Raw genomic sequence first — 288,358 nt, forward strand, 5'->3', positions numbered from 1 at the left:
TGATCATGTCACAACTAGTCTTTGGCACTATTCACAATAGCAAAGACTTGGAACCAACCCAAATGTCCATCAGTGACAGACTGGATTAAGAACATGTGGCGCATATATACACCATGGAATACTATGCAACCATAAAAAAGGATGAGTTCATGTCCTTTGTAGGGACATGGATGCAGCTGGAAACCATCATTCTCAGCAAACTATCGCAAGAACAGAAAACCAAACATCTCATGTTCTCACTCATAGGTGGGAATTGAACAATAAGAACACTTGGACATAGGAAGGGGAACATCATATACCAGGACCTGTTGTGGGGTGGGGGAAGGGGGGAGGGATAGCATTAGGAGATATACCTAATGTAAATGACGAGTTAATGGGTGCAGCACACCAACATGGCACATGTATACATATGTAACAAACCTGCACGTTGTGCACATGTACCCTAGAACATAAAGTATAATAAAAAAAAATAGTTCTCTTGAGCAGTTAAAAATGTTTTGCAAGTTCAACAATGACTGCTCTAGATACCTTCTGGGAGAAACAGTGGTGGCTGCCTCATGCTGTGGTTCAGTAGCTAAGGGTTTGTCATTTGATGAAGGTGGCTAGGGTTCAATTCCTGGCTTAGGGAATGAGTTCTTTCTGGTTTGATAACATGTGGGACTTTTGCCATTTATTAATTCTTTTCCCCTCCATGGACAGCTTCTGATTTCCTGTCTTGAATTTTTTTTTTTTTTTTTTCTGAGCTACCTCTGGGGCGATTCTAGATCTTCTAAAAGCTGCTTGTCATCTCTTTGGAAACACTTTGTGCATCCATGATTAAGTCATAATCTTAATCATGTCATAATCTAGTTAAGGCTTATTGTTTCATTTGGAAAATACCTTTGGGGAGAAAATGCTTAAAAGCCAGAGGTATTGGCTGTTTGTCCTGGCTAAAGTCTGGCAATAAAATATTTTAAAATATATATTTTTCTTTTTGAAAAAGAGCTCTATGGTTAAAAGCCAGATTAATTTTAAAAGTCTTTTATGCTTTTGTTTTTCTTCTTGGATCTTGGTTTTTGAAAAATTTTTTTTCTTTTAGTTGACTAAATTGTTTCTCCATTTACTTTGTTGTACCCAGTCCGTTTATTCCCCAAAGAAGTCCACCAGAGACTGCAGTCAAAGCCAAGCGGCAAGGATCTTTATTGCAGGTTCGAACCTGGACCCCCGACCGAGTGTCGAGCGAGAGCCCTGAGGAGGGTTAGGAACTGTCTTTTATAGTCAGCAGTAAACAAGTACAGAGTCATAGGGGTCTTTTTGAACGACGCAAGCTTGGGATTGGTTGATATTTGAACAGTGCGAGTTGGCTGTTCTTGATTGGTTCCTGCCATCTCCCGCCATCCGAGCTATTTCAGTTACTCTTCTGACATGTTTACGACCTCTGGCAGGGATTTTCCTAACCGGTTTGTCCCGGCTTCAGTTCCGGGAGCCAACTGTATTGTTCTTCCCACAACTTCTGTCTGTCTCCTTGCCACCCACAATGCCTGCAAGAGAGGACCTCAGGTCATTTCTAACAGCCTAGGACTCCTTGGAAAAACAGAGGAGGCATCACAGACCCTGTTTGGGGAGAAACCTCTGTTTTCCTCATAGAACGCCATGAATTGTAAGCAGACAGATTCCTCTCACAATCTAATGCTTTGCTTTGTTTTGTATTACGTTACCTAAACATTCTGACTTTTGGGGGTATCACTTATTAGTTTACATTATGAGAAAACTTTTAGCCTTGGTGTGTACAAACACCACCTGGAAAGTCTCCGATAAGGAGACAGCCGTTCGAAGTTTTACTAAAAGCGCGGGGACCAAAAGAATTCCTTTGTTCCCCTGTAACTTTCGGGCTATAAAAAAGCAAGCACTCGCATTGTTCCGGGCCCTCTTATATGCTGTGGAATGGAGGGACCAAGTTCGAACTTGTAGTAAAGATCCTTGCCGCTTGGCTCTGACTCTGGACTCTGGTGGTCTTCTTTGGGGAACTAACGGTCTGGGCATAACATTACGTTACCTAAACATTCTGACTTTTGGGGGTATCACATATTAGTTTACATTATGAGAAAACTTTTAGCCTTGGTGTGTAACAGCTAGATAAGAAATACACTTTTAGGGATGGCTAATGATGGTTGCTTACAGTGAATGTTTATTACTGCAGGGCGATACTTCTTTCTTTGAACATTTAGACAAGAAGAGTGTGCTCTTGGGTACCTAGAAGGTATGGAATGGGGGGATGGGCTGATTACCAAATGCTCTGATTGGTACTGGGCTGCCCACCAGCATGGGAGAAATGTCCTTGCAGTGAGATGTGCTGTGGAAGCATTGCACTGTCCTGTCTTGTAGCATTTCCCTCTTTTTGGGGAACCAGGACTCGGGATAAAAATGGGATCCTCAATCCCTGGGAATCTGTTTTGCCATCCAGCTGTGCCTGCTTATTAGGCCTTAGAAACGGACTTTTCTGGCCTTGTTCCTTAAAAGGCTCCACCCCAAAGCCAATAATCCAATTAAAAAATTTACATCTTTAAGGAAATCTCCATGAGTAAGAGTGTCTGCTTTCCCTAGCTATCTTTTTTTTTTTTTTTTTTTTTTTTGAGATGGAGTGGCCTGTTCTGTGGCCTAGGCTGGAGTGCAGTGGCTCAGTCTTCTCGGCTCACTGCAACCTCTGCCTCCCAGGTTCAAGTGATTCTCGTGCCTAAGTCTCCCGAGTAGCTGGGATTACAGGCGTGTGCCACCATGCCCAGCTAATTTTTGTAATTTTTAGTACAGACAGGGTTTCACCATGTTGGTCAGGCTGGTCTTGAACTCCTGACCTCAAGCAGTCTGTCCGCCTTGGCCTCCCAAAGTGCTGGGATTACAGGCTTGAGCCACCGCACCTGGTCCGTGTCCTGGCCATCTTAATTGAACTTTTGCTCACACCATTTTCCCTTGGTTTGAGTAAAATATCAGTCCTCTATCTTGTTTCACCTGAGTTGTTCCTTTACAAATGCAAATTTAGAGTTGCCTAGCTGTATTTAGGCAGGAAACAGGTAATCAAAAGACTCGTGGTCTAAAATTGTCAAGAGAGAAACTGGCAAATGAAAAATGTATTACTGTACCAGATCTGCTTCTGTCTGTGTATTTATATGTGTTGTGTGTGATGTTTATAAAAAAGAGCTCTAATTAATTGGCTTAAAGAAAAACAAGTGCTTAAATAATATACTTTGTCAAAAAATGAAAACTTGAATGCCTTTTAGTTCACATGACGTTAGTAATCTTTGGTATTACTAATAATAATTTAAAGATTATGAATAAAATAAAAACAACTTCAAAATTTAAGCATTTGGTCTACATTAGACAGCTCAGATACTGTCTTTACTAGATGGCTTTGAAGTAATAAACTGCTTTTATGACTTTTGATAATTATTCGACATGCTGGCTTTAGAGCTATTTTTAGGTTGGTGTGAAAGTAATTGTAGTTTTTATTATTAACAATAATAGATTCAGCTGGCCGCGATGTCGCATGCCTGTAATCCTAGCACTTTGGGAGGCTGAGGTGGGCAGATCACTTGAGGCCAAGAGTTCAAGACCAGCCTTGCCAGCATGGTGAAACCCCATCGTCTCTACTAAAAATACAAAAATTAGCCAGGCATGGTGGCACACACCTGTAATCCCAGCTATTCGGGAGACTGAGGCACGAGAATTATTTGAACCTGGAGGCAGAGGTTGCAGTGAGCTGAGATCACGCCACTGCATTCTAGCCTGGGTGACAGAGTGAGACTCTGCCTCAAAAAATAAAAAAAAAAGTAATAGATTCTAGGTAAGGTTTGGGTACATATGGTGTTAGACATGAGCCCTAGCTATGCTAGAAAGTTAGACATTATCTGCTGTTCTGTCCTATGTCCCAGACTCTGCACCTGATACATAATTATAATTGCTTATGTTAAAAATAAAAATTATACGTTTTTGGTAAAAAGGCATGGGAATGTGGTTTTTTAAGAAAAACTAATTTTGTCTAATTTAAAGGGTTGGTAAAAGGAAAATAAGTCTTGGAAATCTTGGGACCCCAAAACCGCTAAGCTAAAGGGAAAAGTCAAGCTGGGAACTGCTTAGGGCAAACCTGCTTCCCATTCTATTCAAAGTCATTCCTCTGCTCACTGAGATAAATGCACATCTGTTTGCCTCCTTTGGAAAGGCTAATCAGAAACTCAAAAGATACCATTTAGGACATAGGCATGGGCAAAGACTTCATGACTAAAACACCAAAAGCAATGGCAACAAAAGCCAGAATTGACAAATGGGACCTAATTAAACTAAAGAGCTTCTGCACAGCAAAAGAAACTATCATCAGAGTGAGCAGGCAACGGACAGAATGGGAGAAAATTTTTACAGTCTACCCATCTGACACAGGGCTAATATCCAGAATCTACAAAGAACTTAAACAAATTTACAAGAAACATACAGCCCCATCAAAAAGTGGGCAAAGGATATGAACAGACACTTTGCAAAAGAAGACATTTATGCAGCTAATAAACATATGAAAAAAAGCTCATCATCACTTGTCATTAGAGAAATGCAAATCAAAACCACAATGAGATACCATCTCACACCAGTTAGAATGGCAATCATTGAAAAGTCAGGAAACAACAGATGCTGGAGAGGATATGGAGAAATAGGAGCACTTTTACACTGTTGGTGGGAGTGTAAATTAGTTCAACCACTGTGGAAGACAGTGTGGCGATTCCTCAAGGATCTAGAACCAGAAATACCATTTGACCCAGCGATCCCATTACTGGGTGTATACGCAAAGGATTAGAAATCATGCTGCTCTAAAGACACATGCACATGTATGTTTATTGCAGCACTATTCACAATAGCAAAGACCTGGAACCAACCGAAATGCCCATCAATGACAGGCTGGATAAAGAAAAAGTGGCACATATACACCATGGAATACTATGCAGCCATAAAAAAGGATGAGTTCATGTCCTTTGCAGGGACATGGATGAAGCTGGAAATCATCATTCTCAGCAAACTAACACAAGAACAGAAAACCAAACACCGCACGTTCTCATAAGTGGGAGCTGAACAATGAGAACACATGGACACAGGGAGGCGAACATCACACACTGGGGCCTGTCAGCGGGTAGGGGACTAGGGGAGGGACAGCATTAGGAGAAATACCTAATGTAGATGACGGGTTGATGGGTGCAGCAAACCATCACGGCACGTGTATACCTATGTAACAAACCTGTGCGTTCTGCACATGTATCCCAGAACTTAAAGTATAATAATAAAACGAATAATAATCTAAAAAAGGAGAAGAAAAAAAAGAATGCAACCCGTTTGTCTCTCACCTACTTGTGACCTGGAAGCCCCCTCCCTGCTTGAGTTATCCTGTCTTTCCAGAGGGAACCAATGTACAGTACATCTTACATATATTGATTGATGCCTCATGTCTCCCTAAAGTGTAGAACCAAGCTGTGCCTTGACCATCTTGACCACATGTCATCAGGACCTCCTGAGGCTGTGTCTCAGGCGTCCGTCCTCAACCTTGGCTAAATAAACTTTCTAAATTAACTGAGACCTGTCTCGGATTTTCGGGGTTTGCAGGTTTAAAGATTATCTTAGGTTAAAAGAAAGATAGAGGCTGGGCGCGGTGGCTCAAGCCTGTAATCCCAGCACTTTGGGAGGCCGAGACGGGCGGATTACGAGGTCAGGAGATCGAGACCATCCTGGCTGACACGGTGAAACCCCGTCTCTACTAAAAAAAATACAAAAACTTAGCCGGGCGAGGTGGCGGGCACCTGTAGTCCCAGCTACTCGGGAGGCTGAGGCAGGAGAATGGCGTAAACCCGGGAGGCGGAGCTTGCAGTGAGCTGAGATCCGGCCAGTGCACTCCAGCCTGGGTGACAGAGCGAGACTCCGTCTCAAAAAAAAAAAAAAAAAAAAAAAAAAAAGAAAGATAGAATAAAACTGATGGTTTAAGCAACTTGAAGAAGGTTGGTGAAAAATTAATATTATTAAGAAAATTGTGTGAGAAAGTTGGCTAAAATTAAGATTATTTAGTTTTCCCATAAATCACACATTAAAATAAAATCAGATTGATGCAGGGCTAGAATTTGGGCCCATGTGTCAGAGTAACAGGGTTTTCTTGGAGTATTGATCGGTTCTTTAATAAAAAATTATAAAGGGTTATAAAAGGTTTATAAAAATCTTACCTTATGGTCAAATTGGTTACAGTTCGATAGATTTGTTTATAAAATTTTATTAAAATGAACTTTAGCATTAATACACTAATGCAGAGGTAACATTTGGTTTTCTCTTTTAAACAAGATTTTCATTTGCCTGCAGGAAAAAGGGAGAGAGAAGAGACAGATTCAGTTGGCTTTAAGCTGTCTTTTTTGGGTTTTGTTGTTTGGAAAGCTGTCTCCTCTCTATAAAAGACCAATGGATTTTTGCTTTTTTGAAATCTTTGAGTTAATCACTTTGACTAAAATAAACTGTGGTTCTATTTTGTGATGAAGTGTTTTAAACCTTTGATATTTGATTAACTTTTCAAAATCATACTCTAAACCTTTTTTTGACTGGATTGACCTTTTTATATATTAGGTTCTGTGAAGTCCAAAAGAGACGTATCTAGCTTATTTGGTACATAAAAACCATGCAGGAAACATTGTCAAATATAAAATGGTGTTTAACTTTCTTTGGGTTATATTTATATGTTATTTGTATGTATCACAAAATTATATAAAATTCCTATAATTCTAATATATCTCAGTATTGTGTTGTTAGTTATGATTGTTATGTTAAATTACTGTGTGCCCCACGGATGACTAGATTTCCTTGTCAATTGTGTCTTTCACTGTGGCTGCCCTAAGACTTTGGTCCTCTACAGACAATCGTCTTGTTTTGATCTTAGTCAAAAGACAGTTTAGAATCAGCTAGAGGACTCTGACAGATACTCTTGAATGCAGGTCTCTGATAACTTTGAGGATTGAGTCATTAGAATAGAGGCAAAAATTTCCAAGACTTTCTTGGGGAGGTAATGTATTCATAAATATTGAACAGACCAGAAGTTAATTGCACGGACCAAACTGATAAAAGATTTTGCTTGAAACGCTGCTGGTCCTTTTTATTTTGTTTTTCAGAGTCAAGAACACTTTTTTTTTTTTCTTTTGAGCTACCTACAGGTTTTAACAATTGAGTCAAGTGTGCTTCTGTGAACAAAATTTCTCTAATTTCTCTATTTTCAAATAGAATTTGAAAACTATGAGTATTCTTAACTTATAGCAATATAGTTATTTGCATAAGTGCAATAAGAATCTGTTTTCTTTTATGATAGGACACACTTGGAGATATTGGTTATTTACCAAGGCTTTCACTGAAATGACATGCTTTCACATATAAGCAGACTGCTTTAGGGAATCAAAGTTGACTTATAGAGCTGATAAAAGCTCCTTGGGAGAACTGGCCTCATACCTTGTCTATCCAGTCCCTGCATAGGGTTCCTAACCTGTGGTAAGTAAAGAATATAACTTTCTTTTTGCCTTTTTTTCTTTTCTTTTGTTTCCTTTTTTTTTTTTTTTGAGACAGAGTCTCACTCTGTCACCCAGGCAGTGGCATGATCTTGGCTCAGTGCAACCTCTGCCTCCCGAGTTCAGAGGATTCTCTTGCCTCAGCCTCCCGAGTAGCTGAGCCTACTGGTGCATGCCACCACACATGGCTAATTTTTTGTAATTTTAGTAGAGACAAGGTTTCACCATGTTGGCCAGGCTGTCTCAAACTCCCAACCTCAGGTGATTTGCCTGCCTTGGCCTTCCAAAGTGCTGAGATTACAGGCAGGAGCCACCATGCCCGGCAAGAACATCACTTTCTAACAGGCCCAAAAGCCCCAGTTTATCTTGGGACCTCTAGAAGAGAGGAATTCACCCAACTCATATAGGTATTTGCAGGCACAGATAAATGTGCGACTGGGCTTGAGGCTTTAAAAAGTCAAATCTGGTATTCCTTATGGAAAAAGTTCTAGGAAAGCCAATTTAAAAGAGACCCTGTATGGGAAATAATTATTTTTGTTGCGCTTTATGCAAATAATCAGGCCAAGTGTAATAAGATCAAAACTTCTTTTGCAAATTGGTCCTGCTGTGATTTGTCATTGACAAAAATGAAAGACTGGATGGAGAAAGCTTATAATATACCTGCTGTTAGATTCTGTTCTTGTTCATTGTTTTTGCTCATTGTTTTTGAGTTGAAAAATTATTTGCCACTGTTTGGATTGAATCTTAAGTCCTTTCTCTGGACTACAAGTCTCCAAACTAATGTTTTCAAATTTTTCTTCCATTTTCTGATTTAATAGGATTTCTACTGTCTTTTTCCTGATTCCCTGCAAGCTAAAGCTTATTCTTTATGATACAGGTGAGAACTTGTCAGATTGCCACTGCCTTCCTATGTAACTAAAGATGCTTTGAATCTAACATCTGGATAGATTATGCCCACCATTAATGCTTGTTTTTCTTCTGTTTCCATAGAAATGCGTCTATTAAAAGTCTGTTTGCTTTATATTTCAGACAACAGGAGACTGGTTTTCCAGCCTGCTAACTTAAATTTCAAATGGCATTCAATCCCTTCTTATAAGCATTGTTAAACTGAGCTTAAGCATTTTGTTAATTATTACTGTGTGCTATTTGATTTTAAAAATAATTATCTGTTATATTCAACAGGGGTGCAGATGGTTGAAGTTTGTCTTTCAGGCTTCAACAGTTCATGTCAAACTCATAGTGGTGCAAGGATCCCAACCCCTACCATCCCAGGAGGAGCCAAGCTCCTATAAAACACTAAATCAAGAGGTTTTTATGACCTCATAAATTAGACAGAAACAATGACCCTGGCCAGCAGGAAGTAGCTCCAAAAGATGAAACCACTGCTCTTTCTCCTTGAGAAGAGGGAGAATAAATTCTCTCAGCGGGGAATGAGACACAGTAGAGATGGGGTTGGTTCAGCTCACATGCTCTAGAGCATTCTTTCATGCAGTCTCACTGATCACAAACCCACCCCACTACCTCAATGCTAAAAATTCCAGGAACTGGCTCTAGGAGATAACCAAGGTTGCAGAGTATCCCACCTTGGGAGGGAATGCTGAACAGTGGATTTATAGCCTTGTTGCTGCTGGCCAGACCACCAGGTGACCCATGACTCCAAACAGCCATTGCAACCTGGTATACTGAACTGCACACCCTACCCTTCACATACCTTGCCCAGTACAGCCTGCATACCCTCCCCCTGATGTCAATCCCCATGTTTTGCCTAATAAAAAAGCCCTGCCCACTCTTTTCAGGGAATTGGTTTAAGGAATTCCCTCTCTCTCTTGTGCCGCCTCCCTTATGCCCAAGCATAAGCTCCAATGAAGCCTCATTGGATATCCCATGATCCCACCATTGCACTCCAGCCTGAGTGACAGAGATACTGTTTCAAAAGAAAATATTTCGATGCCTCTCCCTGGGACATAATCAGAGAAACACAGGAATTCAAGGGACTTGTGTGGGCATAGACCCAGAGTCAGCAAACTATGGCTGCCACTTGTTTGTGTAAATGAAGTTTTATTGCAACACAGACGAGACCATTCATTTACGGATTTGCCTGTGGCTGCTTTTGCAATACAACAGCGGAACTGAGTAGTTGCAACATAAACTGTATGGCCTGCAAAGTTGAAAATACTGACTAACCCTTTACAAAAAAAACTTTGCTGACTGGCTTGGAAAATGTGCATCTCAGCAGAGACTACCTGGGGCAAAACCTGTGAGTATTGCCTTGAAAGAATAGGGCTAAGACCTGAGAACTTTTGTTCATCCCTTGTGGGTAGGGGGTGGTGCTCAGAAAAGGTGTTCTGATAATCACTGAAGTCCCGTTTTCCACCAGGACAGTGGATGGCCTCCCAGAGTTGGATTGAAGTTGATTTAAATAAAATGAAGGAACAGGATAACCTTGCACACTGGAGATTTGTATCTGCTTGGGTAAAAATAGCATGATAATATTATATTACCCAGTGCATCCCACCACTTCTGGAAATTTCATATATCATTTGCCCTCCCACCTGAGACTGCAGTATTCCATACTCATCACCATCCAGGGATGGCTGTTATGGCAGGAATGCACAGAAGAAGAAGAAAAAAAGCCAACACTCACCTTTTGAGTTTCAAAACAGGTTTTTGAAATGCTTGGCACCTGACAATAATTTTGAAAACCAAGGATTTTGCTTTATAAAAGCCAGGGTTTTTTTTTTTTAATGGTTTCAAAAGCTTAAGTCCTAAAGAACTTCGGATGTATGGTTTATATCATAATAAAAAACTTGGAAAGGGTAGATGAGGAGGCAATTTTATCACTACAGAAATGATAACATCTCCCTGGGAAGAGACAGAAACAAGGAGATACAAGAGAATTAGGTGTGGATAAGTATGGAATCAGTTATTTATTGCTGTGTAAAAACCACCCCAAAACTTAGTGGCTTAAAACAACAATTCTTATTTATTTTGCTCACTGTTCTGCAATTTGGGCAGGGCCTTCTCTGCTCCAGTGACATCAGCTGGGATGGCTTGATGGCGTGGGGTTGGGAGGTGGTTAGGAGATCTGTTTTCCAGATGGCTCATTCATATGGCTGGTAAGTTGGTGCTGACTGTTGGAGAACTCAGCTGGGGCCAGGGTCAGGGATCTCAGTCCTCTCCACAAGTCTCTCCATGGCTACTTGGACTTTTCTGCAGCATAGGATTTGGGTGCTAAGAGCAAGTATCCCAAGACAGGAGGATAGAAATGCATAGCTTTAAAATGATCTAACCTTGGAAGCCATATAGTATCTCTTCCACCGTCCTCTACTGATGGAGGCAGTCATAAAGTTCTACTCAGGTTCAAGGGAAGGTGCTATGGTTTGAATGTTTATCCCCCCCAAAACTTATGTTGAAACTTAAAACCCTAATGTGGCACTATTGAAATGTGAAGCCTTTAAGAGGTGATTGGACCATGGATGCTCTGCCCTTATGAGTAGATTAATCCATTCATGGATTGATGGGTTAATGAATTAATGGGTTATTATGGGAGTGGCATTGCTAACTTTATAAGAAAGAGACACCTGAGCTAGCACACTCAGCCCCCTTCCCATGTAGTGCCCTCCTCAGAACTCTGCAGAGAGTCCCTATCAGCAAGAAGGCCCTCACCAGATGCACCCGCCTTGACCTTGGGCTTCTCAGCCTCCAGAACTGTACGAAATAAATTTCGTTTCTTTATAAATTTCCCAGTTTAAGGTATTCTGTTATATGCAATAGAAAATGGACTAAAACAGAAGGAGATACAGACTCCACCACTCCATGGATGGAGTATCAAGGTTACATTACAAGAAGAGCAAGTTGGACAAGAGATGTTATTGCCTCCATCTTTGGGAAATCCAATCTGCCACAAGTCTGTTTTAGAAAGGACTTTGGCTCTTGTTCCCTCACCTGACTCTCAAGTGGGGGAGGGGTTGCATAAGTAAACTCTAGTGAGGTTGGGAGATCAAGAGCACTGGGGACTGGTGCCTCAGCTGTCAGGCCTTTCAGAGAAGCTTCTACCCGGCTCAGCTTGAAATGGTAGATAAGAGGTGGCTGTGAGTGTTGTCTGAGCAGACTGGTCAGGGGCAGGCTCACTGCGTCATCAACATCTCCAGCACCTCCTAGGAAAAGAGAACATGCTTCTGTGGCCAAGGTTAGCATGGTGGGGGTGGTGAGAGCCTTGTACAGGGAATGATGGAAAATGGCCATCACTGACTAGTGAGACCAGAAAGCATGAAGTCCCCATGAAGTCAAGAGGAGTAACGACGTTGATTGAAGAGAAGCAACTTCTCAGTGGCTACCAAAGGGATATCCAAGGGCCAAAGAATGCCCCCCACCAATGCCATGATGCTATGAACACCTCCCAGAAATGCGATGCAACTGGAAGGAGAAGGCAGAAGGAAGTAGACCATGAAATAACCAATGAAACCTTGAATTTGCTGAGTTCTTCCTGAATTGTCCGAGTTTATCCTCAATTGAACAGGATTAGGTTTACTGCAGCCACATAGAGTGGGGGCCCTGAAAAATAATAAAATTCAGTTATAAGGAAGTAAAAGAGATTATATTTTTGCTCACCTGGGTTTGCGGCTTTTAAAATGTTATATCTGCTGCAAAGAGATATGCATTGGCTACAAAAAGCAGCAGAGAACCAAACAGTTTTGAAAAAAACACTTAAGAGGTGAGGTTGGGGCTTGGCGGTGAATGAGTCAGTAGGAGATGCAGACAATGATCTTTTGGAATACCTGCATTGTAAGGTGCTTATCTTCTCTGAATCTCTGTGGAACTGAGGGGTAGCCTGGCGACAGACACAGTTTTAATCCTTCTTCTTCTGAAATGCAAGACGGAGTCACAAAATTGAACAGAAAAAAAAAAATGATGGACATTTTTGCATCATTGTCCAATTTGGCCAAGGCTATATCAACTCCACAAGCAAACAAGCACTTGGCATCCCTCGGCAGGTTTTTCCTCGAGTCTCATTAGTTCCCCAAATGAAACAGCTGCTGCCAAAGCAGTTTGCTCCACCAGCCCAGCGCTCGCTCCTCTGCCTGCCCAGGCTCCCTCAGCTCTGGAGGAATTAATTTCATCTGTAGCAGAGCTCAGAGGCACTACGGTGACTTCAGTTGGCGGCCAAGGGGCTCCAAGCAGCCAAGCTAAACATGGTGGGGGAAGCAAGCCCTGTTGTCCCAGCTGATGGCTGGCACGCCAAGACTCCATTAGTCAAGAGCACTTCCTGGTGCAGGGTGGGAAAGGGAGGAGGCTGGAGTGCAATTGCATCCTAAGCATGGAGCACACCTGCAAAGGGGAACCTGTGTTCAGAGCTGCTCTCCCTTGTTTTCTGCATTTATGCTACCTTGTACTCTTCCCTGTAAACAGCCATCCCTATACGGGCGGCCTGATAGTCTAGTCAGTGGTAATGTTCCTCAAGTGTTAATGTGCACAGGATACCTGAGGATCTTATCATAAAGGCAAGTCTTGGCTGGGTACAGTGGCTCACACCTGTAATCTCAGCACTTTGGATGGCCAAGGCAGGAGAATCACTTGAGGCCAGGAGTTCAAGACCAGCCTGGGCAACAAAATGAGACCTCCATTTCTAAAAAACTAAAAAAATTAGCTGGGCATGGTGGCATGCCCCTGTAATTTTAGGAACTCAGAAGGCTGAGACAGGAGGATCTCTTTAGTCCAGGAGCTTGAGGCTACAGTGAGCCACGATTGCACCACTGTGCTTTATGTACTCTAGCCTGGGCAACAGCACAAGACCCTGTCTTTAAAAAAAAAAAAAAAAAAAAAAAGACAAACTTGGCATGTCCTGAGACTCTTTTTTGAATGAATGAATGAATTAATTAATTAATTTTAGAGACAGAGTCTTGCTCTGTCGCCCAGGCAGGAGTGCAGTGGAGCAATCATGACTCACTGCAACCTCCACCTCCTGGGTTCAAGCGATTGTCATGCCTCAGCCTCCTGAGTAGCTGGGATTACAGGTGCAGGCCACCATGCCTGGCTAATTTTTGTATTTTTAGTAGAGACGGGGTTTCACCATGTTGGCCAGGCTGGTCTCGAACTCCTGACCTCAGGCAATCCACCTGCCTTGGCCTCCCAAAGTGCTGGGATTATAGGCGTGAGCCATCATGCCCGGCCTGAAATCATTTTTATTGTGATAAAATATACATAATACAAAGCTTACCATTTTAACTATTTTTAAGTATACAGTTTTGTGGCATTAAGTATATCACATTGTTGTATAACCAGTCTCCAGAACTGTTTTCATCTTCAGTTTTCAGCTGAAACTCTACCCATTAAACAACTCCCCATTCTTCCCTCTCCCCAACTCCCAGCAACCTCCATTCTACTTTTCGTCTCTATGAATTTGACTACTCTAGGGACCTCATATAAGTGGAATCACACAGTATTTGTGTTTTTATGACTGGCTTATTTTACCTAGCACGATGTCCTCAAGGTGCATCATGTCAGTATTTTCTTCCTTTTTAAGACTGGATAATATACTGTTGTATATACTACATTTATCCATTTTATTCATTCATCAGTCAGCATGCTGACATTTGGGTTCTTTCCATCTTTTGCTTATTGTGACTAATGCTGCCGTGATCATGGATGTGCAAATAAGACTTTGCATTTCAAACAAGCTCCCAGGAAAGGCTTGCTGCTGTTGATCCTTGGAACCCACATTGAGCAGCCAGAGCCCTCTAGTGAAAGGTTTGGGCCCCAGATTCTCACCCTCTGGGTTATATCTTAGGTCTGTAATTTATTAGCCATGTGACATTGGGCAAATAAGTTTTTTTGTTAGTTTTTGAGACAGTCTTGCTGTGTCACCAGGCTGGAGTGCAGTGGCATGATCTCAGCTCACTGCAAACTCCGCCTCTCAGGTTCAAGCAATTCTCCTGTCTTAGCCTTCCAAGTTGCTGGGACCACAGGCATGCACCACCACACCCAGCTAATTTTTTTGTATTTTTAGTAGAGACGGGGTTTCACCATCTTGGCTAGGATGGTCTCGATCTTCTGACCTCATGACCCGCCCACGTCGGCCTCCCGAAGTGTTGGGATTACAGGCATGAGCTACTGCGCCCGGCTGGGCAAATTTTTTTTTAATTTATTTTTTATTTTTATCTTAGAGGCTGGAATGCAGTGGTGTGATCATGGCTCACTGCAGCCTTGACCTCCTCGGCTCAAGTGATCCTCCTGCCTCAGCCTCCTGAGTAGCTGGGTTTATAGACATGTGCCACCATGCCCAGCTCAGGCAAATAATTTAACCTTAGTCTCCTCTGTTAAATGGAGATAGTAATGGAATCTTGGAGGGTGATATGGCTTGGCTGTGTCTCCACCCAAATCTCATCTTAAATTGTAGCTCCCACACTTCCCACGTGTTGTGGGAAGGACCCAGTGGGAGGTAATTGAATCATGGAGGTAGGTCCTTCCTGTGCTATTCTTGTGATAGTGAATAAGTCTCATGAGATCTTATGGTTTTATAAAGGGTAGTTTCCCTGCATAAGTTCTCTTCTCTTATCTGCCACCATGTGAGATGTGCCTTTCACCTTCCACCAGGGTTGTGAGGCCTCCCCAGCCACGTGGAACTATCAGTCCATTAAATCTCTTTCTTTTGTAAATTGTCCAGTCTCAGGTGTGTCTTTATCAGCAGCATGAAGATGGACTAATACTGAGGGCTAGATGGGTATTGAATAAAATGATTATGTGTTAACTGCCTAGCACAGTGTCTGGCGTATGTTAGGTTGCCCCCTGTGAAACTGTGCTTTATGAAATCGCCCAGGTCAGAACTGGTAAAATATCAATTCATATGAGTCTGGTCATATGAGAGTTGGTCAAATATCAATTTCATATGAGGCAACCTAATTATAAGCTTTAAAAATATTTTTAATAATAATTATTGAATAATGTTAATATTAACCCTCATTTCCAACCCATAGTTACTCATCTCCTTCCAGAATATAGTCTGCATCTTGGGGACTTCCAGAAGGGAACATCACCACCCCTTTGCTGCTTTCCCATCCCATCTTGACACCAGCTGGCAGTCACAGCTGCCACCTTGGCCTTCCTTTGGCAGCATACCCCTTTCCCCCAGCCTGTCGAGTTGAGCAAAGGCCTTCTGAATGTTCAGTGGTGCTGTCTGCATTTTTCTGCCTAGAGATAATTTTTGGGTGTGCGTACATCTTGCCCTTGTGTGTGTACAGTTTTACTAGTGACCTGATTTTGCAAAGCTCAGCAACCTGTGAGGACCAAAAGGGACTTGTTGACTAGGACAGTTCAGTGTTTGCTGGTTCATGCATTTAACTGCATAATGCACTGCATAACGCCCGTGGACCCAGCCCTGAGTCTTCCCTTATCATCCCTGTAGTCCCACGGGTTTCTCACGTGTCCCCCTGACCAGTCTTCTCAGCTCCCACTCTGCATCCCCTGGCTGACCTTGGCTGTCTGATAAGACGTGAGAAGGAAGGACATTCACTGTGGCTGCTGAGTTGGTGCCTCTGAAAATGCCAAGCCCTTGGTCAGGGGGTTCTGTCCTCCACCCTCCAAAAATGACAATCCCTGGAGATGATGTAAAACACTGCATCTGAGTCCATTTCTTGCTGCATCCGAGTCCCAGGGTTGAGAGAAGGCCTTTCTCGGCTACTCTGGCTCTGGGTCATATTTTATCCTGTGGACCTAGGACCCAAGACAGTCCTTGTTTTTTTTTTTTTTTTAGATGGAATCTTGCTCTGTCATTCAGGCTGAAGTGCAGTGGCACGATCTCAGCTCACTGCAACCTCTGCCTCCCAGGTTCAAATGATTCTCGTGCCTCAGCCTCATGAGTAGCTGGGATAACAGGTGAGCAACACCACACCTGGCTAATTTTTGTATTTTTAGTAGAGATAGGGTTTCACCATGTTGACCAGGCTGGTCTTGAACTCCTGACCTCAAGTGAGCCTCCTGCCGTGGCCTCCCAAAGTGCTGGGATTACAGGTATGAGCCACCATGCCCAGCCTGTGTTTGGGTTTTATGTTGAAACTAGCTCCTTTGGCTGTGTCTCCCAACCATGATATCCAAGAGGCCAAATGAAAGGACAAACTCCCAGTCATCCTCTTCATCTTCCCCTATATCTTTGTACTTCAGAGCCCAAACTTTTCCTTGCCGACTCCTTTTACCATGTGTGAAAAGCATAATCACTAACTTTTACTGAGGGATATTTTAGATTTTATAATTTCCCCCCCATTATTTGCCTCCCGATAAAAGGATTATATATTCCTGCTCATTGCTGTGTGATTGACATGCCTCCCAGTGAGAGGAGCAACATTCTTGTCCCACTGATATTAGACTTGGTCCTGTGACTTGCTTTGGCCAAAGGTGTCTGGAGGATGTGATGGCTGTCTGAGCAACTTTTCTGCCAGCTCCCTTGTTCCTTTCCTCTGTCACAAGAATGGTACATCTTAGGGCTTATCCCAGAGAGGGGCTGCCCTTCAGCATGAAACCAGGAAGTAAACTTTTGTGGTTGTAAGCCACTGAAATGTTGGAATTATTTGACATTATAACAAAGCCAATAATTAGAAGGGCTTACCATGTCTAGGCACTGTTCTGTGTTTCACGTATATTTAATAATTCATTTAACTCTTAGAACAATGTTATGAGCTATTTGGTTGGTGCAAAAGTAATTGTGGTTTTTGCAATTAAAAGTAATTGCAGAATGTACTAATTTTGTCATTTTGCAGTTTTTGCAATGAAAAGTAATTGCAAAATTCACTAATTTTGTAATTTTTTGTTGCTACAGCAAGCCTACCCCATCCTACATACCAGTCAGGATGGGGTAGGCTTTGCTGCAGTAACAAAAGAAAAAACAATTCCAGATACTCTATGGCTTAGCTAGAATAGAACTTACTTTTTCCACATGCTGTGTGTCTGCTGAAGGTCAGGAGGGGAATCTTTTCCTCATTGTTACTGAGGAACCCAGGATGATGGAGGCTCCAAATTGTGACATGTGGTCACAGTACAAGAAGGGGCACATAGCACATAGTGCATTGGCTCTTAAAGTTTTTTCCTGGAACAAATACACATCATTGTGCTCATGTTTCACTGGGTCGAAGCAAGCCTTAATTCCACATAGCAACCCTACAAAGCAGGTGGACTTCTCTCTGGTTCTCAGGTGAGGGACCTGAGGTTCAGCAGGTGAAGGACTTGCCCAAGGTCACACAAGGGGGGTGGAGCCTGCATTTGAATTCAAATCTGTTTGACTCTAAAGCCTGTTCTCTTAAGCAGCACATCCTTCTGCCTTGGAAAAGTTGGTCTCTTTCAGGTCAGACGACCTATGGTTTCTCCCAGGAAAGGGTGTTCTTATCTGCAGATTTTTCAGCTTCCTTGAGCTCAGAGATGGTGAACAGAAATCCAAGGGTTGGATTTGACCTCCAGAAGTAATTTGTTCGACTTCTATGTTAAAACATCCTTAAAAATTAATTGCAGGTATTTGAACTGGAAAGATATCAGAAACGCACACACAAATTCCCCTTTCCCAAATTCTTGGAAAATTGAAGATCCTCTCACAATGGGGATCATTTGCATATGGGCAGGCAACAATGGCCAGGAACCGAGTAGGGCCATCCCTTTTAGGTGATGTCTGTGCTCTCTAGTTTGTCTCTTCCCCTCGTCTCCCAGCCCAATTCGCTAATTTGTCATGCCCGCCTGGTCCTGGCAGGCACATGAATTTGGACTCCTGCCCTGATTCTCCCCTACTTGGCTCAGAGAGTTGCCAGGTGGAAAACCAGCCTGCACCCAGTCAGTGGAGATGGGAGGGGGTGTGACTTCCTGTACAAAGAAATGGGCAAATGGGTCACCCATCAATAAAACTGTAACACAATAATCCAGAGTGGTCCCAGCTTCTAGGACAAGCAGGCTACACACACAGAAGTAGGCTCAGGGACAATCAGATTCAATAAATATAAATTTTATATCAGCAAGTTTTGCCACCAGCTCATTAAACTGGAGTAATAAGTATGGGGCTGAGTACCCTCTTAACACACGGCAGCCAGAAGGAGGGCTGATGGGGAACCAGGCAAGGGACTCACGGGGGAATGGTTACCGGCAATAAGAAAACATTCATCACAGCTGCTGAGGAGGCCGGAGAATGCCCCATGATGCACAAACTGCCGGCCATGGAGTAAAAGGTAGAGGGAGAACACCGAACAGGAAGCATTTAAGGCAGGGCAATTTGTTCACAGTCCTGGTGAAATTAAGGGACTGCTAACTATTACCTGGTGCCTTGTTCCCTTCTTCAGGAATGCTTTTTCTCCCCACTGCAGCACAGCGTTGCTAGAGACAGTTGTACAACTGCACAACCCTAGGGGGTGCCATTCCCACTGTGTTCATGTGAATGTGCTTGCTGGAGTTGAGCAGTGCACAGTCTGTACAACTGCATGTGGCAGGCTGGTGCCTGCACTTCCACGTCCCACTCATCTTTCCAAGTCGAGTTCAAATGGCGTGGCCTTCCAGAAGCCTCTTCTAACCTTACTTCCTTTGAACTGCCTCTACCTTTTGCTGTCTCAGTTTTCTAGCATTTACCATTTCTCCAGAGAGTTCTTCCCTGACCAGCCCTCTCCCCGACAACCTAAATGAATTTTCTCTTGTTATTCTCTCTCATAGCATCATGTTATTTCCTTCATGGCATTTATCCAAATTTGTAATGAAATATTTATCTGTGTGATTATTATTTCATGTCCTTTTCTGCAGCTGGGCTGTAACCTCCCTAAGAACAGAGATCAAGCCTTGATTTGTTCACAGCTGTAGTCTCATTTGCAGCACACAGTAGGTGCTGGGTAAATATATAATGACGGAAAGAATGTGCATAATTATCATTTCATTTACTATTCTGTACGATATGGTTTGCTTCTGTGTCCCCACCCAAATTTCATTTGGAATCGTAATCCCCATGTGTCGAGGGAGGAACCTGGTCGGAGGTGATTGGATCCTGGAGGTGGTTTCCTCCATGCTGTTCTCCTGATAGTGAGTAAGTCTCAGAAGATCCGGTTGTTGGATAAGTGTGGGGCTCTTTCCCCTTCATGCTCTCTCTCTCCCTCTCCTGCTATCTTGTGCAGGAGGTGCCTGCTTTTCCTTTGCCTTCTGCTATGATTGTAAGTTTCCTGAGGTCTCCCCAGCCATTTGGAACTGTGAGTCAATTAAACCTTTTTCCTTTATAAATTACCCAGTCTCAGGCATTTCTTTATAGCAGTGTGAAAACAGTCTAATACACTATAGGTTAAGAGAGGGCAGGAACTGGTCTTACTCATGGTTGGGTCCCCCAAACACTTGGCAAAGTCCTAACACACAGTAGTTGATCAATCAGTGTTTTATAGAAAAGTAAAGGATATGAGACAACTGACTCTAGCAACGCTGTGCTGCAGTGGGGAGAAAAAGCATTCCTGAAGAAGGGAACAAGGCACCAGGTAATAGTTAGCAGTCCCTTAATTTCACCAGGACTGTGAACAAATTGCCCGGCCTTAAATGCTTCCTGTTCGGTGTTCTCCCTCTACCTTTTCCTCCATGGCCTGCAGATGAGATGGACTGTATTTGCTTTGGTCTTTCTCATAGCAAACACCCCTTCCTGGATCTTCACTGTTTTTTCTATGAATCTGTCTTCCTCCAGCTTCTTGTATGAGAGGCTTTCATACCTAATGGACAAACATGGGTTCCATCTTTCTTAGATGACTGTCTAACTCAGGGTTTACCAACTACAGCCCATGGGTCAAATCCTGCCCCTTGCCCATTTTGTACATAAAATCTTATTAGAACACAGCCCAACCCATTTGTTTATGTATTGTCTATGACTGCTTTTGTGCTACACTGGCAGAGTTGAATAGCTATGACACAGACCATGTGACTCACAAAGCCTAAAAAGTATTTGCTACCTGTCCCTTTACAGAAAAACTTTGCTGACCTCTGTTCTACCTCAGTGGCCTCGAACAAACCATTTAACTTCTCCGAGCCTCAGTTTTCTTATAAAGGGGCTTATAGGCGCTGTGGCTCATGCCTGTAATCCTAGCATTTTGGGAGGCCGAGGCGAGTGGATTGCCTGAGCTCAGGAGTTTGAGACCAGCCTGGGCAACATGGTGAAACCCCATCTCTACTAAAATACCAAAAAAATTAGCTGAGCATGGCAGCATGCGCCTGCAATCCAGCTACTTGGGAGGCTGAGGCAGGAGAATTGCTTGAACCCGGGAGGCAGAGATTGCAGTGGGCCAAGATCGAGCCATTGCAGTATAGCCTGGGCAACAGAGTGAGACTCCTCCTCAAAAAACAAAAAACAAAAAACAAAAAACAAAAAACAAAAAAACCAAAAAAAACGGCTTATAACAGCTACTTCATAAGATTATTGTGAAACTTTGTGGATAGTAGGTGTTCAGTAAATGCTTGTCTTGTCTCTTTCTTGCTTGCTTTTGTAAACAGAATTCTGGTCCCTTTTCCTGTACCTGAACAGAAACTCTGTGTTATCCATCCATTCAACACATGTTTATTGGGTGTCAACTATGTGCTAAGTATTCTGTTAGGTACTGAGCATTCAAGGGTGAACAAGGCAAAGACTCCGTCTTCATGAATCTACTGGTCTATAAGGGGAGAGACAATTAACATGTAACCAAAACACAATGTGATAAGTGCAGGTGAGTAGGAAATGCGGGGGACTGAAGGAGCACACAGTGGGCCAGCTCATTCAGCCTCTGCAGGCCAAGTAAGTGTTCTAGAAGAACTAACATTTCAGCTGAGACTAGAATGCACAAGATTAAGTTAGCCAGGGGAACACATCTTAGAAGGACTGTCTCTGGAACTCTTTCTGAGTTCATACTTCACGGGATGGCAAGATACTACTGCTGAGTAATTGCAATGATCCAACTGGAGTTGAAGTTGGAGGGGGAGAGAGGTGAACAACAAGGCTGGGCAGGAAAGCAAGAGTTTGATTGAGGGGACTTGGAAGCCTCTTGCTCCAGGTCTATCACCGGAATGTGAGTGTGGAGTCCCAGGGCAGCCCCAGGGCTGGTGCTGTGAAATGAGTGCTGGAATTCATAGCTCCTGGGGAGGAGCAATGATGGACATGTGATTTCAACGAAGCCCACAGGGTCACCAATGCAAAGGCCTGCAGGACTGGCTGCAGCAACGCCCATGCCCATGGGGGATGGCCAGGTGACTAAGTGCTGTGGGTGATCCAACAGCCTTCCTCACCACCGAAAGTGGGCAGACACCACCTGGATCCAGGTAAGTGTGGTGGTGAGAAAATCAAGAAAATCTAGAAATTTACATTTTATTCTATTTTCTTTTCTTTTGAGACTGAGTCTCACTCTGTCGCCCAGGCTGTAGTGCGGTGCCACGATCTCGGCTCACTGCAACGTCCGCCTCCTGGGTTCAAGCAATTCTCCTGCCTCAGTAGCTAGGACTAAAGGCGCCCAGCACCACGCCCGGCTGATTTTATTTTTAGTAGAGATGGGGTTTCACCATATTGGCCAGGCTGGTCTTGAATTTCTGACCTCAAGCAATCCACCCACCTTGGCCTCCCAAAGTTCTGGGATTACAGGTACGAGCCAATGCGCCTGGCAGAAATCTACATTTTAATGTTGATAGCTAACCTTTATTGAGCATTTATTCTATTCCAGACACTCTTTTATAAGCTTTCTATCAATGAACATACTTAAGTCTCTCATATAACTAGGAGGCGAGAACTACTATTACCCCATTTGGCAGCTGAGAAAATTGAGGTCAGCATGTGTGAGCAGCACAGGTGGAAGCTGGGGGAGCTGGGATGTGAACCAAGGTGGTCTCTGTTTAGGACCATGACTAGATTCTTTCAGAACACCGGTCCAAGAGCCTAAACAGCTGGCCAAATAAATTCTCAAGTCTGCCAGCTTTAGATCTCTGATTAAGAGGATGAAAATGAACTTCATAAATGTAAAATGATGATGGATTTAAACAATTGGCTCACTAATATTAAACAGCGCTCTTGCAAAAGCTGTCTTGTTCTTCATGGATCAAGATGTACCAAGCATCAGAGAGGGATGCCTGGGCTGTAGTTCCCAAGCTCCAGCATGCTTGACACTCTTTCTCGGGTGTTTATTTAAGATGCAGACTCCAGATCTTTTGGTGAGAGTGTCTGTTTCAAAGACTGGGGGCAAGACCAGCTAATCTGCATTTTAACTTGTGCCCTAGTTTGATTCTGCTGGGGGTGAACCCAGGACCACCTTTAGAGGATCAGAAAAAGTCTGATCCAGCCTCCAGGTGGTGATGAAGAAGGTCAGATGCTCTTTCTGTCTCTGGGCATCAAATCAACTCTGCACTTGAGTTCAGAAATAATGACCACATCAGCCGGGTGTGGTGACTCACGCCTATAATCCCAGCACTTTGGGAGGCCAAGGTGGGCAGATCACCTGAGGTCAGGAGTTTGAGACCAGCCTGGTCAACATGGTGAAACCCCATCTGTACTAAAAACACGAAATTTAGCCAGTCACGGTGGTGCATGCCTGTAATCCCAGCTACTTGTGAGGCTGAGGCAGGAGAATCGTTTGAACCCAGGAGGCGGAGGTTTCAGTGAGTTGCTATCGCACCACTGCACTCCAGTCTGGGCAACAAAGTGAGACTTCATCTCAAAAAAAAAAAAAAAAATGACTACATCACTTCCCAACCATATGATCCGCCCTCGGAAAGTCACGTGATCTCCCAAGCCTCAATTTTCTTATCTGTGAAATGGACGTAAACAATGTGATGAGGACCAAATTTATTTACTGCTTCTTTTTTTGTCTTTTGAGATGGGGTCTTGCTCTGTCTCTCAGGCTGGAGTGCAGTGGTGCCATCATAGCTCACTGCAGCCTTCAACTCCTGGGCTCAAGTGATCCTCCTGCCTCAGCCTCCTGAGTAGCTGGGATGCATGCCACCACACCCAGCTAATCTTTGCCAAAAAAAAATTTTGTACAGATGGGGCCTTGCTTTGTTGCCCACACTGGTCTTGAACTCCTGGCTTCAAGCAATCCTCCCTCCTTGGCCTCCCAAAGTGCTGGGGTTACGAGGCTTGAGCCACCACGCCTGGCCCATTTGCTTCTTAGCTGTGTACTATTAAGTCAGAACCTCTCCAAGCCTCAGTTTTCTCATCCATAAAATGGGCAATAATAATAGTGAAGACATTAAAAGACTATTGGATGATTAAAATAAAATAATTACAGATAAGCAGAGACTGACAAAAAAAGAAAATAAAATAATTAGGAAAAAAGTTTATTGGGTAAATTAAATGAGGAAAAATGGACAAGCAATGAGGAGGTTGTTGATAAATTTTTCTTCTCTGCTCCCTCCTACTCTTATTGGTTCAGTTAATTCTTTCTCTGGGTGAATTTATTGCTTCAAAAGGAGATGCTCTTTCATAGTGGGCACTTAGTTAGAGCTTGGAGTTAATGAGATCCCAACTGTGGTTTGAGCCCCAAGGTGCTGGGAGATTTAGTTACTTCTGTTCAGAAGCCCCTCCTGTGGGTTTCCTCACTTCAGTCTGCAGCCCCCACCAGCCCAGTGACCTGGCAGATCAAGGCAGATGAGGGAGAGCAGGCAGAGGAAGGGCCATCCATCACCATTACAAGCCAAACCTCTTCACAAGACACAGGTATCCTTCAGCAGCACTCAGCAGCAGTAGCCTGGAATGGGAAGACAGCTCGTTATGAGTTTATTAATGCACAGTTCGGCGGGGCTGGAAGAGTCTGCTGGGTATCCTGGGGGGTCCCGCCAGGTCATGCTGGCAGCTGGCCCAGCCATGTCCTCCTGGGTTTCTGGGAAAATTTGGGAACAGCCTTTGCCTCCCAACCCCCTGCTTCCCCGGTTCTCAGCAGGACTCTTATCAATCTGTAGGGAACTCTGGAAGGCCTCACAGCACGTCTTCAGGCAAAGACGACAAAGAGGAAAATTTGTACTTGGAGAAAATATCAGTGGGACGGGTGGCTTCTGGGTGAATCACATTTTCCATGGAGCCTGCCTTGACACCCTCTCCATTTTCAGAGAAAACGGAGTACTTTCCTGCTTTGTGCCCCATGATACCTGAGCACCTGTACTACTATTTGACTATGTGTTGGATTCAATTGACTATTTATTTGAGTATCTATTTCTTGATTTTGGTTGTTAATTACACGATACCTGAAATGTTGTCCCTGTAAAAAAATGGAAATTACAGATATGTCTAAAGACCCTTTTGTTCTTCATTCTCATTCCAATACCCCTGTTGTTTATATTATTATCATTATTTTTCTCTTTTATTTTCATTATTTTCATTTTGTATGTATCTTTCCAGATCATGAGTGGTCATAGGAGTAATAATAACCATTGTACTAGTATTGATAATAGCAAACATTAATTGAGCACTTACTTTGCATCAGCTTTATATTAGCTCATTTGATCCTCACAATAACTCTATGATGTATATACCATTTGTATTAGTTTGTTTTCATACTGCTGTAAAGAACTGCTTGAGACTGCATAATGTATAAAGAAAAGAGGTTTAATTGATTCACAGGTCAGCATGTCTGGGGAGGCCTCAGGAAACTTACAATCATGGCAGAAGGTAAAGGGGAAGCAAGACATTTTCTTCACAAGGCAGCAGGAAGGAGAAGTGCTGAGAAAAGGGGGAAGAGCCTCTTATAAAACCATCTGATCTCGTGAGAACTCACCCACTATCAAGAACAGGATAGGGAAACCACCCCTATGATTCAAATACCTCCACCTAGTCTCTACCTTGACACATGGGGATTACGGGATTACAAATTGTACAAATGTACAATTCAGGATGAAATTTTGGGTGGGGATACAGCCAAACCATACCACCATTATCATTTCCATTTTACAGATGAAGAAACTAAGCCTCAAAGCGTTTCAGAAACGTTTTCAAGGTCACATAATCAGTAAATGGCATAACTGGAAGTTGGGTCCCTGAAGTCTGAGTGCATAGTTTGTGTCCTTAATCCTCATTGTACTGTTCTCTACCTAATGTATATGTTTATATGTCATTGGAGGTAAATGCTATTTATGTGTGTATGTTCATGCATATGTGTGTGCACAATGGATTATTTTACCTTTTTTTTAATTTTTTTTTTAAGACAGAGTCTCGCTCTGTGGCCCAGACTGGAGTCCAGTGGGTGATCTTGGCTCATTGCAATCTCCGCCCCCCAGGTTCAAGCAATTCTCCTGCCTCAGCCTCCAAGTAGCCGGGATTACAGGTGAGTACCACCATGACTGGCTAATTTTTTATAGTTTTAGTAGAGATGAAGTTTCACTATGTTGGCCAGCCTGGTCTCAAACTCCTGTCCTCAAGTGATACATCCATCTCGGCCTCCCAAAGAGTTGGGATTATAGGCATGAGCCGCTGTGCCCAGCCAAAATGGGTTATTTTTAAATTGTAAATGGTATCTTATTGAATAGTTGTATGAGAAACAACTATTAAGCTATTTTTTTTCTTAACAAATTCAACCAGCAATGTGTCTTGGAATTTTTTCCATGTCTACATATATAGACTTCTATAGACAGATATAGACTTACTTCATTATTTTAAATGGCTGCTAGATACTTCATGGACTGCAAATATAACTGTGTTTTGGTTTTCTTTTTTGGGGTCGTTCTGTTGATGGACACATTTGTGTTTCTTTTCTTCTTTATTTTAAACTAACGTTTCCCTTTAAATTGTAACTAAAAAAATGTACATTTCTTAGTACCTAGGACTTACATTTTGAGGAAGGAGATTGCTGTGCACACATTAACCCTGCATCCTTGTGCACGGATTCCGCATTATTTGCTCTGGGCTGTGTACCTTGCTCTCATTTATATGCTAGTCAGATCCTGCGCTAGAATGAACAACCTGAGGATACAGACCATGCCCCAGTTGTTTCTATGTCCCCTCCCCTAGTCTTATGCCTGGTGTGTCATAGGGGCTCAGTGAATGTTTGAATGAATCAGTGATTGAATGGTGTATTAGTTATTGTTGGTTAATAAATTTCCACGAGACTCAGTGGCTTAGAAGAACACACATTTATTATTTTACAGTTTCTGTGGCTCAGGAATTCAGGCAGAGCTCACCTGGGTTCTGTGGCACAGGCTGCAGTTAAGGTGATAGCTGAGGATTCGGTCATCTCAAGGCTCCACTGGGCAAGGATTTGCTTTCCAACTTACGTGGTCTTTGGATGGATTTAGTTGCTTGTGGTTGTTGGAGTGAGGACCTCATTTCCTCTTGTTTATTGCCACATGGGCCCTCCAGCATGGCAGCTTGCCTTATTAGAATGTGCAAGTAATAGAGTCTGCTAGCAAGACAGGAGTCACATTCTTTTGTAACCCAATGTGGAAACGGCATCCCATCACGTTAATTGTGTTTTGTTGACTCACTGCAACCTCCTCCTCCTCCGGAGTTCAAGCAATTCTTCCTGCCTCAGCCTCCCAAGTAGCTGGGATTACAGCTGCCCGCCATCACGCCCGGCTAATTTTTGTATTTTTTAGTAGAGGCAGGGTTTCGCCATGTTGGCCAGGCTGGTCTTGAACTCCCGACCTCAGGTGATCCAACTGCCGAGGCCTCCCAAGTGTGACTTCTGGCTGTGTGAATTTGGGCACTGTCTTCTGTTATCCTCTCTGAGCTCAGACTTGTCCTCTGCAAATGGAGTTGTTGTGAGGATTACATGCCATAATTAATGTATGTAAAGTGCCACTCAGTGTGCTTGGCACATAGTCTGCACGCATGGGGTGTTGCTGCTGTTTTTACGGGAGCTGGTTGGGCAGTGGTATTGTTTATAAACACGTATTACGTGCTTTTGAAAGTTCCTTCAAAACTCAATGATTAATTGTTAATGGACTGAGCCCAGGGCTTCTCTTTTTGAGGTATCGTTTACGTGGATATTCTGTTTGTTGCTTTTGCACATATAAACTCACTTGATTAAGAATTGATGAAAGAAAGTCATAATTCAAGCAAATAAAGGATGCTCCATGAGGGGAAGTTCTGGCAGCCTTGAAATTAGTGCAGGAGTGTGGTTGCCATGATTAATTGGGACCAAATAATTGGCCTCGGGGAGAACCTGCCAAGTGAGGCAATGGATATCAAGGGAACTTACCCACTGGGCATGAGATCAGGCACCCAGAAGGCACACACTGGGTGGTGAGGTTTCAGCCAGATGGTCACCTCTTTGCTCTATGGGTTTTCGACTGATGGAGAAATTAACAGACACAGGAGTCAGGGATCAAAATATCAGGCCTGTTGCTGGCTAATGTGGGTGGGAGGACATGGCTTGGACCTGTGGACCTAATCATCCTCCTGAATTCTCCTCTCCTGGTCTAGAACTTGAGAACTTCTTAAGATAAGAAGTGAGATAAGAGAAAGGGGAAGAGAAGGCCAACAACAACAACAACAACAACAACAACAAAACACCAAAAACCAAAAACAAACAAACAAACAAACAAAAAGCAAAAACACCCCAAAAAACTGCGGGGAGGAAAAGAAAGGGAGAAAAGGGAAGAGGGAGGTGGTAACACTTTAACTCTTCCCCCAAACAATGGACCAATGAAGCTCAGATTCTTGCCAATCTGCCAATCAGATGCATTGCTCCACTTCCTGGGGGAGGAGGAAAAAGCTTATTCACCGATCAATGGCACTAGTCAGTATTTTATGAGTCAGCCTGGCTTCTGGGTGAGGGAGACTCTGGTTTCCCGTTTCATCAGGGAATGATCATCATCATAATACCAAATATTTATGGAGTTTTTACTGTGTCAGGCATTGTGCCAACTCCTTTAAAGGAATTATCTAATTTAGTTATTGAGAGTCAAATGTATTTGTATATTTCTGGTTATCACAGCAACCCTTTGAGAGGGAGAATAAAATTAGCTGCAGTTTACAAATGAGCATGGTGGTACCATGTCACCTTTCGACAATCCAAGTCCACACAGCTAGTAAATGTCATGCTGAGATTCAAATTCAAGTCTGTCTGCTCTCAAATTCTGTGTTTTTTACATACTAGTTTTCTCTAAAGGTGGTCCATGGACTTCCTGATCAAGAATCATTTGGGATGTGTTTTAAAAAATGCAGATTTCCAGCATGGCTGACTCTCACACCCAAATGCTGACAGGAGGTCTCAGGAGGGACACAACGAAGTATACTTTAAATAAGGACCCTGGTTGTGTGATTCAAACACACACCAAAGTTCGTGAGTGATTGCACTTGGAAGGATAGATGCCCAATTCATCTTTCACTAACATATCTATGGGACAAGAAAACGGACGCTTGTTTGCAAGCAGGATTTTTCTTTACTGATTTTTGCTAATGTGTTGAATCTGACAGTTTGTTGAGAGCCAGGCAATCCAGGCCTCAGGTAAGCTGGGTCTCAGGTATCTGAACTCCTGCAAAGATCTGGATGTCACCTCTGGTACAACTTTTCTTAAAATTTTCAATCTAGAGACTTTGACTTTTTGCCCAGTGGTGACTCCTACACCAAGAGAAGCCAAGACCAGGGGAAATTGCCTTCTGAAAAGCTGATCCTCCTTTTTGATTTTCAAGGCATGGTCATTTACATAGATTAGCATGGCCACTTTTATTCATTTGCATATATCTGCATATATTTGCATGCATAGGATATGTGCATGGCTTTCCCTTATTCATTCGGCTCCATTCTGGAGTATGCTCTGTATATTGCAACTTTCCACCCTCCCATACTCTGATTTGGACCTTCTTGAACTTTGATTTCAACGTTTTATTTTAAATTTTCCACACGGTGGGCAGTTGGCTTTGGGAACCTGACCTGGTTGCTGGGACAGGTGGAGTTACCTTTACTGGCAGATGGGAGGCAGTGGAAGAGTGGTAGCTAACAGCATAGACTGCAGTTAGATCTGGTTTATACACTTACTAGCTGTTTAACATTGAATAAGTCACTTAACGGCCCCAGGGCTTTGTTTCCTCAACTCTTAATGGGAATAATAATAGTACCTACTTAATAGTATTGTTGTGAGAATTAAGTGTCTGTAAAGCAGTCAGCATACTGCCTGGCATGGCCCTGAAAATGGTACAATTAATATGGTAATTTTCTTATGATGATGATGATGATGATGATGATGATGAAGATAATGATGCAGCACTCATCATAATGCCTTCTAAATTGTGACTCTCTTAATCCTAGAAGATAAGCACTCAGTGGAAGACAGAAAGGATTCAGTGATAGCGTGGTTTTGAAAAATATGTCCACAAGAAATAGGAACACTTTTACACTGTTGGTGGGACTGTAAACTAGTTCAACCACCGTGGAAAACAGTGTGGCGATTCCTCAAGGATCTAGAACTAGAAATACCATTTGACCCAGCCATCCCATTACTGGGGATATACCCAAAGGATTATAAATCATGCTGCTATAAAGACACATGCACACGTATGACACATGCACACGTATGTTTATTGCGGCACTATTCACAACAGCAAAGACTTGGAATCAACCCAAATGTCCATCAGTGACAGACTGGATTAAGAAAATGTGACACATATACACCATGGAATACTATGCAGCCATAAAAAAGGATGAGTTCATGTCCTTTGTAGGTACATGGATGCAGCTGGAAATCATCATTCTCAGCAAACTATCACAAGAACAGAAAACCAAACACCACATGTTCTCACTCATAGGTGGGAATTGAACAATGAGATCACTTGGACACAGGAAAGGGAACACCACACACAGGGGCCTATTGTGGGGAGGGGGGAGGGAGAAGGGATAGCATTAGGAGATATACCTAATGTAAATGACAAGTTAATGGGTGCAGCACACCAACATGGCACATATATACATATGTAACAAACCTGCATGTTGTGCACATGTACCCTAGAATTTAAAGTGTATATATATATATATAAAAAATATGTCCACAAATTCTTTGATATTCTTCCCTTCAAGAAATGTAACTTAAGGCCGGTCTTTCTGAGTGTGAGTTGGACTTAGTGCTTCTCTTCCTCCTCCTCCTTCTTTCTTTTTAGAATTAGTCTGAAAAACATTTTTATTTAAAAAATTTTTAAAATGCATTTACTTGTCTATTTTTAAATTGATAGAGAACACTGTATGTTTTAATCATGTAAGAAATGATGTTTTGAAGTACATCTACATGGTGAAATAGTTAAGTCCAGCTAATTAACAAATGCAATACTCACACAGTTATCATTTTTTGTAGTAAGAGCACATAACAGCCACCCTCTACATTTTTCAAGAATACAATATGTCATCATTAACTATAGTTACCTTGCCGTATAATAGATCTCTTGAAATTTATTCCTTGGTGCCTGACTTCTAATTAATAACATATGGCAGAGGTGATAGGTTTTCATTTCCAAGATTAGGTTATAAAAAGGCTCAGCTTCTGCCTTGAGTGCATACATTTTCTCTTTCCTGATTCACTCTCTTTATGAGCAGCCCTAATAGAGAGACCCACATGGTAAGGGACTGAAGCCTCCTGCCAACAGCCATGTAATTGAACTTGGAAGCAGATCCTCCAGCTCTTTTAGAAGCAGCTGCAACTCATGGCGATCTCATGAGAGAACTTCAACCAGAACCATGAACCTAAGCCTCTTCACATTCCTGACCTTCTGAAATGATGAAATAATAAGTGTTTGCTGATTAAAGTTTTAGGATAATTTTTCCTAAGTTTGGGGGCAATTGGTTACACAGCAATATATAACTAGAACAGTTGGGAAGAGGGTATTCCAATTGTGGATGTCCAGTTCTGGGGACTGAGGTGTTATGCCTCTTGGTCTGAAGGCAGAATGCTCAAGGTGGTGCCAGGAGAGGTCTGTGCAGAAGTGCATTGAGGAATAACTGGAATAATGGTGAATGTTAACTTGTTGTTGACTGCCACCCACATAATTGATTCCTTTACTTGCATGACACACTCACATATACATTTCTAGATTTCAGATAACTTAATCAATTCACGAATACATAAAACATGAGTAGGGGAGAAGAGATTTCTTTTCTCACCGACTGCTAGGTTCATGGCTGAGGCCCCTATAAGAAGAGACAGATTAACAAGAGAAAAGCGTGCAAGTTTATTTAATATAAATTTTTCATTACATAAGAACCTTCAGAAATGAAGACCCAAAGAAACAGGGAAACTTATGTATTTTTATGCATAGGTTTGATGGAGTGGACAATCATGCAGAAGTATGATTGGGCAAAGGTGGTGTCATCTAATGGTAATAAACTGGGTGGAACTTAGCAAGGCCTGTTTGTTCAGGTTATTCACTGCATCCCTGTGTCATCGGAGATAAAGGCATTCCTTTTTTCTGGGTATTGGGAGGGCATCTCTGGAATGAGGATCTTATGACCTGCTTTAAGGGAATGTCAGAGAATTCTTTTCTGGCCTGATTCAGGGGAGAAGAGTGAGGGGAAAGTGAGAGTGACCTTCCTGCTTCTGCTATTTTCTCAAATGCCAGGGTGTTATATCTTGGGGTAGCATGTTGTGAACCTCATCCCGTGACTACAGTTCGCAACAGCTGTGAAGGTACATTAGTACTATTAGTATTCAATAGAGGCTGAAGCACAGTTGAGCTAGGTGAGGGTTACATCCCAATTTTAGCTGGAAGCCTACTCTGTTATCTTCCATTCATAAAGCCTAGAGGATGTTATCCATTTATTTACAAATATTTGTTGCATACCTACTGTATTAGTCCATTTTCACACTGCTGATAAAAACATACCCGAGGCTGGGCAATTTACAAAAGAAAGAGGTTTTATGGACTTACAGTTCTAAGTGCCTGAGAAGGCCTTACAATCATGGTGGAAGGTGAACGGCACCGCATTACATTGGGGCAGACAAGAGAAAAGAGTTTGTGCAGGGAAACTCCCCTTTTTTATACCATCAGATCTCATGAGGCTTAGTCACCATCATGAGAAGAGCATGAAAAAGACCTGTCCCCATAATTTAATTACCTCTGACTGGGTCCCTCCCACAGCGTGTGGGAGTTCAAGATAAGATTTGGGTGGGGACACAGCCAAACCATATCATCCTGCTTCCGCTGCTTTCTCCAATGCCAAGGTGTTATATTTGGGGGTAGCATGTCTTGAACCTCATCACATGACTATATTCTGCAACAGCTGTGAAGGTACATTAGTACTATTAGTATTCTATAGAGGCTGAAGCACCGTTGAGCTATGCAAGGGTTATATCCCAATTTTAGTTGGACGCCCACTCCCTTCTCTTCCATTTATAAAGCATAGATGATGTTATCCATTTATTTGCAAATATTTGTTGTTGCATACCTACTATGAGCTGTTTACTCTGGTAGGTCCTGGGGAGTCTATGGTAAATAAGACATTCTCTGCGATCACAGAGAATATAGTGAAAAAAAATCTGCAGGCAGCAGGTAATTAAACAAACAAAAATAATAGTGTGTTGAAAATTATGATAGATGCACTTATTAGAATGTTTTTAGCTATAATGGCAGAAAATCTTGATTAAAACTTGTTTAGGAATAAACTATTTAATCACACAGATAGAGCAGTTCACATACAGGGTAGGATCTAAGTAAGAAATGATCAGCAACTCAGTGATGTCAAGAGGACCCAGATTCTCTCCATCTCTCTGCTTTATCCTCCTGGAGCTGGCCTCATCCTGGTTCTCCTTGTAGGTAAAAAATGGCTCTCAGAGGCAACTGAGGCTCCACCACTTCATCATTCACTTCTAGCAGGAGAGAGGCTAAAATCTCCCTACTTTGCCCAGGCTGTCTCTTCCCTTCAATGTAATTGGCCAGTTTAGATCATGTGAGCTATCTTGAACCAATAACAGTTGCCAGGAGCATGCCTAATTCTGATGGGTTAAGATGAATTAGGACCCGCTAGAGCTGGGAACGGGTTACCATTGCCCTAAAACAGGTGGCAGGTGTGAATGCCTCATAGACTCAGACTCAGGGAGGGATAAAAGGGAGGGTTTTGAATTCTGGGCAGGCAGCCAGATGTATCTTTTTATAATATGGGGAGACTGGGTAGGTGTGGGAATATATGACTGGGAGTCTGGGAGGACTTCACTGGGGAAGTGATGTTGACATTGAGATCTGAAGGATGAAGACATGGAGTCAGATGAAAGGACTAGTGTGTGTTGTGTACATATTTTGAAGAGTGTGGCATCACAAGATGGAATGGGCCAGGAACCTTGGGCATTACTACAGTGCCAACATTGAATCTATACCAATTTATAAGAAGAAATATGCAATTCATAAAATTCTGCCCTTAAACAGCACCAGTATTAATATATAATATTATACACAGCACCTTTTATCACTGATGGAATTTACAGAACCATTTCACCATGATCTCCTTGACTTTACCATTTTAGGGTACAAGGGCCTGAATTCCAACTTTCAGCATTTATTTATATATATATTTAAAGCTGGACCCATTTTATCACCATTGTGGCAGCCTGAAGTGCTAGAGAATGAACACCTGCTCCCAACATCCTCCACGCAGCTGAAGGAACACAGATGTGGGGCACACAAACATTCAGTCCGTAACAGGTATGACTAAAAGGTGTGGTTCATGGGAGCCACCATGGAATAGTCTATAGCCCTCTCATTTTGCAGTAGGGGAGGCAGAAGACATGTGCGCCCCTAAGGCCAGATAATCTGGTTAGTTGGGCCCTGGGCCAAAGTCCTTCTCACACACCTGTCAGCTTCTGTATTTGGAGCCCTGCTAGCTAATCCATGCACAGGAATTTGTTTTGTTTTTGTTTTTATTTTTGTTATTTTTGAGACAGGATCTCCATCTACCACCCAGACTGGAGTGCAGTGGCATGATCACAGCTCACTGCAGCCTCAAAATCCTGGGCTCAAGCGGTCCTTCCACCTCATCTTCCTGAGTAGCTGAGACTATAGATGTGCAACACCACATCTAGCCAATCATTTTTGTTTTCTATTTCTGTAGAGACAGGTTTTCACTATGTCGCCCAGGCTAGTTTTGAACTCCTGGCTGCAAATGATCCTCCCACCTCAACCCACGTTAGTAATTTCTTTTTTGTTTTTGAGATAGGGTCTCACTCTGCCACCCAGGCTGGAGTGTAGTGGCAAAATCACGGCTTACTGCAGCCTCAACCTCCTTGGCTGAAGCCACCTCAGCCTCTCGAGTAGCTGGGACTACAGGCGTGCACCGCCATGCCTGGCTAATTTTTTGTAGAGACGGGGCTAATTTTGTAGTAGAGATAGGGCTTTGCCATATTGCCCAGCCTGGTCTGGAACTCCTGTGCTCAAGCGATCCTCCTATCTTGGCTTCCCAAAGTGCTAGGATTATAGGTATGAGCCACTGTGCCCAACCTATGTGCAGTACTTTGAACTAATATTTACACCCAAGCTCTCTGGGACAGTGTGAGTTATTTGTTGTCTGAGAAGGACACAATCCTCTGCCTTTGGACTCTTGTGCTATTTTTTGGGTCTTGTTCACCTCAACAGTCAGAGCCAAACTTTTCTTTGGCTTTGATGTGGTTGAAGAATGATGACTTCTTTTCTTTGAATAGCTTTTTTCCTTGCAACACAGTGAGATGCATTAATTGAAGAACGTATAAACAAAGAAAAGGAAGAAATTTAAAATCACCTGTGGGGATCATGATGCTGCACATCTCAGATGCCCCTTTGAGAAAGGACCTTATGTTGCATGTGGTGACTGTGTCCAGGCTCCAGCTGTTGGCCCTTCAGGGATTGCCTCATATATTAGTCAGGGTTCTCCAGAGAAACAGAACCAGTGAACATAAACACATAGATATACAGAAAGAGATTTGTTAAGAGAAATTGGCTTATGTGATTATGGGGGCTGAGAAGTTCCATGATCTGCTGTCTGTAAGCTGGAGGCCCAGAAAAGCTGGTTGTGGAATTCATTTCAAGTCCAAAGGTCTGAGAACCAAGGAAGCCAATGGTGTATGTCCCAGGCTGAGTTCCAGTGCCTGAGATCCAGAGATGCTGATGTCTGAGGGCAGGAGAAGATGAATGTTTCAGCTCAAGAAGAGAGAGTGAATTCACTCTTTTTTTGTTGTTGTTGTTATTCTATTTGGACTCTCAATGGATTGGATGATACCCACCATATTGGCAAGGGTGTTCCTTTTTACTCAGTCTACTGATTCAAAAGTGGATATCTTCTGGATAGACACATCTCATAGACACATCCAGAGTTAATGTTTTACCATATATCTGGGCATCCTTTAGCCCAGTCAAGTTGTCATATAAAATTCGTCATCACACCTTGGCTGCAGAGAGCTACCTCATTCAATGTCACACCCTTCAAGGGATGGCTCACATCCAATGACTGAGGAATCAGGAAGCATCAAGGTCTGGGCACTTTGGACCAACTTGGGACACTCTGAAGGGTTGTTCTAGATCTAGAGCTTCCTGCATCAAAGCTCAAGCTCTCCCTCCGCTCTGCCTCCTGTATCCTTCTTCCCATAGCCCTCTTTAATCAACATGCCTCAGGCTATCCTCCACCTCAGGGATTGCTTCCTGGGGAACCTAACTGTGATATCACCTGTCATCAATCTCATTCTCCACAGATAACCACTCTGAAGATTTTGGTCCATATCATGGCCATGCTTTAAAGTGGTCTGCCTCTTTCTACATAATACTTTTTGCTTTTACAAAAATAAGATCACACTGCACAAACTCTGCTCAACACAGTGCTATGTGGGGGTTAAGAATGCAGACACTGAAGACAAATTGCCTGGGTTCAAATTTTAACTCTGCCACTCACTAGGCTTGTAATTTCAGACATGTCAGATGTCTCCATCTGAGCATCTGTTTCCTCATCTCTGATATGGTGGGTAACAGCAGTACCTTCTTTCCAAGGTCGTTCTGAGGATTCAATGAGCAGTATACAGAGTAAATCCTCAATAAACATTAGCTGCTAATGTTATTTCATAACTGGGTTTTCTCAAAGGTTATTTAACATTCTCCCATGACATGAGATATTTTTCTCTATCATTGGTTTTAATGGCTTCACAATATTCTGTTGTAAGAGTTTGCCATCTTTTATTTAACCAGTCTTCTTTCATGGAAAGGCATTCTTTTTCTTTTCTTTTCTTTTTTTTTTCTTTTTTTTTTTTTTTTTTGACGGAATCTTGCTCTGTCGCCATGCTGGAGTGTGGTGGCACAATCTCCGCTCACTGCAACCTCTGCCTCCCGGGTTCAGCAGTTCTCCTGCCTCAGCCTCCTGAGTAGCTGGGACTACAGGGGAGGCATTCTTGAAAGAGGAATCAGTCTGTGCAAAACCCACGAAGCAAGAGAGCATGTAGACCTGCAAATGATCGAGTGTCGGGGGCACTGGTGAGGAGAAAGCAGGATCAGGTCACCCTGAACCTTGTAACCTCTGAAGTTTGGGTTTTACCCTGGGACTGGTGGCTGCCAGTGAACAATGGCTTTCTAATGGTAGAGTTGCAGACACTGTGACATCTGGAAGAAAAAGGAATCTTTCCCAGGAACATATTACGGGTCCTGCTGAACCTGGTTGGTGAGGCTTTTATGCTGGGAGCAGGAGACAGGGCAGCAGCGTGATGTGCTGTTTGCTCGTTTGCCTCTGGAGAGGCAGCTGTTGTCTCACCCCCTGACAATAACCTCACATCCTGAGCGGCCAGGATGCTGCAAGCTCCCTTAGCCTGAATACACTCCTCAAATTGAATTCCCGGGGCAGGCAAACAAACCCTCAGATCATCATGGGCTGTTGTGGGCAGAGTCAATTCACTTGTGGTGAGGAATTGTTTGCCAGGGCGAGGAACTCAAGTGCAGGGCCAGAGGGAAGGTGAGCTCATCGGGAGGAAGCCCTGCTTGCTTTCTCCACGTATGAAAACCTATAAACAAATAACACTCAGAAATTCCCTCTTGGATAAAAGAAAAGAAGCTCCTGGTTTATGAATGTTATGATCCTTTCATGCCCTCAAAAAAGGCGAGGCTGTGGAAAGAGAAAAGTGTCACCAGGAGGTTGAGCAGGCTAGACACTGAAGAACCCGTTCACATTATAGCTGATGAGCTTGGCAGCTCCTAGGGCCGTGCAGTGTCCAGTTGGAATGGCTACACGCAGCTGCCCTTAGGTAGGTGCCTGAGAGAGGACCAAACTCTTAGTCAATCACTTCCAGGGCCGGGAAGGAGGCAAACATTGACCTTCTGGTTCTTTTCAAGGGAAGAAAATAGAATTTCCCAAGTATTGGCAAAGGAGGAAATACATTTCTGCTTTGAAATCTCTTCCCTAACATTTATCAACCTGGCCATTTTTCTAAAATAATGTATATTTTTTTATTTGAATAGGTAATAATTCCACATGGTTCAAAATTCAAAAAGCATGAGAAGGTTTTCAGTGACAAGCCTCCCTTTCATTCTATGCCTTAGATGCTGGATTGCTTTCCTCAGAAACAGACAATGGTCCCAGCTTTTCTTTTCCTTGGCCACGTCTTAATTCTACTTCAATACTTTGAAAAGCTTTCTTGCCCACTCGCGGTGGCTCATGCCTGTAATCCCAGCACTTTGGGAGGCTGAGGTGGGTGGATCACAAACTCAGGAGTTTGAGACCAGCTGATCAACATGGTGAAACCCTGTCTCTTCTGAAAATACAAAAAAATTAGCCAGGCATGGTGGTGCACGCCTGTAATCTCAGCTACTCAGGAGGCTGAGGCAGGAGAATCGCTTGAACCCGGGAGGTGGAGGTTGCAGTGAGCCGAGATCACACAACTGCGCTCCACCCGGGGCAACAGAGTGAGACTCCGTCTCAAAAAAAAAAAAAAAAAAAAAAAGAAAGAAAAGAAAAGCTTTCTCAACCCACTTCCTCCCTGCAGCCAACCAACATTCCAACACTCCTGGTGGCATCTGTCATTCACTCTTTAATCAATTAGCCTCTCTCCCTTCCTCCCTTTCTCCTTCCTTCTCTCTTTCTTCTCTCCTCTCTCCCTCTTTTCTTTTCTTCCTCCTTTTGTAGTTTCTGGGTCCCAGGGGGCAAGGTTGAACTAGTCATACCTCTTCCTGCCTAGTAAATTACCACCATGTATGTGGACAAAGCTCCCTTTTGTGTTATTACTAATTAATTAATTCCCTTTTATTTCATCCCTCTCCAGCTCCCAATAGACAGCATTTCTAATATGTCCAGTGTATATCCTTTTGTTTATATGAGTTCTTGTAAATGGGGAGGCATGCATTTTTGTAAAAATTTCAAGTAAACATTAAATATCCACTCTGGGATAGGCTTTGCACTGGGGGTTCAGGGAAGCACAAGACAGGCTAGTTCAGCTCTAAAGTCTCCAGGATGGAAGTCATTTGGGAGTGTTCCTTGGCTCTGTGTTCCTACACAAATAACTCACTGCTCTTTTCGTTCCTCCATCTCCTCTCTGCCTCTATATGTCTCTGTGTCTGCCTGTTTCTGTTTTCCTATCTCTGTTTCTCTTTCTTACTTAATAATTACTCTTGGTCAGTCACTTTACATGGTTAATCTCATGAATCTGTCCTCCAGCGCTGTAAATCAGTGAACCCAGGCTTGCTGGTTTGTCCAGAGGGGCTGCTGTTCTTCACACTCCCCCCTAATAGACCCATTACTTCAGTACATTAACAAAATGTCATTTTTTTTTTCCTGAAGATTTTATGGATGTGGGGAGGGTGGTTCACATTGCACAGCATTCAGCAGAAACCCAATCAGAGTCTCCATGAAACATCTGCAGTTCAGCCCACCAAGTTTTCTTCCCCCTCTGTTGGGGAGCTCATCCTTTCCCATTTGTCTTCTCTTCTTCCTTTCTCTCCCTCCCTTTCCTTTCCCATCTTGCAGCCTCTAAAAACCTCTCTAGTGTCCTGAAAAATTCAACATGCACCCTCAGTTAACATCTCTCTTTAAGCAAGAAGAAAGCTGGAGATTAACAGTAAAAACCACCTCTTGTCAGGGATAAGGGGAAAGATGGGAGTAGAAGTGGAAATGATTTGTGGGATGGGAGCAGTCTGACCTGGACCAGGAGACAGGGGCTGTGGGGGAAAGGGTGTCATTGTCTGCAAATAATTCAAAGCAATAACAAAACTGAGAGTAGGCATACCTTTCCTTATCACCAAACATTGACCAGAAGTTCTAAACCATGTCTATGATAAAGTACTTCCTTTGACCACCATATGCAACTGTCACTACACATTGGGTGCAGGATGGCAGAATGTGTAAGCCTGGAGTTGAACAGTCAGGCTTGAATGCCAGCTCTGATGTGTACTAGCTGTGTGACCTTGGATGAGTTACTCTACCTCTCTGTACCTTAGTTTCCCACTTGTAAATTTGGGACTATACAACATCGTGGCCTTGTTGGTAGGTTTACCTGGGTTAATGCCTAGGATTAGCTTGGAGCGGTTAGTCATTAATGAATGATGGCAATTATGAGTGTCAGGAAAATTGTGAAAAACTTACAGTGAGCAGCAAGGATGGCTGGATGTCCTCTCTGGTGCACCTTTCTGGGTTATTACCACCTTGCATTGTCTTTGAGCTATTGTACAACTCTCTCAGAAAACTGATAATACAAATGAATTTTGTCCGTAGAAATGCAAATAAATTATGTCTAGTAGAAGGCAATTGATTATTGCACTGCGGATATTAAGCAGTTTTGCATCTATTAACCAAATTTATTTCAGGAATCCTGATTACCTATGTATGTGTCTATTCTTCGGCTTCTTTGAATCAGTCGTAAGCATATTTCTGGTTTTCTCTTTAATGAATGAGTTAAATAAAATATCTGACATGTATTTATGAGAGTCATTGTTTTACTTGTTTTAAACATTTCTGCAACTGTTTGTACAATTTTTCTTCAATTTCTTAAAGAAAAACCACAGCAATGGCGGGCGCCTGTAGTTTCAGCTAATCGGGAGGCTGAGGCAGGAGAATGGCCTGAACCCGGGAGGCGGAGCTTGCAGTGAGCCGAGATCGTGCCACTGCACTCCAGCCTGGGCGACAGAGCGAGACTCCATCTCAAAAAAAAAAAAAAAAAAAAAAAAAGAAAAAGAAAAAGAAAAAAAGAAAAACCACAGCAAAACTTCTCTGCCCTCATCCAAACTCGCCAAACGGAAGAAACCTCTTTAAGTGCTGTGGTGGCTTGGTAATGGTTCAGCGGTCTGAGCTGAACTACATTTCCCAGAATCCTCTTCCCTTCACATTTCCAGGTAGAGTGGGCTATGAAAGATTCCTGTGGGAGATTGGAGCGCAGGAGTAAAACTGCCACCATTATGCAGCTCATGCACATTGCTTGCCTCCTGGCTCTCCTCGTTGGTGTGAGGTGGTGCCTGGGTCTGCAACTGCTTCCCTGCTCTAGATTCTCGTGTCTCCCTCTCCTGGGCAGCTGTGAGTGTTCACCTCCATAGTAGGGTTACCAAGGTGAGAGGCTACAAGAACCTCAGCTCTTGCTTGTGGTCTCCAGTCTGGTCTCAAGCCCCATTTTCTTTACCCTCCTGAACTTCCTGCCCTGAACTTTCTGCTCTGTACACTTGAAGCCCCAGCATCAGATCAAAGAAAACAGCCTTCCAGAGGCTACTTAATCTATTCCCATAGTTGTGTAAGGTCAAGTGTGCAACCAATCCCTTAAAAAACCCTAAATTTAAATCTATATCCATATCTGCTATCTGCTAAATGTTTGTGCCCCCCACACATTCGTATGTTGGAACTGAATCCCCAATGCGATGGTGTTTGGAGGTAGGGCCTTTGGGAGGTAATTAGGTTTAGATGAGGTCAGGAGGGTGGTGCTCTCAAAAGGAGATTAGTGAGGCTTCAAAGAGCTCCCTTGCGCTTTCGGTTATGTGGAGATGCAATGAGAAGGCAGCTGTCTATGAACCAGGAAGGGGGCCCTCACCAGACACTGAATCTGCCAGTGCCTTGGTCGTGGACTTCCCTGTCTCCAGAACTGTGAGAAATAAATTTCTATTGTTATAAGCCAACCCATCGATGACATTCTGTTATAACTGCCCATCCAAACTAAGATAATATCCATATTCACATTCACATTCACATGTACATCTTCTCAGTATCTGTGTATCTCTTAGTGGCTCTGCTTCCCTGATTGAACTCTAACTGCCCAGCTTAAGGACACAGAGCTGGCCAGTGGTGGAACCCAGATCTGTGTGACCTCAAAGCCCCCAGTCCTTGTTCTTGACTCCTTCTCCACCCTCCTGGTGTGTCAGCTCTACCTGGGCTGTCTCTTTCTTCTCTGGTAGCTCCTCTGTGTTCTGCCCCAGTCTGCTCTTTTTTTCTTTTCCAGCTTTCCTTTCCTTTCTCTACTTTAACTCTTTTTCCCATACAAAGAAGAGATGCTCAACCATAATGATTATAATTATGTTGACTGTGAATGACTTAAAAAATCTGTAGGTGATTTAAAAATCAGGTGACTTAAGAAAAAAATAAACGAGGTAAAATGATTTTTAACTGGGATGTGGCTCATAATTGTAAATTTGTTTTTCTTCCCCCGATAAGGTTCTCAGTAGGGAAAAGTTCTGTACTCTGGTGAAGATGATCTTCTGGATCCAAACGGCCCAAGCTCTGTTTTAAGTGTCTTTCATCTCAGGCCTGGTGCCATCTGGATTTCCACATGCAATGTGATTGTGCTCCCATGAGGGATCAGCTGCTTTCTTTTCCAACTCCCTACCTCTCAATCCATCTTTTGCCCAAAGAATGACCAAATCTCTTTCCTGCAGTGGTTAGTTTTGTAACCCAGATATAGGTCTTCTATAGTGGTCATACATAGCCCTGAGTCCCATTCGAGAGAGCCTTCCCCACTAGATGCTGAGGGAAGATGGACCTGTTACTGAAGATGTTGTAGGGAGATGAAGAGGTATGTTTATATTGCACAGCACACACCAGGAACTTACCGATATGGTTTGACTGTGTCCCCTCCCAAATCTTATCTTGAATTGTAGCTCCCATAATTCCCATGTGTCATGGGAGGGACCTGGTAGGAGGTAATTGAATCATGGGGGTTGGTCTTTCCCATGCTCTTCTTGTTATAGTGAATAAGTCTCATGAGAGGTGATGGTTTTATAAAGGGCAGTTCCCCTGCACAGGTCCTCTTGCCTGCTGCCATGTAAAATGTACCTTTGCTCTTTCTTTGTCTTCTGCCATGATTGTGAGGCTTCCCCAGCCACGTGGAACTGTGAGTCCATTAAACCTCTTTCCTTTTTATATTACCCAGTCTCGGATATGTCTTTATTAGTAGCATGAGAACAGGCTAATACACTTATATTCCCTCCTAGTCTTCTCCCCAAAGCTTCTTACCCCTGGTAGCCACCTCATTTACTCTCCTCTTCCCCTACACAGACTCCTGGGTTTCATTCTGATTTATGGAATCAGAATCCAAGAAGGCAAGGCCTGGGAACATGAATTTTAACAAATATCCCAGACGATTGTCATGCACAGGAAAGTTTGAGAGTCACGGCAGGAGACGTAGTCCAGATTCTCAGTTTTTAGGATATGTGCTTTTTAAAAAACCCAAGCTTTGAATGACAAACTGCCTGAATTTGAATTGCAGCTCAGGTTTTTGTTACCTCTGTGATTTCTGCAAGTCATTTTGTCACTGTGAGCCTCAGTATCCTCATCAGTAAAATGGGGTTGATGGTAATATCTATTTCATTGAGTGATAATAAAAATTCATAATTCATTTGCTCATTCATTCATTAATTCAGTTGGTATTTATTGAGCACCTATGATGTGCCAAGACCTCTTCTAGGCATTGAGGAATATAGAAGTAGAACACACACAAACACATGCACAAACATGTGCACATACATATATACCTTGTCCTAATTGAACCAGTGCAAGGGTTTTGGCATACTTTTCCTGTAATGAGCTAGATAGTAAATATTTTAGGCTTTACAGGCCACAAATGACTTCTGTTACCTATTTTTCGTTGTTTTCTTCTAAAACTCTTTAAAAATGTAAAACCATTCTTAGCTCATGGGCTGTGCAAAGACAAGCCACAAGCTGATCTGTGTTGTAGTGGATTAAATGGAATAATAGCTATAAAGTATTCTAGCAGACGTGATGATGATGATGTAAAGTGCTTAGCACAGCTCCTGGCCTGGAGCCTGGGCTCCATAAGTAGTGAGCTGTTTCATTTGCCAACCTTAACCCCCAGTGATGCTCCCTTGAACTTTATGCTCCTGACCTGGTCACCGTTCTATGGTATCTTGTGTCAGACCCAGACCCGTTGGCCACTCAGCCTTGCGGAAGTGAGCAAGGTCCTTCCTGCTGCTGTCTTTCTTTCCACAAGGTCAGAGGGGTAGATGTGGGCATCCATCCTCCCTTCGGTCACGGCTGGCAGCCCCTGGCAGTCTTGCTGCTGGTCTCTTGCTTGGCCAGGGTACACTTCCGTCCAACTCCTCTGCCTCCTGGGGAAAATAGTTGGAACCAGCTGGGATGACTCACGATGCGGCGGCCACGCGGCTTGGCTCTCTGCAGGGCCACAGCCTCTTTGTGTGTCAGCTCAGGGGGTGGCGGAAATGGATGGGCCGCTGCTCAAGATGTCCTCTTGCCAGGATGGGGCAACCCGAGGACATATCACTGCTGCCTGATGCTTTCTGGACATGAAATGAAATGGTCCAGGGCTAAATCAGGTTCCCCACTGGGCAGTCAGCCATGGTCTCTCACATCCTGGGGAAAATTGGGGACTGAGTTGGCCTTTGGCATTCTGAGGGGCTCCAGAGCTCCTGGTGTCAGTGGATTGGCGTGTCCCATTTTTGAGGCCTGGTACCACCCTGCTGTCTTTAATTACATGGCAAATGTTGTCCCTGAAAAGGAAACTTCCCCAAGTGTGGCTGAGAGGACAGTCCTCATCCATCTCCTTGCCCCCTTCTGACCCTCTCTGTAATCCATCTTCCACGCTACAGTCAGCATGATCTTTTAAAAATGCAACTTTGATCTTGACTTTCCTGCTTTAAAACACTTCAATGGCTCTTCATAACTTTCAGAATAAAGTCAAGAGTCTTTTGAAAAAATAATTTCAACTTTTCGATTTGGGGTTGCATTTACAGGTTTGTTACATGGGTATATTGTGTGATACTGAGATTTAGAGTACACATCCTGCCACCCAGGTGGTGAGCAGAGGACCCAATATGTAGCGTTTCAACCCATGCCCACCCCTCTTGTGTTTCTCAGTGTCTACTGTTCCCTTCTTTGTGTCCACATGTACTCAATGTTTAGCTCCCACATATAAGGGAGAACATGTGATACTTGCCTTTCTCTTCCTGTGTTAATTGACTTTGGACAATGGCCTGTAGCTGCATCCATGTTGCCGCAAAGGACATGACTTCATTCTTTTTTATGTCTGGGCAGTATTCTATGGTGTGTATGTACTACATTTTCTTTATCCAATCCACTGTTGATGGGCACCTGGTCGATCCCATGTCTTTGCTATTATGAATAGTGCTGCCATGAACCCATGAGTGCATGTGTCTTTTTGGCATAATAATCTATTTTCCTTTGGGTATATATCCAGTAATGGGATGGCTGGGTTGAATGGTAACTCCATTTAAAGTTCTTTGAGAAATCTCCACACTGCTTTGCACAGTGGCTGAAGTTCAGAGTCTTCAGCTAAGATGAGACACCATCCATGACCCTGTGGTACCTCTATCTCTCGCCTCATCTCCTTCCCTCTGCATCCTAGCCATGCAGGATGTTTCCAGAAGTCCCATGCCTTCAGAGTCCCATGGCTTTGTGCCCACTTTGCCTGATATTCCCTCTCCCTCCTTGTCACTGGAGTCCTTCCCTCTTTTGAGCTCCTACTTGCAATTGACTCCCAAGTGTAGATAGCATGCTCAGGAACCTGGGTTTGAATTCCAGTTTGATCTATTGCTAGCTGTGTAACATCGAGTAAGTGACTCAATCTCTCTGAGCTTTAGTCTCATCTGTAAAGGTGGGCTGATAATGGGACTTGCCTCATAGGGTGCTTTTGTTGTGAAGATTGGGTGAGATGATGCATGTAAATATCACTGCACTGTGGGTGGCCTGTAGTAAATGCTCAGTAAATTCCTCAGCATTACCACTGGCTGACACTATGAGCAATTTAAGGGCAGAGCAGTGGCTTCATCTCTGGATCCCCCAGCACCCAACACAATGCCTGGATTATATCAGCCATTAACTGAGCTTTTATCTAAATGCTTTTGAATAAAGGTCATGAAGAAAACTAATCTAGCCTGTGTATCAAAATTTATCTATACGAGGATGTCCATTGCAGCATTCATTTGGAGAATAAAATATTGAAAAACCACTGAAAGCCCTGCAATAAATCATGGTACATCCTTACTATGGAATATTTTGCAGCAATCAAAGAATGATGTCACCCCATAAGTGCTGACATAGAAAAATATCTAAGACATACTCTGTGAAAAGTTTGAGTTTGTGCCAGCAGATATAGTGTGATACCATTTATGTGTGTGTGTTTAAAGGACATTTACATGTAGAAAATGATTAGACGAATACTGAAGAGACTGTTAACTGTAATTATCTCTGAGAGGGGAAGAGGGAGGGAAAAGAAGGAGTTTTGCTGTTTACTTTATGCCAGGGGCAAGTAAACTACAGCCCTTGGGCCAAACTCAGCTGGCTGCCTGTTTTCGTAAACACAGTTTTATTGGCACACAGCCATGTCCATTTGTTTACATATTGTTTGTGGCTGCATTTGAGCTTCAAAGACAGAATCGAGTAGCTACAACAGCCTGCATGGCACAGACCATATGTCCCACAAAGTCTAAAATATTTACTATTTGACCATTTACAGAAAAGGTTTGATGATCTCTCTTTATCCCTTTCTGTACTATTTAATTAAAAAAATGGGGTATAGTATCTAAATTGTTTTATTTGCAAGTTAATGTGACCTTATTTTGTAGTAACGGGATGCTGAAGCCGCGCGGACTACCATATCCATTATCTGTTGCCACTATAATGCTGTAAAAAATATATTACTCCAAAAGTCAGTGGCTTGAAACAACCACCATTTATGGATCATTAGGGTGGTACTTCTGGCCTCTGCTGGGCTTATTTACATATCTGTGGGTTGTGTAGGGGACTCTGCTGATTTTGCCTGCGCTCTCTCATGTGTTGGCCTTGGCTGGGACAACTGGGCTGCTGTCCATTGGTCTCTCATCCTCCTGCATGGTGGCTTGGACTGTCCTCAAGGTGATGGCAGTGTTCTGACAGTGAATGAGAGAGCAGGTCTCTTTAGGCGTAACCTTGAGACTGACACACCCTCACTTTTACACTTGTTGGCCAGCACAAGTCGTAAACTCAGTCCAGATCGAGGGATGGGGAAAGAGTCTACCTTTTGATGGCAGTGGTTGCAAACCCAGATCATAAAAAAGAGTGTATTAGTCTGTTTTCATGCTGCTGATAAAGACATACCCGGACTGGGTAATTTATAAAGAAAAAGCGATTTAATGGACTCACTGGGGAGGCCTCACAATCATGGTGGAAGACAAAAGGGACCTCTTACATGGCAGCAGGCAAGAGAGAATGAGAACCAAGTGAGAGGGGAAACATCTTATAAAACCATCAGATCTTGAGAGACTTATTCACTACCAGGAGAACAGTATGAGTGACACAGCCCCCATGATTCAATTATCTCCCACCAGGCCCCTCCCACAACATGTGGGAATTATGGGAGCTATAATTCAAGATGAGATTTGGGTGGGGACACATCCAAATCATATCAAATAGGAACACAAGAAGGGGTGGATAATTGAGGACAGTCTTACAACCAATCTACTGCGATGACTCCCTTACCCTGACAGAGCACTGCCCCCTACAGGCTGCCTAGTGAGCTTCCAAATCACCCTTTAATGGTAGGTAGTCCCGTGCCCTTACCCCTATTATAGAGGTAGCTGAGGAAGCTGAGACCTAAAGAGACCTGCTCCAATTGCTCCATGGGGCAAGCTTAGACTGGAATGTGAACCCAAATCTCCTGACTCCTAGCACAGGGATCTTCCCCAGGCTCCTGGTTGCTGAGCTTTCTTGGTCCATTTTTTTTTTTTTTTTTTTTTTTTTCTGTTTCACATGGGCTCTGGGAGAACAGTGAGCGTCTCTTGTTCATTTTTGTATTCCTAGTGCCTGGCACTGACCATGTGTTCAGTTGACATATGGGACAGTCTGGGACTGTTTTTCCAAACAGCACAATGAATGGCAGTATATTGAATATGAAACACTTCCATTTTTGGCCACTCACCAAGCAAACTACTTTCTGTAGCTGAGGAATTTCCCATCTTATGGGCCCCAGGTGGGTGATTAAGGCTTCTCCAGTCACAAAACAAAACTCTCTCGGACCCCCACCCAAAAAGACAGGGTCTGGAGGGTCCTCTGTTGGGGTGGGGGCCTCACTGGTCCAATCCTGTGGTGTGAGTTTTGAGATGGTTCCTGTCCCCAAATCTTTAGACTTGGTTCTCCAGCCTTTCTGCCAACCACTAATATCCTTCAGTTAATTCCTTTTTCATGGAAATTACCCAGAGTTGGTATCTTAGTCTGTTCATGCTGCTGTAACAAAAGACTGGAGACTAGGTGATTTATACAGAACAGAAATTTATTGCTCACAGTTCTGCAGGCTGGGGAAGCTCAAGGTCAGAGTGCTGGCAGGTTTAGTGTCTGGGTAGGGCTTCGTTGGTGGCATCTTCTCACAACCCCACCTCTTTTTATTTATTTATTGTTTTTGAGACGGACTCTCGCTCTGTTGCCCAGGCTGGAGTGCAGTGGTGCGATCTTGGCTCACTGCAAGCTCCGCCTCCCAGGTTCACGCCAATCTCCTGCCTCAGCCTCCCTAGTAGCTGAGACTACAGGCGCCCCCCACCACACCTGGCTAATTTTTTGTATTTTTAGTAGAGATGGGGTTTCACCATTTTAGCCAGGATGGTCTTGATCTCCTGACCTCGTGATCTGCCCGCCTTGGCGTCCCAAACTGCTGGGATTACAGGCATGAGCCACTGCGCCGGGCCTGGCAACCCCACCTCTTAATACCACATCATTGGTGATTAAGTTTCAACACAAGGACTTTGGGGAACATTCACACCATACCAGTTGATTTCTGTTGTTTGCATTTAAAAACTCTGACTCTTATGTGTAGCAACTATTATGCTGTTATGCTACAAGTAACTGTCTTAAAAGATCTTTTTGGCTAGGTGCGGTGGCTCATGCCTGTAATCCCAGCACTTTGGGAGGCTGAGGCAGGCGGATCATCTGAGGTCGAGAGTTTGAGACCAGCCTGACCAACATGGAGAAACCCCGTCTCTACTAAAAACACAAAATTAGCCGGGCATGGTGGCACATGCCTGTAATCCCAGCTACTTGGGAGGCTGAGGCAGTACAATCACTTGAACCCTGGAGGTGGAGGTTGTGGTGAGCCGAGATTGTACCATTGCACTCCAGCCTGGGCAACAAGAGAAAATTCCGTCTCAAAAAAAAAAAAAAAATCTTTTCTCTGTCTCAGTTTCTTTATATTTAAGATGTAGAAAAGGAATGCCTCTCCTAAGCTTTGGAGGATGAAAGGGAAATCCACGGACAAAGAGAGGTGAAAAGGCTGGAAAATTAGCTTCAGAGAAAGACAGTTCAGCTGGAGCTATTTGGAATTGAATCTCACACCATATAAGACTTGCCTAATTATTCAGAAGAGTTCACACCCATATGTGGAGTGAATTGCTGCTTTGACCTTAAACATCAGAATCATGCAACTGTTCAAACTGAATTAAGCTGCAACCAACATCAGCAGGTAGAAGCGAGTGTCTTTTGTCCTCTCAGCTGTTTGGCTGTTGCAAAGGTGTACTAGTTTCCTAGGGCAGCTGTAACAAATTGCAGCAAACCCAGTGGTATAAAACAACAGAAATGTATCCCCTCACAGTTTTGGAAGTCTGAAATCAAGGTATCAGCAGGGCTAGGCTCCCTCTGAAGGCTCTAGGAAGCATCCTTCCTTGGCTCTTCTAGTTCCTGGTAGCTGCTTGCAATCGTTGGTATTCCTTGGCTTACAAATGCATTTCTGCCTCTGTAGTCACATGGAATTCTCTGTGACTCTGTCTCTTCTTATGAGGACACCAATGATTTGACTTACAGCCCTCTCTAATCCCAGCCATGCTGGTAGTTAAGAACATTGACTATAGAGCCAGGCTGCTAAGGGTCTGAATCCTGGCTCTGCCATTTATTAGCTGTGTAATCCTGGGCAAGTTACTTGATGTCTCTGAGCATCAGTTTCCTTTTCTGTAAAATGGGAATAATAATAATATTATACCTAATGCAAGAGTTGCCACGAGGGTTAAATAAGCTGATATGTCAATGGTGTCGAAGAGCTGAAAAAGAGTTTAACAAATGTTACTGTTCTTGTTCTTTCTACCAATAAACATTCATTGAGCACTTTCTGTCTTCTAGACCCTGGCCTTGGAGCTTGAATACAGGGTGGTCACAGGCATAGAAGGCAACAGTCATCCTGATTTACTTGGTATCTCATAGTATCCAGCCCACTGTCTGGTTTGTGGAGGATGCTCAGTAAATATTTGTATATTAATGGAGCGTTGGTGCTGATCTCCCCACTACACTTTGGGCTTCAGAACCTTGGAGCATGTACATGGAACCTTCTGTACTGACCCTCGTGTGAATCTGGGTGAATAATGGTAGCTGTAGTTGATGAGACTTTCCTTGTCATCTCTCTACATAATGACTGAGAGCCCATCCCTGGGCCTTTGCACTCGCTGTTCCCTCTGCCTGGAACATATCACTCTCCAGCTTCCTTAGTTACCAACATATTCTCCTTCAAGTGTCTCAGAGAGGACTTCCCTAACCAGCCTGGCTAAACGCAGGGCTCTCCATTCTCAGTCGTTCTTCTATCCCATCATCTCATTTCCTTCAGAGCACCATCCTGTGCTAAATTTATCTAATTGGTTTGCATGCTTACTTTCTCTCTCCTCCACCAAAATATAAGCTTTACAAGGGCAAAGACTTAGTCTAAGTGGTTCATCCATGTTTTCTGAGCAGGAACTGTACCTGACACATGGTAATTGCTCAATATGTGTTTGTCCAATAAATGAATTATCCTAACAATCAACGGCTAAAATTTATTAAGCACCCACTACGTGAGAGGTGTTGGAAGAGCACATTAGATACGTCATGTCACCTGATCCTGCAAATGTTATCGCCTTGAGCCTTACAGCTGAGGAAACTCAAAGAGCACACGGGACCTGCCCCAAGTTGCACAGACGATGATGTTACACTTTCATTCTGAGCCCTGGCTCCTGCCTCTCAAAACTCCCTGCTCTCAACCGCCATGCTATGTATCCTGCCTCTTAGGACATCAGGAAAATGTCTGGACTCTTCTCTTCCCACCCTCAGCCCTTGGGGGCTCTTGAGGAGATTAATTACAAAACTCCAGACTGTATTCAGCCTTGTGCAGGAAGCTCTGTTTCCACAGCGGGAGCAGCACTTGGGAGGGGCACCCAGGGATCTGCCAGGACTGGCTATATCTCGAGCCCCAGAGCCCCCGAATGTGCACGCTGCTTGTGCCTCTGCTGCTTGCATGACAGCCTCGCTGTCACGTAGCGCTGGACCGCAGGTGCTCTGCACCAGACCCTCTTTCAGAAAGGAAATGCAATTAGGGCTGCACAGTTGGCAGACTTCATCTCCATTCCGGCCTTGGGAGAGGGATCAAAGGGCAGCAGGCAGGGCTGTGTGTGCATGTGCATGTGCATGTACGTGTGAATGACTGTGTGTCTTCGGTTAACCCCTGCAGGCCTGAAAACAGCTTTCAGGACTCACAAGGCATTGTTAGGAAGGGGATACTGAACACTTTTCATTCCTGCCAGTGACTGTTGCCTCATTGTTTACCAATCATAGTTATATTTCTTGAGAACTTACTGTGTGCCATTTACTATGTTGAGGACTTCGTGTATATAATCTCATTTAAAGCTCATAACCACTGTATGACTTAGTGTTGGTGTTAATCTCGTGTTACAGATGAGAAAATGGGCTCAGGGAGGCTAAGCGTTAGTTGGTGAAAGTCCAAGACAGGAATTAAACCCAGGTTGTTCAGACTCCACTTACCCACCGCATTGTACTGCCTTTCCAATAGCCTTGACATTGCTTTTTCATTTTTAAAGCAGACTGAAAAACCTCTTTCTTTGATGTGACACTCACAAGTAGTTTCCTCTATGCAAACTGTGTCCTACATATCATTTTGTATAGGTGCCACTGCTTTGTAACTCTTTCGTAGTCATTATTGTATGAGGCAGGGTAGGTATTTATTGAGGGTTCTTTATGTGCCATGTATTGTCCTGCAAGTTGGAGAAATATTAGGGAAGAGTTAGACAGTTTCTACCTGCATGAAGATTTCTTTCTTCTTTCCTTTCCCCTTTGTGTTTTTTTCTCTCTTGCTCTCTCTCTCTCTCTTCCTTTTTCTCTGACTCAAGGTTCACCCTCATTAGACATGTAACAGAGTTTCATTGAGTGTCTAAGTGTCCGCTATGAGCCAGGATGATGGGAAAATGTAGCAAACAAAGCAAGCATCATTCATGTTCAATAGCACAGCAGCGATTTTCACTCAGAAAATGGACAGTGTGGGCAATGCCTGTAGGTTCTGACTGGGCCTGATCCCTTGGCCTCCAGAGGCTCCCACTATCTGTCATAAGCCCCTGCTTCTCCGACCCTCAGCATCCTCCCCTAAGCTCTCTTATGCATTCTCACCAGAGCCAGCGGCTGCTGGGGCCGTCTGATTCTGCAGAAGGCTTTGAGGATGGAGCAGGCACACAGCTCTTTGAGCCTCAGCCCCTGACCAGCTACTTTCTCAGGCATGTCAGGGCTCTGCTCCACTTGCCTGCATGAAAGGCCAGAGCTGATGGACAAGGCTGTTATGTCCGCAATGCTGACAGGTGACGGTGCACTTTGCAAGGTGCACCTCTGAGAAGAGAGACGAAAAGGGTCACGGATGGGGTTTACCTTTGGGCTATACGGAGCAAATAAATGGAAACTTCTGAGTCAGAACAAGGCGTGGTTTACATCAGAAAGACTAAAGGGCTGCAATTGGAGAGAACTGGGATTGGATTCCAGCTCAGCCTCTAGCGCTGCTTGAGTTGGGAGAAATTTGTGTCCTCTTCTGGTATCACTTCCCCTATCTGTAATGCCTGATTCCTAAAACAACTTCACCATTTGGCTTTGTCCATGTACTGCCTGGAGATTACACACTGTCTTTCTTTTAAAATGCCTCGCTTTAAATTTACTTTAAAAATGTGCATTTTTTCATTTGTATAGATTTAAAGGGTACAAGTGCAGTTTTGTTATGTTGATATATTAGATAGTGGTGAAGTCTGGGCTTTTAATGTATCCGTCACCTGAATAATGTATGCTGTACCCATTAAATAATTTCTTGGCTGGGTGTGGTGGCTCACGCCTGTACTCCCAGCACTTTGGGAGGCCGAGGTGGGTGGACTGCCTGAGCTCAGGAGTTTGCGACCAGCCTGGGCAACACGTGAAACCTCGTCTCTACTGAAATACAAAAAATTAGCTGGGCATGGTGGTGTGCGCCTGTAGTCCCAGCTACTTGGGAGGCTGAGGCGGGAGAATTGCTTGAACCCGGGAGGTGGAGGTTGCAGTGAGCTGAGATCATGCCACTGCACTCCAGCCTGAGAGACAGAGCAGCAAGACTCCATCTCAAAAAAAAACAAAACAAAACAAAACAAAAAACCTCATTATCCACTTCCCTCTTATCCCCCACTTTTCACAGTCTCCAGTGTCTGTCCTACTCCCCATGTCCATGTGTACACATTGTTTAGCTCCCACTTGGGAGAGCATGTGGTGTTTGTTTGTTTTTGAGTTGTTTCACTTAAGATAATGGCCTCTGGTTCCATTCTTGTTGCTGCAAAAGACATGATTTCATTCTTTTTTATGGCTAAATAGTATTCCATTCTGCGTATATACCATATTTTATCTACTCATTGGTCCATGGGCACTTAGATGTCCATTAATGGACATGTAGGTTGAGTCGAAATCTTTGCTATTGTGAATAGTGCTGTAACAAACATAAATGCAGGTATCTTTTTGATGTAATGATTTTTTTCCCTTTGGGTAGGTAAAATGTTTTATCATATATTTATATTATGAACAAAAAGCCTAAATGGCTATAAATAGAAAACAACCATGAAAATAAATAGAAGGTAAACAAACCCATGACATTAAATTCTATGCAGAGACTCTTTCCCGTTGGAAGGTCTGTCTGATTTGTTACATGGGAAAATGGCACGTTTTAGAGAGGTGTTATAGACCTACCTGTGCCAGATGGAGACTTTTATGTGAGGCAATCAGAAAGATAAATGGAGAAGAAAGCACTACCCCTTTATGTGAATTGATATTATTTAATGTCATGTCTGAGCACCACATAAAAACCAATCTCAACTCTCATCAGTGATAGTCATTCCTTATTTTTGGAAGCCTTGATGATTCTAGGGTTTCTTCCTGCTCACGCATTTCAGGGTTCTTAAATACCCTGGTGAACTGGTTTTATTTTCTCAACACCACTGCCTGGTGAGCAGGTGGCTTTGTTTCCTTTTTAAAATGAGTTAATTAAAGTCTCAGTGAGGTTGGTCCCCACGCCTTCTATTGCTCAGCTTTCTTGCCTATTGTCCAAAAAGGCAATTTCAAACCCTTTCCATTCTCATGCCTCCTGATATTTACCATTGTCTCAGCAGATGGTAACGGACACTATCAGTCAAATGTGTGCCATCTTTTCCAACCCAGCCTCTCATCATTCCCCTTCTATGGCTCAAGAGACCTCTCATCTGTTCTTTGGAGTCCCCCTCTTGGGTTCTCAGGGTCTTTACTCCACCAATCATCCCCAATCTCTCCAGCATTTTCAACTTCTCTCCCGTATTGGATCATTCCCACCTACATTTATTAGGGTCTATAAATTTTTTTCACTATAAATGTACAATTTATTGGGCAATAAACAAGACTCCAAAGAACCAAGGTTATTTGGCAAACTACCTCCTACTTCTTTCTTGAGGACAGTTACCTATGTTTTGACAAATAGTTCAATCTGCTAGAGCAGGGTCAGCAAACTATAGTCTATGGCCCAAATCTGGCCTACTGTCTGTTTTGGCAAATAAAGTTTTATTGGAACACAGCCAGGCTCATTCAATTTATGCAACATCCATGACTGCTTTTGTGCTACAATGACAGGGATTGAGTAGTTGCAACATACATAGTACAGCTTGCAAAGCCAAAATTATTTGTGGCTCTCTGCAGAAAGAATTTGCAGACCCTCATGCTAGAGAAGAACTAGTTGTGTATGTCAAGGTGAAGAATCCTGCTTCAAATTTGTCACATGTCTAGAACTATCACCTCAATAGAAATGTGGCCACAGGTCAGAACAAACCATAGCTTGATGGTTCAAGAGTGGAACTGCACACAGGATGTGACAACATTTGACCCATTCAACTCTTAGATTTTTGCCTGTGTTGAAGCAGTTTGGTGAGCTGAGCATTGTTATATTGGAGTAACATGTGTTTTTGGAGGAGTAAAACTGGGTAGTGATGATGATATTTCATAAGAGCATACATCCACTCAACGTGGCAACCACAGCACAGTTATGTGAAATGACATCCAAGTGAAAGCCCCTCGAAGTTTTACACATCATCACCTTCTCCCCCAGGAAATGCCTTCCTGCTATCATTCCCTAGCTTGAGCTCACCTGTCCCTTCCATGTGACACATCCATCTACTCATGCCTTTTTCTTGGAAGAAACACGCACATTTAAATTGCAATTTGGTTATCATGCATTCGGGATGCTGTATTTAGTCAACACAAGATGAAACAGATATTTTAGGATGTTAAAACTAGAGTATTCTTGTCTTCGAATTTTGGATAAGTCCCCAGACCTGTGAGTAATAGAGGCCAAGCCTTCCCATATTCTAAAGGGAGGTGCTAGACTGTTTTGGTAACTTTTGTAGGCCCCCAAATTGGATTTTTCAGCATTAGCCCATCCCCAGTCACCAGACTATGGGGGGAAGGCTGAAGATTCATTTGTGGGTAAAAGCGTCTTTACACGTGTGTGTGTGTGTGTGTGTGTGTGTGTGTGTGTGTGTGTTGGACTTAAAGATACCTGCTTGGAAAGGTTGAATTCTATCCCTTGAAACTCGAACAGAGTAACTGTTACCTGTTGCACACCTAAACATTCAAAGCCAGGATGCTGGCTAGAAGTAGATGATGAGATAAGGTTGCCTGAAAGCAGTTTGCATTCGGCAAGGTTGCCTCGGAGTTACCCATGGGAGGGGGGCGGCTGTGGTTAATCCTCAAACGTGTGCCACACACGAGGATCATCTAAAGAATTAAGGCTATCCTAGGGTGAACTGCCAGGAGCCAGGACCGAGGGACAAATGAGTTGACAAAAGTTTGTTTCATGGAGCAATGGTGAAAAAAAAAAAGTTTTCCATTAACCCCTGTTCCCACCTTCAATCCCAGGTAACCATTAATCTACTTTCTGTTTCTATGGAATTGCTTTTTAAAAAATATTTCATATAAATGGAACAACATAGTAGTGGGCTTTTGCACCTGGTTTCTTTCACTGAGCATAATATTTTTGGGGCTTACCCATGTGGTAGCATGCATTGGTATTTTTGTTTTTGTTTTTTTTCTAGAGCATGATAGTTTTATTTATTTCTAAAATTTTTTGAAGGTTTAATTTTTGTGGGTACATAGTAGATGTATACATTTATGGAGTACATGAGGTGTTTTGTTACAGGCATGCAATGTGAAATAATCAAATCATGGAGAATGCGGTATCCATCCCCTCAAGCATTTATCCTTTGAGTTAAAATCAATCCAAATACACTCTTTTGGTTATTTTGAAATGTATCCTTAAGTTATTATTGACTATAGTCACTTTGTTGGGCTATTAAGTAGTAGATCTTATTCATTCTTTCTAACTATTTTTTGCACCCGTTAACTATCCCCACATCCCTGTCAGCCCCCGCAGCTACCCTTCCCAGCCTCTGGTAACCATCCTTCTGCTCTTGATGTCCATGAGTTCAATTGTTTTAATTTTTAGATCCCACAAATAAGTGAGAACATATGATGTGTGTTTTTCTTTGTCTGGCTTATTTCACCTAACATAATGATCTCTAGTTCCATCCCTGTTTTTGTGAAACTACTACATTTGTGTTGTATTTTGTTCCTTTTTATTGCTGAAGAGTTTTCAGTTGTATGGATATGCTGTGTTTGGGGACTATTTGAAAGTTCCTCAGGTGATTATAATGTGCAGACTGGGTTTAGAGCCATTGAATGAAACCATTCTGTTATAAATAAGTATACTCGAAACACCCAAGCAAACATGTTTAAGTTTCTCTTGGTTTATAAAAAATCAGTGAAACTCCCCCAACCTTATACTTCCATGCAGTGAGTGGCTTTTTCCTTGAATGTTCCTTCTTGATAAACTTCTTGGCCAGTGTCCCCAGTTCCTCTCTCCTACTTACTTCTCAACCTTCTAGCACCGAGCTTCTGATATGCCTACTGCTTGAAAACTGCTAAAGCCGAAGGAGACATCTCTCTGTCAACCTTGGTCTTAGCCTTGGGAGCATTTATTCCAGGAGTTGCTTCCTTGTTCTTGAAACTTGGATACCATATCATCAAAATTTTATGTTTTTCCTCTGAACTCCTGTTTCTTTTCATAAATATTTTATTTGTCTTAGTTTTCTACTGTTGTGTAACAAATTACCACACAGTGACTTAAAACAACACACATTTATGGTCTTAGTTTCTGTGGATCAGGAGTGCAGGCACAGCTTACCTGGGTCTTCTGCTGGCATCTGTGAAGGCTGCAATTAAAGGGTTGGCTGTACTTGGGCTGTGTTCTCATCTGAAGTCTTAACGGGGGAAAAATTCCATCCCATACTCAGTCAGGTTGCTGCCAGAATTCATTTCCTTGTAGCTGTATGACTGAGGGTCGTGCTTCTTGTTGAGTGTCAGCTGGGGGTGGCTCTTAGGTCTTAAAGGATCACTCATGGTTTTCTGCCATCTGGCTTTTTCACAACAAGGCGGTTTATTTCTCCAAGCCTGCAAGAGTCTCTCACTCTAGTCAGTTAAGGCAGAAAATTATATAATGTAAAGTAATCACGAGAGTGGCGTCCATCACCTTTGCCACATTCTATTGGTTTGAATCAAGTTACAGGTTCTACCTGCCCTCAAGGGGAGGGAATTATGTAAGAACATGGCTTACTTTGTGGTTACTTTATGGTGTATCTGCTACATCATTTTAAAATATTTTAAGGCACAGAAACCCATAGGAGATAACACGAAGGATACTCATCTGTAAAATATCTTGACACTTTGCCTTGTGTGTTTCAGAATTTTTCTAAAGTAATAAAACCCGTCAAATAGAGTTGCAGTCCCTTGTGTTTATTGCCTTCTTATTTCTCCCTCTTGTCCAAAAAGTAATCACTATAAAAATTTGGAATTGTACACTTTTGTTCATGTTTTTATACTATTTCTATAAATGTATATATGCATGAATGGAAACTATATAAATGGAATAATACTGTACATGGGCCTCAACTTTCAATATTCTCTTTTTGAGGTTCATCCATGGTGACACCTGTGGCTTTAGTCTATTCATTTGCTCTGTGTTCTAGTATTCTCTCTCTCTCTCTCTCTCTCTCTCTCTTTTTGAGACAGAGTCTTGCTCTGTCACCCAGGCAGGAGTGATACAATGTTGGCTCACTGCAGCCTCTGCCTCCTGGTTCAAATGATTCTTCTGCCTCCCGAGTAGCTGGGACTACAGGCATGTGCCACCATATCCTTCTAATTTTTTTGTGTGTGTGTGTTTTTAGTAGAGATGGCATTTCACCATGTTGGCCAGGCTGGTCTCCCACTCCTGACCTCAAGTAATCTGCCACCTTGGCCTCCCAAAGTGCTGGGATTACAGGCATAAGCCACCATGCCCAGCCATATTCCATTTATTTATTCATTCTCCTCTTGATGGACATATAGATTGCTTCCAATTTCTTTTTGCTGATGCATCAATCATGCAAGAAACCTTGTCATATCCATCTCTTTGAGCATGCGTGTGAGAATTATTTTTCCTAGAGGACACACCTGGAAATAGAATCGTTTGGTTGTGAAGTAATGCATCAGCAATTTTAAAATATATTTCCCAGTTTCTCTTCATAGTGGGTGTAACCATTTTCACTCCCACCAAACACCCTTGTCTTTTTCATATCCACCCAAGACTTGAGGTTGTCTGTTTCTTTTAATGATTATAAATCTGATAGGTGTAAAAATTGCTGATATGTTCAGTCACATTCCTGATTTTTAGTGAACTGGAACATGCTTTTTATTTTTATTCACCATCCAGGTTTCCTCTTCTAGGAATTGCCTATTCATAGATATAAATTTTATCTTTTTATCCAAACACTGTGTCAAGGTGACCCGACCTGGAAGAGGGACCTGTTTCTACCTGTGGTTAGAATGTGGCACTGCTTTAGCCCCTCAGTGACCTTTTCATGGTGGCTTTTGTCAGGAATGGCAGCAATGAGATCCTCTGAAGTTCTTCATAATCAGGAGATGTCAACAAGGAAAACCTGGGACAAGAGGGGAAGAACAGGGAGGACTCCACGTGGAGATGATAGCTGGCCAGATGAGGATGCATGAAATGCAGGCAGATACTCCCAGAAATACTGAACAGGGGACCTGCGTGAACACATGGAGGCAAGCCATGGAAAATTTAAGACACTGGGATGAATGGAATATTTTCTTTTTTTTTTTTTTTTTTTTTTGAGACGGAGTCTCGCTTTGTCGCCCAGGCTGGAATGCAGTGGCCGGATCTCAGCTCACTGCAAGCTCCGCCTCCCGGGTTTATGCCATTCTCCTGCCTCAGCCTCCCGAGTAGCTGGGACTACAGGCGCCCACCACCTCGCCCGGCTAGTTTTTTGTATTTTTAGTAGAGACGGGGTTTCACCATATTAGCCAGGATGGTCTCGATCTCCTGACCTTGTGATCCGCCCGTCTCGGCCTCCCAAAGTGCTGGGATTACAGACTTGAGCCACCGCGCCCGGCTTCTTTTTTTTTTTAAATTTATTTTTATTTTTATTTTTTTTGAGATGGAGTCTCGCTCTGTCGCCCAGGCTGGAGTGCAGTGACGCGATCTCGGCTCACTGCAAGCTCCACCTCCTGGGTTCAGGCCATTCTCCTGCCTCAGCCTCCCTAGTAGCTGGGACCACAGGCGCCCGCCACCACGCCTGGCTAATTTTTTTGTATTTTAAGTAGAGACGGGGTTTCACTGTTTTAGCCAGGATGGTCTCAATCTCCTGACTTCGTGGTCCACCCGCCTAGGCCTCCCAAAGTACTGGGATTACAGGCGTGAGCCGCCACACCCGGCCTGAATTGAACATTTTCAAGGTAGCTCTTTCTGTGTTCACAGGATGGTGAGACAGAGGTATATTTGGATTATTACACAGTTTAGCCTTTTCTGGACTTGGGGATAATATTGTCATCAGTTAATTCCTTTTATAGCTCTAGCAGCATATGTGTAAACAAAAAAGAAAAGTTAATCTTCCAAAAACAATGTTGCTTCCCCAGGCATGATATCTCATTCATAAGGTCTCCTTCTGTCTCCTTGTTTCATTTCTGCATTTCCTTCATGTCTACAGGAATAAGTCACAGAAGACTGGCTCTGGGATCATCAAATACTGCACTTAGGGATTATTTGGAACCCATGTATGGAAGAGTATTTTGTCTTAACCTAAGTAGAGCTCCTGTAAGCCCTGTCCGTCCACATCATCTGGATCCCTCATCAGGTCTTTGTGTGTAAGGACCAGACTCCAAAAGCCATGGTAGCCAATAATCTTGACATTTTTGGAGGACCAGCTACTTCAGAGTGATTTTCTTGGATTATTTAGGTCACTAAATAAAACAACCACGACAACAACCAACTGCCTTTGTGACCTCAATATCCATCCATCCATCTATCCATCCATCCATTGATTTATTTATCTATTCATCCCCAAACTATTTAATTAGTACAACTACTAAGTACTGGGCTTAAGGTTTGCAGAATAAAATATTTTGTATTCTCCTGAGTAATATGAACTTATTCCAGGATTCAATAGCCTCCTTTTCATACTTATGCATAAATCATCTAGAAGAAAACCCTTTTGTTTTATTTTATGAAGTGTAAATGCTGTTTTCTGATAATAAAATTGATGTATAATTGTATTAGTCCATCCTTGCACTGCTGTAAAGAAATACCTGAGACTGGGCAATTTATAAATAAAAGAGGTTTAATTGGCTCATGGTATAGGAAGCACAGTGGCTTCTGCTTCTGGGGAGGCCTCAGGAAACTTACAATCACAGCAGAAGATGAAGTGGAAGCAGGCATGTCTTACATTGCTGGATGAAGCAGGAGGAAGAGAGAGTGGGGAGGTGCCATATGCTCTTAAACAGATCTCGTATGAACTCACTCACTCACTATCATGAGAACAGCACCAAGGGGATAGTGCTAAACCATTCATGAAAGTTCCAATCAGCTCCCACCAGGCCTCACCTTTAACACTGAGGATTGCAATTGACCCTGATATTTGAGTGGGAACACAGATCCCAGCCATATCAATAATCATTGAAAAACCTTCATTGAATCAGATATTTACAATTTAGATAGTGAAAATTCTTTTAAAACAAGATGGAATTATACTATACATACTATTTTCACTTAAAAATCTAAGGTAGATATCTTGGCCAAGAGTACATACAGATCTAACTCATTATTTTCAAATAGCTTCATTATATTCCGTTTTATGGAGGTACAATAACTTATTTAACACATTTCTTATTGATGAGCATTTAGAACAGTTCCAATAATGTACTATTATCAGACAAGGCTGCAATACCTTTGTTCAAATATATGTGTATGGTTTGTCAACAACTGAAAACATGATAATGCCTAGAACTAGGATTGCTGAGTCAAATGGTAGGTGTATGAATAGCTATTGCTAACTTCCCTTCTAAAAAGTTTATATGAATTTAAACTGCTACTAGTAGTATGTATGAGTGTACACATTTCCACACATGCTCACTCACACTGTGTGTCAGTGACATCTGGCAAGATAGAGCAACCTTATGTTGTTTTAGTTTGCATCTCTTTAAGTAATAATAAGCGTTAGTGTGTTTTCAGGTGTTTATTATCATTGGTGGTTCTTATTTTATAAATTGCCTCTTTGTATTCTTTGCAAATTTTTACAGGGGTGTTCTTCTTTTTCTTTTTTCTTTTTAACTACTCTTTACAGATTGAGTATGGATATGGTTTGGCTGTGTCCCCACCCAAATCTCATCTTGAATTGTAGTTCCCATAATCCCCACGTATCATGGGAGGGTCCCGGGGGGAGGTAATTGAATCATGCGGGCAACAACAAGTTTCCCTCTTGTTGTTCTTGTGATAGTGAGTTCTCATGAGATCTGATAGATTTTTAAGGGGCTTCCCCCCATTTTGCTTGCACTTCTTTTTGCTGCCGCCATGTGAATAAGGACGTATTTGCTTCCCTTCCACCATGCTTGTAAGTTGCCTGAGGTATCCCCAGCCATGCTGAACTGTGAGTCAGTTAAACCTCTTTCCTTTATAAATTACCCACTGTCGGGTATTTCTTGATAGCAGCATGAGAATGGGCTAACACAGGTATGAACTCAGTATTTTGTATATGTGTTCATGTTTTTTACGGTATGCTTGCTTTAAATATATTGACAATGTCTTTTATCATGAAGGAGTTTAAACTGTTTATATGATTACGTCTGTTAGTCTTTTCATTCCTTTTCCTCCCTGGTTTTTGGTGTTATGCTAAGGAAAGCTACTGTTAAAGTAAATTAAAATGAAAACCAGGTGGGAAGAATCCCTGAGCAAACAAAGCCAGTTTGGTCTCAATAAGTGACCTTAACCTTGTTCGATTTGCAAACCTAAGTGAAACTTAACTTGAACTATTTCTTATAAAAGACTGTATTAAAGAATAACAGAACTGACACTCAACCAAGCAGAAGCAGCCAAAAAACTTATAATTATATAACTAGAGACTTTTCAACAGTATAGACCAAATAAGACAACTGCGTACTGTAACCAAATATTTCTTTGCTTTACTTCTATGTTTGCCCTATAAAACTTTCCCCTTTCCATTCCCTTGGCAGAGCTCCCAAACATCTTCTGGTTTGGAGTTGTGCAATTCATGAACTGCTGTTTGCTCAAATAAACTGTTTTTTAAAAATTTGATTGTTAGTCAGTTTACCATACCTACACTCAAGATAATAAACAGTGTCCCTTCTACTTTTCTACAAAAGTAGTATTTATGTTTAAATAAATTTATCATGGATTTGTAATTCATTTTGATCACATCCTAAATTCCTACATATACATGGATCTATCTAGATTCAACTTTTTCATTTTATAAATGGAGGAACTCAACAGAGGAAGGATTTAGTGACTTCACTCAAGCAGTTAATGGCAGGGCTACAGTTAGAACCCAGGGATTTCCCTTTCTTAACCAGGGCTTTTTTCAACTTTTCCCCTTTGCTGTTAACTGATTTATATCATAAATGCCTTCTAATTTCTAGGACATTTATAGCAATATCTAACCCAGTGGTTTTCAGCTGGTATGCCAGAGAAAACTTCTTAGATCTTCCCTCAAATTGGAAGCAATGAATATAATTTTATTTCAGCCACAGCTGAAGACATATACTGTAAACCAATGTCTATCAGGCTGGGCACAGTGGCTCATGACTGTAATCCCAGCTCTTTGGGAGGCCAAGACAGGTGGATCACTTGAGGTCAGGAGATCGAGACCATCCTGGCTAACACGGTGAAACCCCGTCTCTATTAAGAAATACAAAAAACTAGCCGGGCGAGGTGGCGGGCGCCTGTAGTCCCAGCTACTCGGGAGGCTGAGGCCGGAGAATGGCGTGAACCCGGGAGGCGGAGCTTCCAGTGAGCTGAGATCCGGCCACTGCACTCCAGCCTGGGTGACAGAGCGAGACTCCGTCTCAAAAAAACAAAAAACAAAAAAACAAAAAAACAAAAATACAAAAATTAGGCAGGCGTGGTGGCATACACCTGTAGTCCCAGCTACTGGGGAGGCTGAGGCAGGAGAATCGTTTGTATCTAGGAGGTGGAGGTTGCACTGAGCTGAGATTGTGCCACTGCACTGCAGCCTGGGTGACAGAGCGAGACTCAGTCTCAAAATAATAATAATAATAATAATAAAATCAGTGTCTATCAGATGAGTGTGCATGGGACTTACTGTGGAGTGGGTATAACTTCCTGGAAGAAAGAACTAAGAAGTGTAGTGTAACATCATGGTGGTGACAAAGAAAGACAATGCTTACAATGGTGGTGTATTTTACACTATCTGGAATCACTTTATTACAAATTCAACTAGAAGATCATTAAGCGAATTGTTCATACTAAAACTCTCAAATAAGTAAAGGTTTTATCTGTTATGAATACAATATATCTTTAAGAAGAACTTAGTTTACTGTGGAGTCATTTACGTCAAATGGTAAAACTTAAAAAATATCATTGATTTCCCACACTAGTCATTATTTTCTGAGTGGGGTCATTATCTGAACAATCTTTGAAAAGCTTTTTAAACAATCAGAGAAAAGGTGTTTAATGTCCATAATATAAAAGTAAAATGTGAAATCTATTAGTGTCAGGATAATTGCTATTTTCATCAGGAAAACTGTTAGTAGCCCAATCAACAATGCCTACTCTATCATGATGTTGGGAACACGTAAACATTTGAACTTGTTTACCATCCTTAAAGGAGAAATTAGTGTTTCTGATCTAAATTCTGCATGACTTAAGAAGGACTTTAAAAATCTTCCCTTGATAGAGATAAGGTTCTAAAATTAGCAAGTTAAGGTGGAACTGAGTATAACAAAAATTGCCATTGAAAGTCCATCAAATCATTAATGAAATAGAGTGCGGTATACAGCAGAAGTATACTCTGGCATTGAAATATCAATCTAAGAAACAGAGAGAAGCCCTTTAAAAAAATGATATTTAATTGGGGCGGCATTGCCATGAGAATACACATGCCACAGTAAACTAGGTGTGTATTCAGGGAGGTAAAGGAAGGCAAAGATTTTTAAAGGAAAACTGCAGGAGAACAATGTAATTGTTTTGAGATAATTATCCTTGGCTACAAGGATCAATAACAAGGGTAATATTGTTCTGAGGTTCGACAGACAGTTGAGATGTCCTCGCAAAAGTATTTTTTTGTGTAAGGCTGCAATGGCCTTTGTACAAGATTGCAGATTTTGTGGGGTCTTTTGTCCTAGTTTTGTTGTCAGGAATTCAAGTGTGAGAACCCTCTCTTCATAGCCTTCCCTGCGCTATTCATCAGGATTTTTGTTTGTTTGTTTTTTTAAACACAAATGACTCCATTTTGATTCTTACAACCTTCACAAGAACAAATATTTACTCAATTGAGGACCAATTGAAGTAGTTGGCTTGTATTTAGGGGTCAATTACATGAAAAAAATCCATGTTTTCAGGCACGAGATCACTCCAGGTCAACTGAGATGCTCACACTCTGAGAGACATGTGGAAACAGAGACTTAATCAGGTGTAGATTTATGTGTCCCATTTCAAACTCATGCTCATGTTGCAGAATGCAGAGGGTGACTCTTACTATGTATATCGTTATGATTATCATTGCTGTGTCTCATTTTATTTCTTCCTTTGGCTCAGTTAAATGTCGGTTTGTTGGAATTCTACTAACACAGATTTTACAAGAATTTTACTTTGGGAGTAGGTAAAAAGTCACAGGTAGGCCAGTGAATGTTTCTAGTAAAACACAGTTAGTGCTGAAGGGCCACTAAATAATGAGTTCAGTAAATGCAAATGCTTTTTAAATTTTTGTTTTGAGATGGAATCTCACTCTACTGCCCAGGCTGGAGTTCAGTTGCACCATGATAACTCACTGCAGTCTAGAACTCTTGTGCTAAAGCGATCCTCCCACTTCAGCCTCCCGAGTAGCTGGGACTACAGGCATGCACCAGCACACTCTGCTATTTTAAAAAAACCTTTTTTTGTAGAGATGGGGTCTCACTATGTTGTCCAGGCTGGTTTTAAACTCCTGGCCTTAAGCAATCTTTCTGCTTCAGCCTCCCAAAGTGCTGGAATTGTAGGTATGAGCCACCACAACCAGCTAGATGCTTTTGTAAAAGGACCAAAATATGATTGCTTTGTAGCAGCAATTGCACTGCAATTACCATTGACTTTTAAAGACTTGGTTTGATTTTGTTAATCCCTTCAAGCATGTTCCTGAAAGTTTTGGTATTTCAAAGTTGGCTGTAAACAAAAAGAACCTGAAGAATCTCTGCTTTAGATTTATTTTAATTAGTTTAAAATTATCTAAATTAATCTGAAAATTTTTCCCCTGATTAAGTTGTCTTCCTTACTCAGGAAGAATAGATAAAAGAAATAGAATACTAGCAATAAAATTATCTGTGGGTGGTGGAGACAGTATTGGTGCTTGCAGTATATTTGGAAAGAGGCACAATTCTCCTGGAGAAAAAAAATGCTAGAGGAAATGTAAGAGTTACTGAAGTCATTTGGATTAGAGAAGAAAATTGTGCAATTTAAGAACTCCCTGCAAGTTTAGGCCAGACACGGTGGCTCACACCTGTAATCCCAGCACTGTGGGAGGCTGAGGCGGGCAGATCACTTGAGGTCAGGAGTTCGAGACCAGCCTGGCCAACATGGTAAAACCCTGCCTCTACTAAAAATATAAAAATTAGCCTGGTGTACATCAGAGTGAACAGGCAACCTACAGAGTGGGAGAAAATTTTTGCAATCTACCCTTTTGACAAAGGGCTAATATCCAGAATCTACAAAGAACTTAAACAAATTTACAAGAAAAAAACAACCCCATCAAAAAGTGGGCAAAGGATATGAACAGACACTTCTCAAAAGAAGACATTTATGCAGCCAACAGACACATGAAAAAATGCTATCATCACTGGTCCTCAGAGAAATGCAAATCAAAACCACAATGAGATACCATCTCACACCAGTTAGAATGGTGATCATTAAAAAGTCAGGAAACAACAGATACTGGAGAGGATGTGGAGAAATAGGAACGCTTTTACACTGTTGGTGGGAGTGTAAACTAGTTCAACCATTGTAGAAGACAGTGTGGCGATTCCTCAAGGATCTAGAACTAGAAATACCATTTGACCCAGCGATCCCATCACTGGGTATATACCCAAAGGATTATAAATCATGCTACTATAAAGACATATGCATACATGTATTTATTGCAGCACTATTCACAATATTAAAGACTTGGAACCAACCCAAATGTCCATCAATGATAGACTGGATTAAGAAAATGTGGCACATGTACATCATGGGATACTATGCAGCCATAAAAAAGGATGAGTTCATGTCCTTTGCAGGGACATGGATGAAGCTGGAAACCATCATTCTGAGCAAACTATCACAAGGACAGAAAACCAGATACCAATTGTTCTCACTCATAGGTGGGAATTGAACAATGAGAACACTTGGACACAGGGCAGGGAACATCACACCCCAGGGCCTGTTGTAGGGTGGAGGACATGGGGAGGGATAGCATTAGGAGCAATACCTAATGTAAATGACTGGTTGATCGGTGCAGCAAACAACATGGTACATGTATACCTATGTAACAAACCTGCACATTGTGCATAGATACCCTAGAACTTGAAGTATAATAATTAAAAAAAAATTAGCCTGGTGTGGTGGTGTGCACCTGTAATTGCAGCTACTTGGGAGGGTGAGGCACAAGAATCGCTTGAACCTGAGAGGCAGAGGTTGTAGTGAGCCAAGATTGCACCACTGCTGGTGTTTGCACTCTAGCCTGGCCAACAGAGCAAGACTCTGTCTCAAACAAACAAACAAACAACAAAAAACCAAAAGAATGCCCTGGAAGTTTAAAGAGGATTCTGAAATAAAGAGCAAGACTGTTTGTTATTCTGTAGAAGAAGAAATAGAGAAGAAACAACTGGATGTTAATGGGTGAGGGTTGGTCTTGCTACTTGGAAGAATTTTTGAGTTCTCATCCTATTCTCCTACTTTCTTTCCTAATACTATTCGTTAGTCATAGCATTGTTAAGTTTTCATGGGTATTTGTAAGCTAAAATATTGGTCCACAAATTTTGGGAGAGAATTGACTTTGGTTCTGAAGGATGTGTTCATATGTGGTTAGTTAGGGAAGGGCAATGGAAGGAGGGACATTTCTTTGGGGTCTTTTCCAGCCACTTAGGAAAGTGACACATGGCTAGTCAATCTTGAAATCCAATGACCAAGAGTCACTGGATACATTTGGTAAAGCTTATCCATCTCAGAAGTATTTAAAAACTCTGTAAGATAATTCTCTCACTCTTGAGAGAGATAAGCCATTACATCTAAGGGTTCTCACAGGTAGAACCTTTTGAGGAAAGAGTGATGGCACCGTGGGGTCTAACCCTGTGCTGGATTCACTTTCCCTTTTGGGGGGTTCCCACTCCAAGGTTGTTTTGGTTTTGATTGGGGATACCCTCTTATTTAATATTTCAGTTCAACCAGTAGAAGATGGATTTTTTTTTTTTTTTTTTTTGAGACAGAGTCTTGCTCAGTCACCCAAGCTGGAGTACAGTGGAGCAATCACAGCTCATTGTGGCCTCGACTTCCTGGGCTCAGAGATCATCCTGCCTCTGCCTCTCAAGTATCTGGGACTACAGGCATGCACCACCATGCCCAGCCATTTAAAAAATATTTTAATTTCTTTCTGTAGAGACAGGGTCTTGCTATGTTTCCCAGGCTCGTCTTGAACTCCTTACCTTGAGCAATGCTCCTGCTGCTCCCAGCAAAATGCTGGGACTGCAGATGTGAGTCACCACACCTGGCCCGAGATGGAATGTTTAAATAGGACTTTACTAAAGCTCTGGGTCTATGGCAGAAAACCAACAAAGAGAACCTTAAGGAGGCAGTGAAATGTAAAGTTGGGTTACCTCATCAGTAGGGTTTCAAGAAAAACAGTCAGTTTTCTTTCAGCACCACCTTTGTCTTATCCTCCCTAGGAAAACTGAAAGAAGCACAGCCCTCTCTCCTACCTTCCAAGGCTCATTTTCCTTTCCCTGTTTGATGACCTGCCTTTTCTCTTGATGACAGATGCTATGATGACCTCATTCTCTGGAAAAGACCCTGTACTCTCCCTCAGGGAGATGGCCTTTCCCTTGCAGACCTGGCTGGGACAGCCATGTCAGAGCATATCACCATGCCCCAGACAATCAAATACGCTGAGGCACACACATTTAGCAACAGGGGGTCATTTCCTTACAGCTTCTTAGAAATCAGATATTTACAAGATTAATTTACAATAACAAGAAGCCCTTGTCTGCAGCTGCAGAATATTTGTGGCCTCTCTCAGAGCCCTAGAGACACACTTGACATAGTGGGGACAGGTCACCTGTATCAACACTCCCCCACCATTAGGTTGCTATTAGTTGACTCCAGGGATATCACTTAGCTCTATCTGATGAGATGGGAAAGTGGCCTTTATGCAGCTGCCATCACATCACCCTGAAGACTAAAGTTTAGCTCCAGAGACTAGCAGTGGATGGAAATGGAGAGAGAGAACTAAGGTAAAATGGGGAACCACATTTCATAGTATTGAAATTGAATATGGAGTGACTGATGGTCTGCCTTCTTTATTCCAAATTCTTGATGTTCTGTCTTTTTCAGGGACTCTTACTAGATGACTGAAATGAGTGATATGCTTTCTCTACTTTGGAAAAGAGAGAAAGCTGGGAGCATGACATTGCTAAAATCTTTCTTTCTGGGAGTGGTCTCATCATCTCAAAGTGGATGCAGTTTCTCAGAGAAATCCCAGAGGAGGCAAAGTTCTTCTTGCCACTATTACAGAGAACCAAATAGTAAGAGAGTTTATTAATGTTTCAGATACTTAAAATTATTATAAATAATTCCCACCACCCTGTTTTGAAGTCAGTACTATTGTTATCTCCATTTTACAGATGATGCAATAGTAGCTCAGAGACTGGAAGTGACTTGTCCAACATCACTCAGGTGAAGAGTGGTGGCGTCAGGATTTGAACTCAGACCTGCATGACCCACATCCTTTTCACACCAGGAGCCTGGTTTCAGGAGCTGCAGTGCTTTGAATGTGTAACTGCTTTGATTTTGGCACCGATTTTTTCACTTTTGGAAGTGCTATTTGGTGTCTGTATTTAGTCAGTTACAATTATTATTATTATTTTTTATTTCAGAGCCTTTAGAGAACTGTGTGAGAGCTGGAAGAGATGAGTAGGCCAGGGCTGAAAATCTCTGACCCTGAAGATAGAAATATGCTTTTACAGGCACTCAACACCCCTACTTTGAGGACAGTGAGGTGCTGAGAGGACCAGGAGGATCATTCCTTGCCTTGCTTCTTTAAGTATTTTAGTTGCACAGCACACCTGACTGTTTGCCTCCATGCAGGTTATAGAATTCCCTGAGCCACTTTTATGGATTCCCTAGGTCATGAGGAGGTGAATGTAGGGGGAACTATATTCTTTCTAGTAGTTCTATGTTAGTCCATTACTTAGGAATTCTTGTTCTTAATCTTTCAGAAGAATTTGGGAGGTAACTTCTCTCAACTTTCCTCTTTTACTGCACTCCCAATGGAGAATGAAGGTCTTGACTGATTTGTAGAATTGGGAGAAGGTACAGAATATATGTGAATAAGCCTCCCTCCCTCCCTATTTCTTAGGCCAGCCTGACCCTAGGAGGCCGGAATTCTTCCTATGCTCCCATCTTCCCTGTAGGACCCCCTAAGTGGGTTGTGGTCCATGCCTGGCTTCCAAAGGAAGGTCTAGATGCCCATCGCGAACTGCCTTCACCAACAAGTCTTGACTTGGAGGCAGAAAATCTGCTTGCAACAGTCTGCACAACTTTTTTCTATGAAGTCCCAGACTATCTCATGGGTGCCTGGCTGAAGACTGAAACTCATTGGGTGGGAAATCCGTTGGCCCTGGGTCAAGTTGAAGTTCTCCAATCCACCCTTACAGTAATAGAGCTTATAGCTGATATTCACTAGCCAATTCCTTCATTTTATTCCTCAACTTGTTCCAAAGCCAGATTGGGGGATAGATGGGTAGGATTTATCAGCACCCTGAAACCTCAACAGTGAGATGTGCACACACTGTGGACTCTCAAGCAATTGTGAAGAGTCTGAATTTGTGAAATGGCCAAATGACGATTATTCTGGAGAGCTGTATTGTATTTTCCCAGTTAACCAAGTGTTACCAAGTAGCCAAGTGGTTCTCAATCCTGGCTGTGTGTCAGAATCACCTGGGAATGTTTTTAAAAATTCTGATGACTTGGGTTCATTCCTGGAGGTTCTGACTTCCTTCATCTGGGAATAGTGTCTGAATATAGGTTTTGATAAAAACTCCAGGTGAGTCTAAAGTGCAGATAAGAGCTTCTGAAGCCTCCTTATTTAATAGATCAGTGTTTCCCAAAGTATAATGCTTGTAACACTGAGTGTGTGGGTTGGCTTAGATAGCACAAAGTTTGACTTTGATAACACTAAAATATGTTGTGAAAAAGTTTGCCTTTCTAATTTTCTATTAATTCTTCTGATTAGATTAAAAAGAATGTCTCAATATGGTGGTACTAGATGCCTAACACCTATCTTTTAAAAGAGAGTAGATATGAAGTTCACACAATAGTATGTATTGAGAATTATTGATAGTCTTTAATCTTTTTGTACAATTTCTGTCTATTTATGGTAGGTGATACTGGCTTTCCATTTATGGTAGGGATGTGAAGTTTTCTTTTAAAAAAATCAGTGGCTCTCCATCTTGGCTTCACATTGAAATCATTTTAGGAGCTTTAAAACATAATGATACCTGGATTTCATCTTGGGCATTGAGATTTTCAAAAGCTCCCGAAAGGTGTAAAACTACAGTTTTAAAGTGCATCAGTTTAGTGCTCTTCAAACTTTGATATGTGTATGAATCACCTGAAGATCTTGTTAAAATTCAGATTCTGGTTCAGCAGGCTGGGGTGGGCACTGTGATTCTACATTTCTTGCAAGCTCCCAGGTGACGCTGCTGCTGCTGATAGGTGGGCCATGATTTGAGGAGCAAGGCCCTCGTGGAACTTGCTTCTGTACCTTAAATATTTTCATAAAGTAAACAATGCTGTCGCAATTTATTTTTTATGGGAGGAGTGCAAATCTTCTTAAAATGGGTGTTAGTCTTCTTGTTCAAAAGTCATGGTCAAATAGTTTCAGCACCTTGGACAGAAGCACAGGCAATTATTTTAAAGGGCCAGTGCCTAAGCTGGAGAAGGAACAGGAGCTAAAAATCTCTTGTGTATTAAAAGCATTTGTAAAATAATAATGTTGAAAATATTATTGAAGATTGTGAAAGAAAGTTAAAAAATAATTATGCATCTTTTTAAATGCCAACGCTGCTGGTAGACCCTGTATTATTTTATCTGCCATCTTGTAGGGCTAATGCTCTGCCAGATATCATCAGACACATGAGTCGGGTTATGAAATAGAACCATATAGTATTATGCACTGATGATTTCTGACTCCTCATTAATGGAACTAGAAGATGACTTTAGCCTAAATATCAAGCTTGGATGATGAAAAGGCTAATGGGGCCAAATTGCAAATTCAGGAGAGAGAGTGTGGAATGTCAACAACAGCATGTCAAAGTGGCCTGAACTGAAGTGGCTCTTGGAGCCAGACAGAACTGAACTTGAATACCAACTCATGAATTACTCACTGTGACCTTGAGTATATTTAATTTAATCCCCATGAGATTCAGTTTTCTCATCTGGGTAATGGAGGTAACAACACTGTCTTTCAAGAATTGTGAAGATTAAGTGATGTAAGAAGATCACATCAGTTTCTTACTTCAAACTTTTCAATGGCTTCCCACCAAATTCCTTTTTAGGGACCACAGAGCTCTACATGTGATATGGTTTGGCTCTGTGTCCCCATTCGAATCTCATCTTGTAGCTCCCATAATTCTCGTATGTTGTGGGAGGAACCCAGTGGGAGATGACTGAATTATGGGGCAAGTCTTTCCCATGCTGTTCTCATGATAGTGAATGGGTCCCACGAGACACAATGGCTTTAAAAACAGGAGTTGCCCTGCACAAGCTCTCTTTTTGCCTACCACCATCCATGAAAGGTGTGACTTGCTCCTCCTTGCCTTGTGCCATGATTGTGAGGCTTCCCCAGCCATGTGGAACTGTGAGTTCTCCATTAAACTTCTTTCCTTTGTAAATTGCCTAGTGGCAGGTATGTCTTTATCAGTAGCATGAAAACTGACTAACACAACATGATTCAGCTCCTCCCTATCCCTTCCTTCTTTTGTTCCATACCACTCTATCCCTGGATCACTAGGTTTCAGCAATATTAATCTTCTAATTGTTCCATGGGCACCCAAGTTTATTCCAATCTCAAGGCTTTTGTACTCTCTGACCCCCTTGCCTAGCATGCTCTTTTTATGACTGTCTCCTTTTAATTTGGATTCCAGTTCTGTCATCACCTTCTCAAATAAACCTTCCTTGATGCATGTATCTAGGGTCATTTCTGCCTGACCTTAGTCACTTACAATTATTTATTTCCAGCACTTATCACTCCCTGAAATTATCTTATTTGCTTTCTTATGTACTATCTTTCTCATTACAATGTAAGCGCCAAAAGGTCAGGGGTCTTATCTGTCTTGTTCATTAATGAATCACTATGCCTAGAATAGATCTTGACACATAGTGTATTTCAATAAATATTAGTCAAATAAATAAATGACTAGAGAAGTGCCTGGGACTTGTTAAATGAGTGCCTACTCTCTTGACTCTTTTCATCTCCACCCCTAAAGATGTTCAAGGTGAAAGCCTGGTCATTGGAGATGCTAAGGAATAATATAAGAAACTTCTGGCCAGGTGCAGCGGCTCATGCCTGTAACCCTAGCACTTTGGGAGCTGAGATGGGTGGATCACTTGAGGTCAGGAGCTGGAGACCAGCCTGGCCAATATGGTGAAACCCTGTCTCTACTAAAAAAAAAAAAAAAAAAAAAAAAAAAAAATCAGCCGGGCGTGATGACACATGTCTGTAGTCCCAGCTACTTGGGAGGCTGAGGCAGGAGAATTGCTTGAACCTGGGAGGTGGAGGTTGCAGTGAGCTGTGAGCTGAGATCATGCCACTGCCCTCTAGCCTAGGCAACAGAGCAAGACTCTGTCTCAAAAATAATAATAATAAAAAAGAATAATATAAGAAGTTTCTAACCATGAAGGTTTAGAGCAAGCTTGCAGAGGTATATAATCTATTCTATATTTCTGGGAACTGTACAGAAAGATCATTGGAAAGAGGATCTACTCATGACTAGGTTGTGTAGCTTTGGATGAGGGGTTCTTTCGGGCCTTAGCTTTCTTTTTTGATCTTTGAGTGAAATAGTCTCTAAGATCCTCTGTGGCTTTCTAATGGTTCTGTGATAGTAAAAGAAGAATTTAACCTTTGTGGTTATTCTGCGATTGCTTCCTGTCTCACTTTATTATTCTTCACTGGCTTGTGCCCTGGGGTCTTCCCACTGTGGACTGCACCATCTGCTGTCTTTTACTGACTGGCTTCTGTTTGAACTTGACCAGTGGGCAGCATCAGCATGATATCAGAAGGAAGGAAGAGAGAGGCATTCCTTCCACTCTGGCATCGTATCTCTGACTGTGGTGTGGCCCCTTCTTGCTGGAAGGTCCCTCCTCCAAGGCTCTAGACCTCACTGAGGTCTACTAGGCTCTAGACTTCACTGAGGTCCACTAACATCCTTTCCTCTCATTGCTTCATTAGGAGAGGTAAAGCTTCCTGTTATTTCTAGTTCCAAGGTACATCGACAGCTAATGGAAAGCTTCCTCACAGGAAGCTTCACCTCTCACAAGTTCCCCTAATCTTGCTCAAGCCATTGTTAGCAGATTTTTTGTTAAAGTCAGCTCATGAAACCATCTGATTGAGATTTGGTTCCATGTAAGACTCTGATCGACAACCCATTTTGAAATATGTCCAGAAAAGCAGATTCTAAGAACTTCCACTGAAAATCATTTGTGGTGTTAATAGACATTTCTATAATGATTTCTTCTTTGGGTTTAATCTGGAACTCTCATACTGCAGTTGAAGTCTTACATTCTCTTGTTCCATCTCCAGTGGAGAGAAATGTCATTCTGCCATTCTCTCGGTAACAAAGCTCCAAAGGCATGGCAACTCCTCATGCAGAGTTGATGAGAAGACATCTCTCTTCCCTGTGGCCCTATTTACTCATTTTAAATCAGAACATTCCCCTCCTCTGCTTTTTTTTTTTTTTTTTTTTTTTTTTGGCATGACAGTGGCACATTCTGCCAATAAGCCCAGGAAATTCACAGTATCTATTTATCCCAGTAGACATGAGCCTCTTATCCCCCTTGTTGTGTCTGGCAAGTACATGGGATTAATTGCACAGTCTCCAAAGAGGCCGGACTATCACATTTAGCTGAGTGCACTAATAAAAGGATTATTATTTAATGGTTCAACCTCCTTCAACTCTCCTTTATCCTGCCTCCCTGAATTGGAGGACAAAATTAATGAGGCTGCTGTGACCATGCCCAACAGCTTCTGTTTGCCACCCTTTCAGCAAATTCTTTGCTTTTCTGCACTTCCCCCTCAACTCCGAAGTCACTTTTATTCTCCAAGTTGATGCAAAGATGGATTGTGACAATAGTTTGTGGGTGGCTGTCAGAATTGATGGTGGTTTGTGTGGGAAAATGCATAGCAAGTTTGAGAGCTTTGGTTAGGATTCCACATAGAGTCAATTAAAAAAAAGTTCTACTCACAAGGAAAGGTCAAGCTGAGAGTTTTAATTATGAGGCTGTTATAATATATATATCATGCTTGGATGATCTGGGTTTGAAGAGTTGCAAAATTATGCAATATACTCAACTCTAAAATGGGCATAAAAACAATGTGATGTTTTGAGGGAATGACTTAGAATTTTGCAAAGAAGGTAATGAGGTGAAGTGAAAAGGATGGAGTGTTGAGTGACCTGGGTTCCACTCAGGCCCCAGCTCATTCACCTCTTTGGGCCTAGCATCCTCACCTGTAAAATAATGTACAATTGGAGGCTTTTAAAAAAACTCTGCTACTAATAATCACTTTATAAGTTACCTACTGGAATTGTAATTAGCTCCATTTTATGGAGAGAAAATTGAGACTCAGAGAGAGATTGAGAACATTGCTTAAGTTCACACAGCCAGCAAAGTTATAGCCTGTAATAACTGACTCCAAATCTTGGGTTCCAGACTATCAGAGTTTCTACATACCTTGAAGACAACTGGAAAAAATTTAAATTGTGCACCATTTTCTAGATGAGGATAGTCCTTAGGAAATCTCCAAGGACTTGCTCAAGGCCATTCATCTAGTAAATGGTGGAATGGGACATGAACTCGTGACTGTCTGACATCAAAGCCTAAGCTCTTAGACATGGTGCTGGATTTCCAGTTATGATTATTAATACATCCATCACTGTCTCAAAGATGTACGGAGGATATGATCAGAAGCGAATTCAGATTTATACCCAGTAAACTACCTAATTTAGGATTATAGGGAACAACGTTCAGTGGTCTTAAATTCTGAAGTATATCTGCTAACCAGGAGTCAGGTGGAACTCTGGTTTTATTCTAGCACCCAGCACAATGTATAAGAAAGATGTCCACTTAAATGTTAAATGTTTTAACCAGCATTGTGCAATTTGGAGGATATCATGCTTAGTGAAATGAACCAGGCACAGAAGGAAAAAATACTATATGATTTCACTTATATATGGAATCCAAAAGAGTCAAACTCATAGAAGTAGAGAGTAAAATGATGGTTGCCAGAGGCTGGAAGTAGGTGAGAAGCAGGGAATGGGAGATGTTTGTCAAACGGCACAAAGTCTGTTAGATGGAAGAAATAAATTTTGAGATCTATTGCATAGCAGGGTGAGTGAGTCAGTAACAATGCATATTTCAAAATAACTAAGGTAATAAATTTCAAATTTCTCACCACAAAAAAATGATAAGTGAAGTGACAGATGTGTTAATTTAGCCTGATTTAATTATTCCACATTGTATACATACATCAAAACATCACATTGTATCCCATAAATGTATACAATTATGATTTATCAATTAAAAATAATAGTAATAAAAATTAGCATACTGCAATTGCTTGAACATAGATGCAAATACCAAACACCAAGTGCGCACCATATTAGAATTTATTATAATACAAACAAGTCCAAACACAATATATAATCTAATTAAGAAAATATGAACATTTGCTTTTTTTCTATGGTAACTTTCTATTCCATTCTTTGAACTGGAATAGCCAACATTAGAGTCTTTTATTCACGTCTGGTAGGCTCCCCATGTTGAACCAGGAGGTACCAACTGTGCAAAGTGATCTTTTCCAATAGCAGGGTGTTCGCAACACACAAGTTCATGCCCACTCCGGTCTGTCTTTTATGGTTTGTCTGTCATTCCCCTCATTTCCTTCCCCATGAGACATTTCAGTCATCAAGTTGTTCAATAAAAAGACACAGCATGGTGGTGCGTATCATCATTGCAATGTCCAACCAAGGACACAAATCATCTAGCAAGAGAGAAGCTAGTTAACCGTCTTTGAAAGAGGCACCACAAAAACCCAGGATAAGGCAATTGCTTTAGTGCCACCAGCAGCAGCCGTTTACATGACAGGCTTCAAAATTCAAGGCTTTATTGTTAAAACTGGCCTGAAAGAAAAGGCTTACAGGTTTTTAAAGTTTTAAAGTCAAAAAAACCCATTACATGATGTCCAAAATTATTACTATAAATAATAATAAATTAAAAGTCCTTAGATAATTTGAAATAAATTTTAAGAGATATGTATCAACCTAACCCAATGGGCATTCATTTGCATTTTAAGCAGAAGACAGCAATTCACTAGAATGCCTTCGAGAATTGGACCTCTTTTAAATATCATTTAGCAAAATATAAAACATATTCAGAGGAAAAGAGATCACAATACTACGTGGTAGAGCCTCTCTCGTCAAGAGAAGTAATAAATTAAAGTGTCAGAGGAAAATGTTCCCAATGCACACCCAGTTTCTACACATCAACAATTAATTGTTACATACAATTAAAAACATGGAGCAGAGAGCATGGAGAGTCACATACATAAATTTCATTTTATGTACGTTCTCAAAAAGGAATTGCTTAACCTTTGTAGATATTGCACTTTGACTCATTCATGTATAGCTCAGACTAGCATTTTTCAGAGCTAGGTGTTTAAAAAATAAATAAATAAATATATTTATATATATCTATATATATTCAGTATAGGTAGCCTTTGGTCAATGTCCATTCATGAGGGGGCGTGGTGGAATTGCATCATACACACATTTAATGAACACATGTCCAATTACACGTGCTTGGCAAAAAAGAGACAGAGAGAAATGCAATTTAAGGGAGGTGAGAGAATCTGCTTACCATTCCACTCAATGAGCATACGCCCTGGGGAGCGTGGGAGATGGGAGATCTGTCCCTCAGTCAGACGACTTCCATGAACTTCTTTCAGTGGAAGCATCTTGATGCACCAGGGTGGTCCTAATGTTCTCAGATACATTAGAATCACACAATATGGTCCCTAAATGAGAGCCAATTTTGCCTTGTCATCAACCAGATAAACAACAACTTGTTCCAGTGCTAGAGAAAAACTTAGCTGTGTTAGGTTTTGAAAGCAATGGAATATAATCTCCAACATGGCTGTTTTTTGAGGATCTTTTGCAAAGGTAACTTTGGCTCTGTAAGGTTTTATCTTTTGCACTGACTTTAGAATCTAATCCTTGGCTCTGATGAGATTCTATTGCAGTCCTTTAAAAGGGGTAATAATTAGGATCATCAGGACTAATATAACCTAAGTTTATATTGAACTAGTATTGACAGCATTGGCTGAAGTTTAGGGTTTGTGTTGCCATGGGGCCTTTTCTTACCCCATTCATTTATTGAAAATTCCCTTAAAAAAGATAGACATGTCTTTCAACTTAGGGACAAAATGCAGTAAAAATCCAGCCTGAGGAACTAGATATTTCAGGTGGACTGTCTGCTGTTTGTTTGGTCACCAAAAATATCATGTAATTTCAAAGTCATTTTGGCAGATTTATTCTAAAACAGGGATGAATTCGAATACTGGGAGTCAGAGAGAAGTTAAAAAAAAAAAAAAGAAAAGCTAAATAAAAGGAATATAATCGTGTGTGTGTGCGTGTGTGTGTGTGTGTGTGTGTGTGTGTGTGTGGTGCACACATAAGTAGCAATTTCCAGGGATGCCCCTATTTATTACATCCTAGAAGTGTTCTTGCCTTGGACAGGCAAGGGTAGAATAAATAAACACACTTATATTTTATCATTTTACAAAGGATCTGGGTTAAATAGCTTTACCAAGAACTGGCACCACCCTTTTAAGCCATGTGCGTCAAAGGGCAGACTAGGCGTCAGCATGGGCACCTTTTGTGTCTGTGTTTGTGGCGAAATGGCAATGCCAGCTGGGCTGTGAGGCAGAGCTGAGAACACCTCCTCTCATACCCGCAGAGATGCAGTTCCTGACCCTTGAATATTAAATTCAGTTCGGAAGTCACTTCAAATAAAACAATTTGGTGAGGGCCTCAGCAAGCAAGGAGGCAGGGTTGGCAACTCGACAGGCTTGAGCTTCTCTAGGAAGCTTGAGTGATACCATAACAAGAAGCAATTTTGAGTAACGGGATTGTATGCAGCTGACACAGGAATGGGTTGAAACAATGGCAAGTGTGGGCTTATTTTTTTGTTTTTCTGGGCTCAAGAATTCCTCCTTTCCTCCTGCGCACCAGGCAGGGTCTTTGTTTTGGAGGAGATAGAGAAAATCTATACATAATGATAAATAGAAAACTGCCTCTTAGACCCCAGGTTTGAGGTCACAGCTATGTGGGTTTGGAGATTTCCTGAAGCAGCTCTGGCCAGAGTTTGGGTGAGATCCAATACTCTTCTATTCCCACAGTGTCATTCTGAAGCTAGGAGTGCCAGGGCCACTTCAAGACCACAAGCCTCTCTAGGACAAAGGGCACCTTGAAAAAAATCCTGAAACGGTCATTATTGTTAGCTCCTGGGAACAGCACAGGGAAGTGATGAATGACCTCAGCTCTTGGAAGAAGAGTGCAGGCTCAGCTATGTGCTACTGGGGTTTGGTAAGTCACATAAATGAAGGGTTCCCAGTGACTGTGGATGGTACCAGCGCAAAATCACAGACTATTTCTCTACTTTGTGTCCTAACTGGTCACAGGATGATGACACAAGCTCCAATGGCATCTTCAAACTGGTAGGAACTTTCGCTGTCAATGTGAATCTGTGGAAATAAATGCATAAGTAAAAATAAGCTTTATGCTCTCCTTTCTTCTCTTCCATCTCTTCTCATCTACCAGTCTGAGAATTGCCCAGTCTGCCAGAGACAGGAAATTGGATTAGCACTCTTAAGGAGAGCTGCTCAGCCGTAGGATGGGACACCTTCCCATCTGGAAATGGATTAGACAGAGGCAGTAGTTGCCACACCTAGGGAATCACGGGGATACTTTTATAGGTTTTCCATTTTTGTCATACTGGTACACCAGCATCTTGATGCAGTGTGAGTTTGCCGGTGAGATCCAGGGGCTACTTGTTATGGAAAAGTTATGATTGGTGTAGAACTGTACAGGTTGCTTCTGGCACTTGAAGAAGGCCTTGAGCGTGGCGGCTGCCATGGTGCGGAACCGCTTGCTGATGAAGCAATAGAGGAAGAAGTTGATGGCTGTGTTCAGAAGGGCTAGCATGTTGGCAATGTCGGACATGATGTGCACCAGCCAGCGGTTCTGGATGGGCGCCCCATAGAGGTGGTAAAGAATCATGATGATGCGGGGGGCCCAAAGTGTGGCAAAGATGGAGGTAATGGTGAACAAGATGGCAGTGGTCTTCCCCGTGGAGTAGCCACGGAGACGAAAATTGCTCTTCCTCCTGAGCTTGTACACAATGATTGAGTTCAAGATGAAGAAGATGGAGCAGGGCACCAGGTAGACGGTGAAGCAGTGGATCCAGATTAGGACGTGATGCACAGAGGTGCTGATGTAGTCTTCAGTCCAGATGTTGGGCCACCAGTAATAGGGGATGCTGGTCAGGAAGCAGGTGATGTAAACACTTACAATGACTTTCCGGGTGCGTGCTGGGTATGAGACCGTGTGGTACTTGAGTGGGTGGCAGACAGCGATATACCTGTCAATGGTCAATGGAACAGTAATCCATATGGAGGTGTGGATGGATGAGAATTCCAGCACTTCTATGATCTTGTCGGGGACTTGAGGCATCTGCATGTTCAAGATGAAATCTTCCAACAGGAAGTCCACAAACACTATGAAAAAGAGGACTAAGATGTCAGCAGCAGCGAGTGCCAAGAGATAGTTGTAGGAGGATTTCTGCCTTCTTGCCACCAGCTGGGAGAGGATGATCACTGTCAAGATATTTGCTGTGGAGAGAAGAAAAACTGGTTTAGCTCTGAAGCAAAGATGACTTCATTGGCTCCTATTGGGGCCCTAGGCATATGTTTATTGTTCACTCCCATGGAAGTCAAAATGATTGAATCAATGCTTTTGAGGGACAACCTCGGCATTACAAATAGCACCTCATACAAACACGTGGATACTATTTTAAAGTTGTGCTTATATTCTAACACAACCATGAGAGGAGGTGCCTCCATTCCCCTCATCTTAGAAATGAAACTGGGGCTCTGAGAGCCTCACACAGCCATGAGAACAGGTGCCGCCATTCTCCTCACACAGCCATGAGTGGTGTTGCCGCCATTTTCCTCACACAACAATGGGAGGTGGTGCCACCATTCTCTTCACACGACTGTGAGAGGTGGTGCTGCCATTATCCTCATCTTAGGAATGAAGCTGGGGCTCTGAGAGACTCACACAACCATGAGAGGTGGTGTTGCCATTCTCCTCACACAACCATGAGAGTTGGAGTCGCCATTCTCCTCACACAACCATGAGAGGTGATGCCGGAGTTCTCTTTACACAACCGTGAGAGGTGAAGCCGCCATTCTCTTCACACAACCGTGAGAGGTGGTGCCGCCATTATCCTCATCTTAGGAATGAAACTGGGGCTCTGAGAGTTTAAGCAACTTGCTTAGAGCCACACAGTTGATAATTCATGGTAATAGGATCTCCTGATCCCACATCTCATGCTCTTTCTTGTGTTCAGTTGCATGAAGAATTTGGGGCTGAGGTGGCATTTCTTGCTATATGTGTTCGGGAAACAGACTGGACCATATAACCTCTTAAGAACCTCTTCAGAGCTTGGATTTTAGGATCTTTCCTTTTTAAGTAGATTTAAAATTGGAGGTGCAGAGAAGATTGTGACCTTCAGATTAATTTAAAAATAAATTGCATTTATTTTTGGAATAGGTAATCTACATACACATACATAATCAAAAATAATAACAAGGAAAAGTACTTTTTCCTTCTACTCTTGTTCTCCAAACATCAAAATTCCCCTCCCTCAGGGAAACTACAGTTAATAAATAATCTATGCTTATATATGTCCATACAATGTGCATGTATCAGGTTGGTGCAAAAGTAACGGGCAAAACCGCAATTACTTTTGCAAACCTCATATATAGTTTTTGCACGAACAGCAGCAATGTATTATTTTTTGTGGGGTCATATTTGTTTTGAAAATACATCTATATAGTTTCTGATCAGTTTTTTTAAAAAAGTCTCCCTGAATTAAGCATGTTTAGAAAGTCATTAGGGACTCACTCCAAAATGATATTCCAATGAATAATATCTAGAAGTCATTCTACACATTTATTTTCATTCATTCTCACAATCAACCCTGAAATTTGAACACTGATAATGCTATTTTGCAAGCTAAGTTCTCAGAAAGCTTATATTCCTTGTCTGAAGTCCAATGGCAGAGCTAGAATCCAGATCTTTCTCTCAGTCTCTCTCTGTCTCTCTTCCTTTCTTGGTAGCCGTTTAAAATGTTATACAATGGTTCCCATGTAAAAATGTCTTATAATAAACACACCTGCAAAACCTGGTGTACTCATCACTCAGATTTAACAAATTTTAACATTTTGCCATATTTACTTCAGCTTTCTTTAAAGAAAGAAATGACACTATAGATACAGTCGAAGTCTCCTCTGAAGAAGCTCTGTTCTCATTCTTTTCCATCTTCTTTCTCTAGATGCAACCACCATGCTGCAGGCTGTGTGCAGTGACCAGTGCCACGTCTACATAGTCTTTCTTTCTTTCTTTTTTAGATACAGGGTCTTGCTATGTTGCCCAGATTGGAGTGCAGTGGCTATTCACAGGTGCAATCATGGTGCTTTACAGCTTTGAACTCCAGGGCTCAAGTGACTCTCGCACCTTAACCTCCTAAGTAGCTGGGACTACAGGTGCACATCACTGTGCCCAGCCTTTTGCTTTCTTTTATACTGAAACTGCCATTCTATACACTGATTTTGTCATTCAACATTGTATTTCTGAGACCCATTTTTGTTGCTACCTGAAGATCTAGTTCACCCATTTGAATGCCTACATAGCATTCTGCTGTAGGAACTTACTGATTGATTTATTTATTTATAATTTATTATATTAAATATGTTCATTCTTTTAAATTGGTTCCAGGATTTTGCTGTTATAAACCAAAGTTAATGTCTTGACATGACTTTCCATGAGAAGTACTTATATATGAAAGTTTATCTGGGGGAATGTATACATGGAAGTGTATTTATTATGTTTTAGAGTATGTGCCTCCTCATCTTTAACAGATACTGATGAATTGCTTTGTAAAATTTTACTAATTTAGATTCCCAACAGCAGAATATGAGAATTCTAGTTGCTCCATATCCTCTCAGTATTACCAGTTTTTTTTTTTTTTTAAAGTCTATGCTGTTCTCATTCTTGTCCAAAGCACTTTGAAACAACATTTTGAAGTGGTAGAGAGTTAAGATACTGATTATATTAATTAGCCAGGATTCAAACCCAGGACCAACATCCATGCTCAAAATCAATCTGCAGTATTGGTACTTATTCCCAGTGGGGTGGGGGTACCATGAAGATATGCTATACTGCACACAATGTAGAGAAAAATGGTGAATATGTCCTACTTAAGTCACTACTTAAGAAAAAATACCCACTAAAGCAAAGGTCCTTATATTTGTAAACTTGATATTTCAAAACTGCATTCATGCATTATGTACCTATTCTGAGCTGTGTCCTGGAAGGGGATGGTGAACAAAATAGACATGGTCTGTTTAGCCTGCATGGAGCTTAGATTCTGTTAGGCAAGAAGAACATCAGCTGAAGAACCATGGAAGAAAATGCATTAACTGCAAGTTCTAGTGAATGCTATGAAGGAATGTTTTGGAGTAGGAATCAGAAAAATCTTTACTGAGATTTGGAAGACCAGGAAGAGGTTAAAAGGCAGAAAGCTTGGAAGGAGCAAGTGTTTCAAGCAAAGGAAACAGCAAGTGCAAAGGTTCTGAGGGGGAGAAATATGAAGAGTTTGGTTTATTAAGACAAAGAATATTTATATTGAATTCTGCTTGCTTTGTAAGCATTCTTGCATTTTATAGCTCTTTTATTAAACAGCCTTGCTGTGTTCTGTTGAAAAGCATTTCAAAATGTTTTATTCATCCAGAAATTTTTCCAAAAAGTATTTAGCATCTACTTTCTGTGGGCAAATGCCTGTACATAGGCCTAAGGTGGATATACATTAGGTACTCTGGTGGATACCTGTAAAGTCTCTACTCAGAGAGTGGAGAAACATCATATAAGTGGTATGTATTAAAGAGATAAATGAGAACACAGTATACAGGAGCTGCTGGTGAATAGATAAAGAAAGGACAAAAGCTTTGGTGAAGGGTTCTGATTAAAGGCTTTGCTTGCAATTCCTGCTCCTCTGACCTAATCATATAGTCAGAGCTTCATGGAACCCAAGCTGTAAAGAGGTTGAGGTCTAAAGGTCTATTGTATCAAGGGTATGGGAATCCAGTTGCTAAGAGTGTGGGATCTGGGGCTGGGCTGCCTGGGTATTATTACCACCTTGTCTTTAGACAAGTTTATTCAATATTTCTGTGCCTCAGTTCCCTTCTTTATGAAATGGAGTGTATTAGTCTGTTCTTACACTGCCAATAAAGACATTTCCAAGACTGGATAATGTGCAAAGGAAAGGGATTTAATTGACTCACAGTTCCACCTGGCTGGGGAGGCTTCACAATCATGGCAGAAGGCTCATGAGGAGCAAAGTCACGTCTGACATGGTGGCCGGCAAGAGCTTGTGCAGGGGAACTCCCCATTATAAAACCATCAGATCTCATGAGACTTATTCACTATCATGAGAACAGCATGGCAAAGACACAGCCCCATGATTCAACTACCTCCCACTGGGTCCCTTCTATGATACATGGGGATTATGGGAGCTACATTTCAAGATGAGATTTGGGTGGGAACACAGTCAAACCATATCATGGGGTTAATAAGACTATCCACCTCATAGGATTGTTCTGAGGGTTAAGTGAGATAATTTCAATAAAGTGGTTAAAACAGTGTCTGGCATGTGGGAAGTGCTTAATGGATGGTAGCTATTGCCTGAGAGTCCATTCATGCAGCAAATATCAACTGGGCATTGACTATGCCAGGCATTGGATGAGGCATTGGAGATACAGGTATTAGCAAAGTGGACAGATTCCCTTTTGCCATGGAGTTTATAGTACAATGAGGGAGACAGACAATAAATAAACACACACACAAATGCACAACAGAATGTCAGATGTGATACTAGGAAGAATAACACCAAGGGATGAGACAGATTCATGGGGTAGTAACTTTTAGATTAAAAGCAACATTTCAGTCCAATCAAGGATGAAGAGAAGGGAGGCGAGATGCTGTGGCTCATGCCTGTAATCCTAGCACTTTGGGAGGCTGAGGGTGGTGGATCGCTTGAGGTCAAGAGTTCCAGACCAGCCTGGCCAACATGGTGAAACCCCATCTCTACTAAAAATACAAAAATTAGCCAGATGCGGTGGTGGGTGCCTATAATCGCAGCTACTCGGGAGGCTGAGGCAGGAGAATCACTTGGATTAGGGAGGCGGAGGTTACAGTGAGCCGAGATCGCACCACTGCACTCCTGCCTGGATTACAGAGTGACATTCTGTCTCAGAAAAAAAAAAAAAAAAGAAAGAAAAAGAAAAGGAAAAAAAAAGGGATCTAGGGATCTGTCATACAAATACTTGTGGGAAAAAGATTCTAGGCAGTGGGATTGGCAAGTACAACAGCCTTGTGGTGAGAATCAGCTTGTTATATTCATAGAACAGAGAGACATGAGAATGATTTCCCATTTTAGAGATGAGGAAACCAAGGCTGGCATTTTTAGATAATTTGCTCAAAGTCACAAACAGAACAAGTAAGGGAGGCAGAGAAAAATGAAAATGGAGACCCCAGCTCTGTCTGACTTTCTGGCTTATTAGATTCTGCTTTGTTTATTTTTGGTCATAGAAAAGGGTTCTCAACATAAATAATGCGATTCCTGTTCCTTAGGTTGCCCCTGACTTAGAAAAGTGCCATAATTTCTTGCAACCTCTTTTTTTCTTTTTGTTGAGACTGAGTTTTGCTCTTGTCTGCCAGGCTAGAGTGCAGTGATGCGATCTCGGCTCACTGCAACCTCCGCCTCCCAGGTTCAAGCGATTCTCCTTCCTCAGCCTCCCGAGTAGCTGGGATTAGAGGCGCGTGCCACCATGCCCAGCTAATTTTTTTTTTTTTTTTTAAGTAGAGATGGGGTTTCACCATGTTGGCCAGGCTGGTCTTGAACTCCTGACCCCACGTGATCCACCAGCCTCAGCCTCCCAAAGTGCTGTACTTACAGGCGTGAGTCATCATGCTCAGCCACAACCTCTTTTTTCCGCCCCCATCCATTAAACAATGCCTGCTTTCCCTTTCACATCCCTGCTTCCCAAGGAGGCAGGATGTATAAATGGCAGGGTGTCCCCAGAAAAAGTGCTATATATATATAATCTATATATATATACTCTATATATATGTAAAAGTGCTATATATATATATATATATATATATTTTTTTTTTTTCTATGAAAAGTGACTCTCCCACTTTTTCTTCCTCCCCAGCTGAACCCTGTTTGAAGTGTGGTGCTAAAAATTCTCCATATTGAAGCTCTTTAAAAGTATTCCAGCCCCATCTAATTAATGCTTTAAGTCAGGCAAGTCATCAACTCCAAGTGAAATTGCTAGGTATTCATATTTGACATTTCCTTAAGTTTCTAGTGATTGCCTCTCTTGAGAAACTAACCCGCAGACAGTGAGTTTCCCATTTCTTTTGTACAGGTAGATTTTCCCCCAAGGCAACATCAAGAACATGTAGGAGATCTTTGGGGTGGGAGAAAGAAGTGTGAGCTGAGGAGACCCAGAGGGGAATGGTGCGGTGCCTGTGTATTGATTTTCTGAAAAAGAAATGAAAAGGTAGAGTCTTCAACTCTTAAAAGCTTGACATTTGCTGTAACTCTCCATATTTAAAAATTCTTTCATTTCTACAGTGGCACATTTTCCCCAAAGGGAAAGAGTGGTGTTGACAGGGTCTGTGTGTATTTATAAGGGGTGAGTAAATGAAGAAACCGAAGTTCTCACTGCCTGAAATTCCATTTCTGAGCTTTCCTGTCAAACTGAGCCAGTGATTCCATTGTTGAGGAAACCCAACCAATCTCATCCAAGCAAGCCCTGCTGAACTCCACCACCAAAATGTCAATGCTTCTAAAAAGCAAATCCTTTCTGTCAATGGTGTCGTCGGACAGGTTTAAGTTCCTGGATAATAAAAAGCCCATGTTTTGTGACTGCAAAGCTTCTTGGTTATATTCTTGAGGGAATTCATTTCCCGTATTTTGCAGCTTACTGTGCTCAAGCTTGGGAGGATTGGGGGAGTGGCTGAGAGAACAACGCAGGTTTTGTCGTCAGACCACACCACTGAATTGTCTGCTGGCCCAGAGGGAAAGGGTCAAGGTCTTCTAGAGGTATTTTCTGTGTCTGTGATGACTAAGGGGTCTCTGCAGGTTCCTTGGAAGAAGCAGCTCAACTGGGAGTTCTGAGTTTATATCTTTTAGTTCTGCTACATTGCCTTTTTCTTGTCTTTAAAAACTATTTTTTCAATTACAAAAGTAATATGCGCCTGTCAAAAATTAAACATTATATCAGTGTCTAATAATAATAGTAATAGAATTTGGCTACTTTTATTGTGTATCCACTGTGCTCAGGGCACTTCTAAGCATCTTACATACAATATCTCACTTAATCTTCACAACTACCTTGTGTAGTGTAGTGGGTACCATGATTTAAAAGCCCTGAGGTTCAGAGAGGTTAAGTAACTTGTTTGAGATCACACAGCTAGGTGGTGAGCCAGGACATTAAACCAAACTGTTAAATGTATAAACTCTCCTGAGTTTACACATTTAATGACTACATTAGAAATTAGAAGGGGAAAGTCTGTCAAAACCCCATCTTGCATGGATAATGTGTCAGCTAGCCTCATAGGCGGACCCTTGTGTACCATGCCCCCGGTAGACATTCCTCTATGTAGTCTCCATGCCTTGAGTTGGAGCTGGCACTGTAATTTACTTTTGACCAATACATTATGTCAGGACTGATACTGCGTGACTTCTGAGGCTAGGTCATAAGTGGGTCTTTTGAACACATGCTCTCGGTATGCTCCTTCTTGGAACCCAGTTGCCTTTCTGTGAGAGGCACATGCCACTTAGGCCATGTGTAGGGCCTCTGGTTGAAAGCCTCAGTAAAGCTCATGGCCAATATTGAGCATCCACTGTCATCCATGGGAGTGAGCCATCATGGATATCCAGCTCAATAAAGTTCCCAAGTGAGTATAGTCCCACTGCTCACTGGCTGCAAATGCATGAGAGGCCAGAAGCAAGAACCACCCAGCAGAGCCCAGTCAGCCCAGGAACCATGACAAATAATCATAAATTGTTGCTTCTAGCCTCTTAAGTTTTGGGGTTTGCCATGCTGCAATAGATAACCAGAAGTTTGTTGGACGCTTGGTGTTTATATCTCCAGGATGCTTATATGCCCACAATAATAGCACAACTAGTAATAATAATTATCCCCACAAAATCAGATTTTACAATAATGTTGTGCAACTTGATTTTTTCACTTAGACATAAATAATAGATTTTTCCATATGTCAATGATATTCATGAAATATTCACCTATTGCTGGACATTACTTATTATGACTATTTTTGTTACTATAAGCATTAAGTTCATGAAGCATTTTTGTGCATTTCTTCTGGATAAATTCCCAAAAGTAGAAATGCTGGTTTAAAGAGTAACACACTTTTCTTCCCTCTTTCCCTCCTTTCTTCCACTTTCCTCGTATTCTCACTCCCTCTCTCCCTCCCTCCTAAAGGCAGCTAAAAGAATTTGCAAGATGGAAAAGAGCTCAAGTTGGAGGCTACAAAAGGATTTAAGTTAGATATCAAGAAGAACTTTTTTGATTGCAATGGCAGTTATGTGAAGAAGAGCAGGCCACTCTTGAGCACAGTTGCTCAGTCCACAGGGGTCTTAAGAATAGGAAAGAGAATTGCCTCTTTGGGATCATTAGATTCCTGGAGTGACCTTTTACAAATCCTAGTTCTCTGCATCCTAAATTTCCAAAAAAAGAAGCCACTCACCCCTTTCAGTCACCATCCCCTGTGACTTAAAAGCATCTCTTCCTTTGCTTGAACCAGGGAGGCAGAGGTTGCAGTGAGCCGAGATCATGCCCCTGCACTCCAGCCTGGGTGACAGAGTGAGACTCTGACTCGAAAAGAAAAGAAAGAAAAGAGGAAAGAGAAGAAAAGAAAAGCATCTCTCTCTGACAAAGTTGCCATCTTTTGCATCAGAAGAGTCAGCGCTCATGTTAGGCAGACTCCTGGCATTATGGACAATTGCAGCGGTGTTATTTTACCTGCTTCTGGGAGGTGCTCCAAGGATGGATTTTTAGGAAGATCAATTTCTAAGACTCCTACATAAGAAGTCAGCAATGCCCTTATTTAGATCAGCTGAGGGGTAGAGACCGAATCGTATGATGGGGCACTGCCTCTGGTGGCTGCCACCTCCCTCACTGTTACCTGCCCCACTCTGGACCCTGGGATGGAAGAAGGGTAAATAAAAAGATGATGCTGACAAGACTTGGTAGTCAGTCTTTTAGCTTCTGAAAAAGGTGCTGGGAGGTCTCCAGGAGGTTCGGTGTTGAGTGGTCCCCTAGGAGAGAAGCAGGAAAAAGTTCCCCGGGGCTGCTGTCCCACCATATGTCTCCAGTATCAGGCACTGACAGCTGGCCAGTGGCCATCCTTGTTTCCTGTTGTTCCTCTTGCCCCAAGGCAGAAAACTGGGAATGTGGAGCTTTCTTCCCGCAGTTGGTTAGTAGAGGCATGAAACTGGTTGTAGACTAGGGAGGTGGAGGTTAGGCAGTGGCACCCTCCTACCATAGGAAAGACAACCCCTTGGGGGGATGGCTTTCTGGTTCCCCAAAGGGCTATTTTTACTTTTTTGCAGGCTGACTCTTACCCAAAATATTTGGGTACCAAAGAACCTATCCTAGTTGGGAGCATAGTGGTTAAGAGTAGACTCTCTGGAGGCAGCCAGCCCAGGTTCAAATCCCAAGACAGCCATTTACTAACTGTGTGATGGTGAGCAAGTGAGCTAATGTCTCTGAGCCTCAGTGCTTACATCTGTGAAATGGGCATCATAATAAATAGTACCCACATAGGATATTATGAGAATATATAAAATAATATAGGCACAATACTTAGCACAGTTCCTGGCCCATAGCACTCAGAAAACATTAGCTATTTTTACGTGTTAACATTTGGCTAGTTCAGCTCAGCAGACAATTACTGAGCATCTTCTGGAGGTGGGAACCTGCACTAGAAGCAAAGATGAGTGAGAGAGAGTCAAGCTCTCAAGGAATGCCAGCAAAGATTCTAGCTTCTTCCCATGAATCATCCCAGGCACTAACAACCCTGTTAACCTATCAGGAAATGCTTCATTGCTTCTACCGTAAGCCCTCTAGTTGCAGTTGTATTCCAAACCTTACCCTCAACTTTGTTTCTCTGCTTGGTGGAGAATAACATTGGTCATTATCTGTAGAATCAAACCCTTAAAAGCCATTATTGCATGATGATTCAGTTGTCTCTTGCATCCTCTGAAATAGCCTTGGTTCTCTTAAAATTTTAGTTCCCATTTTGATAGCTCTTTAATTTTCTTTGTAGCTTCACTATCATCTCCTATTATTTTTCTTGTGAAGACCTCTTTTTTGTGTTTTTCTTTTTCTTTTTTTTAAACTACATTTTAGCACTTGAATGGATTCTTTTCAAAGCTAGAATCAGCATTTTCTGTTTTTTTTTTTTTGTATCTCCCTTTATAAGGGATCATGTTTCATCTTCTAAACTAAAAGTGAAAGAATGAACCTTCCATCAACTTAGATGGGAAGGGGTTGTTGGAAAAGCAAATCTGGGCATAAGACTGGAAGTTCAATTTTGGACATGTTGAATTTAAGATATTTTTTAGACTTCTTCATGAAAATGTTGAACAAGCAGTCTGGAGTTTCAGGGTAAGATCTACAGTGAAGAATAAATGTGGGATTCATCACAAGATGGTATTTAAAGGCACTATAGTGGAATGCCAGAGGAGCAAGCTGAAGAGGTCAACAGGATCAAATCATAAATGATCATGTGTGGCATGCAAGGAGTTTGAACTTTATCCTGTAGGAAACTGGGAACCTATTGGAACCAAGTCTATTGGTAATGGCTGTCTGGGTGCCATGTTGAAAAGTATTCTAACACCATCCCTGGACTTAGTGGTGCTTTGATGGATTGGTGATGTCTGCCAAGGTGGAACATATGTTGTGAATTTGTCCTTGGGGTCTTGGGCCCTGGATCCATGGTGCAGCCTCCCTGGCTTCTCCTAGAAATTAGCAAAGCGATGGTTTCCAATGTAGACCAGAACAGTTGAGACCTAGCAAGTCTCCTCCTTGCTGATGAGTAGGCAGCAAGAGATAAGATGGCTGCTATCCCAGGACAGTCTGACTCAGGGCAATGGAGAAAAGGTGAGTCAGCAGCCAGGCTGCAGGGCTGGAGTCAGTCTTGCCAACCAATTGACCTCCTCTTGACAGCAGAATTGGTTCTGGCTTTTTGACCAGGGACAGCTTCATTGGGTAACCATAATAAGTGCTAGACCTCAATCATGAAGTCACATCCAAGCCAGCAAATAGACTCAATGGTTTTCAAACTGTATATCTCAGTACCAAAGTTCATTTTCTAATGACTGTCCTATGTTGAGCAGCACCTACTATTCTATGTTGAGCAGCACCTACTATGTGCTGGGTGGCTTTGCATAGATGAGATGATTTTATATGATTCACTGATGAACATATTTATTTTTAAAATTATGCATTTAGTTTTAATGGTATTAGAGGAATGTTATTTCTCTGTGTAAGATAGTGATAAAGACCTGCTTATATAGTAAGGTCGGTTTATTTAAAAAGTGAATTGATTAAAAAAAAAAAACTACAAGGAGATGGCAGTGCAGGTAGAATTCTGGTCTTCATTTTACAAATGAGGAAACTGGTATTCAGAGAGGGTAAGCCACCTGCTGAAGATGGCACAGCTGGTAAGATGAAGTATCTTAAAAGGACTTGATGGCACGATCTTGGGTCAAGTTTCATACCAAGTGATAAACGCAGTGGTGTTTTCTCAGTTCTGGGAGTTTGTCACAAAGATAGATGGGGTCAGGGCTTTACAAGAACAAGTCCTGAACATGCAGGTGGCTCTCCGGCAAACAATGAGCAGAGGAGTTACCAGAGAGGAGAGGATACTTAAAACCAGAGACATGCGTTTTGGAGCATGTCTGGCATGCAGACATGCTGATCCAGATGAGCCTTCTAGATCTGCACGTTTCTAGCTGGTGCTTTGGGACAAGTTATGTAAACACAATGAACTTCGGATTCCTTACCAATAAAATGGTAGTAAAAATGGTACCTGTTTCAAAGGGATGCTGTGAGGATTAGAGAGAATTGTGCACACAGACCTCTTAGCACGGAGCCTGGCCTAAAGAAACCACTCAATAGTTATTAAGGACACATAACAATCAGTCCTGCTAAGGTGACAAATTGAACCAGGCAAAGGCTCAATGAGAGGGAAGAAGCACTGGCAATTCTAGGTACAGTCTTCTGGTATATTTCTTGATTTGTGGGAACTAGCTCTAGAAAGGACCCTATTTCTCAGACTCAATCGATGAAAATGTCCTTAGACTTCCCAAGTTTGTCAGGAGAATCTACACTGTTAGGTTGGGCTCTGATACAGACTCCTATCTGCTAATGGACAAGCCACCTTCCTTCTTTAAGCCCTCAGTTTCCATATCTGTAAAATGAACGAGTTCATAATAGGCAATAATAATGATAATGACAGCATCGTGGCTCACATCTAGGGCAGATGAGTAGGAGTTTAACAGGCAGATAAGACACAAGAGGGCTCTCCAGGGAGAGTGAACGGCAATGTGCAAAGGTAAAGAAGCATGAAAGAAGAGATCCCCACTGTTCCCTCAGAGCAGCTAATAACTAAGAGTGCTTATCTTGTGTTAGGCACTGAGCTCACATCTTCATATACGCCAAGTATACTGCATATCTATAATATGATATATTACCTAACATTATAATATCAGGCAATACCTAATACCTACTGTTAAATATTTAGTACTTAATCCTTACTAGTAAGGTAGGCACTATTTTCATCCTCTTATGGATAAAAAAGACTCAGGCTTGAAAGGGTTAGGAAGTTGACTAAAGTTGTATGCAATGGTATCAAGTGCCTCTTCTAGCTTTCCCACTCTCCAACACCTGAGCAAGGCTGGTACATTTAACAATAACAGTTCCCTTTATTGAGCACTGACTGTATTTGGCTCACTTGCCAGAGGTTTCACTTGCACTCATTTTTTTTTTTTTTTTTTAACTGAGTCTTGCTCTGTCACTCAGGCTGAAGAGCCATGGTGCAATCTCGGCTCACTGCAACCTCCGCCTCCCGGGGTCAAGCAATTCTCCTGCCTCAGCCTCCCGAGTAGCTAGGATTACAGGCATCTGCCCCCATACCCAGCTAATTTTTGTATTTTTAGTGGAGACGGGGTTTCACCATGTTGGCCAGGCTGGTCTCAAACTCCTGACCTCAAGTGATCCACCAGCCTTGGCCTCCCAAGTGCTGGGATTACAGGTGTGAGACACTGCGCCTGGCTACTTGCACTACATTTTATCCTCATACATCATGAGATAGCTACTACTAATATCCCTATTTTAAAGACAAGCACACTGTGGCTCAGTGAGGTTAAGGAATTTGCCCAGATCACACAGTAAGTGTGTGCTAGACCCAGGGTTCAAAAACAATTTGTTAGACTCTAGAGTGCATTTGGTGCACTTACTTGTCCAGATACCTCCATAATCAGCTCAGGGAACTGACTATTAACTAGAAATGGGCCAGTTGTTTTCTTTTGTAACATTAGTATTTTTAAACAGTGTCCATCAGCTGGCACATATGAGGCATGAGGGAAGTTGAGAGAAGAATCAGTTTCAGAGCAGTCGTATGGCCTTTGAGAATGCTTGCCACTCCCAGCCCCTGGGAATCAGTGGGGATAAGCTAATCACCTCCTCGAAATCCAGGGCATACAACTGAGCTCCTGCCCATCGCCCCTTTTCAAAAGCGAATAATGCTCCCCACTGGCTGATTCTCCATTGTTTTGGCCCCATGTGCTGAGCTTCTGCCAGTCCTACCCATCTACTGACTTCCAGCTAGTGACTGCCTTGGCCAGGGGATGCTTGTTAGTTTTTGCTGTTTTGTGGACACAGGGGTGATGGCTATTGGGTGCGAGGGGACCAACAGGAAATCAGAGGCATCTGTGCTCTTCATCTGGAGGTCACTGGGGTGTCAGAGGCTAATTGAGGCTCTGCCTGGGTTGTCGCTGTTTGATTAAACATCTTGTGCTAAGCATCATCCATCTGCTTCTCCCAATGGCTGCCAGGGGTAGGTATTTTTAGCTGTGGGCAAATAGCTTATCAATTGTGCATACAAAATAGAGCCAACACAAAGCCATCATTTTCCATTACCCTGCCTCATTCTCCCATGAAGACAAGGACAAAGGAAGAATTAAATAAGATGGGCATTCACTTATTCATTCAACAAATGTTTACTGAGCTGCCCACTGTGAATCAGGCACTGTTCCAGACACAGGGATGCGGCGGTACACAAACACCCAAGTGGTTTGCATCCACAGGGAGCTTACAGTCCATTCTGACCCAGTAGAAATCTGCTCTGCCACCAACCAACTCTGTAGCTTGGGTAAGTCGCTCCTCTCTCCGAGACTTCTTTTATTCCCATAGCGTGTGCTGAGCATGTATTACGTGTCATTTTCTGCGCTGGGGCTGCAGGTGAGGGAAGGCAGATCTATTTCACCCTCTAGTGAGGGAGGCAGAGAGGGAAAGAGGCTACATGACCATTTGGTATGCGTAAGCCAGGAGACCGAGGCATTTTCTTGGGCACTTGGAGAGGAAGCAGCAATGAGTTCTGGGTTCTGAGTTTATGGCAAGGGAAGGCTTCAGAGAAACATGCAGGGGGAGATTGAGGAGAATGGCACTCGAGGATCTGGAAATGGTAGGGACTGTGAGTGACAGTGAAGAAAGAGAAGCAGTAAAAAAAAAAAAAATGGCCAGGCTCAGTGGCTCACACCTGTAATCCCAACACTTTGGGAGGCCGAAGTGGGAGAATTTCTTGAGGCCAAGAGTTTGAGACCAGCCTGGGCAACATTGTGAGACCCCCATATCTCTTTAAAAAAGTTAAAAAATCAGTTGAGGGTGGTGGTGCAAGCCTGTAGTCTCAGCTACTTGGGAGACTGAAGCAGGAGGATCGCTTGAGCTCAGGAATTGGAGGCTGCAGTGAGCTATGATCATGCAAAACAAAAACAAAAACAAAACAAACTTTAGTCAGCGACTCAAGCTGTCTTTCTAGTCTTAAAGTTTCTCTTCTTAGGGATTTTTTTTTGTTTTTGTTTTTTGAGGTTGAGTCTCACTTTGTCGCCCAGGCTGGAGTGCAGTGGCACCATCTCGGCTCACTGCAGGCTCCATCTCCCAGGTTCAAGCGATTCTCCTGCCTCAGCCTCCCATGTAGCCAGGATTACAGGCACCCACCACCATGCCTGGCTAAATTTTGTATTTTTAATAGAGATAGGGTTTCACCATGTTGACCAGGCTGGTCTCAAACTACTGACCTGCGAGGCCTGGCTTGGCCTTCCAAAGTGCTGAGATTACAGGCGTGAGCCACTGCACCCAGCCCTTAGGGATCATTTTTAAGGGACCGCTGACCTGCATGCCCTGCAGCTAACGCATATATAAACTGCAACCAGCAACTATTGACTTTGCATCCTCTAGCTCCTTCCTCGTATAAGGTCTGCGTCCAGTGTCTCCAACTTAAAAGAAGAAAAAGCAATAACACGTGACATCAGGGGGAAAAATGAAGTAGCCTATACCAAGGTTCTACAGCATGATTTGTGGTTCATTTACATACCCAGGGTTCCATGGCAGCATGTGTCATGAAAGCTGACCACAATTATAATGACCACCACTTTAAGGATTCAGAAGGTGTGTCAGGGGCTCCTAGCATCATCTCAGAAAGACAGGTGGTGGAGTACAGATTCCGGAGCCAGATTGCTGGGATTCAAACTTGCCCCTGCAGCCTTCAAGCTGTGTGACCTTGGGCAATTTACTTAACCTCTCTGGGCCTTCAGTTTGCTCATCTATGAAAAGTATGCTGACACAGCACCTATCACAGGCTTTTATGAGGATTAAATAAATTAATACGGGGAAAGTGCCTGGTACTAGGAGCGCTATACACTTTTTTATCATCATCACTATTAAACAGGGTAAAAGTTTGGAAGGGCAGGAAGTGCGCTTGCTTTGCTGATTATTATTAATATATTGCCAAGTTCTTACACAGTTCCTGGCATACAGTAGGTTCTCAATAAACACCTATTGAATGAATAAATGAAGGAATAACTATGAATATAGATTAACCGAACATTGCAGACAAGCAAAAGGCTGGTTAACAGTTTTGAATGTACTTAGGGTTTACTGCAGAAAATGAATCAGGTGATGTAATCCAGGGTAATTGGAAATTAATTGGAAATTAATTTGGTGTTCAGTGTGTGGGAGAGATCTTTTTGGGACCATTAGCTCCCTGAGAAGAGGGTTTGTGCCAGAATTTTCTACATGAATCCAATTCAGTTCAATATAAATTTAGTGATGCCCAACAGTGTGCCAGAGCCTGAGTCAGGCTCCCAGAGTACAAGATCCGTTCCTTAGGCTCAAGGTGCTGAGAACTCACTAAATAGTTCATCCCAAGGCAGCATGAGGTGTCATTTCAAACTCCCTGCTTCCTTCAATGGCACCGCGTTAGGTCTTGCAAACTCAAATGATGACAGGGCCTGGGCAGGAAATATAAATGTGTGGAGTGGGCATGCCATGTGGGCACCTCCGGTGAGCAGGATATTGCATGCCCCATTGCAGGAGGGTGGTCACCGTTTAGCTCCACTTGGTAGTTTCCCATGAGGGAATGACAGCCAACTGTGGTCAGGTCTTCCAGTGTTTCCAGAGAGGCTTGCAAGCAACACACTTACACACCCCATCCCAATACACAGTGTGGTCCGTGGGTTGTTGGTTTGAGATCTCTGCTTTATCAGCCAACATCCAAAATCTTTGCACAACCCACAAGGTACCTCCTGCACCATCAGCTCCCTTCTGCAACCCCTGCAAATGCACCTTGCCACTTCATTTTAGCAGCCATTGCCTGAACGTGCAACACACTTTCTTACCTCCAAAGCATTGCATGGGCTATTTCTTCTGCCTGAAATACCTTCCCCATCCACAACCCTTTGCCTAGAAGACTATTTTTAAAACCTTCTCTGATCTCAATTCATTGAGTTAAGTACCTCACTGGCCAGAGTATTTAACACACTTTTATGATGATATCCTTCAAGATCTTTATCACCCATTCACTGGGAGCCTCTGGAAAGCAGGGACTGTATGTCTTTACTCTAAACCTTGAGGACTTATCACAGGGCTGTCAAAGAGTATGCACTCCATCAATATTTGTGGGATGAAAGAATGATGGATGGATGGATGAACGGATGGTTAGACGAATGGATGGACTCCCCAAGGTTCTGTCTGTGTGACATCCATCTGTTTGCTGTCATTTTCATGGTATTCCTTTATATGTGTGATGACTGATCTCACTACTTACCTCTACTTTTTTCTCTCTAAATCCAGTGTCTATGCAGCTTCTTGGGCACTTCTTTCTGTTACTTTCTATAATAGCTATTGAATCAAATTCCCCATTAACTGACTTGGGCATAACCCTTAACTCAGTTTTCTCATCTGTGCAATGGCGACATCTTTCCAAAGGGCTGTTAAGAAGACTGAATAACTTAATGTGCAAAATCATCTGTACCATGCTTGGCATGGAGTAGATGCTCAGAAATAGAATTAATTTCCCTATTGAATGTGATTGACAGTTTCGCTCTTAGAACACTTTTCCCTCGTTGAAACAAGGAAAGGTTAAGAGCTCCGAGAGTGAAACCGACTTCATGGGGTTGAATTCCAGGTTTGCCGATTCCTAGTCTTGTGATTGTGGCTGAGTTACTTAAACACTCCATGGCTCCATGTTCTTCATTTGTAAAGTGGGGATAGTCATGCCTACTTCATATGATTCTTGTGGGAATTAAATACATTAACACAAATAAAGTGCTTAGAAGCGCACCTGGCACATGGTGATGGTCAATAAATGTTATTTTGGTTGTTCACTGACCCAACCCAAGTGAGGAGGATTTTGCATTTTCATCAAGCCCACTCAGGCCAGTTTCCTTCGCTTTCCTTCCGTCGCAAATAGTGACTCCCTAATGTGTTCAGGCGCCTTGCCACAGGTTGCAGATGTCAGTAAACCTGAAGAACCAGTTTCTGCCCTCCTGGAGGCTACAGCCTGGCAGAGAAGCCAGATAGATACTCAGAGAGAAGCTCCATGATGGAAGAAGACAGTATGCTATGGGAGCACTTAGGAAGAGGGAAGAAATCTAATATAGAGGATCATGGAAGGCTTCCTGGAAGAAGCAGCATGTGTGCAGTGATGGGAGTGGGAAATAGGAGCCAATCAAGTGACTGGGAAGCAAAGCATGCCAATAGGAGGGAATGAAATATACAAAGGACAAGAAGCAAGAGACAGGATGACTGTTGAGCAGGTAGAAGTTCAGCATAGAATAGAGGTCACAGACTGACAGCTTGTGGGGTGGATTCTCGGCAGCGGTGGGTGGGGGTAGGGGGCAGATGCATCTATAAGGTTTCTGAATTAGTTGCTGTATTTATAAACTGGAGTATTTCATGTTCAATCCTAGATTTGAGCTTCTTTTGAAAATCAGAAGGGAAGGCCATGCTAGACTCACATTTCCACGTATGGCTTCCCTCCAGTTCACATTCCCATGAGGCTTCTCTCTTTTATGTCATCTGCTCACCCTCACCCAAGAGAGAGTAGGGAGGGAGGTCTGGCTGGAGACAAGGTAGAGAAGTAACAGTCCTCGATTTCAAGGGCTTTGCAGCACTATTTGAGTTGGATCTGTTGGGAGGCAATAGGGAGTCATCAAGGGGCATTAAACATTAAAAGGTTTTACTAATAAGAAACTTATTATTTGCCAAGTGCAGTGGCTCACGCCTGTAATTCCAGCACTTTGGGAGGCTGAGGTGGGCAGATAGCTTGAGTCCAGGAGTTCAAGACCAGCCTGGGCAACATGGGGAGACTCCATCTCTACAAAAATACAAAAAAATTAGCCAGGTGCTGTGGCACGTGCCTGTTGTCCCAGCTACCTGGGAGTCTGAGGTGGGTGTATTGTTCGAGCCCAAGAGGTCAAGGCTGCAGTGAGTGGAGATTGTGCCATTGCTCTCCAGCCTGGGCAACAGAGCAAGATCCTGTTTCAAAAAAAAAAAAAAAAAGGAAAGTAAAAGAAAGGAAGGAAAGAAGGAAAGAAGGAAGGAAGGAAGGAAGAAAGAAAAACTTAGTATGTTTTCCCCCAAACCACAGACATTCCTGAAGGTACAAGAGGTGGGAGGTGAAGAACAGAGGGTCCTGTATACCTCAGTGAAACTCTCAAATAGGGATTGGTATTGGAGCTTTTTCATTTATACAATTTGACAAGAGACAGCAGAAATGCTGAGAGGTAACAACCTCCCACACAATGCACACCCTCCTCCGCATCGTGGGTTAGCAGAGGGAAGGTCCCACGGGATCTGGATGTCCAAGAACATTAGAAAATTCTTTGGTGCAAATGGCTCAGCTGCCCGTTCCCCAAGGCCACCTCTCTAATGGACATTCTGTTCCACCATGGGACTCGCGTTCTCGCGGCAGATGCAGTGTTGAAGTGGCAGCATCTGTACCAGAAGACGTGGACAGGCAGGGAACAGGCCATGCCCAGAGGACAATGTCTAATTACCCAGGGGCCTCGGGAAGCAATTTTCTGTGGTTGGAGAAATTGTTTTTTGTACCTCCAGCCCAAGCACACAGCCAAATGACATGTAGGTCAAGGAGGCGTAATTATATGGAAATGGAAATGGTTTTATGTTTGGGAACTTCTGAAAACCCACCTCTGCACCCTGGGAGGAGGTACAGAGAAAGCGGCTTCCAACCTGCTCCAGCTGAGTTCAGCGGGTGAAGGTAGTTTGCTTCCTCATGACTCTGGAGGAGTTTGCTTCTTTTCTGGTTTCAGGACACGTGCTTGCGTGTCACAGAGAAAAAGAAGCAATGCCTTTTCTGCTCAGTGGTAATGAATGTGGGTGCTGGATCCAGAGCTGATACATACTTGCTGTGTGACGTTGGGCAAGTTACCGACCTTCTCTGTGCCTCTGTTTCCTCACCTCTAAAATGAGACTAGTATTGGGGTACATAACAAGCACCACTGGAATCTTGGCCCCTGTGCCAGTCTCCATCCCATTTTACTCGCCCCTCCTGCCCACCATATGTGGGCTGAAAGAAACCAGTGTCTTTCAAGTTCCCTAAACAAACCACACTCACTCCAGCCTCTGGGCCTTTGCCTATGCAGTTCTCTCCTCTTCTAACACTTACCCCATCTACTCTGTCTGGATGACTCTTGTCCGTCATTCATGAACCAGCTTGTCCAGCCACCAGTGATGATAGGTTGATGCCCCCAGCCTTTGCCTGTAATCTTGTCTATGACAAAACACACTAACTTCCTTTTTCCTCTGGAATACCATTTCCAAGACAGGACAGAGAAAGTATCAGTAGAAAAAGCCAGCAGTTCTCTGCCCCACCTTAGAAATAAGAGAACATGGAAATCCTAATAGCAGAGGCAGCAGTGAGGATGCTGCTGCTGCTGCTGCTGATACACGATTCTATAACTTTTTCTTCCAGAAGGGAAGTAATCTTTATAATAAAAAATAATAGCTTCCATTTAACAATCTCTTATTATAAGCTAGAAATGGGAATAAGTGTTTTTAAGAATTATTAATTTTAAGTTCCAGAGTACATGAGCAGGATGTGCAGGTTTGTTGCACAGATAAATGGTGCGTCATGGTGGTTTGCTGCACCTATCAATCCATCACCTAGGTATTAAGCCCAGTATGCATTAACTATTTTTCCCAATGCTCTCTCTCCCGCAGGTGTTTTATAAGTAATAGTCATGGCAGCTCCCCTCACTTTGAAGGTAGGTGTTAATGGACTCTATTTAGGAGGGTTAGGATTGGGTTTAGAGACTTGCCCAAGGTTATATAGCTGGTAAGTTGAAGAGGTGAAATTTGAAGCCAGGTCTGCTCAACTCTAATGGGTCACTTGTTAGATTTCTTTAAGAGAACACATGGGGACCACTGTTTTCACTGACACCCAAATCAGATGCAGGACAGAACTTATGCCCGTCGGCCTGCAGGTCTACCCGTGACATGGGCATCATTGTTGGGTGCTCTCTACTCCGAGGTGCCCGGACCTTCCTAGCTGCCCCGGGAGGAAGAGAATCTTCCCTGCCTGCCTAGGGTTTCCTTCAATGAATAGGACACTCCTTGGATGGGCAAGGATGGGTTTCTTTCTTGGCAGAGGGAGCCGCAAGTGCAAAATCAAGGAAGTGTGAAAGTATGCTGTGTTTGCAGAACTGTAAAACGACAGGCTTGGCTGGCATGTGGACTGCAGGGAAATGAGGGATGAGAATTCAAGAATCCAATGTGATAACCTCAGTGAAATTGCTTTGCAAACTCCCAAGGTTGTTGTGGGGACCTAAGGAGATAACACATGTGAAGCGGTTTTGCAGAGTGGATAAGCATTAGACAAATGTTAATTATCACGAGATATTTCAGAGGTAGCCTGATTGGTATTGAGAGCGAGATAGCAGAAAATTAAAATATCTGCTAATTTCTCTTCAATCCGCATTCTCAAAAGCATTCCTAGATGAAGAATTCTAATTTCATTGCTCTCATCTTTTTTTTTTTTCAGATGAATAGATTGTAATAGATTTCAGAAGCTAATAAAAAGTCAGCCAATTTCCTGGTCATCATCAATTACACAACCAGGTTTTGAGACGTGGAGTAATATTTTGTTGCCTGCCTGTAAGATCACATCCAGGAAATTCTTCATCAAATTACCTCTCAGACCCATTTTGTCTTATTTTTTTCTGTGGTCATCCTGACACTGGGGGCTTTGGGAGGGCAGATATGTGTCTGTCTTGTTTAGGGCCACATTCTTAGTCCCTAGCACGGTACCTGACACACAGCAGGAACTTGACAAATATTTGTTTAATGCAGCACCTGAGTCTAGATGCCATCATTTTATACTTGAGTCACTGCAGGGACTTCTTAGCTCTGTGTTACCAAAGTCGTTCTGTTTGTGCTGAAAAACTCAGTATGTGTTCCTTATTCTAGTAAAATACCATCGGTGAAATTAACTAATCCCAAATACTAATGCTACTAGTAAAGAATCCAAACCTGCAGGTTAGCCAAAGTCATCAGGTAGGAAACTAAAATAAGAGGTGTAGCAATTGGAGAAGGCACGATTGTTCTTACCAATTTTTTTTTCCAGGCAATATAATCACATGCTTAGAAAACCCAAGAGAATTAACTGAAAAGTTATTAGAGCCAGCAAGAGCATCATCAAGAGGACCAAAGCGCAAACGTATCAGTAATAGTTAGAAAATAGAATGGGAAAAATATTCCATTTAACAATGTTCTTTTTTTTTTTAACTTTTATTTTAAGTTCAGGGGTACATCATATGCGGGGTTTGTTACATAGGTAAACTTGTCATGGAGGGTTTGTTGTACAGATTTCCTTCCTTCCTTCCTTCCTTCCTTCCTTCCTTCCTTCCTTCCTTCCTTCCTTCCTTCCTCTTTCTTTACTTTCCTTCTTTTTTTTTTTTTTGACAGAGTCTTGCCCTGTTGCCCAGGTTGGAGTGCAGTAGTGTGATCTTGGCTCACTGTAGCCTTGACCTCCTAGGTTCCAGTGATTCTTGTGCCTCTGCTTCCCAAGTAGCTGGGACTACAGGTTCACACCACTATGCCTGGCTAATTTTTTTTATTTTTAGTAGAGATGGGGTTTTGCCATGTTGGCCAGGCTGGTCTTGAACTCCTGGCCTCAAGCGATCCACCCACCTGAATTTCCCAAAGTGCTGGGATTACAGGTGTGAACCACTGTGCCCAGCCCCAGATTATTTTATCATCCAGGTATTAAGCCTAGTACCTATTAGTTATTTTTTCTGATCCCCTACATTCTCCCACCCTCCATCCTCTGATAGGCCCCAATGTGTGTTGTTCCGTTCTATGTGTCAATGTTTCCCATCATTTAGCTCCCACTTAGAAGTGCGAACATGCAGTATTTGGTTTTCTGTTCCTGTGTTAGTTTGCTAAGGATGATGGTCTCTTCTTTGCAGGGACATGGATAGAGCTGAAGGCCATTATGCTTAGCAAACTAACACAGGAAGATTTACAACATTATTCATGCCCATAACCAAGGCGGGCTACACTTGGAGCAGAGGTGGGGAGAATTGCCTCCTTTCCAGCTCTGGGCTGTGCACTCTGTCTCCTGGGTCCCCAAAAGGCTCTACATGTGTCCAGAGTCTCACAAGACCTCCCACACAACTGTTCTGCCAATTTCTGGCTCTTTCCAATGTACAAAACAGAGCTCGTACCTAGTCCACCCGATGGGAGAATTAGATGCCACCCTCATTAACAATTTCAACCTCCTCTCAGAAAAGAAAACGACCTGGTTTGTGAACATGTACCTTTGTCTCCAACATGGACAGCCTTTATCATTCTATCTACCAGAAGTGGGTGTCTCAACCCCACGTCTCCATTTCCAAAGACAGGGATGACTGTTTCATGAAAATACTCACTTGACTGAGCTTAGAACCAGACAACTTCCTTCCCAAAAACACTATTAAAATTCTCACCTCTTGCCGCTGTTCAGCAGATGGGAGCACAGGCTCTAGCACCGGCTGCCTAGGTCTGAAGCTTGGCTTTGAGCCATTTAGCAATTTGTCATGTGCCTCAGTTTTCTCATCTGTAGAATTGGGTAATAGCATCTACTTCATAGGGTTAGAAGGATTAAATTAGTTAATTTGGGTAATGTGTTTAAAACAGTATCTAACATGTAGTAGGAACTCAATGTTAATTATAATTGTGGTAAATGACTATTAGTTTAGTGTCCACCATTAAGAAGTCAGCAATCTTACTATCCATGTTTCAGCCGTGGATACTGTGAAATGAGGGGATGTGGTGGTGGAAAGGCATGAATGCAGTATTTGGCCACCGATCTGAGGCTATGCCATCATGCTGTCAACCCCACACTTTCCCCAGCACTGCTCCCCAACCCAAGACTGGGGTTAACGCACTTCCATTTTTGTTCCATGGTACACTGGGCTTTCTTTTTGCACATCACACATCAGTCTTCACAGTAATGTGATTTACTTCTGCATCTCTCCAACTAGACTCTGCCCTTCCTGAGGGTAGGAACCCAGATTTATTTGCCTTTGTGGCACCAGTAGCTATCACACAATTTACAAACGAATGAACAATGGAAGGTCCTAGTAGAATTCAGAGGCGTGACTTCATTTTGGAGGTCATTCCCGCCTTCGATAGCTTTGTGTCTGTATGGGAATGATGAGCTCTGGGTGTGAGATCCAAGAATGTAGCTTTGGTTTTCAGTCCTGCCTACTAGCAGTAGCTTAGGAGAGTCTCTTAACTCTTCTGAGCTTTCAGTTTCATAATGGATGAGCTCTTTGTAAATTTTAATTCACTTTGCACATTGGTCAGCACTTTATTAACATTAATGGTTATAATTGATGACTCATTTTAAGCATTAGGAATAGAGTCTGGCACATAATAGGTGGTCAATAAACATTCACTACGTGAACTGGATTCGGAATTCTAAGTACTTGACTGAAATTGAGCCCACTTGAGGTTGAGAAAGCAAACCTTAGAAGGAAGGATCTGGAAGAGGAGAAATTGTTTTCAGGGGGATTGTTTTATCACAATATTCTTTTTAAGGAAGAGGGAACTCAATTTCCATTTTGTAGGTTAGGTGTGGGGTGTAGAGGAAATTCACCTACCTGTCCTTGCTTAAAAATAATCTCAAGTAATTAAAACATCTGCTTGGGAAGAGGGTAATGGGGATGATGTCAGGAGAATCTTCAATCGGGAAGGAAGACACAGTTCCTCAAAACAGCTGCAAAGTCCATGCTGGGAGGACGAACCAAGACAGAGAGGTCTGTAGACACAGCATTTTTCTTGTCCTGTGCCCTGAATACCAATGTCTGCAGTGGGCCCAATGGCAAGCACAGAACGTAAGCAGTGACATGCAGGCTGGTTGCATCTCAGCTCTGCTGCTCACTGGCTGAATTACCTTGGGCAGGCCACTTTACTTCTCAGAGCCAAATGGGCATGATGGAAGTACCAGTCTCACCGGCACTGCTGTAAAGATTAAATACGGCAACACGGAGCAACATTTTGGTCTAGTGCTTGGCTCAGAGTAAGTACTCAAATGGCAATGGTGGTGATGATGATGATGAAGATAGTTATGATCAAGACATTGTCTTCAGTATTCTTGGAGGCTAGTATGAAGATTACATTTATGGGATTAAGAAGGTAGTCATCTATCCATCTATTCCATCCATCCCTCCCTCCCTCCCTCCATCCATCCCTCCATCCATCTATAAATCCACCCACCCATCCATCCAATATCTACCAGGCCCCCTACCCTGTGCCAAGGCCCACCAGAGGACACTGGAGCCAAGGGTTGACTTAGATTCCATGCCTACTGTCAAGGGTACACAGTCTAATTCAGCATCTTTTCAATGTTCCTATGCAGAGATAAGCCCTTCCCCCAGTCCCCACAGGAATTTAAATGCCCTCATCCCTCACCATCCTCACCCCATTGTAGAACTAGTCTCATTTTATTATGATGATCAATTTTCCCTTCTACCTAACTAGAGCGTGACTTGTTTTAGGACAAAGGCCATTTCATGTGCATCTCTGTCTTTCCCTGCATCATTATCCCCTGTAGTCCCTGGCACAAAGTAGGGCCTCATGAAATGAAACCTGGTCCTTGATAATGCAGCCTAAAGAGTCCAGGTGAGGATCCACTAGGAAATTCTTGTCAGTTTTTATAAAAGGTACTCTTCTATTGGTTAAATGCCTACTGTGTGCCAAGCACTCTATGTATATTATATTACATATTCCCTTCAATAAGATGGGCACTCATCCTTATTTTACAGGTATGTACCGGTTAAGAGAATTTATACCCAGCAAGAAAGTCCAAACGGAACTCAGATGCAGGTGGTACAGCCCTTCTTTCTTGCAGGAAAGGCATTTAGAATGGCTGGAGAGGAGATAAGGCAAATAATGTGATGTTGTAAATGGATGTGGAGTGTGTGTGTGTTTGTGTGTGTGTGTGTGTGTGTGTGTATCATATACATAGTCAAATCTGAGGAAGGCATGAACATAGTTAACTCAAATTCCTACAGGGGCAAGGCAGGGAACAGACGTGAGAGAAACAGATTAGGTGTAAGAAAAATCTTTGTGTTGTGGGAGGGAATAGGGAGAGGCAGAGCCATCCTTCTCTGGCCTGAAGGTCTATTTTGAGAAGATCCAAGAAGCAACCACCTCTTTCTTCCCTCTTCCACGAGCTATGTCTGCCGTTTTCAAGATGTCCTTGGAATCTCCACCTTGGTCTTGGGGTCATTATTCCCTTTTCCCTGCTGGACACTATGTTATGAGCACTGAATGCAGTCCCAGGGACAATATCCCTCTGTCACATTGGCCAGAACTCAATCCCTTTTATTTGTCAAATGACAGTGCTGAAGGTGACCTTTTGCTTCTTGTTCGCCTCTGTCGGACAGCAGCCCAGCCCAGGACCTTGTTTTCTCTCTGTTCAGGATTCTTACAGCTGACAGCTGGGTCATTAGCAGGATTCGCCCACTGCCACGACCGGGAGGATTGCTCTCCACTGAGCCGCGGGCGCTTCCCACAGCCCTCGAGAGCCGGGCACAGACGTCCTTGGTGTCTGAGGACATCATTATCCTGCTCATTTCTCTGGGCTGTCTGTATTTTGTGTGGAGACTGAAAGTGATGGTGGCTGGGGTGGGAGGAGAATGAGAGAGGGTGGATGTGAACATGACCTCTGAGCTGCACTCCTAGTGGGTGCCAGGCCCTGTGCTGGGCACCCTGGTGATGCTCCTCTCTCTGCCCAGCACCCGTTAGAGCCTTCCTACTGCCACGGCCACCTCCCTCTCCTTGCTAAGCCCCTCTCACCTCCACCCATTTACTCTTTTCATAGCAGCCAGAGAGACTTTTGGAAAACCCAAATTAGATCACATCAACCCTTCAAAGGGCTCCTTGCAGCATGTAAGAAGTCAAATCTCAATTCCCCACCATCACCCACCTAGACCAGCCTGTGCCTCTCTCTTCCCTGGCATCTCCTGCCCCTTCTCCCACTTTTTCACTGTACTCTAGCCCCACTGGTCTTTTGTGCCAGCTCATTCTCACCTCTGGGTTACCCTGGCTGTTCCCTCTGCCTGGTATTTCCTTCCCCTTACGCCTCCCCTGGCTGATTCCACCTCATTATACAGGTCTCTGCTCGAACATCACCACTTTGGAACACCCTTTCTTGACCACCCAACCTAATGGAGCTCCCCATCACCTTTCTCCGTATGATCTCCATGGCACATGTCAGTATCTGAAACGGTTTTGTGTGTGCATTGACGTCCCTGCCTGCTGCTTGTCTCCCTGCTTACGTAGAGATTTCTTCGTATTTTCCTTTGCTTTTCTCCCACTGCCTAGAAGAGTGCTTGGCACGTGACGGGCTCATGCATATGAGCTAAGTGAACACAGTTGATCTTATCCCCCTCATTCCCAGATGAGGAAACTGAGACTCGAAGAAAGGGAAATGACCTGCTCACAGTCTTGCAGCTAATCGAGTTGCAGCACTGAACTCAAGCCCAGGTGTGTCCTATCCCTAAACCATTGTTGTCTCCATGACGTCCTCTGCCAGGAAGAAGGGGTGTTCTGGACGGGTTGTGGGTGTGGACGGAGGACACAAGGCAGAACCGCAGTCTGTGAGGGCCAGGAGTGTGGGTCCCTGATTCCTTTAAGGGATGCCCACCCTGACCCCTCCTTATGACACCACCCGTCTTGTGCTCTCTCTCCAACCACTGCCCCTTCCACCGCATTCCAGGGAAGACATTGCTTCCTCTCAGGAGGCAGATGATGGATCTTGTCAGCAGCTCTGTGGAGCTGAACTGTGGTGAGGCTGGAATGCTAAAAGTTAAAAGCTGCAGCTAGAATAGAACCATGGCCATTCTACACCTTTGGCTGCAGGGTGTGTGTGTGTGTGTGTGTGTGTGTGTGTGGTGTATGTGTGCATCTGTGTGTCTATATGTTTGCGCATCTCTGTGTGTGATGTGTCTCTGCACGTATGTCTCTGTGCGTGCATCTCTATGTGTGCATGCTGATGTGTGCTTCTGTGTGTCTATATGTGTGTGTGTCTCTGCATGTGGTGTGTGTCTGCATGTGTGTCTGTGTGGGTCTGCATCTGTGTGTCTGGGTGTGCATGCTTGTGTGTGTGTCTGTGAGTCTGAGTGGAGTCCCACCGCTGAAATGATGAGGCTGATCGCTTGCTTTGCACTTAGCTGAAAATAAGAAATGTCTGTGGCTGAAAAGCAATTCCCCCAGCTGTATCCGTGGTTGCCAAACAAGCAGGGAAAGAAAAGAAGTCACAGTGGACATGTCAGTTCATACTCTGTAGAATGTGTTGTCCTAACTCAGGGTCAATTTACCTGCTTCTGTAAGGTGCTGACCTCCTGTTTCACTCTGCTTGCATCTGACACCATGCATCCCCCTTCTCCTTTTTTGGTCACTCCAGACACTCTGGCCTTCTTGCTGTCCTGATATGTGTGTACCAGTCCCCTCCTGCCTCAGGGTCATGGCACAGCCTGCTCCCTTTGCTCCCTCCATTCCACTCTTCCCTTCTGTGTCCTTCAGATTTTGATCACTTCTTCTTGAGGGGAGTTTTCCTTGAGTTCTCTTGTTTGGGTCAAGTTCTTCAGTGATAAGCTCTCATAGCACCAAGTAGCTCTCTTTCATGACATTTTCTCTGTTGCACTTCTATATTTATTTGGGTTTCTGATCATGCCGGTCTTTCCCGGGTGTGGGTGTGTGTGTGTGTGTGTGTGTGTGTGTGTGTTGTGCGTAAATGCTACAAGGGCAAAAAATGGATCTTTTTTGGCTCACCATGTACCTCACATGGTGCCTGGTATCTAGCAATACCAGGCCTAGAATGGATGGATGGACATGTGGATGGATGGATGGATGAATGGATGTGTGGATGGATGGATGGATGGATGGATGTGTGGACAGATGGATGGATAGATGCATGGACATATGGATGGATAGATGCATGGATGGATAGATGGATCGATGGGTGGATAGATGGACGGATGTGTGGGCGGATGTATGTATGTATGAATGTATGAATGGATGGATGTGTGGGCGGATGTATCTATGCATGAATGGATGGCTGGATAAATGAATCAATGAATGCAGGTGCATTGTCTGATTGTGCTCTCTGGTTTATCTTCGCATCCCTCTTTGCCATGGGGCAAAGAATTTTACTAACAGTAAAATTCCCTCCCTTTGAATTGTACTAGGATCTAAGGTAGTCACCTCCTCACATGCCTGACCCTACCATCTTTATATTTCCCTTGGTAGAGGTGGAGGCAGGAGGGTTATTCATGCTGCTGCAATGGCCAAAGCACACTGGATTTGGAATCCCAGAGATGTGGGGTCAAGGCCCAGCTCTGCTGCTAATTAGCTATGTATGCATCCCTGGGGAGCTTCCTTTCCCTCTCAGCCTCAGTTTTTCCATCAAGGGCATTGTAGGCCAGGTGCAGGGTCTTGTGCCTATAATCCCAGAGCTTTGGGAGACTAAGGCAGGAGGATTACTTAAGGCCAGGAGTTCGAGACCAGTCTGGGCAACATAGTGAGAACCCCCCCATCTCTAAATTAAATATACTTTTTAAAAAGGACATTATATTAGAACAGTGTTCCCCAGACTTTAGTGATTGTCCTACTGCAAAGGATTGAATGTGTTCCCCACTGAACTTGTATTTTGAAGTCCTAACCCCCAATGTGATGAGATTAGGAAATGGGGCTTTTGGGAATTGATTAGGTCCTGAGATGGAGGTTTTATGAATGGAATTAGTGCCTTTATAAAAGGGACTCCAGAGGGCTCTCTTCCTCTCTTTCCCCCGTAAGAGGATACAACAAGGAGTCAGGAATCTGCAACCTGGAAGAGGGCCTTTCCCAGAGCCTGACTGCTGTGGCACCCTGATCTCAGACTTTGAGCTTTCAGAACTGCGAGATGTAAATTTCTGTGGTATATAAGCACCCTAGTCTATGGTACTTTGTTACAGCAGCCCAAACAGACGAAGACACCCATCAACTTTGTGATTTTTACTGCGTTCTTGTGTCACCAGTACTATCATTTTATTTAGCATTTTGTTTGAAAGTGATTTGCCTTTTTTCCCTTAAATTTACACTTTATATAATTTTGCTGCCCAATATAAATATGAGTCACATATGCAATTAAAATTTTCCTAGTAGCCACATTAATAAAGTAAAAAGAAGCAGAAGGTAATTTTAACAATATATTTTATTTAACTATGTACATCCAAAATGTAATTTATGTAAATTATCGATGAGATATTTCACTTTTTTTCATGCTAAATCTTAAAAATCTAATGTGCATTTCACGCTTCCAGCACATATCTCTATGGATGATAAATTTTCATTGGAAGTCTCTGACTTCTATTTAGATGTCATAAAATGTATGATTGAAAGAGTAGATTCACATACTCAGATTGTTCCAAGTAAACAGTCATTTTCTGCTAACTGAATTGAGTATGCGATTTTAGTTGTAAATTAATTGAAATGAAATGAAATAAAAAATAAAAAATTCAGTTCCACAGTTGCACTAGTGAAATGTCAAATGCTCACTAGCTACATGCAGCTAGTGGTTATTCTATTGGATGGTACATGTATATAACCACCCCAGATCAAAAATCAGCCTCCTTTCCCCGTTGTAAACAGGAGGTAGCCTTAAACAGAAATACAATGACAATACAAGAGTCACATTAAACTCCAGCTAGGTGCTGCTGCCTGCCAAGGCCTGAGCCCAAGGCTTTCTCTGTGTCTATTCAAAAGAGAGATTTAAACTGAGTGCAGTGGAATGTGCCTGTAGTCCTAGCTACTCAGGAGGCTGAGATGGGAGGATCACTTGAGCCCACGAGTTCAAGGCTGCAGTGAGCTATGAGTGAGCCACTGCACTCCAGCCTGGGCAACAGAGTGAGCCCCTGTCTGAAAAAAAAGAAAAAGAGGGAGATTTAGCACATATTTAAAAAGGTGTTAAACATACACTAGCACCAAGCTGAAACTTTCCCTTTCATGGAATCAGAAGGATTAAGACAGCTGAAAAGAGATTCAATGCTACAGACTTGTACCACCTAAAATAATCCTATATACCAACAAAACAAACCAAAAATATCTAGACAATCATTCTGAGCTCTCAAATCTCCCAGCCTCTTTTTCCTTTACTCCTATTCTTTTGCTTCCTCCTAAGAGACTGCTAGCAGTGTGATTTCGTGAAAAGTGAACTGAGACTTGGGAAAAGTAAGTTCTGGTTAAGACTCTGCTATTGTGTATTAGTCCATTCTCACACTGCTACAAAGACATAGCTGAGACTAGGTAATTTATAAAGGAAAGAGATTTAATTGACTCACAGTTCCACATGGCTGGGGAGGCCTCAGGAAACTTACAATCATGGTGGAAGGCAAAGGGGAAGCAAAGACCTACTTCACATGGCGGCAGGAAAGAGAGAGCTAGCAAGAGCAGGGAAAACTGTGTTACAAAACCGTCGGATCTTATGATAACTCACTTTCTATCATGAGAAAAGCATGGGGGAAACCACCCTTTAATCTAATAATTTTCCCTCAGGTCTCTCCCTAAACACCTGGAGATTACAATTCAAGATGAGATTTGGGTGGGGACACAAACTTCAACCATATCACATTCCTAGCTCTGCAGATTCCTCATTTCATAAAATGGGGATGTTTGGGCTCATAGAAAACACGGCAGCCATTACTGCTCACACCTGTAATCCCAGTACTCTGGGAAGCCGAGGTGGGTGGATCACTTGAGACCGGGAGTTCAAGACCAGCCTGGCCAACATGGTGAAACCCTGTCTCTACCAAAAACACAAAAAATTAGCTGGGGATGGTGACTGTAATTCCAGCTACTTGGGAGGCTGAGGCAGGAGAATCACTTGAACCTGGGAGGTGGAGCTTGCAGTGAACTGAAATGGCACCACTGCACTCCACACTCCAGCCTAGGCGACACACTGGGACTCTGTCTCAAAGAACAACAAAAAAAGTTAAATAAGTTAATGCATTTGAAGTGTTTTGAAGAATTCTTAGCACATAGTAATGGCTAGTACCAGACATTGTGCCCCATGCAACCCTGAATTTTCTCTTTTCAGCCACACCATGAATCCTGTGAGAAAGGAACTGCAGATAGGAACACTGAGGCTCAGAAAGGGTGAAGCCACTTGCCAGAGCCCCATTAATAGGAAACGATGAGGGTGGAATTTGAACGCAGGTCTGGGGACCACGGAGCCCACATCCTGATCCACCATGCTGGTAGGTTGTAAGGACACTTCCTGTTCCCCCCGCAAAATGGTGGATTTGTGTTTCAAGGTGTTGTTAGCATGCAATTTGTGGTATTTTTTGGAGTTCTTTATTCCAGGTTATCCCAAATCCCTGGTTTCATGGGTTGGCATGCTTTTCCACTTTAGCCACAGATTTCTCTGTGTCTCCCTCCCGGTTTTTCCTCAGTCTTCCCTCTAGATTCTTCTTCTTTTTTTTTCCTCCACCCCTGTAACTCCATTGGTGTTTTTTGGTGCTTCTTGCAGCTTTTCCAACCCCTGAGTTTATGAATTGGCAGCGTGGTGGGCCATATCAAGTCTGCAGATATGTTTGGTTTGGCTCACAAAGTATTGGCTCACATAGTGTTTTTGAAATTTTTGAATTAGTTGCCAACATGTGAAACAACGGACATTTCATATGAAAATCTAGATTTCTAGATTTTTTGAACAACTTGGCAACACCGAACCACTGGCTGGAAAGCGGAGTGGCAGTGGCACTTTCTAGCTCCCTCAGTCCCTAGCTTTCCTGTTGTGGTCACTCCCACCTCTCTCCACCTGGTCTGAATGTTGGTTATCATTGAGGAGCATTTGCTGCTGCTTTCTGATATGAAAGCTGAGAAGCAGTACTGAATACTGCCCTGTCATTTCTTCCCTGTGTGACCTTGGGGAAGTGTCTCAAAGTTCTCACCTGAAAAACGGGTGTAATGTATATATGCCTCAAAGAATCGTCAAAGAATCATTATCAGTTAAATGAGGCCAGGCGCAGAGGCTCACACCTGTAATCCCAGCACTGTGGGAAGCCGGGGTGGGCGGATCACTTGAGGCCAGGAGTTTGAGATCAGCCTGGCCAAAATGGTGAAACCCCATCTCTACTAAAAACGCAAAGAATAAGCCGGGCATGGTTGCGCACGGCTGTAATTCCGGCTGCTTGGGAGGCTGAGACGGGAATCGCTTGAACCTGAGAGATGGAGCTTGCAGTGAGCTGAAATCGTGCCACTGCACTCCACACTCCAGTATGGGCGACACATACTGAGACTGTCTCAAAAAAAAGTTACACATACACATACTTTGAGACTGTCTCAAAAAAAAGTTAAATAAGTTAATGCATTTGAAGTGTTTTGAAGAATGCTTAGTACATAGTAAGCACTATAAGTGTGTTAGCAATTATTAAGAGGAATAGTTTGGGGTTTTTTGGTTTGTTTTGTACATCTGTTTCTATAACTGAGAGAAAATAAGAGATGAGGAGAGCCACAAGCTCTCAGAAAAACAGCAGAGAAGCATGATTCTTTGGGTAAGTGAAGCATTTCTTAAAAACTAGACTACTTTGTTCATTTGCATTATCTGATTGCTCCGTTTAAATATTTGAATTCAAGACACCTGGCCACTATCATTTCATGGTGCCCTCTGCGGGGCTGGCACTGGCTATCACCATTTGCCAATACGTTTCAGATCCACATGGAGGTTCAGAGGCAGGACCCTTTCTGTTCATGATTCTGACTGCAGTATCCAGGACAACCTTGCTGGTGGTGCTTGTCAGTCTCTGCCAGCTGTAGCTGAAGGCCATTTCATGTTCTGCACTGATATTATTTCTGGGCGTTTCACTGAATCACAGGCAACTCTTTTAGGGGGACAAATTCCCTAGGCTTATGATGGAATTGATTGCTTAATCCATTGGATCATTCTCTTCTAGTTTGTCAGGGCATGTTATTTCATTTCCACTTGGAGTGAAATCGTGGATTCATGGAAAAGACCTATGTACAGAGTGATGTGTGGCTACAGGGCATTTACCAGGCTTGAGCACGTGGACATGTTAGACAATAAAACAATGCGAGTTACTATTCGCCGAGCTCCTACAATGTGGAAGGCACTGTGAGAAGCCTTTTCATATTTTATTTCTAATCGCCACAGCAACCAATCCAGGGCACAGAAGGTTAATAGCATTTACTGAACTCTTACTTTATGTGAGAGTGAACACGTGCCAAGAATAGTGCTAAGCATTTTATAATTTCATTTAATCCCCAAAACAGCCCAATGAGAGAAGTATTGTTATTCCATCTCACAGCCAAAGAAACTGAGGCTCAGAGAGGGTGAAAAATGTGCCCAAGGTCACAGATTCGTAGTCAGGGGAGCAGGATTCAAAGGCAGTCAGTTTGACTTCAGAGACCACTGCTTAACTGCTAAACTCAACTGCCCACTTTCTTGCGGATGGGAAAACCAGGGCTCAGAGAGGTGAAGTGTTATACCTGCGATCACATAGCAAACATGGTTAAGATACAGGATTTAAATCCACGACCAGTTCCGAAGCAATATATTTTACACTCAACCTCACAAAACAAAACTAACATGATCGTTACAAAAACTAAGCAGGAGTGAAAACTACAAAAGTGCTGTACTGGACCCCAGACCAAAGCCAGCCCAGGCAGCCTCCAGCATAGCTACATCATTGGTCTATGCTCATGTCCTGTCCATAGGGCCATGTCTCCAACTACGGCAACACAGCAGAACCTGGCTCTCCTGGGCCTTTGAGAGACCCATTAAGAATAACTTGGCCAAGGTCACATAGTGAATTATTGCCAGAGCAAACCTGGAATAATGAAGTGCTCTTTTTCTCACTGCTATAATAGGATTCCTATAGTCAAATGTGCCTAAGGATGAGTCATACAGGTTACAGAGGTCAATTAGATGCACCATTAGGGACTATTCAGAATTGGAATGCCGGCCAGGCACAGTGGCTCTTGCCTGTAATCCCAGCACTTTGGGAGGCCAAGGCGGGTGGATCACCTGAGGTCGGGAGTTCAAGACCAGCCTGACCAATGTGGAGAAACCCTGTCTCTACTAAAAATACAAAATTAGCCAGGCGTGGTGGTGCATGCCTGTAATCTCGGCTACTCGGGAGGCTGAGGAAGAAGAATTGCTTGAACCCAGGAGGTAGAGGTTGCGGTGAGCCAAGATTATGCCATTGCACTCCAGCCTGGGCAACTAAAGCAAAACTCCATCTCAAAAAAAAAAAAAAAAAAAAAAAGGAATTGGAGTGCCTATGTGCCTTTGAAAGGGGGGCAGCCAACCAAGAAACTATGATTCAAATACACAATGGAATACAATACAGCTGTGTAAAAGAATGTGAAAGCTTTATATAGACCATCATGGATGATTAATATATTAAGAAGAAAAAGAGTAAATGTAGGACAATGTGTATAATGTGCTCATTTTGGGGACAGTGAAAAAAAGGGAGAGTTGAAGTCCATAATTCATATTTTCTTGGATATGCATGAAGATACTCTGAAAGAATACATAAGAAACTAAAACACTAATAACAGTGGTTACCTCTGTGGTGGTGGATTTGAGAAGTGGCGAACAGGAGAAAGTGATGGAAGGGAGACTTTCCAATGTGTACCTTTTTATATTTTTAGGTTTTGAGTCACATGAATATCATTATCTATTTAATGCAAAAAAAAAAAAAAAAAAAAAAAGAAGAAGAAGAAAGGAAAAATAAAATAAAGCAAGCAGCTATTCCTTAGCTTCAGAAAATTGCTGCCTTCCGGGCATGTGAATCTAATGTCAATTCTTCTGGTGTTTTTAAGGGAACTTGGAAATCTATTTTATAAAATTTCCAATTTTTGATTTCAAATTGTTCATTGGTAGTATATAAAAATACAATAGGTTTTTACATACTAACCATGTATCCTGCAAACATGCTGAACTCACTTATTAGTTCTTAGGAGTTTTTTTGGTATGGAGTCTTTGTGATTTTCTAGGAAGGCCATTGTATCATCTGTGAACCAAAACTAGTTAATTCCTTTCTTTCTGTATAAATTTTATTTCTTTTTCTTGCCTTATTGCACTGGCTAGGACTTCTTCCAGTATAATGTTTAATAGTAGTGGTGAGAGCAGTCATCCTTGCCTTGTTCTAGATCTTAGGGAAAAAGCATTCAGTTTTTTTTATCTTTAAATGTGTTGTAACATGTAAATTATTTATAGATGCCCTTTATCAAGTGAAATAGGTTGTTTTTCTCTTTCTAGTTTGATGAGTTTTTATCACAAATGGATGTTAAATTTTGTCAAATGCTTCTTCTGCATCTATTGAGACGGATCATATGGCTTTAAATTTTTTTTTTAGTTTGTTAATATGATTAGTTATACTGAGTGATTTTCACATGTCGAGCCAGTGTTGTATTCCTGGGATAAACTCAAGTTGATTCTGATTTGTTATTCCTCTTATATATTGCTGGATTCAAATTGCTAATATTTTGTTGATGATTTTTGTGTCTATGTTCATGAGGAACATTTGGTTGTAGTTTTCTTTTTTTGTAATGTCTTTGTCTGGTTTTGATAAAGCTGGTGTCACAAAGTGAGCTGGGACTTTTTCCTAATTTTTAAATGATGAAAAAATAACTTATAGAGTGCTTACCGTATTCCAGGCATTGTGCTCAGTGCTCAGCCCGTTTAATCTTCACAGCAACCCTATGAAGTGTAGACTATTCTTATAATCACCCCCAGTTTAAACAGAAAATCTGAGGCACAAACTGGTTAAAGTCACTAGGCCGAGGTCACATAACTTGTAAGCAGCACAGCCAGGACTCAGACCCCAGAGGTTCAGCTCCAGAGTGTGTCCCTTTAACCTATTTATTCCATTTTCTCTCATTAAAGATGTTTACATGGTAAAGAAAACATATCTGCAGGCCTCAGTCCAGCTGACAGGTCACCAGTTTTCTACTTCTAGTGAACAACGATGGTAACTACCATGCGTCAGGCTTATTTACTATCTGCCAGGCTACAGACTCATCATCTGCCTTCATCTTGCACCAACCCTCAAAGGCAGATGTTACAGATGTTATCATCCTCACTTGGCAGTGGCAGAAATGCATCCTTCTGCTGGGCAGCGTTCAGTTTCAAACCATCATCTCTTTCCTCACCTTGTCTTTCTGCACATCCATGGCACTCTTTAGAAGGTAATTTTTAAAAAATCTCTCAAGTCTCAGTTTAATTTCACGCTGCTCCTTCCTTATCAAGCTGGTTCACCTATCCTCCCTCTCACTCTCTTCCCCCAGGGGCTCAAGTTCATCATTTTCTCCTGCATTGCTGTCTCTTTTGCACTGTCTCATTCCAGTTGGCCCAATGAGTGTCCCAATCCTTCCTTTTTGGCTCTGCTGACTTATTTTGTGTGTCTCAAGAAGAGAGAAACATCTCGCTTACTTAGAAAGGAGGAGGAAAGAGGGAAAGAGGTGGAGTTTTAGGAACAAGTGGGACACCGATTTTCTCCACGGAGCACAGAAATGAGGGACCGAGGTTAGTTCAAACAACTGCCTGGCGGTAATGAAGGCAAAGCCACACAATGAAATTGCACTGCTTGCTTTATTGCACTGTTTAATAAGACAGTATGTTTGCATGCTGACCTGACTGTGCGACCATAGATAAGATGCTCCGTTTTTCTGAGTCTCAGTTTGTTCACTGTAAAATGAGTTCGAAGACAGGCATAGGTCACAGAGGTGTGGCAGGGATTAAGTGCAATAATATAGGTGACAGAGATCCGGTATGGAGAACTCACTGAGTGAGGAATAAGTGCTTTTCTCAGACAAGGCACTGTGCTAAGTCATTTTTACGTAGATGATCTTATTTAATATATACCACCTGTGTGGGTAACAGGTACTGCTGTTACCCCCATTTTGCAGATGGGGAAAATTATGGTGGAGAGAGGTGGAGAGTTCTTAAGTGGTGAAGCTGTACCCATATTTTGCATTAGAATTCCTTCGATCCTACACCAACCAGTTAAAAATTAGACTGTCTGGGGCAATCCCCTAGCTCTTCCTCCCAACCTAGAGACTGAACATAGTCAGAGCCATCCACCACGTTTCTGTGATACTAGCTCTGCTGTTGCTAAACATTCAGGCGCTCCCCATTCATCCCTTAGTCCCCACCCACGTCTCCAACCACTACTGCGAGAATTTGGGAAACTTGGGGTGAGTCCACTGCCAGGAATAGTGATTCATTTAAAATCTCAGTTTTCAACAATATGAGCAAGGCCTGCGGTCTGTTACTCCACACCCAGCAAAGCTGCGTCTCCCAGTCAGTGGTGGAGTAATGAGAGTTTGCTAATTGCTGGTGGCTGGGGAGGGGAGGTGATGGGTGGGGACCACTGTGGTGAGCTCAACACGCGGAGTTACATGCTGACCTGAATGCTTTATTCTGTGTATCTCAGTCCCTCCTCTGGTCACTGGTGGGGCTGATCAAGCAGACCCCCCTCCTTACGACCTGATCGGCTTCATAATAACTATGACTGCAGCCGTGCAGTGTCAATCAATGAATGTCAGGCACCAAGGCGAGCGTTTCACTTGTGCCATCATCTCCAGCAACATCCTTATTTCTCAACACCACTCCAGGGGATAGCTATTCTCATAATTCCCACTTTACAGTTGTGGAAACTGAGGCACAGAGACATGAAAAGCCTGCAACCTAACCCCAGCAGAACCCGGATTAACACTCACTCTTCATTGCCAGGACATACTTGTCTCCCCTTATGGTTTTAAGAGAATGACTTAAAGAATTCACCTTTGAACCTTTAACAAAGGTTAAAGGCTGTTTAACAAAACTGCTAACAGACCAAGGCTTTTGGATAAGCCTGGCCTCCCCAACCATTCTTCTCTAGGTTGCTAGGTCCTTATGCATCCATCTTTTGCCTCTGGAATCATGTGCTTCCATCTGGGAGCTCCTGGAACTCAGAGACTGCATCCTAGGAGTCTTTGTGTCCTTTTGACACCCAGTTAATACTTGGCATACCACAGTGGCCAAAACTATTAGTTGAGGATATGAAGACGTCAACAACAGCCAAATCCTAACCCTAGCTTCATGCTTTTAAGTTCTCAAGCTCTGGGCTAAGCCTGTGGCTAGCACAGTGCCTGGCATACGGTAGATGTCAATGCTATGTGTTAGGAAGGCCCTAACTGGCATAGGAGTTGGGACGTGAAGGTGTGAGGTACCTTGGCTTCCACCTTGAGGTCTTTGAAGGTCTAAGCTTTTCCTCATTTTCTTCATCCTCTTGTCCCTGCTTTGAACTCTTGAAGGGTCAACCTCTGCTTGTCTTTGTCTCTGTCCCTTAAATGGTTTCATTTGAAAAGCCTGGGATAGTGAGTGAGTGGCTACTTCACTCGGTAGAAGAGGTGCAAGGGTGGGTGGATTGTGGGGTGGGGAGCGTTCTGATGGGAATGCTGAGGGGGAAAGAGGTTCTGACACTTTTCCGGTTCAGCAAGCATCACCAAATAACCAACCTTCTCAAAAACTCATTTCCCAAAGCAGTGCTCTGGGGAGAGAAGCTCCGAAGGGCTGAAGAGGGGAGGTAGAACCTGGACTGAAATCAATCCCAGCTCAAGGTAATTACAGGACATGTGCTACCACCCTGGCAGGGCAAATCAGAGGCTAGCTGCTCTCCTAGGGCAGTCGGGGCGATTAGTTAGGAATAAAAGCCTCATCACGGACTGGGGGAGAGAGGCTCACACATTAGTAAACTTGCTCTTTCTCATGCCTGCCAAATTCGAGAGGGGGGATTTATTGAAGCAATCTCATCAGGGGCCCTGACTGCCAAGTTGAATGTTTTGGAAAGGAAATCTCAGCCAGGGTCTCAGAAATCCAGCTCCCAAGTTCCCAGGATAGCAAGATGCTAAGGTTCGCAGACTAAGAGATGACTAGCGAGATGATGCTAAGATTTTAGGGTGTACACTGGATTTTTTTCCTCTCTTTATCTCCGCTGCTTTCAGTCCCTCTCTCCTCTCTGCAGGCAAGTAATCTTTAGGAATCTATCTGCCACCGAGATTGCCTGTGAGGAGGGTCCACCCAAGGCTGGAGCCCCAGGAAAAAACCTGTGCCTCTCCCTCTCTCTTGCACACAGCCCAGGCAAGCACTCCCTCCTTCTCGGCAGCTCAGCTCTCTTCAGGAATTCAGCACAAGTCTCAGCCACACTTTGAAAAGGACATTAAGATGTGAGACCAGCCAGACATCCGCAGCAGCGTGAGCTGCCCAGGGTGGGTAAACCTGGAGGCCAAGCCAGGGGGCCAGCCATGTCCTCAAGGAGACTGTGACCCCCTGAGGTGGCAGTCACCGCAGGCTGCCCTGTGTGTCTCTGCACCCTTGCCCTGGCCAGGGCACGGTCCCAGAGCCAACCCCTGATTCTCCTTAGCCAGCTGGGAGACCCTTTTCTTGCTAGGCATCCTTTCTCCATCCCAGTGCCCCCCCACCTCCCCGAGCAAGAGAGTGCTCAGTGTCAGGGTCTCCAGCTTCATTTCGTGTCAGGCAGAGAGGCAGAGGTGCCCCAAGTGGGGTGGACGTGCCGGGGCCACGGGAGAAGGGAAGCCTCCGCGAAGCCTTCTGTCCAGAACATGCAGTCAAGCCAAACACACACACAGCCCTCTACGCGCCGACCCCATGAAAGCCGCCCCCTCCAGACGCGCGCACAAATGCACCTTCGAATCCGCGCTCACACGCCAAGCCCATCGCCCGCCGTCAGTCATGAAACACACACACACACACACACACACACACACACACACACACACACACACGGTCCCCAGCCAGGGCACAGCAACTTCCTCCCCCCATGTGGAAATCTCCGCAGTTGACCTTAAAGCTTAAACTTTTTCCGAGTGGGTGCCAGGGAACGCACAGGGGAGGACGGGGGATTCTGGGCAGGGTTACCTGGCACTTGGGGTTCCTGACTTCCCTCCCTCTCCCCCACGCCCCTCACCTGGTAAACCGAGGCACAGCAAGAGGCTGTAGTAGACCACGGGCACGAAGCCCAAGCCGCAGGCCGAGCCGGGGGACCACCAAGACAGCGAGCTGTTGGCTGCGAGGTGGGCGTGCGTGTGCTCCATGAGCGCGCCCCTCGCTCCCCTCGCCGCTTCGCGCCCGGCCTGCCAGCCCGACTCTGATCGCCGGCTCGGTGGCGGCGGCGGCGGAGGCAGCAGCTGGAGCAGCAGCGCCTCTCTCACCGCAGGACTGGCTCCTACCCTTGGCCGTGATCCCCTCTCCTCGCTCCGCACCTGCCCGCCTGGAGTCCCGGCTCAGCCCTCCCGCAGGGCGCGGGGCGCGCGGCGCGGGGCGCGCGGCGCGGGGCCTCGGGAGGGGCTCCCGGAGCCCGTCTGTGCGCCTCCCACCTCGGACCCGCTCCACTCCCGCCTCAAAGCCGGGGGGCTGGGACGCCGCTCCCCGCAGCCAATCAGCGGCTGCCTGGACGCGGAGTCTGTGTGGGGTGGGAGGGATGCGGGAGAGGAGGGGGTCCCAGCCGCCTTGCTTGGCTCCAGTTTCAGGGGAGAAGATGCAGTTAGACCTGGGAACCCCGAAGGAAGACCGGGGTGGAAAACAGGCTACCCCCATCTCCAACCCCGAGGGAGGGGCGTGGTGTGGGTGGGATCTGCCTCTCCCGCAGCGGCTCTTCACTCCTCCAGCGTGTCCTCAGTTTGCCTTTCTCCACTCTCCTCGCAGCCACCTCTCTTGCCCCTTGCCAATGCTTCCAGTCCATCTCCAGAGAGAGGATTCTACACCTAGGGCAAAGAACGGGGGAAGGGGTGGGGCTGTTGGAGCAGCGAGGATGCTAAAGGGTTGACGGTTTTCCTGGACCAGTGGAGCTGAGCTTGCTGGCTCTGGAAAGAGGGGTGCGTGCATCCCTGTGCGTGTGTGTGGCGACTCTGGGGGTGGCCGCCGGTGGACTGTCCCCTAACTGGAGTGCGTTTGAAGAGGATACAGACTGGCTAAGAGAAGCCCCTCCTGCATGCCGCCCTTCAGTCAGGGATAAGGATGTTGCAGCCACTCAAACACGCACTCACCCACGCTCACACAAAGACACACAATACCCAGGCATGCGGTGTACTCACACTCTCACTCATGCACGCGGATGCCCTTCCCATCCCACACCCAGATCCTTGAAAACACGCAGGCATCCTCATCACCGTGCACAAGACCACACTCACAGGGCACTCCAAACTTGCACAAACGCACGTGGGAGACATGGGGGCTTGTCTAGAGTGCTTGAAGGTTGTGTGAAGGGTAGCATTGGTAAAGCAGGTGGGATCCAAGCAATGTGTGGGTGGGTGGTCATTTCTCCTCAGGGCAGGCAGGTGGAGGGTTCCCTGTGTGGCCACCACAGACTTTAGGAGAGAGGGGAGACAGAGAGAGAGAGAGAGAGAGAGAGAGAGAGAGAGAGATCTGTCTGGGGCTCAAGACAGTGAGTGTGAGAGAGTTAAAGATTCTGCAGGAGTACCCAGGCCAGGCATCCCCAGGAGCAGACTGTAGCAGCTGCCTATGCAAAGAGCTGTGATGGGTCTGAGAAGCCTAAGACCCCGCCCCCACTGCTTCCCAACACCCCTCACCCCTCTATCACATCCATTCCTGGAGAGAAGTAACTGGCTGAGCTTTCCCCAGCCTCTTCCAGGTCTCCCAACGTGGAGCGGACCCCTGGCCCTCAAGACTAGCAAAGAGCATGTATCTAGTTCTTGTCTTTATTAGGGGTTACCCTAGGCAGGGATGGAGGACACTCTAGGGCAGAGTGGAAATCTCCAAAGCATACAGAGCCAGACAGTCTGCATAAGGGGGGCATCTACTGGATCTAGCTGGGTCTGTAGTAAGCAAGGAGGCACGTGGCCCCACAAAAGGGCAGATTACAGAGTCACATGGACCCAGCCCAGTGAGGCCAGGGCTGAGATTTCAGACCCCATTAGATGCTGAAATTTTATTGTGACCTCTCTCGATTAAATATGACTACTGCAAACACAAAGAAAACAAGAACACCGCTGCAATGATGAATAAAGCAGTGGCTGGCCATTGTAGAAGCTCAATAAATAATTGTTCAAAAACCTATAGATTGGATTGGTCTGCAGGCGGTTAGACTGAGATGAGAAGCTGGGGCTAGCCAGGGGCGAGGGGAAATGTATGTGATCTGACAAAGCTCTCCTAGTCTCTTCAGAGATGCCCTCTGCATTGTGAATGATGGATAAGGCTTCCGGGCTTTTGCACTGGCCATTCCCTTTGCCTGGGATGCTCTTCCTCTGCACAGCTGCAGGAAGCTGTTTCCTCACCTTCTTAGGGTCTTTGCTTATGTGTCCTTTTCTCTTTGAAGCTTTCCCTTATAATCCTATTTACCATTGAAATCTCTACTCTCCTCCCTGTTGAAATCTCCATTCCTCTCCCACCTCAAAGTATTCACATCCTCTGTCCCTCCCTGCTTAATTTTTCTGCATAGTGTATAGCACCATCAGCAGACCATACACATTGTATTTATTTATTTTACTTTCTCTTAGAAAGGCAGGGCCTTTTGTCTGTGTTGTTCCTGGTTGCATCTCAGCTTCACACGGTGCCTGCATGCTGCAGACTTTCAATAGACGTTGAAAGAATGAAAGGACTCAGCACTCAGGGCCTGCAGGAAGATGAGTTTACCTTTGCTTGTCCTTGCAGGCCAGGGTCTCAGAATGCTGTTGGGGTTGGGGGGATTTAGCATATAATGATCATATATGACTAGTCACTCCAAAAACGATTTGAGTGGTTTGAATTCTGGGGCTCTAGTTAGAGACTCTTCACAGAACTACAAACTTAACTAGGCAGAGGGACTGGGCTGCATGGGAAATCTTGATGGACCTTATTGTGTCCGAGCCTTTATTTCTCCATCTGTAAAATGGGGATGAAAGAAACCAGGTATGCCTTTGTCCTGGGAATGCTGAGCTGGGAGAAAAAGAGGGGCGTGGTGTGAACAGTGCAGACTGCGGTTCTGGAGAATGGGGAATTGGATTGGGTCCTCTGCTGGCTCCATCAGGAACACTAGCAGTTTGTCAAGGTCCAAGCTTCCTGGAAAATGGATAGTTTGGATGAGAAGATTTTTTTTTTTTTTTTTTTAAGAGATGGGTCTCACTCTATGGCGCGGACTTGTTTCAAACTCCTGCCTCAGCCTCTTAAAGTGCTGGGATTATGGTCATGAGCCAATGCACCTGGCCTGGATGAGATCTTCAAAGACTTAGGTCAAGCTTTGAGTGTTCCTGAGTCCCAGGGAATGGGCAGGATGAGTTAACAACAAAAGTCTTTTAATTTTGCTCAAGGGGCTGATCCCCTTGATTGGTTCTGTATGACAGTGGCAGACTCAGTTCAACAACAGTGGTTGGCTGAATTCATTCACTTACTCATTCTTTCAACAGAATTTTACTGGACACATAACATACGCTGGTCAGGACCAGCCACATAATTTGCAAGTCCCAGTGCAAAATAAAAATGCAAGGTCTCTTGTTCAAAAATTATTAAGAATTTCAAGACACCAAGAGTAGAGCATTAAACCAAGCATGGAGCCCTTCCAAGCATAGGGCCTTCAGTGACTACATAGGTCACACATCCAGGAAGCCAGTTCTGCTTCGGAGACAGAGGTGAGTGACAAGAGTTAACATTTACTGAGGGTTTGTTAAGAGACAGCCACGACTTAACTCATTGCATCTTCATTATCACAATGGAAGGAAGGTACAATTATTAGCCCCATTTCACAGATGAGAAAACCAAAGCAGAGAAGTTTAGTAATTTGCCCAAGACCACCCGGTTGGAATTGAATCCAAGGCAGTTGGCTCCAGAGCCTGTGCTGAAACCACCAGGAGCTCAGACTAGTGGAAGGATAGGTAAGTGATAGGAAACGTTACACACTGTCATGTAGGCGCTTTGTAACATGAAGGCAGGATCTTCATCTGTCTTACCCTTCACTGTATCCCAAGTACAAAGAGCAGTGCCAGGTCGGTGTCCAGAAATAAATCTTAGATGAATTAATAAATAAATATAATAGAAATATATACAGAATTTTAGAGGAGGAGTTTCACACTTGAATACCTGTGAGCCTGGGCATGTAATAAATATTCTTCACTTTCTTTTTCTTCTTTTTTTTTTTTTTTTTGAGACATAGTCTTGCTCTTGTCATCCAGGCTGGAATGCAGTGTGCCATTTTGGCTCACTGCAACCTCTGCTTCCCGGGTTCAAGAGATTCTCCTGCCTCAGCCTCCCAAGTAGCTGGGATTGCAGTCACCAGCCACCACGCCTGGCTAATTTTTGTATTTTTAGTAGAGATGAGGTTTCACCATATTGGTCAGGATGGTCTCAAACTCTTGACCTCAAGTGATCCACCCACCTCGGCCTCCCAAAGTGCTGGGATTACAGGCATGAGCCACCCCACCCGTCTGCATTCTTCACTTTCATGGGAAATATGCTATTCCCATTTTTCCTGGAAACTCTTGGTCCTCTTGGTCTAGATTCTGTTTCTCCACCCTTTGATAGAGGCAGCGGTATGAAGGGATAATTCTTTAAGATAAACAGCAACATAAACATAACTTAAATTGCAACTAACACTTTACTCAGAGTTGGGAACGCAATAGGGAGTAGTGGGGACTGTAACAAACCGGAAGTGTTTATGCTAGTCACTGTATGAGATTCTGGGTATACAATTGTTTTTAAAAGTTGATATGATCTCTGCTTTCCTGGATCTTTAAGTCAAGTGCAAGATATAGGCATGAATCAATTCATACACACACACACATACACACACACACACACAGATAATTTGCTCAAGGGGCTGATCCACTTGATTGGTTGTGTATGACAATGACGCACTCAAGCCAACTGTGGTTGGGGCTTGGATAAGGGTTATAAAAAAAGTGAAAGGAATGAGCCAGCATGCACCAGGGAGTCAAGGAAAATTCTATGTAGTCTGGCAGTCAGGGAAGGCTTCTCTGAGGAAGTGATATTTGAGCTGAATGTGAAGGATAAGTAAGGATTAAGGGATGAAGGATAAGTAGGTGAAGGGATGTTGGTCTAGGGGTGAGGGGAGCATCCCAGGTAGAAGAAAGAGGCAGTGCATAGGCCCTGGGGTGGGAGTGAGAAGAACTCTTTGAGGAGGTGGGAGACCGGAGGGGGGGGGGGAGAGAGAGAGAGAGAGAGAGAGAGAGAGAGAGAGAGATTGTGTGTGTGTGTAGGTGCAGTACAAGGAGATCCATGCATTTAGAGAGTGGGTGAAGTCTTGTAGGCTATGGGGAGAAGTTTGGTCTTTATCCGAGGTCTTAAGCAGGGGAGTGCTCTGATTATACTTGCATTTTCAAATACTTGCTATGTCAGGGAGGTGGAGAATTGATGGAAAAGAGGCAAGAATAGAAGTGGGAAGACGAGTTTTGAGATTGTCATGTTGGATATGTGAGAAATGATAGTGGCTTGGACTAGGGTGGTGGTGATGATGGAGAGGGCTGCATTCCAGAAGTTAGGAGAGTGTATGTGCAAAGAAAGAGGGAGAGGGAAAGGCAAAGTGAGAAAGGGAGTTAGGAGGGAAGGAGAGTAAAGGGTCAGCTAGAGAAACAGGGAGAGACAGAGATGTGAAGAGAGACACAGAGAGATGGAGACAGATGAATAGACAGATAGATTGATAGGAAGTGAAACGCAAACACACAGTGATTATGATTAAGGTTGTTCTAGATGGAAGGGCTGATGAAATGGGGCTTGTAGCACACTGGGTTCACTTGGCTGAATCCTCTGTCCTCCCACTTCCCACAGGCTGCCCTCTGGTTTCTCCCTGCTTTTCAGGACTCCTTTAAAGGATAACCTTGACCTCAAAGTCTTTCCTGACCTGCACATCCCCGTTTACCTCCCACATGGACAGTCTTTCTCCTGAAACATCCTCTTACCACATTGTGTTGACACTCAAAGGTTATCTGTTATCTGCCTTTCCTGCATTTAGATCACCTCCTGGCAGGGGAACTGTCCATCCTGGAATGTTCAAGGAGAACCTAATTGCAGTGCAAGTAGTGTAACTGTCAACTGTTGAGGCTTAAATCCAGACCTGGGTTTGAATCCCAGCTCAGCTCCCTTAGTAACCGTGTATTCCCCAGGACTCTTTTTATTGAGATTGTTGAAGAAAAACTTAAACTAGGTTTATTTTTAAAAAGGAATGTATTGGCTCTTATAACTGAAAAGTATAGAAGTTTGCCGGACTGCAGGCCTGGCTGATCCAGGTGCAAAAGCATACCTGGCTGTTTCCATCAATGGCTTCTGCTTTGCCTTGATTAACTGCATTCTTAAGCAGGTTTTTGCAATATAATAAAAAGATGGACACTATCATCCCTAAATTTATCCTATCAGCTTAATAACCAGAACGAAAAGAGAATTGGAACAAAAGTCCTGGGAACGACCCCTGGTGAACCAACCTGGGTCAGGGGCTTATCTCAACTAAACTCACAAGTTTGAGTTAAATTTCTGTAGCCAACAAAAAATATATGTACTGATTGCAATGTGTGTCTCATGTGTCCAGTGACAAAGCCAAGAGAAGGGGTAAGTTCTTCCCAAACCACATTGACTCTGAGAGGACGTGGACCATTTATTGAAAGAAAAGTTGGGATTCCACAATGGGAGGAATGGAAATCAACGACAGGCAGGCTGCATGTTTGTGAGCTGAATTTGGCCCAAGGGATACCAGTTTACTAGTCCTGTCAGATTTACGTTGTATGTTTTATTTTAAAAAATTAAATAGACTTTGGTTCTTAGAGTTGTTTTAGATTCACTGCAATATTGAGTTGAAGGTACAGAGATTTTCCAAATGCCCTCCGTCCCCACACAGGTATAGCCTCCCCTATTATCAACATCCTACACAAGAGCAGTCCATTTCTTACAACCGATGAGCCTACGTGAACACATCACTATCACCTAAAGTCCATAGTTTATATTAGCGTTAGTTTTCGGTGTTGTACATTCTATGGGTTTGGACGAACATATGACATATACCCGCCATTATAGTATCATCCAGAGTAGTTTCACTGTCCTAAAAATCCTCCATGCCTCATCTGTAGATCTCTTTCTGTGTCCCCCAACCCATGTGTTTTATTTCTGGGAGTCAAAAATATCTCCTGCATGAACTGTAAACAAATCTAGTTCATGCTGAGGTTCTGGGTTGAAGTGTACGAATGCCTGCCACTTTAAAATGCAACAAAAAATAGGCCAAGCCCCGCGTGGTGGCTCACGCCTGTAATCCCGGCACTTTCGGAGGCTGAGGTGGGTGGATCATGAGGTCAGAAGTTCAAGACCAGCCTGGCCAACATGGTGAAACCCCATCTCTACAAAAATTAGCTGGGCATGGTGGTGCGTGCCTGTAATCCCAGCTACTCAGGAGGCTGAGGCAGGAGAATTGCTTGAACTGGGACCCAGGAGGGAGAGGTTGCAGTGAACTGAGATCATGCCACTGCACTCTAGCCTGGACTACAGAGCGAGACTCCGTCCCAAAAAAAAAAAAAAAAAAAAAAAAATCAAAAAATTAAAAGGATTGATGGGTAGCTAGAAGAATGGATAGAGGGGTAGATATACCTTAAAGCAAGGAGATGTTAGTGGTAGAATCTAGGTCAGGGGTAGATGGGTTTTCAGTGGAAACATTATGTCTGCTTGAAAATTATCATAATAAAATGTAGGAAAATGTGTCTTATGCAGTGTGTCTTGGCCAAGTATGTTATTACAAGCAATTGTTGAAACTAACATCTCCTGGTGGTGTTGCAATTCTTTAGAAGCTCAGCCTTTGGAGTTGGCGCGGAAGACAATTGCTTCCCTGCGATTAGGCTGTCAAAGTGGCACCTGATATTTTCCTCTGATGCTCCCAGCTCTCCACTGACCTTGGCCTGCTCTGCTAGAGCTTTTACCAGTTTATCTTTGATGGCGAGCTCTTGTTTGCTTTCCAATAAGAACTATAGCGTTGTGTTTTTCTGCTGTTTGTTTTACTCCACACGTGTGGCTTCTTGTTGAGGATGTCTTGGTGAACAGCTGAGCATCTCTTGTAGCAATCGCTCACAACAGTTCTTTGAGGTGCACGTCAGTTCTTACCGAGTTTGGATAGAGCCTTTTGTTGCTTGTCACTGACTTTTCAAGGTGGTCAGGGGCAGCCACAGAGCAGGATGGGAATACTTCCACAATTGCTTGCCTGCCTGCCTCCTAAAGCCCGGCAAGAGGGAAAGGACAAAGAATCCAAGCTGCACCTGGGTAAATTTCATCAGGATATGAAGAATGATCGTAGATGAAGTGAAGGAAATGGGGTCCTGAGAGGAAGGGGAAGGCAAGAGTTAGGGGTATGTGTGTATGTATATGTTCATGTGCATGTATGTGTATGTATATGTATGAATATGTTTGCACACTTGTGCATGCATGTGTGTGCATGTGTGTATGTATGGTAGAATAAAATAGGATGGTGAGGACCAGGAGGTTGATGTAACAGGAAAAGCCTTTTCTTTCTGGTTCAGAGAGATGTGAGAGGCCTCTGTCTATCCCTTAAGACTCACTTTGCTCTGGAAAGTATCAGGAGTTGGGTGGGGAAGAAAGAAAAAAGCGGAGGGTTATAAGGAGAGAAGAGAGGAGGGAAAAGAGAGGAAAGAAAGGAGAGAAGGGAGAATAAGAAAGGAGAAGGGGAGAAGGGGGACTAGAAAAGGAAGAAGAAGAGGAAATAAAAGACACAGCAATATGTGTCACCAAATTACCTGCTTCCCATTGGGTGGGGAAACAGTAATGATGAAGAGAAAAACAAACAAAAACCTTGTCTGAGGGTGACACATTATGATTATTTAGCATTTAATAGGTCTCTGGGTAGTAGTTATTTTGCATGTAGGGATTGCCCAGAATCTTCTTCTTCTTCCTAACAGATTGTGGTTTCCGTTTGGAGAGGGATTCTCCCCCACTGGGTATGGTTTTGGACAAAGAGTATATTCAGGTGCCTGCCACCCCATTACAGAAGCCAAAGGGGAGAGATCCCTTGGCCCAGGGCAGTCAGAGGTGGATGAGCAAGTGTCCTGAGCTTGGTCAATTATAGGCTTTTTTCTTTTCTTTTCTTTTCTTTTCTTTTCTTTTCTTTTCTTTTCTTTTCTTTACTTTCTTTCTTTTTTTTTTTTTTTTTGAGACGGAGTTTCGTTCTTGTTGCCCAGGTTGGAGCACAATGGCGCAATCTCAGCTCACCACAACCTCCGCCTCCTGGGTTCAAGCGATTCGTCTGCCTCCGCCTCCTCCCAAGTAGCTGGGATTACAGGCGTGTGCCACTGCGCCTGGCTAATTTTGTATTTTCAGTAGAGACAGGGTTTCTCCGTGTTGCTCAGGCTGGTCTTGAACTCCTGACCTCAGGTGATCCAACCACATCAGCCTCCCAAAGTGCTGGAATTACAGGCGTGAGCCACTGCGCCTGGCCCAGGCTGTCATTTTGAACTTAGAACCTTGAGTGAAGGACGAGGGCAGCAGAAGAGTTTGGATTTCCTTCATCTTGGTGGGGATGGCTGCACAGGACTCATTTGCTCTGGGGCTATCGCTGTGGTTCTTGCTTCCTGAGCATTTCCAAATCCATGGCTTCCTGTTCCTCTGTGAGCCCCATGTCCTGACTCCACATTCACTGCAGCACGATGCACAGTAGCCAAGACCCAGAAACAACCTAAATGTCCAGCAGTGGAAGAATGGATAAAGGAAATGTGGTATAGACATACTGTGGAAAATTATTCACCTTTCAAGAAGAAATAAATCCTTCCATGTGCAACAACATGGGTGAATCTGGAGTACATCATGCCATGTGAAACAAGACAGTCACATAAAGATGAATATTGCATGATTCCACTTATATGAGGTATCTAACATATCCAAACTCATAGAAGCAGAGAGTGGAATGGTGGTTGCCACGGGTTAGTGGGAGAAGGAAATGAATGGGTGGTTGCTAGTCAACAGGCATACAATTTCAGTTATGCAAGAAAAATAAGTTCTATTATTTAGATAATATGTTGTACAACATTGTATCCAAAGTCAATAATACTGTATTGTACACTAAAAAATTTGTTCAAAGGATATATCTCAAGTTAAATGTCCTTACTACAATTTAAAAAAATCCATAAAATGAAAACACATAAGGACTGTCCAGAAAAGGATCTATAGAGATTTGAAGGTTACTTAAAAAACAATCCATTTGTTTACATCAGTCAGGTCAGAGAAGGTTTCTGTTACTAGCAACCAAGGACATGCATTGATCAGCCAGTGATCCTTGCTCCATAGTAATACGTCACGATTGATAGAACTTTACTCTGAACGAAGTATAGCCATGTACACCATTTAATTTTAATCCTCATTGTTACCCATGTGAAGTGGCCAGGGCTGGCATCATAAGCCTGTTTTATAGATGAGAAATTTATAGCACAGAAAAAGCAAGCCATGTGTCCATTATTTCCTAGTGTTGAAGAAATGGGGACTCACAGAGATTCCATTCAATCCCCCCGTTTTACAGGTAAGATAATTGAGTCCAAGAACTTGAAGTGAAAAGTCTAAGGTCACACACAGTGTCAAACTGGAATGCAAATGAAGCTTTTTATAACTCAAAGTCTAATGCCATCCATTACATACATGAGAATTGGCCCCAAAAGAGATAATAACAGTAACTTGTAGTTGACATCAGATCTGTGTTTGAATAAATAGTTATCAGATGTCATTTTTCCCTTAATTTCTACAGCATCAGAGGCCAAGATTCTCACATTCTGTGTATTACACCTTAGAGCATTCCAGGTACTAAAGTTGTCAAGCTAGAAAAAGAGAGAAGGTTTGAATATTCTTTCCAACTAGATAATCATGAGAACATTTCCCCCATCTCTGAGCCTTTTTTTTTCCAACCACTGTACTCCAACTGCCCAAAAGTTCAATTTTCTTTAAGAGCCTCAGAAATAGTCCTAAGAGGGCGGCATGAGGAATTAAGACCGATGAGAGTGAAGGTACTTACCAGAATCCTCCCTGCAGGGATAAAACATTGAAATGTACAGAAAGCATGACTCATCAATGTACAGATAAGGCTGGTTCCGCCAAGCAGCAACGATGACAAAAGCAGAATATCCAGGAAGACCAGCAGGTAGGCAATCCAGTGGCTGAGCCAGGCTAAGTGAGGCAGAGCAATGAGCTGTCCTGCTCAGGAAAGTTCCAGAGTGTCCCTAATACCTGAGCACTGAAGGCTTCACTCTCTTTAACAGCCCTGTGTTCCTGGGACTGTGTATCACTGGTCTAAGAGACCAATTTACTGTACAACGTGGGGTTATAGTACCACTCTGCCTCGCTCTGAAGCCAGCATTGTCAGGGGAGAAGCTGTAGGAAACTTAGAAAGAGGCTTTAGGGCTTTGCTCAATGTTTGCAGGTGAAGGTTAACCATACACGTGGCAGCAAATTCCTAAAGCCAGCAGGTCATTGGAGCCTTCTTAAGTGAGGCACATAAAGATTTTTAGAGTTGGATATTTTCAAATCTAGAAACAAACACGATTTGTCAGCATAAGATTCCGAACTCTGGAGCCTTGGGTTAAGAGGCCCCTGTGACCTTGATCAAGTCTCTTCTTGTCTCTGTGTCAATGTTTCCTACCCGTAAACTAGAGATAAAAGGGGCATCTACCTCTTAGGGTTGCTATTAGAATAAAAAAACGAACGGTTCCTGAAGTTTAGCCATTTTGGTACCATATGCATGATTTTTGTCACTTGTACTATTATTTAGTACTATTTAAACTGCCTCATGTAAAAATCCCTCTTTTTTAAAAATTGCATATTTAACATTTGTTTAAAAATTAAAATTTACCATATATATGCAAACTAGTGTATCTTGCTGTATAAAGAAGGAAACCGTTAAAAAAATTATAGGGGAGGTCAGGCACGGTGGCTCATGCCTGTAATCCCGGCACTTTGGGACGCTGAAGTGGGCGGATCACCTGAGGTTGGCAGTTCGAGACCAGCCTGACCAACACAGAGAAACCCCGTCTCTACTAAAAATACAAAATTAGCCAGGCATGGTGGCGCACGCCTGTAATCCCAGCTACTCAGGAGGTTGAGGCAGGACAATCACTTGAACCTGGGAGGCGGAGGTTGTAGTAAGCCAAGATTGTGCCATTGCACTCCAACCTGGGCAACAAGAGTGAAACGCTGTCTCAAAAAAAGAAAAAAAAAAAATCGGGGGCGGGGGAAGCCAATGCCATTAAAATTCTAGCTGGTGCTGTTGCCTGCCAAGGCTCTGAGAGTGAGGCAGGTTCATTCTTTGCTGAAAGGAGGAATTAGACAGTGTTAGAGAGGCGTTAACGACATGCTAGCACCCCCCTGAGACTTTCCCTTGATGTTTTTAGAATGATGAGAAGGAGATGAACTCTTTCACCAACTGCTTCAATATTATTTCATATAGGGTCTGAGAACTCTAAAAACAATCTTCTCTATGGTCTCATTTGGAGAGACATTGCATTATTGTATTACACAGTACTTGGCCCATTGAACACAATCAACATGTATTTTTTTTTCCTCTTCTCTTTTTTGCTGCTTTTTCAGGGACAGCTGGAGGTTTAAACCTGGTAGCAACATCTCCACTGGGGACTACATTTGTTTTTAATCAACTGCCAAGGCTGGTTTGGTTTGTGGACGGTGTATGGGAAATTTGTTCTCAGTTAAAAATGCAGGTCAACACCCATCTGTTATAGTGTGTTTTGTGGTCCAAATGTGGCTTTAGAGGTCAAAATGTGTTGGAGCAGAAATGAGAAAGAATGAACACTTTTGAGGATTTCCTACATTTTCTATCCTTTCTGCATATCGTATAATTTATTTCTCACAACTCTTCATAATAGAAAGCATTGCCCTCATCTTAGAGGTAATAGATATCAATTATGGAGAGCTTGTTTTGTGATATAGACACTCTGGTAAGAACTGCTCTGTTGAAAAACAATACCTTCCCTTCTGAAGTAGAGAAAAATAAAAATCCAACAAGGGTGACAAGGCCTCCCAGGATCTAGTCCCTGATTGGCTCTGGGACTATCCCTTCGTTTGTTTAGTATGTCCAGACACACTGGCCTTTTATTTGCTCCATGAACACAAAAAACTCTTTTTTTTTTTCCTCAGGGCCTTTGCACTTGCCATTTTCCCTGCTCAACCATCATGCTGATCTCTGCTCAAATTTCGCCATCTGCCTCCAAAGCAGCTCTAGTTTGATCACTGCTTGACATTATTTTGTGATTTTAATAATCTGTCTTTCCTCTATTTCTTCCTACTTTACTGCGAGGTCCATTACAACAGGGACCTTGTCTGTCTTGTCACCATCAGAACATGCCTGGCTTATGGAAGGTTCTTAGTAATGATTCATTGAATATATGACCTATATCATTTCATTTCCACCATCCTAACAGGTAGGTAAAACTGCCTTCTGCATGTTACAGATGAGGGGACAGAGCCTCAGAGAGCTTATAAGTAGCTTACGTTAGGTTACACAGCTAATAAGTGGCAGACCCAAGATTTAAACCTGGGTAGTCTGACTCCAGAGCCATTATACTGAGGTACCAATATTGAAGTTGTATGCTAAGGTCACCTAGAAACTAAGCATTCTGGGCCAGCCCTGTCTGATCCCAAATTTCCTACTGTAGCCACTAGATCATGTTGTTTCCTGGAATAAGAGAATCTGGGATTTCAGAGCGTTGATCGCTCAAATGCTTGAGGTCAGTTGGTGCCCATGTTAGTTGATGAGGAGGTGATTGAACTGCAACCCCTAGTCACACCCCATAGATTTTTGGTGACAAATGTGCACAAGACAAGCCCTATTATCATTAATGAGACTACCTAGGTTGGCAATCCCATAGCTAACCTCTGAGGGTTTGTCCCCAGAACCTAGTTGCATTTTTGTCCATTGAGTTTCACCGCTCTTGCAATCCCACCTTCTCTTGTTCCCTACTGCCAACTCTAGACCATGCTGTAGCGTCAACCTACCGATGTTAGTTTTTTTCTTTCACTCTATTACATATCCATAAACTAGCATTAATAATAGTATCTACCTTATGAGTTTGTTGTAGGAATAAATTATCAAATAAATTTCACTTTGACTGACATGTTCCTCATGTTTCTTGGCAAAGCACAAAGAGCTCTTTATAATTTGGCCTTAATTCATTCTTCCATATCTCTGTCCCAGCCCCTGACCCAAATGGCCTAATTCTTTGCCAACTCTTTGAAACTCAAAGAAACATAGTTAGATTTGAATCCCAGAAGCCCTGCTTACTAACTGCAAGGAGTTTGGCAAGTAGTTTAACCTCTTTACACCTTAGTTTCCTCCTTTATAAAAAATGGCGGCAGTATTTCCTAACTTTGCAAAATTATGAGTATTATATTAAATCATGCACACAATATGTATTGATTGAATGATCTAATTTCATCTCAATGAGATGGGTGGATGCAGTTATCATGTCTATTTTAAAGATAAGGAAATGCCAAAAATTAAATCAATTGAGCTCATGGGCATAGAGCGTAGAAGGATGGTTACTCGAGGCTGGGAAGGGTAGTGGGGTGCTGTCGGGGAGGTGGGATGGTTAATAGGTACAAAAACTTAGAGAGAATGAATAAGACCTACTATTTGATAGCACAATAAGGTGACTATAATCAATAATAACTTAACTATATATTTTAAAATAGCTTAAAAAATATAATTGGAGTCCAGGCACAGTGGCTCATGCCTGTAATCCCAGTACTTTGGGAGGCTGAGGTGGGCAGATCACCTGAGGTCGGGAGTTCAAGACCAGCCTGGCCAACATGGTGAAACCCCATATCTACCAAAAAATACAAAAATTAGCTGGGCGTGGTGGCACACGCCTGTAATCCCAGTTGCTCGGGAGGCTAAGGCAGGAGAATCGCTTGAACCCAGGAGGTGGAGGTTGCAGTGAGCCGAGATCAGTGCTACTGCACTCCAGACTGGGCAACAGAGGGAGACTCTGGATTATTTATAACTCAAACAATAAATGCTTGAGGAGAGGGATACCCCATTCTTTATGATGTGATTATTTCACATTACATGCCTGTTTCAAAACATCTCATGTATCCCATAAATACATAAGCCTACATACCCCCCAAAATTTTAAAAATTAAAAAATGAGGAAATGGAGGTTCAAAGACAATGTCTTTAAGTACTTGCTTGAGGTTGCATGGACGATGGCAAAACTAGATTTGAGCATAGACAGTCTGACTCAAGAGGCTGCACTCTGAGCCATTTCATTGATGTGACAAGAAGTTAAATATCATCAAGCTACAAATGTTAGCTTGCTTTCTTCTACTCTATCATTCATCTGTAAAATGGAATTAATAATAGTATCTACCATACGGGTTTATTGTAGGGATAAAATATGAAATGAAATATCAAATCTAAAGAGCTTAGAGTTATTTGGAATGTAGTAATTATACAATGAGTCCTATTAGTAGTAGTAATGGTATTACCATGCTTGACTGAATCAAGATGCATTTGACTGCAAGTAACAGAAAATCTGATTCAGACGGATGAAACAAAAAGGAAATTTATTTTTCACGTGACAAGAAGTCCTGAGGTTGAGCTGCTTAGGGTGTTCAATCAGTGATTGAGTGTTAAAGGCACAGATTTTTTTTTTTTTCTGTCTTCTGCTCTGTTATCTTTGCTGTTTCAGCTTTCCTTTCTATCTTGTTTTTCTCATGGTTGCAAGATTGTGGCAGCTACTTTGTGCATTTTGCATAGAAAAAAGGCCATTTCTTCTCTTGTTCATCTTGATTTATTTATTTTTCACTGAAGAGAAGTTTTCCCCAAAGCTCCCCTATTCCCTAAGACTTCTTAGATTTTTACGGCCAGAGTTATGTCACCATCCCACACCTCAACCAGTCACTAGAATTGCACAAGAATGAGTGGTAGAATTTCACGACACAAAACCAATAGTCCAACTCTGTTCTTAATCTGAGTGATGGTGGGCAAGTGACTCTCTAAGTCTCAGATTTTTTTCATTGGTGAACTGGAGATACCATTGACTAATTCTCAATATTATAGTGAGATTAAGTAAGACAATGGCAAGTACCAGACATCTTAGTTGGTAATCCTCTTTGTCACTCTCAGTCCTCACAGAATGGTTAAATGGTACTGAATATTCAAATGTTGAATTTAAAGACCTGCCTCAGCATTTACTCGCTGTGAGTTTGTGATTACATTGCTTAATTTTAATGTTTTTTCTTAGAATTTAAGTGATAACGGGGATTACTATAACAATACTTGTTGCCTTTTACTGTGTGCTTGCTAAGTGATAAGTAGCATAATAGTTAATTTACATGCATTTGGCAATGTAATTCTTGTGAAAACTTATATTACTTAAGCATTGACTCTATTTTACAGGTAAAGGGTTAAGTAACATGACAAGATCAAATAACCAGTAAGTGGCAAAGCCAAGAATTGAAGCATGATTTATCTGTATTAAAATCCCCACACTTTTAATGCCTATATGATAGTGTCTCTATCTCCTATTATGGATCTCAGTTTCTTCATCTGTAAGTGGGCATAGTAAGATCTTTTCTTGCCCCCTTCACAAGGTTTGGAAGACAATCAGATAATATTGAGTCTGCGAAATCCCAGAAAAATAACTGTATAACTAGAGATCCCTCTCGTTAGTGTGGATAACAACTGGTGCTTTACCAAAGAAGCACAGTCCAGCACCCTCAGGTTATGGCCCCTGATGCTGAATTACCACCATCCACCTTCTCTCTTAAAGAGTCTGAATTCTTAGTCTCTCCTTCCCTTTCCACACTCTGAAGTATCCATATGTCTCATTCTGTTTCATATGCCCTGGGGCTCTAGCTCTTCTTCCAAGGTGAAAACGAGATAATATGGTAAATTAATCAGTGCCAAGGGGCTAATGGGAGGATGATATAGGAGGTGCTGGAGGAACTATTAATACCATCTCTACCCCTCTCTCCCTCCCTCTCTTCCTCTATGTTTTTCTGCTTATGCCTGGCACTCCTCAAGATGTCTACTTTGGTAATAGTTTCTGGATAAATGCCTTCTGTTCTCCCATCTCATCTTCCTCCACTGCAGTGGCTCTCAATCACGATCAATTTTGCTCCCCAGGTGACAATGTCTGGAGATATTTTTGATCATTATAGCTGGGGGATGGAGCACTGCTACTGGCATCTAGTGGACAGAGACTGGGGTGCTGTTCAACACCCTACGATGCACAGGACACACCCTTATGACAAAGAATTATCTGATCTATAATGTCAGTAGTGCTGAAGTTGAGAAATCCTATTATTAGATTCCTTAAGGATTCTGTGTTATAAAGATTAAGTCATTGGAAGGAGATCAGTCAAGGCTTATTTTGGTTTTATGTTTTAAAAGCAGATTCATGGGCATAAAGCATTGTTTTCCCAGGATCCAAGACTCTCTTTTGCTAATAGATTCCACCCCTGATCATAGGAATGAATATATAGTATCTCACTCATACACCTGGTTTCAGAAATTGGTCAAAGGAGAAGAAAAGACCCACATGTGACCAATCAGAGTTCTTCCTGGGGATTTTTTTCAAATGGGAGGTAGAGGAGAAAATTTGTTTTCTATTCTGCACCCAAGGCTGTTAGAATGGAAACTCAGGGATACATGTAGCAGAAAAAGCCTAGATAGGAGATCATAAAATTGGTGTTCAGAAAGAGGCAGCACTGATGAGATAGAGATGTTGTCTTAGTTTGTTTTGTGTTGCTATAACAGAATACCACGGAGTGGGTAATTTATAAAGAAAAGAAATTTAATTCTCATAGTTCTAGAGGCTGAGAAGTTCAATATTAATGTGCTGGCATCTGGTGAGGGCGTTCTTGCTGTGTCATCCTGTGGCAGAAGGTGAGAGGGTGGAAGAACATGTGAGAGAGCAAGAAAGCAACAAGGAGCTGAACTCACTTTTATAACAAGCCCACTGTCCTGATAACTAAACCACTACTGCAATAATAAGCCCACTCCCATGATAAGAACATTAATGCATTCATGAGGGAAGAGCTCTCATTACCTAATCACCTCCTAATACTATTGCATTAGGGATTAAGTTTTCAACACATAAACTTGGGGGACACATTCAAACCACAGCAGATGTAGACAAACTGATGGCATTGGAGACCCTGATTGTAGCCATTTCTTAGCACCAGCTCTGATCCTTTTTATATCCATTCTCTTTCTCCGCTTGTTTTGGGGCTCCAACAACATGAATGTTAGATCTTCTGTTACAGTCCCCCAGAGGATCTGTTCACTTTTCTTTTTTTCAGTCTCCGTCTCCTTTCTCTGTGTTGTTCAGATTGGGTAATTTCTATTGTCCTATCTTCCAGTTCATTGATTGTTTCCTTTCTCCCATTCATTTTGCTGCTGAGCCTCTTGGCTGAGTTTTAAAAATTTTGGTTATTGTATTTTTAAGTTTTAAAATTTTCATTTGGTTCTTCTTCATGTCTCCTGTTTGTTTGCTGACACTTTCAATTTATTTACTAAGGTTTTCTATGTTTTCATTTGTTTCAAGTATGTTTGTATTTGCTCATTGAAGCATTTTTTTTTTTTTTTACAATGGTTAATTTAAATTCCTTGGGAGATTATTCCAATATCTCTGGCTTCTTGATGTTGGCATCTATTGATTGTCTTTTAAAAAAATTCAGTTTGAAATATTCCTGGCTATTGGTATAAGGAGTGATTTTCTACTGAAGCCTAGACATTTTTGTATGTTAGGAGACTCTGGATCTCATGTAAGCCTTCTATTTTAGCTGGCATTCTCTAACACTGCTCTGGCATGGGAAAGCATGGTGGTGCTACCTGTTACTGTCAGATGGAGGTAGAAGTTGTATGTATGTTTTTTTTACATGTAGTATGCAGGACTCCTAGTTGGACTTAGCAAAAGGTAAAAGTACATCTACTTAACTTTCTTGAAAATCAATTTATTTTATTTATAAACACCTACTAAGTGGTAGAGTGTAGTTCAAAGTTCATACATATTGCAATCAGATCCAGCCAAGTCAGAATCCCAAATCTTCTACTGATAGAATGTTCTGAGAAGCAAAGACAAAATACAGCACTTCTTGAAGCACTTTCTGTACCTTCTCACTTAACTTTCACATCAAATTGGTGAGGTTGGTCTTATCAACATAGTTTTACAGATAATAAAACAGACTTGGTTTTCAAAGGGAATGCTTCCGCTTCCAGTTTTTGCCCATTCAGTATGATATTGGCTGTGGGTTTGTCATAAATAGCTCTTATTATTTTGAGATACGTTCCATCAATACCGAGTTTATTGAGAGTTTTTAGCATGAAGGGCTGTTGAATTTTGTCAAAGGCCTTTTCTGCATCTATTGAGATAATTATGTGGTTTTTGTCTTTGGTTCTGTTTATATGCTGGATTACGTTTATTGATCTGCGCATGTTGAACCTTTGAAAACTGGCACAAGACAGGGATGCCCTCTCTCACCACTTTTATTCAACATAGTGTTGGACGTGTTGGCCAGGGCAATCAGGCAGGGGAAAGAAAGAAAAGGTATTCAATTAGGAAAAGAGGAAGTCAAATTGACCCGTTTGCAGATGACATGATTGTATATTTAGAAAACCCCATCGTCTCAGCCCAAAATCTCCTTAAGCTGATAAGCAACTTCAGCAAAGTCTCAGGATAAAAAATCAATGTGCAAAAATCACAAGCATTCTCATACACCAATAACAGACAAACAGAAAGCCAAATCATGAGTGAACTCCCATTCACAATTGCTTCAAAGAGAATAAAATACCTAGGAATCCAACTTACAAGGGATGTGAAGGACCTTTTCAAGGAGAACTACAAACCACTGCTCAATGAAATAAAAGAGGACACAAACAAATGGAAGAACATTCCATGCTCATAGATAGGAAGAATCAATATTGTGAAAATGGCCATACTGCCCAAGATAGTGTATAGATTCAATGCCATCCCCATTAAGCTACCAATGACTTTCTTCACAGAATTGGAAAAAACTACTTTAAAGTTCATATGGAACCAAAAAAGAGCCCACATTGCCAAGACAATCCTAAGCCAAAAGAACAAAGCTGGAGGCATCACACTACCTGACTTCAAACTATACTACAAGGCTACAGTAACCAAAACAGCATAGTACTGGTACCAAAACAGAGATATAAACCAATGGAACAGAACAGAGCCCTCAGAAATAATACCACACATCTACAACCATCTGATCTTTGACAAACCTGACAAAAACAAGAAATGGGGAAAGGATTCCCTATTTAATAAATGGTGCTGGGAAACTGGCTAGCCATATGTAGAAAGCTGAAACTGGATCCCTTCCTTACACCTTGTACAAAAATTAATTCAAGATGGATTAGAGACTTAAATGTTAGACCTAAAACCATAAAAACTCTAGAAGAAAACCTAGGCAATACCATTCAGGACATAGGCATGGGCAAGGATTTCATGTCTAAAACACCAAAAGCAATGGCAACAAAAGCCAAAATTGGCAAATGGGATCTAATTAAACTAAAGAGCTTCTGCACAGCAAAAGAAACTACCATCAGAGTGAACAGGCAATATACAGAATGGGAGAAAATTTTTGCAATCTACTCATCTGACAAAGGGCTAATATCCAAAACCTACAAAGAACTCAAACAAATTTACAAGAAAAAAACAAACAACCCCATCAAAAAGTGAGTGAAGGATATAAACAGACACTTCTCAAAAGAAGACATTTGTGTAGCCAACAGACACATGAAAAAATGCTCATCATCACTCGCCATCAGAGAAATGCAAATCAAAACCACAATGAGATACCATCTCACACCAGTGAGAATGGCAATCATTAAAAAGTCAGGAAACAACAGGTGCTGGAGAGGATGTGGAGAAATAAGAACACTTTTACACTGTTGGTGGTACTGCAAACTAGTTCAACCATTGTGGAAGACAGTGTGGCGATTCCTCAAGGATCTAGAACTAGAAATACCATTTGACCCAGCCATCCCATTACTGGGTATATACCCGAAGGATTATAAATCATGCTGCTATAAAGACACAAGCACACATATGTTTATTGTGGCATTATTCACAATAGCAAAGACTTGGAACCAACCCAAATGTCCATCAATGACAGACTGGATTAAGAAAATGTGGCATATATATACTGTGGAATACTATGCAGCAATAAAAATGGATGAGTTCATGTCCTTTGTAGGGACATGGATGCAGTTGGAAACCATCATTCTCAGCAAACTGTCGCAAGAACAGAAAATCAATTGTTTTTTTTTGGTGTCAAGAAATAGACTTTATTTTTTATTATTTATTTTTTATTATACTTTAAGTTCTAGGGTACATGTGCACAACGTGCAGGTTTGTTACATATGTATACATGTGCCATGTTGGTGTGCTGCACCCACTAACTCATCATTTACATTAGGTGTATCTGCTAATGCTATCCCTCCTCCCTCCCCCAACCCCATGACAGGCCCCGGTGTGTGATGTTCCCCTTCCTGTGTCCAATTACTTGATGAGGCAAAGTAATTTTTTCAAGAATATTTTGTTCTGAACTTTCCACCATATCGTGGATGAAATGTGGATAAAGAGAAACCTGACGAAGACTATTAGTGGCAGCTTAGTGTAAAGTAGCATGGAAAGCAGAAGAGTAGGTAGCATGGTAGGCTGGAAGGAAGTTTGGAATAGGCACCACAAGACCTTAAATCTAGTTCCAACTTGGTCACCAGGTTAGTTGAGTAATCTTGGACAAGTCACTTAATCCATCTAGATTTTGCCTTCTGGCAAATGAGGAAGCATAGGGTTGCATGGTATCTAAGACATTTTTCATTGTTATAATTTTATGATAAATCTAAGAGATATGAAGTGCCAAGGACATTCTAGATGCACTATGTAGGAGAATGAAGATCTATTAAACGCAGAAAGAGAGACACAGAACATTAGCACCTAACAAGAATGCTGAAAAATACTTTAGCAAAGACCTTGGTCAAGGGGAGACAAAGGGTTATTATCCATGAAGTCATTTAAAATGCCTCAAGGTCATCAAGTAATTCAGGCCGACTCTTCTTCTTCTTCTTTTTTTTTTTTTTGTGAAAAGGAGCTGGAAACTACCTCTTTCTTGAGATTTGCCTTCATGCCCCAGGCTGACTTCAGCCACCTCCCACTGCTTTGGCCCTTATCAGATGTCTTACTTTATTACAGTGTGCCTCCCAAATACACTCTGAGTTCCTCTAGGGCAGGAACTGGTTTTATAATGGCAATGCTAACTAAGGGAGTTTAAGCACTCACTAAAGGCTTGATCTTATCTTCACTTCACAACCATATGAGTTATGCACTACACTCTCCTCATTTTATATAGAAAGAAGCAGGCTTAGAAAAGCCCAGGAGTGTGTCCATCCTCTACGTGGCAGAGCCCAGATGTTAACTTTGTTCTCTACGCTCACTGACCCTTATTCTTGACCCCGTCTTATGTTGTATCCTGAGTCTTATTCATCTTTTAACCCTAAAACCCACTAGTGTTGGGAAGAAAGTAGTTGATCAATAAATGTTTGTTGAATACATGGGCACAAAGAAAGATTGACAGAGGAAGGAAAGATGGGTAGATTAGTAAAAGGGTAGATAAAAGAAAGAGTGCCAGGGGACTAGATTGATTGAAAGATGAAAAAGAATGGGTGGATAGACAGATGCATGGATAGAACACCCTGGAATACACAGTGGGGGCATAAGATATGTGAGGGAGCCCAAGTCATACTTAGTAGAGAACTAATAGTCTTCAGTGTGTCTCTTTTTTCCTTCCCCCAACCACTTATGCGGCTAGAGAGCAGCAGAGCTTTGGAGCCTGTTCTGCCTGACTCAGCAGCTCACGCTCAGCCTCTCTGGTAGAATTCTGGAGAGTATCCTCCACATCCAAGAGGCCTTCTCTAAAAGTGGAGCTTCCTTGAAAAAATCTTTGAGCAATGGGATTCTCGTAGTTAGATTGGGGAGGGTCATGGTTTGGGATATGTGGAGAACAGGATTCAGTCAGCTTGGGATGGATACAGAGACTGGGTCTCGTTCTCAGGGGAGGAAGCTGGCAAGTGTTGAGTAACTCAGAGATGACAAACTGAGCATTTGAGAGTCAATAGCTAGGTGACTTTAGGCAAGTTATTTTATCTAATTGAGCCTCTATTTCAAAATGAGGGTATTATTGCAACCAGCTTACAAAGGTATTTCAAGAATTAAATGAAATAGTATATATATATAAAAGAGCCTGATATGAATTCTCAACATACAGTGCTGGTATTGTTATTATTCCCATTGAAAGGTCATTGGATTTGGAACAGAAATTAAATGGCCTATCCACAGCCACAGAGCTAGATAGTAACTCAAACACCAGTGGAATCTTAGGTCAGGGAATTACTAGCTTGTCATGTGGTTGTGGATAGACCATTTAACTTCTCATTCTGCTTTCTCCCTCTTTTTTTTTTCATTCATCACGTAGGTACTAAGTGTGAGGCTCTCTACTAGCTGGGGAGAGTGTTATGAATATGCCTTGGCCTTTGCCAGGAGGAATTCACAATCCAGTAGAGGAGACAGACATAACAAATGCAACGTACTGAGTGAGACAAAGCTAATGAATATAATAGCAAACCAGTTAGCACCTTGGAGTCGGACAGACAGGAGTTCGCTTCCTGGCTCCATCTTTTACTACCTTACTGGCCTAAGCAAATCATTTAAAGTTTAGGTCTCAGAGTCTGTCTTCCTTAGTAAAATGGGCATGATGATAGAACATACCTCATAGGGCTGTTGTGAACTTTTCCTGAAACAAATACACGTCAAGTCCTAAACACTGTGCTTGGCACGTGTAAAGCACAGTTCTAAAGCTTTTTGGATCTTATGGTATAATGAGGACATTAATCCCCATCCTGCCTGCATATGTCCCATGGATGTTTAAGAATGAAATCATACAAGTGAATGAGACTTTTAATATGTGATATAAAATACTAGTTTTACCATTCTCAATTTCTGTACAACAAGACATGGCACAGAAATTGCTCTGCATCCACTGTTATGCCTAAGCTGGGCATGTAATAAATATTTGATGATGTACAATTATGAAAAGATAGATTCTGTCCTATTCTTCCTCTTGTCCAGTGGAGCTCTGTTTCTAGAGAATTCTGCAGCCAAGAGAAAAGAGAGCAGAAGCAGGCACTGGGAGAGCAGCTTCCAGCAGATGAGATTAGAATGGAAATAGCAGGTGACTGCATGTAATTTATTTTCTAGACAGCTGCTTCAACTTCATGCCTGTCTCCTTATACCAATTCCACCAGCCACTGTCTGCTGTCCTAAGCACAGGTGTGGGGAATGAGAGTGAAGGCGAGAAGGGAAATCTGAAGCCACATGGGGAGGATCTTCAGAGGATGAAGCTCTGCTGCGAAGGCTAGGGGCTGGTGATGGGTAGAAGCAATGCTGGAATCAAGCAGGGTAGAGCTGTCATTACCTGCCTTGGCTCTGCTTGCAGCTTGCGTGGATTCCATCTGTTCCTGCATTTCTTTCATTCAATAAACATCTTTAGGGGGATCCATTATGGGCTCAGCACCGTGCTAGGCACTGCACATAAACGGGTGAATGAGGCATCATCTGTCTTCCAAGAGCTTGTGCAGGGGTCTCAAGTTTAAATGCCTATAGAGACTATGTTAGAGTAAAATTAATTGCTATAATAAACAAAACGCAACATTTCAGTGGTTTTAACACAGCACAAATGTTTTACTCGACAGTGAAACAGTCCAGTGTTGTTCCTGGTTGGCAGAGGGTAGGTGGGGGATCTCTACTCCATGCAATCATTCAGGAACCCAGGCTCAAGAAGGTTTTTCTACGTTCTAGGGTTGCCCTGGGCATCAGTATTCAGCTGACAGACAAGGGAAGAGAGGAAGGACATTGCATGGAAGTGTCTTTTTTGTTGTTTTGTTTTGTTTTTCGAGATGAAGTCTCACTCTATCACTCAGGCTGGAGTGCAGTGGAGGGATCTCAGCTCACTGCAACCTCCGCCTCCCCGGTTAAAGTGATTCTCATGCCTCAGCCTCCCGAGTAGCTGGGACTATAGGCCCGTGCCACCAGGCCTAGCTAATTTTTTGTATTTTTAGTAGAGACAGAGTTTCACCGTGTTAGCCAGGATGGTCTCAATCTCCTGACCTTGTGATCTGCCCGCCTCGGCCTTCCAAAGCGCTAGGATTACAGGCGTGAACCACTGCACCCAGCCACATGGAAGTTTTTTATGAGACTTCTTTTCTTTTCCACCCAAAGATGAGGTCTCCCTCAGTCACCTAGGCTACAGTGGCATGACCATAGCTCACTGTAGCCTTGAACTCCTGGGCTCAAGCAATCGTCCTACCTCAGCTTCCCTAGTAGCTGGAACTACATGTGCACATCATCATGCCTGGCTAATATTTTAATTTTGCTTTTTAGAGCTGAAGTCTTGCCACATTGCTCAGACTGGTCTCAAACCCCTGGGCTCAAGTGATCCTCCCGCTTCAGCCTCCTGAGTAGCTGGGATTACAGGTGTGAACCACCATGCCCAGCCCCACACTTCTTCCTTTTAAAAAAAATCAGCATACAGCATCATATCTTTATTTTTTCTTTTTCAACTTCTATTTTAGATTCAGGGGGTGCATGGGCAAATTTGTTACCTGGGTATATTGCATGGTGCTGAGGTTTGGGGCATGAATGATTCTGTCACCTAGGTACTGAGCTTGGTACACAACAGTTTTTCAACCCTTGCCCTCCTCTCTCCCTCCTCCCTCTAGTAGTCCCCAGTGTCTACTGTTGCCATCTTTATGTCCACGAATACCTGATATTTAGCTCTCACTTATAAGTGAGAACATGAAGTATTTGGTTTTCTGTCCCTGCATTGATTTGCTTAAGATAATGGCCTCGGGCTACATCCATGTTGCTGCAACAGACATGCTTTCATTTTTTTTTAATGGCTACATAGCATTCCGTGGTGTATAGGTATCACATTTTCTTTATCCAGTCCACTATGATGGCCACCTAGGTTGATTCCAATCTTTGCTATTGTGAATGATGCTGCCACGAACATGGCCACACTTCTTTTTCAGAGTTTGTTTGCTAGACCTTAGTTGCATGACCTTAGTTGACTGAATATTAGTTACCGCCGTGGGAGTCCCATGGAAGTGTGTGATACAGGGTAAATCAGGACTGCGGTGGTCAGGACAATCAGCTTATTAAAAGGAACACGTGTGTCTCAGTTTAGGGGATTGTTGTCACATGGGAAGTATTGCCAACTGTTTGGCCTTTTCAAGAGAAATTGCAAATCTTGATTTTTAAGTATCATTTGCAAGTTCTTAAATATTGGCAGTTAATTTAAAAATAAAATTATAAAATTTAAAAAAAAACATGATATAGGCAATATTCTGCTGGCCAAACTAACCAAACTACAGTCCACAGGTGGCCCATGGGTGCCAGCTTTTGGTCTCCGACTCCAGGTCCATCTAGAGAGACTCACACAGCTAATTACAATTCAGTGTAATCAGAGCTGGCACTCTGAACTCTAGCATTTATGAAGTCACCTGGTATTTATTGAGCATCTACTATAAACTTGGTCTGTTCCAGGTGCTGGAGAAAAATGTGTGAACAAGGCAGACATAGTCCCTGACTTCAAGGAGGTTACAGTCTATTGAGGAAGGGAGATATTGGACAAATACATACAAAAGAGAAAAACAGGTGCAATGAATGTGCATGATAAGGGATCCTAACCTGGCCAGGGGAATGAAGGAATACTTCCTAAAGGATAAGAAGTTCAAGGTAAGACATGAGGTATGGGGAGGAGTATCCAGGTGAAGGGTGCTGAGTATGTCCCAGGTGAGGAAGCAGCATGTGCAAAGGCCCTGGGGTAAGAAAGAGGATGGTGCCTTTGAGGAACTCGAGGAATTTCAACAAGATTGGAAGTGTAGAGCTGACCTAATACCGATATTTCCACAGCCCAATAGCGCAAAGGGAGACCCACATACCTCATGCCTAAATATTTCTGATTATCTATTGAATTTAAAAAAAGCAAAATGCAAATAATAATAAATATCCAAATCCAAATTAAAGAAAACTGAAATTTATTTCAGTTTTAAGGACTTGATTTCAAACTCATTAAATAATTTTAGCAAAGTTCAGCTAGTTGTCAATGTGAAGAATAGGTAGCAGCCAGGCTCAGGGTCTCACATCTTTTTTTTTTTTAAAAGACAGTCTTGCTCTGTCAGCCAGGCTGGTGTGCAGTGGCATAATCTCGGCTCACTGCAACCTCTGCCTCCTGAGCTCAAGTGATTCTTGTGCCTCAGCCTTCCAAGTAGCTGGGATTACAGGTGCACACCACCAGGCTCAGCTAATTTTTGTATAATTATTAGAGATGAGATTTTGCCATGTTGACTAGGCTGGTCTTGAACTTCTAACCTCAAGTGTTCCGCCCACCTCGGCCTTCCAGAGTGCTGGGATTACAGGTGTGAGCCACCATGTCAGGCCTGTGTCTAACATCTTTAATCCCAGCCTTTGGGAGGCTGAGGCGGGAGGACTGCATGAGGCCAGGAGTCGGAGACCATCCTGCACAACATAGCAAGACCTTGTCTCTACTACTGATAATAACAAAAATTAGCTGGGCATGGTGGCATGCACTTGTAGTCCCAGCTACTCAGGACACTGAGGTGGGAGGATCACTTGAGCCTAGATCAAGGCTCCAGTGAGCTATGATCACACCACTGCACTCCAGCATGGGTGGCAGAGATCCTGTCTCTCTCTCTCTCTGCCTCTCTCTGTCTCTGTCTTTCTCTGTCTCTCTCTCTCTCACCCCCCCCACACATTATGCTTCACATTTGCCATGAATGGAATCTAAACTTAAATACAAGCTTCAGAATAATATAAATCATTTAATATTGTAAAGTATTTCTCAACTGCCATGTCCAACCACTGCAAATACTGCGCCAATTCGCGTGAGCCTCCTGACCTGTGAATTGAAACATGAAGGGAAGCAAGTAGATGGTTGCCTGGCATTACTAGAAAACAATGCTTCCTTTTGTAAGAATATATTGCATTAATATGATCCAAGGGGAAGGATGTGACAAGTTAATTAATTTGTATTTTTCTTTATCAAAGTGTTTACAATGGTGAAATTTTCTCTGCCTTCAAAGGCAGTGTCTGTTTCCAAAATCAGTGGGGCACCACAGGGAATCCTTCATGGCATTTCAATGCCATTGTCTTTTGCTTTAAAGGCACAGAGCAAAGGATGCAGAGAAGAATTTCCCTGGAGCTGGCCGGGCACTGGTGGCTCATGCCTCTAATCCCAGCACTTTGGGAGACTGAGGCAGGTGAATCACCTAAGGTCAGGAGTTCGAGACCAGGCTGGCCAACGTGGTGAAACCCTGTCTCTACTAAAAATACAAAAGTCAGCCAGGTGTGGTGGTGCATGCCTGTAATCCCAGCTACTTGGGAGACTGAGACAGGAGAATCGCTTTAACCTTTGAGGCAGAGCTCGCAGTGAACCGAGATTGCACCACTCTACTCCAGTATGGGCAACAGAGCGAGATTCTGTCTCAAAAAAAAAAAAAAAAGGAATTTCCCTGGAGCTAATGGCGTCAGTCATGACAAAGGATGTTCAGGGTGCAGAGCACACTGTACTGGCACTGAATGCTAGATCTCAAGAGTTTTCCTTACATTCTTTAATACATTGATTTATGTGTGTGTCCGTGATACGTGGGGCTGTCTAAATTGTGGAAGACCCAGTATGGGGACCCCTCTTGCCCGGATCTAAGTGTGGCACTGACTTACAGAGTAAGGAGAGAGACGCTTGAGAGAATCTGCAAGATGTAGGCCGGAATCCAATCATGTAGATCATCATAGACCTTATACAAGGGATTGGATTTTATCGTAAGTACAATGGGAAGCCATTGCCCTAAGTGCAAGAAACCATCAAAAGGTTTTAAGCAAGAGAATGACATAACAAGGTTTGGATTTTAAAAATATCACCCTGACAGTTGCATGGAGGATATTGAATGAGGCAATAGTGGATGTGAAGAGAACAATTATTAGGCTATCACCGTAACTTTGTACATCCAAGATTCCTTGTTTCTGTGGAGGCATAGCCTTAACTGGGGTCCCTTACATGGGAAAAATGTAGCACTCATTGTGGATTTGTTTTGAGTTGGAGATCAGGCTTAGCAAATACCTTCATGTGCTTAGGGAGAAGCTCTTCTTTAAATATCTTTCTTTGAAACCCTTTGAGATAGGGGTTTGTCTTAGTCCATTCAGATTGCTATAACAAGGCACCATACTGTAGACTGAGTGGCTTATAAACAACAGAAATTTATTTCTCACAGTTCTGGAGGTTGGAAGTTTGAGATCCGGGTACGACTATGGTTGGGTTCTGGTGAAGACCCTCTTGCAGGTTGTGAATGGCCGACATCTTGTATCCTTACATGGTGGAAATACGGTGAGAGAGCTCTCTGGGGACTCTTTTATAAGGGCACTAATCCCATTTATGAAGCTTCAATCTCATGACATAATTACCCCCCAAAGTCCCCACCTCCTAATACTGTCACCCTAGGGGGTAGGATTTCAACAAATAAACTTTGGAAAAACACACACATTCAGTCCGTAACAGGATTCTTCAAATTTCCATAGGATAGAAGGCTCCATAGAACCACAATTTGGTCGCCAGTTGGAGTGTTGGAAGGACATGCAAAAATATTTGGGCCGAAGGATTCTCTGACTTTGGAGGGGTCGGGACGTAAGGTGGAAGGAGTTGCCCTCCCTTCCACTAAGTCCTCAGATGAATGGGCAGTTCCATGAGAGGGGTTGGACATAGAGAGGTGATAGAGAAAGAGGAAGGTGGGTGTAGATGTCACGTGAGTACTGACATCAGCTGGGAGGCATTCCAGGCCTCTCCAATGGGTAAGGATGTTGCAGGTTCTTATGAACACCCCTTCCTGATAGACAAGGAGTATTTTATTTGAGAGTCATAAACTCTGACTTCACCTCTTTGCCTTCTAGAAATGACTGCAAGCCTTGGTGAGAAGGGCCTGGTGGACTAGGCTGCTATGATTAAACAGGTCAACATCTTATTTATTTATTTATTTATTTTTATTATACTTTAAGTTCTAGGGTACATGTGCGCAACGTGCAGGTTTGTTACATATGTATACATGTGCCATGTTGGTGTGCTGCACCCAGTAACTCGTCATTTACATTAGGTATCTCTCCTAATGCTATCCCTTCCCCCTTACCCAACCCCATGACAGGCCCCGGTGTGTGATGTTCCCCTTCCTGTGTCCAAGTGATCTCATTGTTCAATTCCTACCTATGAGTGAGAACTTATGCGGTGTTTGGTTTTTTGTCCTTGCGATAGTTTGCTGAGAATGATGGTTTCCAGTTTCATCCATGCACCTACAAAGGACATTAACTCATCCTTTTTTATGGCTGCATAGTATTCCATGGTATATATGTGCCACATTTTCTTAATCCACTCTGTCATTGATGGACATTTGGGTTGGTTCCAAGTCTTTGCTATTGTGAACAGTGCTGCAATAAACATACGTGTGCATGTGTCTTTATAGCAGCATGATTTATAATCCTTTGGGTATATACTCAGTAATGAGATGGCTGGGTCAAATAGTATTTCTAGTTCTAGATCCTTGAGGAATCGCCACACTGTTTTCCACAATGGTTGAACTAGTTTACAGTCCCACCAACAGTGTAAAAGTGTTCCTATTTCTCCACATCCTCTCAAGCACCTAAACAGGTCAACATCTTTACCATGGATCATTCTTTGAGTAGCAAGGTCTATAAAGAATATGACACGTAGATATCCTGTTGATGGAAGGGAGAGAAAGAGAGGTGAGATCCAGTCTTCTTGGCTTTTGCTTCTCATTCAGGCTTCTGTGGTATCTAATCCTACTGCGTGGGGTCTCTGTTGAGCAGCAGAAGTTGTGGTTAGACTCCAAATCTGGGAGGTTTCAACCATCAAGGTCACACAATCCAGCCAGAGCAACACAGGAGCCATGGGTTGGGTGATGGCCTAATTCTTCGAGGCCGGTCACTGCATTTCTGAGTGATGGCTCCTTATGAGTAGCAAATTGTTCTCCAAATTTGGGTTTCTGCTCAACTGCTTCAGGCAAGCCTAACCTTTCAAACACAAGCAGTGTCTGTCTGGGTGTGCAGAGGCACTTAGGGTATGGAGAGGAGGTTACTCTGTTTAGGGGAACTGCATTTAAAGTGCAGGTGCTGACTGGTCTCTGCAAATAACATTGCTGCCAAAATGGATGTGTCTGGGGGATGTGACTGAAAATTCAATCTTGTGGTGATTTGAGGGAGGCACATGCCATCTGATGTCCTGGGGTGATGTCAGGTGGTGATCTTCCTATTGCTACCTGACAACAGAGACCAGCAGTTCGAGTCCCTCCAGCCATTTTCCAGCAAGCCCGAGTTTACAGCCCAGGTGACTTCAGATGAATTTACTCCATGGCATTCAGGTTCAAGAAATAGATCACTTTTTTTTTTTTCTGAAACAAATTAAATTGATCTCTGAGGCTCACCTGCTTGGTTAATGGGGTTCGATTCTACTCCCTGTGGGCATCTTATAAGAATTCTATGGTCCAGGAAGGGCCCATTCGGGTCCCTTGAGGTCTCCATCCTAGCAGTTGTTTTTGTTGCCATCCCTGCAGAGCATTGGTCCTCCGCTGTCTGGGGGGCGCTCTAGTCTGCTGGGGAATTAGCGATTCACTTCCCACCCAGGCTTGCCCACAGAAATGCACTCTGGAAGTCATTCTTGCTGGGCGGGGTCTTGACCTTGTGGGTTTGGGTGGTGACAACATCCAATGCTGTTTCTGTCTGGAGGCTCCCAGGCTTAGGGTATTCTCACTCTGCCCCTGCTTCCCCAGCCTCTATGAGGTTGCTAGCTGGATTCCTTAATGAGCCTAACTTCTTTCCAGAAAGACTCCTTCCTCCACGAATGGTGGGAGGCAGGGAAAGAGCCGTTTCGTTTCTTATGACAGTGCAAATGCGACAGACGTTGACATACATATAGAGCACCCCAGTCCATTGTAAACATGACACAAATTATGTTGTGTAGCTTTGGCCTCTCTGTGCATCTTATGTTCTCTCCCAGAAAATCAGCTCTCAGTTGTAGACAGAAGAGTTCTAACTATTCTAGACCAAGTATCAGATATTTTGCACGCATCATCTCACTGAATCCTCAAAACAATGTTGTCACATAGGAATGACTTTCATTTTCCTGATGAGGCAATCGAAGCTCAGGCGAGTTAGGAAAACTGACTGTCCTGTCTAGGTTCACCCAGCTAGAAAGGGGCAGAGCTGGGTTTTGCATCCAAGGCTGTCTGCTCAATGTCCACGCACTGTCCACTACACTTCCTGCTCTTCCATGTCTCTTATTTCATTTGTGATCCCTACAGTATCTAGTGCAGTGAATGATAATAAATGCTGATGAAAAGAAACTCTTCACAAGCTAAGGAAGTTCAAAACCAACTGTGTTGAAGTCCTGCATTCCCTAAAGTAAACAGGCTGTGAAACAACCTCCTTTATAGACACCTTAAACACAGTGCATGAATTTCTCACCCTTCTCTTTGATGACAACACTTTATGTGCAGAATGGCATTTTCAATTACAGAACCACACTGAAGTTTAAAAACTGCTAAAGGATTATTCATTTACGTTCCAGGGCCTAACAACTGGGAACCCTGGACACGGTGTTAAAACTTCACATATATCTTCTCATACCATTCTTTTCTGGGAATAGGTACTATTATCATTCTCAGTGTATAGACTATAATGCAGAGGTTCAGAGAAGCCAAAAAATTGTCTCAGGGTTATCAACTATAAAGTGACAGTGATAGGATGTGAACCCAGGTGTCTCTGACCTCAAAGACTGAGCTCGGAGTAATTTTGTTACGCCTACCCTCAGGGCTGGGCTGGAAAGAGCTTTAAGATCCCTTCTAGTTTAAAACCATCCACCTCAACTAAAATTTCTGATACTCAGTGGCATAGGTTAGGAATTGCTTCACTCACTTGGGTATCCTAATATTAAAAAGCCAGGAGTTTTGAGATCAGAGGATATTTTTCCATATTCATTTTAAAAGGTGTAATGTAAAGCCTCAGATTACCAGATTATTGTTGGACACTTGGAATATGGGGGAGATGGCTACTGTGATGGTTAATTTTATGGATAATTTTTTTCTTTTTTTTCTTTCTTTTTTTTTTTTTTTTTTTGAGACAGAGTCTCGTTCTATTTCCCAGGCTGGAGTGCAGTGGTGTGATTTCAGCTCACTACAATCTCCACCACCCTGGTTCACGCAATTCCGCTGGCTTAACCTCCTGAGTAGCTAGTAGCTACGATTACAGGCACACGCCACCAAGCCCGGCTAATTTTTTCGTATTTTTAGTAGAGATGGGGATGTGTCAATTTGATTGGTCTATGGGGTGCCCAGATATTTAGTTAGACATTATTCCTGGTTGTGTCTGTGAAGGTGATTTTAGATGAGATTAACACTGAATTGGTAGACGGAGTGAAGCAGATCATCCTCTCCAATGTGCATGGGCCTCATCCAATCTATTGAACACCAGAAGAGAACAAAAGGCTGAGTGAGAAAGCATTCTTTCACTGTGTCTGACTATCTTTGAGCTGGGACATCAGTCTTGTCTTGCCTTCGGACTTCGAATTGAGCTTGACCTTACCCATTTGGCTTTCCTGATTCTTGGGCCTTCTGACTCAGACTGAAATTTGCACCATTGGCTCTCCGGGTCCTGAAGCTTTCAGACTTGGACTGGAACTATATCATTAATTCTCCTGGATGTCCTGCTTGCTGACTGCAAATCTTGAACTTTTCAGCCTCCATAATTGTGTGAGCCAATTCCTTGCAGTAAGTATATATTTATATCCCCTATTGGTCCTATTTCTCTAAGAATCCAGCTGAACACAGCTACCTCCATGTTTACAATATGCATCTCAGTTCCTGGAATTCCTAGTTGCTATGGTGAATCTTCATTTGCTTGTACATTTAAGGAAACATCCCAGTTTATTACAAGTTATTTAGAAGAACTTGGCTATGGTGTCTGTTTGCAGTTAATATTGGGCAAGATAGAAAATGGCTTCACTCTAAGTGTTCTAATCAGTGACAACAGATGTTCATGGGAGGCAGAATTTTTTGTGAATCAGTGTTTTGATAATAACGTTAAACACAAATTCTAAGGTAGAAAGAGAAACTGTAGTTTGGACCATATGTGCTTTTGATGAGAGGTTTTGGGTAAATGGATGACAGAGCTTTCTACGGTAGTTCAAAAATTGGAGCGGGCTACCCTGAGGTCACTGGGGTTGTCTCCTGCTTCCCCGCTAGCTCTGGGGATAAGAAGATATCTTAGGAGCTGGAATTATAAGGGACTTAGCTTTCCACTTAATAAAATCAAAATATAAAGGGGGAAAAACTATTTCTTCTTGTAAATACATCCTCTCTGCTATAGTTCTTCTTCCTTTGGAGGATCCAGTAGTGTGCTGAAGCTAGCTCCCACTGGCCCATGAGAACAGATTGTTACATATTCAGGAATTTTGGAAACGGTTGTTAAACTGTCGGTAGCTCAAAATTAGCCATAGTGGGATCATTCACATCACTGATGACTTGAAACATTACAAACCAGAGTTTGTTTGCTTTCCTGAGAGCTGGTTTACCTGTTTACCATTCATTATAAGGACTGCAGTTAATGTTTGTGTTTTTGCCCGTCCAACATACATTTCTTAGCCTCTTCTGGTAACGGCAAATTTCCTTTGGGGAAATACTGGCATTTAACTCAGGCCATGGTTTGAAGGGCCATATTCCCTAGGTCCAAGAGTGAGCATATGACCTGGGCTTGGCCAATCAGAGCATTCCATCTCCCTGACCACAGTGATTGGCTCATAGGTTGTCATGTGACACATATAAATCAATTAGAGCTAATTAAGCAGCTTTTGTGGTACTCCAGGAAAGATCTTGCCCATGTGAAGGAGAGAGGTTGTAAGAGCTTAGAAGTGCACTGGACAGCAAACAGTCTGAAGAAATGGACTCATGCCAGGTCCAATGAGGTAGGTTGAGCACCTGCAAGCTATGCCTGAAGACAAATATCTCTGAACTTTGAAATTGCTGAGCAAGTAAGCGTGACCCTGCCCTCATCTCTGATTGGCTTAAGCATGTTTGTATTGGGTTTTCTGTCCCTTGTAAGTTACAAGTTATAGCTGAGATAGTCCCAACTGTTACAAGATTCTTCAAGTTTTGTATTATAGATTAAATTCCAAGCAAACCATGCAAGAAAATCTAATAGAGAGCTTGGTAGAGTTGAGAGGAAAAAGAGCTTCTGAAGTCTACAATTCTACCTAAGCTTAATGAAACATACCATGGTTTTCTTTTTTAGCCCCCTTCTCCACACCTACACAAACACCAATATTTGTTCAAATACCAGTTTTAGCATTTTTTTTTAAGCTGTGTGAACTTGGGAAATTCCTAAACCTCTCTGAACCTCATCTCCTTCATCTGAAAAGCAAATATATTAATGTCTGACTCTTATGGCTGATATGAAAATAAAAGGCTACAATTCCTAAAAATGCACAGTTTTTTGTACAGAGTAGATAATGTATTATTATAACTACTGGTTAAATAAATGGGTATGGGGTAGTCTAGGACCTTATATTACACATCTTATAATGGAGTTTCTATGGAGAAATGCTTTTCAATTTCCAAGACTCTGAATTCCTCAGGCTCCAAACCTAGGGGAGCAGAGGAATTCCTGGGTTGAACCACTGAAAATTAGAAACTTGAGGTGAGGGGAATGTTTTGGAGATGGAAAAATCATAAATCTCCTCTTGACCCATCCCTGAGGATGTGTCCTATGCCATTTTGTTCTCCCCTGTATCCTCCGTGTCTGTAGCATACAGGGCTCTGGAACTGCTTATCAAATAAACACCTCCCCCCTCATTTTATTGCCGTGGAAACAGAACTAAGAGAAGATTAAATTCTGTGCTATAGTGCCTTCATCTTACAGTGTATGAAGAGGAGACAGACAATAAACATCGTCTTAAAACCCAGCACCGGAATTTCTTTAGGGGAAATAACCACCGTTGGTGAACTCAAAGGTTTAGACAAATGTCCAATACTCATATAATGTGAGCCACACAGAAATTTTTGAATTTTCTAGTAGCCATATGAAAAAAAGAAAAAAACAAGTGAAATTATTTTAATAATTTAACTCAATAAACCTAAGATACATTAAAATTATTAATGAGACATCTTACATTATTTTTTTCACACTAAGTCTTCAAGATCCAGTGTGTATTTACGGCTGACCTCAATAAAGAGTAACCACATTTCAAGTGCTCAGTAGCTCCATGTGGCTGGAGGCTGCCATATTAGTCTAGCAAAGGAGACTCCGAAGATTGGCTAAGGTGCTTTGCAGGAAATAAGAGGGAGAGTGGCAGGAACATCAAAACGGAAATGTTCCAGCTCTAGGAATCTCCAAGCACTGTAGGAAAGTCAAACAATCCCCAGCCCTCCACCCCTGCGATGTTTATGAGAGTGATTCTTTAGTTTGAAAACAGAAGAAGAGCTTGAATTTTGTATTGGGCACAATGTGGTCACAGGTGCCTGCAAATAAGTTTCTCTGTTGCCCTGGACTTCACAGAGTCTTTGGGAGGACTTTGGATAGGAGTGGAAGTCATTGAAAATGATGGCTCAGTGCAGTCTTCTTGTGATCTCACAGCTGATAATGGGATCTCACAAATCACATGTAATAGTAAAGGTAAAGGTAAACAGGGTATTGGAAGAACAAGGGAGAATTCCTGAACTGTGATGTTCAGGAATTATCAAGGCCAAGTCTTGATGAGAGAAGGGTATGGGAGGTGGGTCTTCCAGAGGAGGGAACAATGTGTGTGAAGGTTCAGAGGCCAGGGAGAACAGGGGCACCCCAGAAATTGCAAGGACTTCCCTCTGTGGGAATGTGACTATGAGGGGGTGGTGGCCAGATGGGAAGCCAGAAGGGAAGATGGCAAAGCAGATCTGAAGGGTCTGGAGGGTCACGGTAAAGAACTTGAATTCTCTCCTAAGACTATGGAGGAGAATTTACGTTTCAAACATCACTTGGGCTGTGGGAATGGTCAGAGGGGCCAGAGGTAGAGGACAAGTAGAGGTCTGTCAGAGGTATTGAAGTCATGTAGTGGAGAGGTGATGGTGGCTGGTCTACTGTAGAAGTAATTAGGTAAGAAGGTGCCGGAGATGTTTTAGAGGGGAAATGGAGAAAATTTGGCTGCTGGGCATGTGTGTGCCTGGATGGGCTAGTGTATGGGGTATGGAATGGAGGGGCATTAAAGACAGGCAGGAGCCCAGCATAATTTCCCTATTTGTAGAATGGACAACTGCATAGACAATGCTGCCATTTAGGGAGTACAGCAAATGTTCGACTTGCAGGGATCTCTGAGGGATGCTGAAAATGAAGGCATTTTTCCAAGCCCCTACGTGAAGACACCCAGATTCTGAGGGAAAGAATAACTGAAATCAAATTCCTCCCAGAAATTTTGAAGAGGTCCTTGGGTTGCAGAGTTGGGAAAATTGTATTTCTTCTCTTGGCCTCAAATTTTTTTCCATTTGCAAAATGAAATAGTAATTCTTACTTTTATAAGGGTGCTGACAATAAAATGCGATGATAGATGCAAAGACATTTTGCAAGTAAGGCATTCAATTATCGTTATTGTGATGCTTATCGGAATGGGTTTGGAAAATTCTCATCATTGTTATCGAAAATCAAGCTCGAGGCCCTGGGCTAGTGGGCAAAACTCTTTGCACCAGAAACAAAAAATCCTGAGTCCTGGAAGCTTATGGCAGTCCTAGGTACATTCAACCCATTCATTCATACATTTGTTCATTCACTCAGTTGTTCAACATTTATTGAGCACCTACTATGTGCCAGGCATTGTGTTTGATGCTGGCAGACTACAGAAACAAAATCTATTTTCTGTTAACAAGAAGTAGGAAGGACATGTCCCTGAATAACTCCAATCACATATATTTTATTACATTTAAAATTGTTTGTAAAGACAAGGTCTCACTCTGTCACCTAGGCTAGAGTGCTGTGATGCAGTCATGGCTCACTGCAGCCTAGAACTCCGGTGCTCAAACAATCCTCCCACCTCAGCCTCCCAAGTAGCTGGGACTACAGGCATGTGCCACCATGCTGGCTATTTTTTAAATTAATTTTAACCTAATTTATTTTTTTTTTAGAGACAGGATGTCACTGTGTTAATCCCAGTCCAATGCCAATAGTGGGTGGCTTAAAATAATAACACCCGCTAAGGAATAGGAACACCCACGTGGGAATGTTTCCTATGTGCAAGGTACTGTGCTGACTGGGAATATATTATTTTAGTCAATTCTCCTGATACTAAAAAGGTTAATATTATCTCTAGAAGCAGAGAAACAGAAAATATATGCATACACACACACATACAAACAATTGATTGAGCACTTATGACATGCCAAGTACTTTACATGAATTACATCGTTTAATCTTCACAACAACTCAAGGAAGTTGGCACTATTATCATCTCTCTACTGTGGTTGGGAGCCCTGATGTTCAGAGAGGTTAAGTAACTTGCCTGAGGTCACACAGAGAGATATACAAATGAAGTGCACAGAGAGTTCAGAAGCGAGTCATTCAATGATTGACCTGGAAGGGTAGGGGAAAGCTTCCAAAACCACAGAAGTGAATGTGCCTCTGGTGGTTGCTAGTAAGAGAAAAATGAAATATCTATATCAAGTGTGTGACTTTCCATGTTCCTCCCTCTGTATCTAGTTTGTATCTATTTATGTCCTAATTTCCACTTTTAACAAGTGTGTGACCCTGGGCAGGACTGACCTGGATGGAGTCAGTTTCAAAGGGTTGGAGTAAATGTTGGGGTAAATGTTTCAAAGTCCTTGTGTCTTTCCATGTTCCTCCCTCTGTATCTAGTTTGTATCTATTTATGTCCTAATTTCTACTTTTAACAAGGAACAAATAATATTGGATTAGGGCCCACCCTAATGAACTCGTTTTAACTTAATTACTCTTTTTTTTTTTGAAACAGGGTCTCACTCTGTTACCTAGGTTGGAGTACAGTGGCACTATCTTGGCTCACTGCAGATTCGACCTCCCAGGTTCAGGCTATCCTCCCACCTCAGCCTCCTGAGTTGGGACCACAGGTGCATCACCATGCCTGGCTATTTTATTATTATTATTATTTGTTGTAGAGATGGGGTTTCCCTGTGTTGTCCAGGCTGGTCTTGAACTCCTGGGCTCAAGCGATCTTCCTGCCTCGGCTTCCCAATACGCTGGGATTACAGGAGTAAGCCACCATGCCCAGCCTAATTATCTCTTTAAAGGGCTATCCCTAAATACAGTTGCATTTTGAGGTACTTGGAATTAAGGCTTCAACATATAGATTTCGGGGAGACACAATTCAGTCTGTGACAGTATTTCTTGACTACGTTACACAGCGAAGTTTATGATCTGTCTCTTTATAAGGGTAGCACTGTATGATTATTTCACTGTGGATTTAATATAGATATGTAGATTTTTTTCTTTAGAATCAATACAGTTGTCAACACACATATTTCAAAGTCCAGACTTTGGTCTTTCCCCAGCGTCTGAAAATGGCAGCATTCTCCTTTCCCCACATGCAGAAACCCAAGAACTCTCCTGTTCCCCAGTGGCTTCCAGAGTACCCCGGGGCAGCCGTAGTCCTCTCCTAACAAAATGGAACTGTCAGTGTTTCATGCACAGAGCCAGTTCTCTGTTGTGAAAGTGAGAAAGTTATTTAATTTCATCAACACTCCATTCCCTCCTTGGTAAAATGGGCTTAATAATATTTATGATTATATTAATCATATAAATACGATTATTATGAGGAATAGCTGAGATCAAGCCTATGCAGGCCTTATCCCAATGCCTGGAACACACAGCAAGCACTCAGAAATGGTGGATATTATTATGGGCTGGACCTCATAGGTTCACACCCCATGTGATATCCTTTATGGCAGTTTTAAAGCTAAAAGCATTCACGTGGAATATCTGACTCCAAATCTCTGGAGCGGCCAAGTCCATTTTATGAGTGGGAATTTGGAATTGGATTTCCCAGAAGCTGACTGTAATGCTAGCTGCTGTAACAAACAAACCCCTGAATCCATCCAGTAGCTTCACACTACAAAAGCTTGTTTCTTGCTTATGTAATGGTTCGATGTGGGTGTTCCTGGTCATTGGGGTAGTTGTTCACAGGATGAGTACAAGACCCAGATTCTTTCCAGTCTTTGGCCTTTCTCTCTTCTCTGGGGCCTTGGAATTTTCTTCATCTATCCAGAGGGAGAAAACGTGGAGAAGTAGTGAGGGAGGTCTTCATGGGCAAGGCATAGAAGCAGCTTGTATCAAAATATGGAATGTCTAATTATTATTAGGCAAATAATAATAATAATGCCTATTAGTCAACAAGTGGATAAAGAAAACGTGGTATATATATACATACATGCATATAGATAGATAGATAGATAGATAATGGAATACTATTCAGCCATATAAAGGAATAAAATAATAGCATTCACAGCAACCTGGATGGAATTGGAGGACCATTATTCTAAGCGAAGTAACTCAGAAATGAAAAACCAAACATTGTATTTTCTCACTCATAAGTGGGAGCTAAGCTATGAGGATGCAAAGGCATAAGAATGATACAGTGGACTTTGGGGACCCAGGGGGGAAGGGTGGGAGGGGCTGAGGGATAAAGGGATAAAGGACTAGACATTGGGTATAGTGTACACTGCTCCGGTGATGGGTGCACCAAAATCTCAGAAATCACCAATAAAGAGCTTATTCATGTAACCAAACACCAACTGTTCCCCGAAAATCTATTGAAATAATAATAAAAATAAATAATAAATTCTGAATAGTAAGGCAAAATAAGAGAGAAGTGGCTTGCATCACCTCTCTCCACATCCATTGCCTGGATTTCACTTACGTGGGCACATACAACCGCAAGGGAGGCTGGGAAATGTGGTCCAACCATGTGCCCAAGGAGAGGGAACAGGTTGAGTAAGCAACAAGCCAGTATCTGCCTCATTGATCACGTCAATGGGTTTTCAAATTTGGTCAAGAAGCCCTGAAAAAATCTACCATTCCTCTTCTGATTGGTTTGGAAAGAAGATCTGGAGAAAGAGAAATTTTAGGAACTTCTATAAAGAATGGAAATAATCTTGTTGAGAACCTAATACATGCGGAGGCTGCCTGATTCTCTACTTCTGTTATCTTGTTTAATCTTCATAGCAACTACACGACAGCAGTCTTATTATTTCCATGGAGCAAACCTTGAGTATCTAGGCACCATTTATTGAAGGCCTACTGTGTGCTAGAAACCTTGCTTTACCTGTGTGATCTCGTTTTGGCCTCACAAAACCCTGCCATATAGGTATCACCTTGCACCATTTTGCAGCAAGGAAATTGAGGCCCAGATGTGTAAAGTAACTTACCCAAGGACACACGGTTAGTATGTGGCTGAACAAGGTCTTGGGATTGACCTTGGATTGGCCCTAAAGTACTAGTTCTTTCCGCTGGGGTTTGGGAAGAAGTCCTAAGCTAGGATTCCTTTAAACACAGAATTAATTTCATCTCAAATTCCCCCATCTCCTGTCTGCCCTCTACTGAAGTGAGGACCTCTCTGCAGCAGACAGTAATTTCCAGTGGCCAGGGAGGGATGGAATGGTTGAGATCTTTCTCTACAAGCCTCTGCTTCTCCATTCATGCTTTTTCCTAACTCAACTTCTGCTACATGCCAAGCAGTGACTAAGCCATTGACTCACTTCTTTTATGGGCCTGAGCAGTCCAGCTCAGATGAAATGCGCAGCTCTTGGAAGTCAGCCACCCACTGGCATCTGGGCCTGATGCTCAGCGTACACCTTTGAGCGTTTGAGGTACAGACGTTGAGAAGCTCCGCTTTGGAGTGATTTTCCATGCCTGACACAATTGGTGCTTGCTGGTGCCCTTTGCAGGCCATTGTATTGGCAAATGTCCTCATTTCAAACCTCTGTTTAGTCTCTAAACAGATACTTTAGGTAACAGATTCTTAGGCTGTTTTGGGTTTTATTTTTTTTGCAGTATTTATTCAGCCTGAATATTACTAATTCTAATAATAATGCAAATACAGCAATAGCTAATGTTTATTAAGTAGTTACTAAGTGGCAGGCTTGTATATACTTGTACTAGTCATTCTCACATTTATCTGCACAGCAGCTCTCTGAGTTGGTACTAATGTTATCCACATTTTAAAGAGGAGGAGGCTGAGTGTCAGAGAATGTAAATAATGTGTCCAAGGTTATTCAGTTCCACAGTCCACTCTTAATTAAAAGACCTAAACTGAAGGACATTTGGAGTTTTAATGATGTTCTTTTATTGTCTGCTTCTTGAAAGACAATTCATGGGGAAACAGTCAGGGAGCCTTGGAGATGAGGTTGACTTGAATGCTATGAATAGTTACCAGATATATTTGTCATCAACGCCTGCATAACAAATTATCCCCAAACTTTGCAGATTAAAACAATAAGCATTTATTATTTGGCAGTTTCTGTGGGTTGGGAAACTGGAATCCTTTAGCTGGTGATTCTGGCTTAAGGTCACTTAAGACCTTAAGACTCCAAAGCTTTCTAGTTGTGTGACTTTCATGCCTGGGGCTGCAGTCCACTGAAGGCTTGAGTGGGGAAGATCTGCTTCCATGCTCACTTATGTGCTTGTTGGTGGGCTCAGTTCCGCACGGCTATTGACTGGAGGCCCCAGTTCTTTACCATGTGGGCCTCTCCGTAGGGTGCCCAGGTGTCCTAACGCTGGGCGCTGGACACCCCCAGAGTGAGTGATCCAAGAGAGAGAGCAAGCCCAAGACCAAAGCCACAAGTGTCTTTTATAACCCAATCCCAGTGTAACTTGCCATCACTTCTGCCAAATTCTATTGGTTACCCGGACCAACCCTAGCACAATATGAGAGAGGACTATAGAACGATGTGAATATGAGAAGGCAGAGCTCACTGGGGGCCACCCAGAAGCAACTCTTATCTGGATCCCATCCCCTCTCCTTAGGGACTTGACTCTGTCAATTACTCTTTTCAACCCCAACCGTCTGGGAATGTCGTGGTCATTTTGCACCCCAGTGCAGAGGATGTGATAGTGCTTTGGGAATGGCCTTTATCCTGGACAGCACATCCTGAAGCTTCCCTTTGTGGAGGCCCTGAGTTTAGAGGCAGGGAGATCAGGCAGGATAATGGTCTAGGAATGTGGTGATCCCATTTTACAGAATAAAGACATGCTCACTCAGCAGGGTCCCCAGAGTTGGAGGGGAGGAGGACCGAGAATTTCAGAGATTTCCTTTTAAACAAGACGCAAACGGGGCTTTCGTCTCCTCTTTTTGTGCCCCTGGGCAGAAAGCTGCACTTCCAATGAGAAATGAGTTCTGCCAGGTGGAGGGAAGCACTCCTTGGTTCTTTATTGAATCCAATCATTTACATCTCATTGAACCCAATCAAATTAGCCACTTATCACATTAAAATGGCAAAAGAGCGATTGTGTCAAGCAGTGCTAATTCAATAGGAAAGAAGAGCTGACTGGGAGCACTATGTCATAGGATTCTGACACCCATTTTCAAGAGGTGGAGGTCTGATGTCCTCCTCTGCCCGTGATGGTCACAATGACCCTCCTTAGACAGCTTTGCTGGAAGGCATTGCCAAGGAAGGGAAAACGGGAGTCCCGGGCCCTGCAGAGGCTTAGGGTGGGAAGGGGAGAACAAAGGGAAGGGTAGCACGGCAGCCTGGGGTAGAACTGTGATTTCAAGATACAGTGATGTTTAAAGGCTTGAGATTTGGAGTCAGGGAGACTCCAGAGCTTTCTACCTGTGTGACTTTGGGCAAGTTTCCTTGTCCTATCTGATTCTTACTTTTCTCAGCCATGAAATGAAAGAGGGTGATATTTGCCACAGCACGGCTACATGGTTGGTATTCCAGAGAAAGCCTTTCCTTTTTCTTTTTCTTTTCTTTCTTTTTCTTTTTTCTTTTTTTTTTTTTTCTTCTGAGACAGAGTCCCGCTCTGTAGCCCAGGCTGGAGTGCAATGGTGCAGTCTCCACTCACTGCAACTTCCTCCTCCCAGGTTCAAGCGATTCTCCTGCCTTAGCCTGTAGGTGGAATTACAGGCGTCCACCACCACGCCCAGTTAATTTTTGTATTTTTAGTAGAGACGGGGTTTCTCCATGTTGGCCAGGCTGGTCTCAAACTCCTGACCTCAGGTGATCCACCCACCTCGGCCTCCCAAGATGTTGGGATTACAGGCGTGAGCCACTGTACCCGGCCCTTTTTCTAATCCCCTTTTAATCTTCTCATTACATCCAGGAACAAGGTTCCATTTCATACGAGGCTGTTTGTAACACTTGTTTAATACTTGCAAATGCTCTCTGATCCTTTTGTGGGTGCCAGGGTGTTAAGGTTGGATAAGCTGGAATTATCCAGGCTTGCACTTGAGTCCCTCTTGCCTTTCTTACTATCTGTGTGATCTTGGATAACATCGCCCCACACTCTGAATATCAGTTTCCTCATATGTAAAATGAGAATAATAATGATACCCTCTCATTGGTTTGTCACTGAGCATAAATGAGTTCATGAATCTGAAATGCTTAGGAGAGGGCCTGGCTCATAGCAAACAATACATGCTAGTTCATATGATTAGGACTCATTTCAGCCTCTTCTCTGCCATCTTCTCTTCCACACCCTCATGCCCTCCACTGCAGCCATTAGAACAATGTTCCCATCCTGACTGTGCCACGCTTTCCCTTGCCTCGGGGCCTGTGCGCACTTTCCTTCTGACTGGCAGGTTCTTCTCTCAGACTCTTTCCTGATTGATCCTGCTTATCTTCCAGGCCTCAGCTGATGTAGTTTTTCTTCCAGGAAGTCTGCACTGACTTATATTCCCCTTCCCTGTGGTTCTTCTCTATTAGGATGTTTTGGAATCTGTTTCTCCTCTCTCCTGGAAAGCCTAAGAGCTTCACGAGGGGCAGAGTTCCGTCCCTAATCTGTCTTGTTTATTCTTGTCCCCCCCCCCCGCACCTAGTACAGACTCTGACACTTGCTGATGGCTGCCTGGGAGCTCAGCAGGGGCCTGATATCATTCTATGCATTTTACATATATGGAGTCATTTAATCCTCCCAGCTGAAGCCGTCCTCACAGGGTTAACAAGAATTCTGGACAGAAGCATAGTCGTAATTAAGCATTAATCAGGCTGCAGTCTGCCTCACTTCCTTGTAACTGAAAGTCACATAGCACTGGAAACTGAGCATTGCATTCCCATTGCTCCTACAGATAAGATTTCTGACATTAGAATCGTAGGCTTTTGTTTAAGGATTGCTTACGATGTTTTTCACATCTCAATTTCCAGGGAACAGCTGACACTAAGCAGTATGAAGACCCCCACAGAGAAACAGAGCAGTTTCTTCATCTCCCAGCCCTGTGACTTCACTGTACCCTCTTTGAATAACTCAGTGATCTCCACTCTTTGGCCCACTTCAAAATCCTTACAAACCCTAACCCCAAACACACAGGGAGATGGATTTGAGATTTCCTCCCACCTCCTTGTTTGGTAGCCCTACGATTAAACCTCTTTCTCTGTTGCAACCCGGTGGCTCTGTGAATTGACTTGCCATGCGCATTGGGTAATGGACCTATTACGATTCCAAAACTTACTAAGTTTTGTTTTATTTTTAATGGCTTTATTGAAATATAATTGAGATACAGTACAACTTTTTTTGTTTGTTTTGAGACGAAATCTCGCTCTGTCGCCAGGCTGGAGTACAGTGGCGTGATCTCAGCTCACTGCATCCTCTGCCTCCCAGGTTCAAGCAATTCTCCTGCCTCAGCCTACAGAGTAGGTGGGACTACAGGTGCCCGCCACCACGCCCAGCTAATCTTTGTATTTTTAGTAGAGACGGGGTTTCACCATGTTGGCCAGGATGGTCTCGATCTCTTGACCTCGTGATCCACCCACCTTGGCCTCCCAGAGTGCTTGGATTACAGGTGTGAGCCACCACACTCAGCCACAGTAAACTATTTTTAAGTGTACAATTTTAAGTGTAGAATGTGGTAAATTTTAACATGTATACATCTATAAAAACAAAACTATGATCAAGATAATGAACATATCCATCAACTAAACATCCCTTGTGCCCTTTTGTAATCCTTCCATCTCATCCCTCCATGCCAGCCTCCTCCTCAGGCAACTACTGGTATGCTTTCTACCACTATAGATATGTTTGCATTTTCCAAAATTGCATGTAAGGGGAATCATACAATATCTACTTTTTCCTGAGATTTCACACAGCATAATTACTTTGAGATTCATCTGTTTTCTTGCTTATGTTAGTGTTCTTTCCTTTTTATTTCTGAGTAGTATCAGTTGCATGGATATACTACCATTTGTTTATTCATTTACTTATTGATGGACATTTGGTTGCTGTTGATGGACGTTTGGTTGTTTCCAATAGGTAAGTTGATAAACAAATGGTAGTATATCCATACAACAGATACTACACAGAAAACTGCTATGGATACCGATTTTATTTTTATCCCATTTTACAGATGAGGAAATTGAGGCAGTGAGTATATCAATTGCTTAAGGCCAAAAAGCTACTAAATGACAGAGTTCTATGTCGATCAAGATTCCGTAGTTTCAGAGTCCAAGCAATATTTTCCGTCCTCTCTGTTAAGGAAAGTTTCAAATAGAAATGAAATTAGCAAGAATAGAATAATAGAATAATACACACTCACGGATTCATCACTCAGCTCCAGCAATGACCAAGATTATTTTATCCTTTTTCTACAATTTAAACATTTGTGATAGAATATTTTAAAGCAAACCATAGACATCTTGTCATCTCACTTATAAATATGTCAATTTGTATCTCTCACTTATGCGAACATTAAAAAAATTACCATAGGAGTTTCAAACTTCAGCAAAGGTAGAAAAAGTAATATAACAGTTCCCCCTCATACCTCTCATCAGCTTCAACAGTTATTGGTTCATAGTTTGTCTTATTGCATTAAACCCTCATCTGTATTCTCCTCCTTCTCCCCTGCCAATCATTTTGAAGCAAATCTCAGGCATTTTTGTCATTTTATCTGTCAATATTTCAGCATGTATTGGTAAAAGTTAAGGAGTCTTGTAAAACAACATAACCATAGTACCATTATTACACTTAAACATTTTATAGTCATTTCCTTTTCTATCATTAAATATTCAGTTGACATTCACATTTCCCCAGTTGTCTCATATTGCTTTATAGTTTCTACTTCTCTCTCTGTCTCATTCTTTCTCCGTCTCTCTCTGACTCTCTCTCTCTCTGTCTGTCTTCCTTCCTCCCTCTCCCTCCCTCCCCCACCTCTTTGTCTATCTCTCTCTCCTCTTTCTCTTTTTTATTTTACAGTCTGTTTGAATCAGCACACAAACAACAAGCATATGCTGCAATTGGTTGAGACATCTATAACGTGTTTTAATCCACAGATTCTCTGTCTGTCTGTCTCTTCTTTTCTCTTGCAATTTATCTGTTAGAGAAACCAAGCCATCAAGGCCATATTTTACATAATTTCCATGCCATTATCATCCTACAAAATTAACAGTAATCCTTAGCATCAGCTAATTCCTGTCTGTATTCACATTTCCTTGGTTGTCTTGAGCGTGTCTGGTTTTTTGTTTTGTTTTGTTTTGTTTTGTTTTCCAGTCAAGATCCATGTGAGTGCCCCATTGTGTTTAGTGGCTGCGTGATGGTTCTGAGTTCTCTTCTGTCTCTTCTGCCCCATGTCAGGTCCTCTTCTCCATTTGTCAGGCTATTGCTATGTTCTGCAGAATGCTCCACAGCCTGGGTCCTAAAGCCCATGTGGTAAATCACTGGGCTCTGCTTTGTTTCCTGGTTAGTAATCTATAAATAATTGTTGCAGGAATGAATGAATACATACAAAGAAGCAGTTGAGAGGGTAAGGGGTCCTAATGCTCTTGGAACATTGCCTGAAGTAATTTCTTTGCTCTAGACTAGATGAATGATTTGTGTGTGTGTGTGTGTGTGCGCGCGCGTAGTAAAATGGATTCTTACACAGAAACGTGCACAAATAAAGACAATGAAAAAACAAATGTTTAAGACTAGGTACAGTGGCCCATGCCTATAATCCCAGCACTTTGGGAGGCTGATGTGGGAAGATCACTTGAGCCCAGGAGTTGGAGACCAGCCTGGCAGCATAGTGAAATCTTGTCTCCACCAAAAAAAATTACTGGTCATGGTGGCGTGTGCCCGTAGTCCCAGCTACTTGGGAGCCTGAGGCAAGAGGATTGCTTGAACTCAGGTGTTCGAGGCAGCAGTGAACTATGATCACACCAAAACACCTAAGTGTTTAACACCCCGAGTTCTGACTCTGCCTGGGTTAGAATCCTGGCCTTGCTTCCGACAAGCTGGGTGGCTTTGGACATGTTACCTAACTTCTCTGTGCCTTGGTTCCCTTTTCTGTGAAGGGGAATTTATAACAGTACCTACCTCTTGGGAGTGTCATAGGATGGAATGTGTTGATTCATGTGAAGTGCTTAGAACTGTGCCTGGCATGTCGTAAGTCCTCAACAAACGTTGGCTCCCCTAACAATAATTAATGTTATTAAGAGGGAGCCTGGGGGACACCTGATAGGGCCTGTGGATCTTCTTCCAGAGCTCTACAGAGCACAGTTTGACAACCTGTGGCCTAGATGATACCTGAAGACTTGTCCCTTTGCTTTCACTTTATTTTGGGCTCATTCCAGCTACTAGATCCATTCATCCCCCATCCTATAGTTATCTTTATTTAGGAGGTCACTAGGTGGGCAGGAAACCGACAAGTCCCATTCCTTGGCCTGGCCTGATTAAGTCAGAGAGTACCTGCAACCTCCTTTTGTGTTGTTCTCTACACCCCAGTCCCACCCCAGCCTTGCTCATGTTACTCCAGGGACCGTCTCACAAACATGAAACAACCTGGTGCCAATATCGTGTTTTGAAACCCAAACCCTGAAACCGATCGCCTGCAACTTGGCTGGCAAAACTAAGTACATCTGCTTTAGAGCAATTAAGAAATTGCAGCCCGGCAAAGGAAAACATGCTGTTGAAACAGGCTTCTGTGTACTATTAAATATTCCCAGCCCACTGATGAAGTGTCACAACAGAACGGGAGGGAATCTTGGTTCGTGAAGCTGGAGGCTTAAAGCAAAATGAGGCATCGGATACCCTGAGGCTTTTTTATTAATAGTGTAGTGGTAATGATCAATGGCTTTTGAAGTCATACTCTGTGCCAGGTACGGTGCTGCACTGAAGTTCATATTTTCTGTTATTTGATCTTCACACCTCCTCTAGGAGACAGGTTGAATCGTTCCCATTTTGCACATGAGGGAAGTGAGGCTTAGAGAGGTTAAATCATTTGTGCAAGATTTCTACAGGCGCAGAGCTAGGATTGAAACCCACTTCTGTTCAGAGCTTTTAACCCTGCCGCTACGCATCCTCTTGGTCAGGAAACATGTCATTTTATAGGATGCCTTAGACATCAAGCTCAGAGCTCTTGGCCAGCTGTGATTAGAAACTGTTAGTTCTCTTCCTGTGATAGGACATGCCTGTGTCTTATAAACTGCGTTAGTTCCAAAGATGAATTCAATATGCTGCAAAACAGCGTTGCAGATTTATAGAGGGAAAAATCGATGCCAATTTGATGGTTAATGTCTCAAGATGTTTCTATAGAGACAAGTTATATATATATATGTATACATATATATACACACATACACATACATACACATTAGCAGCCTTGAACTATGTTTTTGTTTTAAATTCCTTTTTCAGTACCCAGCTTCTTGTTGGTTTGCTATCCTAAATGTATAGGTCTGACCTTCTTCACCCCAGCCATGATTTCTTCTCTCACATCCAATTTTTTTCTCATACCAGAGTTTTCTCCTGATTTCAGCATGTTCTGGAAAGTAGTGTGTATTCAACACGCTCTCTTTGTCTCTCTCTCTCTGTCGCGCTCTCTCTCTCTCTCTCACACACACACACAGATACACACACACACACACACACACACACACACACACACACATACACATGCTTGAACACTCCCAGCCTGTAGTACCAGGGTAAGCTTACACATCGTTGACTAATTGGTTGGCAGAATTTAAGCAGTGTATTGGAATTTTGCCTGGGATAGTAAGCCAGAATAATACATTTTTGCTTGAACTTGGTTCTTAGGAAAATAATTTCTTTGTGTGCCTGGGACAGGGGCTGGGCAGGCAGTGAGAGATCTGAAAATGTAGTGGGCATCTGTTAGATAGGAGGTGCAATCTGTTTACCTGCAGAGATCCTTTGGGGTTTTAAAGTTATAAACAAATTGGTTCCAGGCTGGCCTTGTTAAAGAAAAGGAAAATCTATAATGAGAAAAAAAAGAAACACCTTGGCCAAGCGCGGTGGCTCATGCCTGTAATCTCAGCACTTTGGGAGGCCGAGGAGGGTGGGTCACCTGAGGTTGGGAGTTCAAGACCAGCCTGATCAACATGGAGAAACCCTGTCTCTAATAAAAATACAAAAAAATTTAGCTGAGCGTGGTGGCACTTGCCTGTAATCCCAGCTACTGAGGAGGCTGAGGCAGGAGAATTGCTTGAACACAGGAGGTGGAGGTTGTGGTGAGCTGAGATTGCACTATTGCACTCCAGCCTGGGCAGCAAGAGTGAAGCTTCATTAAAAAAAAAAAAAAAGAAAGAAAGGAAGGAAGGGAGGGAAAGAAGGAAGGAAGGAAGGAAGGAAGGAAGGAAGGAAGGAAGGAAGGAAGGAAGGGAGGGAGGGAAAGAAAGAAGGAAGGAAGGAAGGAAAGAAAGAGAAAGAAAGAAAGAGAGAGAAAAAGAAAGGAAGGAAGGAAGGAAGGAAGGAAGGAAGGGAAACACCTTTAGGTTGCTGGAAACTGGAGTGACATTCTGACTTACCTGGAAGGTGTAAAGGTTGGACGACTCGCTCAGCCCAAACTTTGAAGTCTGCTGGATTCCTCTATTTCTCCCATACCCCGCATCCATCTTGTCATCTCTACTTGTGTAAGGAAGGTAGATAAATATACACACCTTCACGGCCACCACCCGGGTTCAAATCACATCAGCTGTTACTTGGATTATTGCAAGAGCCTCCTAAATGGTTTCATAGCTTCCTCACTGGGAGTTTGTTTGCTGCTGATGCTGTGATGGGTGATGATATGATGCTGTGAAGGCCCCGGTCAGAGCTCACTCTTCCTGTTCTGGCTCCCAGCTCACCCAGAGAAAAAGCCAAAGTCCTCACTGCGACCCTCAAGGCCCCCATAGGACCTGCCTCCAAGTTCCTTAAAACTCATAGGTGAGGCCAGGCACAGCGGCTCACACCTGTAATCCCAGCAGTTTGGGAGGCCGAGGTGGGTAGATCATTTCAGGTCAGCAGTTTGAGACCAGCCTGGCCAGCATGGTGAAACCCCATCTCTGTTAAAAATACAAAAACTAGTCGGGTGTGGTGGCACAAACCTATAATCCCAGCTACTGGAGAGACTGAGGCAGGAGGAGAATTGCTTGAACCTGGGAAGTGGAGGCTGCAGTGAACCGAGATTGCACTACTGCACTCCAGCTCGGGCAACAGAACAATACTTCGTCAAAACAAACAAACAAACAACCCTCATAGGTGAGTTTTAAGGCTTACCTTTGAAGCCCTGCCACGTCTTTTCTTTCCTCCCATCACATTGGCTTTCTCTGCTCCTGGGACACAGCAGTAGGCAGGCTCCTACCTCAGGGCCTTTGCACGTGCTGTTCCTTCTCCTGGCAGTGCAGTTTCCCCAGACAGATACACACTCTTTTGCTTCTTTTTGCACTTTATTCAATTGGCCCTTCCACGGACCTACTCCTCCTCACAATCTAAAATTTTAATCATTCTCTGCCTTCAACACTTCATGGTTACCTTCCCTCCTTTATTATTTTCTCCTTAGCACTTATCATTAATCTCACATACCATGTACTTTACCTACTTTTCTCACTTATTGCTTGTCTTCCTGCCCTTCCCCAACTCAGCATTAAAAGGTAAGCTTCACGAAAGCAGGCATGTTTATCTGTTCTGTTAGCTGCTCTATCCCCATACCTAAAACAGTGCTTAACAAGTGTTTCTGCAGGATCAAATGAGTTTGTATTTTTTGGGTAGTCCATACAAACCCACATTCTCTACACTAATGGGTACAAGTTTTACAACAAAGCTTTCTTTTTTGGTTATGATAATTAGGCTCCCTTGCACGGGGACAACAACAGACACTCTGGCTACAGAATTCTATTTGTGTCTGGTGCATGGGTATCAACTTTAAAAGCAGGTGGCTCCGTGGGAGATAACGGCAGAAGGAATACAGTCAGATGAAATTAGAAAAATAGAGCGTTACCTTCATGAGACACCATGGTGATAGGGCAGGGCAAGACTTGAGTGCTCCCAAATGCTGGTGACACAAAAAGATGGTGTCAAGTTGAAGAACACAGGCTCTTGATTCAGACTGCCTGGCTTCAGATCCTGGCTCTATCTCTTACCAAGCAGGATGATGAAATCTGGGCATATTAATGTCTCCAAGCCTTAGTTTCTCCACCAACAAAAACGAGGATGCTGACAATAGTGCCTACCACAAGGAGGCTTCAAAGATTCAGAGAAATAAGGCATGTGATCTAATGGATAACAGAGTGATTGGCACACATGAGGGCTCTGGAAAATGTGAACGATGGTTGCTAGTTGAAGAAAGAGGGGTCGGTCACTGATGTCCCTGAGACAAGAGGCCAGGTATGACTGTAGAGGGCTTAGGGTGGAATGCTGGGAGTTTCACATATTGGGAACTGCAGAAAGGGGTCTATTAATTTCCTAGTGTGTGAAGCCTTCAAAGTTTGAATCATCCAGTCCTCAACTCTAGCTGTGGGCAGAGGATGTCTTTTGGGGTGTGAGTTCAGGCAGGTCTCCCTTTCTTTGACACTTGTTATTTTCTATTTTTGATGGGGATCCCCTGTGCCAGGTTTGTATGATCCTGCCCTTAAAGTAAAGCTGATTACACTTGATCCAGATTGGAACAACTAGACTGTATCTCCTGGGGATTTATAATTGGGACTTGGTTTCCATTGACACTGGAGCTGAGAGGATGTGTAAATTCAGGAGCTGTGGGACAGCCATGTGTGGCCATGTGCACTGAGAAAGTCTATTTTAGAAAGAGAGAGATACAGAAAGCATCAGTCATTTGGTGGTGGTGGTGGTGTGGTGGGTCATCCATTGTCCCACCCTCCTCTTCATGTTTGGGGAATTTCCCTTTCTGTCATCTTGGTGGAAGCAAAGTTACTTCTGATCACAGAAACCCAAAAGGCCACATTCTTGTTTTTCAGCTCTTGGGGTGCTAGTGCAGGGGCAAATGGTGCAGGCTTGGTCAGAGTTGCAAAGTAGCTGGACCACACTAGAAGGAACCGGGGATCTTTAGAGAAAAGTCTGGCACCTGGTCTTGTTATAGGTTCACCAGGTTTGTAGGCCTGCTGTGCAGCAACCAATACACCAAGACAGCAGGGTTTGCAGAAGAGAAAAAAAATTAACAATTGCAGGGCAATTGAGAGAGGAGACAGGAGGGACACTCAAATCTGCCTCTTTGGGCAGATCTGGGCTGAGATTTTTTAGGGGATCATGGAAGGTAAATAGCTGGAAAATTGGGGTTGTTTATTTGTCGGGATATAGGGGATGAAATTGTCAGGATGTAAGACCTGCATTCTTTTGTGAGTCAGCTTTTCATGGAGCCCTCAGACCAGCTGGTGTCAGTAGTTTTATTGGTGTGCAGAACCTAAAAGAATATCTCAAATAGAAAACTTAATATTTCAGAATGATTAAGTTGTTATCTACAGAGAAGCTAAGGGGATCTATACTCTTGTGACAGGGTCTATGTGATTCTGAAGGAATAGGCACCAAAAAACTATGAGGAAGCAGGTCAGAGAGCAAGGTAGCTTCATGATTAATGCTGGATGTGCTGCAGACCTGGTTTATTTTTATTTCCCCCCTCCTTCTTCCCTGATTAATTGTATAAAGTTTATAGATACAGTTCCAGTCTGGGACAGGAAATATATACCTGGAAATGAACCTGGGAGATGTTGTCATGTCAGAAAGCCAAGAAGTTACCCAAGCCCAATGGGGTTCATCAAAAGAACTCATGAACCATCTTAAAGGGGATTCTATCAGTCAACAATGGAATGAGTTGAGTATCAGTAGGGACATAACTGCAGCAGACTGAAAACAATTCTAATGTGTTGAAATGCAGGAGTTCATGAGGATACTACCACCACCATCAACAACAACAAAACTCACAGGTCCCCCTCGGAAGATGCTAGCGTACCATTGCATTATTTTGAAAACAGATAAGGAAAGGGAGAGAATCAAGCATGCATTCTACTTTTCCCTGTACAGTTTGTCAGGGTGGCCAAACAATTGAAGGGCATGTTTATCTTTGTAAGTATTTTAGCTAATAAATGAGTAAGGGTTGATAGAATTTCATCGTTTTTAATACCTAATGAAATAAAGGATTTAGAAAGTGATTGCCAACTGATATCCAAACAAAAGAGGCAAACAGACATCGTGGCTTTTTGATGGAAGTATGCTCCCTAATCATGAAGCAGTTAACAAAGAACTAGAATGAAATCATACCTCTAGATCTAACTACTAACTTCTAGGAAACACAGGAGAAACAGGAGTATGCTCAATTCAATCATGGAGATAGAATCAGTAATTCAGACTGTGGGTAAACTCTACAGGAACTAATTTCTTTTTCCCACTTTATTTTTTAAAATTTTTTGTATGTATTTAAGGTGTATAGCATGATGTTTTGATATACATATAGGTAGCGAAAACATTACTATAGTCAAGCAAGTGAACACATCCATCATCTCACGTAGTATTTACTCTTTGACCAAAAAAATCCCAAGTACAACCCAATGTTATTAAGGACAGCTCTCATGCTATACATTACATCTCTAGACTTGTTCATTCTATATACCTGTTACTTTGTATCCTTTGACCTCCATCTCCCCATTTCCTTCCCCTCTCTGTGGCCCATGGTAACACACACACACACACACACACACACACAGAGAATATCCTCCCTCCCTCCCTCCCTCCCTTCCTTCCTTCCTTCCTTCTGTCTGTCCTTCCTTCCTTCCTTCCTTCCTTCCTTCCTTCCTTCCTTCCTTCCTTCCTTCCTTCCTTCCTTTCTTCCTTCTTATTAAAAGAGACATGAGACATATCAACCAATGGCAAGGTATGGTTCTTATTTTCACCTAGAATCTAACAAATAAATATGAGAGAAATACCTTGAGATAATCCAGCAAATTTCAACACCAACTCAGCATTTTATAGTTTTGAGGAATTATTTTTAAAGTGTGATGATAGTTTTGTGATTATCCACCATCTAGCTGTCTATGTGTTTTTATGTTGATACATTTATCTTTTTTGTTTATTGAGGCAGGGTCTCACTCTGTCCCCCAAGCTGGAGTGAAGTGGTGCGATCATGGCCATGGCTCAGTGAAGCCTCAACCTCCTGGGCTCAGGCGATCCTCCCATCTCAGCCTTCCTGGTAGCTGGGACTGCTGGCATGCCACCACACCAGGCTACTTTTTTGTAGAGAAAGGGTTTCACCATGTTCCCCAGGCTGTTCTCAAACTCCTGGGCTCAAGCAATCTTCCCACCTTAGCCACCCAGAGTTCTTAATCAGGAACAATGTTTCTCCCTAGGAGACATTTGGCAGCATCTAGATGTAGTTTTGGTTGTCACAACTGAGAGTGAGGAGGGTGCTACTGGCATCTGGTGGGTAGAGACCAGGGATGCTGCTTAACATTCTACAATGCATAGGACAGCCCCCGACAACAAAGAATTATCTGGTCCAAGATGTTAGTAGTGCCAAGATTCAGAAACACCATTCTAGACATGCATGTTGAAATTGTTATGGATAAAATTATAGGATAAATGTATTTGCTTCAAAATATTATGGGTGTGGGGACAAGTGGGTAGGGAGACAAATGAAACAAAATTGACCGTGAACTGATAATTATTTAAGTTGGCATTATACTGTGCTATTTGTGTGTATGTATATATGAAAATATCGATAACAAAAGCTTACAAACACGACACAGGTGTAGTGGAGATTGTATCCCAGCAGCAATGCCTCAGCAGGGCCCTGTGCCTGGTGTCAGCAGTGGAGCGGGTACAAGCTGGGATGTTTGGTTCTTAGTGGCAGCAACAGTGGTATCCTCACCAGGTTTGGTCTGTCGTGGGATTTTGGCTGCGATTCTGGCTGTCTAGCCTCTCCTTGTTCCTGCTTGTTTTTATCTTGCTCCCTGAGCTTCCTGGAGATTGTGAGTCTTCTGATACCCTTTCAACAAATTCCTTTTCTGTTAACATCAGTCAGAGTTAGTTTCTGTGCAGCCAAGGTTTCTGATTGATAGAAGAAAAGAATGAAACAGATGTATAGAGTGAAGCTGATGTGACAGACCATGGGGCGCGGGGGGGGGGAGGGGAGAGACAGAATTCTATTCTATGGTTTCTCCCTTTGTCTCCTTCCTTCCTTCCTGCTTTCCTTCCTTCCTTTTCTCCTTCTCCTCCTTCCCTCTCTCCCTCCCTCCCTCCCTCCCTCCCTTCCTTCCTTCCTTCCTTCCTTCCCTCCCTCCTTCCTTCTTTCATTCCTCTCTTCCTCCCTCCTTCCCTCCCCTCATTCCCCCTTCCCTTCGCTTCCCTTCCCTTCCCTTCCCTTCCCTTCCCTTCCCTTCCCTTCTCTACCTTTCTTTTTCTTCTCTCACTATGTTGCACAGGCTGGTCTCAAACTCCTTACCAAACCACCACCCTACTATGTCTTCTTTTGTTCACCCCAGTGCAAATGTTCCATCAACATTTGTTTAATGAATAAATGATTGCAATGTGGCTGCAGACAAAGAGTAAACGTAGTGTTCATTCCATCAGAGGCATTCTGGTCCTCTTGGCATAATCCTTGTAGATGAATATTTTGTATTTATTCTCGTATATACATTTGTCTCTTGTGAGTTTTGCTGGCGTGTGTCATACTCTCTATATGCCACTGACATTAGGATCCTGAGTCCTTGTGCTTGTGTGACTGGATAGGGATGCATCCACCAAGGTCAGGCCCCTTGAGAGGCACAGCTTGCCTTCTTGTACTGGGAGATAGCCCTGTATTGATAGACACAGCCCATCAAATTTCATTAACCATGTGGCAAATAGAAAAAAGTTATAAGGAGGGTAACCTAGGGTTTAAGAGAACAAACTTTGAGCCAAACAGCCTTGGGTTATGACCCTAACTCTGCCATTTGCTAATGTGTTATCTCAAGCAAATATTAATAATTTAACTTCTCTGTGCCTCAGTTTTCTCATCTGTAAAATGAACTATTTTAAGGATTAAATAAATAAAAAGTATACATGCAGGAGCTGACACATAGGGAGCATTGTATAAGTGATACCACGATTACTAAATATTTTGGTTATTACTATGGTTGGGAGGTTCTTTTAGTGTAATGATCACCAGCCGGAAGATGCCCAAAGTAGAAGATGGTCAACCTTAGGCCCACTTAAGCCTCCATGGCTCACATTTTGCCATTTACTCATCACCACAGTGATCTCAGACGTGGTTGATTCCTTTTGAGCCACAACATTAATTATGCAGCATTGGTAACTCCCAAGGGCCTTGTCTGGTGGAGGGAATTTGTGTGTGTTGGGGGTTGGGGTTTCAGGGTCCTGCTGACCTGGGATCTACTACGTATTAGTCTGTTTTCATGCTGCTGATAAAGACATATTCAAGACTGGGTAATTTATAAAGAATAAAAGGTTTAATGGACTCACAGTTCCATGTGGCTGAGGAGGCCTCAAAATCATGATGGAAGGTGAAAGGCATGTCTTACATGGTGGCATACAAGAGAGAATAGGAGCCAAGGGAAAGGGAAAACCCCTTATAAAACCATCAGATCTCGTGATACTTATTCACTACCACGAGAACAGTATGGAAGGAAACTCCTACCCCTTGATTCAATTAGGTCCCACCAGGTCCCTCCCACAACACGTGGGGATTATGGGAGCTACAACTCAAGATGAAATTTGGGTGGGGACACAGCCAAACCATATCATACTGTCTTCTACCTGTATGATCCAGCACAGGACCTAACGTAGTTTACTCACCTGTGATAGGAAGGTAATTATCCTATCCCAGGTAGTTGTCAGTAAGAATTGGTGCAATAATACATAAAAAATTCATGGTGCATGATGTGGAGGTTAACAAATGTTTCACTTCATTCCATTTACTTTTCCTTCTAGCTCTCAAGATTGGTAGCCACTCATTTCTACCAAAGAGGTCTTTTGGCTGGTTTGCATTATTTCCTGTTTTGGGGAGAGGGTACTTAAAAGTGCCTTCAAGTTCATATGGTCTTGTACTCCTGACTTCAAGCTATTCTCCCACCTCGACCATCCAAAGTGCTGGGACCACAGGCATGAAATACCACGTCTGTCATCATGCAGCCTGAAGAAACATGTGGCAGGCGTCTCACTCTGTTACCACAAAGCACTATTACTTCAGATCATTTACCTCAGCTGCCAACAATTGGAAACCTGTGGGTCTTCAAACCTGTTCTCTTCGGCTCACATGGAGTTTTTTAAATTGGGAAATTCCACTGACATTTTCACAGCTTCACTTGAAAAATCAAAGGACTTGGCAACCCTGCGCCCATATTTCCACAGGAAAAAAAACTGGTGGTTGCTGAGCTATGGATGATACCTCCAGCCAGGGAAAAAGGCTCCATTTCTCCATATTCCCCCCCGGCCCCACTCTCTGTAGTCTCACTCATCTAAACCTATTTCACTTACTTCTTATATCTGGCTAGTCCCCAGAGGCATGTGATATCATGTCTGTGGAGGTTTTAAATCATGACCCTAAATTCTTTAACACTTCTCTCCTCAAGAGGTGGGGTCTATGTCCCCTTCCACTGCACCTGGCTGGGCTTGTGACAGCTTTGACAAATAGAGTATGGCAGAAGTGACACTATGTGACCTCTGAGGCTAGGTCAATAAAGGGCCAAAACGTCTGCCTTATTGTCTTGGGACACTTGCTGTGGGGGAAGTCAGGTGTTATGTAAGAAATACAACTACTCTGAGACTGCCGTGCTGAAGAGACTATGTGTAGGTGCTCCTGGTGACAGCCCTGACTGAGCTTCCAGGTGACAGTCAGCATCAACTGCCAACCATGTGGGTGACCCACCTCGAAGCTGGATCCTCCACCACAGTTGAGTCTTCAGATGATTGCAGCCCAGCCAACATCGAACTGCAGCCGCATGTGAAACCTGGATTTGTAGCCTGAGTGTCACGCACAAAATCATGAGCAAAGTAGAGTGCTTATGGTTTTACGGCATTAAGCTTGGAGTGTTTGTTACACAGCAGAAATATCTGGAACGAGGATGTTTGTTTGGTCTATTTAACAGGCATCCAACTTCCACAGGGTGCACTGGAAGATGATGTGAGTTCTTTCTTTTTCCAGCGGTTATCATGAGAAGTAGGAATCAGAGTATAGTAGTGGGTTCATTCATTCTTTCATTCATTCATCCAACAGATATTTATTGGACATATACTATGTGCCAGACATTTAAATAAGTGCTGGAATTTTGGCAGTGGAACAAAGCGGACTAAGATCTCTGCCCTCACGGAGTTAACATTCACTAACAGGAAAACAAATAATTACAAATAAGAAAATACATATTGTGTTTGAGGGGTTGAGAAGGGCTATGAAGAAAAATGATGCAAGGGAGGACAATTAGGAGTCTGGAAGCAGGGAAGGGTGTGCTTGGACTCTCATTGGTGACCACTGAGGTGTCTTAAATATCCTATTCAAGTATAATAACAACAACAACGATAATAATAACAGCAGCCATTTATTGAGTCCCTACTACTTACTGCCTTTTATATGTGTACTTCCACGTAAATTTCACAGTGACCCTTAGGGTTAGGAATGATTATCTCCATTTTATAGAAGAGAAAAAAGTGGCTTGGAGAGGTTAAGCACACGACAGGAAGACTTAACACTGGCAAGTGACAGATCGGGAATGAACACTCAAGACCGTCTGATTGCAACACTTTTTCCTTTTCACCTAAGCTAGTCCTTCTTTCCCAGAGCTCCATTGTGTGGTGAATCAGAAATCCAACTGATGACTTCTGACTCCTCTCTGCAATGTCAAAGGAAAAGGAAAAAGAGAAAGAAAAGAGAAAACAATTCCCTTTGGAGAAGAAACAGCCAGGAAATGAAGGCACACACTTGAAAGATTATGTATTTAACGTTTATGCCTCTTCCTCTTATCCCTCAAGTTTGGTTTAACATCTGACTAGCAAAGCTGACAATTTATGAGGATCTTGGGCAAGTAATCGCGTGAAACTTCCCTGTGGCTGTAGCCATGGCAGGCAATTTATCCTACAGACTGTGGGGCTTTTCGGGTAAAATACTTTTCTAATATTTGTTTCCCTTCTGCTCGTGCTTTTCCCAAAGGGCGACAAATGGCAGTAGTTTGCCAAGAAAACGCTGTATGTGATCTTGAGTGAGACTGTCCTTCTGCCTCAAGTCACTCTTTAAGAGAAAAGGAAGTGATTAATCCCTCACCTCATCCGTAAGCCTCTGCATCTAAGTCTCTAGAACTCCAGTGGCCGTTCCAAAGCTGTCTCTTTCCTCAGCAATCCGACCCTCCCTTCCTTTTCTCCCGAGGCCACTGGAGAGAAAAAAGAAGTACCACTTTTCTTTATTTTCTGTTAATCACCCAGAGTTAGGTCTTCTGGAGAAAATAAAACCTTAGGGAGGGGTCAAGATAGTGTGGGAAGCTGCCTTGGAAAAGTGTAAAATTGACTAAGATGATTCTGGCAAGGAAGATTCTGGGTCAAGGAATAGACTCCCTCTCCACCAGAGCCGGGAGGGACACTAATGGTGGCCAGGTCCTGTTCTGGGCGTTTTGCACATCTTGACTTCCTTAATCCTCCAGTCACCTGTGAGGGAGGCCTAATCATTAGCCGCATTGTAATGATGGGCCAGTTGAATCTCAGAGGGGTGAGGTGACTTGCTGGAGGCCGTATTACTAGACTAGTGAGTTGGGGAAAGGACATTCCAGGCATAGGAAACAGCAGCAGTAAAGTGGGGAAGTGAGAACCAGCTCGTGATGCTAGCTAGAGGTGGCGGGGCATGGCTGGAGGGCTTGGTGTGGGCAAGGAAGTGTCAGGAGATGAGCTTGGGAAAGACTGGATACTCTGACTCAAAAGGGAGAATCCCCGAGGGATTTTTAAGCTGGGGAGTGACATCATTTAACTTGCATTTTCAAAAATCATTTCAGAGAATGAGCTGGACGAGGACCCAAGTAGAGAAAGGGTGGCTGCAGAGGAGGATCCTATCTCAGTGACCATGGTGGGAAGTGCAGGGGGTTTGAAGCAGAAGGCAATATCTGCATCTTTAAGGAAAACACAGTCCAGAGAGGAAGAGAAGGGCCTAACATATGAAGGAAGATGATGTGGTCACCAGGTGGTACAGCGCCATGTCTCGTATCTGTGGAGCAGCAGATCCAGACTGGATCAACAGACTCTTCCAGTTCTGCTTTGGTCAAGAGAACCAAATGAGTTGGTTCCTAAACTCCCACTTTACCCTTAGGGCTCTCCTCTTCCCAGGTGTGTGTGCATGTGTGTGTGTGTACATGTGCATGTGTGTGTGTATGTGTGTACAGGGGAGCAACACCATGGTCACTGAACTAGGATAGAAGAATTTTTAACTGTGAGAGGCTACTCCCCTCCCACCCCAGCCAAATTTCATCAGCCCTCAAAAATCATCTTAGCACAGTCTGATGTTAGCTAGACCTGAATTCAAGTCCAAGCTTGCCACTTCACTGTGTGACTTCCAGTAGATCATTTCATCTCTGGGTACCTCCATTTCCTTATCTGAAAAATGGGGATTCTTAAGCTCTCTTCTTTGTAGGGTTGTTGTGAGGATGAGACAATGTATGTTGATACAGTTATCTCAGATCCTAGCACGGAGTAAGTGCAAAATGAACATGAACCATTGCTTCTTGCCTTGTTGTTTGTGGCCTCATTCCCAGGCATGATAGCTTGACATAATCTCAATGTTGGAGAGCCGTTTTGGATTCTACACAGATCTCAGTGAATATAAGAAAGCCCAAATAAAAGACTAAATAAACCTAGACTGTCTCCAGTGGGTCCAGAACATCTGATTCCCAAGGGTGGCCTAAAGATCCTGGCAGGGGCCAGGCGCGGTGGCTCAAGCCTGTAATCCCAGCACTTTGGGAGGCCGAGACGGGCGGATCACGAGGTCAGGAGATCAAGACCATCCTGGCTAACACAGTGAAACCCCGTCTCTACTAAAAAATACAAAAATCTAGCCGGGCGAGGTAGCGGGCGCCTGTAGTCCCAGCTACTCGGGAGGCTGAGGCAGGAGAATGGCGTGAACCCGGGAGGCGGAGCTTGCAGTGAGCTGAGATCCGGCCACTGCACTCCAGCCTGGGCCACAGAGCGAGACTCCGCCAGCCAAAAAAAAAAAAAAAAAAAAAGATCCTGGCAGGGGCACAGCCCACGTGGTACTAGATGGGAATGTCCGGGGACTCAGGGCCTCATAACTGTCCTCCATCATCAGAAGCTCACAGCTGCATTTCCCAGCAGGGATCATTAATCATGCCCGCCACTGATACCACAAACAATAGGGCTGAGGCTATTTGCCAGACATCTAGGACAAATATGGTTATTGGTTATTATCCTTGGTTCCAACCCAGTAGGGAGAGAAGGAGAAGCCAATTCTCACTTTTCTGTGGTCACAGGGTGTCATTGTTAGAGGCAAACCATGGATTAGATTTGAATCTTAACTCAGAAGCTCAGTCCTTGTTTCTTTCTACCCTGTCCTTCTGCAAAACATCAGCAAATGCTGACCTGCTGGGAAATATTTGATGGGCTGAAGTGGATGAAAAGGAAAGGAAAACCAGTGTTTATCCCATGTCCTGTCAATACCCTCTACTAATTCTGGGTTTTACTGCATGCTCACAACCACCCTGTGAGGTTGCTACTTTCATTCCCATTCTCACTCTAATTTTAAGTGGAGAGATTAAAGCTCAGAGAGAGGAAGTTAAATGCCCCAAGAAACACTGCTAGTTAGAGACTCAACCGGTATTCATTGTACTTCTTCCTATGGATTCTCATAGTTGTTCTACTTTTGCATTTTAACAGATGAAGACACAGTGACTAGATAACTTACTCAAAGACTCACAGCAGCAACAACAACAACAACAAAAAAAAAAAAAAAGAAAGAAAGAAAGAAAAGAAAAGTGACAGAGATGGGTTTTGGACTGAAGTCTTGTGATTCTAAACCCCAGGTGACTTCCATCATCGAATCTACATCCCTGTTACTCAAAGCATGGTCTGTGCTTTCAAGCCATTGTTTCTTCATCTGTAAAACGGAGATAATCATTCCTAACCCTCAGGGTCATTGTGAAATTTACGTGGAAGTACACATATGAAAGCATAGTGGACTTCCACTATCTAATCTACATCCTTGCTACTTAAACCAGCAGCATTAGCATCACCTGAAACTTGTTAAAAATGTGGTTTCTCACCTAGATATACTGAATCAGAGTCTGCATTTTAATGCATTTAATGTAACCCCCAGGGGACTGTGGGTACACAAGTTTGAGAAGCAGTAGTCTACATGGGCCTATTTTTGCAGCGAAAACATATTCACCGAGGACAGAGGCATTGTAGCAGCACATCTACAGAGGTAACACCAACAGTCCATTCCTTCACTCTATGTACTTGGCACTCCTCACACGAAGAGGTAGAAGTTGTCTCCCCCCCCTTGAGTCTGGGTTGTCATGTGGCTGGCTTTAACCACTAGAATGTACAAGAAGTGATGTTCTAAGATTTCCAAGAAGTTTGTACTTCTTGCCTTTGGGAACCCAGCTGCTGTGCTGTGGCAAGCCCGAACTATGTAGAGAAGACTCATAGGTAATAATTGAGGCATTCTGGGTGGTAGCCCCATCTCAGCATCCAGCCAACTCTGACTGCTAGCCAGTGGGTAATCCATCTTGACTGTTTCATCCCAGTTGAGCCTCCTCATGACTGTATCCCCAGCCAACGTCGCATAGAGCAGAAGAGTCACCAAGCTGAACCCAGTCAACCCAAAGACTCAGTGATAATAACATGGCTGTTGTTTCAAGGCACTAAGTCTTGAGTGGTTTGCTATGCAGCAATAAATAATCAAAAGGGAAGTTAGTATCTAAAAGTAGAATGCTGCCATATCATAAACCCAAAACATGTGGCAGTGGCCTTGGAACTGGGCAGTGGGTAGAGACCTGAAATGCCTCAAGGAGGCTGTTAATGGAGGCTGGAAGGTCAATGAGGAAATTGCTATTGGAGACAGAATAAAATGAAACTTGAATGATGAACTGCCAGAACAATTAGCAAAACTGTCCCCTGCAGTAACATGAAGATAAAAATGGTGCCTAATGAACCTGTCAATTGGTTAAGGAGATTTCCAGGTAGACTGTTGAAAGTGCCAGCTGACCCTTAGTAGCTCAGAGCTAATTACTTTTATTAATCAAAATTCAATGTAATTAAAAACCCAGTACCTTAATTGCACTAGCCACATTTCAAGTACTCAGGAGACACCTGTGGCTCCTGTTGGGAAGTGTGGAATTTTATAGAGCATTTTCACCATTGCAGAAACTTGCACTGGACTGCCTCATCCAGAATTAGTCATGGAACTTCCAGAAAGTAGATGACACACCCAAAGGGTTTCACTCAAGCATTGCTACTCAAAGTATGGTCTCTGGACTAACAACATAAGCATCATCTGAGCGCTCCTTAGAAATAAAACTTCTCAGGCCCTGCCCCGACTTACTGAAGCAGAATCTCTGGGAATGGGGCAAGAATCTATGTTTTAACCAGCTCCACTTCCTGGTGATTCTTATGCACTTTAAGAAATACTAAACAAAAAAAGAGTTGAATAAAGGGACTATTATATAGGCGAGGGCAGGGCTAAGGAAGACAGCAACGGACAGTGAAATAGGAATTAGCAGAGGGGAACAGTATTCATGGACCCCAAGGAGAACTGGAGCCCTGAAATAGAGGCTTGTGGGCAGCCAAGGGTCACAGCCATTCTAGAGCTGGGACGGTGGAGGAAGGGTTGGGGGAAAGAGGTGGCCAATATCCTCACACCTCCCTTCTCTGCCCTCTGATGTATATTTTTTTTACTGTAATTCCTATTGGCCTAAACCAAGCCAGAGGGCAAAGGAGTCTCCTCTGTAGAGAGCAGGGCAGAAATGGATGAAGCATGGATCTGGAAGGGCAGTGAAATCTCACCAGACACGTGGATTTGATGTGTTAGCCATATTTTTTAGAATCCACATTTAATATACGAATGCATAACTATTAATATTAGAAAAGACGTTAGAGTGCTGTTGAAAATAATTTTATTTACGACATTTGGGGGACCTGTGCTGTGAGCAATGAGGTCTCATCATACAATTTTAACAAAGGAAATAGCCACTATTGATGTTTCCTCCCCTCCCCTCCCTTCCCTCTCCCCTTCTTTCCCTTCCCTTCCCGTTTTCTCTTCCCCTTTCTCACTCTCCCTCTCTTCCCTCTCCTTATCCATCCTCATAATATGTAACAATATTATAGTAAATACAGTATTGTGTCCTGTCATTTTCATTAAAAGTTATGTTTTGTACATTTCCTTGTGCCATTAAGGATTCTCTGAAAACATGTTTTTTGGTGGCTGTGCAGATGGTTTAAAGACAATTGTTATTGTAAGCTGTCTCAAATCCTTTTGGGAAGTAGGTGGTGTATAAATTATAAATGAAAAGCAAGTTGTTCTTAATTATACCCTCAACCTCTAAAGTGCAGTAGCTCTTTGTGGATCTGTTTGTCCAAAGCCACAGAGATGGAAGGGACAGTCACGATGACCGAAAAGAAGCCACCAGGTGGAAGGGCTTTGAACTGGGAAGGAGATTCAGGCCCAAGCTCTGTCCAGTCTCTGACCAGGTGACCTTGGAGAAATCTCATTGGTCAAATGAGGGTGCTTGGACCAGCTGAGGGTCAAGGTCTCCTTCAGTTCTGATTATGATTCCTTGTTTGTTTGTTTGTTTGTTTTTTTGAGATGGAGTCTCGCTCTGTTGCCCAGGCTGGAGTAAAGTGGTGTGATCTCAGCTCATTGTAACCTCCACCTCCTGGGTACAAGCAAGTTCTTGGGCCTCAGCCTCCCAAGTAGCTGGGATTATAGTCATGCACCACCAGGCCCAGCTAATCTTTGTATTTTTAGTAGGGATGAGGTTTCAGGGTCTGGAACTCCTGACCTCAAGCGATCCTCCCACTTCAGTCTCCCAGAGTGCTGAGTTTACACTGTGCCTGGCGTAGTTCTGATTATGATTTCTAATGCAAATCCAATTCCCCTATAGATAAAGAAAAGCCTCATTGCAGAGACTGCCCACCTCCTCCATTGCTTCCTGGTCCTAGCCACCATCATTGCCCATCTGGACAGCAGCAACCTCCTTCCCGCAGTGATCTCCCTTTTCCACCCTTGCCCTCTACACTCTGTTTTTCACAGGCAGCTAGTGATCTATTAAAGACTAAGACATGTAATGGTATTCTTTTCGTTAGCCTTCATCATGGCCAATAAAGGCCACGTGATCAGGAGCCTGACTGCGTTCTGATCTCATCTCTTTTCACTTCCCCCTTGCTCACTCCGCTCCAGCCAAAACCACCACGGTGCCGTTCCTTGAATCCACCGAGCACACTCTTGTAATAGCAATAGGTCCATGGCCCAATGGTTGCAGCAGAGAAAGAGGCTTAATCATAGGGTCGCTGAAATAGGAGACAGAGGAAACCTCAAATCCATCTCCCCAAGGAACTTGGGGCTAGGGTTTTTAAGGGTTTTGGAGTGGGCTAAAGCATGGAGATTGTTGCTTGGTCAAAGAGTGTAGGATGAAGCCAGGACACAGGGAGATGAAGAAACGTCATTCTCATGCTGGCTCAGTTCCTCTGCGGGGGTCTTTAAACTGGTCAGCGTCAGGTGTTCCACTGGAATCCAGGATCTGCTTAAGCAATTCGTAAATGAAAACTTTGTAATTCTAACATCAGAGATCCTATCTTTAGGAACAAAGAGGATGTAAGTGGTCAGCATCTAGTGTTATGGATTACTTTCCATTACAAGGAAGTGAGCCAAGGTGCAGCCTGATTAATGCTTAATTACAACTGTGTTTCTGTCCAGAATTCTCATTAACCCTGTAAGGATGGCTTCACTTCCAGCTGAGGGCCTTTATACCTGCAGTTGCCTCTCCTTAGAATGCTGTTCCCTCAGATTTCCTTATGGCTCCTACATCTGCTTCCTTCAGGTTGCTGCTGAGATGGATCTTATCAGGGAAGCTTTCTCAAGTCTCTTCTGTAAAATAGTCCTGACTTGCACCATTCCCATCCCCTCTGTAGCTTTATTTTCCTTCATGACACTTATGCCTGTAATGACTAATTTACTTATTTCTTTATCTCCACTAGGATATGTTTCATGAGAGGAGGAACTTGGTCTGGTTTATTCATTGCTATATCCCCTGCACCTCAAAGTGAACTTAGTAAATGCTCAATAAAGTGCATTTAGTAGGAAATCAATAAATATCACATGAATGAATGCATAAATAAAAGTCTTCTGGGGAAAGTCAGCCCTCAGGAGGAAAAGGTGCATAAATGTCTCAGTCTTATGGTTGACACCGGTAGACTGATGCTTAGCCCATGCTCGGGGCCTGGATGTTGTATGCAAAAGCAGTGTTGTCATTCTCTTCATCACTGTCTTTCATTGCCTCAGGCCACCCTCTAACAATTCCTCCCCACAACTTCTCCAGCCCTTCCCGTATTCTAATTCTCTTTCACTTCCCTGCCATAATGTCCTTCCTTCTGCCCCACCCAGTGGCCTGTCAGTCCTTCTGCGCCTCACAGACGATGCAATAACTACCTTTCCTGTTCTCGCGGCATTTAATGGCCTGTAGGGCACTCAACTGCACACAATCTCCTTTACTTCCGCAAGAGATCCTGGAGACAGGTGCTAATGTCTTCATTTTAGTCATTTGCTCAAGCCACACAATTCATTGCATATCTTGTCTGGTGGGGACTCGGAGACAGGGGTGAAACAGGCAGAGATGGTTCATTTTCTCTTTGAGTTCAAAATCTGGCAGGGGAGATAGACGTGGAATATATAATAGGATGAACATTTTCTGACATATTAATGATTCTGAGTGTTCTAGAGGGGAAACAGGTATCTCTTATCCAGTGTCTGTGTATCTTCCATAGTTAATTTCATTTAATCCTCACATCGGTCCTCTGATGTGAATCTAATATGAGTCCTGCTTTACAGATTAGGTAACAGGGTCTCAGACAAGACTTTTCCCAAGGTCACATGAGCCAGTGACTGTCAGGTCCAGATTTGAACCCATGTGTGCCAACTGCAGTTCCTGTGTTCCAACCACCAGGCTCTGTGGCCTTCAGGTTGCTCAGCTGAGACCCTGTCAGGAGCAAGAGGCAGTGCAAATAGGTTCTTGGGAGAAGTGCTATTTAAGGTGAGACATGGATTTGGTCAGAGAAAGAGGGTGAGAAAGTCTTGCAGGCAGAAGGAAGAAAAGGTATGAAGAGAGTGGAGGTGGGAGTGAGCTTGGTCCTTTGAGAGATGCAAGAAGACGAGAGGCTGGAGTCAACTGGACTTAGGGTGGAGGGTGATAGGAGCGGAGGGTGAAAGATGGGCAGGGACTGGAACATACAGACCCTTGCCCAGGTTAAGAGTTTGTGCTTTTACATATACATACATAGATAGATTGTATATGTATATTATTGGTAGACATATAATTTATATGCACGTGAGGATGGGAAATCTGTGCTCCAGGAAAACGAGGTGATTTGTCCCAGGTCCTGCAGCTCAAGGGATGGTGTGTTTGTCCCCCTCTGTATATAAACAAAGCTGGAATCAGAGTCCAGGTTTCCAAGTCCAAAGCTGGTGGTTTTTTTTCTCTGCTGGAACTGCCTCTAGCTCTGGCTCCCACAAGCTCTTGCCACCATGACGAGAAGATTAAAAAATCCTTTCCAGGATTAATAGCGAAAGAGCGCTGCCCTGCTCTCTCATCAGGCACTGAGGCACCTGTGCTGAACCTGTGTTACAAGCATTAAGTCGTTAATTGAGAAAATTTCAACCCCAGAGCACCTGGCAGTCCAGGCGGCATCACTTCTCTCATTCCCGAACACCCACTCAACACCCGCCTCCTCCCAGACCCCTGCCTGAAAGCTAGGCAGGAGGAGCGAGCTCCAGCTGCCCGGTCTAGTGCAAACCGCAGTTACCATCTGTGTCAGTCGGGTCTGCATCCAACTCTACTGCCTTCTGTCCACACTCTGGGTGTTGCACGCGTCTTTTTGTCATGCCTAGCTGATTGGAACTACCGGCAGAGTCTATTATCCTCAACTCCATGGAGCCTCCATCCAGAGACTGCTGTGTGTGGGGGGGGAGAAATTCTGCTCTAATGAGAACATAGCTCAGAGCCTGACTGCCAGACTGAGGAAGGAGAGAGGATGCAGAGCTGGTGTTTTGAGAGTCTACTGTGAATTAGGAAGGAGAGAAGCAGCTCTGAGTCCAATAAGTCTAAGTGGTAGATAATATGATTTGATTTTCACATATTCCTCCAAGCACCTAGACACTGGATGGGGGAATTATATAATTTTATTTTATATTGTATACATGTCGTATATTTTCTTTTGCATATTGCAAATCTTATTTTACTATACACACATGCATATATGTATTTAATGCATATTTTATATATATATATACAAAAAAATTTGTTTGTGGAGTGATTCAGTTATTAAAAGAGAGAGTAATAAATGTGGATAAGAAGCAGTGGGTGAACTGGAAAGATGATTTAGAACATGAAGGCCAGTCATAGAATCCAGGCTGTGCCACCTACTCTCTATAGCATAGCCCCTTTAAGTTTCTCTGGGCCTCTGTTTTCCCATCTGCAAAATGGGAGTCGTAGCCTGCTGCTGTTTGGGTGGGTGCATACAGTTAGTTGCGAAGGAATCTGAGGGTCTGGATCCCGACCTCTGCTTTCCTATATGCGCTAAGGATTTCATACATGCAATGGACAAGAACACAAGAACGACTGGGAAGGAGAGAGGTGGAGAGGAATAGGTCATGCTGTGCTCCTGGGCGGGAATTGTGGGTGGGGGGGATCTGACATACGGGTGCAGGCAGAGCTGAGACAGGATTGGAGGCTGGCTTTGACTTTTGCCTGCTGCCCCTGGGGCAAAGGGAAATGAAAAAGGAATAAGAGATGTCCGTGCTTCTTTCCACCAAGGCAAGAGTATAACTCAGCCTTCCCTGAGAATTAAGACTCTTTATGCCCCTTCCAGAGGGAGAGGGGGAAAGTGGAAGGAAGGCACTGCTAGGGCCAATCTTGCAGAGCCTATCACACATGGCAGAAGGAAGCAAGTTTGCCTTTCAATGTAGTAACCTTCAGTAAAGCTGGGCCCAGTGAATATTAGGTGATCAATTTCTCCCCCTCTAGAATTGGGTGGCACAGTGATGATGAAGATACAGAATGGCAGAAATTCTCTCTTCTCTTGGAGAAGAGGCCAGAAATGTGCACAGAGCAGGAGAAACACACCATCCCTTGAAACGTCGTCTAGGTTTTTTCCTCTCCATCACTGTGTTAAATGTCTAAGCCAAGGGTCAGGTGGAGTGTGGCTCTTCTCCCTGGCAGAGGAGCAGAAGCATAACTGGGCATTTCTGCTTCTACTTTTGGAAGAAGACTCTCCTGGCACATCCTTGGGTGTTTTCCTGGAACCAGTAGGATGGATGGTTCAGATCTTCCCCACCAGAATTCTCTGAAATGGATCATGACAACTCATTCATTAAGCAAAGGCTCTCTGCACTCCAGTGGGTGAAAATTACTGTGTTTCAATGCCCATCTTGCATTATGCCCAGAGACGCTATCCAGCATAGCTTTCTGTTGATCACACCCTGTCCTAAATGGAAACAATATAACCTCTCTCCAGTTGACTTCTTATAAATTAGAGTTCAAAGAAGTTAAAGGCTGAAATTCTTGTCTTTCCAATTTTTTACTATGTTTTGCCTTAGTCTAAGTATTTTCATTCAACCAAGTGAATAATAGTGTTAGTAGGAGTAGCAGTAGCAGTACTAATAGGAACAATTGCTGTGATGCGTTGATCACTCACAATGAGCCAAGGACTATTCTAACTTTACTGCATTAATTTATTTAACCCTTATAACTACCTTATAAAGCTGGTACTCTTATTACTTTCATTTCCATTTTGCAGATGAGGAAACTGAGGCACAGGTGAGTGGAAGTGGTTTGCCCAAGGTCACATGGTGGATTGTCCCCCAAGTCCACGTTGCTAACCATTAAGTTACATGTCTCTGTGTGGGGTCAGGGGAATCAACACATAGACTTAATATTATCTGGGGAAGGTGGAGACACAGGAAACAGGAGAGGAAAAAAAAGACAATCTCCCTACTTTATGCCTCGCCAGGATGCTAATCACTTTGTGCAGGCTGTGTGGAATTTAAGAATTCTAAACTTAAGCTCAGCTGGGAAGAATCAGCCACGTAAAGATTGTTACCTCCTAATTCCTTTATTCTGGGGAAGAATCCACCTTTGTTATTTATTCATTTGTTTCTGAGGTGGAGTCTTGCTCTGTCACCCAGGCTGGAGTGCATTGGCGCGATCTCGGCTCACTGCAACCTCCGCCTCCCAGGTTCAAGCGATTCTGGTGCCTCAGACTCCCAAGTAGCTGGGATTACAGGCATGGGCCACTACACCTGGCTAATTTTTGTATTTTTAGTAGAGACAGGGTTTCACCATGTTGGCCAGGCTGGTCTTGAACTCCTGACCTCAGGTGACCTGCCCGCCTTGGCCTCCCAAAGTACTGGGATTACAGGCGTGAGCCACTGTGCCCAGCCTCCACCTTTATTATTGCAGCTTGCCTCCTCTCTCACAAAGCTGAATTTGCTCTAGGAAATTCATGCTGGACCGGGTGCGGTGACTCACACCTGTAATCCCAGCACTTTGGGAGGCCGAGGTGGGGGGATCACTTGAGGTCAGGAGTTCAAGACTAGCTTGACCAACATGGAGAAACCCCGTCTCTACTAAAAATACAAAAATTAGCCGGGCATGGTGGCGCATGCCTGTAATCCCAGCTACTCAGGAGGCTGAGGCAGGAGAATGGCCTGAACTTGGGAGGTGAAGGTTGCAGTGAGTCAAGATTGTGCCACTGCACTCCAGCCTGAGCAACAGAGCGAAACTCCATCTCAAAAAAAAAAAAAAAAAAAAATTACTGCTGGTTTTCCTCCTTCATCTGGATGTTTTCTGAAGAGGCATCCAGTCTCCAGGTCTAGATTGAGGCATTCTTCTTTCTGCAAGAGTCCTTCCTAAATACTTACAGCCCCCATTGTCCATTTCCCCTATAAGCCCAGTGCTTCTGGTCTCTTAGAGCTGAATTGAGTACGGATTCTGCTGAGGACAAATCTTCCACCTCCCTTTGGGAACAGGTACCTTAGGATGGGCAGCTCTCCAAGCAGGCCTCAGTGTGGTGTGCTCTCCAAGAGCCCCGTTTCCTACTCTTGTCCCTGTCTTTCCATCTTCAGTGATATCCCGGGAACTTAGGTCAACTCAAGGAAAGTCAATTGCTGAATGGCGTTCTTAGCAAACTGGCTTTTTAGGGAATTGATTTTTGTTGTACGGGTTTGTCCATATATTGGCCTGATCCATATCTCATAGTTCATGAACCCCCTTATCTCTTCTTCTTGGGAAGAAGGAAAGAAGGTATGGAAGGGGAAGGGGGAGGGAGAAGTGAAGGACTATCTGTCTCAAGTTAAAACTAAGTAACTCATTGACTGACTAACCAATGTCTAGCTCCAATTAAATACACACACACACACACACACACACACACAGTATGGGCAATTGTATGGGCATCTCTAATTCCCTGAAACATCTAAAATCTCAGCTCTTGTCCTCAGGAAAACCTTTTCTCCTTGTTCGTTTTTCTTTTCTCCTCTGCCGTGTCATATCTATCGGAAAGACCGAAGTCTTCTTCTAAAAGTGATCCCTGAGTTTCTGAGCAAAATTGGTGCCTGACGTATGTCCTTAGATTTTTGTTTTTCCTGTATCCCTGTGTAAGAAACTCTAGTGTCTAAATGGCTTTGCAAAGAGCTGGACGCTGTAAGAGCTCAATAACTATGATAATGATCATGATGACATCAAATTATATTAAGCAGCCCTTTATTGAACTCCTAACATGTGGTGAGCTGTACACTCAGCTCTGTGGATGCAGTTAGATACTAATAATTACAGTTAATTTTTACTGAGTACTTAGTGCATACCAAGCACGGTCTCTATGATTTATAGCAATTAACTCACTTCATTTCACAGTCACCCTACGAGGAGCCACTATGATCATCACTATAGGTTACGAGGCACAGGGCAGCCCCAGGAGCTTGCCCACAGTTACATAGTTAGTAGGTGGGAGAGCAGCTTCTCACATTCAGCAGGCTGTAGAGCAGATTCCCTAACCGTTGGTCTCCACTGCCTCTCTCTAGCTCCTCCGCAGCCTATACGATAGCCTGAGGCAGCAGTTTGGGTGTCTGGGCTGAGTGATGTGGGAAGCCCATGGGGAAGGGGACTGTCTAATTCCTCTTCTCAGAACCACCTTGTCTAAGTGAGTTTTTGAGACATCACCAGACTGAACTGTTCCTCCACGGACTCCCCTTGCCCAGCCTCCGTCAGTAATTTTACAACTCAGACAGCTGAGCCACGGAGGTGGCTTGTTTTTGTTGCTGCACCATCTGTTTTCCTCCATCCGGCTTAATGTGTCTGCCTGGGATTCTCAGGCAGAAGCACTCTGCGCTGCCCACCCCTGTGCCCACACTCTGGGCGGTGTGGAAAACGGAGCCCTGGAAACCCCGTCCAGTGGTCGTTGAGGACACTGACAGTCCCAGCCACATGTCAAGCTCGTGCCTCCCTCCGAACCTTTGCTTGCGTGGTTGCCAGGATGTTATCTGCCCTGCATCCTTGTGTCTTCCCCATCTTTCAATGCTGAATTCAAAGCTCACCAGGACCCTGGCTTCTTTAGATGACCCCAGGCATGAGGATCCCCTGCAGGCATGGGCATTTTGGCTCCAGGATTTCTACAGACCACCCCTGTTTATCCTCTCTGACCTTGTTCTTCATCTAGCCTGATTTCCAACCTTGACATAGGACTCCATCAATGTATGTGCCTCCGATGAGTGAAGGGACCTGTTCTTTTTCTTTCCTCTACCCTGCCAGGTGAGACTTCACTCTCCTGCAGTCTTCTTCATTGCAGTTAGAGGCAGCTCCCTCTTGGTTGATGCTCAGGCCAAGCACCTTGGGGCTCTCTCTCATAGCCGCATCCAGTCTGTCAGCAATTCCTCCTGGCTTCACCTTGAGAATACATCCAGAACCCGCCTGCCTTTCATCCTCCTCTGTGGTTATCTCCTGGTCCAACCCACCATCGCGAATCCCTGGATTGTTGCAACAGCCTCCTAAAGGGTCTGCCTGCTTCCACCCCCACTCCCTAAAGGCAGCATGAGCCTTTTAAAAAATGGTGTATCCTGGCCGGGCATGGTAGCTCATGCCTGTAATCCCAGCACTCTGGGAGGCCCAGGTGGAGGGATCGTTTGAAGGCAGGAATTCGAGACCAGCCTGACCAACATGGTGAAATGCTGTCTCTACTAAAAATACAAAAATTAGCCTGGCATGATTGCACATGCCTGTAATCCCAGCTATTCGGGAGGCTGAGACACAAAAATCACTTGAACCCAGGAGGCAGAGGTTGCAGTGAACTGAGATCATGCTACTGCACTCCAGCTTGGGTGACAGAGCTAGGCTCTGTCTAAAAAAAAAAAAAAAAAAGATGTATTCTCTCTCTCGTCTGCTCATGACCCTGAGGGTTCCTCTTCTATTCACAGTGGAATCTGCAGTTCCTAAACTGACGTGCAAGGCTGTATGTGCATCATCTGATTTCTGACATCACCTCCTAACACACCCACCTCACGAGACCCTCTGTCATTTTCTACTTTTTGCATTGATTATTGTCCTACGTGACACTTATAGCCTTCTGGCATATTATATATTTAGGTGTTTCTAATTGTCCCTTTCCCCCAAAAAGCTCCATGAGAGCAGGGACTTTATTATCTGCTTTATCCCAGGGCTGAGAATAGAGCTTGGCATATGGTAGATACTCCAAAAGTATGTAATAGTGGCCTTGATCTGAGAGGCTGGACAGCAGAGTGGTTACAAGGTGAGGCTCTGCAGCAGATCTGGGGTTCTAATCATGGCTCCACTGGTTAATACCTGATAATCTTGAACAAGTTACTTATGCTCTCTGTGCCTCAGTTTCTTCACCTGTAGAAGGCATATGAGTTGTTGGAAGGATTAAATGAGTGACTACTTGTGGAACATTTATACCAATGTCCAGCACATCCTTACTGTGGTCTGTAAAAGTTCCCACAGGCTCATGCCTGTAATCCCAGCACTCTGGGAGGCCGAGGCAGGTGGATCACCTGAGGTTGGGAGTTCGAGATCAGCCTGACCAACATGGTGAAATCCCATCTCTACTAAAAATACAAAATTAGCCAGGTGTGGTGGCGCATGCCTGTAATCCCAGTTACTCGGGAGGCTAAGACAGGAGAATCACTTGAATCCAGGAGGCGGAGGTTGCAGTGAGCCGAGATCATGCTATTGCACTCCAGCCTGGGCAACAAGAGCAAAATTCCATCTCAAAAAAAAAAAAAAAAAAAAAAAAAAAAAAAAAATCCCACTTACCAGAAGGTTGTTAATTGCTTTAACGTGTGCTTACATGTTGAGGATGCCTGCGTTTCCAGCTAGACTGTAAGTCTCATGAAAGTAATCCTCAGCCAGGCGCAGTGGCTCATGCCTGTAATCTCAGCACTTTGGGAGGCCGAGGCGGGTGGATCACGAGGTCAGGAGTTCAAGACCAGCCTGACCAAAATGGTGAAACCCCATCTCTACTAAAAACACAAAAATTAGCAGGGCATAGGGGCAGGCACCTGTAATCCCAGCTACTCCAGAGGCTGAGGCAGGAGACTCGCTTGAACCTGGGGAGTGGCGGAGGTTGCGCTTGCAATGAGCCAAGATCGTGCCATTGCACTCCAGCCTGGCAACAGAGTGAGAACCAGTCTAAAAAAAAAAGGCAATGCAATGCTCTTCTCTATGTTGTCTACCACCATATAGCCCTTAGGCCTGGCATAGTGCTAGTGATACAGCAGATACTGAACAAATATGTAGTGACTGGATGTTGAAGGCATTTATAAGTCTGGGTTCAATTATTTTAAAATTCTTCTGCATCACAAAATGCTCTTTTTGGGAACAGTTGGGAAGGAATTCAAATAACCTTCTCAATGAGACGGTGGAAGATTGTTGAGAGCAGTGATTTTAGAGAGCGTTGCCCTTTACATGGGAACTCTGCATCCTTTCGTCTAAGTCGCTGGTCACACTTGAAATCAGTCAATACCACTTGAAGCTCACTGTCACCTCTTTCTCTACTCTGGCCCCAGCAGTCATTTCTCTAGGCTCAGGCAACAGTTAATTTAAGGTAGAAATTAAATGGAACCAAATTGCTCTTTAAATACCATAAACCATTTAACAGAATGACTTTCGTCTGCTGAGCAGAATTAATCCCTAAAGCTGGAAAAATGCTCCAAGTGTATATATGTGTGCTTATGTGTATTTTTTCCCTTCTGAAAATAAATGGGAAATTTTTAACTTTTTATTATGAAAACTTTGCAGCACACTCAGTAGTGGAGAGAAGTATCTAATGAACTCTTGTGCACCCAACACAACTCCAACAATCATAAAAATGTTGCCAAGCTTGTTTCATCAAAACCTCCGACTTTCTTTCTTTCTGTTTTTTTTTTTTTTTTCTGGCTGGAGTTTGCCAAAGTAAATCCCAGATATCATATTATTCTACTGCAGACATAAAGGAGAAAGCCTTTTTTTTTTTTTTCTCTACAGTGCTGCATTGCCATTATCACACCCAGAAGAACAACAATCATTCTCCAATAGCTTTCAATACTCAGTCCACACTGAATTCTCTGAAATGGGAAATGATGAAGGATGGGCCACTGATCTTACTGAAATAAAACTTGACACTCTCTGACATCCGTCTCCTTGTTGAACACATCCTCTTTTCATCTCTCTGGTGTCTGGTTTCTATCTCTTGGCACTGTTCACTTCTCCCACTACAAAGACTTTCCCTTGGCATCACCTCTACCCTCCGCTTGAAAGAGCCTATTGATTTTTTGGAAGATTTGGAGAAGAGGCCTGGCACAGATTTACATAGGTTTTCTCCTAAGGGGAGACCAGGTCTTCCAACTTGCCTTCAAAGATGCAGAGGATTTTGCAAGGATGCCTGTGGCCCAGCGAGGGAGAAACTAATACCTATCTTGCTAGCCAGAAGTGCAAGATCAAAAGTCAGTCATTCTAGCAGCAGATGGTGTTGTCAGGGCACCTTGAGATACCATTTGTGTCAATCTGTTTAGGTCTGTCTGCCTGACTCTGTAATTCATCCATCTGTTGCGCTGTTTGTCTATCTACCACTAATCTATTCAAGCATGTGCCTATCTAGCTAGTGATGATTCTCTTAAATCTATTCAAGTGATTGCTCTAAGCTGCTCATTGGTACAAGTAATTCATCCCATTACCAATAATTACTCAAAGCCCATTGGTTTTCGCCCTATCTACTCATGCAGAATCTCAGTCTCCTGAAAATTCAGGTCATCTTCAAACACACTCTATATTTTACTTACTTGATTTTTTGCCTGTCATTCTCTCTGGATTGTAAACTCCATGAGGGCAGGCCTTTTGGTCTGTTTTCTCACTGTTGTATCCCACAGCCCACTTCCAGGCCTGGCATATAGTAGGTGTTCAATACATATTTAATAGGTAAATGAATGAATGAATGAATAATTATCATCCCCATTTTACAGATGAGCAATAGGAGCTCAGGGAGGTGAAAGAACTTGCCCAAGGTCGTGTCTAGAAAGGAGAAAAGCTGGCCTTTGAACACAGGGCTGTCCAATTTGTAGGTGTCATGCTCCTCCTAACAGATCGCCATGTTGCTTCCAGCAAATTAAATATTCCATGGCAAGAGTTATATTCTGGTTGCATTCTACTGTCTCTTCTGGAAGTTCCCGTTATTGTCAAACCTGAAATTCTCTATGTTGTTTTTCATTCTAGTCACATAGAAGACATGATTTAGAAAAATTTGAATTTGTGATATACCTTTTCTCTTCGATTTGGGTACTATAAGTCTTAGAAGCAAGAAAGTTGATTTGGATGTAATGTGAACATGGGAAAAATGCGATGAAAATTATCTGGGGGCTTCCTTTATAGGCAAAAGATGTTGGGATATATGTTTTGGGGATGTAATGGTTCATCTGACAAAAAGTCTGTCTCATTTGTTCATTTTAGCAGATATTTCTTGAGCATCTGCTGTATTTCAGGCACTCTGCTGGGTGCTAAGAATGTAACAATGAATGAGACACAGAGGCTAATCTCAGTTGTTGCAAGATGACCTCCAGCAAAATATTGGGCCACCATGAGCATATGTATATAAACTATATTTAGTTAAAATCTTTTACATACTTCACTCATCTTTTAAAACAATTATTTAACTAATTATTATTATTTAAATTTAACGTAATTATTTAACTACTTATATGACAGCTTGTTTTAAAATCATTCAACTAATCATTTGTGCTTATTTATTAAATTTTTCTAATTTTAAAAGAAATAGTCATCTTACGCTGGATTACTTGTTGAGAATGTTGAGAAAAATGTCAGATTATTAAATTTTTAATAATTGAATTCAATTTTTAGTAATGCCCAGGCGCGGTGGTTCATGCCTGTAATCCCAGCACTTTGGAAGGCCGAGGCAGGCGGGTCACGAGGTCAGGAGTTCGAGACCAGTCTGGCCAATATGGTGAACCCCTGTCTCTACTAAAAATACAAAAATGAGCTGGGCATGGTGGCGGGTGCCACCACCTCCAGCTCCTTTGGAGGCTGAGGTGGGAGAATCGTTTGAACCCGGGAGGCAGAGGTTGCAGCGAGCTGAGATCACGGCATTGCACTCCAGCCTGGGCCACAGGAAGAGACTCTGTCTCAAAAAAAAAAAAAAATTACTTTTTGAGGCATATGTAATTCACATTTGTTGAAAATAAGAGAAACCTTGGCAATTTCGTATGCTTCAACTTAATCATGTTATCTGACTGTAAACTAACATATTGGACCATCTTGTTTAGTTCTAGGGCTCATCTACTGCAAGTAATATCATATTCTAGCATTGGGGCTATCGTGAAGTATATGCTTAAAACTTGATCATTATGGTAGGGTTGACTTTGGGAGGTTATGTGAAGAAGTCATATAACCTCATAAAGAGTCAGAAAGGTGACGTGAAAAATCACCTTAGGAAGACTGAATATGTATCAACCCTGTAAAATGTTAATGTAACCTGATTTAATATATTAGCAGCCTCAAATAAGGAAAGTGTCAATCAAAAAGAGACAGGCAGGAGATTGTGCAGCCATGGAGATGAGAGAAAGGAGAGGGACCATTAGGATACTCAGGTTAGTACTGTCCATCTAGAAAGAAATTTCGACCAAGAGAATTTTTCTGTATCTTTGAGGTATAATTTACATATGATAAAACCTTCAGTGTTAAATTAAATGAATTTTGGCAATTATGTACAACCATGAAATCCAAAATATAGTATATTTTCTTCACCTCAGAAAATTCCAAGCCCTTTCTAATCAAAACCAACCCCCTTCCAGGCAACCACTTTCTGATATTTTTCACTTTGAATAATGTAGCCTATTCTAGAACTTGGTGCAAGTGGAATCATCTGTATATATCCCTTTCTGTAAGGCTTCTCTTGCTAAATATAATTTTTTGAGATTCATCCATGTTTTGGGGCATATCAGTAGCTTTAAAAAATATTGCTGAGTAGTATTTTATTGTATGAATATACTACAATTTGTTTATCCATTCTCCTGCTTAGGATTGACCAGCATATACCTTTTACTGTGATTAAAGCATATATATAACATAAAAGTTACCATTTAAACCACTTTTAAGTGTGTGTCATTTTCACTGGCATTAAGCACATTTATAATTTGTGCACCTATCACCTATCCAGAACTTTTGATAATTCCAAACAGAAGCTCTGTAGTTATAAAATGGTAATTCCCCATTCTTTCCCCAGCCCCTACGCCCCTGGTAACCCCCATACAACTTTATGTCCCTATGAATTTGACAATTCTAGGCACCTCATATAAATGAAATCATCATACAGTATTTGTCTTTCAAAGGCTGGGTTATTTCAGTTGGCATAATATTCTCAAAGTTCATCTGTGTTGTAGCATGTGTCAGAATTTCATTCTTTCTTAGCGCTGAATAATATTCCATTATATGTATATACCATATTTTATTTATTTGTTCATTTAACGATAGACACTTGCACTGTTTTTTGCCTTTTGGCTACTGTGAATGCTGCTGCTATGAACAACGGTACACAAATACCTGTTTGAGTCCCTGCTTTCAATTCTCTTGGGTATATACCCAGAAATTGAATTGTTGAATCATGTGGTAATTCTATGTTTAATTTTTTGAGGAGCTGCCATACTGTTTTCTGTAGTGGCCGCACCTTTTACATCCTCACTAGCAATGCACAAATGTTCCAATTTCTCCGTGTCTTTGCCAACACTTGTTATTTTCAGGTTTTAATTTTTTTAAATAAGTTATCCTAATGGATGTGAAGTGGTATCTCATTGTGGGTTTGATTTGCATTTTCCTCACACCACGTCGAGGCACAAGCTGGCAAAACCCCAGCACATCAACTAGGAGGAGGACCAGGGTGAGGAGCAGCCAGAGAAGCTGACCCTAGCATTTGCAGATGTGGCCCCAGTGGCTCTGGTGGCCTGGGAGCCAGGGCTGCTGTAACAAACAACCACAAACGCGATGGCTTAAAACAACAGAAATGTATTCTCTCATCGTTCTGGAGGCCAGACATCCAAACTTTAGGTGCTCCAGCGAACCGCCCAGGGAATCACGATGATAAAGTGGCTTCATTGGGAGGAAACACACAAATGTGAGAAATGTTGTGCAGAGTTCTTTAGCATCTTTGAGTTCTTAGAACATAAGAAAAATTGCACTGAAAATCCACCAGTTGTGTTGTCATCATGAATGACAGCGAGGGGCCAGCGCCTTCAGGAGACTTCTCTGGAGCTGTGCTGAGCCACCAGCCACTTTGTTCAAACAGTAAGGATGGTCACAGGGAGAATGGTGGCCGCTTAGGGAACATGAAGAAGGAGCTGGGTGTGGAGTTTGTGGTGTACCTAAAAACCAGAGGTGGCCTGCCACCCACACTCCAGGAGATAAGCTATTTACTCAAAGGCAAAGTAGCCAACACTATGTGAGCCTGCAGGCACTACAGGGCACCAAAGTGGTAATAAATCAGTGGAGCTAAGATGCACTGCCAGCCTCTGTGCCCAGTATCAACAGCATCCCGTGGGTCCTTGAGAAGATCCTGTGCCGCAGCAGCTATGGTAGATTCAGCTCACCAATCAGATCCACATCCAGGTGGATAAGTGGGCCTTAGCACGCCTTGCACTCAGGTGGGGAAGGGGCCAACACCCTGAAGACCTTGTGCAGTCACCTGTCCCAGCAGGTTCCTGCAGCTGTGGTTTTGCTCAGCCTGAAAGCTGGAAGCCAAGGTCTGTCTCTGGACACCTTGAAACAAGCCATACTAACTCACACCAACATCCTTTTCACCACCAGTTCTCCATCCTCAGGGCTGATGCCCTTTGCTGTGAAGCTGGATGGGACCAGGGTGCTTGAAATGTAATGTTCCCCCTCTTGAGTGCTTTGCTTCCTAAAGCCCCGGGCTTGGTGCACTTCCAAAGTCCTTTCTCCACTGGGGCACTAGACCCATCCAAGAAAGGGAAGGGGAAGCCACTGAACCTCAGTGGATGTCAAACCCGAAGACGAGGTGATCCTCTACAAGGACAAGTGTAAGTATTGTAGCAAGGTTTTTTGAGACTGATAACTCCTTGCAGATCCACCTCCATTTTCACATGGGAAGAGAGACCCTTTGTGTGCTCTTTCTGTGATAACTGCTTCACCACCAAGGGCAACCTCAAGATGCATGTTCACCAACATCCTCAGGTGAAGGCAAACCCTCAGCTGTTTGCTGAGCTCTAGGTCAAAATGGTGGTAGGGATCACATCCCCTATGCATTCTTTGTACATCAGTAGATGAACTGAGTCTCTCTTTAGACACAAAACCTGTTCTTGTAATCCCTTCTGTAGGGCTACTTCGAAAGCTCTCTTTGGGGTCTAACCCCAAGGACCTCACAGGTGACCCATTGCCCAGTGACCTGTAGCCCACGCTTCCTGGCATGGGGCCAAACCATAATTCCTCAAGGGTTGGTGGCTTCCAAGAAGGTGGGACCCCTGAACCAGGATCAGAGACTCTGAAATTGCAGCAGCTGGTGGAGTATATCGACATGACCACCACGGACCTCAACAAATGCCTCATTTGCCACCAAGTATTAAGCTGCTAAAGTTCCCTCTAAATGCTTTGCTGCATCCGTACTCCAGAGACACCGTTCCAGTGTAAGATCTGCTAAAGCTCCCTCTAAATGCATTGCTGCATCCGCACTCTGGAGACACCATTCCAATGTAAGATCTGTGGCTGAACTTTTTCTACCAAAAGCATCCCTTAAGATACATTGGGATTCACCAACCCAACACATCTATAAAGGCACATCATCTGTGCCTTTTCTATCAGAAGAAGTTCACCAGTGCTGTGTTGTTGTATCAGCATATTCAGATGGACATGGACAGTCAGACTCCCAACCTTCCCCTGCCAGAGAATTCCTGTGACTTTATGGGTCCTGAGCCAATGACGGTGGAGGAGAATGGCAGCACCAGTGCCATGTGCCATAATGATGTTTTTGAAAGCACCAGTGTAGATGAAGTCAGCTCCCAGGAGGCCTCTAGTAGCTCCTCAAAGGTCCCTGTGCCTCCTCCCAGCATGCAGTAGGCATCACCTATACTAGGGTTCACCACGATGTCTTCTTCAGATGCCCTGGGAAACGTGGGTCCTGCCCCTTTTGGCCTGCAGCACCAGAGCAGCAGAGAAAACAGTTCCATGAAGAGAAACAGTTTGACCAAAGACTGGTCCTCACCGATGGGAGCCCGGGAGTATCAGAGCTGAAGTCCAGACATCATGGAAATCACAGCCTTCCAGGTACTCTCCCCAGCCAATGGCCAAGTAGGAAGGATCAGTCAGTCTCCTGATGCCAGAGACAAAGCAGAAAGCTCTGAGAACAGCCCGATTAAGACAGAAGGTTGGAGCCATCTCCCTTCAATGTTTATCCGAGCTCAGCCAATCTATGTCAAAGTTGAAGTCCCTGGCACATTTGTTGAACCCTCCACATTGTCCCTGGGGATGACCCCTTTGTCAGCGGCCTAACCATGCCAACAGGCCAAGCAACACAGCTGCACACGGTGTGGGAAGAACTTCTCACCCATTAGCCTTCTTCAGGTTCACGAGCAGACTCACACTGGAGAGAAACCTTTTGCATGCAACATTTGTGGGTGAGCTTTTACCACCAAATGCAACTGGAAGGTCCACTATATGACTCAGCACGCCATGGTAGGAAGCTGGCTATTAAGAACACCATAACTCTGTTAGGTACAGATGGAAAGAGTCTCAAATATTTCCCAGGGAAATCCTGTCCACTTCGGTGAACTTGGGCCCTGTTGTGTGGAACCAGGACACCAGCACACTCAATGGTGGTATAGCCATGAAGACCAATGAGATCTCTGATCCAGAGTGGCGGTGTTCCTACCCTCCTGGTTTCCTTGGGAATCAACTTCAATATAAATAACGCCACTGTCTCCAACGTGGATGGCTTCCATTGGGGTATCAGTGCAGATATGGCAAAAACAGGTGCTTCTGGGAGCATTCCCAAACACCAGTTTCCTCACTTCCTGGAAGAAGACGAGATTGTGGTCAGCCAAACTCAAGGAGAACTTGCGTGGAAAGAGAAATGCAAGCAGATTGAAATCTCTAGAATCTGCTCTTTTTAATAAGAACTCATCTCCTAGCCAGATGCGGTGGCTCGAGCCTATAATTGCAGCACTTTGGGAGACCGCGGCAGGCAGATCACGAGGTCAAGAGATCAAGACCATCCTAGCCAACATGGTGAAATGCTGTCTCTACTAAAAATACAAAAATTAGCTGGGTGTGGTGGCGAGTGCCTGTAATACCAGCTACTCGGGAGGCTGAGGCAGGAGAATCATTTGAACCCGGGAGATAGATGATGCAGTGAGCCGAGATCATGCCACTGCACTCTGCCCTGGTGATAGAGCCAGACTCTGTCTTAAAAAAAAAAAAAAAAAAAAGAACTCATCTCCTCCTGTTTTCTTTTTCTTACTGGTATGCAAATGATGTTTATAAGGGTTATGACCACAATCTCAGGCAAGTTCTACAATCATGATTGTTGCTATGCTGCTTTGCAAAAAGTGAACAACAACAACAAAAATCACACCCAAACAAGTACAGACTAAAATTCTTTTTTAAATTTTGGAAAGAAGTGGGTCTTGCAAAGTAGCTTTGTTACTTGTGACAAACTGTATACATAGAATCTTTGTACAACCTAGAGTGACTTTTTCCAAAGACCGTTATCTATTTCAAGGTAGAACCATTGGACCTTACTGAACCACAGTGAAAAAGACAACTAACTACTTAGCCTGTTGAAAAGAGAGGTACTGGATACTCCATAGTAACTGATGTGGGTAAAAGGACAAGGCCCTTTATCTATTTAGGTACCTGTTTTATATGTCCGCAACCCTGTCTCCATCTTTTTGTTTGTTTGTTTGTTTGAATGTACTTAAAAAACAACAGAGAAACCTAAGGCTGTGGAATTATAAAATTGCTTCAGCCTTAGTACCTTAAGTGGGATGCCCTCATATCTACTTATATTAGTCCTTAGGGAGTCAATGTCTGTGTTGCTGCTTATTTAGATACAGCTCAGTTGGCCTCAGAGTGCCCGTGTCCTGTCTGCATCTCTCAGATGCCTTTGTCTTCCTGAACTCCAGAAGAGGTGGGCACTTGAGCGGGGGAAGCTCAGCTGACTTAATTTAGCTTGCCAGTGGCTACTCTATTGGAGAACTAGGTTTTCATTCTTAAGAAGAAACTTATGGAAGGGCATTTTCTATTACAAACTCACATACTAATTTTTTTGTTTAATTTCCTTAGTGTGACTTACGCCAAGTAATTATGAAGATTTTTTTCCTTGAATATTTCATGAAGGCTACAAAGTTGGGACAGGCAAGTCCTAGGTGTGAAAGCTTTAATTTATCTACCTCATTTATTTTTCTTTTTTTTTTTGTAGCCATAGTGTTTGTTTTCCTATTTTAAGACCACTGAAGAATTCCCAGGCCCTGTCATAAACCTAAAAGTTGATGTTTTGGTGGGAAAAATTGGACGTTCAAGATGTTTTTGTGACTCCATTTTTTGTAATATTTTGTACATGTAACAATATTGAGCGAATGAAACATTGCTGTAGACTGGGTGTGGTGGCTCACATATGTAATCCCAGTGCTTTGGGAGACCGAAGCGGGAGGATCACTTGAGCCCAGGAGTTCAAGACCAGCCTGGGCAGCATGATGAGACCTTGTTTCTACAAATAATAAAAAATCAGGTGGGGGTGATGTGCGTCTATGGCCCCAGTGACTCAGGAGGCTGAAGTGGAAGGATCACTAGAGCCTGGGAAGTCGAGGCTGCAGTGAGCCATGATTGCACCACTGCACTCCAGCCTGGGCAGCAGAGTGAGACTCTGTCTCCATAAAACAAAACAAAACAAAGCAAAACAAAACAAAGCAAAGCAAAGCAAAACAACATTGCTCTAATGATTTAATGAGAAGAAGAATGATAAATTCTAACCCCTGGGAAGGAAGTCTTTCCCCTTTCTGTGGAAGGCCCTGATTGAAATGTGGATCCAAGACTGTTGGCCAAAATCTTGTCTGTCAGTTATTGCACCTGACTTGAGGATTCCTCACCACATATTCCTTTTTTTTTTTTTTTTTGCCAAGTTGTACTTTCCTTCTGGAATTGTAAACGAGCACAGTGATAGTACCTAGTTATGCTGCGAACTGGATACTGTTACAGAGAACACAGCAGGGTTTTCTCACTATTGAGCTAATAATGCCCTTGTGAATATATGATCTACAGAGAAACTCCTATAGTTGTACCTGCTGATGCTGTCTGTCTGTTGGAAAATAAATTTTGAATGTTTATTCCCTCCCCCGAAAAATATTTCTAGGATTTTTGTAAGGATGGCATTGAATGTGTAGATTGCTTTGGGTAGTATTGTCACCTTAGCAATATTTAACTCTTCCAATCCATGAACATAGGATTTCTTTGCACTTATTTATGTCTTTTAAAATTTCTTTTAGCAGTGTTTTGTAATTTTCAGCATAGAAGTCTCTCTATTCTTTGGTTAAGTTTATTCCTAAACATGTATTCTTTTTTTGATGCTATTTTAAGTGGAATTGCTTTCTTAATTTCATTTTTAGATTGTTCATTGCTAGTGTATAGAGATGCAAACTGATTTTCGTGTTTGATTGGATATCTCACAACTCTGCCGAATTTATTTATTAGCTTCAATTTTTGTGTGTGGAATATTTAGGGTTTTCTACATATGAGATCATGTTATATGTGAACAGTTACTTCTTCTTTTCCAATTTGGATGCCTTTTATTTTGCTTTCCTAATTGCTCTGGCGAGAACTTCCAATACTATGTTGAATAAAAATGGTGAAATCTGGCATCCTTGTCTGTTTCTAACCTTAGGGGAAAAGCTTTCAGTCTTTCACTATTAAGTGTACTGTTGCCCATTGGTTTTTTATATATGACCTTTATCACATTGAAGTGACCAGTGGATTTTGTATTGGCAAGACCATCACTAATAATGGAGTTGGATTCAGAAATTTACAGCCAATGCTGTTTGAGTATTTTGTGGCAAGACCATCACTAATATGGAGTTGGATTCAGAAATTTACAGCCAATGCTGTTTGAGTATTTTGTTTCCATTGGCACAATAAATGTTCCTGAAGGTTGGAACATGTTTGCTGATGATATGTGAGATGATTTTATGAGGCACAATAAAACAGTATCAAAAAACATTCGGTCTCATTTTCCCATTAGCAGAATTTAATTTCTCACATGAAATTCTTTTTTTAACCTGTCTGATTATATCATTGAGAAGTCTCAGTCTGATGATTCTACATCTTTAACACTTCTCTAACACTAGGTAACTTTTCACAACGAGAGAGTAAATTTCAGTTGTAGTACCTTTAGCAAACCACAGTATCTCATTAGATTTTGATGGTGTTGTCTTATTTTGTTTGCATTTATTTTTCCTTCTATTTCTGACAAATGATGTAGATTTTTCACTTATTTATAGCTGCAAAATAATTATAGAGTAGAAATGTAAAGCTTTATTTTAAAAATTCAGTATTTTAAATATTTAAGTAATATCCAGGAGAGCTGGCCTTTATAAAGCTATGCAAATGCATCCATTTGACTAAGGGGTAAGTTGCTAATACCAGGAATGAGATATAAACAACTTACTTTCTCATCAAATGAATGGCGCTTTGCATGGGGAATACAGATATGCAAGGTTCAATTAAATCGATGTGAAATTTGATGATGCCCTACTTTCCCTAAACCCAGGGAGGAAGAAAGAGGAAGGTCCTGGAGTAAAAATCTATGATTTTTTGACCTTCAGACCAACAGTTCCTACAACCCCTAAGGAAACTTGTGTTACGCGTATCCAGGGTTGAAGGTCAGCATTTCTATCAGCGTGCCTCAACACAGCAATAGCAGTGACGTGGACTAAGTGGGCATCTTATTATGTCCAGCTAACCTGGAGTGTTGGCCACATCTGAGCATAACCCAAACTTTAGTGGTGGCCGAGGTTTCCAGAGAGAGGCTTCCCAGGCACATAAAAACACTGATCCTTAAAATTTTAGCATTCTGAAATGCAAGCGCATTCTCACATTTTAACAAATAATTTGTATCTCCTCTTAATTGCCATATGATTTTTTAAAAGTTGCAAAGACAGTTTTACATTTAAGGGAGACCTACCGGCTTCAACTCTATTAGGAAGTATCTGGTGACAAAGGAAAAAAAAAAAAAACTTCTCCATATAAAGATGTATTTGTTTGGGGGATTTAAACCCCTCCCCACAAAGGGCTGGTCCAGGAGCCCCTTAATGAGATAGTAAATAACAGTAACAGTGAATACAGCAAACAGTCATGTAGGTGGCACCTGAATGACCAAAGTTTAAAAAATACGAAGCAGGACCATCTGTTACTACGGGATGAATGCATCAGTCCATCTTATCTTGATGCTGCTGAACATTTGATGCATCTAACTCCTCTAGCTCGGAGTATCTAATCATCAGATGACCTTTGAATATTACTTGGCTGTTGACAGGGAGAGAAAATACTGGTCACATGGAGTTAGAGAAATCCAATCTGTGTGATAATGATTTTGCATTGAAAACAATTCAATTAACTTTTTGGTTTTAAACGTTAATCTTGAGAACTTGGGTAATGTGAATCTGCAACTGAAAACGGATCCATTGTGAGTGTGCTGGCAAAATTGAGGATTCAATTTGCAGAGCTGAGGCTTGTATGTGGGACTGCAGAACAAGCACCCAGGTAATTACTGGCTTTACCCAGACCTTCATGAGCACTGGCTGGGAGTGAGACGTATCCAGACGGGGGAATCTCTGAGGGACCAGCTGGATCCTGGTCCAATGTAGAAAGCCATTTATGCCATTCAATGCATTTTTATTTGTTTGTTTTTGTTTTTGAGACATAGCCTTGCTCTGTGGTCCAGGCAAGAGTGCAGTGGCACGATCTCGGCTCAGTGCAACCTCTACCTCTTGGGTTCAAGCCATTCTCTTGCTTCAGCCTCTCAGGTAGCTGGGATTACAGGCTTGCACCACCATGCCCAGCTATTTTTTTGTGTTTTGGTAGAGATGGGGTTTCACCATGTTAGTCAGGCTGGTCTCAAACTCCTGGCCTCAAGCAATCTGCCTGCCCCGGCCTCCTAAAATGCTGGGATTACAGGCACGATCCACTGTGCCCGGTCCATTCAATCCATTTTTCAAGTAGCTGCTAATGTCTCCTAATCCTGCCTCCCCAAAATAACAAATAATAAACTCACTATACAAAATTCTGGGCTAGGCGTGGTGGCTCAGGCCTGTAATCCCAGCACTTTGAGAGGACAAGACGGGTGGATCACCTGAGGTCAGGAGTTCGATACCAGCCTGGCTAACATGGTGAAACTCTGTCTCTACTAAAAATACAAAAAAAATTAGCCATGCCTGGTGGCACACACTTGTAATCCCAGCTACTCAGGAGGCTGAGGCAGGATAATTGCTGGAACCTGGGAGGCAGAGGTTGCAGTGAACCAAGATTGCGCCACTACACTCCAGCCTGGGTGACAGTGAGACTCTGTCTCAAAAAAAAAAAAAAAATTCTGATGTATTTAATGGTTCAGGATAGTTACGTGATTTGGAGAGGCTAAGACAGAGTGATCAATTCCACTTGGGTGGAAATTTATCTGGTTTTCTTCAATTCTAGGTACATTTCTCTATTTACCGTATTGGTGGGGTTACAAGTGAACAACCTTCAAGAATTTTCCCCTTCCCTTTCCTCCCCTCTTCTGTCCTCCCCTCCCCATCTTTCATCTCCTCTCTCTTCCCTTTCTCGCCTTCTCTCTCCTTCCTTTCCTTCCCTCCTCTTTCTTCCATCCTTTCCTTTCTTCTTCTCTCTATCTTTTCTTTCCCTCCACAAATGAATATCTGCTTTGTATTAGATCCTGTGCTAGTGGCAAGTGATAAACAATGCAGATAGCCACTAATTTCTTAGACCGTACAACCCAGTGAGGGGCGAGGAGGGAGATACAGATGAGTAGTTGTACTGATTATTGCTGATGTTTATTGAGCAAGTTCTGGGTGCCAGGTACTATTCCAAGAGTTTTACATGTTTTGATTCATCTAGCCCTTACAACACCCCATGAGAAAGGTACTAGTTTTATTTTGTTTACAAAGAAACTGAAGCACAGAGAGGTTAAGTAACTTACCTGAGGTCACACAGCTAGGAAATAGATGCTCTTGGACCGGAACTCTAGCAGTCTGGTTCTTGAATCCACACTCCTAAACCCTAACCATATACAGTATGAAAAGGACCAGAAGAGGAGAAATGCAAGGTTTTGTGGGATCTTGGAAGACAAGCACTTTTGTGGGTGCCTTTTGGGGTGATGTGGTGCTATTGAGGATGATGACAACATGATTGGAGGAAAGAGTGCCAGAAGTTACAGGCAAAAGAAACAAGAAGTTACTGGACAAGAGAAAACCTTGTAGGATGGAGGCTTCCAAGTCCTCAGAAGATTAAGTGCTTACTCAGCTACTGATAATACTCCCTGAAAGGAGAGAGGATCCCATCTGATCCTCAGAGAAGCTTCCTGTGGCTATCATCATGGGCATCCTGGCCCCTCCTGATGGTTTGAGAGATGCTGCCCCTTTGTTTGACTTTCTACCAAAGGCAAGTACCAGCTGACACCCAGCACATTCTTGTGTGTTTACATAGGGCAAGGTGAATCGAAGGACAGTTTCCCTGGAGCGATCCCCACTCCTGCACCCCAGCAGAACCAAACCTCATGCTGTGTGAGGAACCTTCCTGCAACCTCTAATGCAACCTTCCTGCCTGGTGGGGAGGTAGGAGGAGGTGTCTAGAGGACGTGATCTCTGAAGGGTGATGTATTAATCCGTTCTCACGCTGCTATAAAGATATTACCCAAGACTGGGTAACTTATAAACAAAGGAGGTTTAATTGACTCACAGTTCCACATGGTTGGAGAAGCCTCAGGAAATTTACAATCATGGTGGAAGGGGAAGCAGGCACCTTCTTCACAAGCCAGCAGGAGAGAGTGTGAGCATGTAGGAAAAAAACTACTGTTTATGAAACCAACAGATCTCATGAGAATTCACTCACTATCCCAAGAACAGCATGGGGAAAACCACCCCCATAATCCAATCACTTCCGTTCCTCAACACGTGGAGATTGCAGGTCCCTCCCTTGACACATGGGGATTAAAATTTGAGATGAGATTTGGGTGTGGACACAGTGAAACCATATCAGGTGAGTAGGAGTTTATATGTGACAGCAGTGGCAGGGAAGGGAAGAGAAAGTGGGGACCATCCGGACTACTGCAAGTCATTGAGCAGGGATGACGGTGAAATGAAGCTGAGAAGCAAGATGTGAGGCTTGAGGGATAGTCGGAGGCCAGGTGTGCAGGGCCTTGCAAGCATGACCCTGGGTTTGGCCTCTCTCCTAGGAGCAGTAGACCATTCTGAACAGTCTTAGAAAGACCATACATGATTATTGTGACTCACAGTATTAAGCATTTCTTATATATCATGGACTGTACTAATGATATGCAATAGTTCACTTATTCCCCACAACAGCTAGTGGTATGGGTTCTATTATTTACCCCATTTTATAGATGAAGAAATTGAGGAATTGAGAAATTAAGAAACTTGCTCAAGGCCACTCATCTAGCAAGTGGTGAAGCTCTGTTTGAACCTGGAGGTTCTGAATCCAGGGTCTGCACATTTACGCCTTATACGACGTGTCCAAATTGGTCAGGGTCCACCAGACTATCGGCAGTTAGAAGGCCCTCTCTTCCAATGAGCAGTTTTCTGCATGTTTGCCCAGGTCTCCCTTGTCTTCATCTTGAATGAACTGAGCAGCTGCAAATTCCATCCTTCACAATTCAGTTTCAGAGCGCGTATGACTGAGCCGAGATGAATTCGAGCTTAATCTTGCATGCCTAACGAAGTTGCAGAGGTATTTCAGAAATTCTCCTGCTTCTATTAGTGAGATAGTGTGTGAGGCTTATTTCCACCGACAGGCAGTTTTATCATTATTTTTTAAGCAGGGACTTGTCTCAAATAGTTCAGGCGGTGTCAAAAGGAGAGATAACAAACCTCCTAGAATAAAACATCAGTGCAAGAAAAAAGCTAAATGTCAGTTAGTCCAGCCCCCTCAATGCACAGGAAGGACAGGAATGGTTCCTGTGGCTCCTCCTCTGTACCCTTAGCCATCTGTGGGCAGAGGGCCCCTCTGGCTAACTAGGAAGCAGTATAGCATGGGAGATTGGGTTGGGGTTTTGGTGACAGGGGGATCTGAGTTTGAATTCCACCTCTGCCAAAGTTTTGCTAGTTGTGGGACCTTAGGCAAGGGACTTTACCTTCTTGGAATTCAGAATCCCCATCTGTAAAATGGGGTAGGAGAATTGCCTTGCCGGAGGAACCGTGAAGATTAAGTGCTTACTGCAATGCCTGATGCAGAGCAGGCACTCAATAAATAGTAGTGTTCTGTCCTCAAATGCAAGTGAGGAGTAGGGAGTAAAACTCTCTGACCTTGGGGAGCTTATCATCTAGCAGGGAGACAGGACTGCAAACAAATTCACTAATTGCTGGAAAAGAGAAAGATACAAAGTGTTATGGGAACAGACAGAAAGGAGAGTCTGAGTCTGCTTGAGAAGTGGCAGAAAGATCTGAATAGGTAACATTTGTCTAAGGATTTGAAGGATGGGTAGGAGTTCACCATGCAGGTATCAGAAAAGATTTCCAAGTAAGGGAGGCAGGCAGACAATGATGATAACCAAAATGAGTGATAAAGAAGAAAAGCAGGAGTTGCGGACTTCTCAGCAGGTAGCTTAGCTGGTCGAGCACTGTCCACAGATCTGTTTTCTGTAGCTAGTTTAAAAACTTAAATTTGAATGTATGTTCTTTTTATTTCCTTGCAAGCTCCATCATTCTTTTAACCTTATGCCTGACCTGGTTCACACCTTTCTGTTACCTGTCCAATGTCAGAGGCATTTGAGTTTCAAACCCCTAAGAACATAGTGGTGAAAAGCACTATCTTTGGTAAAAAGAGACCTAGATTTGAGTTCCAACTTCTAAATATATTTATGTAAAACACACGATATCATGGTAGTATTTGTACCTATCCAGTGTGCATTATGGTAAGATGGAAAAGGAAGTACCTGGCTTTAAATTTTGCACCAAAATGCTTTATGCTCTATGGCAGTTTTGGTGAATTCCAGGCTTTTAGGCTAATTTTTTGTCTCACTCCTAAATTCTCAACATGGCATGTGTGTTAGTTCAGGTCTTCTGAGAAGTAGATGCTGAGCTGGGATAAGAGGTGTATTATGGACTGAATGTTTACGTCCCTGCAACATTCATGTGTTAAAACCCTAACCTCTATCTAGGAAGTGGGGTTTTTGGGAGGTGATTAGGTCGTAAAAATGGAACCGTTATGAATGGATGGGATGAGTTGCTTTTTTTTTTTTCAAGACAGAGTCTTGCTCTGTCACCCAGGCTGGAGTACAGTGGTGTGATCTAGGCTCACTGCAAGCTCCACCTCCTGGGTTCACACCATTCTCCTGTTTCAGCCTCCTGAGTAGCTGGGACTAAAGGCGCCTGCCACCATGCGTGGCTAATTTTTTGTATTTTTAGTAGAGACGGGGTTTCACCATGTTAGCCAGGATGGTCTCGATCTCCTGACCTGGAGATCTGCCCACCTCGGCTTCCTGTAGTGCTGGGATTACAAGTGTGAGCCACTGCACCCGGCCAGTGCTCTTTTAAAAGGGATTTCAGAGAGCTCACTCATCCTCTTTCTTTCACATAAGGGTGCAATGAAAAGTTGGCTGTCTGCAACCAGGAAGAGGCTGGAAGCTCTCAGAACTGTGAGAAATAAATGTAGGTTGTTTAAGCCCCCCAGGGTAAGGTACTCTGTGATAGCAACCTGAAATAAGATGAGATATGAAAGGTTTATTTTAGGAAATGCCTGTGAAGAATAAAGAGGAGAGAGTAAAAGTGATCAGGGAGAGACTTCAACTGTGATACAGGTCTGACACCTGTGAAAGAAGAGAGGGAAGGATGGATTGGATAAGAAGAGCCTCAGATCATAGTGCAGCTCTAGAGTCTCTACCAGACTAATGGGGACACCCAGAGCAGACACTGTCCATTAGACAAATCCTGCAGCTGCAGGAATGGCTCTGATCCAGGATGCCCTTCACCCTCCCTTCTCCCAGTCCTCAGTCGTTGGCAAGGAACAGCCCAGCAGAAGCATGACCCAGCATGAATGCAGTCATAGATAGATCTGACCAGGACATTTCCATGGTTGCTGCAGCAAGCTCAGTAAATCCTTGTTCAATATTATTAAATCATCATTGCAAGCTGTAGGCTCAATGTGCTGATGTTTCAGCACAGAAAGCATTTATCAGCACTGTTACAGCCTGAGCTGTGTCTCTCCAAAATTCATATGTTGAAGTCCTAACCTGTTTCTCAGAATGTGACTGTGTTTAAAGATGGTCTTTAAAGAGGTAATTAAGATAAAATGAGACCACTAGGGTGGTGGGCCCTAACCCTTATAAGGATGGGTGTCCTTATAAGAAGAGAACATTTGGGGACAGACATGTACAGAGGAAAGACAATGGGAAGATAGAGGGAGAAGATGGCTATTTTCAAGTCATTGAAAGAGGTCTGAGAAGAAGAACTGTGCTGTCACCTTGATCTTGGACTTGCAGCCTTCCAAACTGTAAGGAAATAAATTTATGTTGTTTAAGCTACCCAGCCCATGATTCTTTGATATGATGGCCTGAACAGATTGGATACAAACGTCTAGCTAGATCATGGTATCCACAGGAATACAGAGGTGGGCTGCTGCTCTTTAATACCAGGTTACTAATTTTACTAATAAAAAAATTCATTTATCACCCATGGACCCTTACTATATGTTTGTTTCCTAGGGTTTCCCTAACAAACTGCCACAAACTGCATAGATTAAAACAATAGAAATTTGGTCGGGTGTGGTGGCTCATGCCTGTTATCCCAGCACTTTGGGAGGCCAAGGTAGGCAGATCACGAGGTCAGGAGTTTGAGAGCAGCCTGGCCAACATGGTGAAACCCCGTCTCTACTAAAAATACAAAAATTGGTCAGGCATGGTGGTGGGCACCTGTAATCTTAGCTACTCAGGAGGCTGAGGCAGGAGAATCACTTGAACCCAGGAGGCAGAGGTTGCAGTGAGCTGAGGTCATGCCACTGCACTCCAACCTAGGCAACAGAGTGAGACTCTGTCTCAACAAAAAAAGAAAAGAAAAGAAAAGAAATTTATCCTCTTGCAGTAAGGAGGCCAGAAATCTAAAACTGAGGTGTTGATGAGGTTTGTCCCCCCCGAAGGTTCTGAGGGAGAAACCATCCCAACATCTCTCGTCACTTGTGATGTGGCCAGCAGTCCTTGGTATTTCTTGGCTTGTACACACATCACCCCAATATCTGCCTCTGCTGTCACATCTCTCTTTCTTTGTGTGTTCTTTTCTGTCTCCTATAAGGACACTTTCATTGGATTTAGGGCCCACCCTAACTTAGTAGACTCTTATCTCGAGTTTTGTCCTCATTACATTTGCAAGGACCCTATTTCCAAATAAGCTTACATCCTGAGGTTCTGGGTAAACATTAATTTTTCTGTGGGGGACACTATTCAACTCTACACCATGTATTATCTCATTTAATTCCCCATCAACCCTTATATAGTAAGTAGAACTAATACAGGTGGGAAAATGTGAGGTTCAGAGAGGCTAAGTGACTTGCCCAAGTTCACCCATCTGCTATGCCATCAAGCCAGGATTTGAGTTGGGCACTTAGCTCCAGAATCTCCATGTTTAACCAGTCTTTTACATTGTTTGATGAAGGACAGAATCCAAACAGGGTCACCCTCCACTCCTGCTCAAGAAACCACTGATCTTGATTTCTATCACCTTAGCTTAGTTTTGCCTCTACTAGAAGTTCATATAAATGGAACCAGATAATATGTAGTCTTGTGTCTGGGCTTCCTTTACTCAACGTAATGTTTTTCTGTTTGTCTGGCTTTTTTTTTTTTTTTTTTTTTTTTTTGACAGAGTTTCGCTCTTGTTGCACAAGCTGGAGTGCAATGGCACGATCTTGGCTCACCTCAACCTCTGCCTCCCAGGTTGAAGCGATTCTCCTGCCTCAGTCTACTGAGTAGCTGGGATTGCAGGCATGCGCCACCATGCCTGGCTAATTTTGTATTTTTAGTAGAGATGGGGTTTCTCCATACTTAACATAATGTTTTTAAGTGGAGGGTAGGAGGAGGGAAGGATCAGAAAAAATAACTAATGGGTACTAGGCTTAATGCCTGAGTGATCTAATAATCTGTACAACAAATTCCCATGACACGAAGTTTACCTATGTAACAAACCCACACATGTACCCTTGAACTTAAAACACAAGTTTAAAAAAAAGATTCATCGGTATGGTTTGGCTCTGTGTCCCCACCCACATCTTACATTGAAGTTTAATAATCCCCATGTGTCATGGGAGGGACCTGGTGGGAGGTAATTAGAATCATGAGGGTAGGTTTTTCTCATGCTGTTCTTGTGATAGTAAGTCTCATGAGATCTGATGGTTTTGTAAAGGGGAGTTCCCTGCACGTGTGCTCTTGCCTGCTGCCGTGTAAAACGTGTCTTGCTTCCCCTTTGCCTTCCACCATGATTGTGCAGGCTAAGACCTGCTGGGCATCATTCCCAGGAAGTTAAGACATTCTTAATCACAGAATGCGATAGGAGGTCGGCACAAGATACGGGTCATAAAGACCTTGCTGATAAAACAGGTTGCAGTAGAGAAGCCAGCCAAAACCCACCAAGGCCAAGATGGCGACAATAGGGACCTCTGGTCATCCTCACTCCTGCATTCCCACCAGCTCCATGACAGTTTACAAATGCCATCACAATGTCAGGAAGTTACCCTACAAGGTCTAAAAAGGGGAGGCTTGAATAAGCCGCCCCTTGTTTAACATGTGATCGATAAATAACCATAAAAATGGACAACCTACAGCCCTCAAGGGTGCTCTGCCTATGGAGATCCAAGAACCCTCTCTTGGGATCTGGATCAGGACCCTTTTCTGGTAACAATAGCTTACTGCAGCCTCTGCCTCCCAGGATCCTCCCACTGTCAGAGGCATTAGAAATAGAACAACTCCATCTTAAATAGGAGCTGGGTAAAATGAGGCTGAAACCTACTGGGCTGCATTCCCAGATGGTTAAGGCATTCTAAGTCACAGGATGAGAAAGGAGGTCGGCACAAGATACAGGTCATAAAGACCCTGCTGATGAAACAGCTTGCAGTAAAGAAGCCGGTCAAAGTGCACCAAAACCGAGATGGTGATGAGAAAGATCTCTGGTCATCCTCACTGCTACACTTCCACCAGGGCATGACAGTTTACAAATGCCATGGTAATGTTAGGAAGTTCCCTATATGGTCTAAAAAGGGGAGGCATGAATAATTCACCCCTTGTTCATCATATCATCAAGAAATAACCATAAAGCCCTTGGGGCTGCTTTGTCTGTGGAGTAGCCATTCTTTTTGTTTTTATTTTCCTGATAAACTTGTTTTTGCTTTGCACTGTGGACTCGCCCTGGATTCTTTTGTGCGTGAGATCCGAGAACCCTCTCTTAGGGTCTGGATTGGGACCCCTTTCCTGTAACACCACCACACTCTCTCAAGTAGCCGGGACCACAGGTGTGTGTCCCCACACCTGGTTAATTTTTAATTTTTATGTAGAGATAAGGTCTGTGTTGCTCAGGCTTGTCTCGAGCTCCGGGGCTCAAGTGATCCTCTGCCTCAGCCTCCCATAGGGCTGGGATTACAGGTAAGCTACTGCTCCTGACCAAATTTTATTGATTTTTTTCAAACACTGGCTTCTAAAATGACTTGTGATGGGATGCTATCATCTTTTAGTTTGCAGCCAATGCTCTAGAAGTCCTGGAGGAAACTCTGTCATTAGGTTAGCAAGTTTCAAGTTTAGTTTCTATTTTCCCAGCCCACCCTCTTTTTCTCCATTTAAAACTGCTGAGCTATTGATAGGCCATTGTAAAGCAGTGATTCAGAGTTCTGGAGTCAGATATAACCAGTGTCTACTTTCATATTTTACTAGCTGTGTGACTTTGGGCAAGCTATTTGACCTCTCCGAGGCTTAATTTCTTCACCTGGCAAAGGGAAAAATAATAGTATTGCCTTTTAGGATGGTTGTGAGAGGGAAATGAGGTAATACATGTGAAAAATTAGAATGAGGGTTGAGACCTAAAGATATCAACTGTTATTATTGGAGAGTTAGACAACAGTGAATTCAAGTCATTCCACAGGAAAGAATCCAGACTCATCACAATAAATGTTCTTTTGAAATGTCTTTAAATTATAGACTCCAAGAGAGTTACAAGGTGTCAACCTCCCATTATCTCTTCTAAGCTCTGTCCAATGGGCGCTATACACAACCATCGCTAGACAAATGAAAAATAATGCTGTGATGACACAAAAGAGCAGCGTGCTACCTCCCAAATCCAGGGCTCTCAGAAAAAAAGCCGGAATGAGAATACAACTTAGATCCAAGCCCAAATTGGGATCCCTTTCTCCCTAAATTTCTAACTAGAAGGGAGCTAGTTTGTTAGTGAAAGGTTGGTGGGACCACCACAAGAAAACACAGAGCTAGGCGCGGTGGCTCACAGCTGTAATCCCAGCACTTTGGGAGGTCGAGGTGGGCAGATCACAAGGTCAGAAGTTCAAGACCAGCCTGACCAACATGGTGAAACCCCGTCTCTATTTAAATATACAAAAATTAGCTGGGTGTGGTGTGCACCTGTAGTCCCAGCTACTCGGGAGGCTGAGGCAGGAGAATTGTGCAGGAGAATTGTTTGAACCCAGGAGGTGGAGGTTGCAGTGAGCCAAGATCATGCCACTACACTTCAGCCTGGGTGACAGGCTTAGACTCTGTCTCAAAAAATATAATAATAATAATAATAAAAAGAAAACACAAACAGGAGTTCTGGCTGGTGGGGAGGGGTGCTTTCTGCATGCAAATAGAAGAGAAATGGACCTGCAGTGCTGGAATGCAGATAATGAAAATGCAAGTAAGAGGGAAAGAGGCAATGAGGATGTGCCATGCATTAGCAGAAGCTGTTAACATGATAATCTGCTATCCTGATTAAACAGACTCTCCCCTATCAGAGGAGGAGCAAGAAACAAAACCGAGAACGGGTCAGAACCTCTCTACCCAGAATCTCCTTACAAAGAGTGAAGGCGAAAAGGGAAAACAACTCTTTCTCTAAAAATCCTTTTCATTCAAAGCAGTTTTGTGACCTTAGAAAGCCAAACTTAAATTAACATAGTGTTGCTAAGTAGAGACTTTCCTGCTGGGTCTTCTCTAATGAGTAAATACCATTCATTTGTACTTAGTATCACGCAGCTGCATAAGGGCAATTAATATGCTAACTCGAGTTAAAACAGTAGGTCTTCTTAAGAAGGCAAAGCATCAAGGCTTTCTTGGGTTTCTTGTATTTGCTTATGTGATTCTGAAATAGCAGAAGCTTTTTATTTTGCTCTTTTGTTTGTTATCTTAGGAATGCTGGTATGTGAAATTTCTTTCTTTCTTTCTTTCTTTCTTTCTTTCTTTCTTTCTTTCTTTCTTTCTTTCTTTCTTTCTGTCTCTCTCTCTCTCTTTCTTTCTTTCTTTCTTTCTTTCTTTCCCTCCCTCCCTCCCTTCTTCCTTCCTTCCTTCCTTCCTTCCTTCCTTCCTTCCTTCCTTCCTTCCTTTCTTTTCTTTTCTTTTCTTTCTTTCTTTTTACTTTTTGAGATGGAATCTGGCTCTGTCACCCAGGCTGGAGTGTAGTGCTGCGATCTCGGCTCACTGCAACCTCTGCCTCCCGGGTTCAAGTGAATCTCATGCCTCAGCCTCCCAAGTAGCTGGGATTACAGGTGACTGCCACCATGCCTGACTAGTTTTTGTATTTTGGGTAGAGACAGGGTTTTGCCATGATGGCCAGGCTGGTCTCGAACTCCTGACCTCAAGTGATCTGCCCACCTCCGCCTCCCAAAGTGCTGGGATTACAGGCATGAGTGGTGTGTGGAATTTCAAGGGGCTTTGCCAGGGAGTGTAATGCCACAGGTGACCCCAGCGAACATCTTCCCTTCTGTACTCACGTTGGGGGTTTCTTTTTCCACCCCAGAAGTGTTAATGGTTCATGTAATCGGGAGGTTCAGGAAAAGAATTTATCTGACTGTAAATGTTGCTCTTGCTTCATTAACCATTTGTAATTTGTCCTTTTTTTTTTTTTCCCCCAGAAAGGGCTCTAGTAATCTATTATGTGGGAAAGCTCTGATTCCCAAAAGTCCTTTAAAGCCCTCAGTCAGACTGGGAGGAACTGCTCTCTCCCAGGGCAGCAGATGAAGGCTAATTGGGAGTTAGCTTTGCCATCCTTCCAAGGTGGACAGAGTAGGACCATCTGTGGGGCAGAGTGGGACAGTTCTTCCAGCTCCAAATGTCATCAGCTGATGGACAATTAATCAGTTGCCAAAACTAGCACTCTTAAGTCCTATGTCAATGGTTTTAAGGATCATTTGTTTTTGTTTTTGAGACAGAGTCTCGCTTTGTCACCCAGGCTGGAGTGCAGTGGCGCGATCTTGGCTCACTGCAACCTCCGCCTCCTCGGTTCAAGCGATTCTCATGCCTCAGCCCCCCAAGTAGCTGGGATTACAGGCATACACCACTACACCCAGTTGATTTTTTGTATTTTTAGTATAGATGGGCTTTCTCCATGTTGGCCAGGCTGGTCTGGAACTCTTGGCCTCATGTGATCCATCTGCTCGGCCCCCCGAAGTGTTGGGATTACAGGCGTGAGCCACTGCGTCCGGTCTTAGGGGACCATTTCTTCAAAAGAATGCAATTTCAGATGCATGAGCTTTTCAAAGAGGGCATGCCTTGCATATGTCAAGAAGAGCAGATAATCTTATTTTCACCTCTCATTTGCTAGGCCATTTCTTTCTTTATGACATGCAGATAAACTTCAGTTTTGGCCAAAATATCATGAATTCTGAATTACCATAAAAGCATCCAAATCAATGAACTGCTATGGCACAGCCACGATGTGACCCTGAGTTGATGGGAGGAATCTTGTCACCACGGGAGGTCTTTGGGTTTTGCAGCTTGATGTCAGGCAACAACAAATGCTGTGGAGACAACGATTTGAGCTCTAGTCCCTCCTCTGCTCCTTAAGAGTTATGTTCACTTGGGGTGATACATTTTACTCCCTGAGCCTCAGTTTCCTTGATGAAGACAACACCAAAGCTGCCCCATGTGAAGATACATCAGCTTCAAAGACCTTTCTGTCCTAAGCTACATTACGTTCCAAATGCCCATAGCCCCAGCTCTGACAACATGACAGCTTGATAGCCTTGCTGAGAAGCCCGGGGAATCCCATGTCTGCTTCCCAGCCCAGCACATTCATCCCCAGTGAAGGAAGCCAGCATATGGTGTTCTTTTAATTAAGCCCCACATCAGTGCTGAGCTCTCGCAAAGACAGAGTGTAGGAGGAGTCTCTGAAGTATGAGGCAGGTTGACAAGATGGATCTTTCCACACCAGACCCAATTTGCTTCTAACCACTTGGCACCCAGCCAGCATCAATGCAGGCTAACAGGGGTTCCCAAGATGCATTTGTTTTCTCTGCAAACCAGAACCAACTTTTCACTCAAGGGAAGTCGATTCCTAAGGATGCCTGAGGCATTGATCTACACAACAGGAATTGCAACCTGAAATGTTTACAGGGACCATATATATAACATAAGTGAGTGAAACGTGCCAGGATGGGAGGTAATAGGGAATAGAGGGGACTGAAGCAAAATGGAAAGCAAATGCCTAAGGAAGGAGATGGCTGATACTGAGGTCCCAGCACCTGTTGCTCTGGGGGAAATGCGACCCAGTGCAGCCCAGTGATACGGTTTGGCTGTGTCCCCACTCAAATCTCATCTTGAATTGTAGCTTTCATAATTCTCACATGTTGTGGGAGGGACCCAGTGGGAGATAATTGAATCATGGGGGTGGTTCCCCCATACTGTTCTCGTGGTCGTGAATAAGTCTCGCAAGATCTGACAAGTTTTCCCCTTTTGCTTGGTTCTCATTCTGTCTTGTCTGCCATTGTGTAAGACATGCCTTTCACCTTCTGCCATGATTGTGAGGCCTCTCCAGCCACGTGGAACCATGAGTCCATTAAACCTCTTTTTGTTTATAAATTACCCAGTCTCGGGTATGTCTTCATCAACAGTGTGAAAATGGACTAATATACCCAGTTTTCTGACATGTTAGGAAAGCAGGCTTATTGTTTTACTTAGAGTAAATGCTGAAGTCCTGACAACAGCTTATGAGAGCCTTCATAGTCTGTTCCCGCCCCCACCCCCAACTCCCAGTAGCTCTACGACCACGTTTTCTACCACTCCCGTTCCACTTGCTCTTCTCCAGCCACTCTGGCATTGCTGCTGAAGGATCATTTACACTCCCATCTCAGGGCCTTTGCAGGAACTGTTCCTTCTGCCTGGCAAGCTCTTGCCCTAGACACCCTCATGGCCCATTCTTTCACCACCTTCTAATCTTTGCCCTAATCTCTACCTTCTGGAGGAGACTCACTCTAACTACCTCTCCCTCACCCTCGCCCTCCAGAGCCCCTTTCTCTACTGCAACTTTTATGCCCCATGTCATCTCTAGTGTGTACCTGTCCCCAGCTGCGCGAGCCATATACTTAGGGAAAACACTGAGAATGCATGTACTTGGCACCCTGATAAGAGGCATTTCCTTCTTTTTCTTCTTTCCTTTCTCTCCCCCTTCTTCTTGTCTTTTCTTTATTCTTCTTTCATCTTCTTTGTCTTGGGTTTCATCCCCTTCCTCGCCTCCGTTATCCCTTGTCTTCCTCAAATTTCACAGAATCTTTTATAACAAGAGCCTGCACCTTCCTTTCCATCCCTTCCTGGGGCCTCAGTCCCTCCCTTCCTGTGCCTCTGTCCACATTACACCCCACCCCCTCAGCATCAATCTGAGCAGGCCCTCTTCTGCTCCAAGACCCCAGTGACTCCCAACTTGCTGGTAGCTCAGTCTAATGGTCTCAGCCTAGTGCTTGCGCCTCTCTTACCAACCTTCTCTTCTAGGACTCTCCCCACTGGCCAGTGAAGCTGGGCGGCACCCTGTCTGCTTACTAAGCCCACAAGGTATTCCATCTTCATCTGTTTATTCATGGTTTCATCTGTCTGAATGCCCGTCCTCCTCCTTCCCCTTCTGTCCAAATCCTCCTTGTCCTTCAAGACCCCATGAGTAGTATTGGATCTGGAAAGCCTTCCCTGGGTCCCTTTGTAAACTACCGTGAGCACTTTATGTGGACAGCCTTATGGCCTTACCACATTCTGCCCTATGTGGATGGAGGACAGGAGCCAAGGGAGGCTCTGTGGCTACATGCCTTATTCCCATTTCTGCCTCTGCCACTTGCTAACTGTAATCCTGAGCAAATTGCTAAAGTTTTGTATCTCACTTTTGTCATTTGTGGAATGGGGCTAATAACTGCACCTACTTCCTAAGGTGGTGGTGCCAATGAAGTAAATTAGTGCATAATGACTATTATGTTATGACAATTACGTGCATGTGTCTAGTCCTTCCGACTGTTCTTTCTGTACAGGATCCTGATCCAATTCATCTCCATGAGATGTGTGCCCAGCCCAGCGCCAAGCACATCACAGGTACTTAGAACATGTTTGCTGAAGGGGCAGGCACATAAAAATGCATGTTTGCCTTCTAGACAGGGTCTTAGTACTTAAGGGAACTTGGACTCCATAGATGTGTAATTGCCCAGTGGGTTCCTTCTGCTCACTGCACAAACAAAATCAGTTCACTGAAACTGTGCCGTTGTAGCAGAGAGAGAGTTTTATTAACACGAGGCCAGCCACATGGATGGAAGACGGTGTTATTACTGAAATCAGTCCCTTTGAAGGCCTGGAGGTTAGAGTTTTTATGGACAGTTTGATGGACAGGGTGCTAGGGAATGGGTGCCACTGATTGGTTGGGGATGAAGTCATAAGGTATGGAAAATGGTCCACATGTGCTGAGTCTGCCTCTGGGTGGGACTACAGGACCAGTTGAGTCATGAATCTGTATGGGATCAGTCTGAAAAACATCTTAAAAAACCAGTCTTAGGTTCTGCAATAGTGATGTTATCCATAGGATAAATTGAGAAAGTCACACATTTTGTGACCTTGGGCCACATGACTCGCAGAGATCATAGAAACCATGCCTACATTTTAGCAGAGCTCATGGTCCTCTCATGATTCTAATCTTGTGGCCTTTCATGAGTCTTACAAAGACAGTTGCAGCCCCAGAAAAAAGAGAGGATTAGTTTGGCAGGGGGGGGGGTACTATTATCATCCTTGTTTCAAAGTTTAACTATAAACTAAATTCCTTCCGAAGTTGGCTTGGCCTATGCCCAGGAATGACCAAGGATGGTTTGGTGGTTAGAAGCAAGATGGAGTCAACTATGTCAGCTTTCTCTTACTGTCATAATTTTGTAAAGGTGATTTCAGATTGACCTTGGAAGTCGTTCTCTTTATTTATTTGTTTGTTTGTTTCTTTTGAGAAGGAGTCTTGCTCTGTCACCCAGGCTGGAGTGCATTGGCACAATCTCAGCTCACTGCAACCTCCGCCTCCCAGGTTCAAGCGATTATCCTGCCTCAGCCTCCCGAATAGCTAGCTTTACAGGTGCACGCCACCATACCCAGATAATTTTTGTGTTTTTAGTAGAGACGGGATTTCACCATGTTGGCCGGTTGGTCTCGAACTCCTGACTTCAGGTGATCCACCCGCCTTGGCCTCCCAAAGTGCTGGGATTATAGGCTTGAGCCACTGTGCCTGGTGGAAGTCATTCTCTTGAGCTGTGAGATTGAACAATCATTGAGAGTATGAGCTCTACAGCCAGATGTTCATGGTCCAAATGCAGGTTCGGCCACTTCTCAGCTCTGTGCCCTGGGTGCCAGGGCTTCTTGTGCCTCAGTTTCTACATCTGTAAATGGGTGGGTTAAAATATCTATCTCATAGGGCTGTTGTGAGGATTATAAGAGTTAGTTCTTGCAAAGGCCTTTTGGACAATGCTTGGCAATCTAGTGAGCAGTCAGAAAATATGACCCATGATTGTCTGTTTCTCTTGTGTATAAAATAAATGTGTTGAGCTCAGGGCTTCACACCCCATCTCCCATCCTTCCTACACATACACACACACACAGACACACACTCCAGAATGGGAAACTCAAGGAGGGATCATGAGACTCCAACCCCTTTGGCAGTAGTAAAGGCAGATGTGACAGCTAATTACCTCCTGCCATTATGGATTCTGCCCCAGCTGCCTGGCTCAGAGATTCTTTTCACAAGATGATGGAGATGTCGCGAGGACATCCGGGCATTACTATTCAGATGGTACAGTGGACTAGTAAATCATCATACTGGCCCTGAAAAGCCTCTTCTCAAGTGACTTTTCCAGGAATCTCAGTGACTCATATTTCTCCATGATGCCAGCTGGATGATGGAGCTACGGGTGTCCCCCCTTTCCCCTGGGCCAAGGGTGTGGGGCAGGAGTTTGCAGTCCATTCATCCAGGGCTTCAAATCTTTCTTCGTCTCAGCTGGCTAAGGGAGCAATTTATATCTCTGAGGATGTCTGCCTAAAGCAAGAGCCAGCCTACTCTCTCTCCTTGGTTGTTTGGAGATAAATAAATAATAAGGAGAGAGTTGTCACACAGCAGACAAACTGAAGCCAACTTCTTGGAGCCTGGTGGGAAGGAGAGAATGATAAACCCAGGAGTGAGAACTGGCTGGGAAAATCTGCATCCTAAGGAAAATACTTGTGGATTTCATGTGAATTGAAGCTGTCAGCTTTCACTTTGAGTTCCCAAGCCTGGGCGATAGGAAGGGAAGATGAATCCTTATGTATGCTTCCCTGGGTGGCACGTTTCATCTTTCATCTCATTTGATTCTCACAACATAAGTTAGAAGACACTCTCCACATTTAAGAAAGCAGAAATGGAAGCTCAGAGAGGTTAAGTGACTTGCCCAGGGTCACACAGCTAATAAATAGCATTTGAATTCAAATCTACATTTTGAAACCATTTTATGCTGCCAGAGGAGCCAAAGAAAAGAAGGAGTTACCACATCTAGATCCAGAAAACTAGGATATGTTGATGCTTCCTCCACCGCTGGTGCCACTATCTGACTTCTATTGAGTAGTTTTTATGTGCACCACACACAGAGCACTTCACATACATCATTTCATTTCATCCTCACATCACTCCTATGAAGTGGACATTAGTATGCCCATTGCACGTCTGAAGAAACAGAAGCCCAAAATGGTGAGGCAACGAAGCCCAGTTCTGTTTGGATTCTTTTTATTGTGTCATACCCACTTCTTTTCCCCCTGTTGGTTAGAAGCTTTTGGGGAATGTAATATCATCTCTGCTGTAGTAGGATGGAAGGCTGCTTAGCACAGGGCCAGGAAGAGCCCTGGAGTCGCCTACAGAGCAGTGGTTTCCACATTGTTTCATGTCATGCTTCGTGGAAGTCTAGTGGTCCATAGAGGTGTCTTTGGAAACAAACAGAGAATGACGGGGATACAGCAGAGCTCTGAAGTCCGGGCATTACTATTCAGATGGTACAGTGGACTAGTAAATCATTGTGCTGGCCCTGAAAAGCCTCTTCTCAAGTGACACTTTTCCAGGAATCTCAGTGACTCATATTTCAAAACAGCCAAAGCTGCCTCTCCCTCATCTGTTACACAAACTGGGTTTCCACACCCCACTGCAATTGAGAAAAGCATTCTATAGTATTGCATCATTGCAGGATGGAGACAGACAGCTCTGGTTCAAATCCCTGCTCTGCATTTACTAGCTCGAGCAAGTGACCTTGGGCAAGTCACTTAATCTTTTTGTGCCTCAGTTTTATCGACTGTGTATTAATCAGAATTCTCCATAGAAATGGAACCAATAGGATATACATATATAAACAGACAGAGATTTATTGTGAAAGATTGGCTCACATGATTATGGAAATTGAAGATTCCACAATCTGCCATCTGCAGGCTGGAGACGTAAGAAAGCCAGTGCTATGGTTTCAGACCCAGCTTGAAGGCCAATGGTATAAGCCCCAGTCTGAGTCCCAAAATCCAATAAGTAAGAGCTGTGTTGTCTGAGGGCAGGAAAAGATAGATGTCCCAGCTCAAGAAGAGAGCAAATTCACACCTCCTCCTTCTTTTTATTCTATTAGACTGTAAATAGATTGGATAATACTCACCCACTTTGGGGAAAGCTGTCTTCTTTACTCAGTCCATTGATCCAAATGCTAATCTCTACTGGAAACACCCTCACAGACACAGCCAAAAGTAATATTTACCAGCTACCTGGGCATCTCTTAGTCCAGTCAGGTTGACCCATTAATTTAACCATCACAAACTGTAAGATGGGGAAGATGATAAAAGAGCCTACTTATGGGCTTTTGAGAATTCAATCTCATGTCCATGTAACTGTTCAGCCTGGAACATACAAATTGTCAATAAATGCTAGTTCCTCTCCTCCCTTGTAATTTGCTGTACTTAATCCAAAATGTTGCTTGGGACAAACACTCATTTTCCAAGAAGGATGGAAAAGGTTATGAATTATTTATCCATCCATCCCATCAACCAGCCAGTTGGCTTAACTAGTGTTTGAGTACCTACTGTGTGCCTGGTACTGTGCCAGGGGATTGAGTTGTAGAAGTGAAGTCGGGGTGGAGTGCAGAATGTTCTATGCTATCTGTTAATGCATCTATCCATTTATCCATCCATCCATCCGTCCATCCATCCATCCATCCATCCATCCATCCATCCATCCAACAGATATTACAGGTCAGGCAATGTGCAGTGACCCAGAATATTTCACATTATCCTAGGCTTGCTTTTAATTCTGCCTCCTTTCCCATAGTAGTTGGTCTTAGAAGTCTTAGAGGTCTTCTATACTAGTTGGTGCTGGTATATTACATGTCCTTCTGAAGAGCAGGGCAGGCCCAAACATGCAGTGGACAGACTGCCAATAGATAGGGTGAGGTATCAGCTACCTTAGTGGTTATGGATGTGGACCTCCATGATATATCATTTTGTTTTACATTCTGTTGTGCTGCTTTAATGTTGTTCTAAATGCCCTTCTAAATATATTAATAGTGAAAAAACAAGAATGTATCCTAAACACAGAACACAGGACATTTCCAATGAATGGAGACATATGAAGACTGGGATGTGATCCCCACTACATTGCAGAGTAGAATTGTAGGTTCTGCAGGGTCTCTCTCTCTCTGTCTCTCTTCCTCTCTTTCCATGTATATACGCATGTCTGTGTGTGTGTGTGTGTGTGTGTGTGTGTGTGTGTGTTAGAGGCACCATCTCATTGGTGTATGTGTATGCCTATGAATCAATGTATAAATGGATATACAAATGTGCAAAGGACTGCAGTATGTGTATATTTGAATGTGAGTGTATATACATGAGTGTGGGTCTCATGTGCATGGATTGCTATGTAGGTATGTGTTTCTATTTGAGCACATGTGTTTATGTGTGGGTGTGGGTCCATGAGCAGCTGCATACTCTTTTACATACAAGAGTATGTGAAAAAGACCACTAGTTGTCTCCCACATCCGTAATTTTATTCTTCTATAGCAAGAAACTTTTTCTTAAATACATGGCTTCTTGGAATAAAGGTGACTTTCTGGTCTGCCTTGCAGTGAGGTATGTCCATGTGAATACGTTCTACTCCATGGGTGTGAGCAAAAGTGATCTGAGCAACTTCAGGGTCATGTCTTTAAAGGGCAGGGATACCCTGTCCACATTTCTTCCTTTTCCTCCACTCCCACTGCGGGGTATGGCGGCATGAGGATGGGCTGTCTTGGCGCAGAGGGTCAAGGGCAATACCCTGTGTGTGGAAGAACAAGAAGATGGAAAGGTCCTTGGCCACAAGCACTCTGGAGCCTCCTTACTAACCCTGAATTGCTTATTACAGATAGTTTCATGAGACAATAATACACTTCATATTTAAAACACCTTCTTCTGGTTCTCAGTGATAGCAGCTACAGCAGCTGTACTAAGTTATATCTTAATACAATATGTGTACATGTGCATAATTCTTACAAAGTTAATTTCCTCCTTGTAGAGTTTCAACATCTCAAATTAGATATCTGTGTGTTATATGGTTAGAAGGGCTCTGCCTGGAATCTTACAAACTGACTTCTTTGGAAAGGGAAAGATCTGAGGTTGCAGTGTTGAGGACAGGGCTATAGGAACATCTGAGATGCTCAGGCGAGTATAAAAAGGGTTGTCTTCTAATTAGAGGTCTGATTATTGCCTCATGTCCTCGAGCAAGCCCTCCCTACCTCTCATCCAGACTTCGATTTCTTCACAGTAAAAGAAGGGAGGTGGGCTATATTATCCCTAAGGACCTTTCTTAGTTCAGAGGTTTCAGGATGGTGGCTTCTTTCTGCATTAGTAGGGATTCTCCTGGCTTCTAGCTCCTTTAATTTCTGAGCGTATTCCTAAGAAGATGTATCTACCTGGAAAGCAGGGGTCCTAATGCTTCAGGCTGGAGGCTATGGGAAAGAAGTCCTGCAGTCAGTCAGATGCATAGAGGCCCAGGAGCGTTTGGCCTCAGATGCCCTGAATAAATTTTTGAAGACTTGCAGGTGCATAGCTGCCTTAGCCAAAGTTTATTTGTGAAACAGACATGACTTTGCTCCACAGCGCCAGGATGCAGAAAACTTTACATTTCTTCATTTATCTAAATCAAATTAAATCTGGCTCTGAGCCCCCACCCACATGACTGATGAGAGGTGCAGAATCTGTCATCACTGGGCTGTTTCTCCCACCCCATGGGATTGTACCAAATCCTGAAGGTTATTGTGGTTCCAGGAGGGGTTTTGTCCTCAGCTGTTTGTTTTAGAGATACTCCCTACAGTGGCCAAGCTGAGTGAGCTGTGGCTCAGATTCAGAGACCTTCGTAGAGCCTGTAGGTCATGGTTCTTGGTGATCAACCCTAGGATCCAAGCATTACCCCATCAGAGGTTTACTTCCTTCAGGGCACTGCAAGGGAGAAGAACACATGTCTCCAGCACTCATAGAATCTGTCTCCCTTCACCCTCTCAGTCCTAAGAACTCCGGTTCTTTCCCAGGGTGGCACAATTTCTTCCTCCACTCACAGTACCGGCCCTTCCCTCCTCTCTCCTCTGTAGCAACTTCAGCTTAATTCCATGGTCAGTCTGACCTGCTGACTGTAGACCTGGCTTTGATCAGAAGAGCTCAGGCAATTCAAAGATGCTGTGACATCTTACTCTTCCCTAATAACTAGTCTAGGCCTGTGATTGGCACTGTCCCAGAGATATATATAACTTGGGCCACATAAATTTAAAATTTTCTAGTAGTCATTTTTAAAAAGTAGATACAATTCATATTGATAATGTATTTTCTTTAACCCACTATGTTCAAAATATAACCATTTTAACATGCAATCAGTGTAACATTATTAGTGAGATATTTTACATCAATTTTTAGTGTTAAGTCACTGAAATCCAATGTGTATTTTGCACTTAAGCCACATTTCAATTTGAATGGATCACATATCAAGCACTCAACGGCCACATGTGGGTAGTGGCTACCATATTGGAAGTGTGATCTCAGAACAATAAAACAGAAACAAAAATGTAGCTCTTCTTCCAGCAGGTGAGGAGAAACAGAACACTACTTTTTCATCTTTCCTTCCCCTAGCTGAGAAATAAGCCAGAAATTAATATCTCAATAGATTATCTTGACACACTGGGTTACAGAGAAGAGAAGTCACTCAAAATACCTTAAGCAAATCAGGAACTGTTTTGGAAGGACACATAGGGCTGTCATGGAACCCTGGAATGGGAAATACAGTCTTTCAGGATCAGAAAAGTCAGTGGCATCAGAGGCAGATTCCTTCTATTTGAGTCTCTGTTCCTTTCTCTGGGGGTATAACTTTCTCGGATTTTCTCAGGCCAGAGAATGTCTCTTTTCTTTCTCTCTGTATAGGGCTTTACCCTTCTCTCGTAGATGGGTTTTCTCCATTTTCCACCTTGGAGGGCTGGTGGAGTGACTGCTCCAAGCATGGTCCCCTGGCTCTGAATTTACATACTGTACAAGTCTGATACTCAAAACTAAATAACCCAGCCTCTCAGTGAGTTCAGTTCCAGATTACTGAGGGAAATAGCTTAATTGGCTCAACCTAGCCAATGATTTGGCTTCCCCTGGTCAGGGATTTTTTCTTCTCCAACCTCCTGTGTCCGGGGGGTGAGTGGGTGGAGTCCCCTACAATGGAAAGAACCGCAACATCTCAACCTATGGATGAGGAGGCAGTTCTTAGAGAACAGAGATGTGGGTTATAGAGTGCCCACAAAGGATCCACTTCAATCATGAGTAAAGAGTAGGAACACTCAATGTTTATGGCGGCCATTTTTCTACCCAACAAAAATCCAGCAGGAACAAAATGGACTCCAGACTTCTGTGTTGAACAAAAAAATGGTGACTTAAGTACTCCCATGTTCATATTATAGCAGCATTATTTTCAATAGCTAAGAGATGGAAGCCATCCAAGTGTCCATCAACTGATGAACAGCTAAACAAAAAGTGATTGATACATACAATGGAATATTACTTGGCCTTAAAAAGTAAGGGGATTCTTACTTTCTTTTTTCTTTTGTTGATATGGGGTCTCACTATGTTGCCCAGGCTGGTCTCGAGCTCTGGGCCTCAAGTGATCCTCCCACCTGGGCCTCCCAAAGGGCTAGCTAGGATTATCGGATTAAGGGAATTCTGATATATGCTATAACGCAGATGAATCTTGAGGACATTATATGCCAAGGGAAATAAGCCAACCACAAAAGAATAAATTCTGGATGATTCCACTTACACGAGCAATCTAGGGTATTCAAATTCATAGAGAAAGAAAGGAGAAAGGTGTTTTCCAGAGGCTGGGGGAAGGAATAAATGGGGAGTGATTGATTAATGAGCATAGAGTTACAGTTGGACATGATGAAAATGTTCTGGAGATGGATGGTGGTGATGGTTGTACAACAGTATGAATGCACTTCGTGCCACTGAACTGTGCACTTAAAAATGGTTAAGATGGTAAGTTTTATGTTATATGTATTTTAGCACAGTTTTAAAAAATGTCAGCTGGACTCCTAGCTTTATTTGAATGAACTGGTCATTGGCTAAGGGAATTAGGAAAAAGCAGGCCTATTTATTTTGAGGATTTTTCACCACTGTCACAGAGAAAGAGGTGTCATTGGGTCACATTTGAGGTCATTAAATCTTTGCTCATGGTAAATTAAACACAGGTGTTTTCTTTGCCTTTTTTTTTTCTTTCCAATTCTAAGGCTTCTTTTTGTTTTTGAGATGGACTTTCACTCTTGCTGCCCAGGCTGGAGTGCAATGGCGCAATCTCAGCTCACCACAGCCTCTGTCTCCTGGGTTCAAGTGATTCTCCTGCCTCAGCCTCCCGAGTAGCTGGGATTACAGGGGCCCACCACCACGCCAGGCTAATTATTTTTAGTAGAGGCGGGATTTCTCTATGTTGGTCAGGCTGGTCTTGAACTCCCAACCTCAGGTAATCTACCAGCCTTGGCCTCCCAAAGTGCTGGGATTACAGACCTGAGCCACTGTGCCCGGCCCAAAGTCTTCTTTATAAGCAGACAGGAAGTCTTGGTGATAACATAATATTTTACACTCTAGGTTTAACCAAAACATAACTGTGCTTTGAATGGGCACTCTTAGAAGGGAGAAAATATATTAAATTATAAATCTTTGTAATTTTTTTCTGCCTTAGGCTCACCTTACTCACTCTCTTTTCTTGTATCTAGGTGACGGTAGAAAAGGAAGACTTGAGGAAGCCAGAAGGTTGAGCCTGAGTACGGAGAAAAGAGAAAACAGAAAGATTGCAGGGGGTTGATTTATGAGGGGACGTTAGGGAGCACAGAATGAGGAGGGAGAGAGGCTGGGGAAAGGATTTTTGAGTTTTGCTATGCATTATGAAAGTCTTTTCCCCTTTGTTATTTTCAGCAGAAACTGCAGCAAAGATGTAAATTGCCTTTCCTTTACTATTTATTTGAATGTCATGAGGAGATGAGATAAGGCACAAGGTGACAAGGCTGTATGTGGCTCACGTCTGCACTCCCAACATCTACAATACTGTCTGCCCAACAGTTTTAGCTGAGTCTGTTGAATGTGATAGAGGAGACAATTCTAGGCACCGTCTTTGGGGTCTTGTCCTCATCAGCTCCTTTTTTCCCCATTGTACCACTCAGCACCTCGTAAAAGGCCCTTCTGAAGTGATCAACCGTAAAAAGCAAAAGTGATCCCCTTCGTGAGGGGAAATACGGCAGCAATTATCACTTTATGTCATTTTGGAGCTCTGCAAAAGAGCTGGAGCAAGGAAAGATAATGGCGGTGACAGAAATTATGTCGAGAATAGCTGTATATCACTTCATTTAGTGCAGGGGGGAAGTCAAAATGTTCGTAAAAGTCCATTTGGTCTGAAAGCAAATAACTTAAGTCATTCAAACTCGGTCTTGTTGGACTGTAAAGCCGCTGGCACTATTTCGTAGAAAGGACTCTATAGAAAAATAAATTATATTTATTGAATTGAACTTCAAGTAATAACCCTACCACCTACTTTTTTTTTTTTTCTGGCCTTCCACATCCTATGAATTTTGATGAATTACAAAAAGTTCTATGGCAACATAATCACTTAAACAAAAAGCTATCCAGGTAATAACACAAGCACCTTTAAACCGGAGAAAAACTCATTTGCCTCATAGGCGTGATCATTATTTATTCTCTCACTGCTCTGGTTGCTTTTCCCCAAATAAAGTTCAAAGTAACAGCTTTTTGTTTAAGGCTCCAGATGTTCTTTAGAACCTACCATTCTTGGTCAGGTGCAGTGGCTCATGCCGGTAATCCCAGCACTTTGGAAGGCCAAGGTGGGCAGAGTTTGAGACCAGCCTAGGCAACATAGTGAGACCCCATCTCTACAAAAAAATTAGCCAGGCATGGTAAAACCGTCTCTACTAAAAATATAAAAATTAGCCAGGTATCATGGCACATGCCTGTAGTCCCAGCTGCTTTGGAGGCTGAGGCAGGAGAATGGCTTGAACCCGGGAAGCAGAGGTTGCAGTGAGCCAAGACTGCACCACTGCACTCCATTGCACACCAGCCTGGGCAACAGAGCGAGACTCCAAGTCAAAAACAAAAAAGAACCTACAATTCTAGTCTACAAAGGACTACCCTAGCCCACCAGTGCAACTCTTGGATGTTGTGGGTTAGATTCCATTGACCTTTAAGCTCTGAATCTTGGCCTCTTATAGTCAAGCTTGCAGGTGCACTGGTCCAAGCCTATGCTTCCCTCATACAAAAAAAGATGCAGGAGCTTGGCGGAGAAGCATCCTGGAACCATGCCAAACCATGAAACAACACATTCTTGGAATCCCATATAATTGCTTGCTTAAATCTTGCTTTCCTGATCTTGAGCTGTCTGCACTGCTTTTTCTGAAGAGTCAGCTCAGGTATCACTTCCTCCACGGAGCTCTCTCTGATTTCACTCCCAGGCTAAGTTATCGTGCGCATCTTTCCCATAGGCTCTTTGTAGTGAGCATTTGTTGAAATTCTGGATTCTCAGGATCTTCGATCTCCCCATGTTTGGAGAATTCATTCACTCACTCATTTGTTTGACAATATTTATTGCAGGTCTGCTATGTTCCAAGCACTAAAGATGCAGCGGTGAAAAAACCAGACACGAATTCCTTCCCTCTGGAACTTGAATTTGACAAAGAAGAGACAAACACATAAATAAATAGACATATAGCATTTGACATGGTGATAAGCGTCATGGGAAAAATATATCGTGGGTAATAAAGATTCCAGAGGAGGGAGATATCAGAGTTTTTAAACAGACTGGTCTCACTGAGAAGGTGACATTTCACCAAGGCCTGGAAGGAAGACTTCCCCTTTCCAGAAGTTGTTTTTGGTGGTGGGTGATGCAGTCTGCCTCTGACTGTGGAAACTCAACAGGTTAGATGCTTACCATCCCAGCATGCCTTGCAGCTGGAGTGAGGATGAGTCACCTAGCATAACTGAATCCAAAGATTGCTTTGGTATCCGGAAAGCTAAAAAAGGCTGAGACAGTGGAGAAGCCATTCTGGCACAACTGTGACAGCAACATGTGGGTTCCACAGGCATGGGGTCAGGAGTTCAGTGCAACTTAACATGTCTAGTGCTGGAGTAATGTTGTTAGACTCCAATAGCTACCGTACCCCAATTCTGGCTGTAGGGTCTTTACCACTGGTAGTTTTGAGACTGAGGTACTAGTTGCTGCTGCATCTCTTCTCCTGCTGTTTTATGAGCCTTCGTCTTCAGGCTGTCTGGTGCTTCTGTGAGTTCCCTGTATCTTTCCTGTACCTTCATTTTTTTGGGTCGACTAAGCTAAAATCGATTTTTGTTGCTTGCAACCCATTCCATCCTGTATTTGCCTCTGTCTGTGCTTCTATGTCAATGTGTGATGATGCCTGAATTACTGTGTGTCTCTTGTTTATTTGTGAGCTCTTGAAGGCGGGGACTACACATTTATTACTCATCATGATGCCTCCAGTTTCTAGCCTTGTGCTCAGCACACATAGGGGCTCAGTGTGCTTTTGTTGAATCTGTGAATGAACAAGAAAAGGAAGGAATGCTATCAAGACCCCAACTTTAAGAAAAAAAATTAAATTAGCCAGTATGGTGGCACATTCTTGTAGTCCCAGCTGAGGCGGAAGGATAACTTGAGTCCAGGAATTTGAGGTTCCAGTGAGCTATAATCATGCCACTCCAATCGTGCCACTCCAGTGCTGCAGTCCAGCCCTCCAGCCTGGGCAACAGAATGAGCCCTGTCTCAAAAAAAAAAAAAAAAAAAAAGAATGTATAAATGAAACTTCTAAGTCCATGTTTGTTTGTTTTTTATTTTTTATGGCATCTTTACTTTCAGACAAAGTCTAGAGGCCACAGCTAACCTTGCCAAGGCAGGTCTGTCACTCATGTCTAGTGCCCATTTCTAGTGGCACACACACAGATTGAATATGAGTGCTTTTCTATTGCTGGTGAAAGCAGTTTTCCATTAAGGCGCTGCTGCAGAGCTTATTGCTTTTAGAGAGCAGAAAACATATCAAAATGAGCCTTGAATCTCGGTTCAAAAAGGGAAACTGGAAACCTACCGCATGCAGAATGAAACCAGGACATCTGGATGCTTGATGATCTTGGGCCCGTCATTACATGGGCCTCAATTTCTTCTGTAAAATGGGGAGACTGAGGTTGATCAAGTTTCTTAATCAGGGTATTATTGAAATTATGGGCTAGATAGTTATTTGTTGTTGAAGGCTGTCCTGTGCCTTGCAGAATGTTTAGAATCATCACTGCCTTCTACTCAGCAGATGCCAGTAGCAGTTCCCTAATTGTGACCAACAGTGTCCTCAGATATTGCCAAATGCTCCCTGGGATATAAAATTGCTCCTTGTTGAGAACTGCCAAATTAGATGATATTTAAGTTAGATTACAAATTCTAGGGTTGGAGCAAGAATTGAGGCTTGTTCTTTGCCTTATCTTCAGTATCTAGCAAACACTCAATATATGTTGAGTGAATGAGAAGACATACATAGTTCCTTCCAGCTAGGTAACTTCTTTAGCCCCAAGAAAACCATTCTGATGGTAAGAATACTCATTATCCATGTGACCACTCCTACTTGGATAATGCTTATCATTCCTGCATTGAAATGAGCTAAAGCATTATTCGAAAATGGTTCTATCAGCCATCTTTGGCAACAAAGAAGTGATTTTGTTTGTCAGGGAGGGTCCACTCAATCATGATAGCTATCTCAGACCATACCCCAAAAAGATTAACTCTGTATTTCATGGATATGGCAAAGAGGGTTAGTTGAGAAAACTGAGTCCAAATTTTGGAATGAGGATTGTACAGGGTTTATTGTTCAGTTAGCGTAAGATTATATATAATGGTTATGATTATTAATTTACAAATTCCTAAATTGTTCATTAGCTTTTGCTGTGTGTGGTTAAGAAAGTGGTTCTTCTTGCAGTCTATCTAAGACTTCTCTTATGTTTCAGATTCTACTTATCTGTTTCTTGGCATCTTACACTGTCTCATAGGAATTGCTTTGACTATGTATATTAATTTAGAGTGTATTGCCCTCTTAACCATATTAAGTCTTTTGATCCAGGAACATGGGATGTCTTTCCATTTATTGAGGTCTTCTTTAATTTCCTCCAAAGAAATACGTTTTGCACTTCTTTTCTTAAATTTATCCCTCAATACTTTATTGATGCTGCTGTAAGTGGAATTATTTTCTTAATTTTATTTTCAGATTGTTGCCAGTGTTTCAAAATACAATAGGCTTTTGTATATTGAGCTCATATCCTGCAACCTTGCTGAACTTGTTTATTAGTTTTATTTTTTTAATGGATTTCTTAAGATTTCCTTTATCAAGATCATGTCATCTCCAAATAGAGATAGTATTATTTCTTTTTCTTTTCCCCAATGTGGACGCCTTTTATTTTATATTTCTTACGTAATTGGCTTGGCTAGAATAGAGTAGGATAGAATAGAAGACATGAGGGTAGATATCCTTGTCCTGTTCATAATCTTAGGAGGAAAACATTCAGTCTTTCAATATTAAGTATGAATTTAGTTGTGACTTTTTGTAGATGCCCTTTATCAGGGTAAGGAAGTTCCCTTCCATTCATAGTTTGTTTAAATGTATTTCTTTTGACCATTATTATTTTTCATAGACAGGGTCTCACTCTGTCACCCAGGCTGGAGTGAAGTGGTGTGATCATAGCTCCTGGGTCCAAGGAATCCTCCCACCTCAGCCTCCTGAGTAGCTGAGACTACAAGCATGCCACCATGCCCAGCTTATTTATTTATTTATTTATTTTGCTTTCAGAGACGGGTTCTTGCTATGTTGCCCAGGCTGGTTTCAACCTCCTGGCCTCAAGCAATCCTTCTGCCTCAGCCTTCCAAATTGTTGGGGTGACCAGTGTGAACCACTATGCCTGACCCTTATATTGCTGAGTGCTTTTATTATACAGGGGTGTTGAATTTTGTTAAATGCTTTTTCTGTATCTATTCAGTTGATCATGTGGCTTTTGTCCTTTTTTCTATTAATAAGGTGTATTTACATTGAATTTCAGATACTAAACCAACCTTGCATTTCTGGGATAAATCCTTCTTCTTTCTTTTTTTTTGAGATGGAGTCTCACTGTGTCGCCCCGACTGGAGTGCAGAGTGGCGCTATCTCCGCTCACTGCAAGCTCTGCCTCCAGGGTTCACACCATTCTCCAGCCACCTCCCCAAGTAGCTGGGACTACAGGCACCCGCCACCACACCAGGCTAATTTTTTGTATTTTCAGTAGAGATGGGATTTCACTGTGTTAGCCAGAATGGCTTCGATCTTCTGGCCTCGTGATCCGCCCGCCTTGGCCTCCCAAAGGGGATAAATCCTTCTTGGTCATTGCACATACTCCTGTTTATATATTTCTGGATTCAATTTGCTAGTTTTGTTTGTTTGTTTTTGTGTTTGTTTTTTAGGAGTTTTACATCTATATTCTTAAGAGACATTAGTCTGTAGATTTTTTTGTGATGTCCTTTTTTTTGTATTAGGGTAACATTAGCTTCATAAAATGAGTTAGGAATTGTTCCTTCCTCTTTTATTTTCTGGAAGTGTTGGTAAATAAATGGTATTAGTTATTCTTTAAATACTTGGTAGAGTTCATCAGGGTACCATCTGATTTTGAGCTTTTCTTTGTAAGAAGCTTTTTTGATTGCTAATTCAATCTCTTTACTTGTTATAGGTCTATGCAGATTTTCTGTTTTTTTCTTGAGTCTAGTCTGTTTTTATAGATGTGCTTTTATTGGAATGCAGCCATCCTCATTTATTTACTGATTTTTCATGGCTGCTTTCTTGTGACAATGGCGTAAAAGGAATAGTTGGGTCAGGGACTCTATGGCATATAAAATCTAAAATAGTTACTGTGTGGCTCTTTTCAGAAATATCTGGCTGACTCTTCTTGTAGAACATGAGCTTTTCCAGGAGTGGGTATGTTGCACAACAGCAAATATGGTTATATTTCATGAGCATCTTATAAGTTGAAACATGTGAAATTGCCATTTGTGTAGGTCAAAGATGATAAAATATCGTCCCTTACATATGATCAGCCTAATATAATTTACTGAGAATATGAAGGAATAAAATGGAGACTGTGTCCTGGAGGAACTCCTAGTGACACTCACATACACTCCTAATGTCAGTGAATGCTGTTATACAGGCATGAACCGAGTATTGCGGCACGACGGAGCAGGGAGTGAGTAATTCTTACCAGTAATGATAAGAGAGAGAGGCTGTATGCTGGAGAGGTCTTCAGAGATGTGGCTGTGCTTCTAGCTGCTATGCATTTGAGCTGCATCTTGTAGAACATGTAGAGTTTTATCAGGTAACGAGAGGCATTTTTCAGCGTTTTCCTTAAAGGGTGGTGTAGTGTGGACTGACATTGAGCCTTAAGAAACCCATGTCTCTTTTCTTCAAACAGCATTGCTGCAGACAATTCAGTATAGGAAAACAGTGGCCCAGAATTACAGGATATCAAAGCTCGAATGAGTCTGATTCCCTAATTTTTCAAGTGAAGCATGGAGGTAAAGTGATTTGCCCAAGGTCACCCAGCAGTTGACTGATTATTCTGTTTTACTGCTAACCATCAACTCAAAGCTATTTCTATTAGATTACTTGGATGTGCAAGACAGCAGGTCAGAAAAATCTGCTGGGGGCTCTGGAGGCAGACAGACCTGGGTTTGAGTCCTGGTTCTAGCACTTCCTCACTGTTACCTGTTAGAGGGTTCATAAGCTTTAATTGCCTTATATGTAGTCACCATAGAATAGAGGTTCAGAGCTCAGAGTCTGAGACCTGTCTCTCTGGGTTCTATACCAGCACCACTACTTACTAGGTGTGTGAGCTTGGTCATACTACTTAACCTCTCTGGGTCAGTAATATGGGGATAATAATAGTACTTACCTCACAGAGCTATATGACTAAGTGAATTTGGGACTACAGCGCATAAGACACAATAAATAGTGCCTGGGACATATAAAGTACTATCTGTTAACATTATTATTATTGTTGTTTTATTATTTTCTTTTTGAGATGGAGTCTTGCTCTGTTGCCCAGGCTGGAGTGCAGTGGCACAATCTCGGATGACTGCAACCTCTGCCTCCTGGGTTCACGCCATTCTCCTGCCTCAGCCTCCCGAGTAGTGGGACTACAGGCGCCCGCCACCACGCCCAGCTAATTTTTTTGTATTTTTAGTAGAGATGGGGTTTCACTGTGTTAGCCAGAATGATCTTGATCTTCTGACCTTGTGATCCGCCCACCTCGGCCTCCTAAAGTGCTGGGATTACAGAACATTATTATTTTTGGAAAGATGATAGGACTGTTATAAGGATGAACTGGAGTCATTTAGGTAAAAGCATTTTCTAAGCTTATAAAACAATACAAGTATAATTTATTTATGTGAATTAAAAGAGTGGAAGCCCAGATAATGAAGTTGATGACTATTATTTCTTTTAAAAAATTTTTAAGAAATGTTTATATATTTGGGAGGTACAAGTGTAGATTTCTTACATGCCTGTATTGTGTTGTGGTGAAGTCTAGGCTTTTAGTACCCATCACCCCAATAGTGAACATTGAACCTGATAGGTCATTTTTCAACCCTCATCCCCCTCTTGCCCTCTGATCTTTTTGGGTCACCAGTGTCTATTATTCCACTCTGTATGCCCACGTGTACCCATTGTTTGGCCTCTACTTATAAGTGAGAACATGCAGTATCAGTATTTGACTTTTAGTTTCTGAGTTATTTTACTCAGGATAATGGCCTCCAGTTCCATTCATGCTGCTGCTAAAGAGATGTTTCCACTCTTTTTTATGGCTCAGTAGTATTCCATGGTGATATATATAAAAAAATATATATATATAATATATATAATAATATAAAATTTTATATATATTATATCTCATTTGTATTTAATTATAAATTTTATATGTATAAAAAATAAAATTTTATATATAATATGAAATATATAATGATATATATACACACCATATATACCATATAAATATATGTATATTTATACATTTTACCATAAAATATTTATTATATGAAATTACCATATTTTCTTTATCCACTCCTCTGTTGATGGACACTTAGGTTGATTCCATATCTTTACTCTTGTGAATCGTGCTGCAATCAACGTATGAGTGCAGTATCTTTTTGATATGATGACTTTTTTCCTTTGGGAAAATGAGAAAAAATATTTGTGGGATTTCTGGATTGAATGGCGGCTCTATATTGAGTTCTTTGATGAATATCCACACTGCTTTTCCATAAAGGTTTTACTAACTTACACTCCCACCAACAGCATATAAGTATTTCTTTTTCTCTGCATCTTTGCCAACATCTGTTGGTTTTGACTTTTTCATAATAGCCATTCTGACTGGTGTAAGACAGTATCTCATTGGGATTTTTTGCATTTTTCTGATGATTAGTGACGTTGAGCATTTTTTTTTCATACGTTTGTTGGTCTCTTATATTTCTTCTTTTGAAAAATGTCTGTTCATGTCCTTTGCCCACTTTTTAATGGTTTTTTTTTTTTTTTTTTTTCTTGTTGAGTTGTTTGAGTTCCCTGTAGATTCTGGATATTAGCCCTTTGTTGAATGCATAGTTTGCAAATATTTTTTTCCCATTCTGCAGGTTGTCTGTTTACTCTATTGATTGTTTCTTTTGCTGTGCAGAAGCTTTTCAGTTTAATTAAGTCCCATTTGTCTATTTTTGTTTTTATTGTATTTGCTGTTGAGGACTTGGTCATAAATTCTTTGCCTAGGCCAATGTCCAGAAGAGTTTTTCCTAGGTTTTCTTTTAGAATTTTTATAGTTTTAGGTCTTCTGTTCAGCTCTTTAATCCAACTTGAGTTAATTTTTGTATATGCTGAGAGATATGGGTCCAGTTTCATTCTTCTGCACATGGCTATCCAATTTTCCCTGCACCACTTATTGAAGAGTGTGTCTTCCCCAGAGTATATTTTTGTTAACTTGGACAACTATCATTTCTTCAAGCCTTACTGTGTGTCAGGGACTTTACATACATCATTTAAGTGCCAGAATAACCTAGAAGATGTTATTATTTTTTGCTGACAAGAGAGGTAGCAAGGCAGAGGATAGTAGGGAAATTCACAACCCTGGGCCCAGGCTGTCTGCAACTGAAGCCTCACTTGGTTGCTTACTGGCTACGTGAACACAGGTGAATAACTTAAACCCCCATGCCTCAGTTTCCTGGACTGTAAACAAGGATGTTAAAAATAGTAACGTCTACTTCATAGGCTGTTCTGAGAATTAAAAAAAATAATTTTGTGACGTGTTTAGGATGGTATATGACACACAGTAAGTGTTACATGAGTGTAAGTGAAAGAAAAAGAAAGAAAAGACGGAAGGAAGGAAAGAAAGAAAAAGAGAGAAAGGAAGAAAGAAAGAGAAAGAAAGAGAAAGAAAGGAAGGGTGAAAGAAAGGAGGGAGGGAGGGAGGAAGAAAGGAAGGAAAGAAAGAAGGAAGGAAGGAAGGAAGGAAGGAAGGAAGGAAGGAAGGAAGGAAGGAAGGAAGGAGAAAGAAACGAAATAACCTAGCACCAAAGAGATTAATTAGTATGTTTACAACACCTAATATCTGCAGGGGTTGGGATGTAAAAGCAGGTCTGTTTGGCTCCCCTCTGAAACCTGTATCTCTTCTGCTGAACCAGGCTTAGAAGAGGCAGGCACAGGAGATGTGTTTTAGGAGGTCAGGCAGAGCCAATCCCCCAGGCTTTCAAAGGCAGCATCTTGTTCCAAATGAATGATCAGGAAAGCCATAAGGCATACGTGGTGTTCAGAAAGGATAATTGTCAACTTGAAGCTAATCCACTTCACATCCAGCCAGGGTCTCTAAAGCCACTTGGTGGACAGGTCCTGCCTCCACTCCATTCCAGTCAAAGACTTGCTGTGCGAGAGCTCGAAGCTCTTTTTCCTCTCCATTTGGCAATACTTGAGGAGCTCATCCAGGGGCTCAGGGACCTCAGGGCCTGTGTCTAGAAATTACAAACCACAGACAGATATTGGAATTCTTACTTCACTGACACTGTCATGTTTCCTCAGGGACATTTCAATTTTCCAGCCTTTAACTGCTCCCCGTGAGCTGAGTGAGGGTTCTATCTTGGCAGTGTGGGGCTGGATCGCCCAAAGTCTTCATTTGTGCTTTGTTCTCCTGGTGCCTATCTCATTGAATTTAAGATGCTATTGATTTTTAAAAGGCACCACGGTTTCATATTTCACTAAGAAAAAACAAAACATACTACCAATTAACCTATGACACAAGGGAAATGCACATCTCAGAATAAATAAAATGAGGTGTTTTCTGAGAAGGTAGCCAGTTCTTTGTATGTTTTGTCTGGAAGGTGAACCTCCTTCCTAACATTTGGTTCTGAAAATCAAAGCTTATTAAGGAAATAATGTTAGATGGGTCTTGAAAAAGTGAGGATGAGGGAGACAAGTTCTTCTGGGAGCTGGAGCAGATGTGAGAAGCACAGAGAGAAGAAAAAAGTGAATCCTTGGTCTAGGAAGATAGACAAGCCCTGCGAGGGGTTGGATTCTGTGGTTGGCTTCCTCATAAGGGTGTTAACTCACCTCCGTGAAGGTGTACTTAGGTGCTGGCTTCCAGCCTCCACTGAGGCTCCCACGGGCAAGCAAAACTCATCAGCAGTAGAGCTGCCTGACTCCAGAGGGCTAAGTGGCTTGAGATCACTCAGAATATTCAGCACTTTCTAAGAACTTTGAGGCTCTTTCCTAGTCCTTGAGAGTGGGAAGAAGCTCTGATAATAACTAGGATTGAATTTCCTGACTGACCAATGGGATGAGGATTAAAGGCTGGGATTAAAATTTAATTCAGAGAAATAAAGTACTGTGACGCTTTTGTCCATTTAGTTTATAGAACAAGAGCTAAATTGACATCTATATCTGTTACAGGTCTGTTACATATGTTTAAGAATTCTTTTACAGACAGGGTCTTTCTCTGTTGCCCAGACTGGAGTGCGATGGCACCATCATAGCTCACTGCAGCCTCAGCCTCCTGGGCTCAAGAGACCCTCCCACCTCAGGCCCCTGAGTACCTGGGTCTACAGGTGTGCACCACCATGCCCAGCTAATGATTTATCATTTTAGGGGTGCGGTCTTGCTATATTGCCCAGGCTGCTCTCAGATTCCTAGCCTCAAGCCATCCTCCCACCTTGGCCTCCCAAAGTGCTTTAATTACAGGCATGAGCCACCACACTCGGTCCTAATTTTTTTCTTTAATTGAAAACCTGCTCTGGGTGGAAATAATCCTTGATCCCAGCCCCAGTTCCCCCAGAATTTTCTGTGTGGCTTCATTGGGTTTCACCTGGTATTTCTCATCATGACACTATAGGTATCAGGGCTGGGTGAATCCTGCATACTGAAGATGGTTTTGCATATTGTTTACCCTCCCATGGTCAGTGGTGTACCCTTGGTCACTATGAAAACATAAAATGCTCCCCACATTTCCAAATGACTCTTATGGTGAGGGGTGCCATTTCTGAGGGAGAGCCCTATAATGGCCTACAGCCATGGCTTTGCTGAATGATGTGAGCCCCTCAAACTCTCTGGGCTTACATTTCATTCATCATTGCCATTGCCATAATTTAAGGATAAGTTCTTTTCTTCTTAGGATAAGTTTTCTTCTTCTCCCCCTCCCCCTCCCCCTCCCCCACCCTCTCCCTCTCCTTCTCCTTCTCCTTTTCCTTCTCCTTCCTTCTTTCTTCTTCTTCTCCTCCGTAGCCCAGGCTGGAGTACAGTGACACGATCTCGGCTCACTGCAACCTCCACCTCACAGGTTCAAGTGATGCTCCTGCCTCAGCCACCTGAGTAGCTGGGATTACAGGTGCCTGCCACCATGCACGCCTGGCTAATTTTTGCATTTTTAGTAGAGATGGGGTTTTGCCATGTTGGCCAGGCTGGTCTCGAACTCCTGGGCTCAAGCAATCCACCTGCCTTGACCCCACAAAGTGCTGGGATTACAGGTGTGAGCCACTGCTCCCGGCAAGGATAACTTCTTAATAGGGCAGCAAAAAAAGTGTATAAAACAAAGAAACAAACCCCAAAACAACCAGCTGCCTAAAAATGTACTCTCTGAGGGTAAGCAGGGGAGAAATCAAATATATGTTATTATTAGTGCTGCAAGGGTTATTCTTAGAATTACTAAAAATGCAAGAAATTCTAAACAAGTGCTACTTATCTGGTTTCTGTTCAACATAATCAAGAGAACTGGGAAAAATAAACCATGATCATTATAATGAGTACTTAATTTCAGACTAGGGATCATGAGAAAACCACTTGGTTTGGTAAGGGCAAAGGGAATGAAAGGAAGTTTTCCTTATGTAGCATTTCTCTATGCCAGATACTACAGTAAAGCAGGGATCTCCCATTTGATCTTCATTGCCATGCTGAGATGGGTGGTGGTGTTCCCATTTCAAAGATGAGACAACTGAGGCTCAGGGAGACTATATCACTTGCCCAAGGTCATGCTGCTAGGAATGAGCAAAGACAGTCCTCGAAGCAAGGCTCCAAGACCTCTAATCTTTTCATAGAACACACTCTGCATGTCAAACAGAGGAGGACATTTATTGAAGCAGCTTTCAAGGCAGCCTAGTTGGGAGGAAAATTCAAATTGTGGCTGTGGGGCCATCAAGGCAAAGAAGGGCTGAGCATAGAAGGTCAGGTGAGCTGAAAACAGGAGAGCCAGCCTAGGGTCAGAAGCCAGGAGGACTGAGCTCAGTGAGAGGAATGGGTCAGAACCAGGCATTCATACTGAGCTTGTGTGTGTGTGTGTGTGTGTGTGTGTGTGTGTGTGTGTGTGTGTGTGTGTATACGAGCGTCCCTGCGCCCACCTCTTCCACGTCACTTGCTTGGCCTGGATGCAAGAATGTGAATGGAGACTGAAAGGGGCCATGCAATGTTGATGGATAATTGACTGTGTCCTCAATGTGCTTGCCTCTAAATGGAGATCCTCCTGTAAAGGGAATTCTGTTTGGGCTTCCCTTGCAAGCCCATTGAAAGCGTTTCAAATTCAATGCTCCTTTACATTCTCCTCTAGAATGAATCTGGAAGGGCCATTTCACTGCAACCCTATCAGATTTACTACTTCCTCCTGTGTAGCCAGTTAGCAGAATGCAGACAGTGCTGCCTTCTGGGCACCGGCAAGTCACAGCTCCATCCTTGGGACTGTCTGGGTTCGGTCTCTCTGCCCTTCCAAGCTTTCTGCTGAGGCTGCCTCCTTGAAAGGTCTAGTCTCCCTTTTGCATAGAACCTCCGCTTTCTGAAATCAGTGGCTCTACTGTCTGTGCTCCAGCCATGCTGAACACGTTTCAGATATCCAGATGTGCTGGGTTCTCTCAGGACTCCAGGCCTTTGCACTCCTGGGTCCCTCATCTTGGAGCGCTCTTGAATCTCTGCAGCCGTATGCCTAGCAGACTCGTCCTTCAGATCTTAGCCAAGGTATTCCTTCCCTCTAGAAGACTTTCTGATGCTGCAGGCTGAGTAGGGATCCATGTTTATGCTCCCCTATCACCTTGTGCCCCATTTTATACAGCATTTTTTCATCACTCCCAAGTGACAGTTATGGTTGTCTGGTTACCTATCAGTGGACTCCGTTAGGTGGTCAGCAGTTTGAGGCTAGGAACTCTATTTCTTTCATTTGCCGTGGGTCTAATTTTGCAGCTACCCAGTTTTTTGCAGCTACCCAGTTAGTTACTGACAGTACTGGCACTCCCTATTTAAATGCAGGGGAAAGTTCCAAAAACCTCTCATGGGAAGAAGATTTGACTGAGACTGTCAAGGTGAAATGAATGACGGCCACCTGGTTTAGTCTGATAAAACTAGAGGGCTCACCTTTTCTAACTAAGTGTTCTTCTGATGTTAGACTGACCATCTGCCCTTTTGAGTTATAAGAAATTGACTTCTGTTGAAATTACACGTATTCCTGGGAGGTTTAACCAAGTAATTTGGTATGAGTTTTTCTCGGTCATCCCAAATTGGGCTGATCAGAGGGAATATCAGAAAAGGTTTTAAAAAATACAAATGCTGGTCGGGCACGGTGGCTCATGTCTGAAATCTCAGCACTTTGGGAGGCCAAGGCCGGTGGATTATGAGGTCAAGAGATGTAGACCATCCTGGCCAACATGGTGAAACCCTGTCTCTACTAAAAAATACAAAAAATTAGCCGGGCATGGTGGTGCATGCCTGTAGTCCCAGCTACTCAGGAGGCTGAAGCAGGAGAATCACTTGAACTCCAGAGTCAGAGGTTGCATTAAGCCAAGACTGCGCCACTGCACTCCAGCCTGGAGACAGAGCAAGACTCTGTCAAAAAAAAAAAAAAAAAATTCCAAAATGCTGGTGTCCAGTAACAGAAAGTAGGATTTAGGTGGACTCCAGAATGAATGGATCATTAGCGTACTGAGTACTCAGCCAGCCTTTTAAAGGAAAAGTTTATACCACCTGTAGAGCTGTATAATCTGATGGTAGTTTACAGGATTGGATTTAGCTACAGAGTCCAGTTTGTCACAGATATACAACCTAATGTTATCTGAGGAAAAGTATGGATTGACGTAATCCACCTTCATTCCAGCTCCCTTCTAAAATGCTGTTCTCCCTAGAAAGATATAAACTACATCTCTCAAAGGGGGTTTCAGACTATCAGATGCACCTGAAACTGAAATTCGGCACTGAGGTAAGTAAGGAGGGAAGCACCCTTTTTGCTGGTGCAGCCTACAGCAGAGGCAACTTGGACTTACAGTCTGCAGATTCTTAGTTTGGCTAGCAGCTTCTTTGTTATGTTGGGAACAGAAATTCTTTTGGGGCTCAGTCTTGTGTTGATTTGAGATTCATTACTAGAAGTTCAATCTAGAAGCTGTTTCTTCTATTCTCTCAATGTTTCGAAAATCCATCAATGTATAAAGCAATATGCAAAACACAGAAATCTGTGCCTTGACTGACTGAAGTGGATTCTGTTCTCCACAACCAAACCCTTGACAATCATCTGTGCATTCTAATTCAAACCAATCATTCAGTCTATATCACTAATAACTTATGGCTCTTGGAGAAGTTTAGTTCTTTCCTACAGAATCTTCTCTCCATAAAGGTTTTTGTTGTTGTTGTTATTGTCACTTTAGCTATTTCCTACAGGAAGGATCTCTCCACAGAGTCTTGACCTAATTGTACCGTCCTCTCATAAAACGTAGAATATTTGCTTCCCATTTCCCATTCTAGATGAACATCCATCAATTACTGATCGCTTCCCTTCCTACAGCTTTTACTCTTTTATCAGCAGTTAACCTAATGTCTGGCACAGCAGAGGTTCTTACAAACAACTCTTTAATGAATTAATTAAATAATGAATTAGTGACTGAGTGGATGAATGAATGAGTAGGGGAGGGGGTGATGCATGTCAAATGGCACCACAGTATCTGGTTCAGAGTAGGTGTTCAATGAATAACTAGAATAAAGACCTGAACAAATCAATGAGGTGAGTGTAGTGTCCATCATGGTGCTTCAGTACATAGTAGATGCTCACTAATTTTTATTGAATGAATGAATGAATGATGTCTATATAATGACTCACATAAAGCCTGGCCTATAAAATTTTTAAATAAATGAATGATAATTTTCTATATCAGTGTAGGTTCTTTTCTCCATGACCTCTACCTCCATTACTTCCCATTCACCTTGGCCAAGTTCTCATCTCTTGTCTTGGTGCCTTATTTGGTCCTAAACCACCCATCAATATCCATTCATCTGTCTTCCATCAGCCAACTTCCAGCTCATTCCCAGCCAACATTTTCAAGTATCCACATTTGCCCACCTTACAGAAATGGGGTGAATTATAATTCATACTCACCAGCAATCTGCCTATTATTTCTTAGGCACCTACTAGTTGCCACTAGAGAAGTGCCATGTCCAAGGCCACACAGCGAGTAAGTGGCAGAGCCAGAATTTGAACATTGGTCTCTTTAATGCCAAAACTGCTCTTTTCTCTACAATATGCTGATTATGTAGCTATAGAACATATGTGAAACAGATCACATTTGCATCTCAATGCACATATACCTACATCAGGGTCTTTTAGCACAGTGACATTCTGGACTGGATAATTCTTTGTTGTAGGGAGCTGTCCTGTGCATTGTAAGACATTTAGCAACATCCTTGGCCTCTACCCACCAGATGTTAGTAGCATCCCCTCCATCTCAATTGTGACAACTAAAAATGTCTTCAGATATCCCCACATTTCTCTTGGGGGAAGAATCTGCCCTGGTTGAGAGCCATTGATATACATAATAGAATAAGAAGTAATTCAGCATGTTTGCAAGGAGAGAAGGGGCTCAGAGATGGTGAGCCCCTAAGCTAACCAAGACCTGGGTTTGGCCAATGAACAGATTGGCTGGGAAGTCCTCTCCAGGGATTAAGGTTAGCCTACACCTTGTCAAGATGTGGCAGAACCATGTAAATTCTGTACCCTAGAAGCTAAAATGAGGAATATCTGATCTTATCAGAAGCAGTGGGATGCGAGCTTCAGTCCTGCTACTAAGCGGTTGTGTGGTCTTGGTTCAGTCTCCATCATGATGATAACAGATTATTAATGGTTTTTATGTGCCAGACATTGGTCTTAATGCTTCATATGTATTTACTCATTTAATCCCTATGGCAATCCAATAAAATAGTTACTAAGATTACCACATTTTATAGGTAAGGGAACTTGGCAAGAAAGGCTATGTTACAGCTAAAATTACACACAGTAGAGTCAAAATGAAAACACAGGCTCTGAAGTACTCATTTTATCTCTGAGCCTATTTCTACTGTGTGTAAAATGAGAGGTTGGATTGGCTGATTTCACAAATATTTCCCTGTCTGAAAATTCCAGGATTCCAGGCAGTCATGAATACAACATGTATTTACTGGACATCAATATATGCTGGACAGTAAGGGACATGAAAATTCCCCAGGATTTTATAGTTCTAGAACAGGGGAGGTAAGACAAGCACGTTTTTATTTTTAAAAAGTAATTGTAATGGCCACTATTAACTGAGTGACTGTTAGATGTCACTCATGCATTATACATTTGACCCGAGTTAGCTTTAGTCCTCACAAGAACCCTGTAGGGTCAGGAATGCCTTTTCTCAAATAAGTAACTGGGGCTCAGAGAGGTGAAGTGACTTGCCACACAAAATTAGAGAGGTTTACAAAAAGTGCAAAGTGGGAGGCGAGTTTCTCATCTCAGGCTCAGATGGGCCACCCTTCCTCTCTGTCATTTAGCAAAGTGGTAGGAGGACAGTGTAAGCCCCAAATGCAGAAGGCTTGACTTATTTAGCTCTAAGACTGTTGATAACCCAGTGTCTTTCTTTCTTTCCTAAGAAAGTCCATGGAGGGACAGAAAGACTCTGGGTGGCTGTTGGATGACTGGAGAAGTTGGTAGCTCCATCAGTAACAACAGCAAAGCAATTAGGTTCCAGGTATGGAATAGATGATGCTGCCCCCACCTAGAGTCCTTGGCCTTGGTGTCACCATAGCCACTCCATGTTCTATCCACAAACCTAGCATGATCTTTTTTCCATGCCTTGTTCATGTTCTTTCTTCAATATGGACACCTCTTTCCAATTCCTCCACCTATCACCCTTTGACAAACTCCTACTCATCTTTTGTGACTACACTCAAAGTCACCTCATCCCAGAAATCTTCCACAATTTTTTCAGTTTAAATGGCAACTCCCTCTGTGCTTCCTTAGCTCTTAGTTTATTTCTTATTTTCATAGTCATTATTTATATTTATGTCTTCTCCAGTCCCAGAGAAGTTCTTAAAAGGCAGGGACTTGTGTTTTACTTACAAGTAAACTTATAAACACAAGTGCCTGGTTGATAATAATTTGTGCCCAGTTGATAATAATATTCCCTCATTCTTTTGTAATAGTCACACAATATTTGTTGTGTACCATGCAAGCACTGTGCTAGGCTTTGTAGTAGATAAGTTTGTTCTGGAAGCTTTCCTAGAACCCACAGCCGACTTCAGGAAAAAGACCATCTAACAAAACTTGTGACACAGTGTTCTGAGTGGTCCACACAGGGCAAGAGGAGGGAGACTGTCTCTGCAGGAGCTCAGGAAGAATTTTCCAAAGGAAATGCTCCAGGTGGGCTTTGAAATGTAAATATAAGAGGGGACTTTTCAGGCAGACAAGTGGGTGGACAGGAGAAGCTTTCTAGGTGGAGAAAAAAGCCTGCACAAAGGCTGAGGATGAGAAACAGTGAGGTGAGGTTTGCGTAGCATGAATGCAGGGTAGAATTTGTGCAGGGTGGCAGGGGATGTGGCTGAGGGGTGGGTACTGAGGGGACTGGGTGTGAGAGATTCTGTATGTCCTACTGAAGGGTTTGAGTTTATTCTGTTAGGTGAGATGGACTGTCTACCCAGACTGGCAACCAGTCACTACCATCCCTGGGCAGAGCCTTGGCAGCCGTCTTTGTTGTAGGTTAGTCCACATCCCTTGGGCATGGCTGGTAGGACCAGGGATAAACATCTGCCCCAAACTGGACCAACCTCAAGTCTTCTCCCCCATGACTTGTAATTGAAGCTGAGGAAGAGTCAAGACATTCTCTTCTTGTGGCCAAGACTTGACATGAACCCCTTTTGGGCTTCTTATTGTGAGTGTTACAGGCTGAATTGTATCTCTGCAAAACTCACATGTTGAAATCTTATTCCCCAGTCCTAACCTCAGGACATCTTTGGAGATGGGACCTGTCTTTAAGGCAGTAATTAGATTAAACTGGATCATTAGGGTGGGTCCTTACTGAATATGACTGATATCCTGATAAAAAGAGATTAGGACACAGGAACACGCAAAGGGAAGACCTTGTGAAGACACAGCGAGAAGGTGATCACTTATAAGCCAAAGAGGAAGGTCTTAGAAGAAACCAACCCTGCAGACACCTTGACCTTGGACCTCTTTTTTGTGAGAAAATAAATTTCTGGTGTTTAAGCCTCCTAGTTTGCAGTACTTTGTATGACAGCCCTAGCAAAGTAATTCAGTGGGTCTCTGGCTAACATATTAACTATGTGGCTGTCTTGCTTGTGTCTCTGCTCAGCAGCCCCCAGAGGACAGCCCCTCCTGCCACCTCACATTCACAATGATGATGTTCAGGCACCTGGTGGTGGGAGGTGGGGGCTACTTTTCTCCCTAGTCTGAGTACAAATTGCCTGCTGCTCCCAAGCTAATACATGCACACTGGACTCTGAGAAAAGTTTGAGCAATTCTATGCTCAGGGTTAAGCCAGGTGTGGTGGCTCACACCTATAATCCCAGCATTTTGGGAGGCCGAGGTGGGAGAATCGTTTGAGTCCAGGAGTTGGAGACCAGTCTGGGTGACATGGCAAGACTCCATCACTACAAAAAAAAAGAAAAAAGAAAAAATTCAGGGTTTAGGTGTTAAGTACTGAACTATAAAGTGCTGCAGACGCCGGACCTTAGTTTGGTCATGTCCCATGTGGATGCTTTCTCCTTGCCTAATGTTCTCCGTTTTCTCCTACCCTTCCCAAGCCCTCTCCATTCTACCCCTCCCTTCAGAGTACTCTGGCTCTCCTACCTTCCCACCCATTTAGGCATCCGTATGGCACTCCAACAAAATCGTGAAGTCTCCATACCCACCAGTCCTTTCTGGTATCTGGCAGATTTGCCAACCTCAGGACCTGACAGTCAAGAACTCTTCTCTTGCCCCTTGGTTACCAATGCCTGTTGAGGGCAGTTCCAACTCAGGACCAGCTGGCCAGGCTGTCGGGACTGCCTTTGTCCTGTGGATAGATTGAAGCTTCTCCTTCTTCTCTGCATTTCTGTGGCTGGTTTTTCCCCAGAGTATTCAAAATGAAACTGATCTCATCCCATCACCCCAAGAATTAATTTATTTCCAAAACACATCCCTGCCACACACTCATCCTTCTGATCTGCATGAGAAGTTAATATTCCTCTTAGTAAGATGACTTTGCATTTATTTCTTGTAAGTTAATACCCTGGCCCTATTGTGTTCTCATTTGCCCCTTTCTTGATGAGAGTTAAATCATAAATCCACTTGGCAGAGAATGTGCACGCCAAGTTCCATTTGTATTGGAGGGCTAACTGGTCTTGTTTTACTTCAGACTGTATGTATAAGCCTAGAAATGATGACATGGACATAGTTGACCTGTCCTGGGCATGAAGGGGCACAGAACACTGAGAAGAAAAAGAATAATGAAGTAGACATCCAAGAGAAACAGAAAAGAGTGATGGAGAGATGGACGATGTCCTGAGATCCAGGCAGTATTCTCTTTTGTTGCTGTTATTTCTTTCCGCAGCTTTCTTGTCCTTGGGTGGCTGTGATAGATATTCCAGTAATCCCAGATGTACACTCCTCTTCCTATAGTAGTAGCTGAACCCCGAGTCTTCAGTGGGGTACATGGATGCCCAGATGAAAGACGACATTTTCCACTTCCCTTGCAGTTACGTGTGGCCATGAGGATGAATTGATGAGTGGCACTGATGTGTATGACTCCTGAGTTGTGCTCTTAAAGTGAAGCATTGCTTCCTTCACTCACCTTTCCCTCTTTCCTTGGGCTGCATGGCAGATGTGTTAGTATTTCTTAGGCCACTCAGGTGAGAACAATCTCTAGGCGTAGCAGAGCAAGAAGATGGAAGGATCCTGGGTCCTGGACAAAAGGGACTCACCTCACCAGCCATGGCCTGCTTACATCTGAACTATTATGTGGGTGAGAAATAGCTAACTTGTTTAAGCCACTATATATTTGGACTCTGTTACATCACAGGGGTGCATATCCATCCTGATTTCTACAGGTGTTTTTTGTTTTGTTTTGTTTTGTTTTTGAAAAGCGGGTCTGACCACCATCTGTTTATCTCTTTCTTTCCTGAACTTAATCTAAAATCTAAAGTAAGAGAGCTCACCACTCCTCTCTTGGTCACTCACTCCATAAAAGTGTATAGCTGGAGCTACTACAGCCATTCTCCCACTGGGTGAAGGCCAGTGGGAATGGGGAAGAAGAGGGCAACACTCAGTGATAAGCAGAATGAGAGCTAGAGGCACCTGACAGGTTCCAGTGGTACCTGAAGTAAATTGTACCTCACACTTTCTGCAGTTTCCTGAAGTGGCTCATTAAATTGCACCCTTTTGGGATGAGGCTTATGGAGTTCCATTTCTTTTTTTCTCCATACTACCAGGAGTCCTTACTAACTCCCATAAGCTCTCATAAATTCTCTCTGCCCTTATCTCTTCCTCCTGCTAAAGTTTGCTGTATTTCATTTTTATTGCTGGCTTCCAATGAGTTCTAGAGTCCAAAGAAAGTTAGTGGTGGCTTTTAACAGGATGAGAGATGGGGTCAGTTTTCCTTTTACGATGCTCGCTTGAGGGTTCATGAAAGTTTTCATCTAATGCAGAGTTGAATTCCCTGCAACCAGGCAGGAACAGAGAGGTCTCTGCAGGACCTTGTGTAGTTACCTAAGTTTCAAGCCTTCATCACTTCCAGAGTAGGATAATGCTTCTTGCACTCCCAAGATTCTTAAAGGCTCAGACCACAGCTGCTTCCCATTCCAAGAGTAACCTAAGAGTTCCTCTGAGGTTGATTAGGAGACGTGGGATAAAAATTGGGTACACATTTTAGAGGAAGACTTTGCACACATTTTCATTCAATAAAAGTTAATAAAGCAGGATGGTTAAGTAAAGTAACTTACTCAACCTCCCATGGCTTATAAATGCTAAGTAGTACAGATCTAAGCCTTGGCTTCCTCATCTGTCAAACGGTGTCAAATAATCTCCATTTCACCAGATTACTGTGAGATTTAATTGAAATAGTGTCCATTAAGTGATTGACTTGGTAAGTTCTCGTAAATGGTAGCTGTAATTATTTTTGTAATTATGATTATTACTAAACAACTCAATGGATGCTCTGGTCCTGGACTTGGGAAGTTGGATCAGAGAGATGGGAGGCAGAGTTTTCACACTACACAAGTCCATGCCTCTAATGTGAAGAGCATCCTCTACACACTGAGCTCTACTTTAGGGATCGTCAGGACTGAGAGGAGATCGCAGAAAAGGAATCTTAAGGGAAATTGCACTTTATAGACTTTTCCCCAGGATACAACCATTTCTCTTTCCTATGGGAAGCAGATATTTGAGTTTTAGCTTTAGCAATGCCTTCTCCCTAAGGGGACCTTGGCTCTGCTTCTAGAGCAGAGGAGATGGGGAGAGGTCTGATGTGTTTAGAGCTGCCTGCAGATTCCTTGAAGCTATAGCTGCTCCCCCTCTGTGTTGCACCCCACGGTCTTCTCTGCAGCTGGGCCCACAGCAAAGCTTTAATTAATGCTAGAAGGACACCCACAGCTTCATTTAGATTCTTCCTATGAATCTGAGGCAAAATCTCAAGTGCAGTGGGGGAGAATCTGCCCAGGGGTCATTCCTGTGCTGAAAACCTCTTGTGTTTCACATGGCCTTTAGGGAAAAGGCAAAATCCTTAGCATGAAGGACCTGGCACCATATAACAGAAACTCCCACAGAGTGGGCCATGGCACACTGGTAAATTCAAACCCTTCATAAAATGTCCCCCAAATCTGATCCATGTTTATATGGCAGCAGAAGTGAAGGTCCTCAAGGGGCATGTTTGAGAAATGGTTGATGGTCACTGTTAGGCAAATTTACAAGCTAAAGATGAATACTGAATTGTTTAGGAGAGGAAGAATTTTCAGAGGCAGTATGAGAGAGAGAGAAGATAGATGAAAGGGCTGGTAGGAATGAGGAACTGGAGAAAAGGGGCGGAGGTGTTTAATGGAGCAAATCGAGGACATTTCATTGTATGGTATGCAACTTAATCTTCCCCTCTATCCTATCGCTGAATCTGGTGGAAACCATCCACTTTTTATCAATAGGATGTGGAGGAGTGAATTTATTCTGTGGATGTGTTAAAGTGTTTACTTTGGCTTCCCCATGGGTGAAGGCCTAGTTTGAATGTTGCCCATGGGAGACCCCTTACACCTAGTTAGGTTTGCAATTTATTTTTGCTGCAATTTAGAATAACATGACAACTGTAGATATTCCAAGAGGAATATTCCTCTGTAGATATACTGCAACATCAGAGGGGAATAGCCTCAGATTTAAGCTCCATGAAAGCAAAGCATGTTGTTTGCTTTATTCACTGCGGTATTCCTAATGCCTAGAACTGTGCCTGGCCTACAGCAGGTGCTGAATGAATAATGATTGTTCTGTGATCTGTTCTGTCTGCCTCTCTTGCCTCTTTTCCCGTCCTGCTGCACATCTTCTCTGCTTTAATACCACTGAAGTGCTTCCAGCTCTTGGGATATGCCCCACTTTATAACTCATTGATTCATACATCCATTCAGCAAAAATATACTGATTTCCTGTTCTGTGCCAGGCATTGTGCTAGAAACTGGAGATACTTGGAGAGCAAAATGTAGAGTTATCTGACAGTCAGTGGAGACAGCATCATTCCAATAATTTTACACACACACACACACACACACACTTTATATAAATATAAACCTGCAGGCTAGGACAGATGCCAAGAAGAACAATTGTGCTACAAGATTAGATTATAGTAGGATTTGTTCTGGATTGCGAAGCTGATATTTGATCTGAGTTCTGGAGGTCCACTAGCAACTAAAAGATTATCAGTGTGGCCAGAGTAGTTGAAAACATGTTTGCGTGTGTGAGGGTCGTGTTCAGATATGAGATCAGATGGGTGGGCTGGGGCCAGGCCCTGCACAATCTTGCAAGCCATATTAAATGTTTTGGTCTTTATTCTAGAAGCAATGGGGAGCCATTGAAGAGTTTTAAGTGTGATAAAGGTGTTTGACATGATCAAATTTGCTTTATAAAAAGATCATTCTGGCTGCAGAGCTCTGTTGAGCTCCCTGCCACTCGTCCCTACCCCACAAGCCTTCCCTACCCAGTCTGGGGCCATGCAATTACTTAGTCGGTGGTGGGGACAGCCACAGTAGGTGACTGAAATCTCAGTCATGTATTTATTGACTCTTGGCTGCTGTTCATAATGAACTCTCAGCTTCCCTAGGGGAGCTGAGTAGATTTGCCAAGAAGAGAAGGAAAGGGTGGGGAAACTGCAAGGGGATGGATGTGGGGCTTGGTGTTCTGTTCTCACATCTGTCTCCCTCTATTGATGCCTGCTGCCACGATGATGTATTAGAATTCAATAAGCTTTGCTTGTCTTTTCCTAGAAACGGAAGGGCTGGTAGGGGGAGAGCAGGCCCCATGTCACAGTGAAGGGGGAAGCAATTCAAATAAATCACTTTATTAACTAGCAGGGGGAATCCACCGTCAGTGTGAGGCCATTGCTATGTTATTAATCCCAGTTCTTACCCAGAATGTTTAACCTTGGTGATTCTAGTGGCCGTGAGACATAAAAACCCTAAGTTTAATAAGGCAGCTGGGCATCACAATCTCTTTGACTCCAGGAACAAGGATGGAAAGTCTTTTGCTTCCTCTGCTTAGGATGTTGACTCCAGGGTGGAAACAAAGTCTCAGGAAATGAGAGGGACTGGTAATGCGCATATCGATCTTACCGCCCTCCTGCTCAGGAACGCCTGTAAGGATAATGATCTCTGCTGATGCAGGCCTTACCTTACACTTGACTTATGCCCTTATACAGAGGACATTCAGTTCAACCAGAATTGCTCATCCAAAGAGAAAACTCCTTTTGTTGGGAGCTCTTTTGGTTGGTGTTGAGGCTGAAGATTATTTTTGGAAATACCTGCATGGATTTCCAGGGTTGTTCTGGGGAGGAGGGGAGGACAGGAGGGAAAGACAGTAAGTTATAGCACGGAGACAGCAATACAGTGGAAAGCTACTTGCTTTGTGATGTGACCCCTTCCCAAGATCCAGTGGCAAATTTCCAAGAGTTCTCAAAAGTCACAAAAGGGTGGATGGGACTTGATTTCTCATAGATACTGGAGAGGAAGCAATGCTGGGTATTGCAGGGTGAAATCCATGCAGCATGGGTAGGCTGACTTTGGTCATGTGTCCACCTCTGGACCAATCATAATGGCTGGGAGAATGTGATGCTCTGATTGGCTTGGGCCTGAGTCACATGCACTATGGCTGGAAAAGAGGTGGAGCCCCATCAGAGCACGTGTGCCCACCTCTGGACCAATCACAATGGCTGGGAGAATGTGATGCTCTGATTCACTTGGGCCTGTGGCTAGAAAGGTGACTGGCTAGAAGGGATGACTGCCTCTGATTGGCGTGGATCTATGTCACACGCACTATGGCTGGAAAAGGAGGTGGGGCCTCATAAAAGCACATGGACTGAGCACTGGGAAGGGTGCTTCACCCAGAGACAACAATTCTTTTGATTTGATTTATCTTTTCTTTTCTGTTTCTCTTCTGCTTCTGTGTACTGTTTCTGTCTCCTGTTTCTTCATCCACTGCTTTTAATAGTAATCACAGCTACCCAAAACAGGGGTGTATGCATCAGGCATTAATCCTCAGAATGAGCCTATGAAGAAAGGACTTACTAACTTATTTACGTATAAGCAAACTGAGACACAGAGAGGGTACACAGCATGTCCAAAGTCATGTAGTTGGTACATGGCAAGGAGGTACCAGCAGGATTTGAAACCCAGGTTTGTGTGGCTTTCATGCCCACATTGCAGCCATGGCTGAACTGTTCCTGCTTCTCCTCCCCCCTACTTGGGGAGAAGCACATGTAAAACTCCCCCAGGAGACAGGATCTGATTGGGTTGGCTGGAGAATTCTCCGATCCACCATGGAGAATTCCTGAGCCAACACTCCTCATTGGCCCCCTTAGTTGAACTTGGATGGCTGCCTGGGACCCAGACCCTGATCCCTGGTCCAGGCTCTTGTGGTCAGAGGGCAGCTTACATGACCCAAAGCCAAGGGACTTGAGTGGAAGAAAGTGCCTGTGCTTATTTTCTTAGGCCAGTGATATAGGCTCAAGAATTCCTCAATTTGGCCCAATTCAAGGACTAGACGACTTGATGTTTTCAGACCACAGAACATTAAAGCTGGTCTGGCACCCCCATTTTAAAACTGAGACCCAAAAGAGGGGGTCTCACACAGCAAGTTTGTGATGGGAGGTCTCTGCATGTAGACTCTGGGGTTCTTTTTGCTATAAAGAATTGGCCTCCAGCCCCGGACCAGTAGAGAGAATTAGGAATCCCACCCTCAAACACTTGGCAACAAAAACAAGGAGTTTGTTAGCTTTCTTCTTTCCTACCTGGGCTCACTCTGTCCACTTTCTCGGAGTTTTTAAGAAAAGGCTGTTTTAAAAAAAAATCCAGTCTCATTCTGATGGTTTATTAATGGAGATGGCTGCTGTTTCAACAATTTTAATTAGGGCTGAATGTTACTGTATTCAAACCCCAGGGAGTGTCAAGGAAAGGGAGCCACTAAGCAAATCTAAGGATCAAATGAATAGATTAATTAAATATCACCGCGTAGGCAGCTCAAGGCATGCGGACCTGCAGCCCCTACTTCCTCCCCGACATGTGGATGAGAAGGGGAGAGAAGCGAGGCAGGAACTGGTGGTGGGCTCCCGTAGGCGAGTGGCTCGAGGCATATGTGTAAGTTTCAGTGTGACACCAGCCACCAGTTTTGTTTTGTTTTCAGCCAAGGATTTGGTTTCCGTTGTTAAAGGCAAAACAAGCATGGAAATCCCCAGTTGGGTCACTGCTTCCCCAACTTCCCGCTAAGACACAAAAAGTTGCAGCTCTTATTTCTAATGGATTCATTTTATTTAGCATTCACTTTATGCCGGTTCTGTACTCAATGCTTTATGAAAATAGACTCATGTAATCATCACAGCAACTCTACGAGATAAATGGTAGTATATCCCCATTTTATACAGGAGGAAATTGAGGCAGAAGAGGATGAAATAATTTGCCCAAGGTTTCATGACTGCTGGGTGGCAAAGCTACAATCCAAGCCCTGGCTTCCAGTTCAGTCTGTGTTACTAACCACTGCCTTCTCTGCTTCTTGGCATTGGTCACTGAATCTTCCACTTGTGAGTCCAGAGCTGTAAGGTCCAGGCTTGATCTGTGTCCTTAAGCCTCAACCTCCAGTGGGCCCCTCATGTCATCCGGCCAGCAATTGGCCCTCAGCAGGACCAGAGTTGTAAATCCAGATGAACTTCCTACCTTATATAGTTAAGAGGTCAGTCTAGTTCTTGATCATCCACCATGGAATCCAGGTTCTTTCACTTGCTAGCTGTGTGACCCTGGGCAAGTCACTTGACTTCCCTGTGCCTTAGTTTCTTTATCTGTAAAATAGAGGCAATGATAATAATAATAAAAAAGAATAAATGAGTTACTGTATGAAAATCCTTGAAGCAGTATCTGGCATGTGGAAAGCACCAAGAGTTTGATTTACTATTATTGTTATTTTGTTTTATTTTTATTTTTATTTTTTGAGATGGAGTTTCACTCTGTCATCGAGGCTGGAGCGCAGTGGCATGATCTTGTCTCACTGCAAACTCCACCTCCTGGGTTCAAGCGATTCTCCTGCCTCAACGTCTCAAGTAGCTAGGATTACAGGCATGCATCACCACATTCGGCTAATTTTTGTATTTTTAGTAGAGATGAGGTTTTGCCATGTTGGCCAAGCTAGTCTCGAACTCCTGACCACAAGTGATCCACCCGCCTCGACCTCCCAAATTGCTGGGATTACACATGTGAGCCACCATGCTCAGCCTATTATTGTTATTTTTATGATATTATTATTACATTCTGCTTTCCAAAAGGCTTGAGATTCTTTCAGTCCCTGACCCTGACATTGATTTCTGTTTGCATGCCTGATTTGCACCTCAAACGTCGAGCTTGAGTTACTCTTCTGGCTCTGAACTTTGCCCTCTCAACTCTGTCTTGATGTAAACTTGCCCTTTTGCATCCTTGCTTCTTGGAAAGCACCTTTCCTGCTCTAGCCCAGCTCCTAACACCAAACACCTCACTGGAACAAAACACCTGTCCCCTCAGCCTCAGAATCAGCCCTGTCTGTGGCTCCAATTGCTCTTACATGGATGAGGATCTTGTGGGTACCTAAAAGGGCTCTGTTTTTCATAATCGTGAGAGTGATAATGATAAAAATAAAGCAAGTTCCATTTCTAACACCACTGGCAATCAGTAAACCGACCAAGAAATGTTAGCTGGAAACTTTAAAGATTCAGAAATGATGGGGTTATGAAGTTATAAGACAACCCTGGACTTCAGGATTAAAAAATACCATTTTGGCTGGGCACAGTGGCTCATGCCTGTAATCCCAGCACTTTGGGAGGCCGAGGTGGGCAGATCCCGAGGTCAAGAGATCGAGACCATCCTGGCCAACATGGTGAAACCCCATCTCTACTAAAAATACAAAAATTAGCTGTACATGGTGGTATGCCTGTAGTCCCAGCTACTTGGGAGACTGAGGCAGGAGAATCACTTGAACCTGGGAGGCGGAGGTTGCAGTGAGCCAAGATTGCACCACTGCACTCCAACTTGGTGGCAGAGCAAGACTCCGTCTCAAAAAACACAAACAAACAAAGTCATTTTAAACATTTTAAAGTGTACAACTCAATGGCATTAAGTGCACTCATAATGTTTTGAAATCATCACCATCTAGTTCTAGAACTTTTGGATCACTTCAGACAGAAACTCCATATAAATAAGTAGTCATTCCGACTCCCCCTCTTCTTAGCCCCCAGCATACTTTAATAGTTGTCTGCCTCTATGGAGTTTAAGAAATTTAAATCTACTTGCAGAAACCAACAAAAGTTTGCTAACAGAAAGAGCAGTGTGTACCAAATGCAAGAGCATAGCTTGGTGGTTAGTTTTGTGAACCCTAAAGCCAAACAGCCTGGGTTTAAATCCTGGCATTTCTGCTTATTATGGAGTGACCTTGGGCAGATTAATCTACCTATCTGGGCCTCAGTCTCTACATATATTGATATGGTTTGGCTGTGTCCTCACCCAAATCTCATTGAATTGTAGTTCCCATGTTCCCATAGTCCCAAACTATTAACCACTGCCTTCTCTACCTCTTGGCATTGGTAAGTGACTTCTTCCCCTTGAGAGTCCAGGGCCATAAGGCCCAGGCTTGATCTGAATCCTTAAGCCTTAACCTCCAGTAGGCCCCTCATGTCATCGGGCCAGCAATTGGCCCTCAACAACGTGTGGTAGGAGGGACCCGGTGGGAAATAATTGAATTATGGGGGCGGTTATCCCCATGCTGTTCTCATAATAGTGAGTGAGTTCTCATGAGATCTGATGATTTTATAAGGGGCTTCTTCCTTTGTGGTTGGCACTTCTCCTTCCTGCCACCCTGTGAAGAAGGTTCCTTTCTTCTCCTTTGCCTTCTGCCATGATTGTAAGTTTCCTGAGGCCTTCCCAGCCAAGTGGAACTGCAAGTCAACGAAACCTTTTTTTTTTGTTTAACAAATTATCCAGTCTTGGCTATTTCTTCATAGCAGTATCATAATAGACTAAAACAAATATACAACAAAAAATGAGAGTTACAGAGTTCTGTGCCTCATAGGCTAGTTGGGAAGTATGTAAAGAGCTGAGAACCACATCTGGCTGTAGTAAGTGCTATGTAAGGATTTGCTATTGTTACAGGCATGGATAGTAAGTCCTGTGGCCTAGCTTATTGTAATTTTTTAAAGGGCAAGAACCATTTCTATCATGCCTATCTGAGAATCCCCAGCATCTAGCATGATATCTGGCATTCAGTAGGTGCCTGGTAAATGTTTGTTGAATGACTGAATAGGAGTTTAGGAAAGATGGGAGATTACTGTGGGACACGACATATTATTTGGGAAACCCTACACTCAATGTCAAAAACATTCTGCAGCTATTTGGCAAACCTTGTTAAGAACCACCTGAGAGCTGGAGGTTGTGTGACCCACTACAGATAGAATGGAAAACCAAGCGTGTCACCAACGAAGATATGATGAAAATGATTATAATTTATCAAAACACCCAATGTTTGTCAAGCACTTAACAGGTGCCTGGCACTGTGTTGAAAACCTTATGTGCACGAATTCATTTAATTTTATTTATGACTCAACCTATGAGACAAAACCACTAGCACAATGCAATAATAGCAATGAAAACGCTATTTTTTTAAACAGAGCAAAATGTCAACAAGTGCAAATGAATCCTCTGACAATTAAGTCCATATGGGAGGTGGAGATGATGAGAATAGTTAAGTGAGGACAACCATGGACTTCTGATGAAACATCTGTATTTGTGATCCAGCCAGCCTGTTAATCATCTGGATATTTGCAGCCTGAGCTGTCAGTTGCTTTTGGTTTGCATTTTTCTTTTTCTTGTCCTTTAAAATTCACCTTCTACTCTGTTATAGAACAGATCTTATCCTGCATGTTACCTTTTCCTGGCAATACAGGGGGATGGCAAAGAGAATGTTTGCAGATGCCTCAGCAAACCAGGTCCCTGATCCCTGAGAATAGGTGCTCTTGTCTGTATCTTCTTGTCTGTATCTTCTGCTCACAGCTGGTTAATTGGATCCAGGACAGGGTGATGGAGGCAGGCGTCAAAGTACAATGACCTAAATCAAACCCAAGATTAATTAAAAAGTGTCCAAGTGGATTGAATATTTCATGACCTGAAGGCTGAAGTCAGGTCTCTTTGGAATAGAAATCAGACGAGAATGTGTCGTGGGGGTGGGGGTCGATTGGAAAGAGAAGAAAAGTAAGAGAGGAGGAGGGAGAAGAATGGGGAGAGGAGTAGAGAGGAGGGAGAGAAAGGGCAGGCAGGAAGCAGGGAGGACGGGAAGAATGAGAATGAATATATGACTTCACGGAAATCAAACTATCTTCTCACCTTCATCATTAGATGTTCTCAGAGGGTGATGTACCTTTCATGGGGTTATTTTGAAAAGCTGATCTTTTCAATTATTCCGTGAGGGTAGGTAGAGTTCATTGCTGGTTCACAACTTCCCACGCAAGGACCCTGGAGCCCAGAAAGGAACAACCTCCCCCAGCCCCCGAAGCTTGCTGGGATTCAGATGCAAGCCCCGGTCTTCAACGTCATTGCAGAATTGGCAGGGAGCCAGGAGACAGAGGACATTTCCACCTTCTGAGCAACAGGTTCCCAGAATCTCGGGAGGCGTTTCTTCCAGAAAGACATTTTTTTTCCTGTTCCATTTCTCTACCAAGGAATTAGTTGGAAACGTGGATTCCCTCAGGAAACTGGGAAATTCTCTGGTCCCCCGAGTCTATCCTTGGGCTTCAGCTATATTATCTCTTGTTTTTGTGTCCCTGTGTCCATATGGATGGGTCTGATCACTGCTGTGTCCATCGGTCTTTATGGGTATCTGTCCTGTGTGGCGTTGTTCTTTGCCTATCTCAATACCTACTGTCAGCCCACCCCTCTCTCGGTCATTTCCCTCTGTATCTTCCCATCTCTCTGGCAGGTCTGCTCTGTTCATGGCCCACCCATGCTCACCACCTCTTTGCTTTTCTTTCTCACTGACTTCCCTCTCTCTTCTCCTCCTTTGCTCCTATTTGCTGAAGTTCATGCACATTTTAAGCATCTTTGTGCCTTTCTTTGCCCTTCTCCTTTCTCTGACTTTTCTCCCCTCCCTTCTCCTGCTCCTGCGTCTTTCCTCTTTCCTTTCTCTCTTTCCCATTCCATTATGGATGTTGTGTTGGTGGCTCCAGTCAATTCCAATCAATAAGCATCTCTAGATCCCCTGCTGCAAGCCAGCAGGTGAGCTGAGGGCCCCCTGGGAATACAGACCCAGGGGGTCCCTCTCTGCACGTGGCTTTTAGTCAGTCAGGTTTTAGCAACTCGATATAAACTTTTATTTTCTAATCAGCTTCAACTTGCAGGTGGCCTTGAGTGTGGCCATTGCCAGAAGGAATGGTAAGGATGACTGAGCCACAAAGTGAGAGGGGAGGCAGGGGGCTGCTTGTCTCCATGGGCAGAGTGGGTAGGGTGCAGATGACTGTAGTGGGCAGGTAGTGCCACAAAGGAGGTAGCACCTGCTCTTACCCCCCTGGGAAGTGACTCTTAGCTGTTTAGTGGCTCTGCCATTCACCCTCATGGGTACAGTCTCATCGCCTGTCTGTCCTTCCTAGGCTCTTTTCAGGGACCGCTCCGTTACATAATCAGTGTGCTCTGGAAGCCATAATTCCACAATTGGTGACTTCTCCGATGAAACACAAGACTGAGAAAGCCTCACGGCTCTAATTATTTTGCCAACTCTTTCTTCTGCATATCAATTTCCCTCCCCTGCACAATTCATATTCTATACATCTGGATGGCAAGGAGGATGCCTGGGGAAATGACATGGCTTTGCACATGAGATTTGTTAGAAGTTGGAGGAGAGACTGTCTTATTTCACTTGATAATCTCTTATTTATGGGTTTGTTCTTTTCTTAATATTGACGAGAGTTACTATCTCCGTCTTGCTGTGACAGCTTTATCAACACCTCTGTGGCTGCATTTCCATCTAGGTGGTGGAACTGTGTTGTAATTGAATTGGCATAAATAACAGGAAAACCCACTGACTGGGAATGTCTGCAAGCCCAAAGGCCTGGATTTTACACAATCTGCCTCTTCTTGTGGGCAGTGAATTTGCTAGATATTCTAAGATCTAGAGCCTGCCATTCTGTCTACTGCTGACAAGGTGGGGTTTTATCAAACTCTTTTAATTTCTCTGGGTTCAGATTCTCTAGGTAGTAGCTCCTTTTGAGGCAGCAGGTGCTGTAGGAGAGGCACAGGTTATGGAGTCACAATGACCTTGTTGGCTTCCTGGCTTTGTGGATTAATTACTATGAACTTCCTCATCAGTAAGAGACAACAACATTTTTTAAAGAGCTATAGCATTTTTTAAGTCTTTGCAAATGCTGTATGTGTAGCACTTCATTAATTCTCATAAACACAAACGTAGTTTTATTTTCTTAACAAATCTCAGAAGGAGAAATGGATTCATGGACATATATTCATGTGTTCACTTTGATTCAGTAACGCATACTTTTGAAATATTTTAGGATGCGTATTATAGTTCAAAACTAAAGGTGAAAACTAAAGCTGGGAAGGACTATGAAATGTATCTTAAGTAGTGTCCGCGAAGGCAAAGAGCCAGACAGGGCGACTCTAAAGGGCCATACGTGTTGTGCACTTCTCAACTCCCAGGAGAGGACTCTTCACCCAAGACAGGGCTCAGCAAACTACAGCCCATGGGACAAATCCAACCTGTTCCTTTACCTTTCCCTTTTTTTTTTTTTTTTTTTTTTTGAGACGGCATCTTGCTCTGTCACTCAGGCTGTAGTGCAGTGGCGCGATCTGTGCTCACTGCAACCTCCGCCTTCCGGGTTCAAGCGATTCTCCTGCCTCAGCCTCCCAAGTAGCTGGGACTACAGGCATGTGCCACCACGCCTGGCTAATTTTTTGTGATTTAGTAGAGGCAGAGTTTCACCGTGTTAGCCAGGATGGTCTCGATCTCCTGACCTTGTGATCCCTCCGCCTCAGCCTATCAAAATGCTGGGGTTACAGGCCTGAGTCACTGCACTCAGCCCCAGCCTGTTTCTGTAATAAGGTTTTATTGCAACAACTTCATTCATTACTTTTTTGTCTATGGTTGCTTTTATGCAGCAGAGTTGAGTAGTTGCAACAGAGATAGTATAGCCCACAAAGATGGAAATGTTGACGATCTAGCTCTTTTCAGAAAAAAAGTTTGCTACTCCTGATCTAGATGACAGTTTGAACTCTCTTAAGTTGTTCAACATGGCAGCCATGGAACCATGAGTTGAATATGTACCTAGTTAAGCTCTGAGTGACTGACTGATTTCTACCCTACAGGGTAGCTATGAGAATTAATGACATAGGAATCTGTCTTTCACAAATGTTTACACACGGGACCAAAGATTTAGGGACAAGAATGGTCACTGCAGCATTATTTCTACTGGGAAAAATCTAGAAAGAATCCAAAAGTCCATCTCTAATGGATATGATGAAATAAACGAGGCTACAGTTATACAATGACAGATCATGTAGCTGTTAAAATGAATGAGGCAGACCCAAGTGTGCTGAAAGCTGTCTATAGCAATCCACACAATCATACATCTATATAATCATGTAAGCTCCATATCTACTGTATTTTGTTACTCTAAAATGCCACTTATCACAGGAGTCACCATTATTTTGTATGTCTATAAGAAGGGAAGAAAGTGGACGATGTATAATGTCTTTAACTGTAAAATGCAGTGTTATTTTGATATTTTAAATTTTTAAAAAGTTGCATCCTAGAATAGGTGAAAACATAGTTTGCTAGCATATTAATTTAAGAATATGCATATTTCTGACAGTGTGCAGAAAATATATATCTGTATGGATATATATTAAAGAATATAGAGATTATTGCCAAGGAATAAGTGGAATTGGGCTTGGGGATGAAGGGGAGCTTTCACTTTTTAATTTTTGTGCCTCTGAATTGTTTAAAAATTTTGCAGTAGGCATGTATTTATATAATTTTTAAAACATTTTTTAAATAAAAATTCCTTAGATAATAGCTATGACATGACTTAGCGAGTACCTGGCACACAATTATCTATCTAGAGGATATCTAGTTTCATTCTCTTCTATCCTCTCTGCTTGACCACCAAGAAGTCATTTGAAAGAAGAGAGACAAAATATTTAGGAACATTTCCTAAACAAAAGGGGGTATTACACATTTAAAGTGTCATTGGCTTCTTATTAAAGGTTTCTGTTCGGTCAACTTTTAAATTCTCCGTTTTCTGTGTTTCCCCAATGATAATTCCTTTGTTAATACAGACTGTAACGAACTCTACAAATGCCACACTCTGCAAGAAGGTTTTGGATTCTAAGCTTCTTTTAACAGGGTATTGATCAGAATTTTTCCATGTGTCTTTACTGCATACAGAAAATGGAAACAAATGACTTATTAGCCATAACCACAGGAAATGCTTTATTAATATTATTTCAACATGAAAGAAACATTCACACATGGTCTTTTCTTCCCCATATGCATTCTTCATACAGTGGAAGGGAGAATGAGGATAGACCTGTTCAGAATAGCAAATAACCCCCAAGTCATCTGCAAAGTGAAAATGTAGCTTGGAAATTCCCCATGTTACAAACAGAATAGGAACATTTGCACAAATTGCATGCTTGCATTGCTTTTCCCTATTTTGAATCACAAATTGGTGATTTGCCATGACATTATGCGTGTAAAAAGACAAAAATTCTCATAGCTACCCTGCGTGGTAGGAAAATCCTGGTCAATTAGACTCATGTTCAAGTCCTGGCTCCCAGGCTGCCATGTTGAACCACTCCAGGAAATTCAAACTCGTCTAGGTTGAGTCAGAAAACTTCTTTTCTGTTTATACATGGAAAGGGGACATTTATATTAAAAGAATTGGGGTTATAGATTTCAAAGCTGTAAGAAGCTTTGGGGACCATTTAATCCAGCCCACTGCCCTGTGTAGGAATCCTGCACCACAGTCTTTGTGGCTGTGCCCAGCCTTGGCCTGCATGTATATACTTCAAAGGACTCTCTATTTAACCAAGCAATGAAAATGTAGAGCAATAATGGCCATAATAATGGTAAGCCTTGGGTGTCAGAGGAAAGGCATAGCTAATACCATCTGTACTTCCTGGAAATGGCCGACACTGTTGGCTGCTTCATCAGTTACAAGGGCTTTTAGCTGCATGTAATATAATACTTAAATGACAATGACTAAATAAGAAAAACAGTTATCTAATATAACTAAAAAATATAGCATAAAACAATCCCAGGGCTACTTTAGTGGCTCAAGGATGTAATTAAGGAGCCAGGTTTGCTTCATCTTTCTACTCCACCCTTATCAGCTTGTTGGTCTTTCATACTTAGGAAGAGAGAGAGCATGCTCTTATGTCACTATCCTTTTAACAAGAAGGAAAAGCCCCCAGAGAACTTCCCCTTACATGCAAAGATCTAGAAATCGATCACATGGCTACCCCTAGCTGCAAGGGAAGCTGGAAAGTGAATATCTTGCTTGTTTAGTCTCCATAGTGGAAAATAGGAAAAGGTGAAGGAATATTGAAAATGACTCCAACTGTGCCAGCAGTTCCTATTAATTCTTCACTTCTTTCTTTGTAACAGAATTTTGTTGTTGTTGTTGTTTAAGAATGTGATTCAGGGTACGATGAATCATTTCCAGTCCCAAAGGATGAATTATGATTGGACTAAGAAATGTAATTCCTCTTGACAGCTTGGGAATGGGGTGCAGTTCTGTTCAATGAGATGTGAGATGTCTCTCAGAAGCCTGGAGAGTTTCTGAGTGACTTATCCTCTATCTTAGGAAGGATGCTCACTTCTTCTTTTTCAGAATTGGAACAGGTTTGTTTGAAGTTCTGATGCTTGGAGTTACTATTGCCTTGTTCAACTCTGAAAGGATAAATGTGAAGGCAGATTGCAACACAAGAAAGATGGAAAACTGGAAAGATAAAAGCAGCACATATCCATCTGAACTCTGGAATTTCCTACCTCCATACCTTTTGTTATGCATTACTATTATCTTTGGTTTACAAAAAGAAAAGAAAAGAAAAGAAAAAAGCAGATCCTGAGGCAAAGAACAAATATTTCCCTTGTCAAAGAGTGCAATATTAGGGAACAGGTATGAGAGACAGAGAGAACAAAGCAGGGAAGGGGGAAAGAGTCAGTATGAGAAAACATTATTAAGTTTGCTGTTCCTTAGTGTGACTGTCCTCCAAGAATGGATATAAACTGAATCTTGGGTCAGTGCATTATAGGAGAAAGGAGGATGATTTATCCATCAACTTCCATCTCCCATTAAGCCAAGATTTGCCTATAGTGTGTTAATTGCCTCAAATTTCTGGATTTTGCATGGATGGGTAGCAACTCAGTTCCCATACTGTCCAACAGCTTGGTGTTAACAGGGAAACCCTGGGAGGGAGATGAGAAACATGTGATGCAGGTGGAGCAATAAATTGAGGTACAGTCAGATTATGCTTAATTCTGATGGAATCTCAGTGGTGGCTAGAATGAATTGGATGATACAGTGTCTGATACAGTCTACCCATTGCATCACCAGATCCTCTCTTTACTTCTACTTTTGAAAACAAGATGCCCTTGTTTCTTCCTTGAGAAGAAGAGTACAAGCCTGATCCAATTACAGAGTCCCTATCAAGATGGTAATTGGCAAAACTCTCTGAGATGACTCAAGGCAAGAAGGCTAGTGAAACAAGCTGAACTAGGTTGGGAGCTCATAATTCATATCCATCCTCTTCATCCTCCACTACTATGCTGGGTTTCTCTCATCCCGACCAGCACTTGAGCATGTCTGGCTGAATGGGAGGAACCTGGACCTTCATGCCTGAGAAGACTGAGCCCTTGTTACCTTGCCCTTGTTGGGGCCACAGTTCCTGAAACTAACAGATTTCTGTGCTCACAGGCATGGAAACACCAAAAGATTCCCCAGTGAATTCTTCCTGCCCCAGCTTTGCAGTGGCATCCCTAGTCTTTTACGTACTCAGAATCAACTAACTTCATCAGTGCTGTAACTATCTCCTTTCCTTGGCTGCTGATCCAGCAGCATGAAGAAGCTAACACACTGAGAAGATCAGAAGTGGCACATAAGAAGTATCTAATTATATATATATATATATATATATATATAAACATGTTGGCAAGGCTATGCAGAAAAGAGAACACTTATACACTGTTGGTGGGAATGCAAATGAGTTCAGCCACTTCAGCAATTTGAAGATTTCTCAAAGAACTTAAAACAGAATTACTGGCCGGGCACGGTGGCTCACACCTGTAATCCCAGCACTTTGGGAGGCCAAGGCGGGTGGATCACGAGGTCAGGAGATTGAGACCATCCGGGCGAACATGGTGAAACCCCGTCTCTACTAAAAAAAAAAAAAAAATTAGCCGGGCGTGATGGCAGGCACCTGTAGTCCCAGCTACTCGGAAGGTTGAGGCAGGAGAATGGCGTGAACCGGGGAGGCAGAGCTTGCAGTGAGCAGAGATTGCACCACTGCACTCCCACCTGGGCAACAGAGCAAGATTCCATCTCAAAACAAAAACAAAAACAAAATAAAACCAGAATTACCATTCTACCTAGCAATCCCATTAGTGGGCATGTACCCAAAGGAAAATAAATTGTTCTACCAAAAAGATATATGCATGTGTATGTTCATCACAGCACTATTCACAATAGCAAAGACATGGAATCAACCTACGTGCCCATTAATGTTGGACTGGATAAAGAAAATGTAGTACATTTACACCATGGAATATTATGCAGCCATAAGAAGGAATGAAATCATGTCCTTTGCAGAAACATGGATGCAGCTGGAGGCCATTATTCTAGGCAAATTAATGCAGAGGCAGAAAACAAAATATGGTATGTTCTCACTTATAAGTGGAAGGTAAACATTGGATGCTCCTGGACATAAAGATGGCAACAATAGACACTGGGGGAAGGGCGGGAGGGGAGCAAGGGCTGAGAAACTACCTATTGGGTACTATGCTCAGTATCTGAGTGATGGGACCACTCGTACCCCAAACCTCTGCACTGTGCATTGTACCCATGTAACCAACCTGCACATGTATCTCCTGAATCTAAAATAAAAAACTGAAATTATAAAAAGAAGTTTCTAATACAATAGCAAATACCTATTTTTATGCCATTTTGAGTTGGATTTTATTTTTACTAGCAATCTAAAGCATCCTCACTAATATGTCAGAAGAAGTAACGCTAAGGCTAAGATCTGACAGACTAGTAGAAATTAAAACGGACAAAGATGATGGGCAAATGTGTTTCAGGCAAAAGGGAACACATGTACAAAAGTCTGTAATGGAATAAAAATGTGACGCATTTGGGGAACTTAAAATGGTTCCGAATGGCCAATATTAAGACTATTTAAAAAATCTCTTGTTAAATCTTTCTGTAAAATGCTACAAACGTGCACAGGAGAGGTTAGTGCCTTTGAGAAACCATCATTAAAAGAAACAGTGTGTCACTCAAAGAATGGCTGGAATTGCCTTTGAAGAATGAAATAACATCGGCTTATATCCCCAACTGTATCTCATGCTATTGAACTAAGACTTCCTCAAGATTTTCTTATATCCTGTGGTGGCTTCTGTTCATATCTACGGCTCTCATTTCCATTAGTGTCAGGTATATTTGTCTCTTGTTTTCTGTGATATGCTCTTCCCTCTTCTCTCCATCACTCAAAATATGCAACAGCCTGGCATGGTGGCTCATGCCTGTAATCTCAGCAATTTGGGAGGCCGAGGTGAGTGGATCACTTGAGGCCAGGAGCTTGAGACCAGCCTGGCCAACATGGCAAAACCCGTTCTCTACTAAAAATACAAAAATTTACTGGGCTTGGTGGTGCACACCTGTAGTCCCAGTTCTTTGGGAGGCTGAGGCATGAGAATCACTTGAACCTGGGAGGTGGAGGTTGCAGTGACCTGAGATTGTGCCACTGCGCTGCAGCCTGGGTAACAGGGTGAGACTGTCTCCAAAGGGAAAAAAAAAAAAAAAAAGAAGAAGCAACAAAGCTACTTTATCTTGTCTCTCCAAATGCCAGACGGCAAAGTCAAGGTCTATTGAATGTATTTATTTTTGTGGGTAGAGATAATAAAAGAGGTTAAGTTGTAGCACATACAATGGCTTAAGATGAACTAGTAGGTATTTTTATTCTAAGGTTCTTTTGCCAGACCTGCCAGGATGTGGGGAGGATGGCATTGACTAACATTACTCCTCAACTTTCTGATAGTTATGATATTATCACTCACCTCCAAGAATCTCCACACATGTTCACTACCTCTCTTGCCAAGCAGCTTACAAATTCTTCCTGCATTGTTATGCAGAGACATTCAGTTTTCCATCTATGTCTCCTGAGCCTTCCAAACATTCGGGATCATCCTTCCACAACCAGAATTGCTCCTCAAGGTGGCTTTGCAAAACAAATGCATCCCACTCCCCTAAGGATCTCAACTTTTAATTGAAGAATTGTTTTCTCTACACTTCATTTGGAAGAGAGGGTGAGAAGTTTCTCAGAGGAGATGGTGATCTTGAGCTATGTCTCTTGAAGGTGAAGTTGCGGTTGACCAGAGAGAGAGGTTAAGAGAGAATATTCTTCTTGAACGTAGATTTTGGTGCATGAGAGTGGTGAATATCCATCCCCTCTGTCTCACTCCTCCTCCCTCAGAGCATCTTTTAACCTTCACAAAATCATTTGAGCCAGCGGATGAAAGCAGGAGCCCTGTGGACCTAGTCTGAAAGGTTACCAGCCCAGAGGCCACCAGCCACTGTCTCTAATGAGAACACAAAGGAAAATTCCTTCAAGCTGTGTATGTACTCACTCTAGGATGTCAATAAAGTGAGATGCATTGAACATTTCTTTTCACTTCTGGCCAGCCTCCTACAGTGTAGAGGTTAAGCGTGCAGGCTTTGGAGCTGAGCTGCTTAAATATTGACTCGCCCCATTTAGTCACCATGGGATCTTGGGCCAGTCACTGAACTCCTCTGTGCCTAGGTTTCCTAATCAGTAACACGTGGATAATGATAACATGTATGGTTGTCCTGAAGATTAAATAAGTCATGTGTATATCAACTGCTTAGAACTATGTTTGGCACAAGCTAAACCCTTATTAAATACTAGCTCTGGATATAAATCCTGACCTCGGCTCATTGACAATACTGGTGGCTCGTGGTATCTCATGTGTCAACCATGAAAATCAACTCCGGCTCAGGCCACTTCTTTTATGGCACAAGTTTTCATAATGGAACGTGGTTCTGATGCCATCAATTCAGTTAGTGGACATGGTTTACTCAACTCAAGCATCAGTTGCCTATAATGGAAATAAAACTGGGAACAAAAATGTGGCTATGAGAAGAAAAGTGACCTCACACATTGCAGAGGAACACCCAGCTGCCTTATGGAGCTGTTGTCTGGCTGCTAGGCACATGTTCTTTTGCTTCCCTTTGGTTGCCACTAATTGTTCTGCTCATGGAAGCTTCAACATATACTGATGCCTGCGTCTTACCTCCATGAATTCTGATGCAACTGGTTTGCGTTGTAGCCTGGACTTTGGGATTTTTAAAAAGTCTCTAGGTGATTCTAATTGCAGCCAAAGTTAAGAACCACTGATGTTTTTGTTTTTGTTTTTTAATACCCACATCCAGATCACACTTCAAACAAATTAAATCAGAATCACTGTGGTTGAGGCCTGAGCATCAGCATGTTAAAGAGTTCTCCTGGAGATTTAATGTGCAGCTGGGGTTGACAGCCACCACTCTCAACGCTCATTTATTTGGATCTAATCCTAAGTGCTGTTAAGGATTTGCTCAGTGGGGTCTACGTTCACTTTTGTTTATTTTATAGCTTGCAATGACAAAATAAACACATCTACTTAAAAAAAAGAAACCTTTGTGCTTGAAATTTTTGCCAAAACCCTTCACAATTTTGGCTTTGCAAATCTGACATTCTTCAGTTCCCTGAAATAATTTTATTTATGTATTTATGTATGTATGTATTTATTTATTTGAGACAGGGTCTCACTCTGTCAACCAGGCTGGAGTGCAGTGGCACAATCTTGGCTCACTGCAACCTCTGCCTCCCCTGAAACCATTTGTATGTATTTATAATGTGATTTTTAATAATGTGAGATTTCTTAAGATCACAAAGCTTATGTTGGTAAGAGTGGACTGCTGTACTTTTTTTTTTTTTTTTTTTTTTTCAGAATTTACTGTTTTCCTAGCAAAATTATTCCTGGAATTGCATTTGAAGAACCACGCTTCTTTAACTCTTTGCTTACATTTTTTTGCTTGGCCAGGCCAGAGAAGGGAGGGTCCTGATTAGTTTAAGTCATTTAGCTTATCCTGTCCTTATGCATCTAGTGATTAGTTCTAAGATGAGTGCACAGACACTTTCTGGCCAATGAAAATTGAACTCAAGTTCAACTGTTGGGGAAGAGAATCTTTTATCTCAGTGCGATGTGAAGCTGAGGAGGTGTGAGATCTGGGACTGTTGAAAGACAACAGTCTGTGGGGGAGTGAAACTACACACACAGGAGGACTGGAGAGTTGTTGTTCATCCCATCTTGATGACTTGGAAAAATTCTGGAACCAACAAGGTCAGATAGTTCTCCAATTTTTCTCTTACCTGAGTCAATGAATTCTTCTGTAAAAGCCATGTCAATTTGAACTGGAGCTTTTACTTAATTACTATGAAGAGTCTAACAGATAGAGCAGAACAGAGGAGAGCATTTAAATTGTAATTTGAGCTTTTCAAAGTAATTTCTTGCCTACTTCTTCATGTGGTCCTTGCAGCAAAGAGTCAGTGTGGCAGAGCCCTGCACAGTATGCTTCCTGAGGACAGGACGTGAGGATGCTTTGGTCCATGTCCTCCTCACCTGGCAGGCACTCAGTTCATAACTGTTGAGAGGATGAGTGAACTCATTTTTATGATATGAATTCAGCTTTTCTCAGGACTTTATCTTTATGATTCACAAGCCATTCTGTGAATTGATCTGCCATTTCCTGCTATTTCTGGGCCTTTGCCTGAGTTATTCCTTCCACCTAGAATACTTTCTCTGCTTCCTCTGCCTCCCATATTCTCATCCCTTCTTAAAACCCAGGATAAATGCATCTCCTTTATGAAGCTTACTTTGATTTCCACCGGTCTGATAGAATGGCTTTTCTCCCTCTCTAAACTCCTGTGGGGAAGGAGATAAAGACTCAGACAGACCTGGGTTGGAATCTCTCCATTGTGTCACTTCCATGCTGTGTGACCTTGGGCAAGTCATTTAACTACCCTAAGCCCAACTATACAATGTTGGGATAAAAAATACTCCCAACTTCATACGCACATTGTGGAGAACAGACAAAATACAGAGTACAAATTTTCTGTGGGTTGTAGCACAAAGAAGATAGCAATTCTAAGAGGTACTACTGTTAGCCCTGTTTCACAGGTGAGGCATTCTGTGATTAAATAACCCATGCCTAAGGTCAAAGGACTCTTCATTCACTTGTTCCTTTACAAGTCAATATTTATTGAGCCCCTACTATGTGCCAAGCACTGTGGGTGCTAGGAGACAGTGGTGAACAAGACAGATGAAATTCCTGCACTCATATTCATGAGGGAAAGTGGTTCTGACATAAAGAGATAAGAGATAATGTGTGATGAATGTTACAAGGCGGAAGTTTAGGGTATTATGGGGAGGGAATATCAAGATGTTGGAACTTGGCTACAAGACTTCTCTGAGTTATGATAATTAAATTGATATGAGAAGAACATGAGCCTTCTTCGCCCTGTCACATAGAAGTCAGGTTTGGCCAGGTGTAGAGGTTCATGCCTGTAATTCCAGGACTTTGGAAGGCTGAGGCAGAAGAATTTCTTGTGCCCAGGAGTTCAAGAGCAGCCTGGGCAACATAGCGAGACCCCCGTCTCTCCAAAAATAAAAATGAAAACATCAGCCTGGAGTGGTGGTGCACATATGTTGTCTTAACTACTTGGGATGCTGAGGTGGGAGCTCATTTGAGCCTACGAATTTGAGGCTGCAGTGAGCTAAGATTACCCCACTGCACTCTAGCATGGAGATATCTGGGGCCTCTGACTTGGGCAGGCTGGCACCCTCTCTTTGCAGATCTCCAGGGGCATGTAGCCCCCTTCCCACCAAGCTGGGGACCAGGGGAAGAGGGTGATTTTCTTCATGACTCTGGCTGATCTATCCTAACCCTCCTTATCAGCACCGCCAGTCATTCCATCATTCTCCTTCATGTGCCTCTCCTCTCCAGCCAGACTTCCGATGATATTTCATTGTTCTCTGAAATTACCTCCATGAAATTTTAAATAAAAATGAGAAATGAGCTCTTACAGCTTCTACATTGGCTCCGTGCAATTTTTCCTTCCCTTCCCCCCGCCCACAATCAACAAAGTAAACACAGCCCCTGCTCACAGACCAGTTTTCCTCAGAGGTTTTTGATAGAGGATGTGAGATGGAGGCTTGCACGCAGGCAGCACACAGACTGTTGGCAGACAGCAGTTAAAACTCTGGGAATTTTGCATTAAAATCCATATTTCTGACTTCTGAAAAAAGATCAGAAATGGCAGCACCATTCCCTCATCTCCTCACGGCAATATTTGGCTTTAGCTGAGGAGCAGCTGTCTTCTGTAGATGAGGAATGCAATCTGCCATTCACCACAGACCCCACTCCTCCCTATTGATCCCCAGCCCAGTCTGCTTAAGTCATTTTCCAAGCTTGCTTGGTCTCGGAAGTCACTCAAGCTTGCACTGAATTTTAATTTGGATTTAAAGTGGATCTGCCACATTGTAAGTGGTGGATTGAGTAGCTATTATTAATAGTAATAATGGTAATAATATTCAAAGAGTACAGTTCCAAGGCTGGATAAACAGGATATAGGACTTTCTTGCACGCAGTTGCATAAGAATAGTGATAACCAAGCATTCATAATGACGCCCTCCCTCCTTTCTAATCAGCACTCCTACATTAGAACGTTTCGTAGTAAATTGCACAAAATTCCTATCCATAATAGAAACAGTGCATGTTGCAGCTAGGTGATTATTATTATTTACTATCACCACGTAATTACACATAATTTCAATAATTGCCCAAACACAGACTACATGAATAAATATTCCTTAGGAAAACACAAATTAATGAAAAGATAATCAAAGCTGGCAGTGAGATCTGTAAGATCCTGAGGCACTTTCTCTTTTAAGTGAGACCAAAGTGACAAGCACGGAGGGGATCACCGGGAACACGGGCTTGCCAGGCACTTGGATCTTCTTGGGAACGGATTCAGGGCAGTGAGTATCTCTGGCTCGGTCTGTAGCAATTTCTTTGTCCATCAATGACAAAGAATAATAGTTTAGCTGATCTGAATTTGCATTCTACTAAACTGGTGAGTGTCTTTCTGTTCCAGTGATCTTTCTTTCTTTCCTTTCTTCATTCATTCAACAGTGATTGAGTAGCTGTCATGCACTGTAGACATTGTCCTGGGTGCTAGTGATACTGCAGGGTGCAAGACAGCCATGGAAAGTGACTTGTTGGAGTTTACAGTGTAGCATCCTCCTCTTGGCTCTTGGAGTATGTGATCCAGTCTGTTATTCCACACGTACTTGCTCGTCACCTACTATATGCCAGAGGGATCCAGATGTTGAGTAGTCTGCAGTAATCAAGCCAGATAAAGTCTTCCTCTCTTGGAGTTCACATAATAGAGGGAGAAGACTCATAAATACAGAATTAAAGCAAAAGAATTACAGCCAGTAACAAGTGCTATGATGAAAACCTGGGTTTGGGATTGGGTGCCGTGGTTCACGCCTGTAATCCCAGCACTTTGGGAGGCCAAGACAGGTGGATTACCTGACATCAGGAGTTTGAGACTAGCCCGGCCAACATGGTGAAACCCTATTTCTACCAAAAATACAAAAGTTAGCTGGGCATGGTGGCACGCACCTGTAATCCCAGCTACTCAGGAGGCTGAGGCAGGAGAATCACTTGAACCTGGGAGGTGGAGGTTGCAGTGAGCCAAAATTGTGCCACTGCACTCCAGCCTTGGTGACAGAGTAAGCGAGATTCTGTCTCAAAAAAAAAAAAAAAAAAGAAAAAAAAAAAAGAAAACCTGGGTTTAAATCCAAGCTTTGCCACTGTTACATGTTCTTGAACAGTTCACTGCTTTATATCTCAGAGTCTTAGTTTTCTCATCTGTAACGTGGGGGCGAAGACAGCACCTGCATCTCAGATTGAAGAAAGGAGTAAATGAAATATTGCATATAAAATACTTAAACAATGCCCAACACATTAGGCACTCAGTAAATATATATTTTTAAAGGAGTGAGAGATCTGCATTGTACTGGTGCTTCCAAGGTCAACTCAAGGCTTACCTCCTCTGTGAAGCATTCGGTTGCCTCCCCCACTTCCTTCATGTCCTCCACCACACACAGTGCCTTCACTCTTCTAGAACCAAACTGAGTACTGCTGATTTATTTTACCTGCTAATTATCTGTCTCGCCAAACCTGACTAAGCTCCTTTAACTCTTTTGCAACCCCACTCTCATGCACCTAACACCCTACTGAGCCCTTGGTAGGCACTCAATACAGGTTTATTGATTGACAATGTGTACCTGAGTTGGTTTCCTTTATCTTGATGCCTAGTCATCTTCTGTAGATAAGGTGAAGGGGAGATGTGTGTGTTGTGGTGTTGGGATCAAATTAGGAACCTCCTCACTCTTGCAGTGAGGTTGGCACTCATGTGAGTAAGGCTATTAAGACTATAGTCCCCAGACTTACAAAGGCTGAATGCAGTAGATAACCCCCTCCTTTCTTGCATGAAGGAGAAATAAAGGATAATCGCAGGGCTTTCTTCAGCTCCATTTGTGTGTGTGAGGAGCGTTACACTGGCAGTAATTACAGAAAGGAAAGGAAATGGAATAAGTACCAAAGGAAGAATTAGTTGTACTCGACCTAATTAAAATCCTGTAGAAAGAATTCTTCTCTTATTTGCAAAGGTGATCTAACATAACCTTGAAGCCATTGTATTAACCACTGTACTTTTCATTTTAAGGGGAATAAATGGCAGAAAGATCACTTGGGAAAGGCAACCTTTCACTCACCTTTCAGAAATTAAATGACCTTGATTTCTGAACCACTTCCTCTCAATGAAATTAAATTGCATTGAACCCGGTCAGTTAACAAGGGGAAGTCAGTCAAGCCAGAGGAGGAGTTCACCCAACTGATTCTCTGGCAGAAGGACTTTGGGAAGCTTTTGGAAAAGGAAAAAAACAAACAAACAGAGAGGTGAGAGGCTTGGACCTTTGGTCAAAGTGGGCTGAATTTGATTTTTTGCTTTGTTTGAACACACACACACACACACACACACACACACACACACACACAGAGCGAGAGAGAGAGAGAGAAAGAGAGATAGAGAGAGAGAGAGAGAGAAGAGAAAGAAGACATAGTTGCTCCAGCAGTCTGGATATAACAGAGAAGAGTAAGAAGATATAGTTGCTCCAGCAGTCTGGATATAACAGCCACCACCATGATAATGATCAATAGTGTATTCGTGATTGTACTAAGCCCTTTGTACAGGTTATCTCATTCATTCTTACAACTGTTCATACAAGCTGCTATTGTTCTCCCCATTTTGCATATAAGAGAATTGAGGCTCAGAGATGTCAAGTACTGGCATCTCATATCTTAACCAAATGGCAGAGCTGGAGCCAGAATCCAGGTTTGCCAGATTCTGAAAACACTGTGGTATATTTTCAACCAAATTGGGTGGGTGCTTGCCCACAGTCTCATTCATCACAATTCTATGAATCTTTTGTTCCAACTAGGCTATGTCACTGATAGGAATGTTTTTCTCAAGATGCCAGTGGCCCTTTGATCAATGTGGGAGGTGCCTTTGTGGCATACAGGGTTATGGTTTCATAATGGTGAAACTTTTGTAACTTGCACTTAGTGGCTGTTCATTATGACTATTGTTCAGTATAAATTGGTAGGTGCATAAGAAATGTCGTAGGTAAGGTCTTAACAGATAATGTGACTGTAGTCCTCATGGACTGATAATAGATTTTCCATCCAAATACGGGGAATGGAGCTACCAGTTGAGATAACTAAGGAGAGAAAAAGTATAGTGTAGTCATTATGAGTGCACACCTTGGGTTCGGATCGCCTGAGCAATCCTGGGATGTACCACTTTGTAGTTTTGCAACTTTGAGTAAATTATGCGAGCTCTCTGTGACTCTATTTCTTCATTTTCAGAATGGAGAGGATTGCAGTACCTACCGTATAAGTGTGTTGTGAAGACTAAATGACAGAATTATATGATTAGCATACAGTAAGTGCCTAGTGAATATTAGTTCTTAAGATACAAAATTTGGTCCCTGGTCATCAAAAAGCCTGAGCTTCTGGAAGAAGATAGAAGTGGTCAATTCCCTGGAAGCTAGTTACCAAGAGAGACTTGTTCAGAGATGAACTAGGTTTGAGCTGATGGAGGAAAAGGAAACTAAGAAATGGAAGGGTCCATAGGATTTGCTACATTCTCAGCAAATGTCTCAGCTAGGTGTCCAGGGACAGAGCCCTTGCTAGGTAAACCTAGGTAAGACAGAGGGAGTGAATGCAACTTAGGAGAATCCCTCCATATTTTCATCCTTCAGTCCATTTATTCTTCTATCTTTCTGTTCCTCTATCCTTCCACGTTTCCATTCATCCATCCACCCATCCTTTCCTCCTAGAGTCTGCCATCCTTCTAGACTTCCACTCATGCTTCTATCTTTCTGTATTTCTGTCCCTTTTGTAATTTTATCTGTTCACCCATCCATACCTTGTAATCACCTATTCTTTTATCCTTGGTATCTCTTAGTGGTGAAAAAGGCAGAATGTGGACATGGCAAGTCTGGATTCAAATCCTATGTCATTTACTACTTGTGTGGCCTTGGGCAAATGTTTTAACTTCTTCAAACTCCAGTTTCCCCATTTATAAATTGGGACTGTCTCCTGAAGGCAAAGGAGAATCACTGGAGAGTTCTGAGCAAGGGAGTAACACAATTGTATTTGTGCTTCACACCTCCCACCCTGGCTACTTTCATTTTTTTAATACAAACAATCCCATAGCATTTATTCCCATCTTGTAATAACATAAGGGTAATCAAAACAATATGAATAAATATTCATATTGGGACGAAGGACGTCTAAGAACAAACTGTATCCTTCTCAACAATTTCTCACTTCATTGATCATTTCTAGTTGGAGACCCTTTGTAGCAGAGTAATATTATCTCCTTTTAGTATGATCCAGCCTAGTTGTTTTCTTGACTTTGTTTTAGAATGAATCTCTCCTGTGTCATCTAACACAAGGTTCATATACTTATCAAAGCCAATGATACAGCCTTCTATCCGCATATTCACTTGCTTATACAGCCACACCTGAATTTGCGATGTATTTTGTAAGTATCTGAAGATGAGGTTGAAGGGCTGTACCATAACCCTCTGCACTTTCTGGCCCTGGCCATGGTACGCCATGGTGGAATTGTACAAAGAGCACATCCACATGCTGACTCTGAGAGCAACTTCTGGAACGTTTTCCTCCCATTTTCTCTGTCTGCTGTGGAGAGGATAGAGTGAAAGGGGCAAGACCAACAAGAGGAAGGTCTGTTGGAAGGTGTTGCAAATAAATGAGGCAAAAGATGATGTGAACATGAACCAAGTCATGAGAGCTGTCACCTATCGTGTGCTTAGGAGGTGTCAGGCTCAGTGCTACATGCTTTGCTAAGTCATTTCACTGAATCCTCCTAACGACCCTAAGAGTTAGATACTACTTTGTTATGTCCGTTTCACAGATGGGGAGAAGGAGGCTTAGAGAGTTTAAGGAACTTGCTAGGATCATGCAGCTGCTAAGTAGCTGAGCTTGGAATCAACCACAGATCATTTGACTCTGACATGCGCCGAGAAATTCTAGGCTGCTCCCTGCGCAAGGATGCTGAGAATGTCCTTGTGAGGTTGTGGAATAGGGACCATTTGCAAGAGGTACTGCTGATATCAAAGGAGTAAGAGGACTTGACCCCAGCTGATTGTGGGAAGCATGAATACTGGTAAACTGACTCTCTGTGAGGGGATGGGAAGTGGGGAAGCCTTGGTTTGTAGTGTTTTCCAATTTAGACGGTATGAGTACTTCCCCCATGGCTGATTTCAAGTTACTAGCATGATATTACCAAATGGGAGTTGGGAAGAGACAGTGGGAAGTACAGAAGAGCTGAGGATGAGTCGGGAGTCTACAGCTTGTGGCTGAGTACAGGTAGGTGTGGTTAACAGTTACAGGGACTTTCTGATTTCCCTTGGGTCAGACGCAGCTTTAAGAATTCCCTGAAAACTGGAAAACTGTTTCCCCAGAAAATTTCTTATTGTCACAAAATTCTGAAAACACTTCAAGGTTTTCATGGTTATATCAGAGCCCTTATGCTTCATAAAAAAAACTTATGATATTTAATAAGTAAGTCAACAATAAGGATACATTTAGCTCATACATCTGCAGCTTGGCTGGGGATTGGCTGATCAGGCTAGGCTAGTTGCAGGGGCTCCACTCCAGGTGTCGGTCATTCTCTGCCTGGGATCAGCAGGCTAGCTGAAGCTTGGGCACACAGCAATGGCAGAAACACAAGATGGTAAATGGAAATATTCAAGGCCTCTTAAACCCAGCCCTTGACTTTGGGTTTGGACGTGTGACTTCCTTTGGCTGATGGAATTAGGTGAAAGCAGCATGGTACAGAAACACAAGATAGTAAGTGGAAACATTCAAAGCTTGTAGGTGGTACCATGCTGCTTCCACCTAATTCCATTAGCTAAGCGAAATCACATGTTCAAACCTGAAGTCAAAAGGTGGGGAAATCCATTCTGTCCTTTTAGTGAAAAGGACTGAAAGTCACATGGCAAAGAACATGGATGCGAGGAGGTGTGGGGGAAATGGAGGCCAGTGAAACAATCTCTCCCAGGGATGTCTGTCCAGGTGAGCAGAACATACCCTTTCTCTGAGGGAAATAGTCAGGCCTCACGATTTGCAGCCCAAGTTTTGCCTTTAACCTTTACCCAACATCTTTTGATCCTTTACCTTGGTGAGGACCTACAGGCTTGGGCCTCCTTCCTTTCCTCCTCTGCAATTGGGAAGACTGGCTTTGTCCCACCATTTAGAGATCCAAGCATTACATCATCTCTCCTTTGCCACTTTGACAAGCCAAGCGACTTTCTCCCTACCAGTGTTTTGAGAAAGCAAGCAAACCCTTCAAAAAGGTGCTGCAAATGCAGCTTTCCCTGATACATCTTCAAATTAGTGCCTTTTTTATTTTTGTAAGTAGGACTTATTTATACCACACACGACAACAACAAAAAAGAAGATAATTAGACATACACACTGCAATCAAGCATACTGGGTTCGTTGGAATCATTAAACTTAATTACTTTCACTTGTTATTCCTGGGGCCATAATATCAGTATTAAACGCCAATGGAATCTGCAGTATATGTTTGATTTAGCTAAAACAAGGACTTGGTAATTTACTGCCTCTTTGAGAGATTTTTATCAAAGTGAGGAATATGCTGAGTACCTCCACTTGCTTCTCATGGGGACTGCTGCAAAACTCCTTTGCTGAAAAACTAGAGTGTCGTCTTTATGCAACCTGTCTCGGTGCTCTGAGAGAGGCTCTTCTTAAGATTCCTGCCTGTCTCCAGGCAGAATTAACCACAAGTGCTAACCACAGGCACTAAGCCCTTACATTGGGCATAGCTTCCTTAATCCTCACAATTACCTCATTTTTGCAGAAAAGGAAACTGAGGTTCCCAGAGGTTAAGTAACTTGCCTGAGGTCACATAGTGTGTAAGAGGCAGGTCCAGGATCTTTGCCAATGGAGAAGTTTTCTGAGTCCAGCATGGGTGCTATCCCTCTGTTTGCGGTTCCCCAAATCTTGGTGTTACCTTCTCCTTTCTACCTTTCTTTCATTTCTTCTTAATTCGTCTTACGAACAAACTCTCTCAACCTCAAATTCTGATAAGAGCCAAGATTCATTAATGTTTTCTTTGTGCCTGCCATTGTACTGGGGTTCTAAATAATTCATCTCACAAAATGCTCCCAATAACCCTATGCTATAGCACATGTTCATTATATGTGGTTGTTATTATTACTAGGATTACATATTGACATATCTAAGTGTCATCCAGCCTGGGCAACAGAGCAAGACTCCACCTCAATATATATACATATATATATGTGTATGTGTGTGTGTAACCAATGTTAGCACCTGTGTCAGTTAGGCATTTAGGAGTGTGTTCCTCTGCAGGTAATAGCTGATCACAGCAGTTTTGCCCAATCCTTATTTGCTTATTTATTTATTTATTTTCTTATATCATGTCAAATCTAGAGTGGCAGCATGAGCTGTTATGGCTGTTTATGATGATGTTATAAATGCAGGCTCCTTCCATTTTCAGCTCAGTCATCTTTAGAGGCTGCCTTTTTTTTTTATGGTTGCAAAAAAGCTGCTTCACCTCCAGGCATTGCATGTGTCTTCAAGAGAGGAAAAAAGAGAAAGGTGGAGGGCAGGAGGCAAACTCTTCTGTACTGTTATATGTACAGGGTCTCCCTCCCTGAAGTCTATTACCAACATCTGACTGCACAAAAGTGCCTCGTGGCCACTCATTGCTCAAGGGAGTCTGGGAAGGACATTTTATTTCAGCTGCATACGTGAGTGCCATGAACAAAAAGAAGGCTCTTATGGTAAAGAAAAGAGGAGAATGAATATGGCAGAGAGAACTAGCCTTGTCTGGCAGAGCATCTGTGGGGGACTACATCAACAAGCCTTGCTAATTGAAGGCAGGTCAAAGGATTTAAGGTATTTCCCCTTGAAAAGCTTCATTTCACTTTGTATTATTTCCTTTAACACCCACACAACCTTTTGAGGAAATTGGTCCACTTTCATTCTCAGATGCTCTTAAAAAACATTTCCCCAGCCAGTTTCAGCCAGAATGAGGAGCGGGAAGAGGTAGGGGCTGTCTCTGCCCGGGAAAGAACCTGAACAGGATTCATGTCTTCTCCCCAGCTAACAGGGATGGCAGGCTGGGGAGAGCCATTTGGACTGGGAATTGGGATGGAGGATGGGTGGAGATTTAATTATGCAATTATCTAGGCTTGGAGTCAAACCTCTCAACATGCTCCTAATTAATTGATCAGATGCACCACCTGCCGACCCCCTCTCCTCTACAGGCTCCCAGAATGCACCAGGATGGAGGAGGTAGCACAAAGTCTGCTCCTGCTTGGGGAATTGGGGAGTTCCCCATTAAGTGAGTGTGCAGTCAATTAACATATGAGCCCCGGGACCCTCTGAGCATGCCCAGTAATGATCAATTAGAGCTAGTGGATGAGGGCTGTGAGGAAGAGGGACTTGTCTTAGCTTCTTGATTATGTGTGTGAGAAGGGCAGTAGGTAGACAGTGGTAATTTCCAATAGCCATTTCCAGCACAGACAAATTCTGTGTTCCAGGGAGGAATGGAGT

General features: G+C 43.0%; 1 protein-coding gene, 1 long non-coding RNA gene and 2 pseudogenes across 3 annotated transcripts; 2 read left to right on the top strand and 2 right to left on the bottom strand.

Annotated features, from left to right (window-relative positions):
• The first annotated feature begins 1,470 nt into the window (after positions 1-1,470).
• On the top strand, positions 1,471-185,206 carry LOC144338091 (uncharacterized). Its single transcript, XR_013411902.1, has 5 exons — positions 1,471-1,639; positions 7,343-7,518; positions 25,667-25,786; positions 180,181-182,340; positions 185,110-185,206. It is a non-coding gene; the product is annotated as an uncharacterized LOC144338091 (long non-coding RNA).
• Positions 79,531-122,464, bottom strand: GPR139 (G protein-coupled receptor 139). 2 transcript variants are annotated; one of them, XM_077986409.1, is made up of 3 exons: positions 121,686-121,971; positions 119,124-119,222; positions 79,531-81,096 (listed from the first exon to the last, which is right to left on the bottom strand). In XM_077986409.1, the coding sequence occupies exon 3, from the start codon at positions 80,942-80,944 to the stop codon at positions 80,162-80,164; it is 783 nt and encodes a 260-aa protein (XP_077842535.1). In that variant the 5' UTR covers positions 80,945-81,096; positions 119,124-119,222; positions 121,686-121,971; the 3' UTR covers positions 79,531-80,161. The 2 variants fall into 2 exon arrangements, with proteins under 2 accessions (XP_077842535.1, XP_001085003.1); XM_001085003.5 differs by lacking the exon at positions 119,124-119,222 and having other exon boundaries at positions 121,686-122,464.
• A 16,342-nt stretch (positions 185,207-201,548) lies between the features above and the next one.
• Positions 201,549-206,116, top strand: LOC100425657 (sal-like protein 4; annotated as a pseudogene).
• A 77,951-nt stretch (positions 206,117-284,067) lies between these two features.
• LOC695651 (small nuclear ribonucleoprotein E pseudogene) lies at positions 284,068-284,346 on the bottom strand (annotated as a pseudogene).
• Positions 284,347-288,358: the final 4,012 nt, after the last annotated feature.

Source organism: Macaca mulatta, chromosome 20, assembly GCF_049350105.2.
Source record: "Macaca mulatta isolate MMU2019108-1 chromosome 20, T2T-MMU8v2.0, whole genome shotgun sequence".
In the NCBI taxonomy this organism is placed as follows: Eukaryota; Metazoa; Chordata; class Mammalia; order Primates; family Cercopithecidae; genus Macaca; species Macaca mulatta.

Bases quoted from the DNA above. Each gene is read 5' to 3' on its own strand.
- GPR139 (XM_001085003.5), bottom strand. From the start codon at position 121,812: ATGGAGCACACGCACGCCCACCTCGCAGCCAACAGCTCGCTGTCTTGG. The intron at 81,097-121,685 runs GTGAGGGGCGTG...TTCTCTCCACAG, and splicing joins GCTGTGCCTCGGTTTACCAG to CAAATATCTTGACAGTGATC.